We start from the raw sequence: 288,358 nt of genomic DNA on the forward strand, positions 1-288,358 counted from the left end.
GCTCTTGATCCAAATCAGTAATTGCGATGATGAACTGAGTTCCACGCTCAGGTTTAATATTTAGGCCTATCATCCTGGATAATTTAGTTGACCACCTCATCAATTGGATAAAGTTAAGCATGTTGTTTATACTTTAAGCAATGGGATAATTGCTAATGTGAGTGTTATGGGAAGATCAGAGATGACTCAGCTCTGAGGTCTAAGGTTATCCAGAGCCAACTCGAGGCGTAAGACTAAGCTTGGAGTCGCGAGTATAGGCGAGGTATGAACCTCCAATTCGACGACTATTATGCTTTCACTCTGAGGCCCTAGACGGAATGATCTAAGGATGAGTCGGTCCGCCCGGGATTCAGAGCGGAACCCTAGAATGATCCGAGGCCGAAGCTGTCAGCTTGGAATGATCTGGCGGTGAGGTGATTGGTTTGGGACTCGAATTGGAATCCACTGATGAGGGGGGCCACAGGGTGTCCCATCACCGCACGATTGGTGACGGTTACTCAACCGCCCACTTCCGCACGATCATACAACGATTAGGAAGCCGAATCTCCCGCGGGATGTGGCAAATGCCCCAAAATGCGCTGAGTTATGCGGACATGTCCATCTCAAGCGAGGGGGTATAAATAGCGTCTTGCGGGAGGGAACAGGTACACAAGATCTGGTACTCTCCATCTACAACTCAACTTAAACCCAGATTTTCCTAACCTGACTTAGGCATCGGAGGGTCCCCTGTTTAAGCCAAGGTCTCCTTTGCTCACTATCGTTGTGTAGGTTTAGGTCCCTGACGTGGTTCGGAGTTCAAGCATCTGAGCAGAGGGCAGCCCAGATTTTGTCTGCAACATTTTTGGCGTCGTCTGTGGGAAACTAATATAAAAGGTCAGCTTCCTATCTTCTGTTACAATGGGAAGAGGAAAGAAGAAATCTACAGCTATGGAGCCAGAGCCAAATGATCAGACTCAGTCTTCCTCGTTACTTCACGTCGAGTCGGCTCCAGGACCATCCCAGCGTTTTAGTAATCGGGCGAATAAGTATCGAGCCATGCAAGGCAAAATACAAGCCCTACGTGACAAAATTAATCAGATGAAGCAACAACAGGAGCAGCAGTCACGTCTCGTTCAGGAAACCGTCGGGCCTGTGGTGGAAGTTGAGTCTACACCACGAAGTGTGAGACCAGAAGGATCACAACATCAATCAGTCCGACTACAAGATTTAGTCCAGAACCCCCCTCTGACCCAAAACCCAGTTCCGGCTAGGAATCCCACGACTCAAGCTCCGACACATGCTTCGGTCAGTTTGGCCCTAGCACCAACGGATCTTCGTCACGAGCTAGAGAGGAAGAGGGGGAGAGAGCCCCTGAAGTAGAAGCTCTGTGCGAGATAGTAGCTAAAAATATACATCCGTGGGAGGCGCAGTTCACAGAACTTAACAATCGGATCCTAACATTACAAAAGAATTAGCAACCTTCATCTGTCCCTGCCGCAGTTCGGGCGATGATGGAAGAGACCAAACCTCCCTTCACCTCTACAATCATGAGCGAGATGATGCCGTAGAGATTTTGGATACCTCCCATCATCCAGTACTCCGGGTCCGGAGACCCGTCTGAGAACGTTGAAGCCTATCGCTCGTGGATGCAAATCCAGACAGTTACGGACACGATGATGTGTAGGGAATCTTCGATCACCCTTACTGGATCCGCTCAGATTTGGTACAGACAGCTCAAGCCTAATTCGGTCGGCTCCTTTACAGAGCTAAGTAGATTATTCCTTACCCAGTTCATAAGTGATAAGTAGAGTCAGAAGCTGACTACTTACCTGTTTACCATCAAGCAGGGGCCTAAAGAGTCATTGAAGAACTTCATCGCCCGCTTTAATGAGGAGGCACTACGGGCGAAGGACTATGATGACAAAATGGCGCTCTCCACCATGTTTGGCAGTCTAAGAGAGGGGAAATTTACCTTCTCCATTGGTAAAAATCCGCCAAAGACGTTGGCTGAGCTCGTCACCAGAGATCAAAAATACACTAATGCCGAGGAGTTCTCCAACTCCCGTAAAAATGTTCAAGCATCAGAGCCACCAACAAAAGGGAACAGACAGAGGAACGAAGAACCCCAGTCGTCCACCAAGAAGTCAGACGACTGCGCTCATCGTGATCGTCGTCCGAGTAGGAAGCCTGAGGGCAGATTTCGTTCCTATACTCCCCTTAACACATCTACAGAGCAAAAATTACTAGATATCAGGGGTCAAAAGCTCCTGAATTGGCCTGTTTGTATGAAGGCCGACGCAGAACACTGAGACAGGCGCAAGTATTGTCGGTTCCACAGCGACCACGGCCACAATACGAGTGATTGCGTGGATCTCAAAGACGAAATCGAAACTCTCATCCATAAGGGTCGTCTGCGCTGATACTACAAGGAAGAGAGAACAGCTCAGAGAGAAGAGCAGCCTAGCAAATCTGCAGAAGAACTGGTCGAAATTCGCACCATCTTCGGCGGTTCATCCAGTAGAGGAGACTCAAACATCGCCCATAAAGCCCACTCCCGGAAGTCCGATCCGAAGCATTACGTCCACATGACTGAGCGGCCAAGGAAAGAGCTCCGAGTCAATCTTGCAGGCTTGACCTTCACGGAAGATGATACACCCGGAATTCAACATCCGCACGATGATGCCCTGGTGGTAACTATGACCATAGCCAACCACAAGGTGTACCGCATCCTGGTCGACACCAGGAGCTCAGCTAATGTCATCTACTTGGAGGCTTTTGAAAGAATGGGGATTCCAAAGTCAAACTTCAGACCTGTGAAGAGCCCTTTGCATAGCTTGGCCGGAGAAATGGTGATCTCCAAAGGAGCCATCTCCCTCCCTATGACTGTGGGAGAAGGACGGCATCAAGTCACCCTCTTGGTGGACTTCCTTGTCGTTAATGTGCCATCAGTGTATAACGTCATCCTGGGGAGACCTTCCCTCAATGCAATGAGAGCGGTCGTGTCCACATACCATCTAATGATGAAATTTTCCACCGAAGGCAGAGTAGGCTACCTCCGAGGCGATCAACGCGAGGCTCGGAAGTGTTATGCGATAGCAGTGAGGAAAGGGTCGGTGACATAGGCCCTCACTATCAATGTCCTTGACCCCAGGGGAACCTACAGAGGATCTATCCATGGAAGACTTGGAGGCTGTGCCGCTTAATGAAGCAAATCCAAGCAAAACTGTTCAGCTCAGTATATCATTGAATTCCAAGCAACAGTCTCAGATGTTGGCCTTACTGCAGCAGCACAGAGACGTCTTCTCATGGTCACATGAGGACATGTAGGGAATCCCCCCAATGTCATGGTCCATAGACTGAATATGGATCCAGATTACAAACCAGTGAAACAGAAGAGGAGACCGTTCGACGCCGAGCGCTATACGACTATAGCCGACGAGGTCTCCAACCTCCTCAGCATTGGCTTCATTGAGGAGGTGCACTATCTGGATTGGATCGCGAATGTGGTCCTCGTCAAGAAAGTGAACGGGAAGTGGCGGGTTTGTGTGGACTACTCGGATCTGAACAAGGCCTGTCCCAAGGATAGTTTTTCCTTGCCTCGGATTGACCAGCTGGTAGACAGTACAGCAGGACACGAACTGCTCTTCTTCCTGAATGCCTATTCCGGGTATAACCAGATCGCGATGCATCCCCCAGACAGGTAGAAGACCACCTTCGTCACCGATAAGGGACTCTACTATTACCGGGTTATGCCGTTCGGCCTAAAAAATGGTGGGGCCACATATCAGAGATTGGTTAATTAGATATTCGACAGGTAGATCGGACACACCATGGCAGTTTATGTTGACGACATGCTCGTCAAAAGCATCAGGGCGTCTGATCATCTGACAGATCTCGGAGAGACCTTCTCTATCCTCTAAGAGTACTAAATGAAGCTGAATCCCGCGAAGTGTGCCTTAGGAGTCGACTCCGGTAAATTCCTCAGGTTTCAGGTCAGTCAGCGGGGCATTGAAGCAAACCTTGACAAGATCAAGGAGCTCCTTGACATAAGCTCGCATCAGACGATAAAAGAGATACAATGCCTCACCGGACGAGTAGCAGCGCTCGAACGGTTCATATCTAGATCCACTAACAAATGCCTCCCCTTCTTTCAGTAGTTGAAGGGTCATAAGAAGGCTACGTGGACATCGGAATGTGAGCAAGCCTTCTAGCAGTTAAAGCAGTACTTGGCTCACCGCCCCTACTGTCCAAGCCTGAAGAAGGCAAGCGCCTGGTCCTGTACCTCGCAGTCTCGGCCTCAGCCGTCAGCTCCACGCTGATCAGGGAAGTGGGGGGCAAGCAGCACCCTGTATATTATGTGAGCAAAGCAATGGTACCTATCGAGACAAGGTATCCGGCTCTGGAGAAGTAAAACTCTGTCTGATCATCTCAGCTTAAAGGTTACTCCCATACTTCCAGGCCCATTCCATCATTGTCTTGGCCGACTCTCCCCTCAGGCAGGTTCTCCTGAGGCTCAAGGTGTTTGGTCGGCTAACTAAGTAGGCAATCGAACTCGAGGAGTTTGATATTCAGTTCCGTCCAAGGGCCGCGATTAAGGGCCAAGTTGTGGCTGACTTCATTGCAGAGTTCACTGCTCCGAGAGAAGAGAAGATCAGTACCGAAGTAAAGTCAGCTCCTTCACCCGACCCTTCAACTAATCAAAACACGGTGTCAAAACCGAGATGGATCCTCTTCGTAGATGGATCGTTAAACGTGCCAGGGCGGGGATTGTCTTAGTCACACCTGACTCTACACCTATCTAGTATGCAATCAAGCTCGGTTTCAAAGCATCTAACAATGAAGCGGAGTATGAGGCCCTATTGGCTGGACTCAGGCTGGCGGCCAGTTTGGGGGTCCAGTCCCTTGAAGTACGATGCGACTCTCTGCTGGTGGTGAATCACATCTCCACCGAATATGAGGCCAAGGAGACAAGGATGGTGGCTTACTTGTCCGAGGCCAGGAAGTTGATAGAAAAGTTCTGGAGCTACACTATTAATCAAACTCCAAGGACAGAGAATTCTTGGGCCGATGCCTTCACAAAGCTAACTTCGGCCACGGAGGGAAAGATTCCTCGGGTCATCCCTGTAGAGTTCATAGAGCATTCAAGCATTGACCAAACGGTGCAAGAAGTGGTCAACCCAGTGAATGTCATACCGAGTTGGATGGACCCGATATACAATTACCTCATATTTGGTGAGGTCCCCTCGGATAGGTTAGAGGCAAGATGTCTGAGAGTCAGGGTTGCACGATACATAGTCTTGGACGGGATCTTATACAAGAAAGGGCATTCACAACCCTACCTTAGGTGCCTCCGACCCGATAAATCAGACTAGTGATTCAAGAGATTCACAAAGGCATCTGAGGAAATCACTCTGGTGGTCGGGCCCTAGCTCTAAAAATACTTCATCAATGATATTTCTGGCCGACCATCAGGGAGTACTCAAAGAACTACATTCAGAGGTGCGATAAGTGCCAATGATACGCAACCGTGCCAAGGCGACCTGCGAAAGAAATGACTCCCATGAATGGGTCGTGGCCGTTTGCCCAATGGGGGATCGACATCATCAGACCTCTGCCCACTGGGAAGGGGCAGGTCAAGTTTGCCATTGTTGCAGTTAACTACTTCACCAAGTGGGCCGAGGCCGAGCCTGTCGCAAAAATCACGGAGCATAAGGTGGTTAATTTTGTTTGGAAAAATATCGTCTGTCAGCTTAGAATCCCGCGCACTTTCGTATCTGATAATGGCAGGTAGTTCGATAACGACAAGTTTCAAGGCATGTGTCGGGAGCTCAGCATTTCGAACGCGTATTCCTCGCCTCGGCACCCGCAAACCAATGAACAAGTGGAGGCAATCAACAAAGTCATTAAGCACCATCTCAAAATAATATTAGAGTAAGCGAAAAGCAACTGGGCAGAGGAGCTCCCATTCATCCTCTAGGCTTACAGGACTATGGCTCAGTCATCTACTAGGGAAATCCCATTTTCACTTTCTTATGGTTCGAAGGCGGTGGTGTCAGTCGAGATTGGCCTCCCTACAGCTCGGGTTAGGAACTATCAGGAAGATCAAAACACCAAGCAGAATGTAGCTAACATGGACCTACTCAAGGAAGCTAGAGATGTCTCCAGACTCCGGGTTGCTACTCGGCACAGCAGGTGGCATGATTCTACAACTCTCAGGTCAAGACTTGGCAATTTCGCCCGGGAGACTTGGTCCTTCTCCGAGTTTTTCAGAACACTGCAGAGCCGGGATCTGGGGTACTCGAACTTACCGTGTGGTCCAATCGACCAAGCCTGGCTCCTACCACTTAGAGGATCTCAAAGGGCGTCAGCTCCCTCACCCCTGGAACGCCAAGCACCTGAAAATCTACTATCCCTGATATACTGGCCACTGAAGGCACTCAATAAGTTTACGCCATGGAGCGACTAGCCTTTAAGGCTTCCAATAAAATCTATGTTTCTACGTATCTACTTGAACGACTTGTCGACAAACGGAAAAAGTTACCTCTCATAAGTAGGGGCCAACTCAACGAACTAATCCCTTAGAGAAGGGGTTAGTACGTTATCCCATAAAAACTCGTTAAGTGATCCCCTCATATTTAGGGAAAAAGCTCATGGACGACCCGATTCCTTGACGAAAGAGTCGGCTCGTCGTACGACCAAAGAATCTACAAAAAGCCCCTCGCCATTTGGAGGGGGGGTGTTGACCCCATGAAATAATCTAGGGGTCTCTCTCAAATACAGGAAGACAGCCTAGGAATGAGCCGACTTGTTAAGGAGCCGGTTTGTCAATCAACAACTTAACATCTAGCAATCACCAGTGCAATCATCATCCAAAACATCAATTGTGTTATATCATGCCCTCTCTAGAGGGTCAAAAAGATCATCCATCAAATTATCCATCAAAACTATTGTTTAAAAGAGTTATAAAAAAGAGGGAATGTCAGAAACTATCCGATCGGAGGAGGTTGAGAAGCGGGAGCCGGGTCCGGAGAGACATCTTCACCCAGTTTCTCCCCTGCATCCTCGGGGACAAGGGGTTCGAGGTTGAGATCCGGATAAAGCTCCTAGACTGCATCTAGGCAAGCGCCGTAGCCACATTTATAGAACTTAGTAGCTTCAACGGTCCTTTCCTCCAAAGATTTAAATGCGTCTACTGCAACGATCACTGTCAATGCCAAGGAGGCCTCATCTTCAACCCATTAAGCTTTCTTTGCCTGCATTACCGCTCGACTCTACTCTTCCACCGCCTCAAGCTTGGTTCACTCCAGCACGTCCCTCAATCGGGCATTTTCCTTTAGGAGCTAGTCGGCGTGGGACCTAGCTCTGGTTAGCTCGGTCGTAGCGGCAACGCATCGTGCCTGAAGGTCGTTGATGACCCCCTAGAGTTGTAGTTCTCGCGCTTTTCCATCATCGAGCTGCCAGCACAGTTCCACGTGCTCTATTCGGAAGAACGCAACCTTGTCTCGAAGAGTCTAGATCTCACTCCTAAGAGCCGTTATCTTCATGTCTTTTTACGCGATCTCCCTCAACCTCTCCTGAATCAAAAGGAGCCTCGGAACGGACTAAATCAAAATAAGAAAATGAGCATATAAACGCAACAAAAAAAATGATCAAAGGCAAGAAAGGTTAGCAAAAATACCTGGTAGAAGACGGAAGTCATGTCTTTTATGAAGGATTCATCCGACTTGTTGAGAAGGGCTGCAATCTCCTCCTCCGGAGCATGCTTCACAGCCCAAAGAACCAAGCCCGACATATGATAGCCTGGCTGAAGTCTGTCCCCACTGGTTCTGACCCGAGCTGAGCTCGTTGCCCCCCCTACCCCGGTCCCGCTACCTGCTGAAGCTTGGGCCTCAGCTCTGGGATCATCTTCGACTTCGAGAGGAGAGAACATCGCGTCAGCCATCCGAATGGTCTCCTCCCGTTCGAAAGAAGATGGGATGGCTATGCAAGGCTTAGGGGCTGGTAGAGGCACTTCTAGGACATGAGGGGCGACAATTAGAGTGGGTATCAGAGCTGGAGCGTTATCAACCACGGCCCCAACCGCTGTGTATGCTGGAGCTGTAGCAACAGAAATTGAAGTTGGAACCGAAACTGCAGCGACAGAAATTGAAGCTAGAGCCGGAGCTGCAACAACAGAAATTGGGGCTGATGGGCCTTCATCGTGAGGAGTCGCCTGCCTTTTCTTACTCATTGTCTTCATCCGTGGTTTGGACCTCAACATCTCCTCAACGGACAGGGGGGCCTTCCTCTTCCGAGATCCGGAGGCTTCGGCCATACCTACGCATTGGATAATAAATCAAATCAATGTCCAAGCTATGAAATTTTCGGTTTCATCAAAGTAAAAGGCGGAGGGGCACTCACTGAATGAAGTGGGGAGCGGCTTAAACTTGTAGAACCCTGACCGATGAAGGTTGCCTGTGATAATCAGGAGCGTAGATCTTCTGAACGCGCCCTGGCCTTGGCGATCCGATTCTTCTGATCCGAGGTGACAAGAGGCGAGCCCCTTGGGAAGTTTGCAAAAATGGAATGAAGATGCTGATCAGACCACAGTAAACAAAGGAACATTACAAAAAGATTGTTCGAAATCCGACCTGGAAGGGTAAATCGAGTAGGAACCCGAGTCCTCAAGTTTCTGAGCTCTGTACCGGCACTTCCCACTCGCCCGAAGCTCAAAATCACTTGTTCTTCCAATCCTTATTAGAGGATGGAAGTTGCAGGACCAGCCCCGAGCCCTTGCTGCCGCAAGTCATGAAATATTCTCATGGCTCTTGGCTATCGTACTTGATCAAGTATAAACTTATCAGCTCTTCTGGTGTTAGTTCCGGGTTCCTAATGTGGCGACAGATGATGTATGAAGATATTAAAACTCTCTAAGTATTAGAGGTAAACTGACCTTGGGCTAGTCCCAAATAGGCTATCAGGACTCAGACGAAGGGATGCATTAAAAGGCGGAGCCCACATTGTAGCGCACAGAGGAAGATCGTGACTTTCCCTTGGACAGGAGCTCCGGTGATATCGAGGGGCTCTGACACTCGGATCCGTACGGAGTCCGGGATCTCAAACTCTGATCGGATCCATTCCATCTGAGACTCGACCAGCACAGAGCCTCCCGGGATGGTCTCTGCAGTTAAACCACTCGCTAGCATCTTCATATCGTCGTCCGTCGAATCTCGAGGGGCTCGAGAGGCCTTCTTCCCGCCTTTGCGGCACGTCCAAGCCCCAGCCTCTGGCCTTCAGAGACCTCTCGTCTATCATCCGAGCTCCCTGGCCCGGAATCATCCTCGAAGGCATAATTGCCTCGGACCATCTCAAAGTCGTTCGACATTCTGCAGAAACGAAGTAAATAAAGGCAATCCGGAAGTGAGGGGGGACTCACCGGAAGCTGTCCGTGATGGTCGTCGAAAATTGCTTGTGCCGAAAGCTGCTGATCGGTCGGAATCGCCTCCCCGCAGGTTACGCTTTTCGGGAATGGCCTTGGCAAAAATCGCCTCCTCAGGTAGCTCACCACAATGAAAACTCAAAGAATAGAAATGGAGGCGTTTCCGAGTGCTAGGGGTTTTTATAACCTACAAGTAACTCTTGCATTAATGGCGAGACTTGATGGCCGCAGTGAAACCATGGCGAGCCGACTTCGAAAGACACACGGCTAAGTGCCACTGGCCCAAGCACTGCTAAGGCACTTGCCTCTAGCATCGGGCGACAAGCTTCGAGCAGTGGAAGCGTCACCTAGCCATCTCTTGTGGCTGACGTGGTGATCCCTCATAATTTCTCTGACGATTTGAGATCTTAACCGTCGCCACGCGCCGGTTTGAGGTTAACCTTGCAACAGAAATCCCCGAGTACGTATCTTTTCGAATATGGAAACCATGATTGTGACTGCATGTGTTGGGAGTGCAACGGAGGAAGCTACCGATCTTTTGTATGTGTTTACTCTCTGAGTCCGTGTCCAAACTTGGAGAGTAGGGGGCTTCTATTATGGGAAGATCAGAGACGACTCAGCTCCGAGGTCTGAGGTTATCTAGACCCGACTCGAGGCGTAAGACTAAGGCCCTGTTTATTAATGGCCCCCAAAAAGTTTTTAATGGTCGACGTTCATTCAAGACTGTTTTCCTATAATGTGGTCCACTTGAGATTGGGATATACCTCATTTTTGGTCTCATACCATAAAATGATCTATAAACATAGATGGGCGGCATGGATGAAACGCACATCATGGTGGGACCCACATAGCACCTACCATCAGCCATTGGTTGGTAGCAGGGGATGAGCCAATCTGTTTCCGCGAACGCAGATTGGACACTGTCAGGTTGAGTAGCGAAACTTGCCACCGAAGTTACGTGTTATGTGGGCCCTATCATGACGTATGTTTTGTATCCACGATGTCCAACCATTTGGAAATATAATTTTAGGTAAAGATCCAAAGAATGAGTAAAATCCAAAGCTCCAGTGGACCTCACCACAGAAAACAGTAGGGTGAGTGACACCCACCATTAAAATCTTCAATAGGCCACAAAAGTTTTTGATCAAGCTGATATTTGTTTTTCCCTTCTTTCATGTCCATGTTAACTTGTGAACAAGTTGGATTTGGATTTCAAATAAAAATAATGGTGAGCCTTAGGAAGGTTCCAACGGTAGGCATCAATCTCGCCATTGGGTCAACTACATATTTGGATCTGCCTAAAATTAAATCTCCAAATAGATGGACGGTGTAGACAAAGCACATACATCATAGTGGGCCCATGGAACTTGATGACGTCACTTCGGTAGCCAAATTCAACTTGTAAGTAGCTAATCCACGTCCAAGTAGCATGCGGATTGGTTGGTGTACCTCACACCAGCTATATAGCTGCTGTATTGACGTCAGCAAGTTCTATGCGTCCCATCATGAGGTATGTGTTATATCCAAACCATCCATCCATTTGGCAAGCTCATATTAAAGCTTGAGACGAAAAATAAGTTGCAAAAAGTGACAGGAGATTGAACATCTACCATTGAAACCCTTTTTGGGGCCACAGAAGTTTTAGATCAATATGATTTATTTTTTTTCAGTTTGGATGGCATATAAATATAAGATGGGCTTATTTGAAGGTTTTATTGCTACTGGTGTTCAATCCTATAAAATCTTCCCGCTAAGAGGAATTGAGGGCCTGATGATGATTTTTAGTTTTTTATTAAGTATTTTAGTTTATTTAAACCAAATATAATGATTTTATTTTCATTTCATAAAAAATAATTTCTTTATAATGTAAAACATTTCCAAATGAGAGATAGGGACAAATGTGTCAAATTAACATATTTCAGACATTTAAAATGTTTGTTAACAAACAGTTTGTTTAAGATTCAGTACTTAATTTTTAGACTTCAGCCATAATTATCAAACAAGTTTTTTTACTTCAGATTTCAGATTCAGGCTTTAGATTTAAGATTCAGGCTTCAGATTTCAGATTCGGTCTTTAGACTTCAGATTTAACAAATGGGGCCTAAGCTTGGAGTCACGAGTATAGGCGAGGGATGAACTTCCAATTCAACGGCTGTTATGCTTTCACTCCGATGCCCTAGATGGAATGATCTGAGGATGAGTCGGTCCACCCGGGATTCAGAGCGGAACCCTGGAATGATCCGAGGCCAAAGCTGTCAGCTTGGAATGATCTGGCGGTGAGGTGATTGGTTTGGGACTCAAATCAGAATCCACTGATGAGGGGGACCACGGGGTGTCTCATCACCGCACGATTGGCGACATTACTCAACCGCCCACGTCCGCACGAACATACAACGATTAGGAAGCCGACTCTCCCACGGGATGTGGCGAATGCCCCAAGATGCGCCGAGTTATGCGGACATGTCCATCTTAGGCGAGGGGGTATAAATAGCGTCTTGCGGGAGGGAATAGGTACACAAGATCTGGTACTCTCCATTTATAACTCAACTTAGACCCAGATTCCCCTGACCTGACTTAGGCATCGGAGGGTCCCCTGTTTAAGCCAGGGTCTCCTTTGCTCACTATCGTTGTGCAAGTTTAGGTCCTTGACATGGTTCGGAGTTCAAGCATCTAAGCGGAGGGCAACCCAGATTTTGTCTGCAACAATGAGCATAAAATCCTTCTTGTAATAATTATTCTTACATCTCTCGAAACTAGTTAAATCCTAATCATTTATTTCATTAAGATATCATGACAGTTCAAGAGATATTTTGGGATTGTCCCAAGAAACCTATATTAAAAAGATACTTACCAGATATAACATGTATAATTGTGTACTAGGTGAGGGATATGTCATCAAGGGTGACAAGTTTAGCCTCCTACAATATCTAAGAATGATTTTAAAAAGAAAAGAATGTAAGATATCTCATATGCATCTACAATGGGATGCGTTATGTATACATTGATCTTGTTCACTCCCCAAGTATAGGGTTGTGATGTAGTAATAAACTCGGTAAGACCGAGGTCGAATCCACAGGGACTGATACCTGTACGTTATCTGAAACCAAGTAGGACTAGAACTAGACTAAGATGTGATCTAAACAAAATAGAATTTTAAGGAATAATTGGGGAATAATTATCTAAAACTTTAAGGAATTCAGAGGAAGGAAACTAGGGATTCAGAGGATCCACTTGTAGAGATTAGGGAGATCTTATGCCTGCATCAAGAATCATGGAAATCAAACTAGACTTCCTTTGATATAGTTTTCAAGAGATGAAAGGTATATGAATTAGAATGGATTCCATCAGCAAACCATGCCCAGGAGACAAAGTAAACAACAGAATTAAACTAATTACCAACCAACCAACAATGTATGAAGATCAGGAAGGGTACTATCATCCAACCATGCCCAGGAGACGATGGTGAACAACAGGGCCTCCTGACGTCATAAACATCAAAAGAGAAAAGAAATATTCAAAGCCATTGCAAACCCATTGTAATTTCAGTCACAACAGACCATTAAAGACTAAGAAAAATATTCCTTTAATAATCAACTAAATCAAATTCAGTTTATGAATTTTAAAGGCTCAAAGTAGAATCTCCCATCTCGCTACAGGCTTCACCTCTTAGCCCTAGCTAAGAGGTTTAGCCAGACATGAATGGCTTGAACTCAAATCAAATAAAAAGAAAAAGAAAACGAAAAATAAAAGAAAAATAAGAAAAACTTCTTATCTTCTCTCTCTCATCTTCTCTCTCTGTCTTCTTTTCTTCCGTCCTCCACACGCTGATCTCCTTGACGTGCAGCAGCAACCCAGCCGCTGCACTCTTTCAACCGAGCTCCCTCTTGCCTCTCCCGTTTCAGCCTCCGTTCACGGCGTTCACGGCTGCACTCCCCACTAAGCTCCCTCTCTTTTCTTCCTTATATTAGAGAGGCGTCGCTGGATGGGTCGGTTGCAAGGAACCGACCGAGTTGGAGTCGGACGCGGAGTGCGTCATCTCCTTCCGCAGCACGCAGTCAGCCAGCTTCGAAACTGCCTTGCGTCGGCTCATCTTTTCGGCCAACAAAACCAATCTTAAGATGTTCAGTCTTCTTGCCACGGTTCAGCACTTCCTTGGAGAGGTTTTGAACGGCTCAGATCGTTGGACCGATCCTCGTCAAATTCGCAAAACAGTTCGGAATTTCCTGTTTTTCCGGACGCAAAACAGGGAGCGTAGCTATTACGCTGTGACGATGGTGGGGTCCACTGTCTATTTCAAATGAGAGATCCAAGCCGTCCATTGAATTCCTCTCGGAATTTCAGTTGGGAAGGAATGGTTTTGGATCAGATTCGGCGTGACCCACGAAAGAAATCAGCTGCAATAGTTGTAGGGCAGTCCATTTGTGACCATTGAAACCAACACGTGTGCGTGCATGAGTGCATAAAGTCAACATGGGTTTGGCTAAATCGAGCCCCTCTGCATGATGGACGGCTCGGATTGAGCATTTGGACCATGATGATGGCCCACTGAGATCATCCGCAGTCTCTGTTTCAGGTATGAAACAGAGTTCTGTTTTTTAAGAGATACGTCCCTGTGTTGCCATGCACTCTTACTGCAAAAAGTGTACTATGTACACTGTATAATGATTATGAGAAATCCGCACCATCCATCTTGTTCCCCATTTCATTTGAGCCGTGGGGGCCGAAGTTAAAGCATATCTGACAGCGGGTGGGCCCCAAATCAGGATTTTATGGACTGATCTGTTAGTTCAGCCACTTTCACGAGGATCCAATGGCTGAAATTTGACGTGTACGGTTAGTTTTTGGTCATCGAGCCATGTATAAAGTTTCGAGCCAAACAGATGATGGAAACCCAGTGATCTTGCATTCTGGCTGACTTTCAGGCCGCTTGAGCTTCAGTTTCTCAATTTTCGCGGATCCCTGGCATGTAATTCCGTCGATCTTGGTCCCTTGGAGTCCGTCCCTTGCCTTGGTGCATTCTGAACGTTAAATCCATGCTTTTAGCATCCTTTTTCAGTCCATGCTCGTAAATACACCTTGCATCACAAACACGATTAAACTGGTGCATTAAATAGTATCATGTCCATAAATTCAGGTAATAATTGGGTCTGATATGCAATATTTGACCCTCAACAGATCTCCACTCGACCTGATCTAGCATTCGCAGTTGGAATGGTTGGGAAATACATGTCGAATTTAGGAATAAATGATTGGAAAGCAACAAAGAAGGTAATGTGGTATTTGCGAAGGATGAAGGACTTCATACTTGCATACAGATGGATGGATCAGTTAGAGCTTACTAGATATACAAAACTAAACTACCTTCGGTGACTTGATAGCAGAAAATCCACTTCAGGATTATTTTCATGATAGCCAGTGAAGCTATTTCGTGGAAGCATGCAAAGCTAACGCCTACAACTTCATCCACCATGAATGTGAAATTTATTGTCTGTTACAAAGCCGAGTGCTAGGCTAATATGGCTACAAAACTTTATCTTAGAGCTTCAAATTATGGACTCGGCTCCAAAGCCACTGAGAATCTACTGTGTAATACTAAGTGGTGTTCGTTAACAAGAACAAAATTTTGTCTCAAGTCAAGCACATAGACATAAACTTTCTACTTGTAAAGAGGAGGATTCAGGATCATCTAGTATTTATGGAACTCATGCTGATGGTTGTAGACCTACGAGCTAAAAGCTTGCCTCACAAGTCATTCAAGGAATTGGTGAATAGTGTGGGATTGATTAGTATTAAAGATATATTTAATTAGTGGAAGAATACAATTACTCTTGTTATATACACATTTCAATCTATCCAATACAATTGACAATTCAATTTATAATGATATGGTTTTCATTCCTCTAATAGAGGTATAGGGCATTTCTTTTTTCTTTTCTTTTTTTATTTTGGTTGCACTCCATGTTAGCCACCTCCACTAGGGATCGATACCGAGACCTCTAGTGTTGAAACAAGGTATCTCCACTCAGTCTGCCAGTTGAGCTATGGATCTGGGTGTGGTATAGGCATCTCTTAAAAGAGAAAGTAGAACTATTTGAAAATCTGTATACATGGCCACATTTGGAATGACAATTTTCATACCACTCACCCAATTATCAAGATACTGTCATTAGCAGTACTGATATTTGTGATCATGCCGAGTCTCACTTCGATAGATGTGCTGAGAACTACCATGGTCCCCTATCCGTAGTATCAGGTGAGGCTTGAAGATGTGTGGCGTACATTGTATATTTCTATACCCAAAAGTACCGTACTTACATTACAAAATAAAGGCTAGGATTTTATTCATCTTGCACGAGAGATAAAGAGAAATTTATGACTGTGGACCCCACCTTTTATCCATGGTTTTTTTAAGCAATACTAACTTAGAATACGCACGTGGACCTCCTCGTACGGAGTCAGAATTTCAGGATGAAAATACCCCCGCCTTCCTTTCGAAGACGAGCGCTGACGCTCCTCCAACCGAGAGTTGTACGAACGGCTCAAAAGAGATCAAAGTTACATGGCCCCACAGCTATGTATTTATTATATCCACAACGTTCATCCATATTTCGAGATCATTTCGGAGCATTATCCCAAAACAAAAAAAAATCATATCCAAAGATCAACTGGACCACACCACAAAACAGCAGCAGGAAAATTGATTTTCACCGTTAAAAATTTTGTAGGGCCCACCATGACATTTATTTTCCATCCAACCTATTCATAAGGTGACAAAGGCCTGGATGAAGAGGAAAAACAAATTTCATAATGATCCAAAATTCTGTAACCCCTAAAAGGGTTTCAATGGTAGACGTTCAATTCCCCACTGCCTTTTACAGTGTGGTCCACTTGATAGTTAGATCTATCTTATTTTTCGTCTCAAGCTTTAATATAAGCTCGCCAAATAGATGGACGGTTTGGATATAACACAGACCTCATGATGGGACCTACAAAAGTAACATGGCAAAAAAAAAAAAAAAAAAGCCACAGAGGGCTGCGGCGATAGTGCCGCGGCAGTCCGACTTTTTTTTTTTTTTTTTTTTACATGGAGAACTTTTTCTCCCTTACATTTTTCTCTACTACATAATTAAGTAAATATGTATATATAAGTATATAAAAATATTTTTTTATCTTTCAATTCATTTCTTTGTCTATTTATTTAACAAGCATATCTCCTAAACTAGAATGATTTACTTAACGTACCACATATGATTTTGGAGTAGGAGAAGCTAATTAAGCCAACCAACCTATTTATTTTCCAAGATTCCATCGGGTCGATAGTTGAAAATCCATTTCATTCAGTTCGTGGTCAATTTCAATCACTTCACGGTCAAAATGGAAATTCAGCGGGGCAAATATGAAATTGAATGAAGAAAACATGAAATTGAGTGGGGAAAACTAGAAAGTTAGCAGGTAAAACATGAAATTAGGGCTGAAAGTCGGGTCAGTTGGTTCGGGTTGGTACTCAACCCTAACCCAACCCAAGGTTCCTATACCTAAACATTGACCTAACCCAACCCAATCTTGGGTTGAGAATTCTCAACCTAAGCCCAACCCAAGAGGGCTCAACGGGTTGATTAGGTTGGTCGAGTGTATACATGTCTATTTGAGAGAGAAGACTATGGTCTATGGTCAGAAGTTGGGAGGGCTAGATGGGAAGGTGTGGCAGCTGGTTGGTTTGTATAAGTGGAATATTGTATGTAGGGAGAGTGGTCGCTTCCGCCCGTGGGATTTTAAGAAGGTCAAAGAGTGGAGGAGTCGGATTTACCTCCGTATTGTTGGTGAGTGAGGTGGTGTCTTCCTGGTAGTGTTTATGCCCATTGAGGGGCAGCTTGGCATGTTTTAAGATCCATGGGATTGCTGATACATATCCTTTTAAACATAGACCTATGTTTGCCTCGCTCAACTTCATGTTTGCCTTACTCAATTTCATGTTTGCCCTGCTGAATTTTCAATTTGACCGTGAACTGATTGAAATTGACCATGAACTGAATGAAATGGATTTTCGACCATCAACTCGATGGAATCTTGAAAAATAAAGAGGTTGGAAAATATTTTTTCTCTAATACATAATTATATAAATATGTATATATAAGTATATAAAAATATTTTTTTATCTTTTAATTCATTTCTTTGTCCATGTATTCAACAAGCATATCTCCTAAATTAGAATGATTTGTTTTTTTTTACACACGCACACACACCCCCACACACTCACACTAGTGGAATTTCACCACCTATGGATACTCGAACGCTTGATCGGGTGTTGAAACTCCTAAGAGTCTACCACCCGAGCAAGAGAAAGGATCCAAACTAGAATAATTTGCTTAACCTATCATATATGATTTTCATGCAAACATGAAAATGAGCGGAGCAAACATGAAATTCAACGGGGCAAACATGAAAATTAGTGGGGCAAACATGAAAATCAGCGGGCCAAACATGAAAATGAGCAGGGCAAGCATGAAAAAGAGCGGGGCAAACATGAAAAAGAGCGGGGTAAACTAGAAAATCAGCGGGGAAAATATGAAAAGCAGCGGGGCAAACTAGAAAAATAGCGGGGCAAACTGAAATATGAGCGGGGCAAACTAAAAAATCAGCAGGGGAAACATAAAAATCAGCGGGGGAAACATGAAAAGCAGCGGGACAAACTGAAATATGAGCAGGGCAAACTAGAAAATCAGCGGGGGAAACATGAAAAGCAGCAGGGCAAACTGAAATATGAGCGAGGCAAACTAGAAAAACAGCGGGGCAAACTAGAAAATTAACGGGGTAAACATGAAAAGCAGCGGGGCAAACTAGAAAATCAGCGGAGAAAACATAAAAAACAGCGGGACAAACTAGAAAAACAGCGGGGCAAACTGAAATATGAGCGGGGCAAACTAGAAAATCAGCGGGGGAAACATGAAAATCAGCGGAGGAAACATGAAAAGCAGTGGGGCAAACTAAAAAATCAGCGGGAGAAACATGAAAAGCAGCGGGGCAAACTAGAAAAACAGCGAGGCAAACTGAAATATGAGCGGGGCAAACTAGAAAATCAACCTAGCTATTTTTCAAGATTCCATCGGGTCGATGGTCGAAAATCCATTTCATTCAGTTCGTGGTCAATTTCAATCACTTCGCGGTCAAACTGGAAATTCAGCGGGGCAAACATGAAATTGAGCGAGACAAACATGAAATTGAGTGGGGAAAACTAGAAATTTAACGGATAAAACATGAAATTGAGCAGGGCAAACATGAAATTAGGGCTGAAAGTCGGGTCGGTTAGTTCGGGTTGGTGCTCAACCCTAACCCAACCCAAGGTTCTTATACCTAAACCTTGACCCAACCCAACCCAATCTTGGGTTGGGAATTCTCAACCCAAGCCCAACCCAAGAGGGCTCGACGGGTTGATTGGGTTGGTCGGGTGTATACGGGCTAATATTTTCGTTATTACATTAGTTTATTATATTTCAATATAGGACTTATTTTTTGTATCTATGATTTTATTAATTATATACGTGATTATTCATCATAAAGAACTTCATTTTTTTTCTTTAAAAAACCAAGCTAAAATATAGGACTACTCCTTTAAAAAGTCATGTAGCATAGCACGCAATCTATTTGGAAGAGAGAAATCCGACATATCTTGTTAGCTTGAGTCCTTGGAAATGACGTGGACAAATGAGACCCGACATCACTACTGTACCTTCTACACAAACAATCCACACTCAATTATAATTTATAAGTAACTAATATATTGAGCTGGTTTTAAGCTATTTCAAATTTGGAACTTTTATAAACCATTCTAATTATAGAAAAACAGACGATGTGAATTTCTCATCTCTTGTGTAGCCCACTTTGAGTTTTGGATCCACCTCATGTTTGGTCTCATGTCCTAAAATGATCTCTCAAAATAGATGGAACTATTATAAGCCATTCTAAATATAGAAAAAGGGACGCTGATTTTCTAGTTTGCCCCGCTGCTTTTCATGTTTTTCCCGCTGATTTTCTAGTTTGCCCCGCTCATATTTCAGTTTGCCCCGCTATTTTTCTAGTTTACCCCGCTGCTTTTCATGTTTCCCCTGTTGATTTCTAGTTTGCCCCGCTGCTTTTCATGTTTTCCCCGCTGATTTTCTAGTTTACCCGCTGTTTTTCTAGTTTGCCCCGCTGCTTTTCATGTTTCCCCCACTGATTTCTAGTTTGCCCCGCTGCTTTTCATGTTTGGCCCGCTGCTTTTTTAGTTTGCCCCGCTGCTTTTTATGTTTCCCCCGTTGATTTCTAGTTTGTCCCGCTGCTTTTCATGTTTCCCCTGCTAATTTCTAGTTTGCCCCGCTGTTTTTCTAGTTTGCCCCGCTCATATTTCAGTTTGCCCTGCTACTTTTCATGTTTCCCCCGTTGATTTTCTAGTTTGCCCCGCTAATTTTCATGTTCTCTCGCTGTTTTTCTAGTTTGCCCCGATCATATTTCAGTTTATCCCGCTGTTTTTTTAATTTGCCCCGCTCATATTTCAGTTTGCCCCGCTGATTTTCTAGTTTCCCCCGCACATTTTCATGCTTGCCCCGCTGATTATCATGCTTGCCCCACTCATTTACATGCTTGCCCCACTAATTTTCATGCTTCCCCCGCTAGTTTAGGATTCTTACTCTTACTCGGGTGGTAGACTCTTAGGAGTTTCAACACCCAGTCAAGTGTTAGAGTATCCATACGTGGTGAAATTCCACTAGTGTGAGTGCATGGGGGTGTGTGTGTGCATGTTTAAAAGAGAGAGAGAGAGAGAGAGAGAGAGAGAGAGAGAGAGAGACATTTTAATTTAAGAGATATGCTTGTTTAATAAATAGACAAAGAAATGAATTAAAAGATAGAAAAATATTTTTATATACTTATATATACATATTTACATAATTATGTTTTAGAGAAAAATGTAGGACAAAAAGTTCTCTCTGTTAAAAAAAAAAAACTACCAGACAGCCGCGGCACTACCGCCGAACCGGCGGCAGTGCTGCGGCCGTCTGTGCCATTTATTTTTTTTTAGGTTGTTTTCGTGGGTCCCATCATGATGCCTATGTTATATCCAAACCGTCCATATATTTGGTGAGCTCATATTAAGGCTTGAGGGAAAAAAAAAAAAAAAAAGATAGATCTAACTATCAAGTGGACCATACTGTAAAAGGCAGTAGGGAATTGAACGTGTACCATTGAAACCCTTTCAGGGGTTAATGAAGTTTTGGATCATTATGAAATTTGTTTTTCATCTTCATCAATGTCTTTGTGACCCTATGAATGAACTTAGATGGGGAGGATTTCTCACAAACATTACAGTGGGCCCCAACTTAGACGGGGAGGATTTCTAATGGTTGACGCTCATTCAACATTGTTTCCTGTAATGTGGTACAGAGAAGATTTGGATATACCTCATTTTTTGTCTCATACCGTAAAATGATCTGGAAAAATATATGGACGGTATGGATGAAAAGCATAAATCATGGTGGGGCCCACAGACCACAACAATCCGCCGTTGCCAGTTGGCAGGCGGAGTAGCCAATCTGTTTATGTGAAAAGGAGGGGTATTTTCGTCCTGGAATTTGTCGTCCGTACGAGGAGGTCTAAGTGAGTATGTTAAGTTTGTATTGTTTCAAGAATATCCAATGGATAAAAGGTGGGGTCCACAGTCGTAGATTTCTTAGAGATAAACATGGAGTAAAAGGGGTCGAGGTTGGACTCGCCTGCCCACTAATGCTCTAGAAAACGACACCTAAGTCCTAAAATCTTCACACATGAAAGAGTATTTCCCATTATAGACCTCCGTGGAAGAAAATGAAGCTTTGAATTGTCGCAGCTGGTCAACCATAAGGTGGGTGTACTTTCCCCTCCACTTTCATTTCATTTCTTTCTTCTTCTTCTTTTTATTGAATTTAGAGCCCATTATTGGGGCTCAGATTCCATGTGTGGGGCCCACCTTGCTGATCAAAGGAGGGTCCACCATCGTGTTTAGTCATGCCCCCAACATTGGTCTCCAACAATGTTCCTTATAGCCCAATCTTTATATGGTTTTAGGTTCCACTTTAAGATATTTTTGGGGATACCTTGTTGTCCCATTTTCAGGACTAAATATAGTCTGGAATGTGATATAAGGAGAGGCCCTCACTTGAACCCTCGATGGCAGCCCAAAAATTAACTAAATTTCAGTTCAGAAATTTTATTTTGGGGACCAAACCCCCAAAAATTGACTAAATTTCAGTTCGGAAGAGTGAGAATGGAAATGAGTAAAATGACCATTTACGCAACTCAACGTAGGTACGGTGTGGTCGGCAAACAGCGCCAGGCCAACAATAATTGTGCAGTAAATTCGCCTTGCATTTTTTCTAGAAAGTTGTGTCAAGGAAACGAACCCTTAATAGGGGAAGCGGATTGGCTAGTGTACCACACACCAGCTATATAGCTGATGTATTGACGTCAGCAAGTTCTGTGGTCCCATCCTCAGGTATTTGTTATATCCAAACTATCCATCCATTTGGCGAGCTCGTCCTAATGCTTGGATCAACATGAAATTTGTTTTTCCTATTCATGCAGGTATTTGTGACCTTATGAACAGGTTAAATGGAAAATAAACGTTATGATGGGCCCTCCGAAATTTTTAACAGTGAAAATCATTATCCCATCTGCTATTTTTGGTGTGGTCCTTTTGAGCTTTGGATATGATTCATTTTTTGGCTAATGCTCTAAAATGATCTGGAAAAATTGATGAACAGTGTGGATATAATAAATACACCATTGTGGGGCTCATGTAACTTTGATATCCTTTGAACCGTTGGTACAAACTCGGAGCTCGTCTTCGCACGAAACGTATCTACACCAGCTATATAGCTGGTGTGTGGTACACCAGCCAATCCGCTTCCCTTAAGAGGACAGTTCAGCTTCTTGTTGCGCTGATTTTTATACATTAGCAGGATAAGAGTGGTCTGGACCTAATTGACGGTTCAAATGGACGATGCAATGCAACTATGTTAGTGGAGGTTCCTTACACTTACCTAGAGCTGTCAATAGGCCTGTTTGGCCGTCAGGCTTTTGCACATGGCTGGCCTAGGACTGGACTTGGGCTGGGGTACGGCCCGATGATCACGCCCGGTCTTAATATTCAAGCCCATTTTTGAGTCAGGCCAGATATGGACCGTGCCCGTCAGTCCGGCTTATTAAATTTCAAGGGAAATTTTGTAATATAGAAACTTATAATGTCCCCTACCAGTAAAGGTGTCAATGGGCTAGCATCGGGCCTGAAAATTTACAATTTTGAATAAGCCCTGCCCAACGGTCCAGCCCGAACTAGTTCAAAATCCAGGCCAAGACCTACACCAGGCGCGGCCCGTTGACAGCCCTGCCTGCCAGCAACCCCCAACTGGAAAAGGTTCCTTTTCTACCTTTCTGCTCTGTTCATCCTCCATCCGTTTTTCCATGCCATGAAATAGGAGCTCCTCCATCTCTCTACTTCGGGCTCTGGCTGGGGCCCAGCACAAACATATAAAGGCGAAGCACGGGCTAGACTCTTTTGGCCCATCACGGGCCCGGGCTGGATTAACAATGTGGACTGGGCTTTCTTGGCCCGGCCCTAACCTGGCCCGCTAATGGTCCTATATCATTTTATGACACGCTCACCACATCATTTTATCACTAAACAGAGGGAAGTACTTTTTTTTTTCAAGATTATGGTTAATTACACGTGAAGAGATCTAGAACATCTAAGAAAAATCCAAACCACTCATTATATATGGCCCATTGTGTTAATTCCCTAGCCCAATACTCAGGTGATCTGCTCATCATGCATCTTCTAGAAAAGAAATGATAGGTTAAAAGGAATTTACAACAGTCACATTCAACAAACACAGTGCATGATTGTGCGGACGGTGGGCCATCCTATTCCCTAGTGCAGGGTATTTATACTATCGGATCCTCCTGATGGGACTCGGATTGACCCCTCAGCTGTGGGCCCCATCATAATATATGTGCTTCATCCACACCGTTCATCCATTTTTCCAGCTCAGTTTAGAGCATGAGCCCAGAAATGGGGCAGATGCAAATCTCGGGTGAACCACATGACAGGAAATAGCAGTGATTGAATGCGCACCATTAAAAAAGGCAGTGGAATGAGAATTCTGAGTAAGTAGGTATTATTTTATAAAAATCCCCCCCCAAAAAAAATAGAAGAAGACTACTGACATAAAATCTCACAACTGAGCTCTGTCAAAGTGTCTTTCTAGTCGGGTCGGAATTCAGATCTGAACCGTCTTAACTAATGCCATCAAATGAATTCACCATTTAGACCTGCCGCAAATCGATCCCCTCGAACCACAGTCAACACCTATAAAACATCTTGTGAGCTTTTTCCACAATATTCAAGATAGCAGTATTTTTAGTAAGAGATGATTTGGTCTGGACCCCACACATCAAGTTGAGGTCTGAGACATTTTCTTGCCGTTTAATAAAGAAGGCCTTCAGGGCAAGGGCCACCAAGTACAGTTAAGGTGGTTGTAAACAGATCTAATAGGTTGGATATTAAATTACAGATATACATATGAACATTACCAAAAACAGCTGAATGTCTCTGCTATATATAAGGAGCAAGGAGATTTTATGGAATATTAAATGAGATTTTCAATATAGACAATAGATATCATGAAATTTGAAAATTCTTATAAATTGATGGCTTGGATTTTAGCCATGTCAAGGAATAGCTTGGATTTCACCTATGTTAGGATCTATGAAGCCTAATCATCATAGGTGTATTGTTCATCCAGCCAGCACTTCTATGGGCTCAAAGGACAATTTCTTAATTTCACATAAAGTTTTATATAAACCCTAGTACATTTGAGGTAATATACATTTTGTCGTGAGAGAGAGAGAGAGTTGTCATTGTATTGAGAGTTGCTTCTTCGATTTTTTTTTTATTTTTTTATTTTGCCCCCCTTTACGGAAGGTGGATTGGTGTGAATCTATGAATGTACAGAAAGGGAACCAAGTAAATTTATCTTTTGGTTTACATCTTCTTCCCACTTTCTTTTTATTCTGATATTGTTGTGTGTGGTCGAGTAGGAATCTTTTTCTCGACAACCCACTCCTCCCACCCTCCTTTTTCTGCATGAGTAGCCCGTCCGCTCTCCAGTTGCATGTAGTGCATGCAACAATCCTTTTAGGAAGGCCCTCCAACAAAGGCTGCATGAGGCCAACCGTAATGATTATGTAATATCCAGCCGTTTGTTGCACCGCCTCATATAAGCCCAAACAAGAGATGGATCTAAAGCTTGAGGGGGCTGACTGTAAAAGTTGGGATGGGTCACCCACAATTGACGACCCTCTTTCTCTCTCTGCACTAGTGAATGTAGTGGCATCCTTTCCTTTGTTTTCTCTCCTTTTTTACTCGGAAAATATCTCTATATAATTTCTCTATTTCCTCTCTCCATAATTTTTGCATGTGCCATTCCCTTGTAAGCTACACGGTATCTGACTTAGCTGAATAGTTGGATATCATATTAATATTTTAATTAAAAACTAAAAAAAAGTTAAGCACTTAATTTTATTTAAAATAAAAATAATATTTTTCTATTAAGAGTTTTAAAAATAATGGATTTCTACGGAAAAAGTCCTAAAGGAATTGGATTTTACCAAATAGTGACTCCTGGAGCAATATTCCCAAGCAATGATTTTTTAAGAGGGGAAATCACATTACTACCCTCCTTTGCTTTTTCTTTTTTACAATAAAGTGAAAATGGAAAGTTGAAGGGCCCACATGGCATGGGTAAAACATCCAACCCCAACAAAGCACACCAACATTATTATTAGTCGGACGGATTGAAAATGAGGCACATGCCATGTGGGCCCATTAAGTCTTGAGTTTCACTATTTTTAAAGAAAAAAAAAATTAACAAGGGCGTTCTTATAATTTCATCCCATAAAAAGCACCCACGTAATTATTAACCATTGATGCATTATTTGGTAAAATATAGATTCCTCAGGAATTTTGCAGTAAAACTCTCTAAAAATCAAAATAAAAATATTATGACTATAGATGAATATCTAAAAAAGTACTAAAAATAATAAATCTTGTGCAATTCTCATAACATAATTACCTCACTTATAGAAGGCCGAGGAGAGGAACACTTCCTTAGACATAGCAATGCAGCTGACGCCATGCATAGAACCTCGTCAGCTGAATCAACCAACCTCCGATCCCTCAGCTGGTCATGAGATCCATTCTCCAAGAGGGTCAATGCCTGTTTTAGCAAATCAAATGCCACTCAATTTCAAAAATAAAAATAAAAATAAAAATAAAAAATTTTATGAAACCCTGGAAAGTATACTCGTATGCAGGATTCGGGCCATTCGCTATGTGGACCCCACCATGAAATTGCCCTTCATCCATGTCTATGTGACCTTATGAACAGGTTGGATGGCAATTAACCATCACTATAGACCTAGGAAGGTTTCAACGGTAGGTGTCATTATCACCGCTGCTTCATGTGGTGTGATCCACTTGATCCTTGGATCTACCTCATTTTTTGGCTTGTACCCTAAAATGATATGGAAAAATAGATCGACAGTGTGGATAAAACCCATAATACATCACAGATGAACGGCCATGATCTTGCATACACGCTCACCTACCCAATCTACCAATACCTGACCAACTCCACGAGATTCACGACTGGTGAGTTGCTGTCCAGTTATAAGTTCCAAAAGTAACAATCCGTATGCATGTACATCGATTGAAAGGAGCTCATCTCCCGCCAGATTACCATCTCTTCAACCATCGATAAACACAACAAAATGCAAACAAGATCAATCATGTTTTAAGACTAAGGGTGTGTTTGGATGCACAATTGCATAGGATAGTAAACATCCGGTTCCATCGCTGTAAAACAGGTCGGTCCGAGGTCTGTCCAAGTACAACCCGAGCCAGTCCAGCCCAAGCCTTCTGTGTAAGATCTGGGCTGTGTGTGATAATTGACAAAAATGCCTTTGAAATCCTAAATGCACTGACCCAGGCTGACTGGCTCTTAGACCTAGCTTGAGCTAGGGCTGCAAATGGGTGTCCGAACTGATCTAGATTTAATGGGTCCAGGTCCCATTTACAAGACCAGTGAATAAATTGGGTTAGGTTTGGGTCTCACCTTTTGGTTTAGCCAGATTTGGTCACACCTGGATCAGGTCTTGCAAGTTTTTAATGGTAAAATTGTATGTGTGTGTGTGTGTGTGTTTTGATTATTCTACCAAAGAAATTAGGTTTCCTAAGTCAAACACATGCGAGCGAGCCATTTTACGCATCATGCATGTGTCAAAGTGACATGCGTGTACAATCTAATACATCCATCGAGTGGGCCCAACCATGTAAATGCTCTTATTTTTCTAGAAAACAACTCGAAATCTAGATCTAAAGACCCAATGGGTATCTAACAGGTATCCAGATCGGATCGGGTTCGGGTCCATAACTTCAAGAAGCTCAAACCCCACACGGCTCGAACCCAGGTTAGCCCGAGTACAAGTACAATAGGACCTGACCCAAGCCCAAACCCAGCACAGCTCGAACCCAGGTTAGTCCGAGTACAAGTACTATAGGACCTGACCCAAAACGGACCAGTTGATAGCCCTACTAGCTTAAGACCATCCCAATTACTACACCGCTAAATGTCAGGCGAGGCCCTGGCCCACCCAAAGTGCGTCATGCCCAAAATGTCAACAAGCCAGCCTGGCCCATTAATGGCCCCACTTAAAATGGAATATACTAAATTTTGACAACACTCCCTATTAACACAGCCATTGAAATAAGGGCTTCCTCCTGAATCAAGGGTTGCCCACCGGGCCCCACATGGGAATTCACACCATAACTTGTCAAGCAAAAATCATGCTGCATCACAGGTGTGTGTTCCTGTAGTCGGAACCTGTGTGGGGCCCACAGATGCCGTCACAAATCCACTCCATCCATCAGCTTTTTCAGGATCACAATAGGATTAGAATCTAAAAATCATGCAGATCCAAAACTCATGTGGGCCACACCATGTGAAACAGTGGGAACAGCAACATCCACCATTGAAACCTTCCTAGAGCTGATCATGATGTTTATATGCTGTCCAAACCATTCATTGGGTTACTACCACTCAGATAATCATCCTGATACAAAACTTTTGTCGCCCCCACAAAGTGTCCAATGGTGACCGTTCTATCCTTGCTGTTTCATGCAGTGCGGCCCAAATAAGTTTTAGATCTGCCTAATTTTCACATTCCTATCCTAATGTTGTCTTGCAAAACTGATGGACGGAGTGGATTTGTGACAGGCATCTCTGTGGGCCCCAAACAACTTCCGACTACAGAAACTTCATGTGCCCCGGGCACAGGCGATCCCCATCCCTCCCTAAATAGGAAATATGAATACTATAGTAGCGTTTGGATGCACAATTTTGTTAAAATAGTATTTGACAACTTCGCAGTTGAAAGTTGATTGGGAATTGCAAAAGAACGGTATTCACAATTTCTATTATATCAACCAGATCGAACTATCTATTGCAATTCAATTCAATAGTGCATCCAAACATAGATTACCTAGCAAATTAAAGACGAAGAGATTTCCTTACTCGAAGTGTCCATCAACAGGCAAACTTCCACCAGATGTGGTACTGTCGCCAATCTGCCTAGCAGAGTTAAATCCAGTAAGCTGAAACATTTGAAGACATGATCATGGTCATAATTCAGTTTCTGGCCTCATGTGTAGCTCCAAAATGGAAGAACAGTCATCGACGTACCAGTGCAGACCGGTTATGCGATAAAACAATGTTAGATGAGCGGACACCAAGATGCACGAAAGGCCCTTCAGCACACTCCTCATGAAGATAGCGTAGGCAACCACCGATCGCTAGCGCAATTTCCCACCTCACTTTCCATGATAGTTTCTTAGCCATTGAATCGATGCCTGCAACAATTTCACCATGAAACAAGTGTTGTGCCCCTATTACTTTGGAACTCTCATCTTTCCTGCCAAAATGCCGCTTGTGTAGGACAAGTAATCCATATAATGACCAACCCCACCGTATAGATCACCTGTCTCAAAAATCAGGCCAATCCATCCGTTCATTAGGCGGGGGAGAACTGTGCTGAGTCAGATCATTAGCCATCCTTTGATTTTGACAGTGTAGCATGTCAAGTAAGTGGATTGACCATGCCCCCAAAAGCCTCCTCCAAAGGAGCCTAGGGGGTTGTTTGGATGCCTGTAAATGAGGCTAACTGTAAATGGTTTACAGTCTGTGTTTGGATGCTGAAAAATGCCCGTAAATCATTTACAGGCTATAAATGATTTTTACAGCTTTCGGCCCCATTTGATTTACAGGAAAAAAGCAGTGATTTCATTTACAGCCTAATGACTGTATTTTTCAAGATTGGTTCTCCATTTATAGGACTTAAACAATTTACAAGCTATCCAAACACAGACAATTGTTTAACTAATCATTTAACTGTAAATCATTTGCAGTTTACAGCCAAACAGGACAAGCTGTAAATGATTTACACTAATAAATCGTGTACTACAAAACCATTTACAGGCATCCAAATGACCAAGATTCTCCAGTGAAGGAGTCTTTTGGAGCATGGCCAACCCGCAACAAGCCTTTGAATGAACAATCCAGACCACTGAAGGTAGGCCCCACATTATAGTGCATTAGCAGTAGATCATTTATAGATTAACAGAACTCTTATTCAGCAAGTTCATACTTACCATGAAGGTGTCCATCCAGAGAACCATTGCATGGATAGTCATGCAGGAGATACATCGTAGAAGCCGTGCAGCAGTACCCCACAAGGTTGAGAATGTTGCGATGACGGACCGCACTTAGTACTTTGAACTCAGACCAGAACCGATCATTGCCTTCAGCAAAGCGCTTGACAAGAACAGGAGTCTCAAGAAGGACACCTTCATAGACTTGCAACTTCTCATCTTTATAAGCAACATTCTCATCAGCAAAGCTGTTTGTTATGGTTTCAAGATCAGCAAGAGTGAAACATCGGGGGAAACCAGGCTGCCATGAGAGCGGGAGCCAACAAGGAGTAGAAAGGGGCGATCCGGGATCATTTTCTTCTTGGAGAGGATTAAGATCTTCGGGGTGTGATTTCTCGGGCTGAGTGAATGAAGTAGTTGCGTCGATGTTCATGGGCCTTCGATTGTTGCACTCAGCAGCTAGCGATGGCATTATGGTTGCTACATTGCAGCCTTTCATCACAGCAATGTTGCAGCTTACCTGGCTGAATATAAAGACTCTGTCTTTCTTCAAGGGACTGAAAATCAAAGCAATGGCTTTTAATCATATGAAAAAAAAACAAAAAAAAAACAAAAAAAAAAAACAAATAATAATAATAATAATAATAAAAATAATAAATCTCAAACAGTATGGTGAATTTCAGTTATGATCAATGAGGACATGGCTGGCAATTCACACCATTGGTCTGTCAAGTCATAGAGACCAGATCATTTTCAGTTGAATGTGGACTGTTGGTTTTTTCTCTCATTAACTGTTTATTTTTAGGCCACATATCGAATCAAGGGGTCTATCAATGTTTCAACACAACAGACCAATGATTTGGACTACTGAAGCATGGCTCCAACCAGTCAGAATAAAAAAATCCACATACCCCATCAGCGAAGTGACGCAGGGGAGGACGTGAGGTCGAGCACCGTCTTCCTCAAGAGGATAACTATTCCGAATCCACGGAACTTCTCTGGACTCCTCACAGAGACTTCTCGAATCCACGAGGAAAGAGAGCAGAAAATAGAAATAAATTCTAATAAAATCGAAATTGATTGATGAATGAATAAAAACGAGTTCACAACCCTTTAAATAAGGGTACCAAGCAATGGGAAAGAAATTAGAATCAAACTACAACTCAAACTCCTAGAATCCGCGACTTACTATAAATAGTAAACTTACTATTTATAGACGGTCGTGATGTCTACTAGTACGCAAGGTTTTCGGCCAAAAATAGTAAGTGTCCTATTTGGCTTCACCAAACCGTTCTCCTAATTATTCTAAGCTCTTTCCATGTTGGGCGCAACTCCTAAAGCCCGACGGATGAAGAGTTATAATCAAACTAAAACTTACTATTTATAGTAAAAACGAAAATAAAACAGGGAAACGACCGACAATCAAGGGGTTTTTCGCAATTCCGGGCTGCGCAACCCGGCGTAGCTGGGTTGGTTGGCTAAAGTAGCTCGTTCTACCCCAAAATCATATATTTTACGTCAGCTAACTCATTCCGGATTGCGAGATACGCCTGATTTAAGGTCCGATGGTCCGGATTACTTCTGTCGTCGACCGGGCCTTTTCTGATCCATCTTGGCCATGAAACTGTCCGCGACCCGCTCTACATCACGAAGCGGGCTGCGTTTGGATGCATGAACAAATTCAATCGCAATCAGTTAACTTAAACAACAGGACATGGATATATTGTAGTGAGTCTAGTGACATTATTTAATACTCAAATTCTACATGAAAAGCGATATAGATTGCAATTTAGAGGAAGAGTGGTCGAACCGCAGTTCACATTCCTCTCAATTTCTACATGAAAAGTGAGACAGATTGCAATTTAGAGGCTCATCCTCAGATACAATTGAGAAGGAAGCAAATTGCAACTTGGTCATTTCAACTGTAGTGAACAAATGAATTGCTATTCAGTTCAATTTCGCATCCAAACACGACCAAAACATTTCATTTTCTTATGTAGATTACAAGTAAACAACCAAAGGCCAAAATGGCATATTAAGCCCAAAAAAGGGTTACTGTAAGTGGCAACTGGGATGGGCCAGCCGAATTGCGGTCCACTTCCAGATAGACAGGGCCATCCCGGCCTTTGTCCATGTGAAAGGTCTAATAAGGTCGTTACTTGAATTTTCAACTCCTCCAACTTGCTACTGGGCATGGCCCAGATCTTTAGCTAGTGGGAGAGCCATATATCAAGCTAGGCTGGACCACTCCAAGATTAGAATATTAAGAGTTAACAAAGATCACCTGTCTAATACAATCCAACGAGTATTCGCATTTCGTGCTTCTTCAACAGTGATCATCCTTGGAGGAAATCCTGCAGCGAGCTTCACTTCCAACTTCACCTGAAAGAAACGTTCGATATAGAATTACAAATGCACAAGTGGCGAGCATTTGCACTATTGAAACGAGAGAAGGATGCCAACTACCTCGCTCCTCTTGCATTGTCGGTAGAACGGCTGAAGAGCATGTTGATATTCTTCTCTCTTCTTTATAATCTCTTCTTCGAGCACCCTCGGCGTCATGTCACCTTGTGTTGAAAACTCTAACCTTTCCACTGTGGAAGACGTAATGAACAAGTTAAAAATATTTTAAGCATGATTATGCAATACATGGCCCACGACTTTGCATGGCGTGAGTTCCCCGATTTTGATATGTAGGGCCCATGGTTTGGTAATCTTGATCAATGAGGCAGCCATATTTTATGTGCAAGATCGAGGAAGGCATATTTTAGTCATTTTTCATGTAATTAAGACATCTTAGTACATAAACATAAATAAGGGCATGAGGGATTCAGTTTTTACCCTTTCTCTCCTTTTTACATTCTCTCACTTCTTCCCTCTTTCCTCCTTTACGCCAACATCCTATGTGGCCTGTTGTTTCAGGAATTACCATGGTAATTTAAAGGAAATGTGCAATGATTATAAATTACTTTCTCCTGACAACATCTGCATTTCACTATATATTCCCATGTTTGATTTATCATCAGTAAAATTGTAATAATGGTATTTTTTTACATTACTTCAAAGTCAAATCATCACCAACATACACTGTTGTTGCTATTTGCATTCAAGATTTCCATGGTAATGGCATGAAAAATGCAATGATTACAAATTTCTCTCTCTCCTTAATATATCTACACTTGACTAACGATTTTCGCACTTGATTTGGCAATGGAAAATCGTAATGATGACACATTTCCTTTACATTACCATGGTAATTGGTGAAACAAACAGACTTGGGTAATGTAGAGGAAATATGCAATTATTACAAGTTTATTTATCTCCGATAACATTTTCATTTGACTATTGACGTTTGGTTTACCAGTGGTAAAATCGTAATGATCGCATTTTCTCATTACTTTAATGCCAAATCATCACCAAAATACATTGGTGTCACTGTTTGGATTCGAGATTTTCACGGTAATGCCACAAAAAAGCTCAATCATTGCAAATTCATTTACATATCTCTTGAATACATTTGCATTTGACCGACAATTCCTATGTGTTGATTTAGTGATGATAAAATTGTAATTATGACACATTTCCTTTACATCACCGAGGTAATTTGCGAAACAAACAAACCCTAAAATCATATTGTATATGGTATTGGACCAAGTTAGGGTCCCAAGACCTATGGGTTATGGGCCCACATTATGTAGTTGCATCAATCATGCCATCCATGTGATACAGTATAGGCCCATCGACACCCAACCATGATTTTGAAAATCATGTATCAGCATTTTTCAAATGGCAAATCAATCAACTCACAAGTATTGTTATTACAAAGAATAGTAGTATTATTATAATGAACAATAGTTATCTCCTCCATAGCTTTCTTCCAACCTACATAAGATAAAGGCTTCCTAAAATGATTTAGGAAATGAGAGGGAGAAAAAAGAGTAAGCAAAAGAAGATAAAACAAACAGAACACCCATACAAGAATATCTACCTTTTCTAAGAGCAATTAGAAAGTCCAAATTTTTTGGACTCTTCTATAGATCAGTCCGGGCTCGGGTCCCCCGCCACTTACTAAGCAAGTCATGAGGAAGTATGCCCACTACTGGTAGTACAAAGTGGGCCCCACGTGGCGTGTCTAACACTTAGCTAATGGGATCAACCTATATGCCTTACTCTGACTCAGATTCCATAGTGCCTTCAATACTAGTCGGTGTTGTGAGCCCCACTATGATGTATGTGTTTCGTCCGTGCGTCCATTTTTCCCAACTCGTTGTAGGGCATAAGCACAAAAATGAGGCAGTTCCATATCTTAGGTGGACTCCACCACATGAAACAGGGGTGATTGAATGACCATTGTTAAAAACTTACTACGGCCTAATGCAATGTTTATTTGCCATCCAACTTGTTGGTTAGGTCACAAAGACCTTGACAAAGGGAAAACACAAATATTAGCTTGATCCAAAACTTTTGTGGCCCCAAGAAGTTTTTAATGGTGGGCATTCAATCAACAATGTTACTTGTGGTGTAGCCCACATGAGACTTGGATCTTCCTCATTTTTAGGCTAATCCCCTAAAATGAGCCAGAAAAATGGATGGACAGCATGGATAAAATACATACATCATTGTGGGGCCCACAACACTGATAGGCACCAACCTTGATACTAGAGGGATCACTACTAAATCCGAGTCCCACTTACTCCTCTGGTAATGAGTCGGGTTCTGGTCGGGTTGACCTAACCTTTTTAGCAACAAACGATAGCCTACAAAAGCCTTTCATAGGGAAACTAGTGGACTGCAAGATAGGAAAAAAGTGGGAAAGGAAATGCCAACAGTTGAAACCTCCTTAGGTCCACCATGATGTTTATACGGCATTCATACCGTTCATAAGCTCATTCTTACTTGGATGAATCGAAAACACAAAAATATTAGCTTGATTCAAAACTTTTGTGGCCTCGCAAATGTTTCATCGGTGGACATTCAATCTCACTGTTTTTTGTTGTGTGGCCCACTTGAATTTTGGATCTGCCTCATTTTTGGGTCCATGTCCTAACATGATCTCACAAAACAGAGGTGATTGAACAACCACTGTTAAAAACTCCCTAGGGCCTATTGCAATATTTATTTGCCACCCAACTTGATGATTATGTCAAACGGACCTTGAGGAAGGGAAAACACAAATATCAGCTCGATTCAAAACTTTTGTGGCCCCAAGAAGTTTTTAATGTTAGGCGTTCAATCAACATTGTTACCTGTGGTGTAGTAACCTGAGATTTGGATCTGCCTCATTTTTGGCATATCTCCTAAAATGAGCCGGCAAAATGGATGGATGGCATGGATAAAATACATACATCATTGTGGGGCCCACAGCACTGATTATCTGCAAATGCCTTTTGCAGAAACTTTTTTGTGACGGTAAGCTGTTGGGCTGTTCGTGCTTAGATGAGTTGGTAGAGACAGTGTAGTGTGTTTGAGTAATTCACTGTTTCCCGTCACGCGGCCCACTTGAATTTTGGATCTGCCTCATTTTTTAGTCCATGTCCTAAAATGATCTGACAAAACGGATGGATGGGGTGGACTTCTCACAAGCACCATGGTGGGTCCCACCTAAATTCCCCTCGCAGGAAGTCCTAACATGATCTGGCAAAACGGATGGACGGGTGGACTTCTCACAAGCATCACGGTGGGCCCCACCTAACTTCCCCTCGCAGTAAGTTCCTGAGAAAGGCTTTCGTAGTGAATCCGCGTTTTTAGCAACGGCCAAGAATTCAAATGGAAGGCTGGCGGCATCCATGAAAATGAGAAGGGCAAAAAAAAAAAAAGAGGACGCCATGAAAAATCAAGCTTACAAATGGTGGAAATGCCGATGCCCATGTAGAAGGGAAAGCACGAGCTCTTCTTTCCACACTCGCAGAGAATCCCGAGCACGACGACCGTGTCCTTGGGACGAACGACGTTGTTCAGAGCCCATTTGAGAGCCGAAACATTCCCACGGCTCCGGTTAGCATCCATGACCACGATCACGCTCTCGCCCGACAACAATGTCTCGCTCCCCATCTCTTCCGCTCACGTTTCTTCCGAATTCTGTGATTCCTCGTGACTGCCCAAACTGAAAGAACGAAGGATTTAAAAAAATCAAAACCAAGAAGTGTTGGCTGTCTGTGAAGTGTTTGAGAGAAGTTGCATTGATGTCTCCGATGAAATCGTTGCTTCCTAGCTCCTCACGTTGGAAATTACCGACGTGGATTGTGTATTGAGTAACTCACCGCGCTATAGCGTGGAGAGTAAACTCCGTGGGGCCACCTTGATATATGTGTCATTATCCACGCCGTTCATCCGTTTTTCCAGCTCATTTTAGAGAGTAATCCTAAAATTGAATCATATCCAAAGCTCAAGTGGACTACATCATAGAAAAAAGTGGGGATAGTGACATCCACCGTTGAAACCTTCAAAGGGCTCACCATAATGTTTATTTGTCATCCAACCTGTTGATAAGGTCACGTAAACATAAATTAAAGGACAACACAAATATCAGCTTGATCCGATACTTCTGTGGCCCTAAGAAGTTTTCAACAATAAGTGTTAATCCCTACCGTTTCCTGTGGTGTGGTCCATTTGAGATACGGATGTGCTTCAATTTTGGACCAATACCATATAATGATCTGGGAAAACGGATGGACCGTGTGGATAAAACATATACATTACGGTGGGCCCCACAGAGATTACTCAACAAGCCATAGCGTGGTGATTGCTCCCTACACAGTCCGTTTCCGGAAATTACAAGGAATGGGTTCTTCGACGGTCTGATCTTGTGTCTGGGATGACCGTTCCGTCCATTTCCTCTAGGGTGGGAAGCAGATTGGTTGTCACCCTTAGCAACTTAGAGGGTGTTTTCCTGACTGTGGGGCCCACCTTGATGCATTTGTTATATATCAACGCCGTTCATCAGTTTTTCTAGCTCACTTTCAGGGCATGGTCCAAAAATCAAGCATATCCAAATCTCAAGTGGACCACACAGTATGGATTGAATGTCAACCATTAAAAACTTATTGAGCCACAAAAGTTTTGGATCAAGCTGATATTTGTGTTTTCCCTTCATCCAGGTATACATGATCTAATCAACGGGTTGGATGGAAAATAAACGTGACGGTGGGCCTTGGAAGTTTTTAATGGTGGGCTTTCAATGAACATTGTTTCCTTTGATATGGTCCACTTGAGATTTTGATCAGCTTCAATTTTAGGACCATGCATTAAAATCAGCTGCAAAAACTGATGAACGGCGTGGATATATAATATATACGTCAGGGTGGGCCCTAAGGTCAGGGAAAAACGACTAACATGCTACCCAGGCAACACCTCGTCCGGAGTTGTTTTAAAAAATCTCTTGGTAGTTGTTTGATGATAATCTGGCGGTCGTGGACGTGAATTGCCTCTGCCCTGTCAACTTGAAGTTCCTGTAGGCGGAAGCTGTGTGGGGCATACCACAATGTCTATGAGTAATCCACTCCATCAATCCTCTTAGCAAGCTCACAAAAGGACAGAATTACAAAATTTATTTGCATCTGAAAATCAGGTGGACCACGACATGGAAAAAAGTGGGGATTGAACGGCCACCATTGGAAACTTTTAAGGCGCCACAGAAGTTTTGCATCAGGATGATACTTCTATATTCAATTCATCTGTGGGAACAAATAACGTATGAACGGTTTGGATAGAATATAAACATCATGGTGGACTCGAGAAAGGATTCGGCCATATGCGTTTCTATTCTCACTGTTTGCTGTCGTGTGGCCCACATTAGTTTTGAATCTGCCTAATTTTTGGAATCTGTAATATCACATGCTTGTCAAACTGATGGACGGAGTAGATTTATCACGTACGTCTTGGTGGGCCTCACGTATGTTGGCGGGGCACAGACTATTCAGGTCCGGAGGTCGAACGAAGCTTGATATATGTATACGGGGGATGCATTAACTTTAGCTCAAACGGCTAAATATAGCGAACGAGTTTACCGAGGAAGCGGATTGCGTACTGAGTAACTCAGTACCCTTAGCGTACTGAGTAATCTATGTGGGACCCACCATGATGTATTTATTTTATTCACCCCTTCCATACATTTTATAATTTAATTTTAAATTTTATGGAATAAAAATCAATCATATACAACGCTCAAATGGGCCACACCACAGGAAACAGTGTTAATTTGACATTTACCGTTGAAAAATTCTCTGAGGTGATAAAAGTTTTGGTCAAGCTGATATTTGTATTTTCCCTTCATCCATATCCTTTTGATATTATGAACAGGTCGGATGACAAATAAACGTCACTGTCGGTCCTCGGAAGGTTTCAATGGTGGAAATCATTATTCCCATTGTTTCCTGTGGCATGGCCCACTCGAGCTTTCGATATGTTTCAATTTTCGGTTCAACTGCTAAAATGAGATAGAAAAGTGGATAGACGGCGTGGATAAACAACATGAATTCATGGTGGGCCCAATGTCGTTTACTCAGTACGCAATTCGATTTCGTTTACCGAGGCTTATGGCCATTGGAGATCTTATTCACCATTTGTTGAGAAATATTCCATCTGATCATGAAAAACTCTGGGAAAAGGAAGCGGATTGCGTGTTGAGTAACTCAGCACGCTAGTGTACTTTGTAAGCTCTGTGGGCACATCGTGGATGTACGTGTCTTATCCACGCCGTCCATCCACTTTGGAAGCTCGTTTTAGGGTATATATTCAAACTTGAAGCATATCCTTAAGCTTGAGTGGACCACACTGCAGGAAACAGTAGGGATAGTGATGTCCACGATTAAGAACTTCTTAGGGCCCACAATAAAGGGTCGTTTGGCACCATGGGTTTGAGGGGGTTTGGGGGGTTGATATGTTTGGCATCAATCCATAAAGTAAATGGGTTGCAAATCCCCTTAAAGAGGGGGTTTAAAATCCAAGGTAAAATGTTGGATTACATCTAAAATCCTTTCAAGAGTTGCATACATTGTATTTGTGTCGTTAGATTACTAATCTACTGGGCACATGATCCATTGATGATATTCCAAAATAATTAGCTTATCAATTGCATCACTACAATTACTTTAATATGATGATCTACACCATCTACACATTGTTTATGTGAATCAACGGTTAAAAATCGTTGGTTAGTCACTCAGATGTCATCTTGTGCTTATAGCTCATCTAAGACTTGGATTTTATCATTTTTGAGCAAAGTATATGTTATAGCTTTTTCCTTCAAGAGGACGGTGGTGCTCAAAGACAAGCGCCGACACTCCTCGAACTCCAAGTTGTATGAACGGTCCAAAAGATATCAAAGTTACATGGGCCCACACTATTACGTATTTATTATATCCACAACGTTCATCCATATTTTGAGATCATTTGGGAGTATTATCAAAAAAAAATCATATCCAAAGAGCAACGGGAAAATTGATTTTCACCGTTAAAAATTTTGTAGGGCCCACCATAACATTTATTTTCCATCCAATCTATTCATGAGGTCACAAAAGCCTGGATGAAGAGGGAAAAAAAATTTCATAATGATCCAAAACTTCTGTGACCCCTAAAAGGGTTTCAATGGTAGACGTTCAATCCTCCACAGCCTTTTACAGTGTGGTCCACTTGATAGCTAGATCTGTCTTATTTTTCGTCTCAAGCCTTAATACGAGTTCGTCGAATATATGGACGGTTTGGATATAACACATACCTCATAATAGGACCCACAAAAAGCGGTGGGGATTACAATAGTAAAAAAATAAAATAATAATAAATAAATAGGCCAGGAACTTATGGCTACGGTGTTTTCTATAGCTACGGATTATAACCGTAGCCATAGCCGTAGCCCCTGCCGTTTCGATATGTCCTTTTATATGTATCGAAGGTCTTTCGATTAATCGAAAAAGGTCCAGAACTGTCCAACAAGTTTGCCTAAAAAATCCTCCAATTTTCGATACATATTGAAGAGTAAGTGATATGACCAATAGCTACGGATTATAACCGTAGCCATAACTGCAGTCTGTGCTAGTTTTCTTTTTTTTTTTATTTTTTTTTTTCTTTTTTTTTTTACATGGATAAATTTATTCTACTTAAAATTTTCTCTAATACATATTTATAAATATGTATATATAAGCATATAAAAAAAATTTCTTTCTTTTTTTCATTTATTTTTTATTCATTTAACAAGAATATCTTCTAAACCAAAATTAGTTACTTGACGTACCTTATATGATTTTGGGGTAGGAGAAGCTACATTGGCCAACCAAGCTGGTTATTTTCCAAGTTTCCATCAGGTTGATGGTCGAAAATCCATTTCATTCACTTCGCAATCAATTTCATTCATTTCATTTACTTCACGATCAATTCCATGCATTTCACGGTCAATTCAATCATTCCGTTTTGATTCACGGTCATTTCCATGCATTTCACGGTCAATTCCCTTCACTTCACGGTCATTTGCATGCATTTCACGGTCAATTCGCTTCAATTCATGATCATTCTCATGCATTTCACGGTCATCCCAAACTATTCCGTGTTGATTCACGGTCATTTCGAGGCATTTCACGATCAATTCCCTTCACTTCACGATCATTTGCATACATTTCACATATTCGCTTCAATTCATGATCATTCCCATGCATTTCACGGTCATCCCAAACTATTCCGTGTTGATTCACGGTCATTTCGAGGCATTTCATGGTCAATTCCCTTCACTTCACGATCATTTGCATGCATTTCACGGTCAATTCGCTTCAATTCATGATCATTCCCATGCATTTCACGGTCATCCCAAACTATTCCGTGTTGATTCACGGTCATTTCGAGGCATTTCACGGTCAATTCACCTCAATTCATGATCATTCCCATGCATTTCACTGTCATCCCAAACTATTCCGTGTTGATTCACGGTCATTTCGAGGCATTTCACGGTCAATTCCCTTCACTTCACGATCATTTGCATGCATTTCACGGTCAATTCGCTTCAATTCATGATCATTCCCATGCATTTTACGGTCATCCCAAACTATTCCGTGTTGATTCACGGTCATTTCGAGGCATTTCACGGTCAATTCCCTTCACTTCACGATCATTTGCATGCATTTCACGGTCAATTCGCTTCAATTCATGATCATTCCCATGCATTTCACGGTCATCCCAAACTATTCCGTGTTGATTCACGGTCATTTTGAGGCATTTCACGATCAATTCCCTTCACTTCACGATCATTTGCATGCATTTCACGGTCAATTCGCTTCAATTCATGATCATTCCCATGCATTTCACGGTCATCCCAAACTACTCCGTGTTGATTCACGGTCATTTTGAGGCATTTCACGGTCAATTCCCTTCACTTCACGGTCATTTGCATGCATTTCACGGTCAATTCGCTTCAATTCATGATCATTCCCATGCATTTCACGGTCATCCCAAACTACTCCGTGTTGATTCACGGTCATTTTGAGGCATTTCACGGTCAATTCCCTTCACTTCACGGTCATTTGCATGCATTTCACGGTCAATTCGCTTCAATTCATGATCATTCCCATGCATTTCACGGTCATCTCAAACTATTCCGTGTTGATTCACGGTCATTTCGAGGCATTTCACGGTCAATTCCCTTCACTTCACGATCACTTCGCGGTCAATTTCATTCATTTCATTTACTTCACGATCAATTCCATGCATTTCACGGTCAATCCCAGCGATTTCGTGTTGATTCATGGTCATTTCAAGGCATTTCACGGTCAATTCCCTTCACTTCACGGTCATTTGCATGCATTTCACGGTCAATTCGCTTCAATTCATGATCATTCCCATGCATTTCACGGTCATCCCAAACTATTCCGTGTTGATTCACGGTCATTTCGAGGCATTTCACGGTCAATTCCCTTCACTTCATGGTCATTTGCATGCATTTCGCGGTCAATTCGCTTCAATTCATGATCATTCTCATGCATTTCACGGTCATCCCAAACTATTCCGTGTTGATTCACGGTCATTTCGAGGCATTTCACGGTCAATTCCCTTCACTTCACGATCATTTGCATGCATTTCACGGTCAATTCGATGCATTTCACAATCAATTCCCTTCACTTCACGGTCATCCCAAACTATTCTGTGTTGATTCACGGTCATTTTGAGGCATTTCACGGTCAATTCCCTTCACTTCACGATCATTTGCATGCATTTCATGGTCAATTCGCTTCAATTCATGATCATTCCCATGCATTTCATGGTCATCCCAAACTATTCTGTGTTGATTCACGAGCATTTTACGGTCAATTCCCTTCACTTCATGGTCATTTGCATGCATTTCACGGTCAATTCGCTTCAATTCATGATCATTCCCATGTATTTCACGGTCATCCCAAACTATTCCGTGTTGATTCACGGTCATTTCGAGGCATTTCACGGTCAATTCCCTTCACTTCCCGGTCATTTGTATGCATTTCCCATGCATTTCACGGTCATTCATGATCATTCCCATGCATTTCATGGTCATCCCAAACTATTCCGTGTTGATTCACGGTCATTTCGAGGCATTTCACGGTCTATTCCCTTCACTTCACGGTCATTTGCATGCATTTCACGGTCAATTCACTTCAATTCATGATCATTCCCATGCATTTCACGGTCATCCCAAACTATTCCGTGTTAATTCACGGTCATTTCGAGGCATTTCACGGTCAATTCCCTTCACTTCACGATCATTTGCATGCATTTCACGGTCAATTCGCTTCAATTCATGATCATTCTCATGCATTTCACGGTCATCCCAAACTATTCCGTGTTGATTCACGGTCATTTTGAGGCATTTCACGGTCAATTCCCTTCACTTCACGGTCATTTGCATGCATTTCACGGTCAATTCGCCTCAATTCATGATCATTCTCATGCATTTCATGGTCATCCCAAACTAGTCCGTGTTGATTCACGGTCATTTCGAGGCATTTCATGGTCATGCCCCTTCACGGTCATTTTCGTGCATTTCATGGTCCAATCGCTTCACTTCACGGTCATTTCCATGCATATCACGGTCATTCCCGCCTATTCCATGTTGATTCACGGTCATTTCGGTGCATTTCACGGTCATGCCCCTTCACTTCACGGTCATTTCCGCTTATTTCACGGTCCAATCGCTTCACTTCACGGTCATTTCCATGCATACCACGGTCATTCCCGCCTTTTCCGTGTTGATTCACGGTACTTTCGGCGCATTTCACGGTCATTTCCACGCATTTCACGGTCCAATCGCCTCACTTCACGGTCATTTTCATGCATACCACGGTCATTCCCGCCTATTCCGTGTTGATTCACGATCATTTCGGCGAATTTTATGGTCATGCCCCTTCGCTTCATGCGGTAAGAAAGGTAATTATCCTCTCACCCTTGTTGTATGGTTGTATGGTTTTAGTTTGTGGTAATAGCTCTCTCATGCACATAATTATCCTCTCACCCTTGTTGCTAATGCAGTGAATCATTGAAAGGCCTTACTTATGGGTGGTTAGGGATTGCTTTTCTTTTAGAAGAAATCTATATGGAAGATGCTTCCATATCCACTATGTGATCCATGCAGTAAGAAAGGACCAGGAGGATTTTCATAAACAAAGTCCTCTCTTGCAATGGTATTAACATAACACTTGCTTCTGATAGTGGTATGGGCTTTATGCAAGGGCTTAATGGAGATGACTGTGGTAACAATCAATAATATTCACAACCTTAACCCGACTAGCAATAGTATTTGGAGTGCACGAGCAATGAGATGCCCTTTTGGCTGTTAATGTAAAGTTTCATTTGAAATTCAGATTACTTGTTGGAATGGACAAGGTTGGGCTCATGTCAATCATGTCAATTGATTGGTTTCAGATGCAGAATATAAGCTTAACACAATTGAGGAATTTGAAATTGTAGTTCTACTGTTTGTCTTTAAATGAAAATGTAATATCAATCACAATCATTTGTTTTAAACCATTAGTTGTGATTTTATTCTCTACACACAGCGAGGTTTTTTGAGTTGCAGTAAGCCCGTGAGTTTATCCCAACTGATTTTGATTGGATTAAAGTAGATGGTAGAGTAGCGGGGTTTTTTTTTTTCTTTTCTACATTCAGGTTCTTGACTTGCTAATTCTGGCCACCATATATATTTTTATCCTAATGGTTTAGTTTTGTGCTGGTTTGCAAAATCTGCATTACCAGGAGCTAATTCTGCAAAACCTGCAACTGAATGTACAACTTCTGCAAACATAACATGGCTTGAAGTCACCCGCCATACACCAAATTTTAGAGAGAAGACCAAACAGGTAACTTGAGCAATCCAAATGTGGGCTATTCAAATGGAGTAGAAATATGGTCACATTGATAGTTTGAAATTATTTGAGGAAACCTTTTGCAGCGATATATCATAAAAGGTGGCCTTAGGAATGGCATTTCTTACACATAGAGTTGTGTGGAACCTTTTTCTTTTATATTTTTTGCATTGAACCTCGAAAGTTTACTTTCACCATCAGTGAAATTACCTTTGATTCACTAACGACCGCACTTTTTTCCATACTTCTCCTAACCCACAATATTGCAAGATATCAGCCACTGCCTTTCACTGTAAACACACTGTATCGAGATCATTGATATCGATACAAAATGTGAAAAACTTTGTGAAATTCAAGAAAATCAAGAAAAATTCAGAAAATTAAATAATAATAACCATACATGAGGGGTTTCCACTTTCCACTTTATATGGACCAAGACCATGCTTTGTTAGACAAAACCAGTACAATTATATCCAAAATGAGTTCGTATCATTCATACAATGAATAATAAAGTACAAAATTAAAACATCCCAAAAGAGTACAAAAAATATGGTACAAAATTAATACAAATCCCAATCAGCTGGGATTTGTGGGTATTGCATAATTATTATCATATAATGCATAACCATGAAATGCATCGAATTGACCGTGAAATGCATGCAAATGACCGTGAAGTGAAGGGAATTGACCGTGAAATGCCTCGAAATGACCGTGAATCAACACGGAATAGTTTGGGATGACCGTGAAATGCATGGGAATGATCATGAATTGAAGCGAATTGACCGTGAAATGCATGCAAATGACCGTGAAGTGAAGGGAATTGACCGTGAAATGCCTCGAAATGACCGTGAATCAATACGGAATAGTTTGGGATGACCGTGAAATGCATGGGAATGATCATGAATTGAAGCGAATTGACCATGAAATGCATGCAAATGACCGTGAAGTGAAGGAAATTGACCGTGAAATGCCTCGAAATGACCGTGAATCAACACGGAATAGTTTGGGATGACCGTGAAATGCATGGGAATGATCATGAATTGAAGCGAATTGACCGTGAAATGCATGCAAATGATCGTGAAGTGAAGGGAATTGACCGTGAAATGCCTCAAAATGACCGTGAATCAACACGGAGTAGTTTGGGATGATCGTGAAATGCATGGGAATGATCATGAATTGACCATGAAATGCATGTAAATGATCGTGAAGTGAAGGGAATTGACCGTGAAATTCCTCGAAATGACCGTGAATCAACACGGAAATAAATGAAAAAAGAGAGAACTTTTTTATATGCTTATATATACATATTTATATAAATATGTATTAGAGAAAATTGCAGGTAGAATAAATTTATCCATGTAAAAAAATAAAAAATAATAATAATAAAAATTTCATAAACTGGCACAGACTATAGTTATGGCTATGGTTATAATCCGTAGCTATTGGTCATATCACCTTCGATACATATCGAATACTCTTCGACATTTTCTGACAATTTCCGATATATCGAAATCTAGTCGATATATCGATAACTAGATATATCGACATCTACTCGATTATATCGATAATACAATTTAAAAAGCATTTTGTCGCTGAACGGTGTGTGACCATTTTCGATCAATCGAATAATAGTCGATATATCGGTCGGTTGCAAGGATGACTTACTACGATTATATCGACTAGATTTCGATATAATCGACAACTGACGCTACGATTAATTGATTAGGTTTCGATTATATCTAAATGTACTGAGTTTCGATATATCGTGTTATATTCGAAATATCGAAGTGTAATTTTTCTGTTTTTTTTCTAATGTGTTTTATTTTTTTATTTTTTTACATTTTTATTTTGTTTTGCTTTTTTAGGTTAGCTTGTTAGTACACGCCCATGTCGGTACACACTCCATGTTATCCAAGTTGTGTTCATAGTGTGCTTCTTCTAGTCTCTTAAGTTGCAATTGCATTCAGTGCTTTTGACTTGGGGCCAAAAATAAATGAAACTGCAATTTGGTTGGCACTTCCTCATTATGAATATGCTTGCTAGGAAACGCCATTCATCATTGTCATCATCATTTCACGGTCATTTGTATGCATTTCGCGATCAATACCCTTCAAACCATGATCATTCCCATGCATTTCACGGTCATCCCAAACAATTCCGTGTTGATTCACGGTCGTTTCGAGGCATTTCGCGGTCAATTCCCTTCACTTCACGGTCAGTTGCATGCATTTCGCGGTCAAATCGCTTCAAACCATGATCATTCTCATGCATTTCACGGTCATCCCAAACAATTCCGTGTTGATTCAACGGTCGTTTTGAGGCATTTCGCGGTCAATTTCCTTCACTTCACGGTCGTTGCATGCATTTTGTGGTCAATTCGCTTCAAACCATGATTATTCTCATGCATTTCACGGTCATCCTAAACATTGTGTTGATTCACGGTCGTTTGAGGCATTTCGCGGTCAATTCCCTTCACTTCACGATCATTTGCATGCATTTCATGGTCAATTCGCGATTCATGATCATTCCCATGCATTTCATGGTCGTCCCAAACAATTCCATGTTGATTCACGGTTGTTTCGAGGCATTTCGCGGTCAATTCCCTCACTTCACGGTTAGTTGCATGCATTTCACGGTCAAATCGCCAAACCATGATCATTCCCATGCATTTCACGGTCATCCCAAACAATTCGTGTTGATTCACGGTCATTTCGAGGCATTTCGCGATCGATTCCCTTGATTCACAATCATTGCATACATTTTACGCAATTCGCTAAACCATGATCATTCCCATGCATTTCATGGTCGTCCCAAGCAATTTCGTGTTGATTCACGGTCGTTTGAGGCATTTCGCGGTCAATTCCCTTCACTTCACGGTCGATTGCATGCATTTCGCGGTCAAATCGCTTAAACCATGATCATTCCCATGCATTTCACGTCGTCCCAAACAATTCTGTTGATTCACGGTCGTTTCGAGTCAATTCAAGGTCAATACCCCTCACTTCACGGTCATTTGCATGCATTTCACGGTCAATTCGCTTCAAATAATGATCATTCCCATGCATTTCACGGTCATCCCAAACAATTCTTTGTTGATTCACGGTCGTGAAGTGAAGGGAATTGACCGCGAAATGCGTGGAAATGACCGTGAAGTGAATGGGCATGACCATGAAATGGCTCGAAATGACCGTGAATCAACACGAATAGTTTGGGATGACCATGAAATGCTTGGGAATGATCATGAATCAAGCAAATTGACCGTGAAATGCATGCAAATGATCGTGAAGTGAATGGAATTGGCCGTGAAATGCCTCAAAATGACCGTGAATCAACACGAATAGTTTGGGATGATCGTGAAATGCATGAGAATGATCATGAATTAGCGAATTGGCCGTGAAATGCATGCAAATGATCGTGAAATGAAGGGAATTGACCGTGAAATGCCTCAAAATGACCGTGAATCAACACGGAATAGTTTGGGATGACCATGAAATGCATGGGAATGATCATGAATTGAAGCGAATTGACCGTGAAATGCATGCAAATGATCGTGAAGTGAAGGGAATTGACCGTGAAATGCCTCGAAATGACCGTGAATCAACACGGAATATTTTGGGATGACCGTGAAATGCATGGGAATGATCATGAATTGAAGCGAATTGACCATGAAATGCATGCAAATGACCGTGAAGTGAAGGGAATTGATCATGAAATGGCTCGAAATGACCGTGAATCAACACGGAATAGTTTGGGATGACCGTGAAATGCATGAGAATGATCATGAATTGAAGCGAATTGACCGTGAAATGCATGCAAATGACCGTGAATCAACACGGAATAGTTTGGGATGACCGTGAAATGCATGAGAATTATCATGAATTGAAGCGAATTGACCGTGAAATGCATGCAAATGATCGTGAAGTGAAGGGAATTGATGTAAATGCCTCGAAATGACCATGAATCAACACAATAGCTTGGGATGACCGTGAAATGCATGGGAATGATCATGAATTGAAGCAAATTGATTGTGAAATGCATGCAAATGACCGTGAAGTGAAGGGAATTGGACCGTGAAATGCCTCGAAATGATCGAATCAAGACGAAATAGTTTGGGATGACCGTGAAATGCATGGGAAGGATCATGAATTGAAGCGAATTGACCGTGAAATGCATGCAAATGACCGTGAAGTGAAGGGAATTGGCCGTGAAATGCCTCAAAATGACCGTGAATCAACACGGAATCGCTGGGATTGACCATGAAATGCACGGATTTTCTCTTCAGTCTATGTGACCTTGTGAACAAGTTGGACGAAAAATAAACTTGATGGTGGGCCCTAACAACATTTCAATGATATAAAATATTTTCCGCGTTGTTTTTTATGATGCAGTCCAGTAGAGCTTTGGAAGCAACTTATTTTTTGGTTCATGCCCTAGAAGGACCTCACTGAATGGATGGATGGGGTGAATATATTAAATACATATGGTTGGTGTCACGCCCCAAACCCGAAAATTGGATTCACAGGAATCTCGATCGCCGAATCTGGTGCTGACAGCTTCCGTAGTACCCCATTCTCGGCTCCTAACGTTCATACGCCAAATTCCGATCCTGAGATCCTACAAGGAGGTTTTATTTTTTTTTTGTACATTTAACTCGTAATAAGCATAATCACAAGTATACCCAATTTGCAAAGACAACATCATCATCACATATCCACTAATATAAACATTTGAATACAATACAAGAAGGGAAATACATAAATCGAAGTCAAGCTCCAGAAGACTGTCGCACGCTCCAAGCTCAACACTGTCGCAACCTATTATCATCTGCACGCATCTATCGTGCATAAGCTTATAAAAAGCTTAGGGGGTGGTGTAAGTGTGTGCACAAGGTAAGTGTCAAGTATTCAATACAATGCCATCGTTATACAATACCAAAAATACTGGTAATCCATAAATTGTACATTATCGGAATAAGCAGAAAGGCTGACAAGATCATGAATTATCAGAGTAAGCAGAAATACTGACGAGATCATAAATCATAAGATAACAGAGTAAGCAATATATAACAGCTATGCAAATAAGGAGTCATAAAAAGTCAAATATCAAATGCCGAGGATGCGATGCAATATACAATTCTTGATAAGTTCACGAATAGCGTCAACCGCATCTAGACCATATAAATGCAGAAACGTAGTAACCTAAAATGCCGTATGCCGTGAATGTCATGTAATATGCGGTGCAAATGGAATGACCATACTGGAGTGTGAAATCGGGATGATAATACGTAATATCGTAGGCTATGGGGTCCATCACAAGGGACTTCTATCCAAACTAGTCCCATACCTAAATTTGGATAGTCAGACTCAATGTGGTAAACTCCTGATCTCAGGTTAGTCGCGCGCCCCAAATGAAATCCTGGCCATTGCGAAGGCATACGTAATAAATAGTTGCGCACCACCAACCCAAGTGGATAGTGAATGAATAAATGTATGAATGAGTATGCAACTCCTGCTCACTAAATCCATATATCAGTACAGTTCATCTCTGGGATCATCACTGGGGTTTAGTACACTCCAAATGGCACTACCGCTCTCCTAACCACACAATCCAAGTGAGCGTAAGAAACCTCACTATTCGCCTGGCCAATAGTCTATCAATACCTATCCGGCACGTCGATAGCGGACCCATTCACGAGCTAGTCAAACTTAGCCTAGTATTGCCCTCTACCCTCAAGCAGGTAAGGCCACACTCCCTCCCAACCGACCATGACACAGTGAAAGACGTGGCCTCCTGGTATTCGGCACTTGGGCGCTCATGTATTCACTTGGTCTCGACGTTGGGGCGTCTCCTGGCCACGGAGGTTTAGAAATTTTCACTAAAGGACATCTATGGCACCCGTATGCTAGAACCAAACATTTTCGGTGTCCCATTTGGCCATCTATGATATGCTTGTGGAGGCTACGGTCCTGATGTCACTATGGCGTACAGTAATCATAATGCGAGATGCATGAGTCATACAATCCAGTCATGCATCAATCCTGCGCATACCGCGTGCTCATTTGAGATAACCTCTGTCTATCAGGGAGTCTCATAACAACATGCTCAATGACATATGCAATGATTAACCACATCTCATAACAAACATGCAGATGATACGTATGGGCATGTATCATGATGCTATGCTGTCATATACTCATAACCGGCATCAACAACTGGCATTGACAATCGACCTTGACAATGTGGACATTTAACCAACATTGCCCCCAAGGAATGACCCACATAAAGCCAAACATATAATGGGCCCACAGCCTCATACGAAGCCTTGATATACAACACAGTGGGCCTTACTCAAGGGACACATATATACAACAGACGGGCCCTGCTCATGGGCCTCAAGTACATGACATGTGGGCCCTACACATGGGTCTCGAATACATCGAATGGGCCATGAATACATCACAATAGGCCTTTCTCATGGGCCTAACATACATCATAATGGGCTCCATAGCGTGGTCCTCAAATGCATCCCAATGGGCCTCATCGCATAGGCCTCATATACATCATATTAGACCTTAAACACGGCCTGAATACACATCACAATGGTCCTCAAGTATGGACCGCATATACATCACATTGGGCCTTAACAATCGGCCTCGATATTCGGCCTCAATACTCGGAATCGACACTCGGGATCGGCCTCGATAATCGGTACCGATAATCAACATTTATAAACAAGGCGGGGTCCACATGAGCTATGGATCTGACTCATTCTTTAGCTCATACCATGAAATGAGCTTTCAAAATGGATGGACAGCTTGGATACAACACGTGCATTATGGTGGGTCCCATGAAGGCCCACCATCATGTATATATTATATAATATAATATAGAAATCTATATATAATATATATAATATATACAATAATATATATACACACACACGTGCGCACACACACATCAGCCCCACACGTGGGGTGGTCCCACCGTCTAAGGGTGGACGGTGTGGATAAAACACATAGGCCAAGATGGGGCCCCACCGTCCAATAGCTGCTGGACGGTGTAAATAAAACACATACATCAATATAGGCTCCACCGTCCACGGCCATGGACGATGTGTATAAACATATAATTCATAGTGGGTTTCACGTGGGGCCCACCGTGATGTCTATTTGCAATCCAACCCGTCAATAAGATCACACGGGCCTAGATGAAAAGGAGAAACAAAATTCATATTAATCCAAAACTTCCGTAATACCCAAATAGGGTTTCAATGGCTGACATTCAATCCCGCTGTTTCCAATGATGTGGGCCGCCTGAGCCACGTATAAGGCTGATTTTCGAGGTGGCCCATTGCCCTAAGGGGCCCACCCAAATGCACGGTGTTGATGATACGACACACATCATGGTGGGGCCCACAGCAGGGACCCACGTCCCCTGCCAGCAGCAAAGGCTGCCCCTTCCATTTTTATTTTATTTTATTTTATTGAAAATGTATTTTTCTAAGGTTTTTCATGTGTGGGGCCCGCATCAGGGGAATCCGACCCAACCATTGGTCACTACGGCTCAAGACAAGCCAAACAAGCCCAGTATTCGATATATTTTGGGGTACAAAAACCTCAGTGTATTTTAACAGCAAAAACCACCGTTTTCCATGTTATGGCCCGCCAGAAAGTGAAATTGGCTCCATTTTTCGGCTCAACGCTTAAAATGAGCTGGGGAACAAAATGGACGGCTTGAATTAGAAACATATATCAAGGTGGGGCCTGCATGAGGGGCCCACCCAAAACCCCCCTTTTTTTTGCTTTTGGATGTTAATACACCCACTGCCAGCTCACACTTCACAGTTGCAGCGTCCAACGTCCCTGGACGTTGGACGGTTGCTCAAAACATACATTTAAGGTGGGCCTCACCCACAAACATGCTGTCCAGGTGGGCCACCCAAATGGTTGGATGATGTGAGTAATACACACATCAAAGTGAGGTCCATTTGATGAACGGTTTGGACATCTCACAACCCATTAGATGGGCCTCACAATCACATCTTCACACACAAAACAAATGAAAAAGAGAGGGAGAGGGAGAGAGAGAGAAGAACCCACCTCAAGATCTCCTCTTCCTTCTTCCGCCTATAGCCTCTAGAGCTCTAAAGGGACGTTTTTAACAGTTGAGATGGGCTTTGGATGGTGGGGATGGAAGATAGGAAAGTGGGCCACACCAAACGGTCGTGGCGTCACTGCGGGATGTTGCGAATCCAGATGCGTCGAGTATAGGACATGTGAGATGTGATGTAAAGAGAGAGAGAGAGGGTATGGGTACAGAATGGGTGATGGGGTGAGTTGACTTTGGGGAGGGTAGTTATATCCAAACCGTCCATATATTCGACGAACTCGTATTAAGGCTTGAGACGAAAAATAAGACATATCTAGCTATCAAGTGGACCACACTGTAAAAGGCTGTGAAGGATTGAACATCTACCATTGAAACCCTTTTAGGGGTCATAGAAGTTTTGGATCATTATGAAATTTTTTTTCCCTCTTCATCCTTGCTTTTGTGACCTCATGAGTAGATTGGATGGAAAATAAATGTTATGGTGGGCCCTACAAAATTTTTAACGGTGAAAATCAAGTTTCCCGTTGCTCTTTGTGGTGTGGTCCAATTGATCTTTGGATATGATTTTTTTTTTTATAATGCTCCCAAATAATCTCGAAATATAGATGAACGTTGTGGATATAATAAATACGTAACTGTGGGGCCACGTAACTTTGATATCTTTTGAACCATTCGTACAACTTGGAGTTCGAGGAGTGTCAGCGCTCGTCTTCGAGCACCACCTATCCGCTTGAAGGAACAAGCAGGGGCATTTTCGACCTTTGGAAAGGCGTCCGTACAGCTGGGGCGTATTCCCACGAGGGAAAATAAGGTGGGCTTGGTCTCGTAAATAGGCCATAAATGGGTCGTACAGTCGCAAATTCCTCAATACTTATTGAAGGTTGATTATCGAATTCAACGGTTAAAAATCGTTGGTTAGTCACTCAGATGTCATCTTGTGCTTATAGCTCATCTAAGACTTGGATTTTATCATTTTTGAGCAAAGTATATGTTATAGGAAGATCAGGGACATCTCAACTTCGAGGCTCGAGGCTATTTAGAATTGACTTGAGGCGTTAGACTAAGCTCGGAGTTATGAGAATAGGCGAGGGATGAACTTCCAATTTAACTTGTTACGTCTTCGCTCCGAGGCCCTATTCGGAATGATCTTTGGCTGAGGTTGTCGACTCGAGATCCAAAGCAGAATCCTGGAATGATCCGAAGCCAAGACGGTCAATTCGGGATTCACAGCGGAGGTTACTAATAAGGGGGACCATGTATCCCATTACCGCACGATTAGCGACGTTTACTCAACTGCCCACGTCCGCACAACCACTGAACGGCCGGGTGGCCGAATCACCCGCAAGATGTTGCAAATGCCCCAGGATGCGCCGACGTATGCGGACATGCACATCCTAGGCGAGGGGGTATAAATAGTATCTTTTGGGGAGGAAACAGGTAATATCTCGCACCCTCTCTCTCTCTCTACATTCGACTTAGACCCAGATTCCCTTGACCTGATTTAGGCATCGGAGGGTCCCCTGTTTAAACCAGGGTCTCCTTTGCTCACCATTTCTGTGTAGGCTCAAGGCTCGGTAGAAGTTTGGAGCACCGAGTGGAGGGTAGTCTAGATTTTGACAGCAACGGTATATATTTCAACAGACTTATTACAACCATTATGTCAAACATTACATACATACACTAATTAGATATATTAAAATTAATTTAATAATTAAAATCAAACCCTTGTAAATATACTATGCATAGCTACTTTTGGTTTATAGAGGATTCTGAATCAAGGTACAAACGCAACGGAAAGATTTCAAATTTAGGGGTTTCAATTCCAAGGGCTCTGAATCCAATGAATTATTAAAACACGCTCCCAGACGGGCCCTAATATTTAGTTATCATTCAACCTTTTTATAGAGTTACACAGACTTATATGAACAAAAAACACAAATAACAGCTTAATCCAAAACTTTTGTGGTCTCAAGAAATATTCAACTATAGGTGTTCAATTCACACTGTTTCCTACCATGTGATCTACTTCAGCTTTGGATATTTTTAATTTTCAAGCTAATGCTCTAAAATAATATGATAAGAAAGGGTGGACAATGGACACCACAAAGTTTACTCGCTTACTCGTAATGCAATCCGCTTCCTTTAGACAATTTGTTCACCTTTTTCTACCAATTGCTCAGTCTAGCTTGTCCCTCCAAATCGTCGGCCTTTAAGGGACCAGGGTAGGCACGCTTTCTCTATCTCTCTTTGCCTCCCTCTCAAGCTTTGCAAGGCTATCATGGTGTACATATCAAATCTACTCCGTCCATTGGGTGGGAACCCTTCTATTCACCACACAAGCAAAAGACCAGCCTAATGAAAACAATAAATGACCCACACAAAGGGGAACATGTAAAGGGACGTTTTTAACAGTTGAGATGGGCTTTGGATGGTGGGGATGGAAGATAGGAAAGTGGGCCACACCAAACTCTCTCTCATGGAGGTTAGGACATGAGTTGCTTGGGAGAAATGAGAGGTAAGAGAGATAAGAGAGATGTGAGATGTGATGTAAAGAGAGAGAGAGAGGGGGGGGGATGGGTGAGAGAGTGATGGGTGATGGGGTGAGTTGACTTTGGGGAGGGTAGTTATACTTGGGGATGGGGGTGAGTGATGGGGGTGATAGGGTGTGTACTTGATATTTGATGAGACATATTTTCTTGGGGTTTGCAACGTGCGGCATTTTTCTCAAACTGAACGCGGGCCCACACTTTTGGCCAGGGTATCACCTCGACGCGCGAGACGTGACATCGGAACCACGGCGACGGTGCAGTCACACTGGTACAAATCTCAGGTCGAGTCGACTCAAATATGCAAGACTCGTCTTAGGGTCGCGCACAAATATTGGTTATAGGTCGCGGATTGCCGGAATTCGACCGAAAAAATCGTATGAGTATACGGAACGGTACGGTCTAGGATAAGGGCCTTACAGCTCTCCCCACCAAATAAAAATTTCATCCTCAAAATTTACAAAACAGACAAGGGGAGAGGAAACATTATCAATTATATATGTCACAGCTCAATCAATCTACAAATGGATGAAGATAGCATTCTCTAATCTCAACTTCGCCCTCCCAAGACGCATCGTCAATATTATGGTGACTCTACTGAACCTCAGATCCTAGATGAGAAACGATTGAAACTAGAATACTATGTAGCCTCACAATCTCAACAAAAGGGAGCTATATCAGAAAATCTCTAAGTTATTCGAAAATGAGGATTTAATTATTCTAAGTTCTCAACAATCATATAGTGAAGGGTAGTTATCAGCAGATATGTGACGTTATCTTCAAGTATTCCCAAGTTATGCTTTGATACCAACTTCTGTCACGCCCCAAATCCGAAAATCGGATTCACAGGAATCCCGATTTCTGAATCTGGTACTGACAGCCTCCGTAGTACCCCATTCTCGGCTCCTAACATTCATACGCCAGATTCCGATCCTGAGATCCTACAAGGAGGTTTTTTTTAATACATTTAACTCGTAATAAGCATAATCACAAGTATACCCAATTTGTAAAAATAACACCATCATCACATATCCACTAATATAAACATTTAAATACAATACAAGAAGGGAAATACATAAATCGAAAGTCAAGCTCCAGAAGATCGTTGTACGCTCCAAGCTCAACACTGCTGCAACCTATCATCATCTGCACGCATCTATCGTGCATAAGCTTATAGAAAGCTTAGGGGGTGGTGTAAGTGTGTGCACAAGGTAAGTGTCAAGTATTCAATACAATGCCATCATCATACAATACCGAAAATACTAGTAATCCATAAATCGTACATTATCGGAATAAGCAGAAAGGCTGACAAAATCATGAATTATCAGAGTAAGCAGAAATACTGACAAGATCATAAATCATAAGATAACAGAGTAAGCAATATAGAACAGCTATGCAAATAAGGAGTCATAAAAAGTCAAATATCAGATGCTGAGGATGCGATGCAATATACAATTCCTGATGAGTTCACGAATAGCGTCAACCGTATCTAGACCATATAAATGCAGAAACGTAGTAACCTAAAATGCCATATGCCGCGAATGTCATAAAATATGCGATGCAAATGGAATGACCATACTGGAGTGTGAAGTCAGGATGATAGTAGGTAATATCGCAGGCTATGGGGTCCATCACAAGGGACTTCTATCCAAACCAGTCTCATACCTAAATTTGGATAGTCAGACTCAATGTGGTAAACTCTTGATCTCAGGTTAGTCGCGCGCCCCAACCGAAATCCTGGCCATTGTGAAGGCATACGTAACAAATAGTTGCGCACCACCAACCCGAGTGGATAGTGAATGAATAAATGCATGAATGAGTATGCAACTCCTGCTCACTAAATCCACATATCAGTACAGTTCATCTCTGGGATCATCACCGGGGTTTAGTACACTTCAAATGACACTGCCGCTCTCCTAGCCGCACAGTCCAAGTGAGCGTAAGAAATCTCACTTTTCGCCTGGCCAATAGTCTCCCAATACCTATCCGGCACGTTGATAGCGGACTCATTCACGAGCTGGTCAAACTTAGCCTAGTATTGCCCCCTACTCTCAGGCGGGTAAGGCCACACCCCCTCCCAACCGACCACGACACAGTGGGAGACGCGGCCTCCTGGTATCCGGCACTTGGGCGCTCCTGTATCCACTCGGTCTCTACATTGGGGCATCTCCTGGCCACGGAGGTTTAGGGATTTTCACCCAGAGACATCTATGGCGCCCGTATACTAAAACCAAACTTTTTCAGTGTCTCATTTGGCCATCCACGATATGCCTGTAGAGGCTACGGCTCTGATGTCGCTAGGGCGTATAGTAATCATAATGCGAGATGCATGAGTCATACAATCCAGTCATGCATCAATCCTTCGCATACCACGTACTCATGTGAGATAACCTCCGTCTATTAGGGAGTCTCATAACAATATACTCAATGACATATGCAATGATCAACCACATCTCATAACAAACATGCAGATGATGTGTATGGGCATGTATCATGATGCTATGCTGTCACATACTCATAACCGGCATTAACATGCGGTGTTTTCCTCGAACTGAACGCGGGCCCACATCTTCTGGCCAGGGTATCGCCTCGGCGCGAGAGACCTGACATCAGAACCGCGGCGATGGTGCGGTCACACTGGTACAAGTCTCAAGTCAAGTCGACTCAGATATGCAGGACTCGTTGGTTACAGGTCACACGTTGCCAGAATTCGACCGAAAAAATCATATAAGTATACGGAACGGTATGATCTAGGATAAGGGCCTTACAGTTGGGCTCATAGAACTTAGTGACATCAACACACTACCGAGGTTAGTGGTTCCAATTGACGCTGGTTGCATAAGTTGTTCTATGTGGGCTCACAATGATATATGTGTTTTATCCAAGCCATCCATCCATTTTGGGTCACTATGATCATGAGCCGAAAAAAGAGGCAGATTCATATCTCAAAGTAGACCACACCATAGGAAAGTAGTAGTGATTAAACACTCACCATTCAAAACTTCCTAGGGTCCACTGTAATGTTTATTTGTCATCAAGTTGTTGATTAGGTGATAAAGACCTTGATGAAAGGAAAAACAAATATCAACTTAATCCAAAACTTTTGTGGCCCCCAAGAAGTTTTTAATGGTAGTCATTCAATCACCATTGTTTCATGTAGTGTGGTCTACTTAAGATTTTGATTTGTATCATTTTTGGGCTCATGTCCTAAAATGACATGAAAAAAATGGATATATAAGGTGGATAAACTATAGAGCGTCGTACAGTAGCAAGTAGCTATGTCAGTATGCAAATTGTGATTGCGCCTGACCTCGCTTAAAGATAATCAGTCTAAGTAGGGCTTCGTGGGACCACTGTGATGTATGGGTTTTATCCACGCCGTTCATCCATTTTGACAAATCTTTTTAAGTTTTAGCCCAACAAATAGAGAAAATTTAAGGCTCGAGTGGACCATGAATTGGTGATTGAACTCCCACCGTTAAAATACTTTTTTGGAGCCACAAAAGTTTTTTATCAAGTTTATACTTGTTCATTTCCTTCATTCCAGTCTACATGACATTATGAACGGGTTAGATGGCAAAAAACATTATAATGGCTCTTAAAGAGGTTTTAATGGTAGGTGTCATTATCACCTCCAGATTTCGTGGTGTGGTCCATTTGGATCTCCATCATTTTTTAGATCATACCATAGAATGATCTAGAAAGACTGATGGATGGCGTGGATAAAACCCATACATCACAATGGGCCTCATAGAGCTCTTGCCTGATGTCTTAAATCTGTAATGTTTATTTACTATCCAACCTATTCATAAGGTCAATCATATGATGAAGTAAAAATCAAAGATCATATTGTTCCAACTTGTCTTGTATATGTCACCTAGTCATCAAGTTTGCCCCACCATAATCGTGATAAGGAGATACACCACGAAATCATTGTTCCACCTTGTGAGAAGGTATCATTGGTCTAATGTGAATTTGGCATTAAAAACATGAATTTGTGTTATAAATGTTTAAATGTTTTTAAGATATACTTTGTTTCACAAGCAAAACTTTTGGAATCATTAGATAAAATCAGTGCCTACATTTTTCATCCACCCAAATAACTGTCACTAAATAGCCTATCCATCCATTTAACCATTATAGACCAAGACATGAAGCCAAAAATAAAAAAGAAGGCAAATACAAATATCTGGTCGACCATTATCACAGCTCAAAATTCATCACCTGAGTATGGAGACTCTGATCTTGAGTTCTCGGGTGTGAAGTTTTTTAAAAAATGCACATGGGCGAATTCTCACGTGCTTGCGTAGTCTAGTTAAGATTCACTCATAAACAATAATCAGGGTAGTTTTAAATCAGCGGCATCAAAAGTTAAGTAGAGATAACCAAGCGCATAAATATATGGCTAATATTCAAAGTGTACAACTACAAAAGTGGTGTTAACCTAAATGGGGACTACGCGTGCCATAATATACATGTCCAAAACGAATGAAAAATGTAAAGTATTTTATTTTCGCCTAACACTCCAAAACATCATGGTGGTGAAACGAGTCGATCAATGCTTATTCATCTGAGATATCGATGGTACCTGCATCAATAATATCATTTAGTTGGTGTTTTAAAACACTGATCCAGGTAACAGTGAGTTGCTAACTCAGCGGTTTCATTTTATAAGTTACACATGTTATCAACATAATCAATGTTATTACTAGCGAAGACATCAACATGCGTACAATGGTTGGCTCACAGCACAACCTAGCAATGTTTTCATAATGATATATATAATTAACCAAATAATTATTATTCATAATTCAAACAGCAGGTTGGTGAAGCTAGGATACCTTCATTTTATCAAAAGCTGCCAAATGGATTCATGTAACTCGTGGTGGCATGTAACGATCCCTCACCAATATTCCTTGATCAAAATTCAAACATCACCAGTTATATCTAATAAACCAATAATTTCAAAGGTACGAAATGATGCCCAATATTATGTAAATCAACATAATAAGGATTGTCACCAAAAGACCGGGTATGAATAATCAATTTCAGATGTATGGCTTATCACTCAAAACTAAATTAATATAAAGAAAATGGCTCGCCACTACGGGGAGGCTCATCACCTAAGGTTTTACCAACATGGCAAGCGCATCACCCAATATTTTACCAATATGTCAGGCATATCACCACAGCATAGGCCGACAACTTAGACACAATGTCTCATACCATTATGCCTAGCTCGTGAGTCTTTATATGACCGTAATACATTAGTAATTATTAATGGACCTAAATCACATGTAACAGTGGTATCCTGAATTCTATTGGATGTTATACAATCACCAATCATAAAAATGATTAGGCCATGAATTAGACCGATCCGATTGACAAAGGGGAACCCCAGACAAAACTGGCATTAGATGTCAAGCATCCCGTGTAGCTCTAACTACTGTTGGTCATTCATATTCAACCTCAGTCAACTGTACAAGTCTAAGATAGCCAACTTATAGTGGGCCATCCACTTAAGAAATTTGCAAGGCTCGATCTACACAACAACAACTCAGATTTGCAATACATAATCATAATCACAACAGAACTTAATATCACAACAAGGTATATCAATTAAACACATGTGCGGATCATCACGCTCTAATATATATTAATAGAATCCAACAGATAATAACAACGTCAATCAATACCCTGCCAGGGTATATCAATGGAGCACATGTACGAATCATTACAATCTAATATATATTAACACAATCCAACATAGATCAATACTTATCAATTGGCATAAAAGAGCTCTAACGGTAAGAATTTCACTTTGTTCAAGCATTTAATCAAACATATTTGCTACCAACTTCAGATAATATTAAGGATATAATAATAAAGTAATCTAAATTTAAATAACATAAAAAAATCATAATAATAACAAAAACCCATTATCTAACACTATTAAGGGCTGATAAAAAAGAAACCTAGAAGAATGATCCACACTTTAGAGGGTTACGCGTGATCTAATTGTGCCTAGGATTGGGGTTTTGGGGAAAAATATCAATTTCTATACAAACACTAAGAACTATGTAAGATTCATGTAATTTATTATATAAAAACCTCGATCGGAAAGTATGGTTTGTTTCTTACCTTCAATCTCGAGTGGGGGTGAATTCGATCGAGAAAAATAGTAGTGGTTAACGCTTTGATTGTAGGGAATTGGTGAAAGGAAGCACCAATCTCCCCCATTACTACTCTCACTCTTCCCTCTTCTTATTCTTACTCTCTCTCTACTTCTCATTCTCATTCTCTTTTTTCTCTCCTAAGCTAAGGCATAAAATTCATATAGAATGGAGGGATGCATGAGAGTTTATTATTTATAATGTTAGGCGCCATGCAAATGGCCCTAATGGATAGGTATTTACTATTATAAACCTATGAAAAGTTGATTCTAACTTTTGGGGTCTACCATGGAGTGTACAGGCCAATATACGTCATAAGATAGTTGGCCTTAGTGATGATTTATGAATGAATATGATCAGCCCATCATTTAGATACATTAATCGACAAGTATCATCAGAAGTCAGTTCAACAATCACCAATCATCGATCGGAGCCATAGGTATAAGAATAGGTGCAGGGTATTAACTTATGTTGTGGCCCTAAATTTGGTCATGATCTAACTATCTGAAAATCACAACTTTGGCAAATACCTTATACGAACAATTGATTTAAGTTCTTATTTAATTTTAAAAATATTCACACATCTCATGCACTGGCCTTATGAGTCCAAGTTGAGCGATTCGATATGCGACCTCGGCTCAATGTCTCACAATGGATGCATGCTAAGACAAGCGTCTCTCTATAGTTTCGAGTTTAGTGGCCCATTAACGAGAGGCTTAAAGCTTGTTCAGATAGTCAGGGCATTTTTATAATGAATTGGTATGGTTTGGATTAGCTAAGTTCACAGTGTGACCTATTTGCAATTAACAGAAATAACGATTCAATCCTAATCACCCGTAACCGTTGTTTCTTAGGCTAAAAGAATAACTCAGCTAGTTTGGTTTGTTAATCAAGATCCAGCCTTAGTTGTCTTGGCTTTAGATAGGTCTCTATTTATTTACAACTATCTTGATTAGTCAGTAATAGGTCAGTTAGATTTGGGTCTTATATGAATAAATCATGAGGCTATACTTGAAGTTTAAGTGATTGAATGGATTCATTATATTCCTATGATTAATTAATCAAATTTGTAAGATTATTTACTAGTAACATCCGCGTATAGATTAACATCGAGTGCTAAAGGTCAACGGGTGACACGATGAGCTCATTATAGAGATTTTTTTATGATTTTTGAAATCTAAAATAGTGAAAATTCAGGATGTTACAACCACAGTGCAAGCTATCTTGTCCATCAAATTTATTAATTGAGCATAACTAATATGGAATAAGCCTAGTTAGACACTTAGACTTAGGATTATTTTTGAAATATTTGTGGCCTTCAATAAGAATGTAACGGTGGAATGAAAAGATCACACCAAGGCACGTCTAAATGCATGAAAGGATTACTCTTAGGCACCTAAAAGCATGAAAAGATTACACATATTACACTTAAGCATTTAAAAACATTCAAAGATTATACTTAGGTGTCTAATACCATGAGAACATACCGTTGAATTTTACAACCATAATTAACTATTATTCAGAATCTAATGAACTCCCGTCACACTCTTTTCACACTTTTGGATCAGATGCATACAACGAATCAATTATTCCTTCATCAACCCACATCCCTGCTATACCTTGTTTCATCCTACTAATCTCTCTTTTCATCTTTGCCAACACCATGTCCAGTTCTCTTTAGCGTATCACGTCTCATATTCAATGAGTCTCGTTTGGGTATTGAAAGATTGTTCCTTCTACAAATAGATGTCCATTCTCCTCCATTGCTTATATGACAATTCCACTCAACCCTCCTTTGCAGACAACAGGAGTTGCCTGAAGGTGGATGTTGGTTGGTTTGCCGACGGCCATGATGATTTAATGACATTTTTTTATTGAGTTCGAATACTGTGTATGAGTAGGCTGTTGGTGTCAAATATACGTTATATGTGTAGAATAAGCGTAAGGAGAGCAATAATTGCCCAACTAATATGGAGTACGAACTAGCAAAATGAGAGGTCATATCAAACAGTCTATGCAACAAATGGTCATTTACCATAAAATTTGATATGAGTAGTCATTTCAAACAAGCAATTTATTTGTATGGGTTATTTTGGACAGCTCAGCCTACCTTCGACTAGTCATCGTTGTAGTATAACTAATCATTATCTGTGTGTTGAAACGGTAATCACCCATGACTTTATCAACAGGTTGGATTTGAAGTAAACATGAAAGTAGGCCCTATCAAGTTATCAATGATGGATGTTCAATCACTACCGTTTCCTATAGTGTGGTCCACTCGCGGCTTGGATTTACTAAAAATTTAGGTCAGTTCCCTAAAATGATCATGCACGATGGATGGATAGTGTGGATGGAATAACGACAATATGGTAAGGCCCACAAAACTTGGTGATGTCAACACGCCCTTGAGGTTGATTGTTTGTTGGCACATCACACAAATAGTTTTCCCATCTTGAACACATGTAAACTACTGACACCATTAATGGCTTTTGGGCGTTGGTAATGCGCCCTACGGTGATAAATGTGTTTTATCCCCACTGTCCATCCATTTTTTCATATCAATATATGGTACGAGATCAAACATGAGACGATCTAATTCTTATATGGACCACACCATTGGAAACCGTGGTGATTGAACACCCACTGTTAAAAACTTTTCAAAAGCTATAAATTTTTTTAGATGAAGCTAAAATTTGCGTTTTCCATTCATCTAGGTTTGCGTGACCTAATGAACAATTTAAATGGGGTTGAGGCTGTTTTAGGGTCGAGCCCAAATGTGAAGCATCTCCTAAATTAAATCAGACCACACCACAAGAATAAATGAGAATAATGTTTTCCATCGTTGAAACCTTCTTAATGCCCACAGTGACATTTATTTGTCTTCCAACTGCGAATGATGGAAATAGCGGCTAAGCATTTTTGTTTTTCTTTTATGCATGTGGGTTAACTTGTACTACTTATATAGTTGACTTGAACTCACCGCTAGCTAATTAGCTCAAAATTCAATAGTTGGCTAAAACTTGCAAAATCTATGAAAGCTAGAGTATTTGAAGACTCATTTTCTTTAAAGTGACTCCTGTCTACGACTTAGGATTCTGACTAAGGACCTCAATTACAAAGAGGAGATGTGTTAAGCACTCTCTCTGCCCGTATAAGTGTATGGTGTCTACTTCGTGTAGTCAGCTAATTTTAGGGGATTTGATGTTGAAATGCAAAATACTAAAAATAAGACTAGACAAACTCAGATTTTTGATATGATAGGATTAAGAATTTTGGCAAGCTACAAAGCATATGTCCAAAGAGTGATTATAAAAGCAAGGAGATTAAGAGGAAAGGTGATAATGGTAGACTAATATGTAAGAGGATTAGGCTATCATGAGTTTCTGATGTGACATGATCCAAGATTCTAGCAAGTCACAGAGCATACGCTCAATGGAAACCTAAAAGAGCAGGGGGATAAGAAAGGAAGTAATGATGCGATTGATGAAGTATGAATGCAAGTGATAATGGCTCGATCATTGACTTATGACGTGAGGCAGCTTGAATCTTATAGCCCCAGGTAGGCCTAGGCTCAAAGGGATAACTCTAGGAGGCTAAGAGGTTAGGAGGGGGTTGGAGGAGGTTGAAGAGGGGGCTAAAAAGAATGAGGACTTGGATTCTCTCTCTCTCTCTCTCTCTCGGTCCCCCCCCCCCCCCCCCCCCCCCTCTTTTAATTTTTTTGTTGAAATGATAAGAGGAATGTAGTATTTATAGCCCCATTGAATGACACTTTAGCAAATGCTGAGACTTTAGGGGGTGAATTGTGATGTTGGAACTTGGGATTGGGGGAGGCAAAGGAGGTGACATATGATGCTTTCATATGGATTAGAAGGGTTGGTAAAATAGTAAATAAGTGAAAACATGGGTTGTTGGTAGTTGTAACACAGTTGTCTAGTCCATAAAAGTAACAACTGGCTGGGATGAACTCATTAGATTCTGGCGTGGTACTTTAAATATCTTTGACGGTAATAAATTTATTGTCACCCTCTCTTTTGGCTTTCAAATTTGGTCAGTTGGCTTGGTTGGTCTTGTAATCTCCAAAAGGACCATGGTTTGGGTTTCGGGTGGTCTTTGGTGAGTGCTATGATTTTATTTTTATTTTTTAGGTTTTTCCACACTTGGCTTGCATTTTGTTTGAATTTATCTTGGATTTAACCAAAATTTGGACTTTTGATTCGGTCTTAGTCTGGCTTGAAATGTGGATATGACTTTATTAGTTAAAGGCTTGGGTAATGACTTAGGTAATGATCAGGCTTGGGTAATGGCTTCGGTAATTGTCGAACTTAAGTAAGGGCCATTTGAAGATCATGCATGCCTTATCAGGTCGGTAGCCTAAGTGGGGTTTCTACAGATGCTCCTCTTCGGTAGAGGTCGTGCAGAACCAAATGCTAAAGTAAATGAACACTCCACCCATCTGGTCAGGAAAGGTTGTGGTCAAGCATGTCACCTAGCTTAGTGTCACCGTTAGTTTATTGCTTAGAAAAGACATAACTTACATATATCACGAGGGTTTAATGAAAATGTTGTGATTGTCCCTGCACTTTTTACAGCATTACGGGCAACCAATCACAACCCTTTCACATTGGATCAATAATGGTATCGCGGAAAAATCTGAAAGGGTAGTGCCTTAGTGCTTCGCAACCTTGTAGGGATCCCCCTAGTGTATGGATATGTGATTACTTTCGCTACGCGATCACGCTAGGAGTACTTTCGCTACGCGATCACGTGTCATCTTTCGGTTTTTATTTTTGCCTTGATTTTTTTATAATTTTTGAAGAAGCATGGTCTATCACCACTAGGGATAAAGAGGATAAATGAAACTAGTTTTTATAAATGATTTTTTTATATATATAGAAAAAAAAAAAGAGTCCATACCTGTAAATCAACGATCTGTAGAATTTTTATTACAAAGATCTAAACCAAAAAAAAAGACCGACTTGTTCGGTTGCCTCCAGCGAGGATTCCCATGTCCCCCGAGCAAGATAGCTTTTATTAAAAGTATGCAATTAATTTGACTTGTCTTTCTGCGGATGGATGGCTACGAGTTATAATAAATGTTTTTTTTTCTTAAAAAGATCAAATCCGTCGTCTCATAATCTAATGATTACAATTGAGATCGGGTCCGTAGGATATGTTTTTGGTTTTTCAAAAGATGATTTAACATGTTGTTTCACGATCCAACAGTCGTGTTTCAGACCGATTTTTATTGAAATATTTTTTGTGCTTTTTTAAAGTGATCCAATCCATCACCTCAGAATTCGACTGTTGCAATTGAGACCAACTTTTATTAAAATATTTGTTTGGCGAAATTTTAAAAGCGATCAAGCCCATCGTTTTGGGATCCAACGGTCGCAATTAGGACTAGCTTTTATTGAATTTTTTGATGAATTTTATTTATTTTATTCATTTTCCTTTTTTTCCTTCTGTTTTCTCTTTTCTCCTTGAATTTCCTCATTGTTTTCTTTTCCTCTTGTCGTTTTCTTCCATTTTCTCCTCTCTCTCTCCCCTAATTTCTCTATGATTCCCTTTTTTCTCATAAGATTTTTCCTTATCTTATTCCATTCATTGCCCACTAAATTTCTCCCCTTCCCAAACCTTCTTATCCTCTTGTTCCTTTCTGTCCACCTACCGAGACGAAGAACTGGGCACAGACACTGGAATGGGAGCTATCAGCTGCAATAGGAGAGTGCTTTTCTGGATCATATTGGGGAGTATAGCTTCTAATGTGAAGAGTTTGAGGTTGGCCCATTTCTACAGGATGAGTACACACCAGGTGAAGGTGCCCGCTTTGCTAGGGGAAATCTTCTTGGTCCCAAAGTGCAGCCAAAGGATCCAAACGAGAACACTTATGACTAGGTGCAATCCTCCTCTCTTCTATCATTATTTCTTTCCTCATGATGTACTGAACTTTCTCCTATTTAATAAAAACATTCTTCCTTGCATTGATCCCATATTTTTTTCCTAGTTTATGCCTTGTTTTTGCTATTGATCATTTAATGGGTCTATGATGATCGTACTGAATGACAAACCTTTTCTCCTTGCAAAAGCAATTCCCCTTACCTTCAACCATTTAAGAGAGGATACCAATCGATGTTAAGATCGTTCTAACTCCATGATGGTACTTCGAGTACCGCTTGCCACGTCATCTAATAGTTGTTCAGCTGCTTAGCAGAATTCCCAACCAAGAGGGAGAGAGGGTGCATTTCTCGAGACGGGGTGGTGACTGAATTACTGTCGTCGATAATTCTATTACCACCCATATATGTTTTTTATTCCAAACATTGGGGTTTTCTTCCCCATGACTTGAAAACTTGTTATTGTCTCATCCATCCATCACTGTCCTTCTAAGGACATTTCCTTTGCCCCCTTTTCTTCCCCTTTGACTTTTCCTTCTCTTATCTCTTTCATGGCAAATGATGGGGAAAGCTTTCATGCAAGTGGGGCCACCAATGATGGGTTTTTGGGGCCCATTCTTGAGGGAAGTGGGGCTCTTTGTAGCTCTACATGTGGAGAGTTTAGAGGGGAGAGGAAGAGCATGTGCAGGCTTCCAAATGAAGTCATTAATGGTGGATTGGTAAGGCTTGTAAATGAGGTGGTTGTACAATAGGTAAATGCCATTGATGTGGAGAATCTACCCACTATTAATGGAGGTGAGATGGGCATTGTAGAGGCTTTGGACAATGGATTTGGAGGGGATGAGGTAATCAATGGATTGGAATAGTCCATATACAGTGGGCCACTCAATTGAGCACTTTAGGATTTTGGGGAGGTCATCCTAGGTAATCTTGGCATTGGTGGGATGATCGAACTGTTGGATGATGTATCCCATAGTCCAGATGTGAAGATAATGATATTTAACGGTCCAGATCATGTTGGGGGAGGTTGTTTGGAGGAGATGGCCATGATGAATGGCATGAATGGGCTTTATCGCTTCTCTATTTTCCCTGTATTTAGATTCCTTTGATCGATCGTTCCCCCACTTGTCATACTTGAATACCAAACTTATCCCACTGTTGGAATTGTGAGCCCTTTTTTAAGGTTTAGGATTCATGATTTGTGGGAAGAATCCAGTACTTGCCATAGAAAAAAAAGAATAGAATTAGATGAGAAATCGGAGAATTAGAGTATTAGAATAGATATTTACCTTTTGAGTGACGATGATCATGAGACAATCGCTTACAAGCAATGGCCTAGAGAGGATTTGGGGACTAGGGATTTTATTCATATAGATCCATACGTACATTTTGTCTTTTGTACATGAATGGCTAAAAAATAATTTTTTTTTGTTTTTACTTTTGCTTTTTGCAAAAGGAATGAAACTATGTACACAAAACGAAATGGATAAAATCTTGTGTGCAATGCTTGTCTATATATGCTTGAGTTTGGATTTTATGGCAGGATGGTGGAATCAAAACATTTGACTCAGCCTATTTCGAATATGATTTTCTGAATTGTTTGTCGTGAATCTCGATTCTTTGAGAGTATCACATGCTAGTGTCATTCCCCTTGGATTTGGGCAGAGTTTGAATCCAGGAACTTCTCTTCGACTTATATATATATATATATATATATATATATATATATATATATATATATATATATATATATATATATATATATATATATATATATATATATATATATATATTGTATTTTCTTTTGTAACTTGAACTTCTCATGTACATGTTTTTCTTTCTTTCTTTTTTCTCTATCCATTGTTGCTCATAGCAGCTTTTTAGGTTTTCGCTACGATTGGTTTTTTCTATCATTTTTTTCTTTGTCACGCCCCAAACTCGGAAACCGGGCTCACAAAATTTTCGATCGTCGAATCCGACGCCGACAGCCTCCATAGTACCCCATTCTCGGCTCCCGACACTCATACATCAGGTTCCGATTCTGGAATTCTACAAGGAGGATTTCAAACATGATTTTAATTTAGTATAAGCATAACCTACAAACAATAACAACAAGAACACCATTATAAAATTCACTATGATAAAAAACTTTGAGTACAATGCGTATGAAAGGAAAATACAAGATAATGAAAATAATAGAAACTCTAGAAGCTCGACTGCACACTCCAACTGTGGCGAGTCTATGGCTGCGTCCTAGCGTCACCTGCACGCATCAATCGTGCATAAGCTTATAGAAAGCTTAGATGGTAGTGTAAGTGTGTGCATAGTATGAACGTGCTTAGAATGCAATGTCAGAGTAACGCGGAATCATGCTGATAGGTACATGAATGCAATCAGTCGTACTAAGGCTATGCAGTGCAAGATATGAATGTTATCGGCCATATCAAGATCATGCGATGCGAGATGCAACTCAAGCATGCCAATCCTCATCCAAATCCCCATATAACTCATCAGATCTCAGTACAATTCTTATTCTGGATAATCACCGGGGTTTAATACACTCCAAATGGCACTGCCCCTTTCCCAGGCGTGCAGTCCAAGTGAGCGTAAGAAATCTCACTATCCGCCTGGCCAATAGTCTGTCAATATCTATCCGGCACATCTATAGTGGACCCATTCACAAGTTGGTCAAACTCAACTTAATAATGCCCCTACCATCGGGCGATTAAGGCCACACCCCTTTCCAACCGACCACGACACAGTGGGAGACGTGGCCTCTTGGTATTCGGCCCTCGTGCGCTCATGTATCCACTCGGTCTCGACGCTGGAGTCATCCTCTGGTACCGTCGGGTTTAGGGATTTTCACCTAAGGACATCTATGGCGCCTCGATGCTAGAAACAATATTTTCGGTATCCAATCCAGCCACCCACGATATGTCTATGGAGGCTATGGCCCTGATGTCGCCAGGGCTTACATTAATCACAATCACATAAATCACCCTACCAGATATGCAACAATCCCGCGCGTACCGCACGCTCATGTAGGGCAACTCTGCTTATCAGGGAACCCATAAACAATTTGCCCGAGGGCATATGCTATGATCAATCACTCCTCATATCAGGCATACATATGATGCGTATGATCATGAATTATTGATCAATACTAAACATGTTATATGGTGATGGACTCTGTTCATAACGAAGATGGGCCTAGACGGCCTGCACACTACAAGTATGGGCCTATCAATGGGCCCTAGGAAGAGTGACAATACAAACGTTTAACCAACATCATCCGTACAATGTGGACATCAAACCATCATTGTTCCCAAGGCATGACTTGTCATGAACATCATTACATAAATCATGGTGGAATCTCACATAGCAATGGGCCTCATACACATCACATTCAGCCCACACATAAGCCTTACACACATCAGTGGGCCTCATATACAGCAAAAGGGCCAATCAAAATGGGCCAATTCAAAAAGGCCAAACCCAACTCAACTATTTAGAAATCAATACACACACACACACACAAATGAATCATATCAAAAGATCAACTGGACCATATCACAAATGGCAGTGGAGATAATGACTTTCAACGTTATAAAATTCCAGGGCCCACCATCAAGTTCATTTTTCATCCAGTCTGTTGTAAGGTCACAAAGACCTAGTTGGGAGGAAAAACAAATATTAATTTAACCCAAAACTGTCGAGGTTCAAAGGATTTCAATGTAGGCGTTCATCCCTCCACTACTCTCTATGGTGTGGTCCACCTGATAAATCTGCCTCATTTTTGTAGTCTCAAGCCTTAAAATTATCTTCTAAAATGGTTGGACGATTTGGATGCAACACATGCATCATGGTGGGGGCCACACTAATGGAAAGTGTGAAACACATACATCAATGGGTCCCACGTGGGGCCCACCATAATGTTAATTTTCCACCCAATCTGTTGATAAGGTCAGCAGACATGGAATGAAGAGTAAAACAAATTTCATACGGATCCAAAACGTCTGTGACCCCAACCAAGGTTTCAATGGCAGACATTCAATCCTCACTGCTTTTGCTGGGTGGTCTACTTGATAGGCAGATCTGCCTCATTTGCCTTAAGCCCTAAGACAACTGGCCAACTAGATGGACGGTTTGATGTAACACAGACATCAAGGGGTGGGATCCACTGGCTGTCCAGCGGCCCAGCTGGCTGGATGGCATAGATGAAACACATGCATGGTGGCTGGGACCCATGGTCCTGTCCCTGCCCTCCCATCTAATGGCGCAACAGCAGGACACTGCTACACGTCAGTGGCAGCGCCTGCTGCGGTTATTTATTTATTTATTTTTAATTAATTTTTTCGAAGTTTTTTCCTAGGTGGGGCCCGCATCAGTAAAATCCACCCCACCCATTGACTTCCACAACTCAAGACAGACCCATCAAGCCCAATATGCGATATGTTTTGGTGTATAGAAGTATCAGGGTGAATTTTAACGGTAAAACCACTATCTCCTACTGTATGGCCCGCCCGATAATCGGATTGGCCTCATATTTCGGCTCAACGCCTAAAATGGGCAGGATAATGGGATGGACAGCATGGATCAGGCTCATACGTCAAGGTGGGGCCTGCATGAGCGGCCCACCTAAACCTTGCTTGTTAGTGCACCCCAACATCAGTTCACACTACACTGTTCGTCGCTCCTCACGGCTAGGCACGTCCAGCGTCCCTAGACGCTGGACAGTTGAATACAATATAGGCATTATGGTGGGTCCCACACGTACGTGGCCCACCTATTTGGATCGGCCTGATATTTGTATTTTTCCTTCCGTCCAAGCCCGCTAATGGGCAGGATGGAGTAAATCCAACACATCTATCAGGAGGGTCCCACATGAAGGTGAATAGCATGGATAAAATATATGCTTCATGGTGGGACACACACACCAGATGGGCCACACACTGCTTCATCATCATCATCATCACACAAAGAGAGAGAGAGATGGACCTCGCCACTATGGGCCCCTCATGGTTACATCACATACATCAAAATGGGTCGCATCAACAAGTGGGCCCTAAAATAAGAATCAACAGTGGATCACCCACCTATTACACTCCTCCTTGATCCCTTAGCCTCCTTAGCTCCTTGCCTTTAATGTTGATGGAGGTAGATGATGAATAAATGGTTGAGATGTGAGATGAGAGGGTGGGCTACACTTAGTTTTTGGGAGAGAGCTTGGTTGCAGGATATTTCTCATGGGATTTGGGAAGTTGCTAGAGAATGAGAGAGAGAGAGATAGAAATAATGGATGAATGGATGGATGGAGTGGTGGTTGTAAGGAAAGGAGATAGAGATGTAAGGTTTTGTTTGAAATTTGTAAAAGAGGGATGGGTAGGGGAGAGAGAGAGAGTTGACTTGTGGAAAAATGAGGGATAAATGCTTGTACTTGAGGTATGAGATGTACTTAACTTGATTGATTGATTGATTGATGGGACATGTTGTAGAGATTCCCTTGAAATTTGTAACGTGTGGAGTTTCTTCGGAATGAAAGCGGGCCCATATCTTCTGGTCGGGGTATTTGTTCGGTGCGCGTGTCACGACATTGGAACCGTGGTGACAGCGCAATCGCAAATATACAAGTTTCGGGTCGAGTTGACTTTGGTGTGAAGGACTCGCTTAGGATCGCGCACAAGCGTCAGATACGAGTCGAGGGTTGCCGAAATTCGATCGAAAGGACCACGGAAGCTTACGGAACGGTACGGACTAAGATACGGGTCTTACACTTGGCGCATTTTGGGTTTTTACCACGTCCTAAGGTTTTGCTTTTACATATCCCTTGGCAGTTGTGCCTTTTTACCTTTGGCATACTTTTAAGTTTTCACCAAGTCTATTGCGTGCATACTATTTTTACTCGAGGTGACGTCCTTTTAGATTTTCACTTTGCCCATTATGCGTAAGTAAGTTTTTCTCTTTTCGTTCTTATTTGGATGACAACGGCTAGAGGACTAGATTCCATCATCGCCGACCAACTGATAATATGCTGACTTTGCTTTCAATCACAATTATAAAGCCATTGACTTTAGTTAGACCATCTTGAAGGATAATGGGATGCTATTTTAGGACTTCTGTCCTCACTTATTGGGTTCGACTCTTTTTGCTTTTCTCCCATTTTTATTTTGATTTTTCGGACTGCGCTTTTATTTGTTTATTTTTCCTTCATTTTCACTTTCTCTTTTCCTTCTTCTCTCTTTTTTGAACCATTTATTTCTGAACACTTGAGGGATGACAGTGGAATGTATTTCAATATGCTAACCTCTTGTCACTTGGCTTCAGCTTTACAATTGTAATTGTTGATATAGCCATGTAAGATTACCCATGATAAATTTTCACATTGTCGGCGTTAATGAACTCCGTAAGATTGTTGCCCATAATTTTGTTGAGACGAAGGGCATGTATGTGAAAAGCTTCACGAATAATCAACGAAACATCCCAAGATGGCTTGCACTAGCCCTTAGGATCCGGTAGGTTTAGCGGTAAGATATACATTACTACTGTGTTATTGACCTTCTTTTCCAGACTTGCTTGTCATTGGTCCCAGCGATCCTCTTTTAATAAAGTTGTAAGTGGCTTCATGTGTACTTGTTCTTTATGTCTGCGAGATGCAATTGGTCATATTGAGCTCACCACCACTAATCTCCTTGACTTATTTTTTTTTAATCCATACCCATAATATAGGATGTCACCACTACCAACTTTGCAGAGTACTTGTTTGCCATGAGAATGTACTTATAACCGTTGGATGCCTTCGGGTTCCCTCTTCCAATGATGTTGACACCTCACGTAGAAAATGGTTAGGGTGCTGTCAGGTTGTAAAGTCTCAAAGCATGCACATGGATTCATTATGCAGGCTTTAGATACTTGAAGTATTTCCTTATATGATGAAAACAGTCTACCTTCATCGTTCACCAATAATTGCTAATTCGCAAGTTCTTATTGAGCCTCACATATTCATTTATACACGGGTTGCATACTCTATTATGGACTTTAAACATGATATTGACAGCTTATGCTTAACAAGCTTGACTTTAGGCTTCATAGCATATATGTGGTATATGATTAGCTCTTCATCAAGTTTGGGCATGTCTTTGTAGGAGAAAGCAAAGTTGGATAGACTTGATCTCAAGAATTCAATCATCTTCTGCTTGTATTTCAAGGGTAAGGATCTCCCAATGTGCACATTTATATGGAGCTTGGGCGATCCCAAGTTCACAATTTTAAAATTGATAGTGTATGATTAAACTGACCTAATAGAGCACTATCATAGGTTTCATCACGGTTGGATTCTTAGTAGTAAATTTTCTAAGATTTGATGTTGGGTATGAACATAAACACCATATAAAGCTATAGATGATCACCAGTATATTTCTACCTATTATAATTGGATTTCAACGGTGTAAAACTCTTTTAAGTGTATCAGAATTCTAATGTTAGGCTTAGATTCATAGATGATCATATTTAAAAGGCTTGGATTGAGTCTAGGTTTGATTTCACAATCATATGATGGTCAATCTTAAGAATTAATGAATATATGGCTTGATTTATGAATAAAGAGTATTCCCAACGGTCATATTCATGGTAGAGTATAGATGGGTAGTTAAAAATAAGCTAGATTGATGGACTTACACATGTATACTTGTAAGTGTACACACTCATTTGCGTGTGCACTTGTAATAAAATATCAAGTCTAAATTCAATTCTCATGGTAACACCCGAGGACTTTCAATACTCAAGTACTGAAAAGTTCAAGGTGCTACAAGTTATAAATTGATAAACTTTGGATTTTCTAGAAAAATAATACTCTTAATTGAGAGGTTTATGTTCTTTTTTAATAGCTATCTCAAGAGAGCATAGGATCTCAAATTGCTTTAATTCCATCACACTCCTTTACATAGGGGATGAAAAGCATATGCAATGTAAGTATTATAAAATAGAGGCTTGTATCTCTATAAACCACGTACAATGCACTTTATTGCCTACAAGTAGGCATGGACAACTAAAAAGGAGATGGCATGACATCACATCTACAAAGAAATAGTTAAAAGACTGGCGGCCCGTATTGACTTGTTGGCCCTGAGTTGAGTCGATTTGACACCCAAATCATCACAACTCAAGTGAGTTAAGCCACCTGACTCACTTGAGTTGGGAGTGACCCGACTCACTTAAGTTAGAGTGACCCGAGTTATCAAACCAGAACAGGTTTAACCGAGTCCGAGTTGATTCGGAAGAGTAGTATTACTTGTTCGAGTCTTAAAACTATGTAATGAAATAGGGGGTATTGATGTTGCTACCACATGCTCCATTGTTGCCCTCATGCTTGGGCACAAGTTATCGATATTTATCGATCAGTCTCAATTTTTAATAATGGGCCATCCATGACATGTTCTATAATTAAGGCAATCCCGAGTCATACACACTTTTACCATGTGTACGGTTAAAGCTATGTTCATAACCTCCCATGTAACTTGCCTTTAAATACACATGCAGTAGGTAAGGGTGAATCCATACCATTAGTATAAAACGTTGATGCATCACAATAATAAATCATAAAAATTGGACAATCACATATGTGTACAACTAACTTGACGTTGTCCACATTGCCTAATGAGAAGTCACCATGTGTTAGCAGTTATGTACAAATGGTGGGATGAAAAGGAACTCGCGCTAAGAAGAATTGCCAACATTTATCTCCTAGTGACACATAGCCAACCAAAAGTAAGCTCACTCAAAATAGTATGCACGTCTACTAGAAAAAAGGCAGACATCATTCATATGACACGTGATCAAAGCATGGGTGATACATGTGACCATTTGCGTACACATGAAGTTTCCAAAATCTTGCTAATGGTGGATTCTCTCTACAATGTGATACCACTTGTCCTTAATTTAGCTTTCTAGCTTTAGACATTTTACTTCTATCCAATCATGCTACAACAAGTTTGGAGCTCTTAGATTAGTTTATTCGTTGTAATCTAGCACCATCATTGTTGTACACCCTATAAGTATGGTAACTATCAATGACCATATTCATCCCCAATCATCGAGTTCCTACTTAATCAATCGTCAATCACATCCTGCCGACCTTGCACCACAACAGTCTTACAATGTCTAGTCTTTTCCACTTCCATTTTGCCAACATAAGTAGCCAAATGTATTTATCTTCTTCTCCATTTATTTTAATTTTCTTTTATGTTGATTGTACTGTTCTTACATTCAATATAATAAAATCAACAATCAAGGGGTGGTCCACTTGATAGGCAGATCTGCCTCATTTGCCTTAAGCCCTAAGACAACTCGCCAACTAGATGGACGGTTTGATGTAACACAGACATCAAGGGGTGGGATCCACTGGCCGTCCAGTAGCCCAGCTGGCTGGACGGCATAGATGAAACACATGCATGATGGCTGGGACCCATGGTCCCGTCCCTGCCCTCCCATCCAATGGCGTAGTAGCAAGACATTGTTGCACGTCAGTGACAGTGCCTGCTGCAGTTATTTATTTATTTTATTTTATTTTGAAAATTGATTTTTTTAAGGTTTTTTCCTAGGTGGGGCCCGCATCAGTAAAATCCACCCCACTCATTGGCTTCCACGGCTCAAGATAGACCCATCAAGCCCAATATGCAATATATTTTGGTGTATAGAAGCATCAGGGTGGATTTTAACAGTAAAACCACTATCTCCTAGGGTATGGCCCGCCCGATAATCGGATTGGCCTCATATTTCGGCTCAACACCTAAAATGGGCAGGAGAATGGGATGGACGGCATGGATCAGGCTCATACATCAAGGTGGGGCTTGCATGAGTGGCCCACCTAAACCTTGCTGGTTAGTGCACCCCAACGTCAGTTCACACTACACTGTTCGCCGCTCCTCACGGCTATGCACGTCCAGCGTCCCTGGACGCTGGATAGTTGGATACAATATATGCATCATGGTGGGTCCCACACATACGTGGCCCACCTATTTGGATCGGCCTGATATTTGTATTTTTCCTTCCGTCCAGGCCCGCTAATGGGCTAAATGGTGTAAATCCAACACATCCATCAGGAGGGTCCCACATGAAGGTGAATGGCATGGATAAAATATATGCTTCATGGTGGGACACACACACACACACACCAAATGGGCCACACACCCCTTCATCACCATCATCATCATAGAAAGAGAGAGAGAGAGAGAGAGAGAGAGAGAGAGAGAGAGATGGTGAGAGAGGGACCTCGCCACTATGGGCCCCTCATGGTTACATCACATACATCAAAATGGGTCGCATCAACAAGTGGGCCCTAAAATAAGAATCAGCAGTGGATCACCCACCTATTACACTCCTCCTTGATCCCTTAGCCTCCTTAGCTCTTTGCCTTCAATGTTGATGGAGGTAGATGATGAATGAATGATTGAGATGTGAGATGAGAGGGTGAGTCACACTTAGTTTTTGGGAGAGAGCTTGGTTGTAGGATATTTCTCATGGGATTTGGAAAGTTGCTAGAGAATGTGAGAGAGAGATAGAAATAATGGATGAAGGGATGGATGGAGTGGTGGTTGTAAGGAAAGGAGATAGAGAGGTAAGGTTTTGTTTGAAATTTGTAAAAGAGGGATGGGTAGGGGAGAGAGAGAGAGAGTTGACTTGTGGAAAAAGGAGGGATGAATGCTTGTACTTGAGGTATGAGGTGTACTTGACTTGATTGATTGATTGATTGATGAGATATGTTGTAGAGATTCCCTCGAAATTTGCAACGCGTGGTATTTCTTTGGAATGAACGCTGGCCCATATCTTTTGGCCGGGGTATCTGTTCGGTGTGAGAGTTACAGTGTTGGAACTACGGTGACGGCGCAGTCGCAAAGATACAAGTTTCGGGTCGAGTCGACTTTGGTGTACAGGACTCGGCTTAGGATCGCACGCAAACGTCGGATACAAGTTGAGGGTTGTCGAAATTCGATCGGAAGGACCATGGAAGCTTACGGAACGGTACAGACTAGGATACGGGTCTTAAACTTGGCGCATTTTGGGTTTTTACCACGTCCCAAGGTTTTACTTTTGCATATCCCTTGGCAGTTGTGCCCTTTTACCCTTGGCATACTTTTAAGTTTTCACCAAGTCTATTGCGTGCATACTGTTTTTACTCGAGGTGTCCTTTTAGATTTTCACTTTGCCCATTATGCTTAAGTAAGTTTTTCTCTTTTTGTTTTTCTTTGGATGACAACGGCTAGAGGATTAGATTTCATCATCACCGACCAACTGACAATATGCCCGACTTTGCTTTCAATCACAATTGTAAAGCCATTGAATTTAGTTAGACCATCTTGAAGGATAATGGGATGCTATTTTAGGACTTTTGTTCTCACTTATTGGGTTCGACACTTTTTGCTTTTCTCCCATTTTTATTTTTATTTTTCGGACTGCGCTTTTATCTGTCTATTTTTCCTTCCTTTTCATTTTCTCTTTTCCTTCTTCTCTCTTTTTTGAACCATTTATTTCTGAACACTTGAGGGATGACCGTGGAATGTATTTCAATATTCTAACCTCTTGTCACTTGGCTTTAGCTTTACAATTGTAGTTGTTGATATAGCCATGTAAGATTACCCGTGATAAATTTTCACATTGTCGGCGTTAATGAGCTCCGTAAGATCATTGCCCATAATTTTGTTGAGACGAAGGGCATGTATGTGTAAAACTTCGTGAACGATCAACGAACCATCCCAAGATGGCTTGCACTGGCCCTTAGGATCCGATAGGTTCAGCTGTAAGATACACATTACTACTGTGTTATTGACCTTCTTTTCCAGAGTTGCTTGTCATTGGTCCTAGCGATCCTCTTTTAATAAAGTTGTAAGTGGCTTCATGTGTGCTTGCACTTTATGTCTGCGAGATGCAATTGGTCATATTGAGCTCACCACCACTAACACTCCTTAACTTCTTCTTCTTCTTCTTCTTTTCATTCATACCCATAATATAGGATGTTACCACTACCAACTTTGCAGAGTACTTGTTTGCCATGAGAATGTATTTATAACCGTTGGATGCCTTTAGGTTCCCTCTTCCAATGATGTCAACACCTCACGTAGAAAATGGTTAGGGTGTTGTCAAGTTGTAAAGTCTCAAAGCATGCACGTGGATTCATTATGCAAGCTTTAGATACTTGAAGTATTTCCTTATATGATGAAAACAATCTGCCTTCATCGTTCACCAATAATTGATAACTCACAAGTTCTTATTGAGCCTCACATATTCATTTATACATGGGTTGCATACTCTGTTATGGACTTTAAACATGATATTGACAGCTTATGCTTAATAGGCTTGACTTCAGGCTTCATAGCATATATATGGTATATGACTAGCTCTTCATCAAGTTTGGGCATATCTTTGTAGGAGAAAACAAAGTTGGATAGACTTGATCTCAAGAATTCAGTCATCTTCTGCTTGTATTTCAAGGGTAAGGATCTCCCAACGTGCACATTTATAGGGAGCATGGGGGATCCCAAGTTCACAATTTTGAAATTAATAGTGTACGATTAAACTAACCTAATAGAGCACTATCATAGGTTTCATCGCGATTGGATTCTTATAAGTACATTTTCTAAGATTTGATGTTGGGTATGAACATAAACACCATATAAAGCTATAGATGATCACCAGTATATTTCTACCTGTTATAATTGGATTTCAACGGTGTAAAACTCTTTTAAGTGTATCAGAATTCTAATGTTAGGCTTAGACTCATAGATGATCATATTTAAAGGGCTTGGATCACGTCTAGGTTTGATTTCACAATCATATGATGGTCAATCTTAAGAATTAATGAATATACGGCTTGATTTATGAATAAAGAGTATTCCCAACGGTCATATTCATGGTACAGTATAGATGGGTAGCTAAAAATAAGCTAGATTGATGGACTTACACATGTATACTTGTAAGTGTATGCACTCATTTGTGTGTGCACTTGTAATAAAATATCAAGTCTAAATTCAATTCTCATGGTACACCCGATGACTTTCAGTACTCAGGTACTGAAAAGTTCAAGGTGCTACAAGTTATAAATTGATAAACTTTGGATTTTCTAGAAAAATAATACTCTTAATTGAGAGGTTTATGTTTTTTTTTTTTAATAGCTATCTCAAGAGAGCATAGGATCTCAAATTGCTTTAATTCCATCACACTCCTTTACATAGGGGATGAAAAGCATATGCAATGTAAGTATTATAAAATAGAGGCTTGTATCTCTATAAACCATGTACATTGCACTTTATTGCCTACAAGTAGGCATGGACAACTAAAAAAGAGACGGCATGACATCACATCTATAGAGTAGTAGTTAAAAGACTGGCGGCCCGTATTGACTTGTTGGCCCTGAGTTGAGTCGATTTGACACCCAAGTCATCACAACTCAAGTGAGTTAAGCCACCTGACTCACTTGAGTTGGGAGTGACCTGACTCACTTAAGTTGGAGTGACCCGAGTTATCAAACCAGAACAGGTTTAACCAAGTCCGAGTTGATTCGAAAGAGTAGAATTACTTGTTCGGGTCTTAAAACTATGTAATGAAATAGGGGGTATTGATGTTGCTACCACATGCTCCATTGTTGCCCTCATGCTTGAGCACAAGTTATCAATATTTATCGATCAGTCTCAATTTTTAGTGATGGGTCATCCATGACATGTTCTATAATTAAGACAATCCCGAGTCATACACACTTTTACCATGTGTACGGTTAAAGCTATGTTCATAACCTCTCATGCAACTTGCCTTTAAATACACATGCAATAGGTAAGGGTGAATCCATACCATTAGTATAATACGTTGATGCATCATAATAAAAAATCATAAAAATTGGACAATCACATCTGTTTACAACTAACTTGACGCTATCCACATTGCCTAATGAGAAGTCACCATGTGTTAGCAGTTATGTACAAATGGTGGGATGAAAATGAACTCACGTTAAGAAGAATTGCCAACACTTATCTCCTAGCGACACATAACCAACCAAAAGTAAGCTCACTTAAAATAGTATGCACATCTACTAGAAAAAATGCAGACATCATTCATATGACACGTGATCAAAGCACGGGTGATACATGTGACCATTTGCGTACACATGAAGTTTCCAAAATCTTGCTAATGGTGGATTCTCTCTACAACATGACACCACTTGTCCTTAATTTAGCTTTCTAGCTTTAGACATTTCACTTCTGTCCAATCATGCTACAGCAAGTTTAGAGCTCTTAGATTAGTTTAAATTCGTTGTAGTATAGCACCATCATTGTTGTACACCCTATAAGTATATTAACTATCAATGACCATATTCATCCCCAATCATCGAGTTCCTACTTAATCAATCATCAATCACATCCTGCCGACTTTGCACCACAATAGTCTTACAATGTCCAATCTTTTTCACTTCCATTTTGCCAACATAAGTAGTCAAATGTATTTATCTTCTTCTCCATTTATTTTAATTTTCTTTTATGTTGATTGTACTATTCTTACTTTCAATATAATAAATCAACAATCAACTTTAATTTTAATATTGTCCATCTGTTATTTATTCATTGAGGAATCTAATATGTTCTCACCGTTGAAAGAAACATCCTTAGCGCAAGGTTAAAATATCACATTCTAAATGACTAACCTCCCTTTTATAAAATCATCTAAACACTGTAACAATTAGTGGTTGATCAGTCAAATCAACATTCATTGATCTTATCCTATTCCGGCTAGTTTGGTAACTATGGTCACAAGTGTTCCAGCTAGTTTGGTAGCTATGGTCTCAAGTGTTCAATCAATTCGAATCGAGTACAACTTTAACATGCTCGACACTATTTCTAGTCACGACTTTGACCAAATTTAGGCCGTTCGATACACTTGTGGCCATGTTTCTTGAATTGAACAACAACAACATATATCCAGTCATTATCCTTTAAATTGATAGTATAAATGAGTATGATAAATGGTAGTATTTAGTGAGGAAAAAATTGGTCAAGACACAATCCGATTCATTTTCGAATTACAGGCCATCCACAACATGGGCCACTTAAGGATAGCACCGTTATTCACCTGGGTAAGTTTCGTGGAAGCTTAGTGGGCGGTAGGATAATCCGATTGACTCTTGTCAGCTTACGTGATGTCCCACTATATCATTGGGCCAATCTAGATGACCCTATATGCACATAGGAGATATGTTGTAGGGATGCACTATAGTCTATACATGCAGGCAATCTACCTAATCACTTTGGAGTCCATTTCATAAAAATCTGTGGAGCCCATTGTGATGTGTGTGTCACATGACTTAGATTTGGTGGTGAGTCTAGTAACCCCTCTAATATTGCGGTTGGTGTTGGAAAAGCTATGTGGGCTCCACCATGATGTATGTATTTTATCCATGCTGCCATCCAATTTGCTATCGTATTTTAGAGCATGAACCCAAAAATTATGCAGATCTAGACCTTAGGTGGACCACATCGTAGAAACAATGGCGATTGAACTCCTACAATTAAAAACTTCCGAAGGTCTGCTTTAATGTTTATTTGCCATCCAACTTGTTTATTAGGTCACACAAGCCTGGATGCATGAACGGATAAAACAAATATCAACTCTTGATCCAAAACTTTTGTGGCCCCAAGAATCTATGGTGAGTTTCAATCACCACTGTTTCCTGAAATGTGGTCCACGTGAGATTTTAATATGCTTCATTTATTGGATCATGCTCTAAAATGAGCTGGAAAAAATGGATGGATGGAATAGATAAATTAAGCACATACATCATGATGGGCCCACAGAGCTTTTTGTGCTAGGTCATTATCCAATGAGAGTTCGTCGGTGAGACCTTGACAGTAGGGCCCCACCTTGATGCATGTATTGTATATCCATGTTGTTCACATGTTTAGTGGTCCTAAAAATGAAGAAGATACAAATTTCAGGTGGAACACAGTAAAGGAAACAGTGGTTGTTGAACAACTACCATAAAAAACTTCCAAGGGTCTACTGTAATGTTTATTGACCAACCTTTTGGTAAGGTTAAACAGACATGTAATAAAACAAATAGCAGCTTGATCTAACACTTTTAATGTGTACAAAAGGTTTTTAATGACCAATGACGATCGTTTCATGTGGTGTGGTCCACCTGAAATTTTTGTCTGCTTCATTTTTAACCATGAACTAAAATAAACTGTAAAAATTGATGTACAACGTGTATATACAATCCATGCATTGAGGTGGGTGCCACAGTTCCTTATATTAGTTTCTTCAACTCATGTTAGCATTTGGTTCAAAAAAAGCCACACTACAGGAAACGGTTGTTATTGGGCACTTGAGGTTCCAAAAATCTTAGATTAAGTTGATATATGTGTTATATTCATCAGGATAGGAATCATTTTATGAATGAGTCAGATGGCATAAAAACATCACAGTGGGCCCAAATGACATTTCAATGGTAGCCTTTCAGTCTTGTATTCTCATGGTGCACCCCGCTTAAGTCCTAGATCTACCTCATTTTTGAAACCACACCTTAACATCATATAAACATTATGGTAGGCCCATAAAGTTTTTATGTTGGACTGCTCCAGTTGTGGCCCCATAATATTGAAAACGGGCGAATGGGTTGGAAAACTTTAGCCTTCCTAGCTCTATGATTGTTTTGTAAAATGCAGAGTGTACCTTTACAGGAATGGGACCCATAATAAAAGGGTAAAATCATTATTTCATGTTGAAAAATTAATTTTTATTATGATTCGTTGCTTGTGCATATGAGACTTTTTCATTGGCAGTAGATGGAGTTAGTCAAATGTACATTCATCAATATAGCGTCATGGTTTTGCTGGATTATATCTTAAACCTACTTGCCACGCTGGCATGTATGACATGTACACGTGCTTTACTGCCCATTCATTTCTAATTTCGGCAAGTGGGGCCATGGTTAGGTAATGAACACCATTGGATTGCTGATTCCCACTATGGAGAAATCATGTCTCAATACTCAATATTCCCCACTGGAAGATTTTATAATAACAGTGATAATAATAATAAAAAATAAATAAATAAGAGGTCTCCCGTCCAAACTATTGGACTACAATTTACAGTCCATCCAGTGGATTACTTCCATCCAATCTTCCTAATAGATTGGGCCCACCATGAGAATCATCCAGGGGCAACAAAAGCAGCCCTATCCACTCATGAAGTGGGCCATGCTATTGAAAATAGTATACAGCCATTGGGAAATAGAAAATCCAAGTGTACTCCATTTGATTTTTTTCATATAGATCATAACTGGTGGTGCAATCAGTTGGACTCGAGACCTCATTAAAAAAACTGAGAGGAGCTTTTCATTGAATGTGTGGTGCTGTGGTATTTCTCTCACAACCATCCATATGTGAGCATTGAAGGGCTATGCTTGATCCATCCATTATATTTCTTTGAAACAGTACATACATGGCACGATGTACATGACCAATCGTCTGATCACGGGAACAATGAAATAGAATGCACCAGACCAACGGTAAGGATTACTGAAAAAATGGGACCCGCTTGTTAGAACTCAAAACCCCCGTCCACTGCAAATGCGCCAATTGCATCTACAAAATTTCTCGCCGCCGACGCAATGTACGCGGATTCCCTGGGAAAGCCTTTTGCTGGAAGTTTGCACTGGTACGCTAGATGGGGCCGGCTGTGGTGTTAGTGAGAAATTCACCCCTTACATCCATTTTGTGAGATCATTTTAGAATATGTGACAAAAAATGAGGGTGATCCAAAACTCAAATAGGTCACATGAGAGGAAAAGGTGGGGATTCAATGACCACTGCGGAAGCATTCATATAGCCATGAAAGTTTTATGTTAGGCTAAGTTTTTGTGTTTTAACTTCATCCAAATGAGAAAGACCTTACAAACTGTTTGGATGTGAATGGCATATAAACATAAGGCCAGAGCCCCGAGGTTTCAACTATGGGTATTTATTTCCCTAAATTTCTCTCTCACGTGGCCCACTTGCATTTTTGTATCCACCTCATCTTTAGTCCCATGTTCTAATATGAGCTTGCAAAGCAGATGGACAAGCAAACATTATTATAGGCCCCACCTAACATCCCAACACATAAACTTACCGTAGAAGTTGGAATCAGATTGTGTGCTAATTAACTCAATACGTTAAGACGTACTGAGTTGACGTGTCACGAGTCTATTAGCTCTAAGATGTGGGGCCGCATCCCTCCTCCAAACGTCAAAACAAACGTGGTTAGCTTCTTTCTCTCTCTTTCATGCAAGGAAGAAACGTAGAAGGATGTACTGCTCCTCTATCTCCAGTAGAAAATATATGAAATTCAGTATACTCAATTCTTTTTCTTTATCTAAACTAAAGGTTTTGATACAACAAAGTCAACTAAGTTGTAGTAAGGATACAGTTGAAGCTCCCCTCTCGTATAAACATGACTTGTAGGTCAAATCCCAACCACCGCAATGCGGGACCCACTGTAGATGGATTATCATCCAAAATCTACACTTAAACTATGTTCTTAACTAGTCGATTGGCAGACACCTAATGCATTACAAAAGTATAAAAGAAAGTAGTCAATGGAAAAGATTCCACAAACCCATGTCCACTAATCAAAGGTTTGGATTATCCAATCAACCTAATTTTGAGTACACAACAACTCAAAAGTGTTTCCCGCTATTTGAGTAGTTTGGATTTGATATTCATGCCACGTGTACAGTAGGGAGCCTCACTTATCTGCTATGACAACACAGTTGTTCACACTTTATCAAAAACCCCAAAATACTTCAATCTGTTAACGGATCAAACTAAAAACTAATTTTTTCATATTTATCGCTGAATTCTTAACAAAACATTGATTTTTTATTTTTCCCAACATTAAATGATTCCATAAACCCATGTCCACTAATCAGAGATCTGGATTGTCCAATCAACCAAATTTTGAGTACACCACAAACCAATAGCATTTCCCACTATTTGCATAGTTTGGATTCTCTATTCATGCCACATGTACAGTAAGGAGCCTTACTTATCTACTATCAACAACATAGTTGATCACGCTTTATAAAAAACCCCAAAATACACAATTTGTTCACGAATCAAACAAAAAAAATGATTCCATAGCTATGAAATTCATGAAACTCAATTCTTCATTTTTATCACCGAATTCTTGAATTCTTGACGCAATATTGATTTTTTCCAACATAATCTAAATCCAAATTTCACAAAGTGAAATCCGAAATTCACAAAACACGGACCAATTCTTATTTTCGAATAAAAATTAGCATTAGCATTCAAAAGACAATGGTGAAGCCCGTTGAACTCAAGTCTTTTTCCTTATCCATACATTACTTACAACCACCGACCACTCCAAACTTGGCATTGTAAAATAAGGGTTTTGATGGACCAAAGTCAACTGACTTATAGCTAAAAATCAGATGAAGCTCCCCCACCACAAACATGGCCTCTACCTCAAATCTTAACCATACAAAAAGCGGGACACATGATAGACATATTATCACTCAATATCTACACTGAAACCATGTTTCTAACCTGTCAATAGTGGACATTAAAGTATTGCAAATGCATAAAAAATAGTCAACGGGTGAGATTCAACAAACCCATGTCCATTAATCAGAGGATTGTCCAATCAACTTGATTTTGAGCACATGACAAATCAACAACGTGATTAAATTCTGTGATGTCTACCATGATTTATGTATCTCATCCACTGCCTTCATCTATTTTACCATATAATTTCAACGCTTGAACCCAAAAATGAATCATATATAAAGTTCAAACGGGTCACACCATAGTAACTATGTGAATTGAATGTCTACCGTTGAAAATTTCTTAGGGCCACAGAAGTTTTGGATCAAGCTTATATCTGTGTTTTCCCTTCATCCATGTCTTCATGATATCATGAATAGGTTGGATGACAAATAAAAATCACTGTAGGAACTACCAAGGTTTCAACGGTAGAAATCATCACTCCTACTGTTTCCTGTAGCATGATCCACTTGATATTTGGATTTGCTTAAATTTTGAGCTGAACGCCTTAAATTAGCTGTAAAAACTAATGGACGGTGTGGATAGACCACATACATTTAAGGTGGGCTTGACTAAGTTTACCCTGTACGATAAAACCGTACCGAGAAACTTGGTACGAAATCCGATTTCCGCTCGGCAGATCCTTCTACATTTCCTCCTTGCACGGAAGATAGAGAGAAAAAGAAACTAACGGCGTTTGTTTTAACGTTTGGAGGAAGGAAGCGACCCTACATCTTAGAGCCAATAAGCTCGTAACACATCAACTCAGTACTTCTTAAAGTACTGAGTTACTCACTACACAATCTGATTCTGTATAAACTTTCACGGGAGAGATGCATCCCTTGGCAATGGGTCCGGTCAACCAACCAATCCACCCACTTCAAAGTCAACGTTGAGCCCCACCCTAATTGGTCGGGTTTCAGATCAGGGCCAGAGTCACAATAAGGATGGGTTGCTGCGCTTGGATTAGCCCCGACACAAACCAACCAACAAACGGTCCATTGTGTCCAATTTTTAATTTTTAATTTTACCTTTAATCAACAAGTGGTCTCATTTAGGTCAACGGGTCAAACCCCGGGCTTTGGTTGAGTTAAATGGAGTGGACCCAAACCTGACCCATTGCTAGCCAGGTTTGGCCATCCCTACTCACTCCTAGCTTAGCCCGACATTTAAGACCCAAGGCTTTAGTGATGCATGGACAAGCACGCAAGGCCCAGTATCAAAAGTTGTTGGAGCAGGCCTAACCTGAAAGAAACTAAAATCACTATTTCATGTTTGAAAAAAGAGACTAGCATTAAAATAAATCGAAATGCATAATCAAATATTAGAACAACATATTTATAGGATATAACAGAAGAACATATAAAATTGGTCGGACTAGGCTAAAATGATTAGAGTCCAAGTCCAACAACCAAACTGATCATGACCATGCATGCTTCCCCGAACTGAGCCTATGCGCCAAGAAAGCAAGTCCAAGACATGCTTAAAGTGGGGTCGGGTTTGACGGCTGGGCATCCTGGCACATTGCCACCCTCTAACCAGATGGGACCGGAATGGATTGGGCATTTCATCACAGACTGGCAGGTGACGTCTATCCATTTTCCCTGTGGTGTGGTCCTCACCATGATGTATATGTTTCATGACGCTGTCTGTCTATTTTTTCATATTATTTTATGGCATGACCCAAAAATGAGATAATTCAAATCTCAAGTGGACAATATCATAGAAAATCATGTTGATTGAATGCCCACCTTTAAAAACTTACTGAGGGCTATAAAATTTTTGGATGAGGCTGATGTTTTTGACCTCTATTTAGGCCTATGTGACCTAATCAACGGGTTTGACGTGAAATAAACATTACAGTGGGCATTAGAAGGTTTTTAACGGTACACATTAAATCTCTATGTTTCGTGGGGTGTGGTCCCCATGAGATTTATATCTACGATCTGGAAAATAAACGGATGTAGTGGACAAAAGACGTAATCATGGTGGGACCAACAGAGCATCGATCAGTAGCCACGTCTACCGGCAGCGTCACTGGCCAAACCGCGGCGGACTCTCGTCACGTGCGTGGAAACCGCTCACGTGACCTCAAAAGAGCGGGAGAAACTCCCCTACTTATTAAAGTCCTGCTTCCGCTCTGCATTTTTCTACCCTCTCGGTGGAGAGGAAAAAAAAAAAAAAAAACAAAAAAGAAAAAAAACAGAGCGCAAAAGCCCAGCATCAGACCAACTTCAAAACCCTAACGCCATCTCAATAGAAAAACAGAAAACCCTAGCAAATTCCCACTTCAATGGCGTCTCTGTTACAGAATTAGGGTTTATCGCCATGGCTGAATCTGCTCAGAAATCCCTCGTTGACATTGGAAAGCGACTCTCGCAATCCCGTCTGAACAAGGATTCTCTGGTGAAATTGCTAAGGGTAAGATCCATTTTCTACTCGTCTCTTCCTAAAATCTCTCTCCTTCTATCACGCGCACACACAGATATTGGAAGGTTTGATTATCTGATGAGATCGTTGAATAGGAGCTGTTGTTTTATGAATCTATAGATCAAAGGAAAGTGGTGCATGCATCAAATGTAGGGGGCGCGAAATATCAATTTCCGCGCATGTGCATGCAGTTTCGCTTGTTCTGCGGGTGCATTTCTTTAGGAGAATGACACAGCGCACTTGTCACACGTGCCTTCCTTGACCAATCCATACCGCTGGTTTGCTGGGCTCCAAGGAAGTATATGCATTACGTACACTTATCATCGAGTGCTTGTTTCCTGCAATTGACTGTTGGGCCCCACCTTGACCGATCTGGCCCGTTAGATTGTGTGGTGCAATCAGAGTTCGTTCCAATCAGATGATATTAACTGTCCATTCGTTCGTTTTTCTGCTTCTGAATATGGGTGTTTGCTCATGGGTGGTCGAAGTGGGGCCCCACCTATCTAATGGATGGTTTGGTGTAGTCGGGTTTGCCTATCAAATGAATATGGCAAGGATGACCTGCACTGACTCATTTCGTTTTGGACCATGACTGATTTTGCTAATTTATGCTTGTTTGGGTGTCTCATTTTGACATGTAATTATCCAGATTGTTTGCCATTTTAATTATGTTGGTTCTCATTCAATTGGCTATGAGCCCTTTGTATGATTTTAGGGAGGCAGCCGTAATTACTGTGAGGAAATATAGTGTTCGGTTGAGCAATTTTCTTGGCCTAACAAACTGTGCATGTGAAGTATCCACCTTGTGTTATCCAAAACCATTTATCTGATGGGGCCAATTGTGCATCGAAGATACTGTCAAAACATCCTTCACAAGAAGATCCTACTGATCAGATAAATGGGCCACTAAATGTTGGCTGTTGGCCGTCATTGTCCGTCTGCGAGCTGCTAACAAATGGCAAGGATCATCTGATGGGCCAGGCAGTGGGCACTTTTCATCCCATAATGTGGCGACCAGATGAATGGATGTGCCGCAGCTGTATATTGTTTGTCGTGTCTAGCAGCAAACACAGTCTCTTAGGATTGAGCATTACAATAACTCGGTAGTTATCTGATGGAGAGGGGGATTGAAATTGAGTAATAATGGTGTGCTGTAAAGGCCATTACATAAAAGTAATTGTTACACGTTATGGGGTCGTAGCGGCCGTAACAGCCGCTATGGAAAAAACGACCCGTAATTGCCATTAACGGCACGTTACGTCCCCTAAAAAGGCCATAAAAGCCCCGTAATTGTCTGTTATGGGGCAGATATAGGTTTTCCATACTTTTTAAACAAGATCACGGGGCAAATACTGGTTTTTCAGGATTTTTTTTTAAATAAAAAAGAGACTGTAACAGCCGTTACAACCCGTATCATAAAGGTAACAGTGGTGGCCATTACGGCCACCGTTACCATTACAAAACACCTATTCTCTCACTTTTATATAAAAAGTGGAGGAAGTTTTAAACAGTGATGGTTTCAAATAATGCTTGTAAGTTTCTTTTTCTTTTTTTGAAATTGTTAAATGAAAATTGTTATTCTTTAAGGGTTTGAGGCCTTTGAAGACTTTTAGGAGCATGGCCCGTAACAGAGAGCATGCTTTCAATGATGTGGCAGCTCTACCAACAAACGTATTCATTTTCATATGTTAACATGGTTCCTGGAAAGTTACACATTTTATGTGATTTTCATGGACAAGCCTAATCTAGACTGCTGACTGCCCAAACTGTAAAGAAGAGCCTGTCCGGCATAACCCCTGCATCATACTGAGTGAATGATCCCAAACATCCAATTTGGTTGGCTATCAAATGCATGGTTCAGAAATGAAATGTTCAATGGTCCATATCCAGTGCAGAAATCAGGTGGCTGAGATCTTTTTATTGTGAAGCTTGGAGAAAGGTTCATCCACAATGGGCTCATGATTTGGATGGATTTTGTAGATTGCCTTCACATAAGCCACATGCACCATGAATGAGGCACCGTCAGCTTAAAAATGGTGGTGAACTATCACATATCAACTTCATATCAAAGCGGTTGGGGGCCTTGTCATTGTGGTAATCTTTTGGGCTGTTTGGAAAGAGAGAAACAGCAGGTGCTTTCAGAATGGGGGCACTTCGGTGGAGAAAATGATAGAAGCAGTTATAGGGCTCGTGAAGAATTGGGCTCCTTATGACCCAGCAGCTTAGTCTGCTTCACATTTTTTCTCTTTTCCCTTCTTTTCCTTTTTGCGTTGTATTCTTTTCCTGCCTTTGGCGGTTTATCAATAAAATCTGTTGCCTTTAAAAAAAAATAAAAATAAAATTCCGACTATGCGATGGCTTTTTGTTGGCAAGACGGCCAAAAATTGTGCAATTCACAGTCCAATGACTGCAAGAAGAGGAATGCTAGAATACATCTCAACTGCAATAGGAGGAACATCGGTACTCGGTACCATGGCCTTTGGACAGAGGGAACTAGCACAAGGAATAACCATTGATTTTAATGACCAACTACTGTTTCAGTTAAAAGTGTGGAAGCTGTAATTCTGGATTTATCCTTACCTACCATAATTTATGGTGGAACTGATTTTCCTGGTAATCTGTAAAAACACCAAAGGCAGAATTTTGTTCTCGACTCGTCTTTTAATTTTGGGCGCATAACTTCTCAAAATTGTCATGCAAAGAGTCAGCTTCTTGGAATTTCCTGCCGAAAAGTTCACATGGACATGCACATGATGGTTACCATTATTTCTGGGCATGAAGTTATTTCTCAAATCTCTCATGTTCATTTGTTTGGGCGTTCACTCCGTACGATTGTACTAAACTATTATTGATTTGGAACTTCCATCTCTTTCCTTCATGGCTGGCAATGTCTTAACCTTACGCTTAACATGGCTTGGAATAAGGCTTGAATGATGCTCACCTACTTTGGAGGTTACAGAGAATTATAAGAAGTATACACAAATTAGCAATGCATGTTTCCATGTGGATTGTTTTTGACATTTTAAAATGCAAAATATTTATAAGGTTTCATGTCAACTGTTTGGTACATTAGTGGCGCTTTGTGCACCAAATAATTAATCATTTTTGGTCATTAAGCTGTGTAAGCGATATAATTGTAAAATAGTTGGGTAACTAATATGGCTAGGAATGCAGACAAAGCTACAATTGGGAGGTTTATCTCTCATTTGCTTTCACAAGATTCTATTTACTCGACCATTCAAGCAATGAATTGTTTCTTGCAATGTTTAATACCAAAATTTACCCTTTCACATATTCAAAAGAGAATAGTTTTTTACTTCTGTAAGTGACTTTGGATCAGTAGATGTTCTTCACTGTCCGAATCGGTTTGGAAATTTAAAGGTAATATGTAAAATAGCAAGCAATGAATTGTTTCTTGCAATGTTTAATACCAAAATTTACCCTTTCACATATTCAAAAGAGAATAGTTGTTTACTTCTGTAAGTGACTTTGGATTAGTAGATGTTCTTCTCTGTCCGAATCGGTTTGGAAATTTAAAGGCAATACGTCAAATAGCACTGTTTTTGTAAGAATAGTTTTATATACCAAGGTCATCAACGAATGAAGTTTTTTCCTTTGGGCGATATTTGTGTCTGTTAGCATCCTTACTACTCGTGTTTTAAGATCATTGTTGTCAGTGAGAAAATTCTGTATTAAATTTTTTTTTTTGGTATATATGTCATTTTCACAGCAAGCTGCAGGTGCTTTATCAGAATTAAGTCAGTCTCGTTCACTACAGCGAGCAATAGAGCCTTTAAATGAGTCTCTTTTTCGGCATAAGTTGCTTCAGCATAAAGATAAAGATGTCAGACTTCTCGTGGCGGTCTGTTTCAGTGAAATTATTCGGGTCCTGGCACCTGATCCACCTTACGATGATGAGACCTTAAAGGTAGATAGATCATCTACTAACGAGTATGTTGCTTGCAAGTCCTTTTTATTTTGGGCTTGAGCCTACAAACTTTTCCTTTCTGCCATGTTCTTAGATTGCTGTCACATTAAATTTTTATATATTCACCATTAAAAAAAAAAATTCCTTGTATACATTTGTCTGCAAACTTGTGAAAATTGAAATCTACTTTTGAAAATGAAACCCAGGTAAAAAAAGGTCTGGTTAAAAAAATGAGATGCCTGAAGAGGTTTTCTAGCATTGCTGGCAAGAAATAGAGATGATTGCTTGCTCATCATCAGCATATGCTCTGTACAAGTAGCTATCTTCTAGGCTGGTCACAACTGTTGATATGGTGGGTGACTATCTGCATGGGCTGTGGTGAAAAATACACACCATAAGACATTAACTGTCCGATTTTGTCATTGAATGTAGACTGTGTTACTCCTTTTTCTTTCTTTCTTTTACTTTCAGATGATTGCCACGTGCACAATAAAGCAGCTAGAGATGGGCAAGCAAGCAGCAAGCTTCCAACAGAAATACCATTTCAATTTTAAATCAAGATTGGCATCAATTTGCATGGATGAAAACTTCTAACTGTTATAGCTTTCACATTTGCATAATTCTATATGCTTGTACTTCCTTGTCAGTTGCTCCATCTAATTTGCAGGACATTTTTAAACTCATCATCAGTATGTTTGCTGAACTGTCTGATACGACAAGTCCGTATTTCACAAGGAGGGTCAAAATGTTGGAGACTGCTGCTGCATTGAAATGGTGTCTGCCAATGTTGGACATCTGTGAAGATCTAGTTTTGGAAATGTTCAATGTTTTCTTCTCTTGTGTGAGGTAAGGTTTGAGTTTCAAAAACTATAAATCATTTCGAAATATTCAATGCTTCTCGCATGTTAGTCTAGCCCTTGCATGTTAGTCTAGCTCAACATATAATCAACATCATTTATCTTGTTGAGAAATAGATGCCCTTTTTTCTTAAAGAGTTGAGAAATAGATGCCCTTTTTTCTTAAAGAGTTAACAAATTTAAAGAATAGAAGAATTCATCTAGGTAGAGTTCATACAAATAAAGCATTTCAGTCAAGGAATCAACCAAATCATTTGCCTTTATACCCACATGGGCAAGTTAAATGCTTAGCTGGAGGCAATGCCATGAAGATGAAGGGTACCTTTCCACATGTATGTATCCCAATAAACAATGTTCGTTGAATCACTTTTCACAATCAATGATGTGGAGAAAGCATTGCTACATTTAATCAAGATTGGCAATTTGACCTACTAAAGTTGTAAAGTGAACCAAATCTAGAAACAAGCTAAGTTTACCAGGTGAATTGTTCACAAAGAACCAGGGGAACTTGAGTTAGCAAATTATTTGAATTGAGGGAAACAAAGTTAGAGTAGCAAGCCAACCATCACCACCTTGTTCTAGCCATTTTTGGCGGGCTTTATGAATCTTATTTCACCATCCATTCTTATCTAAGTTCCTATCCCCCATGTAATTGAGCTTACATATCCCTTCTCACTCGCCTTGTCCCAAGTCCTTTTAGGTTTTACTCTCACCCTCTTTTCAAGCCCTTTAACCTTTAGGGCCTGTTTGTTTTTCTATTTCACGGGCATTTACAGTTTCCCTGGGCATTTATTACATGCTCAGGGAAATGCATGGGGTTTGTAGCTGGTATTTATCACCGAATCCCTTGTTTGAAAACAACCGGCGGAAATGCAAATGCAGATAAGCGCGTTTGTTTTTTTGGCGATCACCATGGTACGGAGATATCGTCTATGGATGTGCGGCAGTCCCCTAATAATTGAAGTGACGTCACAGGCATGATAGGTAGGCCCACCATGATGTACGGTATGTATCCATGCCGTCCAACCGTCTGGATAGATCATTTTTAGGGTAATATCCAAACAATGAATCACATCCAAAGCTTCAGTGGATCCCACCATAGATCGAGGGGGGATGAGTGACACCACTGTTAAAAAAATTTGAAGGCTAAAAAGGTTTGCTAGAACATTTCAACGGTGGTCAACAGTGGCATCCGCTGATTTAAGTGGTGAGGTCCACCATAGCATTGGGTCTGCTTAATTCTCCACTGATATGAGGTGAAACAAAATGTCCAATTGGATGGATGTTGCAGATACAACACATGCATTATAGTGGGATCCACAATGATGTGACGTCTCTTTAGTAGCGACTGTTGCTACTCAAGTCGACAGTATCTACTCCCCGTGCCCCATACAAGTCGTCCAGTCCACTTGGGAAGATCATCAATATGGCGCGTTCATTCCATTCAAGTATTGCATGTTCAAAATCATAAAAACACTATCGATCAGTATGGCGCGGTCATTCCATTCAAGTATTGACGTCACAATAGTAGTGGGGTCCAGTTGTGTGGGGCCAACAGAGATGCCTATTGTAAAATCCATTCTGTCCATCAGTTTTTCACGACCGCAATGTGATAGGAAATTAAAAAACATGATTAAATTAAAAGTGGAGAAGACACCTACCTGATAAAACATCTACTATCATAAACCTACTGAGTCTGACAATTGCAGCTAAGTGCAAAAAGTCACGCTAGCCACAAATTCAATGTCCAAAATTGGAGAAGACACTATCCTCCCTACCAACATGCACATTTTTAAACATCTACTTCATGTCCAAAAACAGTACTACTTATAAACGATAAGAAGAACCCAACCGAAATAGGATAATCTAAAACTACAAAGTCCATATCAATCCGTCCACTGCGGTCTAGCGCCAATACATGACCTGAACGGTGATAATGAAAGCCAGACAACCAACGATTATTCGAAACAGTGCTGCAATTGCATCTGGTGTATCTTCCACAACTTCTTGATGTTTCAGTGTGTAATCGGTGTACGGACTGAAACAGGATGGTCTCGGCGCAGTAGCTGGAGGGATCATGTAATTGGTGGTGGGATACAGTCCACTGTTCAACGTAGGATTATCCTCTTCCTTCTCGTTTGACCGTACAGGTACACTTGTACGCTCCAAAGACTCACAATAAGCTGACCAGTGAAAGAACGCCTCCGACGCAGATTTGTAACCCTGGAAATGAGCATTTGAGTAGCCATCAACATGCTCCCGGCACTCTTCCCATGAATAATACACCCCAGGTCGCCGTCCATTGAAAACAACATAAATCTTTTTACCCATCTGCACATGTAACGAAATAAAGCATACTGTAATCAATCAAATGGTATTACTGACATAACATATTCATATGAATAATCGAAATTTCTTTCCAACTATGGAAGAAATCAACATTGTGTAATTAACCCATCATACCTGGAGAACAGAATCACATATTGAAGCACCTATCAAGTTATCATATACATCGTGCACATCAAACATGCACGTTGTTCAACTTAGTTACAATAATCCAAAAGTATGCACGTGCTTACTAGCAACGTGTGATATGTTACCCAAAAGTGCGACAAGAAACATGTAGAAATCTCCAAAATTAACTTATACAATTCCAAAAAGTATTATAGTTAAAAATTGTCTTAAAGGCAAAGCTTACGTTTAACTGCTTCCAGCCAGTCAAACTAGGCAAAATATTCATTCATACTTGGGGTCCACCCCCATCCAGCAGCATCCTTATGAATGATATTCTCTTCTCTTTGGCAAAGTTAAGGAAGGAGGCCCCATACGCTTCTTCTTTCGATAGCAACTTTGTCGCCCATAAGACCTCATCATTCGTAAGTCCCTCTAACTCCTCCAAAGCCGGTATAATTTGTGCCATCCGACCAAAGTTCTTACCCTTATCGGTTGAAATAGCAATTGACTTCATGGCACCCCCAATATCAACCATACCGGTGCCAATCATGTCAACAGGTCGCTCCCCCCGCGGTCTCTTTTTAGAATTAACTGTGGAATTCGTGTTGCCGGATGCATTCGCATGCCGTGTCGGACTCAGATGAGGAATTTTGTTGCCTCCAGGGCTATTGTCAGACTAATGGATATGCGGTGCATCATCGCCAAGATCTTCAGAAGATATTATGTTAATATCATCATTCAGATCAACAGTGTGGTTGGACGACGCATCTGTATCTCTCCATCGAGGAGTGGTTGCACAGGGAGGGAAGTTGCCAGTGGCACATGATTTACCGGTAGCCTTGTTGTTTCTGAAAATGAAGTCGAGATCATCATATCTGGGCATGGGTTTGCCACGGAACTGAGCAGCATCTGGATGAGACTACACACAATACAGAAAAAGTTCAAGTCACTTTGTATGATGACATATGATATAACTGGTAAACGAGTATTACCTTAATATAGTCTATCCACACTTCATCTGATGCCACGACGATTAGTAAGTCTGGGTCCCACCCAAAACCAGACGCACTCCGTAGATCTTTGACAGTGAAGAAATTTTTTTTTACTGTGCGGATGCGATTCTTTACGTTCGCGTTAGTGACCTTGAGGCCTAACTTCAACAACATATTTTCTGCGATTCCTGTAAATGATTCAATTTTAAAGCCAGCACCACTTCTTCTTCTAGAAACGACTAGCTCCATTAGTCCGTCGATGAGGATGCATTTCCAACATATTGTTGACCATGCTAACTGTAGTCCATCTGCCCATCTTAATATATTAGTTTATGGACAGATATTTGATACTCCATTGTTTGATACTATAAGGTTTAATGGGGGAATAACAACATGTGATAACCATCCCACATCAATTTGATTTTCTAGCAGTAGGCCCATGTACATGGGATCCACTGTTTGAAGGGAGGGGATTAAGTTTATCCTGAGTAACACCATAATGAGTATTACCCTTATCGTGTGGGGCCCACCTTGATGTATGTGTTCTATATCCACAACGTCTATCCGTTTGTCCAGCTCATTTTAACAAGGGATCCCAAAAATTAAGCAGATGCACACCACTGGGAACAGTGGTGTTGATCTCCATTAAATACTTTTTGTGGACCACAAATAGTTTTGGATAAAGCCAATATTTGTATTTTCCCTCCATCAAATCAATAATGTTTTCCTGTTGTGTGGTCTACCTGAGATCTATATTTCTCTCGTTTTTGGCATACTCCACCAAATAAAGCATTCTCAGATGACTGAGACATGTATAGATGTCAGATGACTGCGCCACTTGTATAGATGCCAGATCACATGGTGTGGCCATCTGTGCCATGTATTGGATTTAAGAAAAGGGTCATGACTCACGGAACACTTGTCAGAGATCCACGTTTCCAGTAAGGTTTTAATGGTGGACGTTTCCATTCCCTATTTTTCATCTGGTGTGACCCAAGTTAGATTTTCAAAAGTCTTTTTTTTTTTTTTTAATATGCAAACATTAATGTGATCTTTCAAATCTGATAGATGGAGTGGATTTGTTACAAGGATCTCTGATTTTCTAGCACTTGCAATTACAGGAACAGTGGAAAGGAAAAATGATTCTTGTTTGATGCCACAATATATATTAATCAGAGAAATATTGGTAAATTTCATAGCAAATAAAGATACTTTCTCAACAAATTTATAACCAAAAAAAAAAAAAAACAAGGTATAACTCAAAATTAAAATTTTAAATAGCAATGTAAAAGTAAGCAGAATACATTTAATTTTCAGATCTTTATAAGATACGAAATAAAAAATGAATTAAATCTAAATCTAAATCTAAATCTAAGGGTGTATTATTATCCATACTACTTGTGTTGTGGCTCACTTGAGCCTTGGATCTGCCTCTATTTTGGGCTAATGCCTTTAAATGATCTGCAAAAATGGATGAATGGTATGGATAAAACACATACATCACATTGGGCCCCACAGAGCCCCTGCCAGGCCCGAGTCCATCCCTGTAGGGCTTAGCAAACCTCTCTGGCAGGTGTGTGGATGGTTTGAAAATATTGGACGGTGTTGTTTGTAGCCAGACTTTTGCATTCTATACATAGTCACTTCAAGAGTGCCAACATGGCATTCAAGTGAGAGATTCATGCCGTTCATCAGGCAGATCCAACAATAAGTAATAATATCTCAAAAAAGGAGGGCTGGAAACCGATCAGATGAGAACACAAATACATGAGAAGAAGAATAGTTGGAAAAGAAAACCAATGGTCAATATTCAAGATGGACTTTGTCAGCTCCATGGTGAGTTGCACCTGCCCATTTTATACGTAGTCACTTCTGAGTCCTCCTAGCTGACTTTTGTGTGGCCCATATGTATATGTCTCATCCATTTGGTTCACCCATATTTATAGATCATTTTAGGGTTTCATCCCAAAAATGAGAGTGATGTAAATATTACGTGGACCACGCCAAAAGGAAAACAATAGTGATTGGTATCCACCATTAAAATTCTCCTAAGGCCCACTGTACTGTGTATTTGACATCCAAACAGAGTGATTAGGTCATGCAGGCCCAGATGAAGGGGAAGATTCAAAAGATCAGCTTGATTCAAAACTTTTATGGCCCCAAAAGGTTTTTAATGGTCAATGCTCATTCAACACTGTTTCCTATAACGTGGTCCATTTTAGATTGGGATATACCTCAATTTTCGTATTATACCATAAAATGATCTGGAAAAATAGATGGACGGCATGGATGAAACACATACATCAGAGTGGGGCCCACAGAGCACCGACCCCCTGCCATTGGCTGGTGGCGGATGGAGTAGGCAATCCATTCTCCCTGCAATGGCCCGTCTTCTTCTGGGAACATTTCAACAGCTTTGAGTGGCCCGTCTTCTACACCGTGCATCCATTTTTTATTATCATTTTAGGGTATTAAGCCCAAAAAATACAGATCCAGAGCTCACGTGTACTACACAATGGGGATTAAACTCTTACCGTTGAAAACCTCTTGCCGGCCACAGAGGTGGAAGATGCAGCTGATATTTTTGTTTTCTATTCATCCAGGTAAATGTAACTTTATTAATAGGTTGGATGGAGGCAAAACATCACTATGGGATGTAAAAAGGTTTCAACGGTGATGGGTTTCTCAACGCTGCTTCATGCGGTGTGGTCCACTTGAGACCAAGATCTTCCACTGATCTTGGGTTAAAATGAACCATCGGTGGAGAGGTTCGGACTGAGGTGGATAGTAGGTGATAGATTCTCACACCACGTACCTGAGTCTGCGGTAGAGAGGTTTGGACTGAGGTGGTTGGTGCCGGACGTCTCTACCTCGCGACCGGCCTGGTTCCGAGGAAGCACGACAGGCAAAATGCACCGAAAGTAAACCTATTAATAGGAAGAAGATAAGTCCGGCGGGATTGCAAATGCGGGGTCTGCGAGTTCGAAGATAAGAGAAATTCATCATATCGGAGGAAGAAGATTTGCTGGAATACGTACCTGTGAGGGAGGTTTGCGGGAGACACACCTCCATTTGAGATTTCCCACCGATATATAGACGAGGCGGTGCGTTTGTATCGATGCTCTCGCAGACCACAGAGACGGTGTGTCCTGTCTCCGAGACATGCGCTAGATATCTGAGATTTCCCAGCGAATCCCCTCTGTTTGAAATGGGATTTCCCTTCTTCCCAATGCACGCCGTCTTTCTGTCACTCAAACAAGGGAAGTGGTCATTATGACCCATTTCATAGGTGTTTCACCCAACACCATGAAAACAAACAGGCCCTTAAGTTCCCTCTTATCGGGGCTATTCCACTTCTTATGCATGATTCGACCCATCTCAATTTGCTATTCATCATTTTTTTATTCTCTTATTCTGATTACTCTTTTCTTTTCTTTTATTTAAAAAAAGGTAATGACATTATATTACGAGGACCAGCCAAAGCAAAAGCTATGTAGGGAAATAATACAACCCCAAAGTACAACCCAAAGAAAGACAAAAGATTACAAGCACCCACAACCTTTATGTTGGACGCCCAACCCACCAATTCCATCTTAATCTTCTTTAACACCTCTTACATAGAGCCACTCCTGTTTTGAAAACAATGCTTGTTCCACTCCCCATAAATTATCCATAGCACAACAATTATAACAAGCTGCACACCGCCTTCCCTTCCTTATTCATCCGCCATGCCAAGCTTGCAGTTCTTCAACATACTTTGGCGTCACCCATGGGATGTTGAATGCTCCAAGGAAGCATTCCCACACCTTTTGGAAGGGCAATGCATGAAAAGGCGATCTATCGACTTTGCATCGTCCATGCACATAACACAAATGTTGGGGTCCTTGGGTCCTATCCACCCTTCACACAAAAGCCACAACTGTAGGTGGGTCAACGTTGAACCATGAGTGGAAAGGGTGACTCAATGTGACTTCCCAAGGCGACTTTCGAATCAAGCTATAAAAGGTTGAACAGAGAAGTGACTCGAGCTATGTGCATGCCACTCCAATGAGTCCTCTCCTAGGGAGGCGCAATAACCTTGCAGGCGGTTTAGAAGCCTAACGAAATTACCCATTTTCTCATTTGACAAATCCCTCTGGCAAGGAGGAGACCAAACCATAGAATCTCCGTTGATGGAATAAAAGTGGGCTTTTGTAATGTTCCTCTTTGCGGAGAGTTGGGCCAATCATAGAAAGTCTTGCAGTGGTCCGCCTCCACACCCCATGTGTGTTCCCAAAAGTGAAAACACCTCCCATCTCTGAGCGAAAAGGAAACCCCCTATTGAACTTAGGGGATATCAGAACAACCGCCTTCCATGGACCTAAAGCTCGATATAGCGAAGATTTCTTAACACCCACCCTACCTCCTAGATGACATATTTGCTTGCTAACCTCTCTCCACAAATTTTCCTCTTTCGTGCCAAATCTCCACAACCGCTTACCTATTAGTGCTAGGTTCCTGGCTACCAGCACTCCGATACCTACACCACCCTCGACTACCTGTTTGTAAACCTTTTCGCACTTGAGGAGATGAAATTTATGCCTTTTCTTTCTCCCTTAGCACAAAAATCTTGCCCCATCTTATCCGCACCTGAAAAGGGACGTAAAGTACAACGACATATTGGAGAAGGCAGCTTTGATTATGGTTAAGCGCCCTCCCGATGAAAGATAACAGCACTTCTAGCTTGAGAACTTTCTCTCGATCCCCTTGCTTACCTTATCCCATAGATTCTTTGCCAGCTTCTCAATACAGAAAGGAAGGCCTAGATAAATAGAAGGAAAGGACCCAACATTGTACCCAAAAACATCAGCTAGCCTTGACACCTCATTCCTGTCCATGTGAATACATAACATCTCACTTTTAGAAAGGTTCACATTCAACCCTAACACCACATCAAAATGCCTTACCATCTTCCGCAAGTTATCCACCGTAACTGTGTTAGCATCACAAAATAGAATAGTATTATCATCTTATTGGAGATGAATTATCTGACCATATGTGTTCACCACCCTAAAATCACTAATGAAACCAACTTCTCGACCTTTGTGTAATATTTTGCCGGGAGCTACCACCACAACCATAAACAGAAAAGGAGATAGGGGTCACCTTGCCTAATGCCCCTTGATGCCTTAAAGAGTCCTTTTGGCAACCCATTGACCAAGATAAACAAAGTAGCCGATTGAACACATTCTTGAATCCAACCCCTCCATTTCTGCTTGTGCCCCATTCATCTCAACGTGTAGTCAAGAAAATCTCAATCGACATGGTCATTTTGTTTGAAGGTTAACTGGTCTTTTATTTATAAGCTATTGAGGTGAATGCAAAGGAAGAAAGAATACAATCCTAAATTTACATCCCATAAGCTTACAAATATCCACCGTTTACAAATCAGAAGCCTACTTTGCCACTTCCCTCTTGATTTTCCACAATAGATCCCCGATTGCTGCTTTTCTATTTTGAAAACAACACCTATTCCTTTCCCCACATATATTCCATAGCACCACCTTCGAAATGAGATGCCATATTTCTCTCCTCCTTTCCTTTCCTTTCCTTTCTCGGTGCCATGCACATAACAGTTCTTTAACGGTCTTTGACATCACCTAACCGATATTAAAAATCATTCATGAACTCTAGCATTCTCATACCCGCTCCCAATTTCTTAACTAGTTTGCATACCTTTTCCCACTTCAGTAAGTGAAACTTGTGCTTATTCCTAGCTCCTTTCCATAAGAAATCTTGCCTTAACTTCTCCAATTTATCCAAAAAAAATTTCATATATTTGAATAAAGACATGTAGTAGAGTGGCAAATTTGATAAGGCTGATGTGATGTATTATCTGGCCCCCCAATGATAGATAACGACTCTTCTGTCTACAAAGCTTCCGTTCGAACCTCTCAATCACCTTGTTCCAAAAATGCTTTGCCGATTTCCCCAACACAAGGGCAAACCAATATAAGCTGATGGAAGGGTACCTACCTCGCACTTCAATGTATGTGCCATGTTAGCCATTTCTTCTTTGGACAGTCCTATTCCTAACATCTCACTTTTCTTAACGTTCACTGTTAACCTTGATATCGCCTCGTAGCACCTTAAGATCTTCTTAAGATTGTCCACCATTTCAACTTCCACATCACAAGATAGTAAGGAGCTATCATATGCAACTTGGAGGGGACCAGGTTTGTGCCGTTCTTTTAGCATTCTGCTTTATGCCTCAACAATCACCATGAACTGGAATGGTGATAGTAGATCCCTTTACTTGATGCCCCTTGATGCCTTGAAAAAACCTTTTGGCGATTTGTTAATCAATACCGTGAAGGTTGTTGACCTCACACACTCTTGCACCCACCTTCTCTGCCTTCGTCAACATCTTATTCTCGCCAACATATAGTCTAGGAAGACTTAGTTCAGAAAAGAAGATTGTACGAGTTGTCGAAAGGAGGTGGAGTCCGTCCATATACATCATGCCATGCTGTTTATTGACGGCAATGACTACTGATAAAAACCTGAAAATTCATGATAAGCAGTGTGGAGTCATCCCCACCATCATCCCCCTGGTTAGGGAAAAGAAATAAAAAATGACGACGGAGGAAACTTGTTTCAACAGCAATGCGAGATCAGAGAATGAGTTGGAGGAGACAGAGCAAACACAACAGAGGGCGGTTGCAGAAGAATGGCAATCGATATCACGAAAAAAGGGAAAAGGTAAGGAAGAAGACAGAAAGGGAAGAGACGCAGCAAGTTATCCAACATTATACGTCAAGGGGTTTCCAGAAGGGTGGCTTCCTATCAATCTCTCCAGAGTGTTTGGACGCGCCAGAGCTGTTATGGGATGTGGTGATGCCTAGGGACAGGTTATACGTAACTTATAGGGGTTTTGCGCTGGTTAGGATGAGCTTAGAGGAAGAACTATCCAGGGCGATCCAGATGCTTCATGGCGAAAGCTTTGGGGGAGTAAAGCTTCTAGTTCAAAGGGCAAGGTTTGGTCCAGAACTCAAAGGTAAAAATGGATATATTCCAAAATCGAAGAAGCAAACAGTGATACAAAATCATTACTTTCAAGGTCGGAATCCTCAGAAAAATGGAGACTCGTTCAAGGAAGTGCTACTCAAACCTAAGGGGCTATTGAAGTCTCAGACTCTCAGACGTACAATGATGGTAACAGACAGTAAATGGGATAGGAAAGACAAAAGGGAAGCAGAGAGAGGAAAGGAACGGACGGATTGAGTGTTGCAAATTAAACAAGAAGTTTTGGAGCAATCAAGAAGGGATTTGCAGGACTCCGTAGTGGCGACCACAAGTGAAGGTGTTTCGATATCCCAAGTGAGGAGTTGGCTAGATGAATGCTGCAGAATTCAGCCGGAGAAATACATCATCAAACCCATTGGCTACAACGAACTCTGGATTAAGGTGGGCCCAGGAGTCAACCTGGACATCCTAATCATGGCAGGAGTGCTACATTCAGACGACCCGGTTACTAGAATACAGAGGTGGGATGAGTTCTCAATATTTGGCATGGAAGATGTCTGGATCCTTATCTGGTCGGTCCCCTCTAGAACTATGGTATGAAGATTTCTTCATATCGGCTGCATCCCTATTTGGGTCATTCATAGAACTGAATCCCAAGACGAAGTTGGGAGAGGGGATGGGTGTGATCAGAGTACGAGTGAGGAGGAAGGGGGAATTTCTGCCACCCATATTCAGGTTCTAGTTGATAACAGGAAGCTAGCTTTGCCAGTTCAAATGGAGGCGAAGGACAACCCCATTCCTTGGTGGGGCGACCTTTAGAGGATTAAGGAGCTAAGATCTCTTCCATCGATGGTTCTAGCAGTCGCGGTGTTGCTTGACAATGCACGAGCTCCGTGTCCCGTAGGAGTACTGAATCCAAACTCTACCTTTCCAACTGTTCACAACTAAAGGGTTGTCAGAGGAAATTCAAATCGAGAGACGCGTGGCGTCGACCCATGTGATCACAACGTGTTAAGATTTAGATGATTCTTGAAGCGCAGAGGTCTCAACGTGTTTGGAGGAGATCCCGCCACATCATCTAAGCAATACAGCGGGATCGAGGGAACCTAATAGTCATAATTTCATTCAATATACGGGAAAGCATGGCAGGTTCGGAGTTAGTGATGATTAGAGGTGTACATGAACTGAGCTAGCTTGGTTAGCTCGCTCGACTCTACTCGAAAAAGCTCGATTCAAAGCTGATTTTTTGAGCTCGAAAATGAGTTCGAGCTGGCCTCAGCTCGACTCGACTCGGATCGAACCCAGCTCAAATCGAACTTGGATCGAACCAGTTCGGTGACTCGGTTACTTTGATGTTGATGTTGCTCACCAAGTGTTTGATGAAATGGCTCAAAGAAGTGTGGCTGGTGGCAAGGAAGGTATGTATATGAAACCAACACCCTTTTTTTCTTGATTTTTATGTTGCGTAGAAGGTGTTTGATCAAATACCTGTAAAACCATTGCTGCTGTCTCAAATACAGTAAGATTTTGAAGGTGCAGTCTAGGTGTTTGTGAAAATGCTGCCATGGCGAACTCGGCTCAATCTTGGCTTGAACTCGGCTTGAACTGGCCTGAGCTGCTGACCGAACCGAATCGAATCGAGCTGGCCAGTCAGGCTCGAGGACTGAGCCAAGCTCGAGCTGAGGTCAGCTAGTGTTCAAGTCGAGTGGAGCTGAGGCCAGCTCGACTCGGTTCAACTCGATGTACACCCTTAGTGATGATGGCTCGAGAGAGTCTCGAAAGGCATTAGTAGGTTTGGACATCGATTCGGAGTTAGCCCTAGGTGCCTCGGGCCTCACAAACCTTCCTCGATTGAATATCAACCTTTCTCTATATCCCGACCTAATACCCGAGTGTAGCCTGATGTTTATTCCTCGAGCCTCGGTAGAGCCTATTTTAGAGATAGCCTTTCATACAAGAGTCTCCTTTTTCGAATCATACTCGGGTGATTTGGAAGATATCTTTGCCTTTGCGAGGTAAGCATTTGGGGGTGATAGTTCCGCTTGGGACAAATTGTCTGGATAATCAAGTTCGTTCGTTTGGAAAGAGCGTAATGAGAGATGTTTCAAAGGAACCTCCTATTCAGTGGGATCTATAGTGGCTAAAGTCCACTTCTACATCACTGAATGGGCTGTTTTTTCTTTTTTCTCCCTGTTGCTGGTAGTCTGTTTTGTGGAGAGAGTTTGCTTTGCCGCTTTCTCAACGGCTCTTCTCTCTCCGTTTTGTTTCATTTTCTTCCTTTTAATGATATTGCAAGTTTCCTCTCAAAAAAAAAGAAGAGAAGTTCGTTCGTTTGATCCTCAATCTCAATCGTGCGAGTGCGACAAAGCAATCGACTTCGAAAACCAGTCCTGCAATTCGGAGAACCTAGCTTCTCCTAGTTGCTCCTCATCTTCTCCCCCATTATCCAGATGCACAATGTCAGATCTAGCTCTTATCACCCTTTTTTAGGAAGGAATCAGAGAGTATTATAGAAGCAGAGCCTCTATAGGTTCGGGTGGGAAGATTATTAGAACAGGTGGAGGGTATATATGAGAAGAAGATGGAAGCTGAAGATCAGAGGGCCAAGTTGATCGAAATAATCCAGAAGAAATGGATTAGAGATGCCATAAGACACATTGGAAGGTCCATAGGGTTATCGTTTGGGGATCGCCCGATGGATTACATAGCTCTTTTTCAATGTGTCGAGACCCGTGGAAGACCTCTAACAGGAACAAGAACTCCCAGAAAACGCCTCTCCAGATCGTGTAGTAACAGAGATTTTCAAAGTCTTGCTTTGAGCCCAAGTCTGTCCACTGGGTTTTATGCGGGAACAAGGATAGAAGGAAATCCGGGCAGTTCAGTTCCCCAATGAAGATCGTATCTTGGAATTTTAGAAGGGTGGGGTCCAAGCAGAAAGGAAGGCTTCTTAAAGACACTGGCGGGAGAAGCAATTCAGACGTAATTTGCTTTCAGGATACTAAGGCCCCGTTTGTTAAATCTGAAGTCTAAAGCCTGAATCTTAAATTGGAAACCTGAATTTGAAATCTAAAGGCTGAATTTGAAATGTAAAGTCAAAAAACTTGTTTGGTTATTATGGTTGAAGTCTGAAAATTAAGTACTGAATTTGAAACCTGTTTGTTAACAAACATCTGAAATGTCTGAAATACGTTAATTTGACGCATGTGGCCCTATCTCCTGTTTGGAAATGTTTTACATTATAAAGAAATTATTTTTTATTAAATGAAAATAAAATTATTCTATTTAATTCAAATAAACTAAAGTACTTAAGAGAAAATTAAAATATCATTATTCATAAAAAACAGATAAAATATCACTATTCATTAAAAACAGATAAATTCCTTATGTTGCCCCACGAATGTTTCAAATTAGGACGTTCAATCCTCACGTTTTGGGCCCACTTGATTATTGGATCCACCTCAGTTTCGATCCCATGTCCTAAAATAAACTCACAAAACCAGTGGGCAGGGTGAATTTCTCACAAACATGATGGTGGGCCCCACCTACGTTTCCAGTGCGGGGAATTCTGCAAGAGGCTTTAGTGGTAAATCCGACATAATGGACGGACGCGAATTTACTAACGAAAGCCTTTCGCATGAAGTTCCAGCGCAAGAATTTTGGGTGGGGCCCACTGTGATGTTTGTGAGAAATCCAACACGTCCATCCGTTTTTTGAGCTCATTTTAGGACGTTCAACCAAGATGAGGAGTATCCAAAACTCAAGTAGGCCATACAAGATGAAACAGTGGGGAAAGGAATGCTTACGGTTGAAACCTTCCTAGACTCCACGATGTTTATATTCCATCTAGACAGTGGGGAAAGGAATGCCTACGGTTGACACCTTCCTAGACTCCACCTTGATGTTTATATTCCATCCAAATTGTTTATAAGGTCATTTTTGCTGAGATGAAGTGAAAACACCGTGAACTTAAACATATACAGAACTTTTGTGGCCATATAAATGATTCAATGGTGGTCACAAAATCCCCACTATTTCCTATAATGTGGCATATTTAAGTTTTGGATACATCTTATTTTTGGTCGCATGTCCTAAAATGAGCTCGAAAAATGAATGGACGAACTGCCTTTCTCAAAAACATCGCAGTGGGCCCCACACAATCTTTCGTAGGAAGTTCCTATGGAAGGTTTTCACAGGAGGAGGCGGATTAGATACTGACAGGTTGAGTAGTGAGACTCGCTACTGGAGTGACGTCACCAAGTTCTGTGGGACTCACCATGATGTATGTGTTGTATCCACACCATCCATCCATTTGGAGATATCATTTTAGGGCACGAGACAAAGAATGAGTCAAATCCAAATCTGGAGTGGACCCCACCACAGAAAACAATGGGAAGAGTGACGCCCACCGTTGAAACCTTTCTAAGGCCTACCATGATGTTTATTTGAGATCCAACGTGTTCATAAGTTAAGACAAACACGAAAGAAGGTAAAACACAAATTTCAGCTTGATCGAAAACTTTTGTGGCCCTTAGAAATTTTTAATGGTGGACGACACTCTCTCCACTATTTTCTGTTGTGGGGTCCACTTGAGCTTCGGATCTAACTCGTTATTTGGCTCATACCCTAAATTATATCACCAAAAGGATGGGCGGTGTGGATACAACACATACATCATGGTAGGTCCCACATAACTTGGTGACGTCACTTCAGTAGCGATTCTCGCTAATCAACCTGTCAGTAGCTAATCTGTGTCCAGTCTAATAGGTCACATTACCCCATAGTTAGGTAGCCGGAGGAGTCTAGATTCCCAAGACCTTGGGAAAGTTATTTTAGTAAGTCACGTTACTCGACTTACCTTAATGCTTGAGCCGAAAACTAGGGCAGATCTAAAGATCAAGCGTACCACACTACAAAAAGCAGTGGGGGATTGAACGTCTACCATTGAAATCCTTTTGGGAGTCACAGAAGTTTCAGATCAATATGAAATTTGTTTTTCCTCTTCATCCAGGTATTTGTGACCTTACGAACAGATTGGATGGAAAATAAACATTATGGTGGGCCCTACGAATTTTTTAACGGTGAAAATCATTATCCCCGCTGTTATTTTTGGTGCGGTCCATTTGAGCTTTGGATATGATTCATTTTTTGGCTAATGCTCTAAAATAATCTCGAAAAATGGATGAACAGTGTGAATATAATAAATACATCATTGTGGGCCCATGTAACTTTGATCTCCTTTGAACCGTTCGCACAGCTTGGAGCTCGAGGAGCATAGGCGCTCGTCTTCCCATGACTAGGGGTGTACACGAACGGAGCTAGCTCGGTTAGCTCGCTCGACTCGACTCGACTCGAAAAAGCTCGATTCGACTCGATTCGAAGTTGAGTTCGAGTTGAGTCGAGCTGATTTTTTGAGCTCGAAAATGAGTTCGAGCAGACCCCAGCCTGACTCGACTCGGATCAAATCCAGCTCGAATCCAGCTTGAATCGAACTCGGATCGAACCAGTTCGGTGACTCGGTTACTTTGCCATTGATGTTGCTCACCAACTGTTGGATAAAATGACTCAACGAAATGTGGCTAGTGGCAAGGAAGATGTGTACATGAAACAAATACCCTTTTTCTCTTTGTTTTTCTTGGTTTTTATGTTGCTTAGAAGGTGTTTGATAAAATACCTGTAAAACCATTGCCCCTGTTTGTTAAACAGTGGGATTTTGAAGTTGTAGTTCAGGTGTTTGTGGAAATGCCTCAATGGCGAACTTGGCTTGATCTTGGCTTGAGCTCGGCCCGAGTTGGCCCGAGTTGCTGACCGAATCGAGCCGAGCTGGCCAATTAGGCTTGAGGACTGAGCCGAGCCTAGTTCGAGCTGAGGTTAGCTAGTGGCCGAGCCAAGTCGAGCTGAGGCACTCGGTTCGACTCGATGTACCCCCCTACCCATGACATGTATCTACTCCCCCTGCCACCAACCCTGTGGTCGGTGGTCGGTGCTCTGTGGGCCCCATCATGATGTATGTGTTTCATCCATTCCGTTCATCCATTTTTACTGATCATTTTCGGGCTTCACACAAAAAATGAGAGGGATATAAATCTCATGTGGACCACACCACAAGAAAACAATAGTGATTGGATATGCACCATTAAAATTCTCCTAAGGCCCACTGTACTGTTTATTTTACATCCAATCTGTTGATTAGGTCATACAGGCCAGATGAAGGGTAAAAACAAAGATCATCTTGATCCAAAATTTTTATGGCCCCCAAAAGGTTTTTAATGGTCAACTTGAGTTTTATTCAATTTCCATTGGTTTTTATGGTGTGGCCCACTTGAGTTTTACATGTTCCTCATTTTTGGGCTCATGCTCTAGAATGATCTAAAAAAGTTGATGGATGGTGTGGATCAAACACTTAAATCATGGTGGGGCATAAATAAGTTTCGGATGTTAAAAGTTTGTTTTCTATTTCGCAAACAATTTAAAAGAGAAAAAAATTCGTAGTAACTTGAAAAGGGGTAGTTTTGGAAGCAAAATTTTTTTTAATAGAAAATTTTATGGAGCACATTTTGCATTCACCATTAAGCCAGACTCCTATCACGGAAAGAATTCAATGAAATATCACGGAAAATCACTTAGCGCTTTCCGATTTCGGTGTTAACAAACAACTCTTGATATGGAGCATTTTCTTATTTCTGCGTTAAGTATTATTTTTTAGAGGTAACAAGCAAGCCCTAATATTCAAAAGTTTAATGATAAGCTTATGGGTACTCTTTGGAAGGCAAAAGATGCAAAATGGGTGGCGTTGGATGCTATTGGTAGTGCCAGAGGAATTTTGGTGGCATGGAAATCGTCTCAATGGTTGCTCGAGAATAGTTGGTTTGGCATATTCTCTGTATTGGTTATACTACAAGACAAATCTTCTGAATTATGTTGTCTCATCACCTCAGTACATGGCCCCACCTAAGCCGCCAGCAGAAAAGACTTCTGGGAGGAACTGAACTCTACGAGGCTTAGATTCAAAGGCCCCTGGTGTGTAGGTGTTGATTTTAATATAACGAGATACGTGGAAGAAAAGTCCCATGGCAGAAAGGTTACAACAACAATGCAATCTTTCTCGTGCTGGATTGATGATTAGGAAATAGTGGATCTTCCATTGCTTGGATCCAAATTTACATGGACTAATGGGAGAGCGAAACCAATATTCTCTAGATTGGATAGATTCCTGGTGTCCTCCGATTGGATAGAGTCGTTCCTTCTCGTATCCCAGTCCGTCCTCCCAAGAACCACATCCGAACATTGCCCGGTGATTCTAAGTCCTAACAGTAGAAGAGCAAAATTGGGGATCGAAACCATTCAGATTTGAAATCTCTTGGTTGAAGATAGAAGTCTTCCTGTAGCTGATAACTGATTAGTGGTGTGGTTTTCAGGTGGAATGATATGCTGGTTTTAGGTTGTGCAGCAAATTCAGACTCCTGAAGGATAAAATCAAGCAGTGGAAAGAGAATGAGTAGCACAAAAGGGAGAAGGAAACGGATTCAATCTTGACAGAGTTGCAAATGATTTGACTTGAGAGTGGAAGAAGGATCGATGTCCACAAAAACACTGACCAGAAGAATTCAGCTCATTCAAAACCTCTCAGCCAGGGTGTTAGAAAACGAAATCTCATGGAGACAAAGATCGCAGACCAAGTGGATTAGGGAGGGTGATAAAAACACAATTTTTCCACAGTATAGCCAGTATGCGTGCCAGAAATAACAAGATTAGCAGCATAGTCATGAACGAAAGCCGTATTGAAGATAAAGACAAAATAGCGGAAGAGGCTATTACGTTTTTCAGTAATTTGCTTCAGGGAGAAGGTTCAGATAGGCCAAAATTGGACCATCTCCATGTGGATAGATTGTCTGAAGATGATGCTAAAGCCCTCGAGTCCCCATTTATGTTGGAAGAAGTGAAGGCAGCTGTGGAATCTTTGGGAGGAGACGAGGCCCCCGGGCCAAATGGCTTTTCAATTCTTTTCTTCCAAACCTTTTGGGAAGTTCTTTAAGGTGACATTATGGATTTCTACAACGGATTTTATGATAGAGGGAGACTATCAAAGAGGTCTTGGGGCCTCTTTTATACCGTTAATCTCGAAGACCCCGGGTGCGGCTAGCTTCAAAGATTTTAGACCGATTAGTTTACTAGGAGGGTCATACAAAATTCTGGAGAAAGTAATGGCATCCCGGTTGAAAAAGGTGATAGGGAAGATAATTTCTAGAAATCAAAGTGCGTTTATCTCGGGAAGACAAATAGTTGATAGTGCTCTCATAGCTTATGAATGCTTGGACTCCAGTCATAAATGCAGATCAAAGGGTATCCTATGCAAATTTGATCTTGAGAAGGCCTACGATCATGTGAATTGGGGCTTCCTTCAGTATATGTTAAAGCGGATGGGCTTTGGTGAGAAATGGAGAGGGTGGATGGGGGAGTGTGTGGGTTCGGCCTATTTTTCTATATTACTCAACGGATGCCCAAGAGGTTTCTTCAAAAGCTCCAGGGGTTTGCGTCAAGGTGATCCATTGTCTCCGTTTCTTTTTCCTATAGTCGAGGAGGCCTAATCCAAAATGCTACATAAAGGTCAAGAAGCAGGCATCTTAAGTGGATTTAGAGTGGAAGGAATGGCCACTCCGATCTCCCATATTCAGTTTGCAGATAATACATTGTTATTTAGCGAAGCGGACCAAGAGAAGTTGAGCAACTTGCATACTATGATTCGGTGTTTTGAGGCCGTCTCGGGGCTGAGAGTTAATATGGCAAGTCCAAGATGTTTGGGGTCAACATGGAGGAAGAAGAGATAAGCAAATATGCGGAATTCTTCGACTGTTCAACAACTAGCTTCCTGACCACTTTTGTTGGTCTCCCTCTATGTATAGGAAGGTCTCCCAAGCCCTTATGGGACAAGGTCATAGATAGGTTCAAGAAGTATCTTGCAAGATGGAAATGTAGATATTTATCTTTGGGCAGTCGTCTCACCCTCATAAAGGTTGCTCTTTCGAATCTTCCGTTGTACTTCATGTCTTTATTTAGATGTCCGGCTTCAGTTTTAGCTACTCTGGAAAAATTAAGACGGGATTTCCTGTGTCTTGGGGAGGAGGAGGAGAAGAAATTTCATCTAGTCAAATGGAAAGAGGTGTGTAAGCATTTTCAGGAAGGTGGAGCAGGGGTAAAAGATCTCAAGAAAAAGAATCGGGCCCTCTTAGGGAAGTGGATATGGAAACTAGGGACTGAAAGTGGGAGTCTTTGGAATAAGTTAATCAAAAGAAAATATGGTAGTTCAGAGGGTGGTTGGCGGACCAAGGATTCATCATCCTATAGGGCTTCAGCCCTTTGGAGGGGTGTGTTATCCATGAAAGAGGAGGTTCTCAAAGGTATTGGTTTCGATGTTGGGAAGGGAGATAATATTCGGTTTTGGGAAGATATTTGGGTGGGAGAAGCGGCCTTGAAAGAAGATTTTCTGAATATATTCCTCCTTGCCCTTAATCAAGCTATTCTAGTAGCTAGCTGCTATACCGTTCTCGGCGGGAAAACAGAGTGGAACATAGTGTGTAGAAGAAATTTACATTACTGGGAGATCGATGAGTACGTGGCCCTCTTTGACTGTATTTACAGAATCAAGCCAGATCAGCAAAGTGTAGAAAAATTAATTTGGAGGTTCGACAAGTCCAGTACATTTTCGGTAAAGTTGCTTTACAAACTGTTGGACAGCAACCCTCCCCTCAAAGAAGAATCTCTGACAAATCAGATTTGGAAATATTTGGTCCCTCCTAAGATTGCATCTTTTGGATGGCTGGTCGGAAAGAAGAAGATACTCACGGTCGACAACTTGAGAAAAAGGGGGATGTGTATAGTTAATGTCTGTCTATGTTGCATGACGGATGAAGAATCGGTTGATCATTTTCTTCTTTACTGCTCTTTTATTACCCAAATTTGGTAAGAATTTTTAAACTGGTTTGGAATCAACTGGTCCTTCCCTATTTCGGCGGGTCAACTCCTAAAAGCTTGGCATGGTGTCAGATTAGGCAAGCAGAGGACGCTGTTATGGAGAATGACTCTTTTGGCTGTTTGGTGGTCTGTTTGGAAAGAAAGAAACGGGAGATGTTTCAGGGATGTCTCCAACTCTGTGGAGTCCATAGTTTGTAGTGTAAAACGTCTTAGGGTAGAATGGGCTTTAAATGTAGACTCTCTTAAGGATGGGGATTTTCTTTTTTTGGGAGTCTAGTTGGTTCGCTTTCTCAGCGACCATGTTCTCCTTGTTTGTTTGTTCTTTTTTCTTCTCAATACAAATCTCATGATCTTTCTAAAAAAAAAACAAAACATATAGTTTAGGAATTCCCTATCGATATGGTCATATGCATTCTCTGTCCAATTTGCATGCTACACCTTTATTGCCTTCCTCGTGCCTTGAATCGATACATTTGTGTGCAATGAGTGCGCTGTCTAAAATTTGTGTGCTTGCCATGGACGTTCCTTGATTTTTTGATATAACACTAGCCAATGCCACCCTAAGCTCGGAGGTTAGGATTTTCATCAGGATCTTGTAAGGGCTACCAATTAAGTTGATAAGTCTAAAATCTTTTAGGAATTCTTCTCCTTTCTTTGGGATGGGGACAGTGAATGAAGCCCCCATTCTGGCAAATAATTTACCTTTTTCAAAAAATTGCCTTATGACGTCCACTGCATCCTCTTGTGCTATATGCCAGAATTCCTAATAAAATGCAATGGGGAATCCATTTGAGCCCGGTGCTTTGCCCCTGCCTTGGGAATTGATTGCTTCCTTGGTTTCATCCTCAGTTACTTGTCTTTCGAGGGATTTTGTTTCTATTGTCGAGAGCTGCTTAAATGGCAGATTGTCCAGCTTTGATCTCTTCCAGTTTTCGCCTGTTAGCAATCTGGTGTAATACTCATATTGCACTATGGATGTATAAATATGATCCTTCTCTTCCACCCTATTTTCCTCCACCATCTAACTGCTAAACCTGTTATTCCTTACCCTCACACTATCTATGTTGTGAAAAAAGCATTGTATTTTTGTCACCTTCTTTCAACCATACCGCCTTTGAACATCGCCTCCATTTAATCTCCTCCTCTTTAAGGTATCTTGAGTAATCCACTACCACCTTTACCCGTCTGTCTCTCCTCTTCATTCATATCCCGCTCCTTCCTTCAAATCAATTATCTATCTTTGTCAATATACTTTCCGCCTCCTCTGTTTGCTTGCCAAGAACCTCCCTCTTCCATAGGTTTAGCTTCGCTTCAGTAACTTGAACTTTTGGCTTAATTTGAAACTTGCGTACATGTTACTTCGAAGCATTTCTACCACTCCTTTATGAGTTCAACAAATCCTTCCATCTCCAACCACAACTCGAATATGAATGGTTTTGGACCCCAACTTAACTCATCGATTGCCAACAATATGGAACGATGGTCCGAAATGGGCTGGGAAGTCCCCATAGGTGAACTAGTGGCCCCTTCCATTCCAGATTAACCAGAAATCTATCTAGACATGATAACACTGGCACCCCTTGTCCATTAGTATAGGTGAATTCTTACCTTCCTGCAATAGGTATATCCACCATCTCCTTTTGCTCCACCTATTTAATAAAATCCTTCATGCTTCTAGTGATGCGGTTTTTGTTTGATTTCTCATGCGTGAATATGATAACATTAAAATCACCTTCCAGTCTTCCACACACTATGGTGACCGCCACCTTTCCTTGATAGATTCCAATAGCTCCCAAAACAAATGCGTCAACCATGATTGACATGACCTAGTGAATAGCTAGTGGAATACAGAATTCACCTCTTTTAATACCATGGAGAACGAGAAAGAGCCACTTGTCCAATCTTCTGTGCTCCATAGCTCCTTGTTCCATGCTCCACTATAACTCCTGCATATTCAGTTGCATTTAGAGTCACCCAATCTTATTCTTTATGTTGAACCTCCCAAGCAAAATCAATCAATCAATGATCGACCGACTCGAGATTGGTTTCCTGCAACAAAATTATCCGAGCCTTGTATCAGTTTCGGATATCTCTGACCTGATTACTTTTGTCCTTGCATCTTAGGCCCCTTTCGTTCTAGCTTAGCACTTTCATTAAGTAGCCGTTCGATCCCTTGTTTCCTTCTTCCCACCACTGATCTTGCATCTCACGTCATAATTAATTGAGCACTCCAGAATTAGTAGCTCCCTTGATGTAGGACAATTAACCACTTGCTCTAAAAGCTCGAACTGTTAGAGCATGGCGAAGTTATCCCTTTATCTCATAGCCCAGGCCCCACATCTCATGGGTTAGGACCTTGGCTGAACCCTCCTCGTGGGCCCCAAATCACATGGGTACCGCCTCACACGAGTCACCCGCCTCACACGGGTGGGGCCTGCCTCACACCGGCCACCCACCCCAAGTGTGTCCCTGCATCCCACAGGCTACCCCACTCGAGCCCGGTGTGAAAATGCGCTTGCATTATCCCTCCATCCCTTGGGTGTTCTTCTAGCCTTTTGGTTATGGGCTTCCCTCTATCTTTGGCTACCCCTATCCTTGACAAAATGGAATAATGTGTAAACATCCTTGTCCCCTGCTCCGAACGATAGCCCCATTGATCTGCCTATGTGATCAATCATATCCTTGTACCATCGCAGCCCTTCTTCCTTCGGAGCATGATTCTTCCATGGTAGACAACAATCACATTGTTGAGGCACAAAAAATATTCATTGCATGGCCATTGCATCAGTCAGAGAATTCCATGGTGCGGATCCTTTCCAGGGTTGTTCACTCCTTATTTTGGTAAAAATGAGTGAAGAAGGGTATTTTGGTAAAAATGAGTGAAGAAGGGTATTTTGGTAAAAATCAGTGAGTTGGGGTATTTTGGTAAAAATGAGTGGATGGGTATTGCCTTGTATGGAGGAAGAAGTAGTTGTACACCACCATTAAAGGGAGAGCTTGGTGGACACCATTGTTTAAGAGAGGAGGTTGGATATTGTGTGAAGGATGAAGTGGTGGTGATCACTACTATGTAAGAGAGGGATGCCTATAAATACCCCTCCCCATGCTTCATTTATGAGAGGGTTGGTTGGAAGACAAGAGGATGAAAGATAAGGAAGATAAGAGACAAGTGAGGGGAGTTGTTTGCGCGACCCCGCGCAAAGGGAAGCCCTCGCACGTCTTCGCGCAACACGTTGAAAGGGAAATCCCTCTTAAAGAGGTCTTTTGCGCCACTTTTAAAGGGGGTGCGCCACTTTTTGTGGATTCTGTCCTAAGGAGAGGCTTTTGCGTGACTCCGCGCAATGGGAAGCCTTGCACGACCTCGCGCAATGGAAAATGGAGAAAACTCCATACGCCACGTTTTCCTCTCCCCATGTCCTAACATAGGGCTTTTGTTATCTTAAGGAAATCCCCATGCGCCACTCCATGTGGACTTTGTCTTGATGGAAGCCTTTTGTTGTCTTAAGGAAATCCCCATGCGCCACTCCATGTGGACTTTGTCTTGATGGAAGCCTTTTGTTGTCTTAACGGATACTCCATACACCACTTCTCTCTTCCTTTGTCCTAACACAAGCCTTTTCATGTCTTGAGACAATGCCACCTCCTGTAACAGAAGGGATGATCGTTGCTCCACATTTCAAGGGATGATCGTCGCTCCACATTTCAAAGGATGATGATCGCTCCACATTTCAAGGGATCATCGCTCCACATTCCAAGGGTCGCGCGCTCCCCATTTCAAGGAAGTGTGCTCCACATTTTAAGGGTCCCGCGCTCCACATGTCAAGGAAGTGCGCTCCACATTTCAAGGGTCAGATGCTCCACATTTCAAGGAAGTGCGCTTCACGTTTCAAGGTCGCGCGCTCCACATTTCAAGGATGTACACTGCACATTTCAAGGAAAATAAAGGAAATGTGAAGTACAGAAGAGAATTCCAGAAGAAAGAAGAATTTGTCTGTGTGACTGGAAAGATGAACGAAAGGATGATCAGAACCTATCGCACGGCCAGATCAAGGGCTTTGAGTCCCTACAACCTATTTGCATTTGCGATGAACACCAAAAGCGTCGAAATGCTGCCAAAATCGTCATCGGACTATCTTCTATTTCATTCATCGCGTTGCATTGATTGTACTCTGTTTTCAGAATCAAGGGAATCTGAGGATGTAAATAAACTCAGAATAAATGTGATCATTGTTCTCTCATTGAATTCTTTGTTATCATTGAATAAATCCCCCAAATCAAACGCATTTGTTTTCTTGTCGAAACACACATAAAGCTCCAGAGGCACATCTCCATTTCTTCCTCCATGCTTGACTTCCGTGCTTAACATCCTTTTCAATCTCTCCACTCTCATGAACGACCAAAGATATCGGAAATGCTTATTTGAGGAAAATTCATGGTCAGCAATATTAACCAACTCTTCGTTCTCACTCCTATTGTTACTAAAATTGCACTCCACATCCTGTTTTAGTCCAACTAATTTTAAATACTTTAGGTTCTAAACCACCCTTCCATAAATCTAGCTTTGTGTTTATTCCCTCCGTTGTCAATCAAAATTGTCATCTGCAAACAACAAACACTTTGCAATCTCTTCCTGCAAATGCCTCGTTAACTCATCCATAACCAAAGCTATGCCTGGTGCAAGCCTATAATAATTGGGAACTCAACTTCTCTTCAGGTTCGCACACTTGTTACTTGTCCCACGTAAATATCCTTAATCATGTCAATATATCCACTTGAAACTCCTTTATTTCCCAACACCCAGCAGATTCTCTCTCTAGGGACCCTGTTATAAGCTTTCTCCAAATCAATAAGCACCATGTGAAGATCTTCCTCCTCTCCCAATACTTCTCTATCAGTTGTCCGAGGGGCCGTTTTATAAACTGAAAAATAAGCTCTGAAAATTAATTTAAGTGCTGAAAACTTAAAGTGCTGAATTGTAATTTTGAAATCAATTTTAGGATATTTTAGTCAAAAGTGAAAAGAAATTTTAATGCACCACCAGTTTCAGCATTCAACCTTCACATTAAGGGAGGGGAGCTGAAAAAGACCCATATTTTCAGTGAATTAATTTAAGCCCTTAATAAGTTGGATTTTCCAAACGATCTGAATCAGTGAAAATCACTAAAAATATCAAAATTCAGTGATAGGTGCTGACAATAAGTTTCATCAAGCGCCTCCAAGTAGGAAAATAGCTTCAGTGGTAGACCTCCCCGGCATTAAACCAAACTGATTTTCTGATACTTTCTTCTCATGCCTTTGTCTTTACTCAATCACTCCTTCCCAAGTTTCATAGTATGGCTCATAAGTTCAATCCCATGATTGTTAGTGCAGCTTCGGACCATCGTTCCATACTGCATGCTGCAAAATAAAATAGAAAAGAGTATCACCCTCGAGCTGTTTTTGGACCTGTAAATATATTACTATAAGCAGATGTATGAATGTCTTATTATGTATGCTTCAATTTCTGTTCCCTTTGCCGTTTTTAAAGAATAATTTATGTTTATTGCTGGTTTTGATTTACATCATCATTATCTTAGCCTTTCTGCCATCTACTTGGGGCTGGCTTGTAAATGGTAGATTGGCAAAAGTTTAATGTCCATCCACCGGACATCAACATTCCTTGTTTGCTCAGGCTCTTGATTCATGACTCATACTAACAACACTTGCATGCCAACATGGTCCCACCCACTACTAACTCTCTGCCAACTAATACACATGCTACATAGGTCATGCAAGCAAATAAGGTTCATGGGAGAAGTAGTTGCCGGACAGACTGTTTCGATATAGACATATGTTATAATTTCTAGATTTATTATATTGATCTAAACACACTGGAAAGCTGCCTTGTATGACAATTTCTTCTGATTAGTTCTCTGTTAGATTTTGTTCACCATCATTCAAATAGGGCTGGGGTCAATGCTCTAGTTTTATCCAGCACTCAATTTGTTTACTATTTTCATTTGTCATTTCAGAACAATGTATTATTTTTCTATGAAACGCTAATCTTAAACGGTGGTACTAATTGTACTAATTGACATGAAACTGTTGCTTTTTAGGGAAGACCATCCACAGAGTTTGATTCAGGCTATGTTATCGATAATGACACAAGTTCTAGAGGAGAAAGTTTCTCATCCTGTCTTGGATGTGATTTTACGGAATCTTCTGAAGGAGGAAAAGGTACCGGTTTCTGGCTGTGTGCCTTGCACTCTCTCTTTCTTTGCCTTTTTCTTGATCTGTAAGATGAATAATAATGTTCCTTTAGTGGTAAGAAGTTCTATCATCTATGAACATATTTTAGCGTGTCTTCAAATTTTAAAACCTATTAGCTAGTGTTTTCTTCAGAATTTTAAAACCAAGATCATGTCTAAGGTGGTTAAAATCTCATCAGAGTTTACCTTTTCAATTGCTTCTCTATTGATTTTTGCACCTTCAGCTGTGCCAGACAGCTAAAGTTTTCTTCATTCCAAGTCACATTGTTCAAAGAAATAAATCTTTAAATCTATACTGTCTTTAAATCTGCTAAATGTTTACAACATGAAGTGCCATTTTGCATTTTCCTGGCTTGCTGGAAATTGATATGAGACATCCAGTTGCAGATCCTTTACGTTTAGAACTTTCAACTATTGTATCGTTAGATGATGCACATGAAGTTCTTTAAACATATTCCTGTTAGGCACCAGCCGAGTGAGGAAATGACTCGAAAATGACAGTTTCAAGCAATGGCTATGAGTGGGAGTGTAGGACCATACCTTCAAAGTTCACATGACTTATTGCAAGATTGATTCAACCATCTGCAAATAACAATTTGCATCTTCTTCCATGCTAACTATTCAATTCTTGGGCCCCATGTCTTTGGTTTTCTAGCAATCACATTATTTGGATCTCATTCAAGAGAGATTCAAGTTACAATGGTCTGGGTCTTGTTGCTATCTCACATTTATACTAGGCTTTATTTTTATTTCACATTCTTATAGTTTGGTATAAGTGTCTTCTCATACAATGTTCTTTTCCTTTTTTGGTTTTTGTTATTGATTTTTCATTGATCAGGGGGCGTTTTTCTTTCTTTTTGATTAAATTAGCTCATGCAAGATGTTACTCAGCAACCCTTTCGTCTTTTGTATTTCAATAGCTGACATTTTATAGGAAAAAGGTTCTGCCTGGTATTCCATATATATGTACATACACACATGTTTCTATGATTATCCCTAACTGCAATTTTTTCTTTTTTCTTTTTATTTTTATTTAATTTTTTTTTAATGTATATATTTTTTTGCAGGGAGTGCCTCCAGCATCCTTTAGGCTTGCTGTTTCCGTCATTCAAAATTGCACAGAAAAGATTGAGCCCTTTGTTAGAGTTTTTTTAACATCTTCCATTTTGGAAAAGGATGCTATAGGGAGTGAACTTAGAGAGTATTATCATGAAATTATTTTTGAAATATTTCAGTGTGCCCCTCAAATGTTACTTGCCGTCATCCCAAACTTGACTCAAGAACTACTGGTATGTGGCTCTTTCTTTACTGAATGGTTCTGCTCATTCATATATTTGTTTTGCTAAGCCTGCATGCACTTCCCTACACATGTTGATACATGTGGCAGTGTGCTATTCTGGTGCTTGTATGTGACATCCTAGCTGCACGCCAAGCTAGCACTGCCATTTAGATAACCTGACCCAATAGGCAGATCAATCTGGTCATCAGGTGGGGATCGTGTGGATGTTGAACGTGCACCATTGGCTACTTTTGTTTTAAACTGTCCATTTTCTTCATATACGTGCAGACTATACCACGAGTGGATTGGCCTGATTTCATGGCCAGTTCATCTGCAAGAAGGGCCCCATTAATGCATGGTTTGATACCTCAAGCACATGCTTAGGTAGCATGTATCCTTGTGTAGGAGTACCTGTGGCTCTCTCTCTCTCTCTCTCTCTCTCTCTCTCTCTCCTTTTTTTTCCTGGTTCAATATTAGGTTCTGATGAATCTTCATGAAGCTCACAAAACTGGATCTTGTTTTCCTATGTTTCATTTATCTTCTGTTTCCCTTAAAAGGTTTGCGGCGAATTACTTATTTCTGGTTTTTCTAGTAATCATCTGATTGTATTGGCAGACTGATCAGGTTGATGTTCGGATAAAGGCAGTTCATTTAGTTGGAAAGCTTTTTGCACTGCCTGGTCACCATTTTGCACATGAATATCGCCAACTCTTTGTAGAGTTTTTGAAAAGATTCTCTGACAAGTCAGCAGAAGTTAGAGTTAGTGCAGTAGAATGTTCTAAAGCTTGCTACATGGCCAACCCCTCTGGAACTGAAGCTATTGAACTTCTCAGTAAGCTACTCTGCAGTTAAAGTTTCTCCATGAACATTTGGATAGCCTCCTATCATGATTTGCTGTCCAAGCAGCAGTTATTCACATGTTGGTTACTTGTGACAGCTGCTCTTGAAGGACGGCTGTTAGATTTTGATGATAAAGTTAGAACACAAGCAGTGAATGCAGTCTGTGATCTTGCTAAATCTAACCTGAGATACATTCAGCCTGAATTAATCTTGCAAGCTATGGAACGACTTCGGGACAAGAAGGTAATGACTTTTAGCAGGCAATTTTCTTTTTTCCTAGCTTATGAAGGAACTGTTTCATGGTGGGCTGGATTTTAAATATGTACATTGTTTTCTGCAGGTATCTGTAAGAAGGAATGCCATGCAAAAGCTGCTAGAGCTGTATCGATCTTATTGCTCCAAGTGCTCTGAGGGTCTTCTCACACATAGCGATCACTTGGAACAGATTCCGTGTAGAATTTTGGCACTTTGCTATGACAAAGATTGTAAGGATTTCAGGTCTGGTTATCCACTCAATATGTTAATTCAAATATTTCAAGTTATTTGAGAGTACAAACTCAACCTTTTATTGTGTTATGTTTTATGTTTATTGTCTTGTGTGTTTAGCCCAAGTACAAGGGTGGGTTGTAACTTGTAACTCCTATCCATATAAAGGGGCTCAAGTCATCTACTCTTGTGAGTTGGGTATGTAAGTAGTGGAGTACCTTCTGCACCTGGGAGATCTAACCTAGTAATATTATATCTTCAATTTGTTGTTCTTCATCCTCATCCAACCCATTCATTTGTGTGGCCGCCAAAAATTTCTTCATGATCTACTGCCTTTTCAGGGTCCATATTTTTGCCTATGTGTTGAAGTTGGTGGAGTGGTGGATTAGGCCGTGGATTGTTGTCCTATTCACAGTCTAAATCACCTCAAAATACATGAGTTTCAACCAAGGTTGTCAAACTTGTGACTCGGAAGCTATTTAACTGGAAATCTTGATACTTCTCATTGAGTGGTCGTATCACCCTTATTAAAGCAGCATTGTCAAATCTCCCTTTATATTTCATGTCCTTGTTTAGGTTGCCGAAATCAGTTTTGGAGAACTTGGAAAAGCTGAGGCGTAACTTTCTATGGTGGGTAGTAGACGATAAAAAAGGTTCCACCTTGTGGGGTTGAAAGTGGTGTGTAAGCTGTATGAGGAGGGAGGGGTTGGTATAAGGGATTTGGAAAAAAGAAGATGAATCTAGCTCTCTTGGGAAAATGGTTGTGGTGATTCGGGACAGAGGAAGATGCTCTTGGCGTAGAACTGTAGCCGAAAAATATGGGTTCCAAGAGGGGGGGTAGGGGTGAAAGATTCTTCTCTTTATAGAGCCTCATGGATTTGGAAAGGGATATCTAGGGTTAAGCACATATTTAGTACGGGAATTGGCTTTACTATTGGAAATAGGGAGAGTTTGCTTTTGGGTAGACCATAGACGTTTGGATTGGTGAATCCCTGCTCTAATATTTGTTCCCTAGATTTGCCCATCTTTCCTTGAGGAGGAGAAATGTTATGGTATCTAGTTGTTTCTCCCTGGCAATGCAATGGTTTGGTCCCTTCCATGCTGTAGGAACATAATGGATAAAGAAGTGGAGGAGTTTGTGTGCTGGTGAGGGATGAAGGGGACATGCTTTGGCTTAAGGATACATCCAGTCACTTTTCAGGTCATTCCTTGTGCTGTCTATTGTGGCATTTGGAAGAAACAGTTCGAGAATGGTCATGGCCAAGGTGTGGCATTATGGAGCTTCTCTGAAGATTGCGGCATTTGGATGGCTAGTTGGAAGAGTTCTCAACGTAGAAAACCTCCAAAGACGATCAATGGTGTTGCCTAACGTGTGCTTGATGTGTATGGCGGATGCCGAGACGGTAGATCACCTCTTCTTTCATTGCTCTTTTGCTAGGCAAGTGTGAGTGAGTAATTTTTGCAGAATTTTCAACATGTCTTGGGAAATGCCTGAACTGGTGGGAGATTTATTCTTGATTTGGCATGGGGTGTATAATTATGTGGAGATTGGTTCTTCTAGCCTCCTTATGGACTATAATGGGGGGAAGAAATGGGAGATGTTTCCGCAATGAAGCCCTCAAGGTAGAGGAGGTTGTTTTGAAGGCCCATCTTTTAGTGCTTGAGTGGGCCTCTGGTATTAAATCTGTGGAAGATTGTATTATTATTATTTTTTCTCCTTAACTTGTAACCTTTGTGCCATCTTGGTGCTTCCTTAATAAAATTTATGTTACTTTTTGAAAAAAAGAAGACTCGCATTCGGCTTGGTCAACCTATAACATTTAACTCAAGCGAGTCAACGTACGACTCGGGTGAATCATGTTTGTTAGAATTGGAAACTGATCTATACCGTTGACATAATGGCCAATTTCATCATATCATATGATGGGTCCTGATGATGGCCTTGTACAAAATGGTAGTGACTCTTCCACTCTTCACATGGCATAGTTTTATGATAGTACAAAATGGTGGGACTGATCCATACCATTGATACCAATTTAAAATGGTGTCTCTCCTTGGCTTTACCCGATACACGTGGTTGTGGGTGATTGTGTGTATCCGCAGGGATTAGTCTCACTTCAAAAAGAGGTGGGGACACCCTGTGTCTTCAAAAAAGAAAAAAAAGGTGGGGACTCTTTTGCCATCATCATCATCATCCAAACTTTATTCCAATTAGTCAGGGGTGGCTACATGAGTCTTGTTTCGCCATTCCACAATCAAGGGCCATTCCTTTAGTTAGACCGAAGGTCATCAAGTCTTTTCTTACTACCTCCATCCACGTATTTTTTGGCGTTCCCCTTTCCCTTTAAGAGCCTTTAATTTGTGCCAACTCACTCCTAACCGATGCGGGTTTTTTTTTTTTTGCACATTACCAATCCATCTTAGTTTACTTTTCCAGCTAACACATGTAATGGTTTTACGACAAATCAAACTGTGCAAATCTTAGTTGATCCATCTAGCCAAGTGCCACTACCACTTTGAATTCCCGCTTTAGAATCTCGCTCTCGCTCCCGCTTTGAATCCCTGATTCATCGCTCTCGCTCTTGCTTCGTACCTATTTATACTTGTTTACATTTTGAAAGAGATGCTTCCCTGCTCCTGCACCCAAATTTGTTGCCAGCCTCTTCACGCTTTGCACAACTATAGTCCAATCACCGATCCATTGGATGCAGCATAGAATAGATGGATCTTAGCCAGAGATCGTTCTCTTACAATAGACAATCTGAAATGAAGAGGCATGATTCTGCCAAACGTCTGCTGCCTCTCTGTCTTGACAACGAGGAGACAATTCCACATTTGTTTCTTCACTGTTCATTTGTTTTCCATATATGGACTGCCTTTTGTGCTATAGCTCAAGGTCCCTTGGGTCATGCCAAGCTCAGTTTCAGACTTCCTCTTCAGATGCCATGGAGTTGGTGGTAATAACTCTTTTAAAGTTATCTGGAGACTTGTGGTTCTTGCCATTTTTTGGCAGATCTGGAGAGATAGGAACAACAGGACTTTCTCCAACCTTTCGGCTTCTCCATTGAGAATTCAAGGCCTAATTTAGTGCGACATCAAAGACTGGGCCTTGGTTCTCAATCTCCCCCATGTGGACATTCCATGCCTCTTCTCGACCCTCTGAGATTTTTCAGGCTTTCCTCTCTCCTGCTGCTGCAGCTTCTCTTGAGTTTTACAGTGCTAGCTTTCCCTGTTTCTTTCTTTTTCTGTTTTCCTTTTTCATTGCTGCTCTTGCAGCTGGTAGGTCTCGAGTTCTATAGGCTTTCCTTTTTGGTCCTTTTCTTTTGTTCTTGTCCACTCCCCCTCTTTTTTTTTTCCTTTTTCCTTTTCTCTGTTTCGTGGGTTGCCTTGGCTCCCTTTGATAATATATTTCTATCTTCACAAAAAAAAAGGATGCAGCATAACCAAAATTACACATTGCTCATGATAGCAGCCATCTTATTTTGCCCTTGGAATTTGGATCACACTGTTTTGTGTTTAACCATCAACTTAATAACCCTCAATTGGATGGTTAAGATTGCTTGATTAGTGTGATTTCAGAGACTTGCTCCATCCACAATGCACCCTCATATTTGGATGGTCTGGATAGTGTAAGTGAGTGCCAACATGTGAGGATAAGTAACTGCCCCATTCTAAAAATGATGCATAACTATCATAGGAGTTTAACCTTTGGATTATTTGTTACTTTGGGGAGAGTGGATAGTTGATAATTGATATGCAATTACTTGGAAATTGTATACATGGCAAACACAAACTCAAATTAAACCATCCGAAATGTAGGACCGACTCTAAATAGCTTATCATCTCAAAATCAGATTTGATTGAATGATCATAATATTTGATTATTGGGCATATGCTTGTTGAATTTGGATTATCAAAATTTTCACCAATAAGCATGATAGGCATTCGTTGTAAAACTTTGTATCTAGTCCATGTAAATTGGAGGCCCCAAATTGGATGGTTTAATTTGAGCTTCTTATATACAAATTGATATTGCTTGTACATCAACTGTAAAAAATGGGAATAGTTTCGCCTCAAAATGGGCGGGGGGACACCCTGTGTTGTCAAAAAGAAGAAGAAGAAGAAGAACTGTCATACTCTGCCATCATATTAGGGTTAGAATGTGAACTGTCATAGCTGCAATGGAGAAGACTGCTGTTAAAAAAAAGAAAAAAAGGAATAGAAAAACACAGTAGCTTGCAATAGTATGTTGCAGTAGCGATGTTGAAGGAAAAGGAATGAGAAGTGGAAAGGAGAAGGAAGAAGAGGAAGAAGAAAAGGCAAGGAGGAAGGAGAAGAGAGTAGGAGGAGAAAGAAGAAGGAAGGTTAATTGCCTGGTCAAGGGAGTCATCCGAGGCAGTGTCATACAAAAACTTGGGAAAACTCGCCTGATTCCTGCAATTTTTTCACCCCACTGAGTCTGCATCAATTTTGAATTGCTGTTGCATAACAGTTGGGTTGACTTTGGCGAATCTCAAGTCAACTCGTTGAGTTGGACAACCTTTTCAACCATCCATTAAATTTAATCAATAAGAAATTTTGGTAATTGAATCAGTATGGTTATTATTTTTGAGTCCCACTAAGCTGTGTACCACAATTTTGATGGTTTGATTTGAGTCACTTGTGAGCCACATGCACAATTTCTTTGTGCATGCATATCAACCATCAATCTCTGCCAAAGCATTGGTGTTTCTCTCTTTTATGAAGTTATTTGATACTCCAGTTGCATATGGCGCTTGATTCACATGTACCTAGAAGTTGTACACGAGGCATACATCATCTCACATTAACTGACTAAATTGGGGACACAATGTCACTGTCCCAAAATTAGATTGGTCAATCAATCCTAATCTCTGATTCTTGGACACTTCATTTTGCTGAAATGGGACAATTTGATCTTTTCATTTTAGTTGTTGAATAAATGCCCACCACTCAGATGTCAGCTAATCAAATAAGCACAATTTTTTATTCATAATACGTCTAAACCTGGACCCACAATTTGGACAATTTAATTTGAATTATCTATATTGCAAGCATGTAATTTCTAAGTAATTTATGGGTTCTTGCGTATCATCCATCAAACTCTGCTAGACTATCAATGATTTCTCCTTTTTTTGGGGATTGAATATGAAGCATGACAGGGAAGATGAGAGGTAGGAGAAGGAAATAGGAAGGAGTAGGAAGAATAAGGAAGAAGGAAAAATGAAGAAGGAAGAATTAAGGAAGAAGGAAGAAGGGGAGGAGGATTAGGTGTTTATGACTCCCCTGGGTTTAGTTACTCATCTGAGTGACCGAGTTTTAGTTACTCATCTGAGTGACCGAGTCATGGGAAAACTCGGGAAAACTTGCCTCATACATGCCTTATTTTTATTCCCACTGAGTTGCACCATTTGACTTTGGGGGGAATAAAAGCGGGTTGACTTGGGTGAATTTTGAGTCAACTTGCTGAGTTGGCCAACCTGGGTTTCAACCTTGTTTTTGCTCAACACACAAAACTGTTTGACATGATGCTCGCGTCAACATGACATTCAAATTTGCAGCTGGGACAGAAGCATTCCTTATTTGTGGATGGTTTCTTCCTTTTTTTTTGCCTTTGTCGTCGTTGTAGTTTACTCACCCGTAGTGTAGTTGCACTTATGTCTTCCTATGTTATTGTGGGTGTAGTCCCCCCTCTAAACTGTTGTAAGTGTAGTTCACTCAACTGTTGTGCAGTATTGCACTTGTGTCGAGAGGATTTTGCATGTGAATGTTGAAAACTCAAACTGAATACAAGTTGCAATTAAAGATCTTTAACCCCACCACGCTGAGGGAGGGAGGGTCTCTTTGTTTACTTCGTTTAACAAAGGTGATGTGTGATTTTTTTTTTTTTTTTTTTCCCGTACAATTTTCAGACCCCAAAACATGGAGCTTGTGCTTGCAGAGGATTTATTCCCTTCTACCCTTTCTGTTGAGGAGAAGACCAAGCACTGGATTTCTTTGTTCTCATTTTTCACAACACCTCACATAAAGGCATTGAATTCCATCTTATCTCAGAAACAGAGGTACTGGTACTAAGCTTTACTACACTTTGGCATGCAATTTCATTTCCTTAGAAAATTTGCCTGTTTTCAGGTTACAGATGGAGATGCAGGTGTATTTAGATCTTCGAAGAAAACAAAAGGTACTTTCTCTAATGGCTCCAATTGGTGAGGATGGCTATATGAAATGTATCATCATGCATGACAACCCTTCTATGTGTAATTTGCTTAATTTGAAACATCAGAAACAAACTATACATGCTATACAGATTATTCTCTTTGGGCGTAAATGTACTTTCCTATGTCAATATAAGTTATCTAACTGTAACTATTTGGTTATATTTTAATGGCATATCAGGCATATGCCTCTTTGATCTTTTGTATTAATTTCTTCTTGTCATTGAGCTCTCTGTTCAGTTGATTTTAACATTTTATTAAATCTCAGCCTTGGAGCATGTGTGGTATGGCTCTAAACTGAGATATCTCAACACATTCAATGTGAGAGACATATCTCTGGATACTTCATGATGTTTTTGATTAAAAAAAAGATTGTGAAATGGAAATAGGAATGATTCATGATGTTTACAATCTATATTTAACATTTTTTTTTCCAAGTGTATTACCTGATTACTTTGATTGGTCTATGTGATTTTCTTAAAATGAGCTCAAGCTGCCAAATCTGCTCATTTTTATGTGGGCTGAGCGGCATGCAGTTTTTTACATGTTTCTTTTTCTTTCTTTCTTTCTTTTTTGGTTTAGAAAGAGGAAAAAATCACCAAGGTTTGTCATCTAAAAGCTTTACTGAAGCCTTTCCTTGAGCTGACATGTACCAACTGTGTCATTTCCGCCTTGATTTTTTTGGATGATTTACAGTTGCGTCCCATGAAATAGATACTGTCAATTTACGCCAACAATCTGAAGACCTAAAGGAGGGCATGGAAGGAGTGTGGTATGATCAGATGAACATTGGCGATGACCAACTTCATTGAGAATAGCATTCTTTAGCTTCTCAAACCAATTTCTGGGGGCTTGTTTGCGACCTTATTATGCCCTCTTGAGTTTTTAAACAAGAATTCAGAAAGACATCCCACCCTTTGAACTGCAACTATTAATGTGATATGGATAGTGGTCATCTTTGTGAGTAGCCCAATGATTTTGTGATGTTCACTCACTAGAGTGAATACCATCCTGTTGCTTGTAACCTGTCCTAATATTCAACCTTTGTGTGCTGCATCACTTTGGTCTGTTTCTGCACATTGCATGCTAAGTTTCAACTGTCCTCAACAAAATGTGGCCCACCTCAATCACGGATGGGCTTGATTTTTGAGACAGAGGCCTAAATTTTTTTTGTAGCATCTAATGGCTGGAGTGGATTCCATATAACTTTCACGGTGGGCCTTGTAAAAATCTAGGGTGGACGTTTCTCTCCCAATTGTTTCTTTTGGTGTAACCCACGTGAATCATAGGTCAGCTTGAATTTTTGGCCTGGGGTGTAAGGTTGGATGACCATCTAATGGTGAGAGTGGATTTCTTGTACACATCACCGTGGCCCCTAGATGGATTATCTTTGACCTAGAACCTATTGAACCTATTGAAAAGTAGACGATTGCAGGTTTGCAGGCCCACTTTTGTGGCCCACCTAAGGCTTGAAATTACCTTAAGTTTTACCAAAGTGTATGTTTTGCAGGATGCCAAACACAATTGAGGATTCCAAATGCATTGGATTCCAAATTCGAATTTATTTGGGATTTGGAATCCAATACATTCCATAGACAAGCAACCATTCGATCCCTAATGTAATTGGATTTTCCCTCTTGTTTCCCTCCATTAGATGAGCCCAATGCACTGGACCGATGCATAAAAGAATTGAGCTGATACTCGGAAAACATCCTTTTCCACATCCCTAATTCACTCAACCATCTCATTTGACATAACGTTTATTTCTTCCTCAATATTCCATTTTCTTTCTTCCATGAATTTATTTTTTATTTTTTTCTTTTTGAAATGACTTATTTCCTTTTCTTTTAAATTGCACCACCTAGTTTTTCGGCACCTATTAATTTCGTTCTCTTGCTTCCATCTCTTATTGTCAACATCCATAACCAATAACTTATGTTGCATCACCATACTCTTTTGGTGTAATCTTGCAGTCCTTACATATTGATCGTTCTGTCTTCCTCAGTAGAAAGACATCTTATCTTGCTTGAATGTGATCCACTTTTAAAAGTTATTTAGTTTTGATTACATGTGAACTGTAGAATACGATTTGATTGTAATCTATTTCTATTATTAAAGTACTCATCTCTGGTTTATTTGTGATTTCAAAATGTAAGAATGTTGAATCTACTCCTATTCTATCATGAACAATAATGTTAGCATCCCATCCCCCTCCCCCAGCCCCAAATAATGTACAATATACATCTACCCTTTTCTATCATGTACATTAAAATCTAGTTCCTCATCACATACAATATTCAATACCCAGCATTTATGGTAGTGTTTGTATGCTTACCTGAGTTTGTACAAACAGTTGCATCTTGTCTGAGTAGCTTTTGAAATTTCTAATCAATTTATACTGAATTGCATTGGCATTGACAAGTTATTCTTTTATTTATGATGGTTGATGTCATTTGTACAATACCTACATACCTTTAACATCGTCATTGGTGGCATTTCAAGATTATATGATGTCATTCAAGTTCCAATGTAAAAGTCTATTTAAGTATGTTATCCATGTTTAATTGCCCATCTTTTTTGTGATGTGTTCATATATACATTGCATATAGTTCAAAAGAGTGCATTATCATATAATGTGTCTGCAAATGCAATGTGTTGTGCATGTTTTAGATAAACACATACCTAGTGGGTGTTTGAAACAATTTTTATGTACTTCTTAGGAGCAAGGTATGATCATTTATTTACCAATGAGATATGATGGTTAGATTTATTAATGGATAATGTAGGAGAATAGCTCAGAAGAACTGCAAAAGAGAAGTTTAGCTTCATTTGTGAAAATGTCAGCTTCGTTTGTTGATCCTTCCAAAGCGGAGGAGAGCTTTCAAAAGTTGCACCAGATGAAAGATAACAGCATTTTCAAGGCATTGCTGCAATTGATTGATGAACGGACAACTTTACAAACTGCTCAAACCGTTCGAGTGAGTTATTTGTGATTTATGATGTTACTTTTTAAGCTTATTAGTAAGGTATTGAAAAACAGGTACATAATGGCTGTTAACAGTGGGAGCTGTTGCACGTTATGGGGCTGTAACCCCCGTTACGGAAAAATGGCCCATAACAGCCATTACGGGGCTCCCATGCTGTTTGAGGCGAGGCTATGCTTTTCACTTTGTTGAATGAATGATGAAGTGGGAAGAAATTGCAACCACCTCTTGGCCAAATTCTCTTATTTATAGATTAGGGAAGTACACATTGACAGTTACACTATAGCACTTGTAGTTTAGTAGTATAGTATATGTAATATGTCAATATAACAATTCTCACCACTGCTGCTTGATCAATATTCCACAGTATGATAGTCATCACGATTCACATGTAAGCAATAACGCTAATCCCCAAGGCTCCCCTCAAGCTTGCGCCTAGATTTTGGTCATGCCTCAGCTTAGAAAGTATGTTGGTTGTTTGGTAGTGCCTTTAGAAACGCATCAAGAACTTGATTGTTGGTGGGAAGATAAGAGTCGCAGGCTTTTATCATGCAGTTTTCTCACATATGGATTGGATATCTTGACGTGTTTAGTTCTTTCATATTAAACAAGATTCGAAGTGATATGAACTGTGAAGGGTCACTTGGTCATCATATAAAAGGGTTATGGGCAGTGTTTTCAATAACACTGTCTGTAGCATAGCATAGCAAAAACGCTACGTAGCGTGTACGTAGTTTGCGAAGGTGTATTTTCCCTGTAGTGTATGCTACAAGCCACGTAGCGTGTAGCATATGTAGCATATGCTACCCCATTCTTTGCTTAAAAAGGAACAGATTTTAAATGCTGTAAGTCAACTGTTGATGTAAATTGGTGGTGATCGTCCTTTTCACATGTGGCAATGATGTGGAGATATCCAGGCCATCAAAATAGTGGGTCCTATCATAGATGGAGAAAATACACACACACACACACACTTGTACCCACCATGGACAATCTTAATAATATATAAATGGGCCTCCACGTGTATGGCTAAGACTTTTGACATATTGTAAACAGTGTAAAACTCACATTTAAAGAAATGTCCTAAAACCAAGGGTTTTCGAAAGGGCTTTTGAAAACCCTCTTTCTAAACCCTAATACTCGATGCAAACACCACTCCAGCCCCCGAAGTTGCTTTTTATGCTCTTAATCCATAACGCTGTTGACGAGGAAATTTTGGCCGACCAATCGACCCTGCAAGAAGGTCCATGTGGTGTATTTTCAAGAGCATTGGAGTTGAAACGAAGGGGGAAAAAAAATCAGATTTTGCACTTTCTTCATGGCTACAGAGCTCAAATATTCAGTTTCTTGCTTGATTTATTCTCCCCTTGAGCTTGATAGTGGTATGTTCTTTCCCCTTATTATCTATTAACGAGTTCGTTTTATTTCGGATAAATATTTATGGTTTCTTTTGGTTTTTTTTTTTTTTTTTTTTAAAGGAGGCCAAGTGCCGTGGAATGTTGCGGGATAGGGGTTGCTGTGCAATTTTTTTACATAAAATTTTTTTTAAGGGTTTTGTTGTTAGTTGCAACCCATTCAACCATCATGTCGGCCACCATGCTTCAGTGGAGGTGTTTGGGTGGCTGGGCATTATTTTTCTATTGATCATGCTCTTGAAAAAATGAATAAATTTTTTAGGCCTTTTCTTTTTAAAACATCTATTCTTATTCCCCCCCCCCCCCCTCTTTGAAGTATCATGTAGTTTACACTACAGGGGTATGCACTATTTAAAACACCAGCTATGGGTGATGGGGGAGAAAAGTCATCCTTCGTGAAGGTCCTGAACCATGTCACATGCAATTTGCGCCATATATCTATACTTGGCTTCAATATTGGAGCGAGGTCCCACAATTTATCTCTTCCTCATTTTGGGCAGCAGGATTTCCTCCTAGAAAGGTACAATAACTAGTAGAGCACTTGTCCATAAGATTTTTGACCCAAATACATTGGAGCGAGATTGCACGATTTATCTCTCTTTTGAGCAGCAAGATTTCCATCTGGAAAGGTACAATAACCGGTAGAACACTTTGTCCATAAGATTTTTGACCCGAATACATTGTTATGAGTTGAGATTTGAAGATGACCATGTACGTGGAAGTTATAGTTGCACGAAGTTCCACAAAGCATGAAGTGCATGGCAACAAATTTGGGTGTAGGAGTGAGGAAGTGTTTCTTTCAAGATGTAAACAAGTAGGTAGGATGTGGGTCAAGGAGCGAGATTCCAAAGTAGGAGCAACACCTAGTTAGAAGGTCCTGCAATTAAGGTAAGAACATAATTTCACTTCTTGGAGATGACTTTATGTATTGAAGAATTTGATGAATGGCATCTAAATGTAGTACCCAGTTGCTTGCATAAACTGGCCAATAATACTCATTGCATATACTATCAAGTCTCATGATAGTGAGATAAATCATTTTACACATTTAATGTTTATTGGTCTCGGGTCATTGAGGCGATCACCTTTTTGAGCGTGTAAATGATGGTTCCATTTGATAGTATTATAGAGGGGATGCGCATCGATTTTACCATTCTCTTTAAGAAAGTCAACGGCATACTCATGCTGAGAGACGAGGATACAAGGATGAGATTGAGATTTAGTTGCATGATCCTTCCAGTCAGATGCTGCTTCCTCTTTGAATTAGGCTTTAGAACAAGGTGTTTTGTAACGGTAATGGTGGCCGTAACGACCACCACCTGATGGGGACATCATGCACACACCCCCTCTAGGCAAGTATTCGAGGCGGCGGGCCCCACTTTCGATTTGGATCGACGACGACATCTTTGGAGGGCCTCATAATTAGGGGGCTGCATTATGGAGCTTTGGAGTGGACCCGATCATCATATAGATTCTACCATCGGATCTCATGATCGTGACCCACTACTTTAGATGATCCAGGATTTTGAGTTTTGATCACTTTTGTTATTAGAAACTTCATGAATGACTTCGATTGCTTAGATTAGTATTTATTTGCTTTAAGCTTTGGTATTAGTGTGCACACATGGCACAAGGGTACTTTTGTCATTATTCTTTGGGCATACGGTTTTCTTATAAATATAGCTATCCTATGTAGGTATTGCAATGATGTTTATGAATAAAAATTCCTGCGTTTCTTCTCTCTTTCTTTGGGTTGAATAATCGAATTGGGTGCGAAGCCCTCCCTTTCATCGAAGGGCTAACTACCGTGATGTGAAGCCACCTCCGTTCCAAACCATCTCCATCTTTTTACACACCAATTCCATCACCCTCAACACCCCTCCCATCATTAGATTCGCCACTTTTCGCATCCAAGTTTTCTCCTACAGCAGTGCACAAGCAGATTTCAGATTTTGGCCCATCTGAGGGACTGAAACTTCGGTGGAGTACTACGCTCAAACCGTGCATCGGATCGATGTGAAACTTGGTATGGAACCTGTCCATCTCTGGCCGATCCCAGCCTAGGAGGCGCTTCTCGATTTTGTGGGCCCCACGCATGTGCGGATGATCCGTCACACGTGCATTCAGGCCCCCTGGCTGTCCAGCGTGCGCAACCTTCCCAGGTGGTCTCTTTCCTTCTATCTCCTTTTCTTTTGACTTTAAAAACTCCTTAATCCAAATCCCTAACCCTAAAAAGTCCCAAATCCCCATTATCCCCAATTTTCAAATCCTAGATTTTCCCCCAAATTGAAACTTAGTGAATTTCTTGAGTTGAGAATAATCCTTTGCAAGAATGGATGGTTCTTACACTCCTTTGGGTTGGTTTGGCGTATGATTTTATTTGATCTAGCCCTAAAGTTGTGTAGGCTTGGAACCTATAGATTCCCCCTTTTGAATGTTTGATAGTATGTAGGATGTAGAATTTTGTGATTATTTAAAATTGGTATAATCTCAAGCTTGATCTCTTGCATTCCATATTTAATTTCACATCCTGCATCACAACCGTTACCTTTACGATACATGTCGTAACGACTATTATGGCCCCCGTTACGGTCTCTTTTTTTATTGAAAAAAAATCTTGAATAGCTTGTATTTGCCCCGTATTGTTGATTAAAAAGTATGGAAAACTTATATTTGCCCCATAATAGACAATTACGGGGCTGTTATGGCCTTTATAGGAAACGTAACGTGCTGTTAACAGCAATTACATGTCATTTTTTTCCATAACAGCTGTTACGGCCGTTATGACCTCGTAACATGTAACGGTTGCCACCGTTACCTTTATGTAACGGCCTTTACGACACACCATGCTTTGGAATAACATTCCTAGTTCCTAGCTATTTATACTTGCAAGCATTTTGACACAGATGATGCCTTGCTCTTGCACCCAAATGTGTTGTCGCTTCGCTTTACTCTTCGTGCAAAAAATAGATTGAGCTACCTCTATTCAAATAAATATTGCAAGCAACCAAGATCTTTAACATTAAACTTCTTACTCTGGTTTTGTTTAACGGTGGAAATGCAATCAACATTGTTACTAGTGATGACATTGTCATCTCATATGGTAAAAGAGCAGTGATGGGGTAACATGTTGGAACTGATTTAGGGTAGTATGGTAAGAAAAATGTGTGTTCAAATTGGTCGCTAGCCTGCTGTTGTAGGGATTATTGAGGATCAGATCTCAGATCAAGGAGTAATAGGCTGGAATTGGTGTAGATGGGGGATTTTGGGAACTGTTTAGGGATTATAACATTTTGCATATAAGGTTAGGTTTCAGTGGTAGCAACAAGTTTTGGATGCATGATATAAGGAAGATAACAAAATAAAAAAGATTCAGGATCAAAACTTGCTCTGTTGCAGAAAACTATGCAACAAAAATTTTCAATCCTTGATTTACGCGCTGCAAATATGAATCTAAATTAATTATGGCCCTTGGTAGAGTGGAATGGCGGAAAATGATTCGTGTAGCTGACTCCAATTTGACGATACCAAACTCATCGATGTATCGATCATCGACCATTTGGAAAGCCATTCATTCCATTTTTGCTTTAGTCATCTCCTCATTATCCTTGTCTCTTGGGAATGGTGCCCACAGTAGATTCTGGGAGGAGTCATGGTGAGACTCTAGACCTTTGATCGAGGATTTTCCGTTGCTAGCATGCCTCTGTCTTGAGAAGAATATCACAGTAGATCATTGCTTCTCAAGAAGGATCGGGAGTTTGGTGTTCCCCATGTAGAAGGGGTCTATCAAACTCTGAATGCGAAGATTCCATCAGATTATTGCTTCGTCTTCAACATTTCCAACCCATTTCAGAGTCATCAAATTCATTGGTTTGGTCGACCTCACCCTCAGGTTCCTTCTCGGTTAGATCCTTTTATAATTTGGTTAAACCTCATGGAGGAATTGTTTGCTCCTTCAACATTTTGGTCCTATGGGGCTCCCTCCAAGGTCGCTTCGTTTGTGGGTTGTGGGTTGGAAGAGGATTCTAACCATAGACAATCTTAAAAAATGAGGCATGATGCTCCCTAACATCTGTCTTCTTTGCATGTGGTGTGCATTCAGTCGACCACCTTCTGTTGCGTTGCCCCATTGCCGTTCAGCTGTGTAACCACATTGTCAACCTCTTTGGGGTGAATTAGATTATGCCACAATCTGTCTAATGCAGGGGCATTTTCACACCGAGCTCGAGTGGGGTAGCCCTTGGGATGCGGGGACACTCGGTGTGGGTGACCCATGTGATTTGGGGCCCATGGGAGAAAACTCCTTATCGGGGGTGATTAATACGCATTTCACATCAGGCTCGAGTGGGGTAGCTTGTGGGATGCGGGGACACGCTCAGGGTGGGTGGCCCATGTGATTTAGGGCCCATGAGGGGGATTCGGCCAAGGTCTTAACCCATGAGATATGGGGCCTGGGCTATGAGATAAAGGGATTAATTCGCCATACTCTAACAGTTCGAGCTTTTAGAGCAAGTGGTTAATTGTCCCGCATCAAATTGGTATAAGAGCGGGAGGTCTCGTGTTCGAGACTCCTCACCAGGGATGATTAATGCAGGGGCATTTTCACACCGGGCTTAAGTGGGTAGCCCGTGGGATGCGGGGACACACTCGGGGTGGGTGACCTATGTGATTTGGGGCCCACGGGGGAGGTTTCGTGTTTGAGACTATTCACTGGGGGTGATTAATGCGCATTTCACACCGGACTCGAGTGGGGTAGCCTGTGGGATGCAGGGACACTCATGGTGGGCGGTCCATATGATTTCGGGCTCACGAGGGGGGCTCGGCCGAGGTCCTAACTCATGAGATGTGGGGCTTGGGCTATGAGATAAAAATGATTAATTCGCCATACTTTAACAGTTCGAGCTTTTAGAGCAAGTGGTTAATTGTCCTGCATCACTGTCGCACAGATGTTGTGGGCCTGGTACAATGTTTGTCTCGCGAAAGATAGATTATCTGTTTGACGGTTGCTGCTTATGGCCAGTCTTTGACACCCGTGGAAGGAGCGTTATATGCGGTGCTTTGATAACAAGCGCACTTCCTTGGAGCAAATTGTGAAAAGGGTGAAAAGGGATGTAGTTGATTGGGCTACTGGGCTTATGTTAGATTTAAATGTAGTATGCTCTATGTTGGAATTGCAATGTTTTCCAGTAGCTGTATTTTTTGTTTTGGCTCCGGCCAAGCTGTTTTCAATAAAGTTTATTCATAATCCTTTTAAAAAAATGATGGTGATGTTGATGAACTATGACTATGAATTCCTTCAATTGGATCTGAATCTGATTTGAAGCCAAAAACACCAGGAAACAAGAGGTAAGAATTGCTCTACCATGAACATCGTATTGCACGAATGGTCTTCTAGGTGTTAGCACCAAGAAGAGGACAGCCCCATTGTAGGATTCTAGAGGTACCTTTTTGTAGACCTAAATAAGAAGAGATTTCAGAAATCCGGCCTTTGCTATTTTTACGCCTAAAGAATATTGGAAGTTTCTAGAGATTGATATCATCATCTACGCCTTATCCCAACTAATTAGGGTTGGTTACATGAATTATTTTTACCATTCCACTCTATTTAGGGCCACAATGTCAGTTAGACCACATGTCATCAAGTCTTTTCTTACTACCTCCACTCACATTCTTTTGGGCCTCCCCTTGTCTTTTAGAGCCTTCAACTTGTACCAACTCACTGCTAACTAGCATAGTTTTTGGTCTCCGTTGCACATGACCAAACCATCTAAGTCTACTTTCCCTCATCTTGTTACCTATTGGTGCTACTCCTAAATTCCCTTGAGTACATTCATCTCTAATTTTCTATCATTGTCTTGCTGCTCATCCATCTTAACATTCACATTTCAACTGCACTTATCCTGTGAACATGTTGTTCCTTAACTGCCTCCAATTTTCTATTCCATAAAGCATGTTTGGTCTTATAGGAGGCAAGGGCTGGAGGGGAGGGAGGAGAGACCGAGGTCTTGGCTTACCCCCGGCCACAACCTCTTTGAAAGAATGGCCTTGCAACCTCATCCCCTCAGTCGTGGAGGGGGGTGGACCTACTTGCTTTTGGAGGATTCAGATAGAGGAGGAAGAGCTCGCATTCTAACTCTTGGGAGGAGAGCGGGAGGATGGATCAAATCAAGCCATTTGAACTGAAAGTTTTTTTCCTGTTGAAGCCCGCTTGGTGGAGAGAATAAATGGCCTTCTTAGTAGCCTTAGAAGAGGAATTTGAACAAAGGAAAATTGTCGGCCTGATCGAGAGCCTCTTTGTTTGGGGATAACTATCTCTTTCACTAAAATTGGCTTACTGAAAACCTTGGAGAACCAAGTATTGATCCCACTTCGAGAAGTTGGAGATGAAGAGCGCGGGAAAATAGGTAGATGGAATACAGGTAGATGATATACGAGCAAGCTTCTGGCAAGAAACAATGGTCCACCCATCCTCAGCCAGAGGGGTGACTGGGGCCCTTCCCATGATGCCTGCGTGTTTTCCCTGGCATCGGACTTTGAAGCATAGAGCCTTCTCCTTACCTTTAGAAATATTCTCAGTTGGCAGAGAACCCCTTGGGATTCTAGGCACTGAACATAGATTGGGTGGGCCACATGTACCTTTGTTAGAGACCTCTGGGCTTCTCTTCTTAAAGCTCTTTTCCTTTCGCGAAGGGATTCTCCCTGAATGCCACTCTTGTTCGACTGCAGATAAGCCTTACTAGGGTGGGGATCCCGTGACGATTCAAAGGGGTTGGAGAAACATCTTCGCTTCAAATAGTTACTGATTTTATTAACTATCATTTTTATTTGATAGAAGTGATGTAAGAAATAGATAAACTATGAATTAAATAATGTAACTTGTTGAAGTAGCATGATGCAATACAGATTGTTATAGGGCTCACAACAAAGGACTTTCTTTGTTACATCGCATGATATAAGGAGAAGAAACGTTTGATCCTTGATTATCCAAAAGTACAAGCCCACGCCAAAGTCCTAAAACAGAGGAGTTGGGAGGTTTATGGTTGGGCACCATATGTAAGGTGGAGTTACCATTAAATCTAGCATTGGATTCAGAATCCAAAGTGTAGGACTCCAAGTCACACCCAACAAATTTCCTTGAGTTGCCTTCTATTAGAGGATAGAGAGTGGTTTACCTTTTTTATTCCAATTTTCTTTTGTTGATGATGTGTTAGTCCAAGTAGATTTCCCCTTTACGAAGGGGGTGCCCTACAACTTGGCTAATGAGCAGTTGACTAGAGTCTTTTGACCTTGATTCATAATAACATTCTCTTAGTCACCTCTAATCAGTGGATTTCGTCCCAACCATTTGTGCTGAAGAAAATGATGTTGCTTGTAGCATCTTCTTTTTCTTTTGGTGTTCCTTTTCCATAAACAACTTTTTTTGTGCTGGTATCATTTTCTCTTAATGTGTATTCGTTTTTATCAACATATTGGGTCGGCGGGTAGTAACATTTCATAATGACATAGGCAAGTTGAAAGGCTTGTTTGGCATCTCAACTCTAATTCAATGAGAGCTTTTTCAATAAGAGCTACTCCAATAAGCTCTTTTTGTTCTATCTCCTGTTTTAAATAAGCTCGTTTGGAAAAATCAAATCTTCGAGTTCAAAAAAAGCTCTTATTTGAAATAAGCACATTTGGTAAAACCTTCAAATAAGAATTTTTTTAGGGGTAGTTAACGTTATTTTTAAAGATTACCTTCATACCATTTGGATTGCTCTTATAATAAACCATGCCCCGAATGACAAAAGAATGGATAACTACAATCTTCATATTTTAAGACATTTGGGCCATCCATTATGTCATAATTAGATGCGGATCAACCATCATATGGAGCCCACCTTTGATGTGGACCATCCATTGTGTGAGCCAAACTTTCAAAGTAGGCCATCCATCATACAAGGCTTGTCTTGGATGTGGACCATTCATCATTAGGGGCCCACCTTGATGTAAGACATCCACCATGTGGGGCCCGCCATCAATGCTAATTGTCCTTTATGCGCGGCCCCTCAATGTCCGCTACCCATCACCCATCATGTGGAGTCCACATTTGATGTGTCCATAGTGTGGGCCCTACCTTGGAAGTGGATTGTCCATTATGGAGGGCTCACTTTTGATATCTACTATTTTGTGTGGGGCACACCTTCTATGTGGATCATCCATCATGTGGCCCACTTTGGATATGGGTCATCCATCATGCGAGACCTTGGATGTGGACCATCCATTAGGTGGGGCCCACTTGATGTGACCGTCCATTGTGAGGGGCCACACTTTGATGTGGGCCATTCATCATGTGAAGCCCACTCCGTCCATTATGTGGGCCCACCTTGATGTGGACCATTCATTGTGTGGGGCCTTACCTTCAATATGGGTTGTTCATCATGTGGGCTCACCTTTGATGTTAACTGACCATCATGTGGGCCCACCTTTGATGTGAACTAGCCATCAAATGGGACCCACTTGATGTGCATGTTCCATCATGCTGGGCCACACTTTGATACAGGTCATCTATCATGTGGGGGGCCCACCTTCGATACGATCCGTTCATTACGTGGGTTCATCATGAGGGGCCTACCTTTGATGTCCACCATCCATCATGTGGGTCCCACCTTTTTTGTGGACCATCTATCATGTGGGGCTCACTTGATGAGGATAGTCCATCATGTGGGACCCACCTTTGATGTCCACCATCCATCATGTAGGTTCCACCTTTGCTGTGGACTATCCTTCATGTGGGGCCCAACCTTCAATATGGGTCATTCATCATGTGGGCCCACCTTTAATGTCAACCTTCCATCATGTGGTCCCACATTCAATGTCCACCATCCATCATGTGGGTCCCCCCACCTTTGATGTGGACCATCCATTAGGTATGGCCTGTTTGATGTGGATCGTCCATCATGTTGGGCTCACCTTTGATGTGACCATGTATTATGTGGGCCCACCTTTGATGTAGACTATTCACCATGTGGGGCCCACCTTCAATATGGGTCGTTCATCATGTGGGCTCACCTTGAAGAAATTGTAAAGAGGAGAGAAGATGGTAAGATGAGAATCGCTTGGAAAGTGTAAGGACAAACTTGTCCAAAAATTAGTCCAAAATGACTAACTACTTAAGCCAAAATAAGCTCTGTTTTGAAAAGTAGCCCCTCTTCAACTTTTAAAATTGGAGCTTATTTGCTACTTTCTAAACAAATAAGCCAATAAGCTCTTATATTTTTTAGAAATAAGCCAATAAGCTCTTATTTGTAGAGATGCCAAACGACCCCCAAGTAAAATCTATCCATAGAAGATAAATAGGAATTGTTAGTAAAGAAATTATTGTTGCAAACCACAATTATCATGTTGATTGGTTAAGATGAACTTCAATAGAGTTAATCTTGGAAGGATATGGAAATGAAGCTAAAGACCATACCACCCAATTCCTAGATTGGTTCAAGTGAAATCTTTGACAAACTGTTCAATCAGGCCTTTCCTTGTTTTCCATATTCATCTTTGGATTGTGAAGCATGAAAGAAATTGAAGGCATGCAACTATGAGGCAAGCAATCTAGTGAAAAACTTTTGGACTACTTTTCCTAGGTTCCTTGGAGGTAAAGAAGCTTTCTTATGTTATAATTGCAAAGCTTTGGCTGCTTTCAATGTCATTGTTGGTTAATTTTCCATTTGCAGTATAGATAATATTCTAATGAAGCATTTGTTTTGTAGTTTATAATTGCAAAGCTTTTGCTGCTTTCAGTGTCATTGCTGGTTAATTTTCCATTTGCAGGATATATAAGATACTAATGAAGCATTTGTTTTGTTGTATTTTGCGAGCTTAATTCCTATGCATTGGGTAATTTTCTTACGGTTTTTTTTTTTTATTCTTCAAATTTTTTTAATCTGTTGCACTATGCATCCATTCTTGATCATGTTAATAGTCTTATGCGACTGTGTGCTCATTTCTTCAACATTGTGGGGCTATTGTATCCTTTAAATAGGTAATAATTGTATTGATTATATTTCTCAACGTAAAGTTCCCCAGAGGATTTTTCAATGATGCATGCATGTGTATAATGGCTCGTGACTGCCAAATTAGTGATGTCATGCGGAATTCTTTTTTGTTTGTTTGTTTGAGGTTTAGCTACATAAAGTACTTGTCACACTCAAGATTTTTTTTTTTTCCTCTTCTGGTTTTTGCTACTATTTTATTAATTTCTTATAATGATTCCATATATTTGATCAGGATACGTTTCTCAAAAGAATAGGGAATAAGCATCCGCATTATGAATTTTTGAGAATACTCTCAGCGAAGTGCACATATACCATATTTAGTGCAGAGCATGTGCAATGTATTCTGTTAGGTTTTTTATCTGAGAAAGGTGCTGAAAAGAGAAATTTGCAGACCATTGGCATCAATCTTCTTCTGGTAAGGATCTTCCTTTTCTAAGTTGGTCTTTAAACTGCGTAGACTGTATCTTAAGCTATTGATCGCTTCAATTTAGGATGTTGCTTGAATATGTCGTTCTTTGTCAATATACTTGGCTTTATAAACTGATGTCCTTGTTCTTGACATGTGTGATATTTTGTGTAACTTTGAATTTAATTAGCTGTATCTGAGCCACTTTGAACACTTTGCTGGTCACATCCTAAAATAACACAAGTTAGGATATTTACCACTCAATCAATTATATTCAAATTGGATGGTGGAATCATTGCAAAACCCGTAGCTACTGTCCTAAAATACAAGTGTTGTGTGATCCCTCCTAGACAATAAAATATGTTGACATGAAGCGGGGTTTGCCAGCCACTCTAGTAAGAGAACCTACAACCTATGAACTTCAACGAACTGATGGTTTTGACGCCCCTATTGGCGTAAGCTTGCGATACGTAACGACTGAGCGATTTAATTCATCATGGGGCTTCACTCTCTGTTTAGTCGGAAACCAGTTCAAGAACCTTCTCTCATAGATTCCCTTCATGCGTGGGCATCTTCAAGCAATCAGGGGAGGTGCTGACAAGAATGGCCTCTACTACATTCTTGTTTGGTCTCTATTAGGCCTAATTTGGATCGTTTAACCATTGCAAGAGAACAAAAATATTGAGCCTTTTTATATAAAAAAATAAAAAAAATAAAATCACAACCCTTCTTCGTAGCAAAAATATTTACTATAGGAAAATATGTTGGTCATGTGTACCAAAATCCAATGTAATGAAAAGGTGGTTTTATATAACATGCCTGTAGCGGAACATAGATCAAAAGCCAATGAGACTAGATACAGGTGTTGTTATGTGCATGCATATACGAGTGGATTTTTTTCTTTTTTTTTTTTTGAATGGGAGCAAAAATTGATTAGAACCACTCAAGAGAGGGAAGAGCAAAATACTGTAGGGACTACTTGGAAGGGATGATGAGGGGTCATCCTAGGCATTGCGAAGTCATCAATATAAAGATTCCAATGCCTATGGAGGTTTTCCCTTTCATTGCCTATTCCAATTCAAGCACTTGATCTTTATACCCGAAAAATGCTTCCCCCCACCCCTCGAAGAATGTTACAAATAAAAAGGGCTTTTTCCATAAGTAGACCTGAGGTTTGCTGGGAGACCCAAAATAGCATCCCTTTTTAAAAACTTACTTTTTTAGTTCTAAACATGCACTTTATTTTTCCTAGGGCGAAAGTGCCCCTTGATCTTCTTCTCGATACCTTCTTTGTTTATCACTACTCTTCGACTACCTCTTCTTTTACTATTGCACTTCGGTGATCTTTCGTGCTTTACGACTACTCTCCAATGATCTTTCATGCTTTTCGACTACTTTCTTTAGCAGAAACTCCCACCTCAAGAATATGGGTTATGAGCTTGTTTGAGAAGACGAGAGGAAATGAGATGATTTTTTTTTTTGGTAAAAAGTTCACTTTTAGAAGATGGGTTCTTCTTTCTTCTAGAGATTTTGCTCAGATGAGTCTTTTGCTAAGAAATGAATAGAAGGAAAGAAAAGAGGCATAAAAAACTCCACTTTTAGAAATGGAAGCGAACACAAGATGGACTTTGGGCCTACTTTTGAAAGGTCAAACAGTGTCTAAATGAGATAATTCCAATCTTATTAGAAAGGTTGTCGAATTATCTTTCCAATGAGCCTTGGATCGCCTCGATCCAACCTGTAATGAGGGAGTTATAAGCATTTTTGTGAGATCGTGCACTACTAGAACAACAACGATCGCTCCTTTGTTGTAACAACAATCGCCCCAGTGTAACAACAATGATCGCTCCTGTGCGCTTCGGTGTTACAACAACTATCACTTCTTTGTTACAACAGTGGTTTCTCCTGCGTAACAACGAAAATCACTCTTTTGTTAAACAACAATCGCTCGTGTGCGCTCGTGTGCAAGGTGTTCCAAAACGGTAAAGGTGGCCACAACGGCCACCACCGTTACTGTTATGATATAGGTCATTATAGCTCACGTATCGGCCATTACCACCCTTTTCTATTTTTTGAAAAAACTGGTACAGGACCGTTACAGGGCCGTCGTTACATAACCAATTTTGAATACCTTGCTCGTGTGTAACAAGTGATCGCTGCTTTGTTACAACAATAATCGATGATATAAAAATACAGGGAACGCTGTTGTTTAAAAAATAGTCATAACTCCATCGTTACTAGTCAGATCAGGGTGATCTTGGGCTCATTACCTTTCAAATAAGACTAGAATCATCTTTTTTAGACATCATTTGACCTTTCAATAGTGTGCCTAAAGTCCAACTCTTGGCAAAAGACCATCTAAGCTTTAATCTTTTGAAGAAAGAAGAAGAACCCATTTTCTAAAAGTGGAATTTTTTCTCTCCCCTCTCTCTCGATTAGTTTCTTCTCAAGAAAACCTATCTAAACTGATTTTTTGTAGAAGAAGAAAGCATATCCTCATAGTGAAGTTTTTTCTCTTCTTCTTTCATTGCATCTATTTATTGGCAAAAGATCCATTCATGCAAATTCTTTTGAAGATAGAAGAAGAACCCATCTTCTCAAGGTGAAATTTTTGTACTATTTTTTCATCTCATTTTCATCCCAAACAAGCCCATTCAGCATAACTAGTAAAAAGAAGAAGGGAGTTTCTACCGGAGATAGTAGTCGGAAAGCATAAAAGATTGCTGGAGAGTAGTCGGAAAGCACGAAAGATCGTCGGAGTGTAGTGGTAAAAGAAGAGTTTACGGTAAAGTAGTTATGAAAAAAAGAATGTGATGAGGACATACGAGTACCATACCAGATGAGGGCTGAGCCAGTCTCCTTATGGCTTGGCGACCATTACATGGGGCTCAATGTTCGAAATATCGGTATCACATTACGTATCACATCCTTGGGATATAGATATGTATTAGTTATCGCACGGGAGATATCCTTTGTATCGGGTAATTTATCGCACTTTTTGGAAAACATGAGGAAAATTGGGAAAATGGTTGAATTTTTCTATGAAACTTCATAAATTGTTAAAAAAGACCTTAATACACACTTTTAAATCATAACATTTAAAAAAAGAAGTGCACATGATAGGTTTCCTTTATATAGGGTCCTAAGTTATGTGTTGTCTAACTGAATTAATGCAACTATATTCAAATTCAATGCATAAAATTTAGAATGTATGTAATTATCATTTCATCAAATACTCCTAAATACTTTGAAATTAGTCTCAATTGATAGCAGGTTGAAGGGAAATTTTATATATATATATATATATATATATATATATATATATATATATAAAATTTTTAATTAAAAATTATTTTTATCTTTCGAAAATTGACAAGGACTTAACAAATAAGTAGATCAGCCCTCATACATGGTTGATTTCATATTTAGAGTGTAACATTGCAAGCAATTTGGGAGAATTGAGGAAATTTCGAAATTTCCCCAAAATTTCCCAAATCGGACCACCCATACTCAAATTTCGAAATTAGAGTGCATGCGATGATCATTTCATCAAATGCTCGTAAATTCTTCGAAATTAGTCTCAATTGATAGCTAATTGAAGGAAAATTTCGAAAAACAAACATGGAGAACATAAAGAACCATTGGATATCGAAATCAAAGCTCTAACTCTATGCTTTTTCATGCAAAACATGAAGAACCAATGGATTTGTAACCATTTGACACTGATTTAACGTAATTTCAACGAAAAAAATGGACCGGAAATTGAAAATGCTCATTGGATGAAACATGTGGGATACATCGACACTACTTGTGCGTTTCGTATCGCACGGGTGGGATACAAGATATATCGTGGGATATATCGGCCGATATCGTCAATGTTTAAAACATTGATGGGGCCTGCTTGGCCCAATTTACATTCCTAGCCACGTTTAAGACTCCACGTGCATGTTCATGCATGTTTGACGAACCCACATTGGGAAGATGCGCATGGGCTGTATATAGGAGCTTGATGGACACATCAAACTGTTGGATTGGGTAGACACGATGATTGGGACGTTGGATCATCATCGGACATCTTGATTGTGGACCCCTGTGGGCCACGAAATAGTTGTTTAAATTGTTTACATACTTCGTTATTTTTTACATACCACATATTTATTTTGAGATTAGGGAGTTAGGAATAACTTTTAATTTATTAAGTGTCTTTATGTTGAGAATCTTATCTGAGAGTGTCTTTTTGCAAAAGGTCTTTTCTTAGACTATAAAAGAGAAAGATGGGTGTGTGAAGCCCTACTGTCATTATTTTGAAAAAAAGGAAAGCTTTGTGTTTTCTTTTCTTCATGTGATTTGAAGAATACTCCATGTGATTTGAAGCTTGGGTGTGGTTTGATTCCGTTCCCCATTCAATGGAGTTGCGAGGCTTCCATCTATCATCTTCCTTTTCTTTTCCTTTCTATCTAAAATAGGTATTTTTCCAAAAACTTTACATCTTTTATTCCCTTTCTATTGAATACCATCCAAATCATTTTTTTTTTCATCATCTAACTTCAACTTTAACCGAAATCAACTTTTGAGGACTCAAAAACCCTAGCTAACGACCCACACGTGCGAGCCCCGAGGCTGACCGTATGGACACCTACTTAATCCTTTGATTTCCCCTTGCTTCCCCCATCAAAACCCCTTGATTTTCCATTCATAACCCTACTCTAAACCCTATATCCCCAATTTCCTATTTTCCCTAATTTTTAAAACCCTAATTCCAAAATCTCCCATTTCAATTTCCATGAACTCTAATTTTCCAAATTTCACATTTTTCCCTTCCTTACCCTAATCATAAAATCTACAAATCTGTCCCTTGAGTATGGAATGCGCTTATGCTAAATTAGAAGTTCTATCCTTCCATCGGGTCTAGTTTTAATTGATTTATGTGATTTCTTAGCATGCGGGCATGTGATTTAGGTTAAATAAGATTTTATTTCCTATTGTTTACTCTTAATTACTTGGTTAGTATCTTTTGTTAATTGAATTACTTTATGGAATCTTTTATAATCTCCATGTTGAATGGTAGCATTAAATCATGTGTCCTGCGCATCAGTATGGAAACAAGGTCAAGGGGCATTTTTATCTAGCGGAATTCAAAAAGGTGTCGGAAGTCTAGAAAAATAAGTATTTAAAAAGGGTGTCTATTTTGAGGCCCCAACGAACATTGGTTCTACTTAGAGAAAAAGCCCATATAATTAAGAAGGGGAGCAACAACGCCCCAAAACAGAAATAACACAAACAACCCAAAAATCTGAAAAATAAACTATGCACAAACAAGCCAAAAAACCTTAAATAAACTATACAACTCAAAACTAAATGAGAGTCCAGGGGGCCGAGACCCAAAGAAAACAAAAAAAGAGAGAATATAAGTGATACAAGAGCAGCCCGAGATGAAGAGGCTATAACCATACTGGAAGTAGGAACCAAAACCACTTGATATGAACCAGTAGCGCCTAAAGGTCAAGCCGAGGTGAGTCCAGACCGCGAGATTAATCCAGGAGAGCAGAAGAACCACAACTATTAGTTAGGTTGAGATTAGAGGACCAGTCCTTATGTCCCCAAAAATTTGAGTGGAAACCTTGGTCATAGAAGAGAAGTGTTTCTGAAGCATCAAAGGTTTCTTTCTAGCCAGATATTCCAAAGGGTGGCCATGAGAGCTTGACGTTAAACAACCTTGAAGTCTTTGTTGATGGCACCACCATGCCAGAGGGGTTTGGAATTTTAGGTTGATCTCAGACCAAACCTTGACAACAAATAGGCAATGCATGAAAAGGTGAGGAATGGATTCTGTGTCTTCCTAACAAAGTTAGCTAACATTAGGCAAGAGCATTCCCCGACGTTGTAAATTGTCCACCGTGAGGCTCTTCCCTCATTCAAGAATCCAAACAGCAGCAGGGCTCCATAGGACCAAAGGTATGAAGGGAAGTGACGAGGAGTTGCGGTTCTTGATAAGCAATCAGAATGACTTGGAGTAAAATAGACCAGAAGAGTTGAGTGTTTAGGTGGGGGGGTCGACCATCCTAGGGATAAGGCAAATTTCTTGGAGTAGTGTCATCAACTCTAATAGCTCGTTCGCTTCATTATTTGAGAGAGCTCTTCTACGGGGAAGCAATAAGCACTTAAACCATCTGCAGAGAAACAATTAGCGAGAGAACTATTGGAAATCCAATGGTCCTAGATTCTTATCCTAGTTCCATTTCCAAAATTGAAGGTAGGCCTTCCTGGAAGAGATATTTGGTGGAGGATATTGCCTTCCACCTTGATGAGGCTCTATATAGAGAGGAGGGAGAGTTTTTACTCCATTCTTTCATTAACGACATCCCAAAAGTGGATTGCTAGTTTGCCTGCGCATAGGGGAAGCCCCAAATAAGTTGAAGGAAATGAGCCCGCTTTGTTACCAATGCTCTCAGCTAAACTAGAAGGGGAGGAGACAAGAATATTAATGCCCCACAATTCACTTTTAAAAAGATTAATCTTAAGCCCCGAAATAGCTTCAAAACATCTGACAACTTTCCTTACAAGTTATACATTGCAGAGTTCGAAACTTCACAAAATAGAAGTGTCATCGACAAATTAAATGTGCGTAATGGATGGGCAATTAGAGGAGACTTGAAATCCTTTGAAAAACCCTACGGATTCCTCCCTTTTAAGCCTTCAACTGAAGGCATCTGATGCAATAACGAAAAGAAAAGGGGAGAGGGATCACCTTGTCTTAGCCCTCTTGAAGAGCCAAAGAACCTTTTGGGAGAGCAATTGATAGGAACTAAAAAAGACGTGGAGGGGCACGAATGCATCTAGACTCGCCATTTTTTACTGAAACTGTATCTGCCAAACATATGATCTAAATAACCCAACTGACATGATCAAATGCCTTTTCATTATCAAGTTTACAAACCAAACCTCTTGTTCCTTCTCTGTGACGAGAGTATATGCATTCATGAGCTAGCTAATAGAGCGCAATCTAAGATCTGCCTATTAGCTAGGAAGGCTCCTTGCGCTTCTGTTATTGTAGATAACACAAGGGCGAATTCTAGATGAAATAATTTTTGCAAGAATGTTATAAGGACCTCCCAACAGACTAATAGTGTGAAAATCTTTAAAATCTTCAACTCCTTCAACCTTAGGAAGTAAAGCGATAAAAGAACACCCATCACTCTTGATAAAGAACTAGATTGGTGAAAATCCGTTAGGAAGTTGATTTAATCATATTTTAAAATGTCCCAAAAAATTTCGAAAGAGGCCAATGGGTAACCATCAGGGCCAAGGCCCTTATCTTTGCCATGAGAAGAGACAGTCAATATGATTTCAACTCGAGAGAGTGACTTTGAGTGACAGAGTGTCTTTGGCAGAGATAGGGGGAAATTCCAGATTATCCAAAGAGGGTCTAATCCAAGATTCAACAAAAAGTTGAGAAGAATAGGAGACTATGATTTGGTACTTGCTGAGGGTTTTCTATCGTAGAGCCATTAACTGAAACAGAGCTTATCTTGTTAGATTTGAATTTGGTGCTATCAATCACATGGTAGTTGGTGTTCTTGTCCACAACTTTCAGCCAAAAGGACCTTGATCTCTACCTTCGTTTTATCTCCTGCTATCTCACTGCTGTGGCGCCAACTTCTTCAAGGGAAGCTCTTTGAGCTAGCTCCTCTGAAAGGGTGGTGGATTCTTCCTAGATATCCAAAAGATGAACGAGGCAAGGGGGTTACAATTGCACCCTCGAGGTTCTCTTGAGATTCTTGCCCTGAAGCTGCTTAAGAAGTTAGAGTTTACTACTCGGAACGAAACTTGGGCTATTAGAGATGGAGAAAGAGGACCACCAGTTGGAAACTAGAGCAGGGAAACCTTCAACTTCGAGCTAAGAGAGCTCGAGTCTAGAAGAATGTGATAGTGGTCTAAATTAGGCCCGGGGTCGCCGTGTTGATAAACAACAGGAAACGCGTCGAACCATGAAGGGGAGACAAGAATTATGTCAAGGTGGGATAGGTTCCCACCCCCCCACCCCCCGCGCCAACAAAAAAAAAAACAAAAAAACAAAAAAAAAATAAAAAATCCAAAAACATCTTCGTGCTTGTGACTACCATTGGATTTTTCAAAAGAAAAAGGGATTACATTGAAGCCTCCTCCAATACACCACGAAGAGATTATTTGTCCCTGATGACATTAAGGTCCTGCCAAAGCAATTGTCTCAATGTGGCAGAGCAAGGACCATATACTGAAGAAAAAATTCCATTTGAAACTAGAGGGCCAATTTTTGAAGACCATTGAAACATCAAAAGTACCTAATAGGGAGTCTTCTTTGATCCAAGAATTGGAGTCCAAGCCGCATGAATACCCTTGAAGTTCCCACTGTATCCAAAGAAAACCACTCTTCCAGAAAACCCTCCAATTCTATCCACACGAGTTCAAATTTGAAAGGATGCGACCCTCGGTCCGCCTCCATCTCCAATATGATCAGACAATGATTGAATATTGGTTTTGGCAAAACATGTTTGAAATACTAGAGGATATTTTTCCACCCACTCTGTGGACAACAAAAACCTATCCAACTTCGATTTAATTCCCCTTGCTTGACTGTTGGACCATGTAAATTTTACTTCACCCATTGGAAAATCTACCATGTCATTCATAACTATCCATTTTGAGAAATTCGTCATGCTTCTTATAATGCGACATCCACTAGATTTTTCAAAGGAAAAACTTACAACATTAAAATCACCTCCCACTACTCATGGTAATTGCCATTTGTTCCTACATGAGTCCAAATCAACCCACGATAAATTTCATAAGCTTGGTTTGTTTGGTCCATACACTGTTATAAATGCCCGTCTAAAATCTAATGCAATCTCTTTTAAAAGTAGAGACAGAGAGAATTGTCCCTCCCAACTATCTTCCTTTGTCCATAACTTCGAATTCCAGATGATTAGAAGACCACCTGTTCAACCTTTTTGCATTTAAGGCTACTCAATCTTTCAATTTACCTTTCCACAGAGAATTCACCGTTCTCTGATCAAATGATTGTAATTTTGATTCTTGTAGTGCAACTATTTGTGCCTTATATCGTTTACATATATCCCTAATTTGTGTCGCCTTTTACGGACACCATAGTCCACGAACATTTCAACTAATTATCTTCATTTGATAACTTTGTTGGCCCTTTTCCTTTTCTTGAACTCTTATCATTCTGTAGGTTACCGTGGCGCATTGCTAATCGGAAACATCCATCTCTTTGCTCGAGCTAACACACTGCCGTTTACCTTTATTTTCTACAAATTCAAAAAGCTCAACATAATCTTGTGGTCTGTCGCCTAAAGAAACTTCCACCATTTTTGGTATCTGACCCGCTACCCTCTTCTCGCGCTTCATGCCTTGTGCCATAGATACTCTACATAGCTCATGCTACCCAGAGTCTGACTTGGCCATGACCGCACTTCTATAAGCCTTCTCGACCATTTCCCTTACACCTGTGATCTTTGTTTGCTGAAAATCCACTGTCGTACCACCATTTTGCACTTCCGGAACCTCTACCGCACAAATTGTCTCTGCCTCCCCATCTTTCTCTTGACTCTGTATTCTTTGCTCTATCGGCTCTGTGCCTTTCCAGATCATCAATGCTCTTTTGCCATTATCTATTACATGTTTTTTTGTGACCCCATTTCTCTCCGGACTTTGCCCAGCTTCCTGCTATCTCCACAATATGATCCTTTAGATGATCCTATTTGAAATTGCCTTCCTCCAACTGTCCGATGTCGAAAAGGAAAAGAAACAAGCATACTAGTGACTCATTATATATATATATATAGTAGAAGCATGTGCCATGGCTTAAGTAGTCCCCCACCTGTATGAAGCAAAGTATGTGTGTAATTCCTGCCTCTGTAAAATGCACCACAAGTGGTTCACATAACACACGTACCGAGACACCCTCATTCGATTTTTTAAAAATGAACATTATTTGTAATGGTCATCTTAGCTATTACATCACCTAACCACATATCCCTCCCTTCTTCATTTTCATCAAGAGAGACGTCAGAGACCTCACTATGTGTACACGTATTATAGGTGCATTTGCCTCCTACTTCCGTCTCAAGACTTGCATCTATAAAAGAAGTCGTCCTGTCACAGTAGTCCTCATCATCACTACCCCGCATTGCCAACTCCTCTAAGCTTCTCTCACTATCTCTCAGCCTGCCAATGGACAAGGGACAACACACTCCTTTTTCTTCCTGTGTTCCTCTGGAGTTTGAAGAACATACACCTTCACCTTTGACATCTAGGGCCGACATTAACAAGGATTTCGAACTTCCTTCATCCAACTTCGACGTTAGTGATGGATTTGCTACTTCTCTCTCTGCGACCCTTCCCATCTCCTGCTCCTTGCTCATCTTCACCAAAATAAATGCATTTCCATTTATGATTTGATGGGTTTCTGACGACATGAAGATCCTCATGATTTGCGGTCATGGTGTCAATCTCGACTACATTTTCGATGCAAGCTCCTATTGCCATAAAGATTTCATCAATCTAGAGCTCCAACGAATAATCACTAATTTTCCCACACGGGGTTTGGGTGAACGACAAGCGTCGTGGGTGTGCTCCCCACATACGCGAGTTCAATTCCCCTCCTCGGGATTACCCGATGCATGTGGTTTGCAAGTGATTGTGTGCATCCGTAGGGAATAGTCTCGCCTTAAAATGAGGCGGGGACACCCCGACTTCATTAAAAAAAAAAACCCGAATAATCACTAATTTGAATCCAAATGTCTTCCCCTCCAAACATGGACTAGTTCTCCCAACATTTAATTTCTTTCACCACTTCATCCCGAAATAGGCTGCAACACATGAAAAAATTATTAACAGCTTCTTTAGATTCGACTGCTTCCCATATTGTATCATCCCTAAGCATTTTGATTGTACAATCCTCTTCTTCTAAATTGCAATTTTCCTTTAGCCGCCGTCCCATGACTTCCACTGAAATTCTTGGCTCAATTGTTATAACAAAATTGAATTCAAGTTCCTTCTAGGAGTTGTCCAAGATTTCTCAAAGCCTCCATACTGCTTTTCCCTCCCATGTCTGGGTCATATTCCTTATCTCACTCCTCTGAGTATTTTCCGTATTCCCATTCCCAAAGGTTATCTATCAGCATCTCTCTAAAAGTCCGATTTCTCACCCTCATTTTCGGTCCATTGAAGAGTTGATTTTCTTTACTCATAACAATTTGATCAATCCTCTATACATTCCCTTCGTTGATTTCACCCCTTATGTCTAAAGCCCTCCCTATTCTTTACCTCAGGACCAAAACGTGCCTTTTGAACTCCGAACTTCTTGCCGCTGAAGCTTTCTTCATCTTAATAGATTCATTGCCTTCTCGATTTCCTCCTCCCAACTAATTCGAATAAAAGCAAAACCATGATATGTCGGGGAGTTTCAATGCCGAGGGATAATGACTGCCATCACTTTTCTAGCTCGGTTGAAAACCCTCTCAAAATTCATCAGGAGCCATCCATCCAAGAATCCAACTGACATACAAGGTTAGAAGCTTTGTAAGTTCCGTCATTGGGAATGAACCTTTCTTCCAAACCTCAATCTTCTTCCTTCGAACTACCATCCACCCTTTCGGATTTTCTTCCACAATCATCCCTTTCCCTATATACTTGTGTACGGATTCTGATCACAGCTGCAACTCTATATCCATCCAAATTGGATTCCCCTTTTGAGAACCCCTGTGTTCCACATTCGATCTCCCTTTCTGGTTTCTTTCGCCATGCTAACCTGTTAAAACAGATGCTTCCCTGCTCTCCCACCCCAATCTATTGCCACTTCACTTCATTCTTTGTGCAACTATACCCCAAAATAACCATTTTTCTTATCTTGGGTCGATAGTTCATGAGAGGTGAGATTAAGAAGCATGTTGCTCATATAATTAGAGCTAGGTAGATGAAGTGGAGATGTGCCTCTAGAGTTTGACGTGATCACAACATACCAATCAAAGTGAAGGGAGATTTTGCTAAGTGACATGCATGTAACGTAGCTCGTTTACACACCACTCTTGTGTCAAAGAGATATATGTGTGCATTCTAATCCATAGATGGCCTTATTTGATCCGGATTCCGGACTCAGCCCGAACTCACTTGGATCCGAGGTCCAGTGACCTGACATTGGGGCAGGGGACTAAAAAAATAAGACTAAGACTTGAACCTGATCAAATGAGTCCACGTTTCTAGGACAAGACTCAAATCTGACTCTTTGACAGCTCTCATTCTAACAAAATTGTTAATTCTTAGAATTCTCAAACTACAAATATGCATTATGAAAAGAATTTTAAAAAAAATTGTTTGGGTTTTAGAAATACTTGACATGGAGAGAGGTTCTGACTATGTGAATTGCAAGTTGATAAAGAGAGCTTTTGACTATGTCAATTGCAAACTTGATAAGGAGAGATCCTATCTCCTTATTGATTGGAAATGTATGAAGCAATGATGTCAAATGGCATCAGCGATCCTGTGCGACTCAAGGGGTGTTGTGCGCATATGTAGTTGCACAACCCCCTGAACTCTCTTTTATATATATATATATATATATATATATATATATATATATATATATATATATATATATATATTATAATAAGAAAACAAAGGAAAAAGATGGAAAATGTTATGAAAAAATATGTAAAAATACTACGAGTGGTGGGAATTGTTTTATTACCAATTTCTTTAAAATTTTATTATATTTATTACATCAATTGGACTATCTGTATCAAGTCAACTAACAAGCACTCAAATGAATACATATACTAAAATGTGAAAAGGAGAGTAAATCTATTGGACTATCTATGTCAAGTCAACTAACAAGCACTCAAATGAATACATATACTGAAATGTGAAAAAGAGAGTAAATCTATTGGACTATCTATGTCAAGTCAACTAACAAGTACGAGGGAGGGAGGGAGATGGTAGAAAGAATTTATGTCCTTTCCAATGGTTAGAAATCTATGGGTGTACTTGACATGTAGGACATGAATTCTTTCTTTCTATGAAGGGTACAACTGAAAATAATCTCCTTGTGATGTCATCTTTTTTACGTTTTCATTTTAACATTTTAAAGCCACATGGCAATGGCCAATTGGTCTTTGGCTGGGAAGGGTACTCAACATTTTGATTCACTCAACGTCAGTTTCGTGTGACACGAGAAAACTCTGGACATGATTTAGCAATTCTCCCTAACGGCCTGTTTGGATAGTCAGAAAAGAAAAGAATTAGGTAATAATTATCCATTGATTATTTTCCATGAGCACTATTGAATCATGGATTTCCTGGATTCCATTTTTAGGAGTTTTGTTTGGATAACGAGTGTAAATCTCATATTTGTGAGGCAATAGTCACTTCTTATCTTGTGCTTGAGAATTTTACTATGGGAAAGGGTAATGAATGCTATGTAGAATCCACTATTGAGTTTGCTCTCCAAACATAATAAAATGTTCCATCATGAGAAAAATGCTTCATCATCTTTCTTGTCTTTTCTTTTCTTTTCCCGCAATCCAAACAGGCAATAAGATTAATAAATGGCGAGCCAATGAAAATGAAACAAGAATTCTGATGTCTTGCCCCTAGTTGTGTGATCCTCCTAACCAGTTGCTGCTCTCGCTTCAAATCGCGCTTCGAACTCACCCTCCTGCATTTGTTATTTGCTAACATTTCGGGACATGTTTCCTACTTTGACACCTGAATTTATTGCTCTTTCACTTCATGCTTCATGCAACTATAGTCTTGCCAGTGATGCTCATTCTAGGATGTCATACAAGTAATTCTTGGAAGGAAAAAGGAAAAGAAGAATAATAACATATCCAGAGCAGGAGTGAACAAAATTATGAAAATCCAAAATTGGGGACATGAGTGCCCCAAGATTGATTGGCATTTTTATTATGCTCTGCAACCTGCATTCCTTTACACCCCAACCTTTTCTGTTTTTCTTCTTGAAGAAAGCAGACGGAGCTTGCATTGAAGAGGATGGATTAACATTTCTTAAAATGTGACAGTTTCCAGATGTCATGACCTCTTTGTGGTTGTGGCGTTGGTCTGGACTTTTAGAATCAATTTCATTCGTGTAGCTCGTTATTAGATCATAGCTTCCTCTTACCATATTTGTATTGTATTATTACATATTAGATTAGTATTTGTTTTCATTGTTAACTTAACTTTTGTTTGCTATTTTCCTGAATTAGACAATCGTAAACATTTTTCCGTCATTGCTGAGAGGATCAGAAGAACATTTACTGAGGTTGTTCTCAGAGGGTTACTCACTAAATGGAAAACTACTCCAGATGTTAGCGAAGGCAGGCCCTCATATTTCTATGAAACTCAGGTAATTTTTGTCTTGCTTTGCTTGTATATGAATATTCAAACGAACGTGAGAGTTTCAGTTGATTCATTGTATTTATAAACAACAGAAAGCTTCATTTGAAACGAGGTATTTAGCAGAGAGCTCAATTCTTTTGTTTTCCAATAATTTATTCCATATATTAAATCAATTGAATATTCCATTGGATATGCTAGTTGGCCATTGATGCATCGTTCTCCTGCCCTCAGCTGAAAAGATTGGCTTCAATGGTATTCCCGTGAGCTTTTTGCATGCCCAAATCTGCACGCAATCTCCTTCCTGTTGGAATTTGCTGCACAAAGATCTCTGCATCTCCATGTAGATCTATTCCTGACCTTTTCCTTTGAAAATGATGGGAAACTGTTGGTAACAACTCTAGTTGCAGCTCTTATGCAAAATTGGGATGGAACATAATCAGGAGGGCTTCAACTGGACATAATTGTAAACATCTGGATTTGGAATATGGAGATAGATGCCTGGATCCAGCAAAGGAAAGGAATTAAGAAACTTCCAGCACTCCTTTTTTCTGGTCCTGTTGATAGATTTGGACGTGCTGTAACTATCTTGAATTAAGAGATTTGTTCCTAAGCCTCTGAAAATCTTTCAAAGCACGAAAATTTTAACTCAACTAATCTGAAGATTTGTCCTATGACAACCCTGAAACCAATTTGTATTTGTAACTAAGATAATGTGAAGATTTTCTTCCATTGCCTACTGAGTAATTTGAATGTCATTGGAAGAAAGGGATCCATGACAAGCTGAATGTTGGAGTAGAAATATTGGATCCACGGCTAGCTGGCTGGTTTTATTAATTTGATCAAGAGATATGATGGGAGGTTCCATGACCGGTTTTTGCTGCAATATCAACAATGATACTGTGTTTTTCCTTTTGTCAAAGCAATTCTGATGCTGATATAGATGCAAATTGGAATATATCTAGCAGCCATAGGATGAGAAAATGATGCTTGAATGTTTGTTGAATTATCAAGCCCTGTATATTAATTTTATTTCTTATAAATAGATATGTATATAAAATCTTGAACAACATAAGAATGCCAAAAAGATTGCTAAGAAAGTTGCAATTGAGGCTAAACTTAAGGCTAATGGTGATCTTTACAATAGATTGGGGACGAGAAAGTGAGAATGATGTCTTCAAACTAGCAAAAATGAGTGGAAGAGCAAGTACCTAAATTATGTTAGATGCATTAAGAGCGATGATCAGAAAGTACTAGTTAAGGACACTGAGGTCAATTAAAGGAGGAGAATTTATTTTCAAAACTTATTAAATGACAATCACAAATCTCCAAGCCAATTTGACAAGCAAGGTGTCGGTGAAGGTAGTGGAGTGGTGCATCCCAACCCAAGAAGAGTTAACCGGAAAACAGCTTCTGAGATGATAGGGATAGAAGGAACCATATACTCAAGTGATGTCATAGTTCATAGATACTTCCACAAGATTAGGTTATCTAAAGAAAAGAAGCTTTGAGAAAGATGAAAATAGGAAAGGCCCTTGGACCAGATGTTATAGCAATAGAGGTTTGGAAGCGTACGATTTGTGTTCCTTTGTAAATCATTGACAAAAGGAGGTGAGAATTCTTTTTTTTTTTTCCAACAATGTTTCCCTTTTGGAGTCTTTTGTCTTTAAAAGTTTTGCAAAGCCGACCCACAATAAAAAAAGAAGCCCTCATTTGTTTCTTTTGAGAGAGAGAGAGGGCTTTTTGAGTATTTTAGGCTTAATAAAAAAACCTGGAGGACATAATTGAACATACCTTTTTTGTCAGCTAACAGAATTGAACACCGCTTTCTCCATTGGGATTCCACATCAAAATAGGTACAAAAAATGAAATATTTATATAATTTTTTTGTTTCCTTTCTCCCCTTTTTAGGGTAATAAGTTGAAAATTTTCAACATTTGTCTTTTTCTTTTGTTTTTTGTGCACTTTAAGATTCTTTTCAATCTTAATGATTTAGATGCTTACTTTAAGGCTTAATCATTGTTTTTTTCTTAATAGGTAGGGTTGTATTGATTGTTGTTAAAGGTCTTGTAGAAGTCCAAGGATAATGATCCTACATGAGAGTATTGCTCAAAGGTGGATGAAAATAATAATTTTCACCTAAAATGGAATTTTTGTGGGAAGAGTTATTGAGGAGGTCTATTATGAATGAAGCATCACCCCACTTGAACAAAGAAAAATATAGCATCATATGTTCACAAGTAGGTGATGTAGTGGGAAAATTAAGAAGTTGGGTAATAATTTTAGTGGAAAAACAACTAGAAGAAGCCATGGATGATGTTGGAAGAGATCCAATTATACATGTCATGGGCGAATTGAGTGAGAATGATAGAGGAAAAAGTAAGAGGACGTCTATGGATGACTTTGTTGGAAAAAAGAGTGGGGAAAAGAAAAGCAACAAGCCAATTAAAAGAAGAAGAAGAGAGGAGTGCATTTCTTGCTATTGCTCACTTTCTATACGCGAATGCTCTTCCATTTAATCTTGAGAAGAGCCCCTTCTTTGTATTGATGATGGAAGTAATTGCTGTATTCGGATTGGACTTGAATCTTTCGACTTATTATGAAGTAAGAAACAAGTTTCTAAAGTTGGAGGTTTAGAACATAGAGAATTCAATTGAAGTTTAAAAGAACGAATCGGAAAAAACAGTATGCACGATCGCATCGGACGAGTGGACGGATGGAGTGAATCGGTCTATTACCAACTTTTTGGTTAATAGTCTGAGTGGTACTTTTTATTTTTTGAAATCCATTCATATATCCGACATTACCAAGAATGCGGATAATTTATTAGCATTACTTGAGTCCATTATTGATGCGGTTGGTGAGGAGAACGCTGTACAAGTTATTATGGATAGTGTATTCACACATAAAAGCGGGTAAATGTTGATAGAGGAGGAAGAAAGTTATTTTTGTCTCCATGTGCAGCCCCTTGTATAATCTTATGCTTTTGGACATTGAAAAATTATAGATTGATGCGGAGACTATGGCGAAGGCAAGGGCTATAACGATCTACATTTATAAGCATTGTTGAGTCTTTGATGAGAAAGCATATAGAAGGTAAGTTGACTAAATCGACCATAACCAATCCTGTCATAATCATTATCGCATTGTAAGTCATAGTCAGGTCTAAATCATATTGTCTCATGAATCATATCGTAAATCGTAACATTTTTTTTTTTTTTTTTTTTTATATATATATTTTCATAAAAATATCAAAATACTAAAAAAAAATCTAAATAAATCAGAAAAATAAAGAAAAACACAACAATCATCCATTTTCTCCCTAATATGTACAAATAACAATCTAACTGTGCCATTAATCATGTGATCAACTGTATACTATATATAAATGTATCATTGTGTTGTATCATGTCATAATCAAGTTAAAAACAACCTTTACCGACGAAAAAGATATGTGATGTTCTTTCTCCAAGTTTTTTAATCCCCAAGAGTCTTTTCTCTTGCTCAGAAGAACACAAAACTGATTTTATAATGTGGGTGGGTTGTACAAATGCTTGATTCTGTACAAATGTTTTCACCAATTTTTTCTTCTTCATTGAATCACGCACATACGATTCAAATATGGATTGTATGATTTAGCCCCAGTTGTGATTTTAGTGTGTGATTTGAATTGTACATGTATATGATACAATTTGAATCGTAAATTGTATTATTATGACAACCTTAGCCATAACACAATTTGCTAAGTGTTGTTTAACATTGAAGAGCATACATGAGAATTTGATTGGTTTGAAGTCGATATTTACCTCAAAAGAATGTGAAGAGCAACTTTTCCAAGATCACAAAGGGAAAGCATGTGCATGATATAGTCTTAACCCAATATAGATTTTTGGCCATCCATCAAGTATTGTTTGAAGCAGTGTTTTATATAGCTATGCTATGTAGTGTGTAGCTTACGCTACATAGTGTAGCATAGCCTTAACGCTACGTAGTTCATGAAAATAGCTTAGGTCGCATGTAGCCTACGCTTCATAATTTGCTTATGCTACATGCTATGTTCTACATAGCGTGTAGCTCACATGATGTTTTCAATGATTTGTTACATTTTTCCATTTCCAATAAAAATTAGTTAACCGTTTTAATGCTTTTAGTAAAATAATATAAATAACAATATTAAATCAATTTTATTGCTCTTTCTTTACCTTTATACTTAATCGCTGCCCTTTCCTATTACTTCAGGTTGCATTTCGTTGCACCAAATATCATTAAATTTTCTTGAATTTCATCATTAATTAGTCTAATCTAGTATAGAATATCATAGCATTGGTGTAACCAAGTACCTTGATTAAAAAATCTAGAAGTTGCATGTAGCTTATGCTACATGCTATGTAGCTTACGCCTCACGCTTCAAAGGGGCGAATGCTATGCTACACGCTATTTGCTACTTAAAACACTGGTTTGAAGACTACCCTCTCATTGGTTAAGTCTATAATGGTTGGTTGATTTAGATGAGAGGTCAACCATGGGATGCATTTATGAAGCAATGAATTGGGTGAAAGATACTATAGTAAAGAATTTCAGAGAAGGTAAGAAAACAATATTGGACAATTTGAGACATAATTGGTAAGCAATGGAATCTTTGGCTCCATAGACCTCTAGATGTGGTGGCCTACCATATAGATCGAAGATTTCAGTAGATGAGAACTTGGATGTGGATTAAGAAATCAAAATTGGCCTATATGATTGTATTGATAGAATGATCCCATTCCCAGATTCAAGGCAAAGGGTCATGGTTGATGAATAGAGGGGCACACTTAAAAGGGCCTATGACTTGTTTGAAAGAGAAACCACAAAGTTAACAAAAATAATAAAGCAACTAAGTAACTTTTGAATTATTTTTCTTGTAAATTGTTTATGTACTTTACCTAGTTAAATATCTATTTTGATTTTCAGGTTATTTAGTTCAATATTTAGTTCTTTAATCTTTATATTATATGCTTCATATGGTTATGGTGGGAGAGTTGCGGAAATGAGTGTCTAGAATTAAAAAAGTTGGCTATTCATACTTTTCGTTTAACATGTAGTGCTACTAGTTGTAAGCGCAATTGGAGCACTTTCGAACAGTTGAAAAATTATTGAGCTCATTTCATGAATCTAATTGTTAATTGTTTGTAACTGTTGTTAATAATTATATAGTAATATATCATGGTTAATTATGAAACTATATGTTCATGCAAATACATTCTAAAAGAGAAATAGACTTGGGCAATAGAGATTGAATACTCCAATTTTTGTGAAATACTCCAATTCTTGTAGACATAATAGTTTCGTTTATTTATGTTAAACTAATAAGCATAAACTATTTTGTATGTCCTAGAAAGCTTTCAATTAGAAGTAAAACAAATGGAAAAGCAAAAGTAGGAGGAAGATGAATTTATTTTGACATAAATTCTAAAAAACGAAGATGACCCTATTGCTAATGCTAACATCGATGTTGATATTAGTGATGATGAGGATAATGGCACCGACTTAGATGGACAGAGTGAGGGCGAAGAATAGATTTATTGGACTTGTTTTTTTATTATTATAGAAATTACTGGTGAATACATTGTACATTAATGGCCAAATGTCTTTAAAAAAAAATAATTTATATAGGCAAAGGGTTTATGTTTTGAACTTGTTTTTGACACAATGACACTCTATACACTTACTATACACTGTATATAGTTCATTACTTGATAATGTCATAATTATCATTGTTTTTGTTTATATTCGTAAGAAAATAGATGATTGATGTGATTTTTTTTTTTCTTATTTATTTATAACCTTTTTAAAAATATTTTTAGGATATTTAAAAGAAAATCGGAAATATCATACGATTTATGATATGATACCATTTATCCCCAATTACGATTCACCACAAAATAATGATTATGACGACATTGCCAGCTAAGTCTACCAATGAAGCTATTTTCCTACTTAGACAATTGATGGAGAAAATAGAGAGACGAGGATCCATGGTTTTTATTAAACTTCGAGAAAGCTTATGATAGGGTCTCTAGGGAGTTAATCTAGTAAATGTTGGGCAAGAAAGGATTTTGAACAATATATATTAGGGAGATGAGGAAGGATCACCACATGGTCTTTATTAAACTTGGAAAAAGCTTAGGATAGGGTCTCTTGGGAGTAAATTTGGTGGGTGTTGAGAAAGAAAGGAGTTTCAACATGATATATTGACATGATTAAGGGTGTGTATGAGGGAGCAGTAACATATGTGAGGACCACCAATGGAGGGACAATTGAGTTCCCAATTATTTTTTCTTTTGTTAAAAGATGACAAATTTATTAAAATAGGACCAAAAGGCCAGCAATAAACAAAATATACAACTCATCCCATAACAGGAGAGAAAGAGAGCACTCTCTTAAGGTAGGCAAGCCGATGCCCACGCAATTACAAAGTTTTTGGCCTTAGAAAAGACTGTCGATAAGCATACGACGAGTTGTTGAAGCACTAGTTATTCCTTTCCGGCCAAATCGCCCACAACCCCGTAAGCAAAGCCAACCTCCAAACATGCCTCCCAACCTTTCCGACCCCTCCACCATGCCGCCCTCGTAAGAGATCCAAGATGGACTTTGGCATCACCCATGAAATTCCAAACAATTGCAAGAATTTATCCCAAGCCCCCCCGCGCAAATGGGCAAGGAATGAAAAGGTGGTCAACCGACTCGTTATCCTTCCAACAAAGAGAGCACATATTAACATGGACTAAACCTCTCTTAGGGAGAGTGTCAATGGTCATGACCTTGTTCCAACCCACCAACCAAGTGAAGACCGCAACCTTCTTAAGGGCACCATAGGACCAAATAAAAGAAGTGTGAGTCGAAGCTTCTTCTAATGGGGATCCGATTAACAGTGAGTAGAAAGATTTGACTGAAAATGACCTTGGCTTTTCTAGTAGCCATGTCATCAAATCCCATTTCGAACTGAGTCCAATTCCTAAAAGCTGCTTCGAAGAAGCAAGGAATTCAACCTCTTCTTCTTTCAAATGTCTTCTATAAAGCGGAGTCTAAACACCAGACAAACCTAGCTGAGAAAAGCAAAGGGCAACCGAAATACCTGGATATGAAGAAACCGAGGCTAACCTTGGTAACTCCTTTAAAGGATGGTTCCCCAACCATACATCACCCCAAAACTTTACAACAAGATGCTCACCTCCGATAGAAAATCCCACCCCTACCTTAAACCTTGCCTCCAACTCCACAATTGCCTTCCAATTCCCTGCGGCCTTATATGATGATGATTTTTTTTAGCCACTAACCCCAACTCGTCAACCCCATAAATTTTCATAATGACCTGTTTCCAAAAGCTCTCCCCTTTCACTTTGAATTTCCAAAGGAATTTGCTTACAAGTGCCTTATTCATGGTTGCCAACTTCCTAATCACCACATGTCCACTTGACTTTGGCCGTCGTCATCAAATGAAATTTCCTCTTTTTGCTCAGCATCTTTTCAAAGAAAATCCCTCCTAAGCCTCTCCAACTTATTTATCACTCCCATAGGGCACTTGAAGAGAGAAATTAAAGTGGAAGATTTGAAAGGGCAGCGTTGATCAATACATGCCTACCACGCAAAGATAAATGATGCCACTTCCAAGATGAAAATTTCTTTTCAAACCTTTCAATCACCTGATCCCATGAGTGCTTGGGAGGCTTCCTAGTACACAAAAAGTAGCCCTAAATAGGTGGAAGGAAAAGAGTTCGCCCTACAACCAAACTTGTTTGCCAATTTTTCCAACACTTCAGAATACTGATTCCCAACATTTCACATATTAGAGGGTTCTCACCTTTAACCCCAACACTGGTTCAAATCTTCCTCAAGTTATCTACGTGAACTTCATTTACATCGCATATCAGATGAGTGTCATTCGCAAACTGGAGATGCAAGACTTGAAGATCACTGTTGTCCTCTCTTAATCTGCTTGTCACAACCAAAGAGATGCCTTTCTCCAACATTCCACTAAGGGCTTTTGCCACGACAACAAACAGGAGCGACAATAGAGGGTCACTCTGCCTTGGGCCTCTTGAAGACTTGATGAAACCCCTAGGTGATCCATTGACTAGGATCGAGAACTTGGTGAACTTACGCATGTGAATATCCAGCTTCTCCACTTAGACCCAAAACAAAGCCGCCCTTCCATATAATCCAAGAACTCCCTGTCTACGTGTTCATACACCTTCTCCAAATCTAAATTGTAGGCTATGCCACCGCACCCTTTCTTGAATCTTGAGTCCAAACACTCGTGAGCAATCAAAGCACTATCTATGAAAGCACCTTGAAACTCATAGATGATCTTCCTGAGAACTAGTTTGAGCCTAGACATCAAGATTTTTGCTAAAATTTTCTAAGGGACCCCAATCAAGCTTATTGGCCTAAAATCCTTCAAAACTTTCAGCTCCTTTCTTCCTTAGAATCAATGCTATAAAAGAAGCACTCAATTTTGCTGCAAGCCTACTTCTCTAAAAAAATTCCCTCATGAATGTCACAACATCGGACTTAACTATACACCAAAATACTTGAAAGAAGGCTAGTGGGAAGCCGTCTGGGCTTGGCGCTCTATCTCTACCCAACTCAGCCACGACACCCATGATTTCTTCCTTTAAAGTCGTACACTCAAGAGTCAATGCATCCTCGACCTGAAAACACCCTCCCCGAATAGAAACCATTGATAGAACCCAACAATATCCTCACCCACCTTAGCTTTCTCGTCCACCTTAACACCGTCAACCATTGCACTATGAATTTTGTTGGCCCTTGCTCTTACACTAGCTAAATTGTGAAAAAACTTCATCTGGGTCTTTATGACCTAATAAACAGATTTGATGTCAAATAAACAGTACAGTGGGCCTTAGGAACATTTAAATGATGGATATCCAATCACTATTGTTTTCCTTTGGTGTGGTCCACCTGAGATTTATATCCCTCTAGTTTTTGGGCTAAAGCCATAAAATGATCTTTAAAAATGTATGAACGGAATGGATGAAATACATACATTATTGTGGGGCCCATAGAGCACCAACCATCATCCGCGGGCTGGTGTCAGGGGAGTATCCAATCTGTTTCCGTCATTGACGGCCCCAATGCCACGTGACCAACTTACGTGGGTCCCACCATGATGTATTTTTTGTATCCACACCGTCTATACATTTGAAGAGATCATTTTCTGGCATTAGCCAAAAAATGGGTCAGATCCAGAGCTCGAGTGGACCCCACCATAGAAAACAGTGGAAAGAGTGACTCCTTTAAGGTGGGCCCTTAAAATTCTTAAATTTACGTATCAACCCCTTAAATTAGAAAGGAAACTGGATGGACGGTGTGGATAGACTACATACATTAAAGGTTGGCCCAACTGAGTTTACTGAGTACGATAAGAGCGTACTCCGTAACCCACCGCACGATCGAAACCCCCTTTCACCCCATGTCCGCGCCCTTCTTCTTCGTTTTCCCTCTCCTTCACACACGCAGAGATTCCGAAGATCGCGGCGGCGACGATTCTCATTCCGGAGGAAGGGGTTCCTCAATCTGGCCCGATTTCTCGCCGGAATCTCCGAGAAATCTCCACAGATATATCGTAATGGCCCACCTCCGATCACCAATCTTCGCTGGTACTCTCCGATTTTTCCTTTTTTTTTTTTTTTTTTTCTAATTCAAATTTTTTTTATTCTCCTCCTATGCGCATGGCGATATCGTGCGATATCGCACGATATCTTAATTTTTGCATTTTTGGTATCTTCCCGGTGTTATCGCCCGGGTATCGTCTTGTTGGGGGCCGATAACGATAATATCGGCCGATATATCGGCCGATAGTATCGATATTTCGAACACTAGTTTTGATTGACAAGACGAGAGGGCATGAACACAAAGCTACATTTTTGAAGGGGTGCTTTAGAATCCAAAGAATTTAAATTATTCTGAGTAAAACAAAGTATATGGAATGCAATTTTTGCAACAATAGGAACGTGAACGAGGAATTAGTTAAGATTGTTGGCCAATAAGTTTCCCAAAATAACCACTTCTGATATCTTGGGTCGGTATTTTGTGAGTGGAGAGATTGAGAAGGATGTTGCCCATAAATCCAAGTGGGGTGGAAGAAATGGTATGCGCCTCTGTAGTTTTATGTGATCGTCGCTTACCACTCAACTGAAAGGAAAATTTTATAGGATGGCTTTAAGACCAGCCATGCTTTATGGGACAACATGTTGGGCAGTTAAGGAACACGTGCATAGGATGAGTGGAGGTAAAATGAGTAGGTTGAGATGGATCGGTTGTAGGACAAGGATAGAATTAGAAATGAATGCATACGAGGTACTTTATGAGCAACACCAATAGGTATAGAGGGAAGTAGACTTGGATGGTTTGGTCATGTGCAATGGAGACCAAGAATTGTTCCAGTTACGAGTGAGTTGGTACAATTTAAAGGCTCCAATAGGGCAAGGGGAAGGCCCAAAAGGACATGGGTGAAGGTAGTAAGAAAAGAGTTGAAGACCTATGGTCTAATGGAAGTTATGACCCTTGTTGGAGTGGAATGATGTAAAAGGATTCATGTAGCTGACCTGAATTTGTTGGTATAAGGTTTTGATGATAGATAGACAAGTATGTATATGATGTGGACATCACACCACCACTCCGTACACATCAGAGACGTAGGCGTCGACAGGCTACATCGGCACTTTCACTTTGGCTAGGCGACTAATGGTGATCACTAGTGGTCATCGGTGAGCATTAGAACAACATGGATGGCATGGATCATATTTGGAGATCATCTCACTGTTAATCGTGGTCTACATGATTGTCCATCCATTGGATCGTCTTGTGTCCCATCATGGGGCCATCCGATGGTTGGATTATGTTAGACCATTTTGTCAGTTAGTTGTCTTATGTTACTTTCTTTTATGTTTCTTGATAATATGGACATTTTAATTTGTGAATTTGGAGAAATTTCTAAGGAGGCCTCGTAGAGATCCTTTCTTCCTTTTATCTTCCTTCATCGTTGTGAGGGCTAGATCTTTGGATAGAAGCCTAGAGGGTGTGAAGCCACTCTATCCTTCGTCCCTAAGATCTTTCCTCTTTTACTCCATGCTTGATGTTTGTAGGTGGTAGATTCCTTTGAATCTTCAAATCCAAAAAGATAAGATTTTATCTTTCATTGTCCTCTCTTGAATTTTTTTTTTTACCTGATCCTAAGTGCCACCTTAGTCCTTTCCCATTATTATCGGACTCAACTCATGCGTGGATTTCAAAATTTTACCTATTGAGCCCGGATTATTCCTATGCTAGTTGGAAGATCTTTATCTTCCTTGGGCCCTATTTTCCAAGCGTTTTGTTTGGTCAAAGGGCTGATGACTATGATTTGGCCTCAGATCATACCCGTCTCATACCCGTCATCTCTTGGGCTTCACATTGTTTGCATGTGCATTACATATAGCTTGGTGATTTTCTTTTATATAACTTTGATTTTATATTAGATCTTAGTCACATAGTTGGATTTGCATCATTCTACATCAGTATATAGGGCTTGCAATTGTGTGGTAGGTAAACTTAAAATAAAAGTAGGAAGCAAGTGTGCAGTAGATAAAGTTAAAAGAAAGGAATAGGAGATAGATATTTTGGATGGACCTTTGATTGTGTTAGCTAGCTTCTATCTGAGGATGCTTCTCACCATATTCTATTTATTTGATGACCGAAAGCTACGTAGTTGGTGTTATCATAATGCGATGGGTTTGATTTCTGTAGTCAACTAGTGAAATAAGAAGAAGAAAAGAAACTAGCTACTTATTTTCTGTGAGTTCCTCGCCACAGTTAATGTCCTCATCTATTTATGTTTTGTAATGTTTAATCTTACTGGGCAAAGAAATGATGCAAATGGTATTATGATGTTCAATACATATTGTCTGTGTCAATATATTAATTTTGCTTTTTTCCACACCTGTTATTGTCAAGGATCTAATAGAGTAGACTTTGCTTCTAGCTTCTATGCAGTCACTACTTTTAATCAGTTCTTGGTTGTTTTCCTGTTTAAATAATTTTTTACACCACAAAGTTATTGTTTTGAACTTTTATGTTGCAGAGATGTCTACCCATCATTGGAGAGGATATGTTTGGAGGGAACACGTTTGCAATCAAAATATTCTGTTTCTGCAATTTCTGCATTATCTGATGCTTCAAATCAATTGGCTTTCTCAGATTTATATGAGGTATGCTTATGTTTTTTTTTTTTTCCAACTACGATTATCTGCAAGTATTTGCACCAATCAAGGTTTTTGAGTAACAATCTTGCCATATCATCCAAGCACAAATTACATACGACATCGGGTGTATTGGATTTGTTTTGGGCATTTGGGCCCGCAATGGACAGAATTACCTTTTGGCCCAACAACAATCTTCACAAATTATTGGGAAAATATGTAAAACACTGAAATTTATCTTCTTTTTTTTTTAAAAACATATATTCAATGGTGTATCGAGCCATTCTTTGATAAGAATATTTCTGTTAGATCCTGCTGAAAGCCAACCAATTATCCCTGATCAAATCCAGATTGTTAAGAAGGAGGAGAATTTTAGAGAAAGAGAGCATATGGGGTTGGTATGTCCAGTCCTCTCTTATTTATAATAATAGAAGAAAATGTAAAATTACATATATACCCTTACATGATGGAAAAACTAAAGGAAGGTTAAGGGGCAAATAAGGAAAACATGAGATAAAGATAAAAGGCTGAAAAATTAAGACCAAAGGCCCATAACATATAAGACCCATCTGCCTATACCTGTAGACCCACTCGTCATATTAGTGTCTTAGTGTCAACCGTCAAGAATGAAGACCTTTACATCTGGTATTGTAGGTTTGGTCATCCCTCGACTCTAATCGTATAGTCTTTATTACCTATGTCAGTCGAGTCTAATGATGTCAAAAACCTAAAAAGTGTGAGGCTTGTGTCTTAGTTAAACACCATAAACTTGTTTATCCTCTTGTGGAGAAATGGTCAAGTAGGATTTTCTCTTTAGTTCATTCAAATGTATGGGATCTAATTCCTATTATTTTTAATAGATTTAAATACTTTGTCTCACGTATTGATGATGCATCTTGTATGAAATGGATTTATTTAATGAAAACTAGAGATGAGGTTAGCTTTATTTTCAAAGTGTTTCATAATTGGGTCAAAAATCAATTTAGTGTGAATATTGGAACTCTTGGTACAAATAACGCAAAAGAGCATCTTTCCAGTACTATGTTATCTTATCTTCAGGAGCATGGTATTAATTCTTAGACCACGTGTGCATATTTCCCACAATAAAATGGAATTGCTGAAAGGAAAAATAGGCATCTTTTAATAGTTACTCGTGCTCTCCTTGTCTCTTCCTAAATATTTATTGTCAAAGGTTCTCATAGCATGTTATCTGATTAATTGTCTTCTTATCAAGGTTCTTGTTGGGGAGTCACATGTCCAATATTTTTTTGGCCTTTTATCGAATTCTTGAAATTCCATAAAGTTATCAAATGCATTTTCTTAGGATATTCGTCTTCACAAAAGGGTATAAATGTTTTTTTATCTTGATACTAAAAGGCGTTAGGTTTCAATGAATGTTAAATTTGTTGAAGGCACTCCGTATTTTTTTGGTGGAGAGGGGAGCACCATTCTTTGGTTCTTCCAATCCCTGTTCTTGAGTCTGATGAAATAATGTTTGTTCCCTCCAAACTTGATAATGTTAGAGATAAGGTAGCTACTGATTCCACTGAGCTTAACTTGAAGGTATACGAAAGAAGGAATATTTATCATCATACTCTTTCTCAGGATACCTCAAAGCATGATCCTTTGGTTACAAGCACTGATAGTGATTCTACTTGTTTGCTTATTTATGTTAATCCATATCCTAACGACCCTTCCATGGAACTACCTTTTGCTGTTAGAAAAGCAAGATGGCATTGCACCTCTCGTGCCATTTAACGCTTTGTTTTCTATCATTCTTTCTCCTCAGCATTGGTCCTTTGTTTCTGCTCTTAAGTGTTCTTCTTCCATCATTTCTTAAAATCTCGAGGAGACTTTTGTTTCTCCTTTATGGCAACAAGCTATGGAGGAGGAGACGTTGGCTCTTAAAAAGAACCATACATGGGAGATGCATATGTTACTAGCTGGGAAGAATCTTCTAAGTTGTTGTTAGGTTTATGTACTCAAGTACAATCCTGATGAAAGTATAACTCCGCCTTGTAGCTAAACGCTTTACGTAGACTTTTGGTGAGAATTATTTTGAGACTTTTACTCCTTTTGCTATGATGAATTCTGTTCTGGTGATTATTTTTCTTGTTGCTAATCCGCATTGGCCCCTGCATCAACTGGATGTTAAAAATGCATTTTTGAATTGCGATTTGACCAAGGAGATCTATATCGTCAGAAGAAGGCGATATGTGGTTTAAAGCAGGTCATTGAACCTAGCTTGATAAGTTTAGTGAGGCCTTTATTCATATTTGATATTTCCATATCCATTTTGTCATTTTGTTTTTGTTAAGAAGAATGTAAAGGGGACTATTATTGTGAGTGTTTATGTGAATGATAGTCTTATTACAAGTGATGATACTAATGACATTTTTAGTTGAAATTATATCTAAGTAAGGTGTTTGGTATCAAATACTTGAGACTCTTAAAATATTTCCTTATAAAAAGTCTCTCATTAGAAAAAGGGCTTAGTTTTGTCTTAATGAAATATGCCTTTGGTTTATTGATTTCAATTGGTAATCTTCATGTCAAACCTATTGATTATCCATTGGAAGTCAATATGAAACTCAAGGTAGATTGATATATTTGAAGATTACTCATCCAGATTTGTCTCACGCTATAAATTTGGTAAGTTAGTTCATGCATGCTCTTCATTCTAACCACCTTGAAGTAGTCTGTCGCATCTTATGCTTCATGAAATCATCTCCTGGACATGGCCTCTTATTTAGTTGTTATGATAAACTTGATATTGAAGATAGGTTAGGTTCTCCAAATGATCATTGTCACGTCCCTAAATCTAGTGTCAGTAATCACGGATTACCATACACTAAATTTTGATTGACAGCCTCCGTAGAATTCCGATTTTGGGGCTTCCAACTATCGCATACTAAGTCCCATAAGCAGGGCTCTACAAGGAGGATCTCTAAAAGAAAAGACGACACATGCGTATCATTGCTCAAAATTTCATCATATTCAACATGTGTTACTGTGTACAACTGAGCACATTAAGGCAAAACCAAAACATAAACCATGTCATATTTACTATACCTGTTGTACATATATAGGGTACTATAAAAAAATATATACACTAATATGTACAAGACAAAAAGGACAACTGGAGTCTGTAATCTATACTCCTTCAGCTCCCTACTCTTACTTGAAAAAACAAAAAAAAAAGAAAGAAAGAAAGAAAGGAAACCTTGAGCTACTATGCCCAATGAGTGCGTGTGCAGTGAAAATGCATGTTTCATGTCATGCTCATATCATGCACAGGCCTACTGGGCCGATAACAATAAAAGAAAGATACAATGCATGATGCTACTTTCCATGTTCCAAAATTTCCACATTTCCCAATTGGATCACCAAGGTCTGAAACATTGCTACCCGCTTGCACAGGCTTTTCCACCGTGGTCCACTATAGAGGTGGGACTACATAATTCTTGTGCCGAACTAGTCTAACCCACTTGTGTTGAACATCACTATTTGCCTAATAGCGAGAAGTCGTAAGTTGCCTGGCAAAACGATAGCGGACAATTTACGAGCTCGTTACACACAACCTATCTTAGCCTGCCCATAAACAGGTCAGGTCAAACCTCTTAACCAATCGGCACGCGTTTGTGGGATTCGCCGCTTACTTTGGTATTTCGGCATTCCAGTGCTCTGTTCTTCCACCTGGTCTAAGCATTGGTTGCTCTCAATGGTACCAATCGGGGTTTAGGGACTTTCACCCAGGGACCCTCTAATCATGTCCTGTTGAATTACACATTTTCGGTGTGGTGTCCAACTCAAGTCATAACAAAGTATGTTTCATCGCATTTACAATCATCGTATGCATATGTCCACACACAAGCACAATATAGCGTGTTTTTCAAGGTAAGCATAGGACGACCTTCCTCATATGGTCTCCTCATGAATTTAAGTTCCTCATAGGGGTCTCATGTAATGCATCCTGTATCTAGACGGTTCACATACTAATCATAGACATATCGTGTGTCGCAACACAACCCACTATGATTACCATACCATGATATGAATTATTCACTCTCAATCATACAATGATACAACAACTACGAACCATGCATATGATATGCATCTGACTTAGCCAATCTAAATCCAATCCGGGATTCATTCCGTTATAAGACTTCATGCCACAAGCATGCTTTTTCTCAAGAGTTAACTACACCAAAAGGAGGAAGGATAACTCTTTCAAACGTTTTGTCAAACAGGTAGTAGGCGGACTTTGTAAGGGACAGAGAGAAACCGATGGAAATACAAATGAATTTAAACAAAACTAAATCATCTCTATCATCCAATTCAAGGAAAATCTAGCAATAACCTAACCAACTAAATGAAAATCTAGTCTTCTATAGGGCTTTCAAGGAAAATCCAGCAATACCCTAGCCAACTACATCAGAAAATCCAGCAATAACCTAACCCTAAATCAAAAAAATCTATTCTTCTATGGGGCTTTCAAGTAATCTAACGCACATATATGCGTGCTCCTAATCTATGCACGCACCTGTAACAATCAGAGGATTGGATTTCAAACTCGGCTTTTGCTTCCTTTTCTTCTTCTTCTTCTTCTTCTCAACTTCAAAGTTAAGCTAGAAGAGAGTGCTGGAAATGGGTTGTTGAAAGAGGGTTTTTATGTTTATGGACTTGAAAATGGTTTTAAAATTGGCTTTTGTCTAAAAGAAGGGTTGGGAGGTGTTTTGTGATATTTTTGAGAAGTTTAAGCTAATGGTAACAATAAAAAAAATGTTATTTAAGTGATTTGACATAAAATATTCCAAGGATTTTAAAAAATCGAGGTCATTTGAGTTATTTTATCAAAATATATATGTGCATATCTATTCATAACTTACAATCCGGGTGTCATATTGACATGCCGTTTTCGCCAGTAATTTCGTAACTCGACTACGGTCACAACGGTTAGGCTCTCAGACCAAACGGATTTTGAAAACTCGATGATGGCCCACCGCCAGATAAAATAAGGATATAGTTGTCATTTCTCAGATTGTTTAATTTTAAGTCCGCATATTAAAATTCGGACATCGGGTTGAAATGCGGCTTGCAGCTCGATAACAGAACAACATTTTGATCGAGTCAAAATATTCTCGGGGCCAATGGACCTACAGTCAACGGCTATCCAGTGTACGAACCAGATGTCGGGGCCTTGGGTCTTTCAATCATCGCTTTATGTCAAACTACTATACTTTTTTGAATAGCAATTTAGTCACTTGGAAGACTAAGAGGTAGACAATTATGGTACGGTCTCGTGCTGAGGGTAAGTTTTGTGCTATGGCGAATTCGATATGTAAAATTATGTAGTTAAAAAGCTTTGTTTCTGAATTGGGATTTCCTGTGAGGACTCCTATGCCTATGTATTGTGACAATCAAGTTTGACTACACAAAACATTTTGAAGTTGATTGTCACTTTATTCATGAGAAGGCTGGTACAGGTGTTGAGCTTTGTTATGGACACTTGTCTTTGGTTTTTATGTTTTGAGCTTTGTTTTTAATTTTTTTATGAGCACACAAAACATTTTGAAGTTGATTGTCACTTTATTCACGAGAAGGTTGCTACAGGTGTTGAGCTTTGTTATGGACACTTGTCCTTGGTTTTTATGTTTTGAGCTTTGTTTTTAATTTTTTTAAGCGTTTATCTTTGTTTCATGCTTTCCTTATTTGCCCATTAGCCTCCCTTTAGTTTTGCCATCATATAAGAGCATATATGTAATTTTACCTTTTCTTCTATCTTTATAAGTAAGAGATGGCTAGACATCCCAACCCCATATGTTATCTCTCTCAAATTCTCTCCTTCTTAACATGGATAATGCATGATTTCGGTGATCATGGCCGATTTGATTTAAATACAACAAAAAGGATCATAAAAAATGGAAAAAAGTGATGATTTACCCCTTTTCCATTTTTTTTTCCCCAAAATATGGTTAAAATATGGCCTATACAACCATATCATAACCGTTTCTTAAAACCATAGCACCGGTAACCTATTATGCCTAGATAGTTTCTATGAGTCAAGGTGTTCTGTTGCGTTAACGGTGCCCACCGTTACTGTTACCGTTATGGGCCATATCGGCCGTTACGGGGTCGTAACGGTCGATACACCCCTTATAACAGTCAAATTATTCATTTGTCAAAAAACATTTGAAAAAATATCCATTAAATCCAGAAAATTATAAATATTCCAAATACGCATTCATTTATAATTTTGAACATGTTTGTGGTGGTGAAATAGTCCACTCTTTGGTGAAAAAGTTGTATTGGGCTGTCTTATGAATTTTTGAACTTGACAACCTGGAATTGATTGCAAAACTCATAGATTTAATTTTCTCACTATCTAGTACCATTGATAGATATATTAGAATGAATGTAATATCAAAATATCTCATTTGTGTAGGTGTTTGCTATTATTTTTCATATTTTACTCTATACTAATACAAACCTGAGGACTTGCATAAATTACATTGTTCATTCTTTTGTTTTTTTTTTAAAGTCTTCAACAAGCCAGGGACTTCTCCTATCCTATAATTCCTGTTGTATTATTCTCAAGAAATATATATATATATATATATATATATATATATATATATATAAAAACCTGAAAACCTGGAATTGACTACAAAACTCATGAATTTAATTTTCTAACTATCTAATACAAATGATAGATATATTAGAATGAATGTAATATCAAAATATCTCATATGTGTAGGTGTTTGCTATTATTTTTCATAATTTACACTATTAATATAGACACTAGGACTTGCATAAATTACAATGTTCGTTATATTTTTAATGCAATCTGTGGACGACTGTATGGTGTGCCGACTAACGCTAGAAGTGGGACCAACATTAGGTGCATCATCATCACCACTACTATCACGATCATCCGTCTTGGTCTCGTTGCTACTATTGCTCGTACTCTTTCGATGATCCAGACTTTTCATGAAATCCGCCCCTTTCTGGATCCAACACAGTTGCACGACTCTCTTGCTGAGCCATGCGTATTATTGGGTCATCCACTTCCAATTCTTCACTATCCTCTTTTATCTGTTTTTCTCTTCCAACCAAGGAAGAAGCGGGTCGTTCTCATCATAAATATTGTTTAAGTTTATTAGACAGTAGTTCGTGTCATCGGCGGCTGTAATGCTCTGATGATGTCGCCACATTCTTAACCTCATATTGTAGTGCATGAAGACAAGTCTATCTAATGTCCTAGTCTGCAATTTATTCTTATTCTTTGAATGATAAGTGCAAAACAACTCCAGTTCCTTCCGCAGCGAAGATGTTGTCTGGCTCAAAACATTTACTACAATTTTTTTGGAGAGCCTTCGCACTCTCTCTGAAATTCATCTACCATTCGGCTGGTTGCAACTTAGATGTTGCATGTTGTGCAAGAACATCTCCAAAGCTACCCTGTAGATTTTCAGATGTATTTAATTCATTCAATACCTTTATTTGCATATCTAAGTCAAGCTCTAATCTCTTTGTCACAATCTTTAGCCCAATACAAACCTTATCATCCGCAACAGATGATTGGGCATATTTATACCTTAGATTAGATAATAACCTACTACATGAAGATTGTGATGGATTTGTTTTGTCCATCTCTTGTCGATCATATTCCAGTAAGACTCCCAGCTTGTGCTATCACGTTTAATTGTCATCTTCATCTTATCAATGACATCGTAGAGGAAGCCCATGGTTGGTGCTTGGTCGGTTTCAACAAAACAGAGTACCCTTATTAGTGGCTTTATCACCTTTAGGATCTTCTGGTCCTTCCAATATTTGTTGTCCTTTATGGTTTTCACAACCTCAACTGGTGTCTCTGATATCTTCTTCCCATGTTTTGTGTTGAGCCAATCTCGAGAAGCGAACATCTCACTCAACTCTCCCCTATGCTGGTACAAACTCTCTAAAGCTATAAAGTTAGTTACAGATCTAGTCGTTGCAGGCCTAAGCAATTCTTGTCCCTTTGTGAACCTCATCATTATTACGACTATTTGATTATTGCTGTAAATAAATTTCGTCACTTCTCTTGCACTTTTGACCATTTCCTTAACACTCTTCTTCTTACCAATATCTTCTAATATATAAGATCAATACAGTGGGCGGCACATGATGACCAAAATATGTGTGATCTCTTTATCATTAACTTTTGTCATGCGGCCTTATATGTTTCTTCGTTATCTGTTACAAATTACAATCTGCACCACATTCTCTTCTCCAATCTCATCCTCCACTTTATTCATCAGGGAAAAAATATAAGTAGCATTTTTTATTTAATCTGATGTATCAATTGACTTGTGGCACATCGTTCCCAAGTGGCAGTATATCATGAAGTTGATCATGTTGCGTCTAGTTGAGCTAGTCCAACCATCGCTCGTGATCGTGCATCCTCTGGCCTGCCATATGGGTTTAAAGGTAGCCATGTATGCTTTCGCATCTGCATACTCTACATCTATCCATTTTCCCCTGATCTCCCTAGCCGTGGGAGCTTTAATTCCTTCGTATGCTTTTATTGTTGCATCAATTACCACCTGCCAATACGGAGAATTGGCCGCATTAGGGGGTATGTTAGCTTGTATAAATAATTTTGTTGCTACCCTACCAAGCTCCTCGGTAGAAATTTTACTCCATATTTGTTATATCTTTTTTTGTTTAGTTGATTCTTTCCTTAACAGGATCATATCAACAGAGGTTCTCCTAGGCTCATTTACTTCTTCCACATCTACGTCCACAAGGGCATAACGTGAAGATGTCTCCCATCGGCTGCCAAACATACGTCGTAATCCACCCAATCTACCCCCACTTGCATATGCTGTTGCACTCCCAGCTACACTCCCACTCCCACTGTTCCCCTCCCATGTGTCACAAATAGACCTCTTGCGCCAAACATGCGTCGACATTCTTCCTCTTCATGAGCAATGTGCATGCTCTCTCTTAGCTATAGTTACTTCCCGATCCGAATTTGTGTCATAATCATTGATCTCTTCATCACAAACTCCTATATAATCAAGACCAAACACCTCCTGTCGGGCCACTTCTAGAATCTCATATTTGTTCTTTTGCACAGCAACTCGTTTCCCCTTCGACTCATCCAAACTGGGTTGCATTGGGATCATTCTATCTTTTGGCACTCTAGTACATCCCTCTACTTAACCCTTTCGATGTGCCAAATGTTGTTTCAGTCGTGTAATTTCACAAGTTATTCGTTTATCACAATAGTTGCACTACATTAGATGCCTACCATCACCTACCCTATGACAATATTGCCTTCCAATATCCTCACTTCCTTGTTGGCCAGATATTTTTTTAGCTAGATATGACCCATGTGAGGGTCTATTTGATTCTTTAAGTTTAAATACAATTTTTATAGGAGAATGAATTAATTAAATTTCGACTTGAACCTCATAACCAGATGTAAATAGATTAATGAAATAAAGTTATAAGGTCTAAATCTAATTAATAAAGAAGAAATTAAGTAGTAAATCCTACGAAGTTCCAAAATCTACCCAATAAGAAAATATAAATATAATGTCACTAATCCGAAAATAAAAAATTGAAACAATCGATCAAATATATATATATATAAAGAAACTTGCATCCATAATCTATAAAAAGTACATTGATATGTTTTACCATGAACACCCCATTATATTCAACCATTAAACCAGAAAAAGTTGAAAACAAAAATTTGATTCTTCCTAATTTTTAAAACTTGCCTGAAAATAATCTGTAAAAAGTACAAAAATGTAGAAAATCGCATCCATAATCTATAAAAAGCACATTGATATGTTCTACTATGAATAGCACATCATATTCAACAATTATATCAGAAAATTATTGATTTTTTTGTTTTTCCTAATTTTTGAAAATTGGCCGAAAATAGTCCAAAAATTAAAAAATACAAAAAAAGAAGATAAGAAAATCACAACCATTTTCTCTCTCTCTCTCTCTCTCTCTCTCTCTCTATATATATATATATATATATATATATATATATATATATATAACACATTGATATGTTCTAATATGAATAACACATCATATTCAACTGTTAAACCAGAAAAAGATTGAAAAAAAAAAGATTTTTCCTAATTTTTGAAAATCGGCCAAAGATAGTCTGAATATAAGAAAAAAAAAATCGCATCCATAATCTGTAAAAAGAAAATTGATATGTTCTACCATGAATAACACATCATGTTCAACCATTCACCTAGAAAAAGATTGAAAAAAATGATTTTTCCTAATTTTTAATAATTAGCCAAAAGTAGTCCATTTTTTTTTTTTTAAAAAATAATAAAAAAATAGAAACTTGTATCCATAATTTGTAAAAGGTACATTGATATGTTCTACTATGAATAGCACATAATATTCAACCATTAAGCTAGAAAAAGATTGAAAAAATAATATTTTTTCCTAATTTTTGGAAAATCGGTCAAAAATAGTCAGAAAAAAAAAACAAAAATAGAAAAAGAAAATTGCATGCATAATCTGTAAAAAGCACATCGATATGTTCTACTTTGAATAACACACATATTCAACCATAAAAACAAGGATTCAAAAAAAGAAAGAAAGGTATTAAATATATATTTTCAATATTTTTCCGGTAAGTGGCCCGCAGTGCTTTGATTCACTTAAATCTGTGCAATCACTTGTTTTCATCCTAAAATTCAAGCTAAGAGTGGTTAGAATTTGCAGTAGAGTAGTTTAGGAATGATTTTGGAACTCAAACGTGGCAAAAAATGGAAAAGAAATTGCAACATATACAAACTAAAAAACAAGCCATTCTCAGACCGTTACGCCCCGACCTGTTACAAGTCAATAACAGCCATTATGGGCTGTAATGGCCTATTCGAGCCATTTTGTCAGGGAGCCACCGTTTCAACCCCGTATTGACCGTTACCGTTACGTATAGGCCATTACGGCCGATTTGTATTGTAACCGATTCCGCACACCTTGGAGTAGAGAATTAGTGTGTTGGCCATTTTCCTTCTGAAAATTCTGATAAAATGCCCAAATGTTGAGTTTCTCTGCATGTTAGCAGTTTCTATGTGCCTCTTTATGTTTTATGTGTGTATCGATTTATCTAGGGATGTCTTTGCTAAGAATCTAAGAATCTCCCCCTCTGATAGATTATGTATGCATGTTAATTGGCTCAAGCTGAAACTGATCAACATTATTAAGTTTTCCAACTTTCCCTCATTTCTTTTGTTTGCCCGTAGTTGCCTCCCTCTTTGCTTGGGTAACTAGTGTTCAAGTGTTTATTGTGCTTTTTGCAGAATTTCACTTCTATAAAATTGATAGATTTTCCTGTTTTAATGAATGATAGGAAACAGAATTTGTAAGTTTCTTTTCTAATATGCTTGAATCTTTATATAAACATAAAAAAAAGGGAAGATGGTGCAACATGAAACCCACAACATGGGCCGATTCCATGTGAAAAAGAACAATGGGCATGGCGAAGATTAATGGCACTTACGGTTAATTTATGATCTTTTGGAGTGTTTTTCCCCTTTTGTTCTAATTTTTTTGTCCCTTACCCAACTGCTACCCCTACCCAGTCACACAAACACACATGCACACCATGATATGATAATGGGGCAATGTGTTCCTAAACAATTCATATCGGTACTGATGTTACCAACATAACCATTGATGGCTTTTTAAATTGAAAAGAAAAAAGGTGCAGAATATCATTCTTACATGGTTTTATGAAAATCTATCAATTAATTGGTGCGCACTCTTGTATTTTAACTATTGTTTTGGAATTCTTTTAGAAAAAAAAAAATGTCACATTCTCAATTTGTTTGTACTTTTCAATAATTAATGTTTTTTTTATAATTCATCTTCCTTTCAACTTAAAATAGCTAGACTGGAGTTAAAAAGTTTAGATACCACATATATAATCACTAGGCTTTTTAAAACATGGATATGCAATGTTATCTTGAATCTCAGATCTCTTATACTAATGGGTTGTTGTTATTGTTCTTGTTTTTTTTTTGGTTTGCTTTTATAATTTTCAGCTTAGCGTTTCCCTGGTTTTTACAAAAATGTTTGGTTCGTACTTTTTGGTCGGTTCTTCTTCTTCTTCTTCTTCGCTTTTACAAATAAAAATAAAAATAAAAATTGTTTGCACTTCGCATTTTTGGTCACTTGGTCTGCACTTTGCACTTAAGGGCATGTTCACATTAAGCCCTAGCTAGGCGTGGATCTTGCACACGTGCGATGTGGAAAAATTTGCTTTGATCGACCTCTGCAATCTCCTTTTACAAGAATATCTTTAGCTATTCTCATGTTTGGAACACTCATTTAACCGTAAATTATCACTCACAAGCCAATCACCAACGATCTGGGTAAGAAAGTAACTTTTGAGCAAGGTATTGAATAACGGTAACGGTGATCGTGAGGCCATCCTTCTGGCCATTATGCTATTGACCATAATAGTCGTTATGGTCTCGTAACTGACAATTTTTCAATGGCCACAACGGTCATTGTGATACAGGCCATAACTACCATTACGGTCCTATAACTTTATTTTTTTTTTTTCTTTTCAAAGAAGAAAATGTATCGGCCTCGTATTCACTAGTGATTTAGATTAGAAGAAAGTGACTTTAGAGGAAGGTATTCAATGACAACAACAGTGGTTGTTATGCCTATCCTTATGGTTGTGATAATAGTCATAATGTATGTTATGGCCCTGGCCGTAATGGACTATTACGGCCCGATATTGGGCCGTTACAAGTCCCTTTTCTTCAGAATGGATGTTACAACCCCATATCACGTATCGTCTCCCACCCTTACTGTTACATATCGTCTCCCACCCTTACTGTTACATGACAGTTGTTACAATCATCACATAACCTTTATTAATATCATGCTTTTGAGGGCACTCTAAATCATGGCACCTCTGGTGACCATAGTGATAGAAATTTCATTGATCATTCTGACCATCTCATTTGTTAGCTGTTGATCCTGTTGTGGCCTCATTGACTTAAAATGTTTGTTTCATTCCCACTTGTTGAATGGTTGGGATAATCCAATAGATGTCATTTTCACATTTTCACTAAAGATTGATTAGACCTAGTCAAGATCAAGGTGTTCCATAACAGTAACAGTGGTCGTAATGGACATAGTCGTTACCGTTATGATACAAGTCGTTACAGTCTTCTTTGTTTCTTTTTTGTTTTTTGCTTTTTTAAGTATATTTCGAGACCATTACAGTGATTTTTCTGTAATGACCTTGACAACTTTTGGGGCCCTATACCATGTAATGGTTACCACCATTACCGTTATGCAACCGTTTTAGGAGACCATGATACTTGTTTTTTAGCAATGCTCAATAGTTATCTTATTTTATTTTTTAAATGATTTTTTATATTTGAAAGTGATAACTATGATGGTCTTCAAAATTGGGTGGTTACCATCTGTAATGAAAATATATGATTCTCTAAGAAGTAACCTACTGAAATTATATTCAAAGTCCTTCACTTTCATGTTGTTGATTGTTGATGGTGGCCTATTGGAGTTATTTCCTCTAGACATGTTTTTTGTGGTTATACTTTTTTGTGAATGTTGTGTGGTGGGGCTGGGTCAGTTTGGTCGGTGATGAGTTGGGTTGATGATGATGGAGTGAGGGTTTGAGAAAGAAGAGAAAAATATTCAATGGAAAAAGTGGGTTTGAGAGAGAAGAAAGAAATACCTTGATTGGAATAAGAAAGATAACTTGGAATCACTCCAATGGCTTCACACCAAATTCCATTCACAAGAAGTTTTCTTACTCAAAAGAAGCAATGCAGCGAAATTTCATTCAATATGTCCCCCATCTCAAGTCTCAAGTCTCAAATAAGTATATATAAGAAAACCTAAGCAAACCCTTAGTCTAGAACTATTCTTGACCTTCTAAATCTATTAACGGTCAAGATTAAAACATAAATCTCTAATAACCTAAAATAAAATTGAAAAATAAAGCAAAAATAAATATGTGCCAATGGCACAAGGATGATCTCTAACGTGCAACGGGTACGTCATGTCCACAAGTGATCAACGACCTGAATGAATGTGGTCTAACATGTCCGTGGCTTAGATGTACAAACTACAGTGTTTGTACGCCTAAATGTGAGTCTCCTAACATATCCAACGATTTGGATCACCAAACTGATGTGTGCTAGATATCCAATGACACGGTCTAACGGTTGTAACGTCCAGATGTGTTCCAAGTCAGGCTGGGTGAAGTCCAAAGATGTATCAATTAGTTCCAAATAAGCAGCCCACAAGCATCTTCCCAGTGTGTGGTCTTAAAAAATGCACAACCATGCATGTGGGGTCTTTAACGCAACTAAGAACTCGAATTGGGTCCACTGGGCCCCATGTAATGATCATCCAACCATAATGAAACTTGGGCTAGGGCCTCACCTCTCTTCCCCCTCCGATAAACTCGTGTAGGTGCTCAGACGCCCTCTTTAGTATCATATCTAGGTTTTGATTTACCATGACCATTCTTTGACCCCACCACCCAAATTTGGCCACGGAAGATCTTCTCTAGTGCCCCCATCAACAACATCTATCTCTAACATTAGCCACACTTCTTCCGTGATACTAGATCTCGAACTCATTATGGATCCCAAAATTTGTCGCCCTCCGGCCACTTGTTGCCATCTCCATCACTCTAGACTTGTATCCCCTATATTTGGATCTACCCTAAACCCATTATGATATCCAACAATTTGATCTTAACGTCAAGCCCAATTTTACCGGCAACCAAACCTAGTAACTTCCATCGTTGCTAGACTAGCTCATCAATGACCCCAAATCTGCCATCTCTAATTTTGGCCATTGTGCTCTCAGTTGTCATCAAATCAGAATCATTCCACTAGATCTAGTTTTAGCCGGTTGACCAAACCATTTTCCATCTCCGATGAAAACACCAACCACCTTTATCGGTTCTGCAATCACAATCACAACAACCTACATCTCCAATTCGTGCCTTAAATTCGACAAGCATACCTCCTACCAAATTCTTACCTAAACCCACTATTACAATGTCAACTCCATTTGTTATGACCAGAATCAAAACTACCATTTTCATCGTCATCTTGGATCTGCAAGAGCACCATGTACTCTAACCCTTCATCTTATCGATCTCCAATGATTTCTCCATGCTCTAGTTACCGATCACCTATGTTTCACATCGTCTCCACCATCTACACCTGCATCTTCCTGATTTGTTGATGATCTTGTCTTCTTTGGCAGTCCATCTCCAGCAGGACCCACTCTTTAACACATATGTTCCCATTGAAATTAGATCACAACCCAGAATGTTACCAATCGCCAATCCATCCGTTCCTCGATCTTTGCTAAGTCAACTTCTCCGGCAAGATTGCATCAAATAACACCACCTCGGACTCCATTCCGTCATCACCCCAATCCTGCAGCCCTTGTCTTCTCCAGCGACGCTACCATTGTCAAAATCATTAAATCTGATTCCCAAGTTAGATCCTTCAAACCATCTCAGCAAGTATACATTTGGTGCTCCATGGGTGCATATAATTAGTGGACATTGAGAGCCTCTTTTGTGTATTTGGTTCTCCATAGGTGTGCCGAATTCAATGCACCCTTTAACACCTTTGTTACGGTAGCGCGTCATTTTTTCATTCATTAAGGACTGTTACCCGTTGTTTATCTCCATCTTTGCCTCATCCCCTTAACCTCATGGCCCTCAATCAATCTTCTCCATACATCAATGTATCTTCCCTGTACAAGGCCTTTTTAATAAGATTTGTTTTTCGTTTGTGCCAACCATTTGGAGGCCTTTCTTTCTTTGTTATCAAAGCATTTAGAGCCACTAGAAGTGTGTATCCACAAGAAGAGCAATGATTGACATCTCAGCCATCGGAAGTGCCACTAGATCATTCACATATGTTAGAAGTGTCAATGGTTCATATTCCACGAGACATCAAAAGTGCCTCTTGCCTTATGCTACATAACATTTCATTGCCTCGTGCTACTCGGCGTTTCATCACCACATTATTGTTGAAGAAAAAATGTTTATTGTGCCTTTCAAACTCTAGTTTCTTCTTTCAAAGCACCTTGAGTTGGAGGGGAGATGTTAATATACAAAATACTTACTATAGATAGACTCATGTATATCTATTAAGATATCTATAGATCTCTCATAGATCTATCTCCTTTTCTATACATTCCTGTTATTCTCAATCAAATAAACAAGTTATAGTTTCCACAATGTAGTTTCTTGTGGTTAACAGTAGTGATAATCAAAATGAGTCTTACAGAGACGAAGATGTTGAGATGGATATTTGGGAAGACTAAGAAGGATGGGATCAATCATGAATTCATTTGTTGCCCTAATTGAAGATTAAAGGATGGAGTGCAAATTGACATGGTGTTTTAATATCCGACTAAAATTGAAGATGACCCCAATAAGGAGGGGAACTTTGATTAGGGTTGAAGGGCCTAAAAGGAGGATGGAGGGAAGACCTTAACGGACTTAAATAGAGGTTTTGAGGAGGTAAATGAAGGCTTCTTCACATACCAAGGATAGGACCTTCAATGGGAATGATTGTCAGAATAGGATTCATAGCCGGGAACATGCTGTGATGATGATATTGATCTGAATTATTTCTTTGAAGAACATTTTCTTCATGTTTCTGTCGATATGGAATTTTTGTTTGGTTTTTATTTTGCAAATTCCATGGAAGCAATTACAAAACATTTCCTTGATTTGATGCACTAGTGATATCTTCCCTCTTTTGCTATGCAATGCCTGTATGTTATAGACTGCAAGCCATTCATGTATATCATGCTCATTTTATTGTTTTTCTTGTCCAGAAACTAGTGGATTCTCTTCTTGCTGCACGGAATGTCTCAACCGTTTTGCAGTCTCTGGGCTATATTGCACAATATTCTGGACCTTTGTACGAGTCTCGAGAGGAAGAGATTACACAATTTATCATTCAAAAGCTTTTTCAAACCACAGATGTGAGTTTTAGTTATGATTAAGATCTCCCATCTTGTGGTTGATATGATTCAGTTGGAAAATCTATAGCAACCAATGTTTTAAATAGCTCAAGCTATGTAGCATGTAACTTACACTATGTTGTGTAGCCCACGCTACATGATAATTTACATGCACTACACTATACAGCTCACATTAAAAGTTATTTTTCACAACAACATTAAAATCAATTCAGGTTTTCAATAATTTGTTACATTCTTCCATTTTAAATAAAAATTAATTGATCTTTTCAATACTTCTCGTAAAATAATACAACTAACAGTCTAAAATTAGTTCCATCGCTCTTTCTTTGGCTTTATACTTAATCATTGCCTTTTCCTATTATATTAGGTTGCATTTGGCTGCACCAAATATCATGAAATTTCATTTTTAACAAGTCTAATTTGTGCAAAATATCATGAAATTGGGACAACCAAGCGCAATCAAGATTAAAAATCTAGAAGCATGCTAGGTAGCTACATGTCACACTTCAGAGGGATGAACTTTACACTACACGCTATTTGCTATTTAAAACATTGGTATCAACACCGTTTCTCGTATCTTCATTTAGCGCTAGCAACAGGCTGGGTGGTCCATTCATTTTGAGTCTCAGCTCGATATGGAATTGTGCTCCGACCTGATTTTGAGGCTTGACTGGTAAATAGATTCGCCAGGGCCTAGGTTCTGCAAAAGTTTCTGATTTCTACTATTGCATTCCCCAAGCCCGAGAATAGACCTGTTTATGACTTTAAATGAAGGCTTGTGCCTGGAATTGAACATCTGATTACCAAACTGTAAACAGGCTGATGTCTGGCCTGATCTTAGGCCTGATTGAAAATCAGGCCACTGGAACACCTCGTCGTCCAACTCATTACAACCCTAGCTTTATTGGATTTAGCGAACTGAGTGCTAACATTGTATTTATATAGGTTCAATCATCTAGTGAGCTGACTTACGTCGATGATGGCTTTGAATGCAGCACCTCTTGCAAACTAAAGGTGAGTGGAGGAAGGAATTATTCAACTAAATTCACTAGGTTCAAAGTTAGTCACAGTTGTGCTTTTGTATGTGGAGCTTGCCATTTTAGCTTTGGACCTTTCACTTTCAGTTAACTCATTTCTTATCTATACCATGCCATTGAAAGTTACAGGCACACAGCTGCAATTTTCTTGGAGTAGCAGTTAATAGTGATGCCTTATCTTTAGATTGTGGTGCCATTTTTGAGCACTCACTTTTGCAATCGTAAAGTAGCAGATTCCTTCAGCATAGAATAGACCTATTGAGGCAACCTTAAGTTCTTATCAGTGTATATTTCTAACATTTTCTTTCTTTTCATGTTTTATCAATCAAGCAGCTACTTGGTATCAACAAATTCCGTCTGTTTTATGCTTGTTATAATGGGAGTATTCATTAATTGTTGCTTCTCTAAACATTGTGAAAGGAAAAAAAAAAAAGTTGAAAACATTAATGTGGATCATTGGTGTTATGACCACCTCTTATTTACCAATGAGTGGCAACTTAAAAGAAAAGTTGTCATCCACACACCAGGATCCTTAAATCCCTTGGGTGCATGTGTCAGCCATTAAATGACATGGTTATGGGTATGCGATCCATGGCAGATGTGGCTCACCCTTACCTAGCTATCTTATGTAAAAAATAATTGAAACGAAGAAACACATTAAAATTTAATAGACATTATGTTTTGAAATAATTTAATTACTAGTTATTAAATATATTGCCTTTCCTTGGACCCTGAGATTTTGTGGTCTAGAGATTCTGGCATGTTGACCCATACTTGTAGTCAACACCCATACATGTAACATAGGTTGCATTTCGAAAGTGTTGTTGTGTTGAATGGGATAAATTTGCTTTGGTGAGCATCACTAACGCAGGACTAATGGCCTAGACTATTATGAAGTAGCAAAATCATAAAATAGTTCAACTCAAGCAACCGGAATACAAAATTCATGCTTTTCTATCACAAATTAAAATTTTCAGATTTACACTGAGGCATAAATTCAGACCATAAACATCCCACAATGCACATAACTATAAAATAATGTTAAGAAATGCCCTATGGGATGTAAGACTCCCATTCAGCATAGGATTCACCCACATTCATGTAAAAGATGTACCCCAAGTTAAGAGATTTAAAGGTATACAATTGCCCTATTATTGGAGGGTGGGTTTGAATGGATTGGGCTTGGATTGGAGGGAATTAAGGTTTGGATGACTAGGTTTGGGGAGGTTGGAAAATCTAGGGTTTTGGGGTTGGACGAAATTGGAAGAAAATTAGATTTGGTGATTTTGGAAAATAAAAAATAAAAAATGGGGAATTTAGATTTAGGTTATATATATATATATATATATATATATATATATGGGAAAAGGTACTATGCGCTCGACCTCACGATTAGCTCCCTTGAGGTCGAGCTGTGTGGGCCCCACCGTGATGCGTGTCGACCATCAACACTGTGCATTTGATGGGTACCCTCTAAATTATGGGATATCCCAAAAATCAGCCGTATACGAAACTCAGATGGGCCATACCATCTAAAATCATGTGAAACACCGTTAAAACATATAAAAACACTTGGTGGGGCCCACTTGAGTTTTGAATGTTGCTGAAACTTGGTCTGAACCCTCATGCAAGTGGGACACATATAATGGATGGGCTGGATTTGCAAACCACATCTTGGTGGGCTCAAAAAACTGATTATGAATGTTTTAATGGTGCACGGCCCCTCCCCACTTCTGTATGTGGTGTGGCCCACACAAGTCACGGATTGACTTGATTTTTGAGACCTAGGCCCATGATGGAATGGTGCATCTGACTGATGGGTTAGTTGTTCGAAACGCATCACAGTGGGGCCCACACAGCTCGACCTCATGGGACGGACTCGTGAGGTCGAGCGCATAATACCTTTTCCCTATATATATATATATAAAATAGAAGAGGGGTTTAGGGGTTAGGGTTTGGAGAAGTAACCAGGGATAAAAGATCCCACGCATGGGTTGTCCGTTCGGACGTACGGACGCACATGTGTGCGTTCGTGCGTGCATGGATGGAGAGAGAGAGGTATGGGTTGGGTTTGGCCATTGATGAGAGAAGAAAGAAGAAAAAGAAAAGAAAGAAGGTGATGAGGAAAGAAGAAATGAGAGAGAGAGAGAGAGAGAGAGAGAGAGAGAGAGAGAGAGAGATGTCTACCTTGAATCGAAGAGAATGAAAGAAGGATACTTGCGGAGTCACTCCATGTCGGTCTCACACCCTCTCCAATCTTTGGAGATACAAGGAGGCTTTCTCACAAAGCCATGGAAGAGTTTTCTCTCTCTTCTTCTTCTCTCAAACTAGGGTAAAAGAGCTTGGAACCCCCCTCCCCCTTCTCTAGCTTTTATACTTTAATATTCAAAATTTACAAAAATGCCACTCCAGTTCCAGATAAAGTTGTCCACTCAAAATTAAGCAAGGTAAAACACTAATAACCAATTTAAAGTGTTCATCATGTGCTCCAAGAGGCCCAATGGCCCGATCACCATTATTTGAGAGTCCGATGGGCCAACGGACAAAATCCAACGGTCACAATCTCCAATAAAAGCAACCCACATGCATTTTCCTAGTCGGGGTCTTCCAGATGCACGAACCATGCATGTGGGGTCTTCAATGCAGCCCATTGGGCCCCACATAGTAATCGTTCAGCCATAATGAGACTAGGGCCTCAATTGGGGTCTTCCTCCGCTAGTAGACACGATAGGATGATGCTCTAATGTCATCATCAATCACACTTGCTGAAAACAATATATGGTTGGGGTTATATATGCTCACAGCAGATCTTGTAGCTTCTAAAGGCTTTTGGGAGATCAGTCGAGTGGCCCTCAATGTCCATGAATCTTTTATATTAGTCACTGGTCTCATTTTAGAATCTTGCAATTTCTAGATTCTCAGGGTTCAAGAATATTTTTCTTTTTCTTTTTATCTTTTGTTGCTGCTTCCGCTCTCACCACTTGATCACTATAAGGTATCCTGACATTTGTAGCTGCTTTGTGTGCATGAAATGCTACAATTCAATGCTGATAGAGTACTTGAACATGTTTTAGCTGATCCCATTGCATGATGTTCATTGTTTTAACATTCCTAACATACATGTTTATTTTGGTTATGTAAAAGTAAAAAAGAGGACTGTTTTGAAAGTGATGCAGATCAAGGATTGACCCCATGTTCATAAAATGGATGAGAAGGTCCCATCTTCAGTTTGTTTAATGGATCAGATTATTCCAATACCTGTTGATTAAATGGGGGACAGCAATATCACATTTCTTGATGGTTTGTGGGCCCACAATCTAACCAATCATTTAGTGGCTCATACAACCCACAGGTTTTGCATTTCTTGATTTAGTTTTAAGTTTGTCATTTAGCAATCTTAGTTTAGTTCTACGCAAGGGCTTAACTTAGTTATTTTCATTAGTGTTTTAAATAGTGTGTCGTGTTAGCTGCACGATGCTTCTATTTTTAATTAAAATTATATGAAAATCTGGTAAATAGTAAAAAGAAATATAAATATAGAAAAAATATGCTTCATTTTTTAATTAAAAGCATGTTCAAAGCAAATTATCAAAAGCCAACCCACTTTTCGTACACGGAATCATCCATCACTGTTTCTCTAACCCAAGCATTTACATACCCTAGTTTCCCTCTCCCGCCAATATACATCCTGATGGATTGAGACTATTCAAGGAAATTTGTACCATTCAGTGGTCGAATTAGCTCCGATATTATCGAAATATCTTTGATATTATCTTTATCTCCAGCTCAGCGATACTGATAACACTGGTAGCGATGACGCTAGTAGTATTAGAAATTCCAGGTATTAGCAATGTATCACTATGTATCACCAATGTATTAATATCCCTAATGTAATTGCCAATATTTTCAACTATGTAAATTCTAGGTGTCGCTTGTATTGCCAATGCATCAATATCGCCAATGTATCACCAATAATTTCGACTATGTAAATTCTAGGTAATGCTTGTATCGTAAGTGTATCAACAATATTTCAATATTAAATTTTTATTTCAATTTTTTTTTCATGGGCACATGGTTGTATGTAGTGTTCAATGTGTCATTGATAATATTTCGATATTATAGATATCGCAACATGCGCGATATTGAGACCATAATCTTTCGTTTCATTTCCAATTGTTGATGATTTCTTGGTGAAATATCATGTGTTGTTGATATTTGGCAATATCGATGAATGTTTGGATGGAAGGTTGGATGGTTAAATAGGCCGGATGGGATGGTTGGACTGATTTCTCACAACAACACATGCTTTTAAGGCCTCATTAAATGGAAATTTGTTATGTATGCATTCTTTTTGCAAAATTTTAATTTCTAAATTTGTAAATATGTACATTTTAACGTCTCCTGAAGTTTTGTTGAAAAATCCACCGTTTTTCCATGTTTCTCCACATTTCCGGTTTTCAGCAATATTATCAACGATATTGATATTGTTTCTGTATCCCTGGCCAGCAAAACTTGTAGCAATACCGATACTTCGAACATTGGTACCATCCAACTCCACGGTTGTAATTGGCCCACCGTGATTGTCACCATAGATCCTATTGTAGGAGTGGAACTTGAGTTCCCGGAAACAAATGAACGCATGGCTCTGAAACTGGAAATTGACATTTTCCTACAAAATAATCCTTATATATTCACAATGAGTAGCAAAAAAATATACACAAGAATATCAAGAGAGCTTAACTAGTTTTTTTTTTTTTTTTAAAATGATTTTGACCAAAAGTAGGGTTGTTCGGCACCCTATTTTCATCAATTTCATCACAATTCTTCCAAATCTAATCGAAAACAGATGATTCTTGTTTTTAGAGGTAGCAAGGGGTCAAATGCACCAAACCCATGTGGAAAAAATCTCCAAAAAAAAAAAAAAAAAAAAAACTCTCAAAGAGATGCACAAGCCAGAGATAAAACAATGGTCCATGGTTTTGGGCATTCTCTATTTTGAAGAAGAAAAAAAAAAGGAGAAACCATTAAATATGTATCAAAAAATGTCGAAAATTTACCAAAAATCTTCTAAAACCATCTTCTTATAAATGCCATACTTTTCCTCATCAAGAGACCTAGCTAAAGGTACATTGCGGACGTCACTCATATGGCATGATGGCATCAACAGTGGGTTCCACCCAAAAACTCCCAAACTTGTTTCTGCTACCAACTAGAAGATGAGTGTAGGTGCTAGGACTAGAAGATTGGAAGTGGAAAAGGAAGAAGAGAGGGGCAGAGAAAGAAGAGAAAAGAAGACTGAAAAGGGAAAGGAGAAGTTTGGGCCTGCTGCCTTGTTCTCACTATTCTATAAAAAGCTTATAACGAAATTACAAAAAACTCCCTCACATTCCTTTTATTACAAGAGGCCCTTATAAACTTATTTCTCAAAATATGCATGTCAAATTTTCATCTTAGAGGTAGTTTGGACATAGTTGTAGCCTTTGGGTTTATAAATGTAAGAAGTTTTGCTTTGTGAGCCACTTCCCATTTACATTTCACTTCTAGGTCGGCCATGATTGCTAGTTTTATTTCCTACGAGGCTACTACCCATAAATAGCCTGTACTATGATACCTGGGTATGTTACAAGTATGCCGGAAGCATGTCAATTGACCATTTACCTTTAGGGTCCTTGCTCTTACTCCGGTGGTAGACTCTCAGGAGTTTCAACACCTGGTTGAGGGTTCGAGAACCCATAGGTTGTGAAATCCCACTACGGTGTGCGTGTGTTAAAAAAAAAAAAAAAAAAAAAAAAACCATTTATCTTTAAATTGAAGTGCCTGAGATCAATCTGCCATCCATTTCAAGGTGTACCAGTAGTGAAAGGGTATTTGCCATTCATTTGCATGAGCTCCTATCATTGTGAATGTTGTTTCAACATTTTCTTCTTTCTCACTGCCTCTTCTTGTATTATTTCTCGTGCGAAAGATGTTTCTTTTAAGTACTAGCGTCAATGTTTTAAATATCGACGATATCCCACAATATATCTTATATCCCACCTGTGCGATACGAAATGCACAGGTAGTGCCGATATCCCACATCTTTGATCTGGTCAGCATTTTCAATTTTCGATCCATTTTTTTTTTTTGTTGAAATTATGTTAAATCAATGTCAAATGGTTATAAATCCATTGGTTCTTCATGTTTTGCATACAAAATCATCGAGTTGGAGCTTTGATTTCAATATCCATTGGTTCTTCATGTTCTCCAATTTTTTTTTCAAAATGTTCCTTCAACCAGCTATCAATTGAGACTAATTTCAAAATATTTAGGAGTATTCGATGAAATGATCATCACATACACTCTAATTTCGAAATTTGAGTATAGGTGGTCCGGTTTGGGGGAAATTCAAAATCTTCCCAATTTCTTCCAAATTGCATGCAGTGTTGCACTCCAAACATGAATTCAAGCATGTATGAGGACTGATCTAATGATTTGTTTAGTTCTTGTCAATTTTGGGAAAATAAAAATAATTTTTAATTAAACATTAATAAAGGAAAACTATTAAAATATTAATTTTTTGTCAAATTTCCCTTCAACCAGCTGTCAATTAAGTCTAATTTCAAAGTATTGAGGAGTGTTTGATGAAACAAGCATTACATACACTGTAGATGTTATGCATTCAATTTGAACATAGTTGCATTAGTTTAGTCAGACAACGCATAGCTTAGGACCTTATACAAAGGAAACCTATTATGTGCACTTCTTTTTTGAGATGTTATGATTTAAAAGTGTGTATTAAGGTATTTTTTTTAACAATTTCCGAAGTTTCATTGTAAAATACAACCATTTTCCCAATGTTTCCCCATGTTTCCCAAGAAGTGCGATAAATTACCCGATAAAAACGATATATCCCGTGCGATAACTGATATGTATCTGTATCCCAAGGATGCGATACCGATATTTTGAACACTGACTAGTGTTGTACTGGTGAATAGAAATATTCCATTATCATGCTTCTATTTTCTCTTCAAAGGGTAGCATTTGCAGCATTTCTTTCTTCTTTTTTCTGTGTGTGTGTGTCAGCAAAGTTTCCGTCTTTGTGCAACAGGGACTTGCACAGTCCTTATAGCATTTGATAGATGTTTTATTTCCTAGGAAGTGTTACATTCTCTTGTATGCTTTACCTTTACTATGTGATTAGTTATGCAGTATCAGTTAACCGTGTTACTGTTGGTTTCTTGTAATGCACAAATTGCAGTAGACTTTGAAGTGATGCTCCACTTGGTATGACTTTATGGTTCTTCTTTTGCAGGTTTATGGGCTAAAAACACTCGTCAGAAGTTTTTTGCCACATCAAGGAACTCGTGTTAGACATCAGATTGCGGAGCTGCTGAAAATTTTGTTAAGGCTTCTTCCAGAAGGTGGCATTTCAGATGGTTTTGTCTCCAGGTCTGTTCTTGGCTGCTGGGTGCCATACTTCTGGTAGCTATTTGTTCAGTCGTTTTGATCCAACAATTTTCTCTCTTCATTTACATCACTAGAGCAAATCTTTTCAAAGATTCTTTCATAATTCACTATTTAAAAACGCATTGTTTCAGTTCTAGAGAAGCAAAAGGAGTCCATGTCAAGATTTTAATGGCATGAGGCATGGTCGTGGTGGTCTGACCCTATGAGGCAAGGTGTAAGCCTCCAATATAAATAAAAATACTTTAAAATGAGAAGAAAAAAAGGGGGTAAAAGGTAGAAATATCAAGAAGAATAAAATTTTTTTTAAAAAATAAATCTAAGTAATGCAGTATATTGTGTACAAGGGGCATGGGGTGCATCAGTCTATCATTTACAAGGTAAAAATGATCCATTTATGTTATAATGGAATAGTGAACTATTGGTACTAAGAGGGACAGGCAATAGATGATTAAGCTAAATGAGTGGACAAAAAACCATTAAGCATCAGGTTACTGAATAGGAAACACTACCAGCAACTTTGGTGTTAGTCTGCCAAAGGGCAAATCACAGTCTCAAACTGAACAGAACCTAAAAGAAGTTGGAGCATGTCTCAAAAGTTAATTTGGCCAACGCCAAAGGCCCAAATCATAGCATTAGACATCAAATTTGATGATCTAATTGTAGTTGTGGAACGCTTGTACAGTTGTACTCCTTAGATAAGCCAATGCGAATTAGGCTTTAGTTGAACTTTCATTACGACTTGGTTTCTAAATACAAGCCTAATAAAAACACTTGTTCAATTACACAAAAAGTGGCTAGCTTTTTGCACTGTAGTTGAGTGCTTTTTGCAAAACATGGGTTCAATTGAGGAATGAGATTTTTGAGTTCTGTATGGGTTTCTCAAAATCTTAGGTTTGGAATGGGTTGGACTCAAGTGTTACCCTATTCCCATCCCCTCCTATCTGTTTTCAGCCTTGATTGCAAAATTATCTACATGACTTTTGATTGACTATAAAGAAAACATCGCCCCTGGCAAGCTACTATTCCCAAGAAATCTGTGCTTTTCAGTAGTTATTGAATGTCCAACCACTGTTTATTGAGAAAGACAAGAAGAATGATGCAATACCTATGTTGAGAGATGTAGGGATTGTACATGAAACTTATAAAGAGTTGTGTTTTCTTTTTCGTGGTGAAGAACGCATGGCATCAAGGTTCTGAATATCCATCACGGAGGGTGTATTGGGCAGGCCCTGAAAATGATATGAGATGGTGTGAATCAAAGATCAGGCCATATCAAACCCCATCTATGAAATGTTTTTAGCACAAAACATGGAAAAAAAAATATCACAAAAAAAAAGAAGAAGGAACAATTGCGAAACTGAAGAATCTATCGTGTTTTTAACATTTATTCAATGGTTTACAGGAGCATTCTTTTGTTAGATTGCTGTCTACCAGCCTTACCTGCTGAAGGTTGAATTTACGAGTCTTTGACCTCTAAAATTGGTGCTAAAGCTTGTGGAAATTAGAGACACTTTTTTCTATCCTCAATTTTTTCTTTAATTGGTTTTGTTGCATAACGGAGTATCATAGGAGTTGCCATGGATTTTCCATAATTAAAAAATCTGTTGTTACAATATGTATCCTTTGGGCTTGTTCTCGAAATTTGATCAGTATGCTCATGTAGACTTGTGGATTGTGGAGTAAATTAGGAATAAATTCCTTGTTGGGGCAGGTTATGTACCCCATGGGTGCACTCTTCTACCCTTTGGGATCCTTTTTCTAAAGTTGCATTACTGATCATGCTCATCATCATCATCACTATTTAAACCTTATCCCAACTAATTGGGTCTGGCTTCATGAATCCTGATATAATAAAATTAAAATAAAATAAAAAAGGAATTACAAAAGTCGTGAATGCAATATAAATATATAATAGCTTTATACTATTGTAAGTAAGTATGTGCACATTTTCTCAACTTATTCGAAGACCACGATAGGAGGCCTCATTGTCCATGTCATCCATAGTAATTTTGTCCATCTATGAAGAAAAAATATTACCCCTGGCCAGCAATCATAGCCAGCAACTTTGTTCTTTTCGGTAGATATTTGGAGGCCCAGCCAGAGGGAGGGAGGGATTTGTTGTTGTTGTGGGATTGGGAGGTGTATGTGGTCATATCCTTCATCAATAGGAATTCCTACCTGCATTCTTTTGCTACTGTTAACTTGAACTTTCAAGTTGTTACTTGCTGGCCAATGGTTGGCTGGATTTGGTGTCATTGTGGCCTTATGAGTTACATGTGGTCATATCCTTTGCCAACATGTTTTTATTAATTTGGAGGAATTCCTGCCTGTTTTCTTTTGCTATTGTTATGTTAACTTAAACTTCCAAGTTGCGGACCAATGCTTTGCTTTTGTTTTTTAAAATGTTTATGGTATCATGGAGCATATTACTCATAGAACAGGGTCTAGCGTTCCCAAGTAGTAGTTAAAGTTCATTTATGCTACTGCCCTTTTCCTCCTCCTTTAGGGATACTTACCTTCATTCAGTGTATCTTTTCAATGCAGTGAAAGTGACACGGCTCATGTCAGATTAGCTGCTGCAAAGTCTGTCCTCCGGCTTGCTAGAAGATGGGATTTGCATATTTCACCCAATATTTTTCATATAACAGTTCTGAAGGCCAGGGTATGCAAGTTGCTGTTTTGCATAAAGTAGATATCTCGTGATAGAAAGATAATGGTAACTTTTCACTTGTCTACCATGGGTAGTTCAGACACCCCCAATGTACTACTTTGAGCATCAAGCACAACAATGATTTGGTATGGTGCCTTTTCTTAGTTCTAGATTTGCACTACACAAGTATGGGAAGGATTGGTTTCAACAAACAAGTTTAATCATGTTAATGTAGAAAAATAAAATAAAGAAATCTGGAAGAGAGAGAGAGAGAGAGAGAGAGAGAGAGAGAGAGAGAGAGAGAGGGAGGGAGGGAGGGAGGGAGGGAGGGAGGGAGACCTCAAGCTATATTCAAAGAAGATGGAGATGTGATCATGTTCAGCTTGGAATATATTCAAAGAAGATGGAGATGATGAGCATGGATCATTGTTGCCCCTCAAACACAACATGGCAGCATTAAATTGTAGCTTGCACTCCCTTCATCCATTGAATCTTCTCTTCAAGTACACGGCTATAACTAAACTCGGCAAACATCAAGTCACAAGCTTGACATCCCCATGCAAATTCTCTCACAAACATGAGTGTGCATCACGTGCAACACTCGAGAAAACAAACACAATAGCATGTGGAGGCTTGTGTGCATCACTTGCAACTACACTCACAACAAACAACTGGGTGGAGAGACACTCACACCATAAACATGCCTAATAAAGGAAGAGAAGACAAACTAAGAAGAAAGGATCCACCATTAGTAAAGAAACTCCCATGAAGGTTGAGTGAAGCATTTCATTGAACACCTCATGTGCGCAGGATACTTCTAGGCACGATTCAAAACTTCAACTTCACAATCATCATCAGCGTATCAAATCATGAAGGAAGAAAATCCAGCAAAGAACCCAAAGAACAAAGGTTGGCGGCACCAATATCTTGCAAAAGATGTTGTCGTACACCCAAATCTTAATGAAACTTCATGATACTTGTTGCTGGAGATTGCTGTTGATCAATTGCACCTAACCCATGTGGAACAACTGCTCAGAAGCCTTTTAGAAAAACACTATAGTACAAATCCCGAAATATGGATTTTTTCTATGTTTCTTCATTTTCTACAGAAACACACCACAAAAACTACTCCAAACTATGCAAAAAAAAAAAAAAAACCTTCATTATTCCTTTAAAAACCAAATCTACCAGATCCCATGTTGTTTGCACCAAAAAGAACTATTGGCCATACATTGTTGACGTCATCCATGCGTATAAACAACGTCAGCAGTGGGCCCCACTATCACAGGTTGTGGTCATGTCCTAGATCAGATGCTCTGATACCAAGTAGAAAAATAAAATAAAGAAATCTGGAAGAGAGAGAGAGAGAGAGAGAGAGAGAGAGAGGAACGGCTCGGGCAACTGTGTTATGTGTTGCTTTATATAAAGATCAGCGCGCACACACACACACATATTAATTCTGAAGGAAATGTTAGTGCTTCGCTGGGGTACATGACAAACACAGACACACACAATTACATACACTTCCACAGTTAAAATGTTGTCCAACAATATCACAAGTTTGGCTTGAAGCTCATTTGGCACCACTCACTTTACATTCTAGATTAGTAAGTTTTGAAGTTCTAGTCTTAGTGGAGGGAAATCGTTATCCTTATCCAAGGTGAAGGGCAACCATTACCTTATCCAAGTATCTGAGGATGTAAGTTGGCTACTTCAAGAGTTTTGACGCATCAGACTCCAATAGGTTTGGGTTCTATTCCCAAATATTTTCCATGTCCAGATGCATCTTTGAAAGATACTCTAATATTTCTTGGAATTATCTGATGTTTCCGCTCCTTAGTTTTCTCGGTAGTATTAGGGAAGTATCTCTCTCTTGCTGTCCAGTATGCTCAATCAGTGACTTTAGTTTCAAAAGTCCAGTTGCTCATTGAGAATTGTGAGCTTATTCTTCCTGTATAAGCTTTTTCATCTGTAGGTTGCTCTTACATTGCTTCGAATAACCTAATTCCCGATTCTATCCTTTCTAGTATTTCCACATATTTGTCTCAACACATTCTTCTCTGCAAGGCACATACTTTAATCATCTTCCCTTTTGCGCCATATAGTGTAACCAGTCGAATAGATGTCTGATAAACATTTTCTTCAGTTTTATTACCATGTGGCAATCACACTGAAGCTCCATATGCATATCTCCACTTCATCCATCCAGCTCTAATTCGACTGAAACCATCCTCATCGATTTTTACATCTTTTTGAAAAGTATTGCCAACACGTTGAAACAAATCATGTACCAAGCTATGGCAACGCAATAAAAATCTTCAAACCTAGTGTCAGTCAGTGGTTGAACTATTTCCTTGAGAGCAATTAAAAAGTAAGAACTAAAAAGTTAGAGAGAGAGAGAGAGAGAGAGAGAGAGAGAGAGAGAGAGAGAGAGAGAGAGATGCAATAGAATTATGTCTGTTTTATTTTCAGCTTATTTAATCCCAGTTTCATGGATCTATACATAACTAGGCCCCTTTCCATTCCTTTGCAGCCTATAATTGTTTCTGTAACATTTATTTTGTGGTATTTCAGGATCCTTCATCTCATGTGCGCCGATCTTTTCTTGATAAAATACATAAGCTTTTGAAGGAACATGCTATTCCTACAAAATATGCTTGTTCTTTTGCATTGGCGATTTTTACATCTTTTTGAAAAGTATTGCCAACACGTTGAAACAAATCATGTACCAAGCTATGGCAACGCAATAAAAATCTTCAAACCTAGTGTCAGTCAGTGGTTGAACTATTTCCTTGAGAGCAATTAAAAAGTAAGAACTAAAAAGTTAGAGAGAGAGAGAGAGAGAGAGAGAGAGAGAGAGAGAGAGAGATGCAATAGAATTATGTCTGTTTTATTTTCAGCTTATTTAATCCCAGTTTCATGGATCTATACATAACTAGGCCCCTTTCCATTCCTTTGCAGCCTATAATTGTTTCTGTAACATTTATTTTGTGGTATTTCAGGATCCTTCATCTCATGTGCGCCGATCTTTTCTTGATAAAATACATAAGCTTTTGAAGGAACATGCTATTCCTACAAAATATGCTTGTTCTTTTGCATTGGCTGCTTCAGATTGCCTGAAAGAAATACGAGATGATGTAGGATTATATTTGCTTGCCACCTTTGCTTTGTTGCTCTTGTTGTTTCCCTCACATTTAAATGGTTGTCATTGACTGTCATTTTGTTGCTTTTAATGTTTGTCTCAGTCCATGAAGTATCTAGCTGAGTTTATTAAGGAGTACGGTCGCGAAGCTCGAATCCGACAAAACTGTGCAGCACATGATTCAGGAGAAACGATGACAAATTACCCTGAATATGTCGTTGTATTCCTAGTCCATGTTCTTGCTCACGATCTAGGCTTCCCTTCTGAGAACTGTCCAGACGAAGATGCTTATGCTAGGTTTTGCAGGTAGTGTATATTTTCACTACCAACAGTTCCTGCACTGCTTTGCAGAATACCTAGTGTTCAATGTCTCAAAAAGTATGGACTGATATTTTCAGTGTCATTGCCAGTCCCAAGCTTAGTTGCAGGATCCTTCTAACTAGTTGCCTCTCCCACTTGAATCATGCCTCAGACTGGTGCTTCTGCTCCCACTTCCTAGCCTTTTTATACTTGGCAACATTTTGACACTTATGCCTCCCTACTCCTGCACCTGTTTCTGTTGCTGCTTCACTTTACGCGTCATTCAACTATAGTCCCAGGCCCGGCAGATAAGGAGGGTTGTGTCGGGCTAACAGCCGGCATCAAAACTCTTGCCAAAATTTCCATCATGAATCTGGACAGCCTTTGATAATTTGAGTGGCAGAATAGGTTTTATGTAGCCGACCCCAATTAGTTAGGAAAAGGCTTAGATGATGATGATTTTCAGTATCACAGGTCAGCGATACAGAGCCATCCGAGAACTGATTTTCGATACATTGCTCAATAGTTCTCATGCTGTTTCTGTATCCTAATTGTGTTGATACAGTGTGATACAGATACTTCAAACTGAGAATACCTACTCATAAATTTTGAATGTGGTGTCATTTTGTTTGCATTTGCCGCATTCTCACTGTTAGCATTTTTCTCCATTCTTTTTTCAGCCCACTTGTTGTGATCTTAAAAGCACTAGTCAATCCTGCGTCTGTTGAGGGCAATAAAAGTGATCTCAGTGAAACTGTATCATATTTAGTAAGCATTTTCCGGGCTATTAAAAAGGCTGAGGATGCTGTTGATGTTTGTATGACACCTGTAAGTTCCGGCAATCTCATCTAATGTGGTTTATCTTGTGTCTTTGTATTCTGTAGTGCTTACAGTCTAGTTCTTTGTGTGCCACAGAAGCTGCATATTCTTTCAGACATTGGTATGCACATTGTGAAGGCACTTAGTCATACTGGCATACCTTTATCCCGTACTCCTGGTCGGATTTTGCTACCATCGTCATTCTATAAAGTTAGCGATGATTCCAAAAGTGAGGAGGCAAGTTATCTAGCACTAGTAGATGTTATATGTTGGATATATCTGTTTTTTTCTAAAACCATACCCTTTCAGAGATTGGTGCCCTCATTGTTAAAGCTCTTAGTCATACTGAGTATCAACTGTATATTCTCTGCGTGCAGGAAAATATGAAGTTCCTTACCAGATGTTCCATTGATGGAAGCTTCGTTGAGAGGATCCTTCGGACGTTTGAACCTCATAGTGTTCGGGTAGCTTGTTAGTAGCCTTCTTCACTTATATTTTCTTTTTTTACTTCTGAAACTTTTGTAGGGCTTGTATTGCTCTGCAGGGGCTAGTAATCTATTTTGTATCTCTCTCTTTTTATCAGCCTACTAGCCCTAATTCTAAGCGAGGTAGAAAAGTTCAAGAGGATTCCATGCGCTTGAATCTAAAGACCAAAGCAAATAACTTGCCATTACAAGAGCAAACCATTCCATTAACGAGCAAAACAACGGAAGAAGGGGAGAATTCTTATGCTCTTGGAAAAGAACTTGGGAAAGCAGCAAGGTGGCAACTCAGCAGTAAAGGGAGAAACAAGTCAGCATTATCTCCTTCTGATCCTCATCAGGGTTCTACTGTAGATGATGATGCAAATGGAGCACCTAGTGATGATATTGAAACTAACCCAGAGAACAATAAACTTTCGTCTTCTTGCGGTTCTGTAGCTATAAAACCATCACTGTCAGGTTCACAGGTTTCATCTGAGGTCGAAGTTGTAAACTGCATCCCATCAGAGAAGAATGACTGGAAAAGGACAAATAGAAGAATCCCTACTGAACCTACAACACAAGCAAAAAGCAATCCTGGAATCCATCAAAAGGCAAAGGTATTCAAATGTTTTATCAGTATCATTTTTTTTCTGAAAGACCTTGTTTGCTCAGTCAATTTTCACTCTTGACTGGTTGTGTTATTGAACTGGAAGGAGCTCGGAGATACCACTGAGGTGTTACCTGGACATCGGATCAAACTCTGGTCCGCAATTGACATGTGGTTAGTTTCTATAACTGAAGGAGCCAAAACTCTGAACATTATATAGTCGACTTACACAATTGCTATCCTTGCATTTTGCAGTTTTTATTCAGGCACCATTGATGAGTTTGATTCTCAAAACAGCACTCATAAGGTAAATTTATGAATATACAACTTTTGGATTTTGTTTGTGGCAGTTTTCCAGATTGTTTTCACTACACTTCGGATGAATTGTCTATGTTAATTTGGTTGGTGGTAAGTTTGATTTTATCCGGGCACTACAAAATTCTGGCACTTGTCTGTTTTGAGTAATGTGTATATTGTTTGCCGTTGAGAGATTGAGAAATTACTTCTTATTTTCTGGTGGGAAATGAAGTTGCAGTACAAGAGGGAGTCTAGTGCTCTAGAGTCATTACCAACACAAATAAAATAAAATAAAATAAAGTGAGGTAAATGGCATTCAAATATTCCCTTGGCGTGCCAGCAAGTAAGGGGTTAGAAAACATAAAATAAGAGCTGGAGAGTAAATAGCATTCAACTATTAGAATTATTGTCAGCAATTAGAATCATGCAATTTTGGTGGATTTGACTACAAACCAAGGTGTCCCATATCGGTTACGTATCGGCCATAACGGCCGATACGTAACGGTAACGGTGGAGTCCATTACGCGATACGGGGTCAAAATGGGCACCCCCTGATTTTGTGACTGTAACAGCTATTACGGGGCTATTACGCCCGTTACGGGCCATAACGCCCGTTACGGACCCATAACGGCTGTTACGGGCCAAAAAAAATAAGAAAAAAAGAAAAAAATAGGAAAAAAAAAAAAAACATACCTTTTTTTTGTAATTTCTTTTCTTCTTCTCCTCCTCCTCCTCCTTCTTCCTCTTCTTCTTCTTCTCGCCCTACTACGGCTGCGGCTGCGGCTGCGGACCTCTTCTTCTTCTTTCAATTTCCCTCTCTCTGCCGTCTTTTTCGTCTGAAATCGAAAGCCCTCTCTCTCTCTCGTCTTTTTCGTCTGAAATCGGAAGCCGATTGACTGGTGTACCACACACCAGCTATAGCTATATAGCTACTGTAGGTACGTGTCATGCTAAAACGAGGACTGACACTCCTCGAGCTCTGAGTTGTACGAACGGTTCAAAGGATATCAAAGTTACGTGGGCTCCACAGTGATGTATTTGTTATATCTACACCGTTCATCTATTTTTAGATATTATTTTAGAGCATTACCCAAAAAATGAATCATATCCAAAGATCTTCTGGACCACACCAAAAATAGCAGCAGAGATAATGATTTTCACCGTTAACAATTTGTAGGCCCACCATAACGTTTATTTTGCATCCAATCTATTCATAAGGTCAAAAAGACCTGAATGAAGAGGAAAAACAAATTTCATATTGATCCAAAACTTCTGTGATCCCAAAATGGGTTTCAATGGTAGACGTTCAATCCCCCACTGCTTTTTGCAGTGTGGTCCACTTGATAATTAGATCTATATTATTTTTAGTGTCAAGCCTTAAGACGAGCTTGTCAAATGAATGGACGGTTTAGATATAATACATACATCATTAGGGGTGCACATTTAACCGGTAGAACCGTGGAACCGGACTGGAACTGACCAAACGGTCCAGCTTGGTCCTGTTCTAGAGTGCACCGGTTCCGGTTCCGGTTTCAAAAATCAAAGAACCGGTGACATCGGTTCGGTTCTCAGTTTGGGGGTATGTAAAACCGAACCGAACTGTGAACCGATCCGTAGAACCGAACCGTGGAACCGAACCGGTGTATTTTTGTACACCTTATAATTATTTTCTCTAGAACAATTATTTTCGTAAATGTATTTTTACACACCTTATACAATATCTAAACCATTCATCAAATGGACCACAACATGGATGGACATGGGCTTGCAATTGGGCTTGATTATAAAAAGCCCAGAACCGTGGAGCCGATCCGGAACCGAACCGGTTTTAACGGTTCGGTTCCTGTTTGGTTCTAGGGTGCCAACGGTCCAGTTCTGGTTCCGAATTTCCTAGAACCGTTAGGAACGGTTCGGTTCCGGTTTAACCCCAGAACCGGACCAAACCGAACCGTGTGCACCCCTATACATCATGATCAGACCCACAGGACTTACTGACGTTAATACAGGTATGTGGGGTACATAGCGTAATCCGCTTTCAAAGAAATGTGTATGGTAGGCTTTTGTACACGTGTTGCATGGCCCCACCATGATATATATATATTTTATCCATGCCATCCATCCATTTTGCCACATGATTTTAGGTCATGATCCAAAAAATTAGTAAGATCCAAATCTCAGGTGGACCACACCATAGGAAACAGTGGTTATAGAATGCTCACCATTAAACTCTTCTTAGGGTCTACTGTAATGTTTACTTTTCATCTAACCTGTTAATTGGGTCACATTGATGTGGATGAAGGGAAAACACACATGTCAGCTTGATTTAAAACTTTTGTAGCCCTCAATAAATTTTTAATGGCGGACGTTTAATTATTGTTGTTTCTTATGATGCAGTCCACTTGAGCTTTGGATCTTCCTCATTTTTGGGCTCATACCCTAAAATTATTTGGCAAAATGGATGGACGGTGTGGTTATAACACATTCAGCACGGGTGGGGTCCAAAAAACTTTGATACTCATGTGCTACACTTCACCATTCGGGTCTCGCCTAATTCGGGCCCTTAAAAAATTGTACACGAGACATATATTAACTTAAAATTTACCAATTAAATTATGGACTGTAATTGCTAATTCACCGTGCCAAAATCAAATTGTTTGAATAGTTTTAATTGTTAATTTGTAGACGCTTATTTTTTTAAATAGGGCCTTTTGATTTTTTTTCATGATTCACTATCCAATAAATGTCCACCAATTCATAAGTGGGATAATGCCAATAAATTGCATGAATTTGAGACTGATTTGGGGTATGGATTGGTCCTCCAAGTCAGCCACAAATTGACAACGCCATCTACCTGATTTTAATTTCATTTTTTAAAAGAACTATTGGGAGAAATGATATCAAATTGTTAAGTATATAAATTAGATATTTATAAAATTAAATATATGAATTTTATAGTCAAATTCAAGTTATCTGGTTCATAAATTCATCAGACAATCCGATACAACTTCTCACCAAAGAGTGGACCGTTACACCACCATAAACATGTTCCAATTTATAAATGAATGCATATTTCGAATGCTCAGAATATTCCAGATTTAATACATATTTTTTCATATTTTTTTGGCAAAAAATAAAAATAAAAATTTGCACCGTTACAGGCCGTTATGCCCCCGTATCGCCGTTACACCCCTGTATCTGTATCGGTATCGAAGGGCACCGTTATGCCAACCGATACCAATACGGGATACCTTGCTGCAAACTAATGCACATATCTTGAAGATATCAAATGTGATGGAATGGGTATCCAATGAATATATCTTTTTCTTTTGTTCTTTGTGCGTTTTCTAGACAAATTATCCTCCCATGATGCCCTTGTGACTAGGGCTATCAACAGGACGGGCTTGGGCCAGATCGAGGATGGCCCAAGTCTAACCCGCAAGATGAAAACGGGCCAAGGCCTTGCTCAGGCCTAAAGCCCAAATGCTCGAGCCAAGCCTTAATGATAAAAGGCCCGAGACCCAGCCTTGGAAACATTTCTGCTTGAAGAACAATGTGGGGCCATCGATTATTGATCCAGATTGTCAATCTAATGGGTACCACTATTAATTGAAATCTCCTAGAACTTCTAGATTGGAAAATTGTAGCAGTTTGAATTATGGCCTACTGCACAAATAGACTCAAGGGGAAGGACTACATTCAACTAAAATTAGTCCAACAAGTGAAATTGACTAGAATCATCCGATGACCAGATCTTTTGAAGCATCCCTCATCTACGGTCGGTCACATCAGATCAATAATTTAGATCTGTGAACTTTGGTTCTACAATCATCAAGACTCACTAGATGGAACCATGTTTGCATCGTGGTCAAGAGAAGCGTTGGTGAAACCCATGCAAAGGGACAAGGGCCTGACCCTATGTGCCTTGCGATCCTGTTAACAGCCCTACTTGTGACCAATGTCAATTGACGTGTCGAGTAATGGTTGATGCAGCTTAATAGCGCTATCTCATTGTGCAACACATTTTTAAATTTGTACTTGTTGCTTGTGTATAATAAACAGAGTATTTTTTTTTTTTCAAGCATTGGTTGCATATGAGGTTTCACCTCTTCATAAGAATTAGTTTTGTTTTCTTTTGATTTCACATAGAACTATAGTAGTCTCTCACATCCTCTTCTTTCTAGAGTATAGAGTTTTTTCTAGGGCTCATTTGGCGTCTCTACTCTAATCTAATGAGAGCTAATCTACTGAGCTCTTTTTGTTCTAGCTCTTGTTTTAACTTTTAAATATAAGCTCGTTTTCGAAACCCAAAAACACTCTAATTTGAAATAAGCATGTTTGGTAAAATGTTCAAATAAGAGCTTTTTTGGGGAGTAGTTGATGTCATTTTTAAAGATTACAAAAACTCCATTATAAGAGCAACAAAGACGGTTGTTTTAGTGGATCTCATCATAAGATTGATCGTGCCCCAAATGGCAAAAGAATGGATGGCTACAATCTTCATGCTCTAAGACATTTAGGCCGTCTATTATGTCGGACATTGGATGTGGATCGTCCATCATAGAAGCCTGCCTTTGATGTGGATCATCCATTGTGTGAGCCAAACCTTCAAAGTAGGCCATCCATCCATTGATGTGGACCATTTATCATTACAGGTTGACCTTTGACGTGGGTTTTCCATAATGTGGGGCCCGCCTTGATGTAGGTTATCCATCATGTCAGGCCAACCATCAATGCTAATTGTCCTTTATTTGAGGCCCCTCAATGTCCATACCCACCACGTGGAACCTACATTTGATGTGACCATTTTATGGGCCCCACCTTCGAAGTGGGTTTTCCATCATGTGGGGCCCACTTTTGATGTCCACCATCCATTGTGTGGGCACACCTTATATGTAGATCATCCATCATGTATTCATGTTAGACCTTGGATGTGGACCATCCATTAGGTGGGGCCCACTTGATGTGGACTGTCCATCATGAGGGGCCACACTTTGATGTGGACCATCTATAATGTGAGGCCCACTCTGTTCATTATGGAGTCCACCTTGATGTGAACCATTCATTATGTGGGGCCCCACCTTCAATACAGGTCGTTCATCATGTGGGTTCACCTTTGATGTCAACCATCTATCACGTGGGCCCACCTTTGATGTCCATCATCCATCATGTGGGTCCCACCTTTGATGCGGACTGTCCACCAAGTGGGGCCCATTTAACACGGATGGTCCATCATGTTGGACCACACTTTGATGTGCGTCATCTATCATGTGGGCCCCACCTTTGATGTGAGCAGTGCATTATGTGGGCCCACCTTCATGTGGACCATTCATCATGCGGGCCCACCTTTGATGTCCACCATCCATCATGCGGGGGCACATTTTGATTTGGGCCATCCATCATGTGGGATCCACCTTTGATGTTCACCATCCATCATGTGGGTCCCACCTTTGTTGTGGACCGTGCATCATGTGGGGCCCAACCTTCAATATGGGCCATTCATCATGTGGGCCCACCTTTGACGTCAACATTCCATCATCTGGTCCTGCCTTCGATGTGGACCATCCATTGGGTGGGGCCTGCTTGATTTGGATCATCCATCATGTGGGGCCCACCTTTGTGTGACCATGCATTATGTGGGCCCACCTTGATGTGGACCATTCATGACATGGAGCCCCACCTTCAATATGGGCCGTTCATCATGTGGTCCCACCTTAAAAGAGATTGTGAAGAGAAGGGAAGTTGGCAAGATTAGGGTTGCACATCAAACCAGTAGAACCATGGAAGCAGACCAGAACCGACCAAACGGTCCGGTTTGGTCTAGTTCTAGGGTGCACCGGTTCCGGTTCCAATAATCAAAGAACCATTTAGTTCGGTTCGGTTCTCGGTTTGGGGGTATGTAGAACCAAACCGAACCGTGGATCCGAACCTATATTTAAAATAAATAAATAAATAAACTAAACCCGAAGTCCCTAACACCTATTCACGTTGACCCGAACCTGTTGCGGCTGCCCTCTCTCTCTCTCTCTCTCATCATCGCCGATCCTCTCTCTCTCTCTCTCTCTCTCTCAGGTTCTCTCTCTCTCTCACCATTCACCACTGCCAAACATGCAATTGGGCTAATCCTCTCTCTCTCTCTCTCTCTCTCTCTCTCTCTCTCTCTCTCTCTCTCACCATTCACCATTGCCAAACATGCAATTGGGCTAGATTATAAAAACTCCATAACTGTGGAACCGATCCAAAACCGAACTGGTTTTAACGGTCTGGTTCCGGGTCGGTTCTAGTGTGCTAACGGTCCGGTTCCGGTTCCAAAAATCCTAGACTGTTAGGAACGGTTCGGTTCCGGTTTCACCCCAGAACAGGACTGAACCAACCCATGTGCACCCCTAGGCAAGATGGGAATTACTTAAAAAGTTCTTGGACAAACTTGTCCAAAAATTAGTCAAAAATGGCTACCCGCTTAAGCCAAATAAGCTCTTAAAGAAAAAGTAACCTCCCCATCACTTATTTTTTTCGAGTTTTTTTACTAGTTTCTTAAAAAGTTCTAAAATTACAGCTTTACCAAACAGTCTATTTCAAAATAAAAGCTTATTCTTTTAGAATAAGCAATAAGATGCCAAACGCCCCCCTAGTCTGAAGATGGAAATAGTTGATTGATATTTGTTTCCCTCCCTCCACAAAAGGAGCATTCAAGGGTTTTTTTTTTTTTTCACTCTCAAAACTGACATCCTCTTTCTTTTTTGGAATATAAAGTTGTTTTACAGTGTGAAGGTGAAAATAGCTGATTGATATTTGTTTCCCTCCCTCCACAAATGTTATTTTACAGTCTGAACATGAAATAGCTGATTGATATTTGTTTCCCTCCCTCCATAAATGGAGCATTTAAAATTTCTTTTTCACTTTCACTATTGACATCCTCTTCTTTTTTGGAATATAAAATTGTTGTCTAGTCTGAAGATGAAAGTAGCTGATTGATATTTGTGCTATTGAGTATACATTAATTTGCTGATTGAGTTATTTGGTCATGCATCTCCTGAATTCTGAAACCCAATACCATTTTTAATTGGAAGGTCAAATATGATAATGGTGAGGTTGAACGATTATGCTTGGAAAATGAGCATTGGGAGTTTATAGGTGATACACCCTTGGCTGAAAAGGTATAAAATAAGTGTCGTATTTTGTAATGCTTTTTTGATTTTCAACCGTTTGCTCACAATGAAGCATTGTATTGGTGCAGGGTGAAAGCAAATTCCATTCCAAGGATTGGTGAGTGGCTACTGTTTCTGGCATTGTTATTTAGATGGACCATAGCATCATGGCCATGCTTGTGACTTTGTTTCCTGGGATTTGCTCTATGACAAGTTATTTTCGTCTTTGTTAGAGCTTTTTATGGTTATTAGTTATGCAGACAGGCTATTGGATTGCTTTATTTAGAATGAAGGGTTCTTTGTGTTCAAATGTTTGAAAGTGTGTTTGAACTTGCATATATTTTTCTTCTCTGTTCTTGCTGATTTTTCATCTTCCAAAATTATCTATTATCTCTGAGTCTATGAAAATCTCTTCTTTTCTATATTTTTTATCGTGTCAATCCTAGGGAATAGGTTTTCAACTCTCCATTGTTGCACAACTTTGAAACATGTTTAATAGTTTTTGGTTTGGTCAAAGTAGAATTAGATTTTATTTTATTTTTCCTTTATCTTTTTGTCAAGTTTGGATGCGAATTCTTGTCTTATATCACATTTTTTTATTATCATCATCACCTAAGCCTTACCCAATTAATGGGGTCAGCTCAGCTAGAATCCTTCCGCCATTCCACTCTATTTAGAATGCCATATTGTTTGGATTCATGCTGGAAGATAGGGCATTAGTTTGATGCCAGCTGCCAACCTGATGCAACCCTCCATTATTTGGGCTGAAGATCGGCACTGAGAGTACAAAACTCCTACAGGCACAATGTAATAGACTATGATTACATAGGTTGATTATGATCAAGCACTTCCTGATAGTCTACTACATAGGTTGATTACAATCAACGGGTTTCACATTTCTACTGGTTGGCTCTAGTAGAAATCATTTCCTTGTCTGTTGCATGATTACCAGGCTTTAGCTTGGTAAAACTTCCTGCCCTGGGCTTCTAAGGTTCAATCATCCTTGTTGTAGAGATTTTTATAATGGGCATTGGAAAGAATGATCACTTGTTTTTTGCCTTGAAATATTTGTAGTTTAAGTTATAATTCAATTTTGCAAGGAATGTCAAGAACAAAATCTATCGAGTGTTGCCATGCAGTTAAAACGGGGACAATCAAAGTACTCTCCATATCAATGAGAAATGATTGGGTTCTTTCTTTTTTTTTTTTTTTTTCAACATGTATTATTCACTATGTAAGTGGTGTAGATTGAAGTCTATGATGGGCTTTTTTTGTAGTGATCCTGCGACTGGCTCTTCTATAAGTAGTCTTAAGAAAGCTGTAGATACTTTCGGACATAAAGGAGCACAGGGGCGAAAAGCTTTATCAGATAAGGGAAAGGGGAATCCTGATAAGGAAACAGTTTGTTCTGTTGCAGGTAAAATTCTATATCATCTCTCTGTTTTTTTTTTTTTTTTTTCAATTGGACATCATTGAAGATGATTTGTCACTGTGAGGATAGTTTTGTTTGGAGGTGAGAAGATTTTCTTGGAAGTTGTTTACTGTAGTCATCCTTCAGTGTCAATAATAACACTTGGTAGTCCTGGTGTCATGTCGTATGCATTCTTTTCTCTTTGACAACTAGTTTAAAAAAATGATGGTTGTGCAAACATTAGTGAAAGTGAGAAGATAGCTCTGTACTCCGACTTCAGTGAGTCCAAGTACTTGAACCTATATGGACGATGGAATCTCAGAAGCCTTAATTTGTTTTAAAAGTTATCAGCTGATTGAATGTTTGGTGAGCTTGGGCATGGTGTGAGAATTAACTTCAGTCTCACATTGACCTTCTCAAAACGCATTCGTTTCCTACTTCTAGTTGAGGCCATTTGAGATTAAATTTCTTCCATGGGTCTAGGCCGATTGGTAACTGCACTGTCAATTAATCGCAAAGTGGTTAGCTTGTTGTATTGCCGTGACCTCATTTTCAAGAATATTTGCTTTATGCCCTTGGTTGGATCTATTCTGGTAAACAGCCATAAGCTGTTTCTAGTCTTTTGGTTTGTTAAAGTTGTTATTAGTGTGTGTAATTCCTGTTGGGATAATTTTCCGCGTATATAGTTGGTGAATTTATCATTTTCCGAGTTCTTGTTTTATTTTTCAACAATAGTTTTAAAATGCATCAGATCCTTTGAATTGCCTATATCATCCATTGTAGGAAACATTGTACACCTACTATCTTCGAAATTCATGTAAGGAAGAATGGAGCGTTCAATTCACCAAAGTAATGATATGGGCAAAACCATAGTTCAAAAATTCATCTTGTTGAGTCAGAACTTGACTTAGTCAATTTGAGTCGATTGGACAGCTCAACTCATTTTCATCAAGGTTTTCCAAGTATCATCAAGTTGAGTAAAAAGCTCAGCCAGGTAGAGTTGAGTTTTTTTCTGGGTTTTCTAGTAGTTGTACTAGCTCATCTTATTTTGTTTATTAATTTACACTCTGTAACCGAAATTTTATTTTTTAAATTACTATTATTAATTATTGAGTTTACGTGTTGAGGCAAGTTGGGTTTTCAGCCATGTCTGTTTCAGCTTCTGACTCGATGGACCTTCAAGTTTGAGTTTTTGGGTTTTTGAAGCATGGTTTCAACCGTGATACTTTCTTTCCTATTCTTGCGTTTGGGCCTCTGCCTTCGAGTATTCCAATTCAGTATGCAATGTGGCATGGAAAAGAAAATATAGATTACCTTCCCTGATGCTGTAAGAATTAGAGAATATAATACATTGTTCAATATGGGATAATTTATTGGTCGGTCTACCATGATGTATCATTACTGGGTTAGAAAAAAAAAAACCTTCTTTATTGACTATTGCTAGATCTTTTAGGGGCAGTAACAGAAAAGAGGAAGCATCCTGAACATTCGGTTCCTGTACGCACGACGAGATCCGCATCTGAAATCATTGCTGAAGATGCAGCCACTGTATGCTTGTTCTTTCTTTACCCAATGCTCTTTCTTTTAGCTTTCCTTGCCCACTGAATGATTCTCTGTTTTTTCTTTATCTTTTTTTCTTTTTTGGCTTGCAGATGGTTCGTAGATCTCGAAGACGGAAATTTTGAGACATTTAGGTCTTTCCGCCACTATGTAACTTTAACAGGCACAAAAGAAAGAAAGAAAGAAAGAAAGAAAAAAAAAAGGAAAAGGAAAAAAAGAAAAAGAGTTAGCAGCTTGTAGCTTCAATTGTAAAGCACTTCTTATGTTGCCATTATGGTGTAACAACCTCTCTCTAAGTGGATGAAATTGCAGATAAATAAGAAAGTAGAATAGCTGCTGCGATTGCATGCACTTTTTTTGTTTTCGTTTTTCCTTTTTTTTTTTTTTTTTGGTTGTGGTTAAGGAATGCTTTTGTGAAGGTTGCTGAGCATTTTTCCATGTAGTCCTTCATTATGTGCACTTACCAAACATGCATGGCGATTAGGACTATTTTTATGGGGCTATCAACCAAAAATCTCCCTAATTGGGCAACTGTAACCAACCAGTTGTGAGTTTTGCAGGTCGAAACTGCTGCCCAAACTGGTTCTTTTGCAGGCCACTGATCCAATGGTCCTTACTTTTTTTTTTCTGGGTTATGGCTTATCCACGTGGTGGCCTAGTAGAACAACATTCCTAATGACCAGACATGTGGGCCACATATACCCTGGAGGAAACTGCATACAATTTCTATGCAGTAGTATGGAAGTCTTAAAAACGCGGCCATACAACACAATCCCAATCATGGCCCACCACTTTGCTTTCTCATGTTTTTGCGGTGGAAATTTGTTGTCATTAGAAGACTTGGCCATTTAATGGAAGAGAGGCTTGCAGAATCTGGCTGTGATTCTTCCCCACCAGGCGATGATCTGACGATTCATCTAGGTCCCACCATCGAGAGATGCATGGCAACATTCCCAATTTGTGGGATTCTTCCCTTTTCTTTGAACTAGGGAACATGCTCAGGAATCCTATATTTTGATTACTGGTACTACCTTAATACCAATTATGCGCTAGTTGGTCCATCCATTCCAGTTGCGCACTGATGGAAGTATTACCTCTACCGTCTGCCATACATGTGTCAATCCAAAATGTTGATGGAGCCCAGTCCATGAGTAAATCAATCTAACAATCCAAACGGTTGGACATTGACCAGGTGCTTGCAACAGAAGGTCATTGGCCCAAATTCAACTTACAAATATCAATTGATAAGCAAGGATCCTGCCATCATTGGGATCTTTGGGCTGTGAGTCATCCAAAATACAGGGACCGATGATTTGGATGGTATGGATTGAAATTTATACATGCTGTTCTCGTGTGTTCTTCAGACTATGGTATAATTCATTGAATGAGTGATCCGTTGTGTATAAGTCTGTCAGCAGGCTGGGCTTGAGGTTGGTTTCGGCTCGGATCTTGAACTGTTTAGGCCGGGCCTGATTGGCTGGCACTATTCAAATTTTTTTTATTTTGCCTGGCCCGAGCACAGCCCCAGTTTGTGGGAAGCCCATTGTGTACATATTAAAATCTGTCCTGTTTTAACACATCATTTTAGGGCATGAGCCCAAAAATTGAAGCATCTCCAAATCTCTTAGTGGATAACACTATAGGAATTAGTGAATTGAATGTCTTCCGTTGAAAATTCTTGGGAGCCGCAGAAGTTTTGATTCAAGCTGATATTTTGTGTTTTCCCTTCATCCATGTATGTGTGACCTAATGAACAGGTTGGATGACAAATAAGGATCACTGTTGGAGCTAGGAAGGTTTCAATGGTGGACATTATCATCATTCCTACTGTGGTCCACTTGAGCTTTGGATGGTCTAATGCCTGCCCTAAAATGATCTGGAAAAACGGATGGATGGCATGGATAAGACATTCATGGTGGCCCCCACAGATTTTACTCAGTACACAATCCACTTCCCTGGTTGTGGATCTCATCACCATCTGAAGTGGAAGAATGCGAGGCCCGTGTTTGAACAGTGGTATTTGACATTGGTAGATGAATCAGTGAAGTGTAGCTGGATGTGTGCGTTATTGATTACTAGTGAGATTGACATGTGCATTGCATGTTCCTAGTGTATCAAATCAACGGTTTGGATCACTGAACCTGATCATAGGTCCAATGGTTCGACATGTTGCATGAAAAAAAATTAATTAAATTAAAATTTTCATTAGAAAATGTAGCAGCGAACCTTTTACAACCTGTACTTAGAGGTGTACACGAGTCAAGCCGAGCCGAGCTTTGCCTAGCTCGTGCTCGACTCGAACTGCTCGAGTCCCAGCTCGTGCTTGGCTCGGCTTGGCCTTCGAGCTCGGAACAGCAGCTCGTGCTCGGCTCGGCCGAGTTCGAGCAGAGTTCGAGCCCGGACTGACAAAGAGGGAGGAAGAGAGGGAGGAAGATGGGTCGTGCATCAGTGCGGCCGTGTCGGTAAGGGAGGATTGAGGGAGAGAGCAGAGAGAAAGGGAGGGAGGAGCTTCGCCGGCCGGATTGACAGAGAGGGAGGAAAAGAGGGAGGAAGACGGTCGTGCGTTGGTGCGGCTGTGTGGGTAAGGGAGGATGAGGGAGAGTCAGAGAGAGAGAGAGAGGGAGGAGCTTCGTCGGCCGGACTGACAGAGAGGGAGGAAGAGTTGGGGTAGGGTTAGGGTTGTGCGGGCGGGATGTATTTTGAAAAGGGGGTAGGGTTTTTTTTTTTTTTTTTTTTTTAAGGGTATATACACCTTGTACTGAGTTGAGCCGAGTTCGAGCAGTATTCGAGTCGAGTCGAGTCGAGCTGGGGCAAGATCGAACTCGGCTCGAACTCGTTTCGAGCTTCAAAAATCAGCTCGACTTGGTTCGAACTCAGCTTCGATCCAAGACGAGTTGAGCTTTTTGGAGTCGAGTTGAGCGAGCTACCGAGCTAACTCTACTCGTGTACAGCTCTACCTGTACTGGATCATTCATCTGTGTACCTAGTGTTTCGACCAGCCCTAAAGTGGGCTAAGCCCGAAATTCTGTTGGGCTAGCCCAGTTTATTGATTGCCCGACCAAACAGGCCCAAAACTGTAGAAATACAAGTATTTGTTGCTAGGATGCTGTAATATGGGGGGTTTTAAGGGATCATGATGTATCCATGGTTGATTTCAACAGACCATCCGGCCGGATTACCAAACCATGGGACAGCAAACCCAAGTACGCTGTCCAAAGCCCTAAGGTGTAGTAATATCGAGTCGTTCCACAAGAGATTCTAGCGACTGGATCTGGTTCCCAATGTGCTACGTCCTAAATCTACCCATTGGAAAGGGTACCTTTTCGATGACCCAAACCATTTGTGTAAAAACGGCCTAACCGTGGGCGTGGGATAGTGAGGAAAGCGCTTGGATTGAAAAAAAAAATGCAATCCTTTGATTATTTAAAGATTAAGGAAACCGTTCGTATTCAAGTGAAAAGAGTCGGATGATTAATCGCTTAAATATCTCGATCTAATAGAATTTATTATTTTGATATACACCATCCAACCAGAGGCCCATCATTAGAAACGGTTTGGATCATTGCCTGATGTATTCTTGCAAACCATAAAACGCGATCTTTGCACATCGTAAAGATGTCCGTGACAAATCAACTCCGTCCATCTATCTTGAAAGACAACAATTGGACGGGATTCTAAAAAATAAGGCAGATTCAAAACTCATGTGAGCCATACGACACGAAACAGTGGGGGTTGAACACCTAGAGATGACAAGTTTTGTATCAGGATGATATTTGTTCCTACAGTTCATCTGAGGGGTAATAATCTACGAACGGTTTAGATGGCATATAAACATCATGGTCAGCTGCAAGAAGGTTTCAACGGTGGACGTTGTTGTTTCTACTATTTAGTTGGTGTGGCCCACCTAAGTTTTGGATCCTCTGGATTTTTAGCATCCTGTCTTATTGTGGTCGTTGAAAACACATGGATGGAATAGATTTATCACCAACATGGGTTTTTAGTCCAAATAACTCCATCATATGATACGGTTGTACCAAGGGACCCCACAAAAAACAGTTTGATCCCAAACTTTTTGTAGCCCACGAGAAGTTTTTAATGGTCAATCACCACTGTTTCGTGGTATGGTCCACCTGAGATTTGGATGTACGACATTGTTGGGCTCCTGCCCTTAAATGAGCTGGCGGAATAGATGGACGGCGGAGACCGATCTCGGACCTTTTTCAGTTGAACGTGGATATATTTATGCAGAAAAAAATATAAATATGAAGAGGAGAATATTACTTTCCACTCATCTACGGTGGGTCACAACAGCCTAATGGTCCGGATCACCGAACCCTGGACCCTACTTTTCAGGAATCGAAAACCCGAGTATATTGTGGAAATACACGCGTCGCGGATCACATTACTCAACTTCCCAACTATAAAAGGCCCGTAACCTCTTCCGATTTCTCATTTGAAACTCCTTTTTAGCGCCATTTGAGCTCGCTAACTCCAGACTGCGAAAGGAGTGAGAAATCAGAGGAATTAGGATTCCAAAATCCCTAAATTAGGGTTTCAAAACCCTATAGTCATCAGAATCTCCAACATTCATCTTCATATGCTTCTTAGATTCGAAGATTGGACGTCTCGGATATTGATCTGATGTCGGCAGCAAAAGGCAGCAGCAAGAGACGAGGAAAGGAATCGCAACCCCTGCGATCGGATAAGAAAATCCGAGAAGATGAAGATTTCGATCCTGATCTTTCGAAGTCTGATTTTGAATCTTTTTTCAGTGTTTTTATTCTTGTTGGTGACGGTAGAGATTGATTTGCTTTGATTTTTTTTTTAATTTGCAGCGATATCAAAGGGATTATTTCGGCATTGCAGCAAATCAGAGAGAAAGCGCAGCAAGAGGGGCAGAAGAAGAGTGAGGAGACAATCGGAAGGTATAAATTTGTTTGCGATGATGTGATCTTAAGAAAATTGACAGTGATCTTGATGTATTTTGAACTGGAATTCAAGATTTCTTTAATAAGAGTTGATTGGTTTGAGTGAAGAGTTCCATTGGGTCAGAAATCATCTTTTCTTACACTTTGGATCGAATAGAAAATACGAAATATATTATAGTTTCTTAAACTAACCATGCAATTTGAATGGATCATTCGTTTGGATCTGAGATTTATTTTCATTGATTTGAATAGAAAAAAGAGTATTAATATGATGTTTTATTTTCCTAAACAAATTTGTTCACTACATTTGTGTGTGTCTAGGATTTCCCTGAAATCAAATAAATTGTAGCAAAAGCCACAGATTACTATTTTCTTCGTTAATGTGTCCAGATTGATTGAAATGTCATCATTATTAGCCTTATCCCAACTAAAGATTGATTGAAATATATGAAAGAAAAGTTTATAAACTATATGACCATGTGAGTTGGATGAATAAATTTAAAGCTGGGTGGATGAAAGTGGAGATGTGCCTCTAGAGTTTTATGTCATTGGCACATTCCTATGAAAGAAAGGAAAACGCAATAACATAGTTGTTCAACCAGCTATGCTATATATGGCAGTGTTGGGTAGTGAGAAAGCAACATAAGTGAAGATTGATTATTAAAGACATGAGGATGTTAAGATGGATGTGTGGGGAAAACTAGAACAGACAGTTAATAATGAGGTCATCCAAAGCAACATACGAGTAGCTTCATTTGAGATAAATTAATGGAGAGCAGATTGAGATGGTTGGTCATGTGCAAAGAAGACCAAAGACAGCTCCAGTAAGGAGGGAACATTGATTGGGGTTGAAGTGTCTGAAAAGAAGATGAGTGTTGGATTTTTTTTGAAACACCACAGAATTTTAAAGGTTTTTCAAAAAGAAAATCCATATTTTAAGTATGCCCTAGGATCCCCGTCTTTGATAAGCTTAGGTTTCAAACCTCAAAATCTACACGACAGATGGTTAGCTTTAGCTGAATCAAGCACACGATGTAGAAACACGAACGATTGCTGATGCCAATCTCCCAAAGTAGGAAGTCTCCCCTCGATCTATACCAAATGGAAACAGAGTGGAGAGCTTCTTGCATCAACCTCAATGTAGGGCAGAGGGAGCACACGTCCATGACAAGTGGACCCCACACATCCACACATGTGAAGAGAGATGACAGATGGAACTCTCTCTCTCTCTCTCTCTCTTCACTTTTTATATCCTCTCTCTAGGTTACGCTCAATCCAACCTCTTTATGCTAGGTTACTCTCCTATCTGGGATAGGATCTTATTTACAAGGAGGGATTACAATTACAGGGGTGTACCACTTATGGTAATCCGCCACCCTCCAGTTTTCCATATGCCCCACATCATTGGAATCCTATAAACCTGGCCTTATCCATGCATGTACTTATGATCTAATTCTTTCATGGCCATGACCATCCAACAAAGACACATAGCCCATATCGATCAAGTTTTGGATAAACATATTATCATCATGTATGATTAAAACAGTTTTAATGGTTAAAACAAAATTTCAATGGTAGGAAAAATTTGTAAAGAATCTTAAACCATTTTTTTAGAAGTAAATCATTTAAGTGTTGGGTCTAGCAAAAAAAATCACTTCTTTTTTATTTTTTTATTTATTTTTTATTTTTTAAACAATGGACCTCTAATCTCTTAAATCTCTGCCATAAATCAATTCCTAGGAAACCAATGGTTACATTGTTGGCACATGCAAGAATCAATGGGCCTTGATAGATGCACCAAGCCTTGTAAAGAAAGGCAAAGCATATACAATCAAAACCCTGACCCTCACATGTCCTTAGGTCTAAAGATTAATGAATTTCAATGCATTATTAAATCTAACATAGTCCAAGAAAATGGGCCCCCAAACTAGTGACTTGATCACGATCCACCCATACAAGTGCCCAATAGGTCCAACAAGATCCTATATCCATGGCACACTCACACTCCTATGTGGGGGGAGAGCTAACACAAGCCAACACCAAGTCATGCCCAATGATGGAGACTGTCCATCCTGACCCAAGTCAATCCCCTCACACAGGATGACCACACCCATCATTATACGCTAACCACAGGTCTGTCCTAGAACCCATAATAGTCTTGGGATACAATCCATGGACCACAACTCTCCCTTAGTCAACATTTGATATGTCCAGTCTCGAGTTCCCAAGGACAACCAAAGGAGTTAGTCCTCTACTTAACCTATAACACCATATTAACTAAGGCATATGAAACTGTCCACCTAGGACCCTTGGTCATTGTGATCTACGGCTGAGATCATCATCGTCATGTCCTTATGCTAGTGAATTGGGCTCACATTGATTTTCCAGGTCACAACTCCAACAGTGCGGAAGACTTAAAAGGACATTGATTGAGGCGCTGAGAAGTAATATGGAGGATTGGTAACTTACTGAAGATAGCTAGGATTGATTGTCAGAACAGGATTTGACCCAAATAGCTTGGACAAGGCTGCAATGCTGGTTGTAGCAGTGGTGATTGTTATGATGATGATGCTGATGAATATATGGCCGAATATAAAGAGACAAGTCATGCATGTAACGTGTGCATTGTTAGAGTATATTGTATTCTTTGTATTTCATTTTGGCACTCCCTCAAGATACCATATTATTGGTATTACTAATATGGCTATATAGTTGTGCTGTATAAATTGGGGCAATGAGAGGCTTATCTTTTCTACTGTCTTTAACATCATTCTTAGCCTTCCGTTATCATTATTCACTTTTTTGTACTCCAGTGAAACTATGTTGCATAGCGATCGATCGAGCAAAATAGCATAATCTCTTGTTGTTTAGCTTATTTGTTTTCTTTAGCATTGTGGTTGTTAGCCTTCTGTTACCATTATTTGCTTTTTCTAGTGAAGTGCCACTGTGCTGCGTAACATTTGATCTGAGCAAAATGGCATAAAATACCATGGTTTCAATCATTTTCTTCACCTCCTTTTACTGTAATGATAACATTTTTTAGTGAAACAAAGAGAGGAGCGGGAAGAAGTTCCTCTGAAACATATAATTTCCTGATTTCATACCATTTTGTTATGATTATGATTGCTTGAGTTCTTGAGTTCCAAATGCGATGACTCGTTTTGTAAACATGTTCACTCTCTGCCAGTCGATTAAATTGCAGTTTGGCACTTTTTCATTCAAAGAATATTGTAATTTAATCATGGATGTTTCTCTTCTTGATACATCATGTACTGATTATACGGTACATGGTATATGGCTGCTGATTGTGATTTACCAACAGCATTGCAGCAGAGGTCAAATCTATGCTGGATGATGCCAAGTCAAAACTTGAGAAGGAAAGGTGAGAAACAAGCAGGACTGCAGGAGGTTCTTCTGTTAGCAAATAAAAGAAAACTGAAATTGTATGCGGTTGCAGTTGCATCTTGATTGCACATGAAATCTATGATTTCGTGAACAGATGCTTTCAATGAAACACGAAGAGAGGAGTGATTCAGTGTGAGTCGCACCAAATTTTCGATAAGCAAACTTAAAAGCTTTCCAATATCTAAAAACGACAGTTGTGAATCATTTCTCCAAAAAAGTTTAGCAGTTACGTAGTGTTATGCATATCCAGGTTGGCTTGCAACTTCAGAAAGTTGAATCTTAGCTGTAAGCTACTACAGAATGGTCATCACATCATCTAAGCCCCCCCTTTTTTTAACACATGCACTCACACCCCACACACTCGCACACTCACACCACAATGGGATTTCACTACAGTGGGTACTCAAACCTATGACCTCCTGTTGAAACTCTTGTGAGTCTACCACTGAGGCATGAGTAAAGACCCCACATCATCTACGCCTTATCCAAACTAATTGGGGTCGGCTAAACAAATCCTGTTCCGCAATTGCACTCTACCCCCACTAAAGAATGGTCAATACAACAAATGCACAGAAACTGATGTACTACAGTATTTGCCAGTGTGCCCCTGTATAGAATAGAAACACACACGCATATACACCAAAACCTGCAGAACAGGAATGCCTATTTTTACATTTACCAAAATTGAGTAATTGATTACCACAGTTCTTACAATATCTTCACTGTTTCTTTTAATCGATATTGTTTTAACATTGGTATTCTTTAACTGGCAGGCAGAGTTTTGTAAAGGCACTTTCAAAGAGTTCCAAAGAGGTGTAGTCTATAAAGTCATTATATCTTTGACTAGACTGCTGACAGCATTTTCTAAATATAGTTCTTGAGATTTTGGTTATGGAAGATTAATAGTTTCGTAAGTTTCAGTGTGAATTTTCTCTGAAGAATGAGTCTGCGAAGTTCCAAGCAGCTTATGAGAAGTTTGGCAAGGAAAAAGCAGCACACTTGCAGGCTTTTAAAGGTAACTGCAAGATACTCTAGGTTATCATGTGTAGAACATTGTTGAAGAAAATGGAAATGTAATCAAAGGTCCTTAAAGGCCTGTTTGGATACCACCAAATAAGTTACTTTTTTACTTATAGCAGTAGATAAGTAACTTATTTGAGATAAGTAAGCTTGGTTTAAGACCAATTATAAGTAACTTTTTTACTTAAAGTTACTTAATCACTTCAGCTTGATAAGTAGAAACCAAGATTTGTCAATGGTATGGATGTCTGTTGTTTCTATAAGCCACAGATTTTTTGGGTGTAGTATTACATCTTGACAAGAATCAAATAAATAAATTGAGGAGATCAGTACCCAAAAGTGCTGCAAGCACCACGGAAATGCTGAAGTTACAAAGAAAAGAAAAGAAGACGCAACTGACACTGCTTATCTAGTTCTAGTTGTGTGAGGATCCCTTCATTTTTCCTTTTTCTGACAAATAGTAATGCCAGGATTATTACTGGGAAGCAACTTCGACTTGTAGAAAATAGCTGACACTGAACCAGACTGGGAAACCATCAATCACAGCAATGGGAGCTTAAATTTTTATATGCTGATCTAAGAGTTCCATCTTGATCATTATGTTTAACTTCTTTCTTCAACAATTTTAGTTGGATTTTTTTTCCATCATCTGCACATGGTATTCTTCCATCTGTGTTAACCAACTTTAGATAAATTTATTTGTTTTTTCTTAAAAAGAGAATGCTGATGGAGATATTTAACCGTTACATGTTCAGCACTACCGCCACTGCTGGAACGAGATTGCAGTGCTGAATAATCAAAGAAATAAACTCAAGAAGCTAGTACTTACAAAGTATTAATAGATCAAATGCTGTAGTTTGGCTTCAGAAAACAAGCTCAAAACAAGAGAAATCTGCCTTATTTATGAAAGTGGGGATCATTGCTCTTCTATTCCAAATTCTTAACACATATTCCTTCTTTCTCATTTTCTTTATTTTCATTGTTTCTTGCTTATATCAAGCCTTTGAGCACCTCCTTGGAAATGGAATTATGTATCCTTGACAAGGAGCAGTCTGGCCATGGAGGTCTTAATCTTTCAATATGATGCAACCCTTATGCAAATCCACTTATGGAAATGCCATACCTGTAATTTTGAAACAAAAAATATCTCATGAGTTCCTTTCCAGTAACACCTGCAATTATCATTATCATCATCTAAGCCTTACCCTAAGTAATTGGGATCAGCTACATGAATCTTGTTCCACCATTCCATTCAAGGGCTAGACCTTCAGTTAGACTGTAGATCATCAAGTCTTTTCTTGCTACCTTCATCCACCTCCTTTTGAGCCTTCAACTTGTACCAACTCACACATCCTAATCTGTGTGGTTCTTAGTCTCTGTTGCAATGAAATCCTGCGATTATCATCTAGTTTTTCTTGTCTTGGGTAATCTGGAGATGTCTGATGATATATGAGGGTGAGTTTGGATGCAGCACTGAATTGAATTGCATTTGTGAACTTTGCTAAGCCCACTCGCGTGTGTAATAAAGCTCATGTACATGCCAGACATGTGCCGGCATGGCATGATAGATCCGAGATCCAAACAAATGTACAGCTCTGAAAATCTTGGCTGAAGTTCTCTAACACGTCCACCTATTTCCAATCTTGGCATAGGCCCCGATATATCTTGCGGCCTATGTATTGAGTGGACCAGATTTATTTTTTGGGAAAACATGTACAGGGTCGGACCCACCGGATGGATGGATTGGATTTTACATCCATGTGCCATGTTGGCACATGTGTGGCATGTACATGAGCTTTATTGCACATGCATGTTTGCTTAGCAAAGCTCTGCAATTGTTAGTCTAATAATTTGGAAATAACCAAATCTTAATTCCCTCATCATTCATGACCTGAGCTCCAAATGACAGCAATATTCCTTTCAAGTTCAACTGGAAAGCAACGTTGCTGCAATGTGACTGATGGCTACTTCCCAACTGTGAATGCTAGGAAACATCACAATTTTTGCAATTCAAATCACTGGTGCATCCAAACACATGCTAAGTTTGTTTATCAAATCTCGAACCACTGTTCTGCTTTGGTTGTCTACATAGTAAGCATTCTGTGGATGTCATTTGCAGACATTTTTTCCAAATTTGAGGATGAAAAGGAAAAGCTGTTCGTCCGCTATCAACAACAGCGTGAGCAACCCAATTTACCTCCTCCCTTTAGAAATTTACTTTATACATAAAAAGTACTGTTACTTGATATGCGAGACTGCATTGGTTTTCAGGGAAGAGAGAAAAGAGTATGCTATCTGATCTTGAGAAAGCGTGTGCAGATAAGATAGCTGCTGCAGAGGAGTCGCTGAAAAAGAAGAAGCAGGTCATTAGCTACCCTTATTTAATAGTTATTTTGATTTCATGAGATGAAATACCAAGTCCGTAGCCCATCAAATGGCTGTGGGATTTTGAAGCGAAAAGGCTGATATATCCCTATCCTTTGACAAATAGTAAAAATACATGCTTTGAATATCTGTGAAATTAAATACTTTAGCAACATATCTTTTAATTATCGAAAGATAATTTGCTTAAATATCTCTACTTTCTGGAGAAGGGTCAGCATCTAGCCCTTATCATGTTGACTAGTTTTATATGAATTAACCACTACTGTCACGGATGAGGTCCCTTGGTATATCTTATTTGCTGATGATGTGGTATTAATAGACAAAGCTCAAAAGAGGGAAAGTGCTAAGTTGGAGGTTTGGAAGAAGGTTCCAAGTTCTAGCGGCTGAGAAATAGCAGAACCTAGACAGTGTACTTGGAATGCAACTTTCATAAGAATGGTTATAGAGGTGAGGGTTTAGTTAAAATCAATGGTTTGGAGATTCCTCAAAGTGGTGTGTTTTGTTCCCTAGGATTTGTTCTTTAAAAGGATGTGGAGATTCACAAGGATGTATCCAATAGAATTAGTTCTAGGTGGATGAAGTGGAAGTGTGCCTTTGGAGTGTTGCATTATCACTGCATACTTGTGAAACTATAGGAAATTTTTCTGCAATTGGGAATTAGAAAGCAACATGAACAAAGATTGATAATTGCAAAGATGAGGATATTGAGATGGATGTGTGGAAAGACGAGGAAGGGTGAAATTAAGAATGAGGTCATCTGAAGAAAACTAGTAGTCCCAATAAGAGATAAAATGATGGAGAGCAGATTGAGATGGTTTGGTCATGTGCAACACAGACCAAAGATGGCTCTAGTAAGGGGGGAACATTTATTGAGATCAATGTTGTCAAATGACATAAGCGATCCCATGTGAACCAAGGTGGTTGTGCGCATATGCAATCGCACAGCCCCCAAAACTTTTTTAAATAAAAAAAATCAGAAAAATAAAGGAAAATGGAAAAACATAATAAAAAAATGAAAATTTTATGTAAAAATATTAAAAGTGTAGAGAATTGTTTTTTTATAGAGAGAATGTGGGTGTGTGTGTGTGTGAGAGAGAGAGAGAGAGAGAGAGAGAGAGAGAGAGAGAGAGATAATATCCTTAGGCCCCCAGTTCCTCCACAGATTTGGTGATCCAGATTGTTGATCTTAGAGTTCTAATTGTGGATGGGACATGCCCCAGAAATCTCCAGGTTGGAAGATCCTAACCATCCAATATTTGACTTTTTTCTGGCCACCGTATGTGTTTCTTGACAAAAAATTTCTGGCCACCGATCCAAAGTTTTAGGATTATTCCATACCCACTTTTAGGAACCTAGTGCTGAGGATACCAACGTCTTTAGGCAAAGGATCCTATGTCTTCAAATTCATAAAATGCATGAAATACATAACTGTTGCTTCTGTTAAAACAATAGAAAGCCTGCTCACGGGGGTGTTCAGATTAAGTGGGAAACAATGGAAAAAAGGTGGAAATGAAACCGATTTTCACGTATGTAACATTTTTCTCTGTTTGTGAATACACAACTAGGTGTGGAAATTGATTCCCTCTTTAAAACCTGTTAAATCTAGATTTCCACAGTTATGGTTGGACTGTCATCTAGACTCATGTGTGGGACATCCATCCTGTGCATTAGGTGGACCTCATCATGTAGATGGCCTGGCCAAAAATATCAGGCTGGACAAGTCTTCTGGTAGGTCACACACATATCAGAACAGTTCATAGACAAAAAGTTAAAAATACGCCACCGTTTGGCCCACATTCAACGAACACGTGCTTGTCTGATGAGTCTGTTGACCAGTCATCTTCATAGTGAGGCCCACCTGATGCAGGGAAGCCGATTGTTAATTGAAGTTTCTGCTGCAATCAGTTGATGATGTCTTTACTAATACATACTTTTCATCTTTATTTATTTTGTGAAACACAGGATGGCAAGTCTTTCAGCATTCTGCGAAAATCTCTCGGCTCATTTCTGGAAAGTGCATCCGATGAGGACTTTCCACCCGACGAGGATTGAACATTCCTCTTGGGTCTGTGCTACTGAAATCTTTCAATGGTTTTCTACTGTATAGATGATGAACTGAACAACCTTTATCATCATCATAGCAAAGCAGCTCTCTCTCGGCTTACAATTTCTCTAACTCAGAGAAATCCTTTAGCATTTTGTTCTGTAAACAAGCAGAAAAATACTTGTCTTAATTGAATTTGAAATGCTGCTCCAGATCCAATCCTACTTGTATATAGACTCCACATTCAACTGCCCAGGATCTTCTCAGATGAAGTTTTTTTTTTACAAGATCTATCCGTGGTGGTCCCCTCAAATCAGTGGTTTGGATTAAAGTTCATGGATGCTCATAGGGGTTTGCTAGCTGCCACAAGCACTCCTGGCAAGTCGTGCATAAGTAGGCGCCTCTGTAATAGATGATCATGTATGGAAATCTCCTCTCATTGGTTAGGCCACATATAAATTGAATATGGACCATTGGCAAATTTATTCAAACCATCCATTCTTTTTATATTGGAGCGGTGTACTGGAACAGTCAACCAGCCTAATTTGTGTGGTCATGTTCATGGTGGGGCCACCTTGTAAACCACTCAAATCTTCCATGCTCACCGCCTCACTTTGCAGACCTTTGAGCTCATCGTCATGTAATTTCTCTTCAAGTACAGGTAGCAATGGGCTGGGTTCGGACTGGAACCAACACTACAAGGCCTAAGGACCAGCACGGACCTAGCACATCATGCCAGAGTCCAAGCCAAAAAAATTTGGTTGATCAAATCCATATTTCCTATGGTGAATGTTCGTAAGCCATCCATTGATCAGGTGGGCCACACATGTATAAAGAAATAGATATTTAGATAAATGCAAACCAAGGACAACATGCAAGATGCATTTTTTGCCTAACCATTGATAGGAATGGATATTTGTAAGATATAAGTCATGTACATATTAGGTTGAGCTGAGCCGGATGATACTTTAAACCTTGGACCAGAGCCCAGCCCAACCTGGATTTTGATTGGATCATGCATGCCAAGCCCACAGACCAAGCTAATGGGTCCAAGCCCAGTCCAAGGCGGGATGGTCTCGCCCGGTCTGGCCATTGTCAACCTTATCCCCTTGAGAGATTAGGGTCAAAACTGACCTATAAGTATCACTTGAGACCCACTCCAGTTTAGCCATCATTCTTAATTCAAGAATCATTTCATCTTCAGGTGACCAGCTCCATGAAATCACATGCACATTGATAAGGACGGTTCATTTTCAATGGGCTCCATTGTAATCAGCCACTGCCTTGGATGTCGAATCCATTTTGATCAGTTGGTTGTTGCTTGTTGAATATGGAATGGTGGAACCGTTCAAGACGGAAACATGCTCAAACTTCAAGCTTTTTAAAGCCGAGAATGCTATGATTCCACTGGGGCATGAAAAACCGGATTATATTTCCTTGGGCCACCATGCGGTAGAGTGGGCCCTACGGTTACCACCAATAGTAGGCCTGAACCAACTTAATAAGGATCAGGTATGCCACCATCCTTCTGCGTAGACAACCATCAATTTGTCACCGGCACTTTAGTGGAAGGGATTTGGCATTGGAGATTGGGACATTCATCATCTATTTTCTTTTGTTGTTATTCATTTAATAAGTGTAAGACATGTTATTATATTACACAGATCAAGGTACCTTTTAAGCGCAACAAAAACATATATAATAAGCTCTTCAGTTAATTCATTTATATGTTTGGGGTTCTACTCCAATAGATTCATTATTTTGTTTTAAATATATTGTGAGATTCATTGATAATTTCTCAAAATCATTATTTTTTTACCTATTAAAATCAAAAGGAGAGGCATTTAATGCCTTTAAGGATTTTCATAAGGTGGTTGCCACTCACCATGACATCCATATTGAGATTTTAAGATCCGACAATGGAGAAAAACACGAGTAAAATATTTGATAAATATCTTGAAAACAATGAAATGATTCATCAAATTACTTATCCAGAGTGACATTATGTAAAAAGTAGTTAAGCGCAAGAATTGTCACTTACTAGAAATTGCTAGATCATTTATGTTTCAAATGACAAATGAATGTTTCAAAATTCTTATGGCCAGATGCTCTTTTAGTTGCTTGTTATGTTATTAATAATCTATCATATGTGATTTTAGATTCAGAAAAGTCCATTCGAAGTTTTGAAAGGAAACCCTCTAAACATTTCATACTTGCGTGTTCTTTTATGTGTATGTTATATTCGCAAACCTGAATCTAGAATAAATAAATTAGATAAAAGGTTCGTAAAACGTATTTTTGTTGGTCATTCACCCAACTATATGGGATAAAATGTTTTGATCCAGTAAAAAGAAAAGTGCATGTTATCATAAATGTGTAGTTCGTTGAAAATGTTCCATGCTACTCAAGATCCACATATCCCAGTCTATATATATATAAATCTTAATTGAGGGGAAGAGAAGTAGCAGGTGGTCGTCAAGTCATTTCATAGATATGCAACCTATACCTTATGTTAAAATCAACAATGACCAAACAAAAGATGAGATTAAACTTATCCAATCAAAACTTCCAACAGACTGGGAATTGGGTATTTGATGAAGTTGAATCTACAAGATGAGCCTTGTGTCCTCAAGCTCCTCATCGAATAAACCTCTCCATGACAAGTTCTCCCATGTCAGATATACATTCTTCTCATATTCTAAATATTTATATTCTCACTGCCTCATGACAAGTAAAAAGAGTTATACGTCCACATTTATATTCTTAATATTTATATTCTCACTACCTTATGACAAGTTAAAAGAGTTATAAGTCCACATTTATATTTTTAATATTTATAATCTCACTGCGCCTGATGACAAGTAAAAAGAGTTATACGTCCACATTTATATTCTTTATATTTATATTCTCACTACCTTACATAAAATAAAAAAGAGTTATACATCCTCTTATTTCATTATCTAATTTTTCATGTCTTGTTGTTTATCCTATCCAATAATGTGTTTCCCTTGAAAAGTTCTCCATGTAATATATAGCCTTCTTAAGCTCTATCTCCACCTATGTTGAACCTGTTAGTTCTGCGGAGGCTCAATCGTAAGTTGTATGGAGGAAGGCGATGAATGAGGAATTATCTACTTTTGCCAAAAACAACACTTGAGAAATTGCGCACTTGCCTAAATGAAAAATGAAATACAAAAGTGATGGCATCATTAAAAGGTATAAGGCCAAATTGGTAGCAAAAGGTTTTGCTCATACTTATGACAAGAAACCTTTGCACCTGTCGCTAAGATGGACTTTATTATCTGTTGTTGCTAACCATGAATGACTATTATTTCAATTATATGTGAAAAATGCCTTCTTAGATGGGAATATACATGAGAATGTGTCACGACCCTAAATCTAGTGTTGGTAATCCATGATTATTATACACCAAATTTTGGTTAACAGTCTCCGTAGAACTCCGATTTTAGAACTTCCAATTATCACATACTAAGTCCCATAAGCAGGGCTCCATAAGGAGGATTTCTGAAAGTAAAGACAAAAAGTACGTATCATTTCTCAAAATTTCATCATATTCAACATATATTATTGTGTACAACTGAGCACATCATGGTAAAACCAAAACATAAACCATGTTATATTTCCTATACCTGATGTACATATTCAGGGTATTACAAAAATATATATACATTGATATGTACAATACAAAAAGGACAACTGGAGTCCGTAGCCTCTACTCCTGCAACTCCCTATTCTCACCTGTACAAAAAAAAAGGAAGGAAAGCTTGAGCTACTAAGCCCAGTGATTGCATGTGTGCAGTGAAAATGCATGTTTCATGTCATGCTCATATAATGCACAGGCTTTCTGGATCGATAACAATAAAATAAAGATACAATGCATTATGCCACTTTTTATGTTCCAAATCATTTTTATATACAGAGGTAGGACTTCTACCCACTTATAACATACATACTCTTTCAACGTTTTCACAACTTTCCACATTTTCCAAGTGGATCACCAAGGTCTAAAATAGAGGTGGGACTCGCATATGATTGCTACCACTTGTATAGACTTTTCCACCGTGGTCAACTACAGAGGTGGGACTACATAGTTCACGAGCCGAACTAGTTTAACCCACTTATGTTGAACCTCACTATCTGCCTAACAGCGAGAAATCATAAGTCGCCTGGCAAAACGACAGCGGACAATTTACGAGCTCGTCACACACAACCTATCTTTGCTTGCCCATAAGCAAGTTAGGTCAAACCTCTCAACCAATCGACACGCATCGGTGGGAGTCACTGTCTACTTTGGTATTTCGGCATTCTAGCGCTCTGTTCTTCCACCCAGTCTAGGCATTGGTTGCTCCCAATGGTACCAATTAGGGTTTATGGACTTTCACCCACGGGCCCTCTAATCATGTCCTGTTGAATTACACATTTTCGGTATAGTGTCCAACTCATGTCATAATAAAGTATGTTTCATCATATTTACAATCACCGTATGCATGTATGCATGAGTCCACACACAAGCATAATAGATCATGTTTTTCAAAACAAGCAAAGGATGACCTTCCTCATGTGGTCTCATGTAATGCATCATTTATCTAGACGGTTCACATACTAATCATAGACACATCGTCTGTCGCAACACAACTTACTATGATCATCATACCATCATATAAATTATTCACTCTCAATCATACAATGATACATCAACTATGAACCATGCATATGATATGCACATGACTTAGTCAATTTAAATTCAATCCGGGATTCATTTCACTATAAAACTTCATGCCACAAGCATGGTTTTTCTCAAGAATTAACTACATTAAAAGGAGGAAGGATAATTCTTTTAAACGTTTTGTCAAACAGGTAGCGGGCGGACTTTGTAAGGGACAAGGAGAAACCGATGGCAATACGTATGAATTTAATTAAAACTAAAGCATCTCTATCATCTAACCTTCCATTAATAATCTCACTAACTAAATTTGAAAATATAGCAAGAACCTTCAGAAAATCTAGCAATAACCTAACCCTAGATTAAAAAATTCAGTAATCTCCTAACCCTAATTAGAAAATCTAGCAATAACCTAACTCTAAAGCAGAAAATCCAGCAACACCCTAACCCTGGATTAGAAAATTCAGCAATCTCCTAACCCTAATAAAAAAATCCAGCAATAACCTAACTCTAAAACAGAAAATCCAGCAATATCCTAACCCTAGATTAGAAAATTCAGTAATCACCTAACCCTAAATGAAAATCCAGTAATATCCTAACCCTATATTAGAAAATTCAGCAATCACCTAACCCTAAATGAAAATCCAGCAATAGGATTTTCAAAGAAACCCCAACGCACATATATGCGTGCTCCTAATTTATGCACTCACCTGTAACTATCAGAGGATTGGCTCTCAACCTCAGCTTCTATTTCCTCTTCTTTTTCTTCTTTTTCTTCTTCTCAACTTCACACTCAACAAGAAAGAGAGTGCTGAAAATGGAATATTGAAAGAGGTTTGTTTATATTTATGGACTTGAAACTTGTTTTAAACTTAGTTTTTGTTTAAAAAGAAGGTTTGGGAGGTGTTTTGTGATGTTTTGTGATGTTTTTAAAAAGTGTAAGCTTATGGTAACCATATAACAATGTTATTTAAGTAATTTGAACTAATGTATTTTAAGGATTTTAAAAACATTGAGGTCATTTGAGTTACTTTATCAAAATATACATGTGCATATCTATTCATAACTTGCAATCTGGGTGTCTTATTGACATGCCGTTTTCGCCATTAACTCCGTAACTCGACTATGGTCACAACGGTTAGGCTCTCGAACCTAACGAATTTTGAAAACTCAATGGTGGGGCTCCGCCAGATAAAATAAGGACATGAGTGTCATTTTTCAGATTGTTTAATTTTAAGTCCATATCTTAAAATTCGAACATCGGGTTGAAATACAGATTGCGGCTCGACCGTATCTTAAAATTCGGACATCGGCTTGAAATACAGCTTGTGGCTTAATAATAGAACAACATTATGATCAAGTCAAAATATTCTCGGGGCTAATGGACCTACAGCCAATGGCTATCCAGTGTACGAACTAGATTTCGGGGCCTCTGGTCTTACAACTCTTCCCTTCTAAAAAAAATCGCCCTTGAAATTTCAAAACATATCCATAACAGTACAATACAACAATAACGATATCATACTTATACGTACCTAGGAATCAAATAGATGATGTAAGACCCGTATCCTAGCCTATACTGTTCCGACGACTCCCGCGATCCTTCCCGTCGAATTTCAGCAACCTGCGACTTATAATTGCGCACGACCCTAAGTCGTATCCCGTAGATTTGAGTCGGCTTAATCCGAGACTTGTATCATTGCGACCGCACCGTTGTCGCGGTTCCAACGCCGCGTCTTACGCACCGATGCGATACCCTGGTCGGAAGATGTAGGCCGACGTTTATTTCGAAGAAACGTCACGCTTTTGCTATCCCAAGAGAATCTCTACAACATATCCCATCAATCAATCACTCCATCAATCAATCACATTACATCATGTCAAGTACAAAAGCAACTCATGCTTCCTTTTTCCACAAGTTAAGCAAACCCCAAAGTCAACCAATCACTCACCTCACATCCATCACTCTCTCTCCTTACATCCCATCTCTCCCTCTCTTTCCCTTCACATTTTCCAAGCAAAAATCTAAGCAAGAGGTGGACGTCCATGGTTTTCCAAGAGAGGAAGTGCATGTGTGTGGCCCACCTTCCCATTCCAAAACCCATCATCGTAGCCATTCAAACCTCTTCTTCCACCATCAAAGTGAGGTACAAGGAGGTCGGCTTTCCAATGGACCGAGAAGATCAAACGGTGGGTGCTCCCATAGGCTAGATTTCATTGTTTTGATGATGGGCCAAGTGAGGCCTACCGATTGATGGTATAGATCTTACTTGGACCCTTGATGTGGCTGATGGACCACTTTGATTCTCATGATCATTCCATGATGGGGTCATTCTCCATGGACCCCATCATGATGTTTATTTTTCCTTGCATTATAAGAGGTCATCTAAATCGTCCATTTTGGGTGGAGAAGGATCTCCACCGTTAATCTTCGATTTGATGGGCTCACGAGTAATGGGACCTACTTGATGTATGATTGCTTGCAAGGGAGGGCTCATAGTGGCGGAGCCCTCCATCACACGTGTCCTGTCTCTCTCTCTCTTTTTCTTTTTATATGATGATATGTCCATGTGACCCACCCGGATGGACCCCAACATAAAGCATGTATTTGATCCAAGTGATTTGTAGGTGGGGCCCACTTGTATATATGTTGTTCCACACCACCCAGCTATGTGGTGGCCCACCTGAGTAAGGCCCACCTTTTTGCATGTGTTATGCTCAAACTGTCCAGCGTCCCTAGACACTGGACGTGAAAGGAAAAAAAATTATATGTATATTAGTTTAATTCTCAAGCTTTGGAGAGGGACGTCCATGTAGGCCCCACCTCAATGTAAAAATTCAATCCGTGCCGTCCATCCTTTTCCCCATACCATTTTAGGCGTTAAGTCAAAAAATGAGGTTAATTTGACTCTTAGGTGGGCCATAGCATAGCAAACAGTGTGTCTACCATTGAAATCCACCCTGTTGTTTTGATGTGCCGAAAATATACTCAATATTGGACTCGTTTGGTTTGTCTCGAGCCGTGAAAACCAATGGTTGGGGTGGATTTTGCAGATGCGGGCCCTACACAGAAAAAACCCCAGAAAAAACACATTTTCTTCAAAAAAAATTTATATATAAGCAGCAGGTGCTGCTGAGAGGACGTGCAGCAGCCTCCTGCTACGTTTGACGCTGGAGGCAGGGGTCCCAGCTGTGGGCCCACCGTGATGTTTGTGAACATCAACACCGTGCATTTTAATGAGGCCCCTTAGGGCAGTGGGTCCCCCAAAAATCAGCCCTATGAGGAACTCAGATGGCCCACACAGCGTGCAATAGTGTGATTGAATGTCTTCCATTGAAACCTTTTTTGGATGTCCCAGAAGTTTTGGATTGATATGAAATTTGTTTTTCCACTTCATATGAGTCTGTGTGACCTTACCAACGGATTGGATGACAAATAAACGTTATGGTGGGCCCCACGTGGGACCCACAATGATATATGTGTTTTATGCCCATCGTCCAGGCGGACGGTGGAGCCCACAGTAATGTATGTGTCTTGCTCACACCGTCCACTGCTGTGGACGGTGGAACCCACTGTGATGTACGTGTCCTATTCATGCCGTCCAACCATTTATCTGGTGGGCCCACATCAAGGAAACAGTGTTGATTAAACGCCTACCATCGTGACCCTTTTGTGGTCTAGAAAATTTGGGCCAACATGAAATTTGTTTTTCCTTTCATCCCGGCCTGTATTACCGTATGAACAGATTGGATGACATATAAACATTATGGTGGGCCCAACATGGTACCACATGGTGTATGTGTTCTAGCCACACCGTCCATACCAGGACGGTGGGACCCACCATGATGCATGTGTTGCATCCAATCTGTCCATCCATTTTAAAAGCTCATCTTATGACATGAGCTAAAGAATGAGTCAGGTCCATAGTTCATGTGGACCCCCACCATGATGCATGGGTTGCATCCAAACCATCCACCATTTGGCAAGCTTGTATTACAGGCTTGAGACTAAAAATTAGACAGATCTATGGTTCCAGTGGACCCCACCTTAGTATATGTATGGGGCCCATGTTGATTTATTTGTGGCCGCCCATTGAGGCCCACCTTGGTATATGTATGAGGCCCTTTTTGATTTATTTGTGGTCGTCCGTTGAGGCCCACCTTGGTGTATATATAAGGCCCAAGTGATTAGGCTCATCTTGTCATATTTATAGCCATTGTTGAGGCCCACCTTGATGTACTTTGTGGCCCATCCGTTAGGCCCACTTTGATGTATTTCGTGGCCTAATCAAGAGACCCACTTTGATATACATGTGACTCATTAGGATGTATCTTTGACCCATGAGCAGGGCCCACCTGTTGTGTGTTTTGAGGCCCAGGTGCAGGTCCCACCTGTTATGTATTTGAGGCCCGTGTATTGAGGCCCATTGTGATGTATTTGGGGCCCATGGGTCGAGGCCCATTGTGGTGTATTAGGGCCCATGGGTTGAGGCCCATTGTGATGTATAAGGGCCCGTGGGTTGAGGCCCATTGTGCTGTATTTTGAGCCCATTGGGTTAAGGCCCATTGTGATGTATTAGGGCCCATATGATGCGGCCCATTTGATGTATTTGAGGCCCATGGGTTGAGGCCCAATGGGATGTATTCAAGGTCTATTGCATTGTGTGATTCCACCATGGTTTGTGTAATGATATTTATGGCGGGCCATGCCTTGGGAGCAAATGTTGGTTTGACGTCCACATTGTAAGAATAATGCTGGTTAAATGTCCGCATTATAACTCCCCCTAAGGCCCATTGATAGTCCCAAACTTGTTATGTGTTGGCCGTCTAGGCCCATTTACATTGTAAGGGCAGTTCATTACTTTATAACATGCTTAGTATAATTCCATGACTCATGCCATACGCATCATCCGTGTGCTGGATATGAGTAGTGACTGATCATTGCATATGCCATTGGGCAAACTATTTACAGGACTCCTTATGAGACGGAGTGCCCATATTATCGCGTCGTACGCACAGGATTGCTGTATGACTGGATAGTGTGACTCATGCATCTCACATATATGTAACTTGATTATTGTACGCCCTAGCGACATCAGGGTCGTGACCTCCACAGACACATCGTGGATGACCAAATGAGACACCGAAAATATTTGGTTCTAGCACTATGGGCACTTAGGATGTTCTTGGGTGAAAATCTCAGAACCTCCGAGGCCAGGAGTAGCCCCAACGTCTAGACCGAGTGAAACATGAGCCCCCGAGTGCCAAATACCAGTAGGCCGCGTCTCCCACTGTGTCGTGGTCGGTTGGGAGGGGTTGTGGCCTTATCCGCCCGAGTGAGGGGGCTATAAGCTAGGCTGAGTATGACCAGCTCGTAAATGGGTCCACTATCGACGAGTTGGGTAGGTATTGGCAGACTACTGGTTAGGTGGTAGTGAGGTCTATTCCGCTCGCTGGGCTGTGCAGCTAGGGAGGAGGCAGTTGGTGTCGAGTGTAATAGACCCCGGTGATTTTCCTAGAGAGAAACCATACTGATATGAGGACTTATTGAGCAAGAATTGCATATCCATTCATTCATTCACTATCCACTCGGGCTGCTAGTGCATAACTATTTGTTACGTGTACCATCGCATGACCAGGATTTCGGTTGGGCGCGCGACTAACCTGAGATCAGGAGTTTACCACATTGTGTCTGACTATCCAAATTTAGGTATGGGACTGGTTTGGATAGAAGTCATTTGTGATGGACCCCATAGCCTGTGATACTTCGTTATACTAACAACCGAATTACAAGCCAAACAAGTTGGAAAGCCAATTTTCTTAATCATCCTCATCATCACCATCTAAACATTATAACAAGTAAATTTCTTAATATTTATAATAATAAATTAAAGAAGAAGCTGCCAACTCAATGCGGCTAACCTAGAGAAGGCGGCCTCTCTCATTCATTCTTTTCATTCTTATTTAGTTTTCCATCATTTGAGATTGTGATGTGACTTATATGTCACTGGATTCTAGGACACTCACTATTTACTTATGAATTAAGGTACTACTATGGACACATCAATATAGAATATAATTGAGAACGACTACATCGAAGCACGCCAAGTTGTTCTAGCACCACCAGTATTGTAGGTGCACGAGAGTAATGAAACATAGCTGCCCCACGAGAGGTTCTCAGTAGTCTGAACTAGATCACCCGACTAGAATAGACTTAAAATCCATTACAAAACAATAGAAGATTAAGTACTCGTACCCATACATGAGTTGAGTCATGCTTGGTGGAGTCAATCAAGCCTGCCTGATTTCTTGTGAGATTTCTTTCCAAATCAAGTATGGGTACTAGATTAAGAGTGGCTCAACCACAATTGGGTACTTGTTCTTGGGCATGCGAACGAGTGTTGGGTGGACAGAATCATCTCTCGCCAGTGGTTTCCACCTGCAAGTAGTTGAGGAGCCACTGTTAGAACATTGAATTCCTTCAAATTATGTTTTTGTGCTTTTATATTTCTTACTCGTATCTGCAGACCAGATGATGGATGAAAACAGAAATTTCCAGTCTGGCCAAGTTGATTCCAGGGCACATACGGGGGCCACTTCCAAATCCTAAGAAGCTGAATGGTTTCATGGGCGTCTGCAATTAGATTACACTAATGAGTTCTTATCAACTGCACATTGCACTCTATAAATGAAGCGAAAGAAAAAAAAAGAAAAAAAAGAAATAAGAAATAAAGAAAAATGATTCAAATTCAATGATTCGGCATTTTTAACTTACGTCGAATCTAGATGGATCAAACATGTTAGGTTGGGGGAAAAGCTGGGGATCATGATGGATTGAAACTACGTCCAAGTTGATGGACCAGCCTTTCTTAATTTGATATCCTATGATATTAAAAGCAAGTATTTATCTTGAGTGTTAGTTCCAGGAACAATAATTTTACAAGTGTCAAACATCACATTATCTTCGTACTTACCATTGATTTCGAAATCCTGGGCAGCTTTCCTTGAAAACCAAGGGAGAACTGTTGCTTTTCGAAGAGTTTCATTGATTACCTGGCCTTCACAACAGATCAATATTATAAAAGTAACCATTGTAATGATCATTTGATAGGCTGTGTATGTGATTGCTTGTGTATGTATGTACGTACGCATGTTTGATGGGAGTCGGGTAGGGGCATAATCCTATGGTGGATAAGTTACCATGTTGGTGCCTCATGTGGGACCACCATGTCCAAATAGTGCATCAGCTGCATCCACCATGTCCCAGTGCGAAGGAAAAAAGAAAAAGAAAAAGAAAAAAAAAAAAAAGGCCATCCCATCATCATTGGGCCACACCATGTAAAATAATGGAAAGTGGCCCACCTCAACATTCTCATGGTAACCCACTGCGGTGTTTCAACGGCATCTAACCTGTCTAGAAAGTTTGTCCCAATCCACCGTCATCAAGTGGATTATCACATGAATTTAGTGGTTTTTTGTGTTTGTTTTAGCACACTTCATGAATGGTTTGGATGTCATACTCCCACCATGCATGGTTGGCCCAACATGAGGTAACAACATGGTAAGTAGTGTTGGTGCTAAAATATTATTATTTTTTATTTTTATTTTTTTAAGAGAAGGCAATGCCCCTGAATCTTTGTTGTTAGGAACAGATGATTTACAACCTACATTTTCGGACGGGCACCACAAAATATAACGGGCCTCACCTATCACATCAGCTGAACACGAACAGAACCAAAAGAAAAGGAGGAGAAGAAAAAAACAGGACATGATGCGCACACATACAGAGATTGAGGCCCATTGTGATATGTTTTATTGGATACCTAAGTGGGGTTAGCAAAGCTCTATATATTTAAGTATATGCACGTGCACCTGTGTACGCACATGTGTAAACACACACACACATGCTCACTCACTTTAGTGGTATAAGGCATGTTGTTGACTTGAGACCAGGTGAGATTGGGCCCGCTGTTTGTGCTTTGCTTGAATTCCATGTGCTCCTCCTGTGAACCGATCAACACTATAGGTAAAACTCTCATTTGTAGGTTTCAATGAATTGAGAGAACAAATAATTATGTTACCCTGAGCTTTTGCAAAACCAAGGGATTCTCTTCCAGGAATTTGATGATCCATGTAAGAGCTGCAGTCGTGGTATCATGACCTGCAATCAGCAAGGTCAAAATGTTGTCCTTGAGCTGTGAGTCAGTGAGTCTATCGTCCTCGTCCTCCTCTCCAACTTGTTTGTTTTGTTTCTTCAATAACAACTGCAAGAAATCTAATTTGGAGTCCACGCCACTTCTTCTTTGGAATATGATGGAGTCTAACATGGCATACATCTTATTCCTTGCCTGTACATATGAAATGACACTGTTAATTATTGCTTATGCTAAAAACAGTAATCATACGTTTTCTTACTTGTGATGTACGTCAATCATTTAAAGATGCCAAATCCTTGAAGAGAAAATACACACCCAGATATAGCCCAGTGGTCTCCTGCACACGACCATAAATAGTCTATTTACGGTCTGGAGGTCGTGCCAGTTCAGGTGTGCCCCAACGTGATATGTATGTGAATTCCACTCCATACGTCCGATGACTTAGCTCATGTTAGGCATAGGGGCCAAAAATCAGATGACTGTGATTCTGGTGGGTCAGACCAAAGGAAACAGTTGGGAGCAAGACATGTTTATGATTGTTTACAGGGCCCACCGTGATGAACAAGTCAAATCCGTTTGAACCATTAGATGACACACAAATATTTAGGCATGGCCCCCAAAAATGAGGTCCATTCATGATTTAGGTGGGTCACACCATGGGCAACAGTTTGGAGGGTGAGTGTTGCACCTTATTGTTTACAATCGTGGGGTTGACTTGAATCACAGATGGGCCTGGTTTTTCTGTCCTAGACTAAAAATTGAGTCACTCGCATGATATGGTTGGAATGGATCTTTATAATACATGGAGGTATTCTTCATGAACTCTCTCAGCTATGCTACGGTGATCACCATCATCTCTTCCTTTTCCTTCTCTCTCTATCTTCCCTCTCTCTCATGGGTACATCTGTACATCCATGCATATGTCAAACCCAATTTCTCTGGGCTCGTGACGTGCTCTCCCTTGTGATGTTATCTATATAAGAAGAGCATGTGTAGAGAGGGATATTCTATTAATTCATTTTTTGGGGTGCGATTCCTTATAAGAGTGGGAGTAAGGTAAGCCTTATATTTTTATTTCTCTTATTTCTAGTAAAAAAAGAAAGATATCTATTGCTACTTCGAGGAGCAGACATATTTCCGAAACATGTAAACCCTCGTGCTCCTTATCTCTTATTTTGGTTTAACCCTTTTGGCCTTTTTGTTTGACTTTTTTCTTTTGTGTTTTGGCATCGTCTACATTTATCATATGCCGATTTTATTTATTTATTTACTTATTTTCAATTATTGGTATCAGAGCCAAAGGTTGAAAAACCTTTTGGCATAAGATTAGTTCTAGCGTTGTGTTGCAATTGTGCTTCAGATGCCTGGATCGAGTTATCTAGATTCAAAGTGCTGAAGTTTGACAAATCAAATTAAGCATTATGGAAATTCAAGATGAGAGCGATGTTAGTGAAGGATGTACAATTGTAATTCGAGGAAAAGAAAAGAAACATGTAGAGATGAAAGATAAGATATTTGAGAAAAAAATCAGTTAGCTATGGAAGAACTTCTTATACTGGGTGAGTCATTGCAAAAGGTTTGTAGATAAATTATGAACCATATATGAAGGAATATCGATGTCAAACAAAATCTTTCTTCGATGGTAGATCTAAATAAGTTTGAAACTCCTATTAACAAATTGGTGGCAGTTAATGTGAAGATTGACAATAAAAAAAATGTTACACTTATGCTATATTTGATGCCAGATTGGTAGGATGGTTTGATCATGAATCTTAGCAATGGACCAATCTTAATACGAAGTCATCCGTATCTATATTGATTATCAAAGAGTTCTATAGAAAAAATACATGGGAAATCTGTCGATGATGCTATGATAGTCAGAGGAAGATTTACTGAGAAATGCACTAGTGGGAGAGGTCAGATAAGATTCAAGTTAAAAGAGCATAAAATAGGTAAGTATTATATCTCAAAAAAGAATGACCACTTGCTTAAAATTTATAAACTTAAAAAATCAAATCAGGAAAATTACAAACCTAATTTGCATAATCAAGCATTAAATTTAAAGGGTTTTCGAGAAGAATTAGTTTAGAAAGGTGATTCATCCGAAGATGAAGAAGTGTTGTTGGCTCTGATTCCAGGAGAGAACAAAAACATCAATAGATCTTAGATTCGTGCACTTCGTTCCATATGACTTTTTACATATATTATTTGTTTTATACATATTAGTAATGTGATGACAGCACAGTTTACATAGTGATGGTAGCATGTGTAAAATTATCGGGATTGGAGATATTAGAATTACTATGTTTGATAGTATCATATGTGCAATTTTTAGTGTATGGTACATACCAAACCTGTGAAAGAGTCTTCTGTCATTAGGAAAGTTCGATGAAGATGATTATAAATTTTCCAATGAAAAGATTGGATTGAAGATTGCAAAAGAGGTAATAGTAGTGGTAAAGAAACAGTTAATGGATAATTTATATTATTTGGTTAGAGATACCATAATAGGTAATGCTATTATTGCCAATGTTGTAACGGACTTTGCTACAATCTAACATAGGGGATTGGGCCAGATAAGGAACTTAGGACTAAATGTATTTCTTAATTAAAATTTTCTTCATATTTTAAATTATATTAATTTAGATTTTTGTGAGGATTACCTATTGGGAAAGCTTCATAGAGTTCATTTTTCCTCATTACCTATTTGGAAAGCTCCATAGAGCCTGATACTTTGGAGGCTCCAGTCGAATCATTAAAAGGTTTAAAGTATTTTGTTACTTTTATTCACAATTTCTATAAGAATATATGGGTTTATATATTGAAAAGAAATAATGATGTTTTTGTTTGTTTTATCAAGATTAAGGCATTAATTGAAAATAAGAATGAAAAGAAAATTAAGTGTCTGAGAAGTGATAATAGAGAAGAGTACACCTCAAAATATTTCAAGGATTTTTTTATTTTTTTAAAATTTTTAAAAGTGAGCATGGCATTTCGAGGAATTACATGGCCTTGCAGAATGTATGAATTGTACGCTTAATGATCATGTTAGGAGCATGTTGAGTCCAGATAGGCTCAAGTAGTGTTCTGGGGCAAAAGTTCTTAACATGACTAGTTAGTTAGTAAATTATTCACTTATAATTGCATTGAATTGTAAAATTCCTAAAAAGGAATGGTTTGAAAAACTTGTTAATTATTTGTTCCTTTGCAATTTTGGTTGTGATGTTTATGTATAGATTTTTAATAAGCACAGGACTAAGCTGGAAAAAAGGTCCAAAAAGTCTATTTTTTTTTTGGTTATGCAGATGGAACAAAAGGGTATAGATTATTAGACCCTACTTCCCATAAGTTATTGATTAGCCAAAATGTGATTTTTAATGAAGATTAGTTAATGAAAGATATAGAATTGTCGAGCTTAAAGTCATGAGGAATAATTGAATTAGAATCCAATGTTCAAAATAAGCTTGTTGTTTAGATGATCAAGAAACTGATTATATCATTAAAGATAAAGCTGATGAAGAGCGCATAGAAGAGATATTAAAGATACAATGGTGAGTGCTATATTAGGACTTTCATGTGGAATTTTTTAATGAGATCTCAACTATTCTGTGGTGTGGCCCACCTAAAATTCTGAATCAGATAGGGTGGCTCACCTGATGGACTGGGTGGATTCATGCACATGAAGGCGTATGTTGGAACAATGTGTTTCCAAAGCATTGCTTGAGATTTAAGTTTGTACAAGTGGGACCCAAAGGATCGGTAGTCTAGACCGTTGATGCATCAAAATCCCTAATTCTAGTTGAAAATGCTATGTTAAGGGTGGGCAATGGATGAATGGCTTTGCTTCGCTTCCTGGGAACATTCCATTTTTTATTTTATTTTTTTAATTTTTCATTAGAGGCTTGCTCCAATGCATTCAACCTCTTGACTCTTTTTTAGTTTTTATTATTATTATTATTATTATTATTATTTTTAATTTTAAAATCTGGGATTGAACATTTCAACCCTTTGATCATACAGTTTCAAGATGAATCAGATTCCAAGGCATATGACAATATGTCGGAAAGGGAAGTATACAAAAGAGAATCTTAGGTATGGTTTTTTGGTGTACCCCACTTTGAAAAGCCCAGAATGTATAATTGAACACCATGATCACTTATCATGAGCATTCAATCCTCGTCTTCTTCAAATATCTGGCCCTGATAAGTTGAAGGTGATCCAGATGAGCAAGTGATCCTTGTCACTGATTTGTCATTGCATCATATGGTTGGTGTAATTCCATCTCATAGCCTTTTGGCCTTTTTATTTAGTATCCTCTTTCTTTTATTATTATTATTATTATTATTTGTGCGTGTTTTGGCCTCGCCTAAACATTCATCACCCGTGAATGTTTTCCACAACACATCTAAACTCATTTTTAGGCTACTACCAAACAAGGCATAAATGTAGTTATTAGATGATTGAGGACGGTCTATTATTCTCACCCTAAAATAAACAAAGGTATTGTTATGTTATCAAGGGACACATACCTGGATTCCTCGGTAGAAAGCAAATCCAGGGACATTGAAAGGCAAGGATGCAAAAGAAGAAGAAATAATTTTGAAGTTGGCCCTGAACTTTTCTTGCTCCTCTCCCCATGGTTCTAAGCTTATCATCATATTCCCTATAACCTTCAAAGTGAACTGCAAAATCAACGAGCATGAGTATAGAGTTCCGATAGTAAGTGCTTGCTCAATAGAATAAATAAAGATCATCCCATCAACTCTTTTCTTTACTTACTGTAGAAGCCTCATCAAGGACATGTACAGTTCGTCCTTGCCATCCATCCAAAGTCTCTATGGCGAGATCATTGATAAATTGAAAATATCTCTTCACACCATCAACTGACAGAGGCTCAGCAATCAGCCGCCTGAGTCGCTTGTGTGCTTCTCCTGTACTTTGAAGTAAGCTATTGGGACCCAAGACCTGCTTCCCTGTATAGAAGAGGTTAAGGCTGACCAACCCATCTTTCCCTGACAGCAGTATCTTACTCGCCTCCCTTCCGGTCATAAACACACTCAACCTCCCTAACACGCTAGTTTTGAACACTCCTCCGTACCTGAAGGAAAGGGCATATAAATGGAATGAAATGATGGAAAGAAAGAAAGAAACAAACAAACCAAAAAAATAAAAAAAAATAAATAAATAAAAAAATCAGCTTATTAGGAAATACTAGTAGTATTTTATTTTATTATATTTTTAATTTTTTAATTTTTCTTTTCTTTTTTAATCTCTACAAGTTTTCATTTGTTTCTCGTTACCTTTGCTGTCTCTTGCTCATGAAGCTGTAAATACCGGTGGGACTTGAAAATTCAGAAATGAAAGAGAAGCTTTCTCCTATGAGAGGCCAACCCGTGCTACCTGGGATTTTTCTGTGTGTTCTGGACGATGCCCATGAGTGCGCTAAGCATACCGAAGCTAAAATGAAGAGAATTGCTAGGAGTACCCATGATGGCATCTGTTCAATGCTCAACGCCATACCCATACCCAGTCTTCTATCAGAATATACCAAAACAGGCTTCTTCTAACATTTATACTCTGTTGGGAATCTAAACTCTTGTCACATCCGTCTGTGTCCGTAGAACATGCTTGGTATCTACTATGCCGATCGTCTATGTTGGTGGAATGCACAAGGAAATTCAATGCCGTCGAATCTCATTAATCCATGTCATCATCGATGACTCCAGCTCACAACAAAACGCACCAATTCTCCCCCTGCTCCCTATGGACGGCATACTAGAAATCGGATTGCGTACTGAGTTACCAGTATGCTCATATCGTGCTGAGTAAACTCAGTTGGGCCCACCTTAAATGTATGTGGTCTATCCACTCCGTCCATCAGTTTTTCCATCAAATTTAATGGGTTGAGACCAAAATTGAAGCATATCCAAAGATCAAGTGGATCATACCACTGGAAATAGTGGGGATAATGATTTCCACAATTGAAACCTTTCTAGGCACCACAGTGATGTTTATTTGTCATCTGATCTGTTCATAAGATTATAAAGACATGGATGAAGGGAAAACACAAATATAAGTTTGATCCAAAACTTTTGTGGCCCCTATGAAATTTTCTACGGTAGACATTTAATTCAATTTTTTTCCAATGGTGTGGTCCACTTGAACATAATATGCCAGTATGCCAAACGTAGCAAGTTACCATCCAATGGCCTACTACACAACACAAATTTTAAGGTATGGAACTTATCTGGGCCGCACCATTATTTCTGTGTTACATCCACACTCTCCATCAATTTTTTCATATCATTGTAGGGCATGAGCCCAAAATGTGGCACAACCAAAGCTCAAATGGACTACACCATATAAAAACGCAGGAATTGGACGACTACTGTTGAAACTTTCTGAATGAGGGAAAAACACAAATATCAGCCTGATCAGATCCTTCTTCGCTCCAAAAAATTTTCAACGGTAGGCATTCAATTCCGGAAGTTTCCTGTAGTGTGGCCCACTTGAAGACTGGGATCTGCCTCAGTTTTGGTCCCATGCCCTAAATTTACAAAATAAAAAAATATAAATAAATAAATAAACAATGGATAGATGGTGTTGATCTGACACATACAACATGATAGGGCTGACGAAAGTTTCACATGTCAACACTTTTCGCCTCTCTTCCTCATGGAATGTGATGCCCCACATCCGCAGCAACGAAATTTGTTGATGTGCGAAACTTACATGGCCCTACCATGATGTATTATATAAGTCCTCACTGTCCATCCATAGATCAAATTAGGATATTGGACCACACCACATGAAATAGTATGAGTTGGGTGCACGTTGGATGCCTATCTTGAAAACTTTTTGCAGATATAGAACCTTCTAATCAAGCTGATATTTGTATTTTCCCTTCATTCAACTCGATGTGGCCTTACAAATAAATTAGATGGCAAATAAACATGATGGTTGGCTTTAAGAAGGTTCCAACGCTAGTTACATCAATCCCCGCTCCTTTCAGAAGTGTAGTCCAATTGAGCTTTGTACATGCTTTTTTTTTTTGGCTCATGCTCTAAAATGATACAGAAAAATTGACATAAATTATTGTGGGGCCTATAAGATCGTGGGGCCTATAAGGGCTCCACACCTTAAATGTTGTGTTATGTAGCACACAATCTATTTGGTAGAGACAAAATCGACGTGTTTGGTAAACTCGTGTCATCCACAAAGGCTTGTACCAATGAGAATCGGCCGTCCAGATATTCCCTATGCTTAATATTTTATTATTCTTATTTAAAAAAATTATTAGCATTATTGTTCTTGCCGTTATAGTTGTTCAAGATTATTAAACTATGAAATGACATATATAAGAAAATTAGATTGGTCCGTCCTTAAGCAAAAGAAAATGGCATTTCATTATGGGACAAATAAGGACCATATATGTCAATTAGATAGGGAATCTCATCTAGCGATCCAAACTGTTGATCTGAAGTGATATATACGAGGTTGACGGTGTTTGCCTCCGAAATATTTAAGATTAGAATATCAGTGTGTCCACAAAATATAAATCCACCGAGGAGTTGAAATACTTTTACCCTTGGCTGTGCTAAGCGCACAGGCACGTAAAGTAATGCTCATGTACATGCCACACATGTGGCAACATGGCACGTATGTTCAGGATCCAATCCATCTATCAGGTTTGTATGACCTTCATGTTTTCCCGGAAATAAATCTGGTCCACTCGGAATGTGGGACTAACATGGCGATGTAGAGAGGGTCGCGGACACTTTCATGTCCAAGATGGACCAAAGAAGGCCTGATCAGAGGCAGAGGTGATCCAGACCGTCAGAACCTTATAATAGGTGTATCTGGCAAACCGGAATGAGTTACTCGACTTACCATATATGATTTTAGGGTAGGAAAAGCTACCCATGCCGAATTTGCGAGAATCCATCAAATTGACGGTCTAAAATCTATTTTATTTCCATTTTTACTAATTATAGTAAGTTTTAGTTGATTATAACTCTTCATCCTTTGAGCTTAAGGAGTTGTGTCCAACATGAAAAGTGTTTATAAAATTTAGGAGAATAACGTGGTTAACCCACATTGGACACTTACTATAATTAGTAAATTTACTATTTATAGTAAGTTATGCATTTTAGGGAGTTTTAGTTGTAGTTTAATTCCAAAACCTCTTCCCAGGCTTGGTATCTCTTTTTAAAGGGTTGTAGACTCGTTTATTTCATTCATCAATCAATTTATGAATATTATTTCTATTTTCTTGTTTTTTCCTTATGGATTCGAGAAGTCTGTATGAGGAGTCAGAGAAGCTTTGTCGATTCGAAGTAGTTATCCTTGAGGAAGACGGTAATTAACCTCATCACGCCCATCCTTGTGTCAATTGGTATCAAAGTGAGGACTCCCCTTGAGCTAATGGCAAACATTAATGAAGGTATGGACTAAAATCCCGTGGACAGTGATCGAGGGATTCATTTTCTTTTAGAAAGAATGAAAGCTTTCCACTAGGAGACTCAGTTGACCATGTAAGGGCTACAGGCAACCTTCAACCATCTTGCGAATACGTTGATTCTGCCCCAAGCCCAAGGCAATGCTCAACCGCCCATAATTATTGTACATCATAACCTTGATTTCCGTAGAGCACTACCGGTGGTGAATTGTAGGGCTACACCGGATAATTCGAGCTCTAGTGACGAGGACCTTGATAAAGGCTTTGTCTGACGACCAATCCATGAATGCAATCATCTAGATCGTGCTGAAAGAGACTATCGAAGTAAGGCTGAACTTCTTAGTTTTAACGATTTATTATGCATAGAAGATTTCCTCGATTCACTAGCCGAAGTAGAAAGGTATTTTAATTATATGGACATGCTAGAGCATAAAAAGGTTAAATTAGTATCATTTAAATTAAAATCTAGTGCTTCTACATGGTAGGAGCAATTACAACTCTCACGTGCCCGATAGAACAAGGTGCCCATCTCATTATGGTCATGAATGAGAGGCCTTCTTCGATCACTATTCCTTCCTAGTGATTACGAGCAAGTATTGTTTCATCAATATCAAAATTGTCGACAGGGGAATCGAATCATCATAGATTACATCAAAGAATTCCAGCGGTTAACAACATGAAATGATCTGTCAGAAACGAAATCGCATAATGTAGCACAATTTATAGGTGGGCTACGATCGGTAATTTAGGACCGAGTTCAGATGCTCCTAGTCTGGACCGTGGATGAAGCGGTTCAGTTGGTAGGTAGGGCAGAAACATAACTTGCAAGAGTCTCTAATCGGCCTTATCCTTCAACTCGGCCCCCCACAATGGGTCTCACACAAGATCCAGTGGTGGCATGATGAAAAGAACCAATAAGAGGACGTCATCAACTTCCTTCAACCGCAAACCATGACATGGGGAGCGATCCATCTAGGCTTCAATGTGTAGCACCCACAACAGTGGGTCCGAGTAGGATTTCAAATCCTGACATTCAAGCGAGGCTGAACAATTATTATCATTGTGGCCAACCACGTCACTTATTAAATACGTGTCCCCATCGACAAGTGGCAAACCTCGCCATTAATGATGGTGGTGTTGAAAACGCCAATGAAAACCCAGATGTTGAAGAACTAGAGCATGTAACAGAGGATGAGGCATATGAGACATGTTGGGTTCCACAGGATCATGAAGAGTTGTTTATCGTGAGCTGACCATTGTATGCTCCAAGGAAAGAGGCACGCCCATGTTCACAACCCCAAGTGCAGGGTCGCGATGTAGTAATAACTCGGTAAGACTGAGGTCGAATCCATAGGGACTAAACTTGTACGTAATATGAAAATAACTAGAACTAAAACTAGAAAAAGACCTAAATTGAATTTTGGAATAGTTGAGAGGAATTGTGAATAAAGTATCAATAATCAAAAGGAAACTAGAATGCCAAGGATCGACTTGTAGCTATCAGGATGTTACCTAACTTGATTTAATAAACACAACTGGAATCAAAGTCATATCCTATCCAATTAGAAGATGAAGCAATTAAATCAAATCTCTTAACTTTTCATTAATCTAATCCTCAATGAAGGAGTATTATGATGTTGGAAGGGAATTCATGCATCCACCATGTCACAGAGACGATGGTGAATCACGAGTTTTACCGATCTCAAAATCTCAAAATATGAAAAGAAGATATTCAAAGCTATTACACATTTATTGTTATTTGAGTTACAATAAATCATAGAAAACTGAAAACATTCTTTAAATTTAAACTAGAAATCAATGAAGTTCAACATAAACAAGAATCAAAGCAAAATAAACATCCCAACACGCTACAAGCTTAACCTCTTAGCCCTAGCTAAGAGGTTTAGTTCACCATAGACATGATTGAAACCAAATCTCTTAAACAAAACATGAAAAATAAACTAGGGAAGAAGAAAAAATCTTTGGCGGTTGCTCTACCCTTTTGCTATGCTTCTTTAACCTTTCCAAACTCTAGAAGATGCTTTGAAGCATCCTAGGGACTCCTATTTATAGTTATAGAACTCTGCGTAAAATCTGCAAATCATCTTAAATTTAAGCACTTCGCGTAAAATCTGCGTAACGCCTTCGATTGCACCTTCAATGCCATTGAAGTGTCTTTGATGCCATTGAAAATTGTCCAAAACTATCTGGCGAGTTTGGCCTGAAAAATCCTGAAATTCTCGATTGATCGAACTAGCTTCGATTGCACCTTTGATGGCAGTTCGATGGAATCGAAGTCTGTTTTGGAATTATTTTAGAACTATGTTTTTCTGGCCTTGAAATTTGAGAATATCTTTTTTCAGGACAATTTTCAGGATTCCTTTTCTTCACTTCAAATCTTCGATTCTCTTTATTCCTCATTTGGTTTCCTTGGATCTTTGGCATTTGAATTCTTCATTAATGACTTTAAAATTTTCAATTCTTCATTATCTTCTTTGGAGCTTTAAATCTATCCTTTTAAGCGCATATTTATCATAAGCTTCCGAATCACCTCGTATGACAAAAACATATATAATTAAATCAAATTATCGATTAAATGCCCAGAAAACTAATGTAATTGAAGGTTTAAATATGAAATATTTAAGTCTCAACACACGCACTAACCGGCATTTTGCTAGTCCCAAACAAAACATTTGTGACATAATCTTCAAATCTCAATGTTCAAATCACTTCTAGAAAAATAATCTTTTGTGTAAACAAGTATGAATGAGTATAATCCAAAGAAGCGAGGGTGAAAATTTGAAAACCTAGAGCCGAATCAAGCGAGCAATCAATCAAATAGGTTCTTCATTAATCACTTAAGAGCATAAATTCATATATCAAGTTTTTCCAACGTGCTTAGTGAATTTCAACTTACTTTCCAATAAAATACTATCATTTCATAATGTTAGCCATGCTCATCACCTCGAGATTAATTGAATAATCAAGTCTGATTTCGAACTTATCCCATTTTTTCTTCTTTTTTCAGTTTTTGATTTTATATCGACGGTCCTTTTTGTTTATTCATTCTTTTCAGACTTTGATTCTTTTCATTATTTTTATCGTACATGACCTTTTTGACAATCTCACTATTTTTTAACTAGTTTTTTCAACTTTTTAAGGTGGATAAAACTCTCCAGACTCAATTCTCAATATCTATCAATGATACACATACTAACAATGAGAAATTATAGTACAATTCACAGAAAGCAATTTGAATGTGGCTTATGACTTAGATTAACATGATATTTAAACATCCTCTTAATCAATTAAATGCAAGGCTTTAAACGATAGTCTTACTCAATTGATCAAACTCCAACATTTAAAGTTCAATCTCCATCTCATCATCATACTCAAGGCATTTTTAATTACACAAACTACCATTTCCTGAGTAGATTTTTAATTTGAAAATTTGAGAATTTTCAGAATTTTTGCTTAAAGACTAAGGAATTGCTCAGAATTTTTGCTCAAACTAAGGAATTACTCAAATACTAAGGAAAAACTGATTAGTTTACCTAATCCACACCCCCACCTAAAATCTACATTGTTCTTAATGTAAAAGATATAAGCATACATTGCATATGAGACAACAAAAAAAAGGTGAAGTGATGGAAAGGTTGTACCTAAAGAAGAAGAATTGAAGCTTTTCTAAAGTTCTCAACATTAAATGGGTTATCATGAAGACTAAACAAATTAGAAGCAAACTATCCTAATCATAAATTCTATGAAAGCAATAAACCTAAATATACCTTCATTTGACTAGGAGGTCAATCTTAATACACAAGATCAATCAGAGGTTGGACATGTCCTCCGAATCAAATTTTTTAACAAATGGCTTTAAACGATGTCCATTCGCTTTAAAAATATTGTCATTCGTTAGATCATCCCGACTTCACATTCCAGCATGGTCATTTCATTCGCACAGCATATCACATTGCATCCGCAGTACTTAGCATTTTGGGTTACTATATTTTTGCACTTATAGCCTAGATGAGGTTGATGGTATTCATGGCTCGTCAGGATTTACATATTGCATTGTATCCTCAGCATTTGTTATTTTCTTTTTATGTTTCGTATCGCATGGCCTTGGTATGGCCGATAGCATTCATGCATTGCATCACACAGCTTTGGTACAGCTGATAGCATTCATAGACTTACTCCATATTTCCGCATTACTCTGATATTGTATGATTCATGATCTTGTCAGTATTTTCACTTATTTCGATGATGTATGATTTATGGACTTTATGGTATACTTGGCACTTACCTTGGGCACACACTTTTACCACCCTCTAAGCTTTTGTAAGCTTATGCACGATAGATGTGTGTAGGTGGCGTTGGGTTGCAGCAGCGTTGAGCTTAGGGCGTGCAGCGGTCTTCTGGAGTTTTAATTTTTGACATATGTATTTCCCTTTCAGCATTGTATTCAAATATTTATATTAGTGGATATGTGATGATGATGTTGCCTTTGTGATTTGGGTAAACTTGTGGCTATGCTTCATACAAAAAAAAATCATCATACTGAAAATCCTCCTTGTAGGATCCCAGGATCGGAATCTGGCGCATGCGCGCTGAGAGCCGAGAATGGAGTACTACGGAGGCTGTCAGCACCGGATCCGGCGATCGAAAATTTTGTGAGCCCGGTTTCCGAGTTTGGGGCGTGACAGATGAGGGTAACGATTGTGTATCTTTGCTTCCCATTCCCAGGTTGCTTCTTTACAGAATGATAACCCCATTGGACTTTAACTAAGGGAATGACTTTAGTATGAAGAACTTATTCTTTTCTATCCACGATACAAATTGGCTGCTTGATATAGGATGCATCTTCCCGAACTGCTAAAGATTGTCAGTCAATAACAAGTGCTATTATCTTCAGATCACACTTACGGAGCATCGAGATGTGAAAAATATTATGAACTCTAAATAATTGGGGTGGCAAAGCGAGACAATAAGCTACGGTGTCAACTTGTTCAACAATATCAAAGGGCCCTATAAACCTCGGGGCTAACTTTCCCTAAACACCAAATCGTACTACACCTTTCACTGGTGAAACTCGAAGATATACACGGTCTCCCTCGACAAAATCTAAGGGTCTACGTCGGCGATCTACAAAACTCTTCTGCTGACTTTGAGCTGTAAGCATACGTTGTCAAATAAGATCAATCTTTTTAGATGTTTTCCGAACATCATCAGGACCTAAAAGACATCGCTCACCAATCTCGGTCCAACAACTTGGGGACCTACAAGGTCTACCATATAACGCCTCATAGGGTGTCATACCAATAGTAGCCTGAAAACTATTATTATACGCAAATTCTGCTAACGAAAAGTGGTCATCCCAACTACCAGAGAAATCTAAGGCACATGATCTGAGCATGTCCTAGAGAATCTGGTTAACTCTTTCGGACTGCCCATCTATTTGTGGATGATATACTGTGCTAAATCTTAAAGTCGTCCCCATTGCTTTTTGAAAACTCTTCCAAAACTTTGATGTAAACTTCGGATCTCAGTCAGATACAATCGAAACAGGTACACCATGTAATCTAACAATTTCGTTTATAAACAAAGTTGCGAGTCGATCTTTAGACCAAGAAATACAAATAGGAAGAAAGTGGGCTATCTTTGTCAAATGGTCTACAATATCCCATATAGCATCATATCGACATAAGGTTCTTGGTAAACCCACAATGAAATCCATAGTTACATGTTCTCACTTCCATAAAGGTTGCAATTCTCCTACAGGCTTTTGGTGCTCTGCCTTTACTCATTTATAAACGTCACACTCTGACACATGCCTAGCAACTTCATGTTTCATTCCAGTCCACTAAAATTGCATTTTCATGTCCTTATACATCTTCGTAGATCCTGGGTGGATAGTAAACTGAGTGCGATGTGCCTCATCCATAAGGGCCTTATTCAATTCTGAGATATCTGGAACATATAACTTGCCCTGAAACCGAAGTCCACCATCCAAACCTATCTGCCACTCCGGTTGACTTTTTCCTATGATCATATCTTTACAAAACAACATGTATTAATCAAACTGTTGAGCTTCTATTACTTGGGATATCAAAGAGGGTTGAATCGTCAAGTTTGCTAATTGTACAACTGAGGACTGTAGAGTCATCTCAAAATCAAATTCAGCTATATCTTCTACCATTTTCCACTCTCGCATCATCAATTATGCCACTTAGGCTTGTGGCTGACGACTTAAAGCATCCGCTACCACATTAGCTTTGCCTGAGTGGTACTGAAGATCAAAATCATAGTCTTTCATCAATTCCATCTAACGTCTCTGCCTCATATTCAACTCGACTTGGGAAAAAGAGGTATTTCAGGCTATTATGATCCGAAAAGAATTCGAATCTAACCCCATACAAGTAATGCCTCCATACTTTGAGGGCAAAAACTACCGCTGCTAACTCTAGGTCGTGTGCAGGATAATTCTGCTCATGAGGCCTAAGTTGACGAGATGCATATACCACCTTGCCCTGTTGCATTAGGACACACCCCAAACCCATAAGCGAGGCATCTATATAAACAATGAATCCCTCACTCCTAGATGGAAGAGTGAGAATCGGTGCCGTCGTATGACGAGTTTTTAGTTCCGCGAATGCCAGCTCACAGGCTCCACTCCAAACAAACATTGCATCCTTTCGAGTCAATCGAGTTAGTGGGGCAGTTATACGAGAAAATCCTTTAACAAAACGTCTGTAATACCCTGCTAGACCTAAGAAACTCCAAATCTCAGATGCATTCTTCGGCCGTTTCCATTGCAAAACTGCTTCAACCTTAGCTGGATCAACTGAAACTCCATTCTTCGAAACTATGTGCCCCAAAAATTTCACTTCTTCCTATCAAAACTCACATTTTTCCAGTTTAGCATATAGCTGGTGGGCACGAAGGGTTTACAACGTCATCTCTAAGTGACACTCATGATCTTCCCTTGTCTTTGAATATATTAAAATATCATCAATAAAAACAATAATAAATTGGTCCAAATAAGGATGGAATACCCTATTCATCAACTGCATAAATACTGCAAGTGCAGTAGTCTGACTAAATGACATGACCTAAAATTCAAATTGTCCATAACGAGTCACAAAAGCTGTCTTCGGGATATCCTCCTCCCGAACCCGAATCTGATGATACCCAGACCATAAATCTATCTTCGAGAAATACTGCGCACCGCTCAACTGATCGAATAGATCATCTATTCTTGGGAGCAGATACTTGTTTCTAATCGTAACCTTATTAAGTCCTTTATAATCGATACATAACTGTAAAGAACCATCCTTTTTCTTTACAAAAAGCATAAGCGCTCCTCAAGGTGAAGTGCTCGGGAGAATAAACTCCAAACGACGTAATTCATCTATCTGTCTTTGCAACTCATGCAACTCTAACGGTGCCATACGATAAGGGGCTCTGGATATAGGGGTAGTGCCAAGGATAATATTTATTCGAAACTCTGTACGTCTAACGGGAGGCAAACCTGAAATTTCCTGAAAAACATCTGAAAAATCACGTACTACCAACAACTGTTCATACCATTTATGAATACAGGACACCAAAGTCTCTATAAACTTATCTTTAGGATCAGCCACAAATTGAAATCGAGGTTGGTCAGGTATAGAAAAGGTGACTGTCTTAGTTGTACAGTCCAACACTGCATAGTACTTGGATAGCCAGTCCATTCCCAAAATCACATCATACTCTAACAACACCAAAACATAACAATCAATTGGAAGGGCATACTCTGCTATGTAAACAGGACAGTCCTAGCATATAGAACTCAACACCATTCTTTTCCCTAAAGGAGTCAATAGCTCTAATCCCTTAGTCATCGATGTTCTTCGCAATTCCAACGACTGACAAAAACATCTGTTATAAATGAATGTGATGCACCAGAATAAAAAAGGACATGTGCAAAAGGGGATGATACTACAAGTATACCTTCTATGACTCCTCCCTTAGTCTGAGAATCTCTCTTCTAGATTGCATAAACATGAGGTTGCGTCTGAAGGGGTAAGGGTTGTCTACCTTACTGCCGTTGTGACTGCTATTGAGACTGTTGTTATTGGGGCATATACTGTGTCCTATATGGTAACCTTTGCTACTAGAGCTGCTGATGTCTAGGTGGTTGATATGGCTATTTTTTTGCGGATTGGGACAATCCTTTTTACAGTGCCCTAAACCACCACAATTATAATAAGCTCTAAAAAACTGTCGCTGAGGAACAGACGATGATACTGGGGATCTGACATCGGGTCTGGCTAAAAACTATCGTTGAGGAACAGATGGTGATACTGGGGGTCTTACATCAAGTCTGGTTACATTATCATATTTAACTGTAGGCCTCTTTGGGGATGAAAAGGGCTGAAAACTACCACCACTGTCTGAAATAAATCTCTTCTTCCTTTGCTGATTAGAAGTAAATGGATGCATACTTTGTTGTTGGTTCCAATCAGACTTAAAAATTTATGCCTTCACTACTACTCCTTCAAGAGTTGACAACTCAAACCCTCTAACTCGAGATTGCAAACTAGGATGCAAACCATCTTCAAATTTTCTCGCCTTCAAATCACCATTGGCTACTAAATTTGGAGCAAAACAAGATAATTTTATAAAATGAGCCTCATAGTCAACAATAGACATCTCACCTTGAACCAAAGAATCAAATTCATGTGCTTTCTGACGACGAACAGCTACGGGGAAAAACTTACGATCGAACTGGTTTTTAAATGCTTCCCATGTCCACGCAAATTTTGGATCTACTGAACAAACAATTGACTTCCACCATTGTTCTGCCTCTCCTTGCAATTGATAGGTCGCTAAGGTAACATATTGCGTGGAAGTACAACCCATAACTTGAAAAAGTTTCTCTATTTCTGACTTCTATAACTCGGCTGCCATAGGATCTGGCTTGTCAGAAAAATAAGGTGGATCTAGATGTCTAAAATCCATAAAAAGAGCATTGGCCTACTCCTGCGCTGATGTCTTAGGAGTATAACTAGATCGCTGCTTTTGATTAGCCGTTATAGTTGACATAGTTTGCAACAGTTGTTAAGTTATGTTGCAGGAACAGGTATAATTGGATTTGGAACAGATTTTGACTTAGACTTGGGTTACACTGGAGGAGTCTGAATAAGATTCTTTCTAAGCAGCATCCTATAGATAAAACACCAAATTATCCTAAAAAGAATAAGTAAACCTATACAGTATACACAATAGTAAATAACCATATAACTCTTCTACTTCGCAAAGCATGAACCTAACAACTCTAACACAACAACGTATAGTAAATACATTATATGATTTATACAGATATTTCCCAGATCATGCTCTGATACCATTTTCTGTCACGACCCTAAATCTAGTGTTGGTAATCCATGATTACTATACACTAAATTTTGGTTGACAGCCTTTGTAGAACTCCAATTTTAGAACTTCCAACTATCACATACTAAGTCCACAAGCAGGGCTCCATAAGTAGGATTTTTGAAAGTAAAGACAACAAACACGTATCATTTCTCAAAATTTCAACATATTCAACATATATTACTGTGTACAACTAAGCACATCAAGGCAAAACCAAAACATAAACCATGTTATATTTACTATACCTGATGTACGTATTAAGGGTATTACGAAAAAATATATACACTGATATGTACAAAACAAAAAGGACAACTGGAGTCTATAGCCTCTACTCCTGCAGCTCCCTACTCTCACCTGTAAAAAAAAATTGAAATGAAAGCTTGAGCTACTAAGCCCAGTGAGTGCGTGTGTGCAATGAAAATGCATGTTTCATGTCATGCTCATATAATGCATAGGCTTTCTGGATCGATAACAATAAAATAAAGATATAATGCATTATGCCATTTTTTATGTTCCAAATCATTTTTATATACAGAGGTGGGACTTCTACCTACTTGTAACATGCATACTCTTTCAATGTTTCCACAACTTTTCACGTTTTCCAATTGGATCACTAAGGTCTGAAACAGAGGTGGGACTCACATATGATTGCTACCCACTTGTATAGATTTTTTTCACTATGGTCAACTACAGAGGTGGGACTACATAGTTCATGGGCCAAACTAGTCTAACCCACTTGTGTTGAACCTCACTATCTCCCTAATAGCGAGAAGTCATAAGTCGCCTGGCAAAACGATAGCGGACAATTTACAAGCTAGTCACACACAACCTATCATTATTTGCCCATAACCAGGTCAGGTCAAACCTCTCAACCAATCGACACGCGTCGATGGGAGTCGCTGCCTACTTTGGTATTTCGGCATTCCAACGCTCTGTTCTTCCACCCGATCTAGACATTGGTTACTCCTAATGGTACCAATCGGGGTTTAGGGACTTTCACCCACAGACCATCTAATCATGTCCTGTTGAATTACACATTTTCGGTATGGTGTCCAACCCATGTCATAATAAAGTATGTTTCATCGCATTTACAATCACTGTATGCATGTATGCATGAGTCCACACACAAGCACAATAGATCACGTTTTTCAATACAAGCCAAGGATGACCTTCCTCATGTGGTCTCCTCATGAATTTTAAGTTTCTCATAGGAGTCTCATGTAATGCATCCTGTATCTAGACGGTTCACATACTAATCATAGACACATCGTCTATCACAACACAACCCACTTTGATCACCATACCATGAAATGATTCATTCACGCTCAATTATACAATGATTCATCAACTATTAACCATGCATATGATATGTACATGACTTAGCCAATCTAAATTCAATCGGGATTCATTCCACTATAAGACTTCATGCCATAAGCATGCTTTTTCTCAAGAATTAACTACATTAAAAAGAGGAAGGATAATTCTTTTAAACATTTTGTCAAATAGGTAGCAAGCGGACAATGTAAGGGACAGAGAGAAACCGATGGCAATACGTATGAATTTAAACAAAACTAAAACATCTCTATCATCCAACCTTCCTTTAATAATCTCACTAACTAAATCAGAAAATACAGCAAGAACCTTCAGAAAATCCAGCAATAACATAACCCTAGATTAAAAAATTCAGCAATCTCCTTGCCCTAATCAGAAAATCCAGCAATAACCTAACTCTAAAGTAGAAAATCTAGTAATAACCTAACCCTAGATTGGAAAATTCAACAATCTCCTAACCCTAATCAGAAAATCCAGCAATAACCTAACTCTAAAGCAGAACATCCAGCAATATCCTAACCCTAGATTAGAAATCAAGCAATCACCTAACCTTAAATGAAAATCTAGCAATATCCTAACCCTAGATTAGAAAATTCAGCAATCACCTAACTCTAAATGAAAATCCAGCAATAGGGTTTTCAAGGAAACCCCAATGCACATATATGCGTGCTCCTAATCTATGCACTCACCTGTAATTATCAGAGGATTGGCTCTCAACCTCAGCTTCTATTTCCTCTTCTTTTTCTTCTCAACTTCACACTCAACAAGAAAGAGAGTATTGAAAATGGAATGTTGAAAGAGGTTTGTTTATGATTATGGACTTGAAAGTTATTTTAAACTTAATTTTTGTCTAAAAAGAAGGTTTGGGAGGTGTTTTGTGATGTTTTAAAGAAGTGTAAGCTTATGGTAACCATATAACAATATCATTTAAGTAATTTGAACTAACTATTCCACTCGGTAAGACCGAGGTCGAATCCACAGGGACTGAAACTTGTACGTTTCCTGAAACTAGGTAAAAATAGAACTAGTCTAAGATGCGATCTGAAACAAATAGAATTTAGGGAATAATTGTGGAATAATTATCTAAGACTTAAGTAATTCAGAGGAATGAAACTAGGGATTCAGAGGATCCACTTGTAGAGATCAGGGAGAAATTTTGCCTGCTTTAAAAATCATGAAATTTAACTGGGGATCTGACATCGGGTCTGGCTAAAAACTATCGTTGAGGAACAGATGGTGATACTGGGGGTCTTACATCAAGTCTGGTTACATTATCATATTTAACTGTAGGCCTCTTTGGGGATGAAAAGGGCTGAAAACTACCACCACTGTCTGAAATAAATCTCTTCTTCCTTTGCTGATTAGAAGTAAATGGATGCATACTTTGTTGTTGGTTCCAATCAGACTTAAAAATTTATGCCTTCACTACTACTCCTTCAAGAGTTGACAACTCAAACCCTCTAACTCGAGATTGCAAACTAGGATGCAAACCATCTTCAAATTTTCTCGCCTTCAAATCACCATTGGCTACTAAATTTGGAGCAAAACAAGATAATTTTATAAAATGAGCCTCATAGTCAACAATAGACATCTCACCTTGAACCAAAGAATCAAATTCATGTGCTTTCTGACGACGAACAGCTACGGGGAAAAACTTACGATCGAACTGGTTTTTAAATGCTTCCCATGTCCACGCAAATTTTGGATCTACTGAACAAACAATTGACTTCCACCATTGTTCTGCCTCTCCTTGCAATTGATAGGTCGCTAAGGTAACATATTGCGTGGAAGTACAACCCATAACTTGAAAAAGTTTCTCTATTTCTGACTTCTATAACTCGGCTGCCATAGGATCTGGCTTGTCAGAAAAATAAGGTGGATCTAGATGTCTAAAATCCATAAAAAGAGCATTGGCCTACTCCTGCGCTGATGTCTTAGGAGTATAACTAGATCGCTGCTTTTGATTAGCCGTTATAGTTGACATAGTTTGCAACAGTTGTTAAGTTATGTTGCAGGAACAGGTATAATTGGATTTGGAACAGATTTTGACTTAGACTTGGGTTACACTGGAGGAGTCTGAATAAGATTCTTTCTAAGCAGCATCCTATAGATAAAACACCAAATTATCCTAAAAAGAATAAGTAAACCTATACAGTATACACAATAGTAAATAACCATATAACTCTTCTACTTCGCAAAGCATGAACCTAACAACTCTAACACAACAACGTATAGTAAATACATTATATGATTTATACAGATATTTCCCAGATCATGCTCTGATACCATTTTCTGTCACGACCCTAAATCTAGTGTTGGTAATCCATGATTACTATACACTAAATTTTGGTTGACAGCCTTTGTAGAACTCCAATTTTAGAACTTCCAACTATCACATACTAAGTCCACAAGCAGGGCTCCATAAGTAGGATTTTTGAAAGTAAAGACAACAAACACGTATCATTTCTCAAAATTTCAACATATTCAACATATATTACTGTGTACAACTAAGCACATCAAGGCAAAACCAAAACATAAACCATGTTATATTTACTATACCTGATGTACGTATTAAGGGTATTACGAAAAAATATATACACTGATATGTACAAAACAAAAAGGACAACTGGAGTCTATAGCCTCTACTCCTGCAGCTCCCTACTCTCACCTGTAAAAAAAAATTGAAATGAAAGCTTGAGCTACTAAGCCCAGTGAGTGCGTGTGTGCAATGAAAATGCATGTTTCATGTCATGCTCATATAATGCATAGGCTTTCTGGATCGATAACAATAAAATAAAGATATAATGCATTATGCCATTTTTTATGTTCCAAATCATTTTTATATACAGAGGTGGGACTTCTACCTACTTGTAACATGCATACTCTTTCAATGTTTCCACAACTTTTCACGTTTTCCAATTGGATCACTAAGGTCTGAAACAGAGGTGGGACTCACATATGATTGCTACCCACTTGTATAGATTTTTTTCACTATGGTCAACTACAGAGGTGGGACTACATAGTTCATGGGCCAAACTAGTCTAACCCACTTGTGTTGAACCTCACTATCTCCCTAATAGCGAGAAGTCATAAGTCGCCTGGCAAAACGATAGCGGACAATTTACAAGCTAGTCACACACAACCTATCATTATTTGCCCATAACCAGGTCAGGTCAAACCTCTCAACCAATCGACACGCGTCGATGGGAGTCGCTGCCTACTTTGGTATTTCGGCATTCCAACGCTCTGTTCTTCCACCCGATCTAGACATTGGTTACTCCTAATGGTACCAATCGGGGTTTAGGGACTTTCACCCACAGACCATCTAATCATGTCCTGTTGAATTACACATTTTCGGTATGGTGTCCAACCCATGTCATAATAAAGTATGTTTCATCGCATTTACAATCACTGTATGCATGTATGCATGAGTCCACACACAAGCACAATAGATCACGTTTTTCAATACAAGCCAAGGATGACCTTCCTCATGTGGTCTCCTCATGAATTTTAAGTTTCTCATAGGAGTCTCATGTAATGCATCCTGTATCTAGACGGTTCACATACTAATCATAGACACATCGTCTATCACAACACAACCCACTTTGATCACCATACCATGAAATGATTCATTCACGCTCAATTATACAATGATTCATCAACTATTAACCATGCATATGATATGTACATGACTTAGCCAATCTAAATTCAATCTGGGATTCATTCCACTATAAGACTTCATGCCACAAGCATGCTTTTTCTTAAGAATTAACTACATTAAAAAGAGGAAGGATAATTCTTTTAAACATTTTGTCAAATAGGTAGCAAGCGGACAATGTAAGGGACAGAGAGAAACCGATGGCAATACGTATGAATTTAAACAAAACTAAAACATCTCTATCATCCAACCTTCCTTTAATAATCTCACTAACTAAATCAGAAAATACAGCAAGAACCTTCAGAAAATCCAGCAATAACATAACCCTAGATTAAAAAATTCAGCAATCTCCTTGCCCTAATCAGAAAATCCAGCAATAACCTAACTCTAAAGTAGAAAATCTAGTAATAACCTAACCCTAGATTGGAAAATTCAACAATCTCCTAACCCTAATCAGAAAATCCAGCAATAACCTAACTCTAAAGCAGAACATCCAGCAATATCCTAACCCTAGATTAGAAATCAAGCAATCACCTAACCTTAAATGAAAATCTAGCAATATCCTAACCCTAGATTAGAAAATTCAGCAATCACCTAACTCTAAATGAAAATCCAGCAATAGGGTTTTCAAGGAAACCCCAATGCACATATATGCGTGCTCCTAATCTATGCACTCACCTGTAATTATCAGAGGATTGGCTCTCAACCTCAGCTTCTATTTCCTCTTCTTTTTCTTCTCAACTTCACACTCAACAAGAAAGAGAGTATTGAAAATGGAATGTTGAAAGAGGTTTGTTTATGATTATGGACTTGAAAGTTATTTTAAACTTAATTTTTGTCTAAAAAGAAGGTTTGGGAGGTGTTTTGTGATGTTTTAAAGAAGTGTAAGCTTATGGTAACCATATAACAATATCATTTAAGTAATTTGAACTAACTATTCCATGGATTTTAAAAACATTGTGGTCATTTGAGTTATTTTATCAAAATATACATGTGCATATCTATTCATAACTTACAATCCGGGTGTCCTATTGACATGTCATTTTCACCATTAACTCCGTAACTCGACTACGGTCACAACGGTTAGGCTCTCGGACCTAATAGATTTTGAAAACTCAATGGTGGGGCTCCGCCAGATAAAATAAGGACATAAGTGTCATTTCTCAGATTGTTTAATTTTAAGTCCGTATCTTAAAATTCGGACATCGGGTTGAAATACAGCTTGCGTCTCGACCATATCTTAAAATTTGGACATCGAGTTGAAATATAGCTTGCGGCTTTATAATAGAACAACATTATGATCAAGTCAAAACATTCTCGGGGCCAATGGACCTACATCCAATGGCTATCCAATGTACGAACCAGATTTCGGGGCCTCGGGTCTTACAGGAGGTGTACATAACATTGCCACCTAGGCATCCTCGAGAGGGGACTGGAATATATAAATTAAGGAGGCAATTCACTGGCTTAAATAATCACCAAGAGCCTTGTCTAAAAAGTTATGTTTATCTCTAATTGGAGTTGGATTTAGACAGTGCGAAGTTGGATATAAACCTATTGAAACCAACTATACAATGATCAAGTAATCAAATAGTTGAAGAATGATCTTGAGGCGTAATTCCACCAAAAGATCTTGATAAGTTGAAATAATTTCTAAATATAGAAGTAACCACTTCAATGAAGGGTATTTTCCTCTAACAAATTTAAGATATCTTAGATTTTCTTATGAAAACAAGAAAGTTAGTTGTAAAGCTTGTTGATACATCACTGGACCGCAACATTCATCTTACGAAAAATATGGGAAAACTTATTGATAACATTGGACAATGTCAACAATTGATTGGACAGCTCATATATCTTACTATTATTCATCCAGACATCACTCAAGTTGTCGTTCTGATTAACCAGTTCATGCATAACCCATGCGTTATTCACCCAGAAGCTATAAATAAAATCCTCATGTACCTCAAAGGTTTCTAAAATAATTCCTAGGTAAAGAAGTATCCTATTCAAAAAAGGGTATTTTTCTCTCACACGAGAAAGATATCATAGATATGCTTAAAGAAACAAAGAAGTTAGTTGTAAAGCCCATTGCTATGCTAATTGATTATAACATTCGTCTTGTGAAAAACATGAGAAAGCCTATTAATGATATTAAATGATATCAATGGTTGGTTGACATTCGATATATCTCACTATTAGTTGTCCAAACATCACTCCATCTATTGCTCTGGTTTGCCAATTCATGCATAACCCATGCACCATTCACATGGAAGCTGTGAATAAAATCCTCCTGCCACCTAAGGTTTTCCTTAAAAAAATAGTATTAAAGCTTGTTTGTTTTATTATAATTTATTTGAATTGGAGGTTATGCTTTTTTACATGTGTATGGAAGGGAGGTAGAATTTCACCTCGAAATTCTGTGAAACTCAATCTTTCTAAGCCATAACTCCATGGGCCCCACCATGATTTATGTGTTATATCCATGTTGTCCATTCATTTTTTAAGATCATTTTAGAGCATGAGCCCAAAAATGAGGTAGATCAAAATCTCAAGTGGACCACACCACATAACACGGTGGAGATTGAATGTCGACCATTGAAAACCTCTTTGGGGCTACAGAAGTTTTGGATCAAGTTGATATTTGTGTGTTCCCTTAGTCAATACCTGTGTTCCCTTAGTCAATACATGTGTAACCTTATGAGTAGATTGGATTCAAATAAACATCAAAGTGGGCCCTACATACATTTCAACGGTGGCCATCATTATTATCACTTCTTCTTGTGGTGTGGTCCACATGAGATTTTGATCTACCTCAATTTTGGGCTCATACCCTAAAATGATATGGCAAAATGAATGGACGACGTGGATAAAACATATACATCTTGGTGGGGCCCACAGAGTTTTGTCACTTAAAACTAGGCAAGCCTAATAAAGATGTCAACATCTTACATTTACAACTACTGATTTTACCAATGTAAGTAATGAGTGCAAGATTTGGTCAAATTATAGGTAAATTTGGCAAATCATGCATGCCCTTAGTGAAATGCTGTGGAAATTTGAAGATTATGGGATACTTCAATGCTAATTGGGTACGTTGTTCACTCAATATAAGGTCCACAACTGACATGTGAACTTTTGTCAGTGATTACCTAGTCACATGAATTAGTAAAAACAAAGCATCATTGCATTATCCAATGCCGAGGTAAAATGCAGAGCAATGGCTTCAACCACTTGTGAGCTAATATAGATTAAATCACTGCTTAAAAACTTGGGGTTTCCTATGGAAAGTCCAATTGAATTATTTTGTGACTATTAGACAGCCATTCATATTGCATTTAATTTATGTTTCATGAAAAAACAAAGCACATTGAAATAGACTACTACTTCCTTAAGGAGAAAGTTCAAGCTAGGGTGATTTCTGCTAAATTTGAAGAATTGAATATTAAACAGTTAATCGCTTCACGAGAGCAATTGGAAGGCTCGAGTTTCATAATTCGTTATACTAATTGGGCATCATTGACATTTCGAAACCAACTTGAGGGGGAGTAGTGAAGCATTGATTGATCTAATTCGACTAAGATTGTTTATCCAATGAATGGCCAATAGGTATCATTGACTTCCTAGATATCCTAGGATGTACATAATTAGATGTCTTGTTGTAATTTACCTAACATAGTTCTATCATAGTGTATAAATGTAACTCAAGGCATCAAGAAAAATACATACAAAATAGGAGAAAATATTTCTCTCACATGTATTTTTCTTCTCTTATGTTGCTTTTCTCCCTTTTGGTGAATTTATAAGTCATACGCATCAATTTCCATGACATATAAATCAAGCACGTCCATTGAAATCATATATATAGTAAGATTGAATCATTGGTCAAAATTTTGGCCAAGTTGTAAAGGTCACGTTATGCACCTAAGGCCTTGTTTGATAGATACCTAAAAAATGAGTTGATCTTGTTTTATTTAAATAGAAATTATATTTTAGAGATCTCGATCTCTAGTACATAATGAATTCATGTAACAAAGCTCTAGTACATAATGAATTCATGTAACAAAGCTAACTGACCAAAAAGCTACTACTACATGCTAGAAGTGTCAATGGGTAGGCCTAGGGTTGGCTTCAACCCAAATTTTGAATTGTTCAAGCTGAGTTTATTCAAAATTTTGATTTTGCCTAAATTGAGCCTAGCCCATTGACAGCCTTACCGCCCACCCACTTCAAAATCATCTTGGATATCAAGATCTCTAATACACTTTACGGGTAGCTAAAATGAGAGCAACTAATTTTTAAGTGTCTACCAGATAGGGTTTAAGACACCCACTTGAAATAAGATTAAATCATTTTAACCAATCATCTAGATGAAACCTTAATATCTTTATTGTATGTATTGTAAGTAATCAAGGGCAATTTTTTTGACTTTTACTTTTTAAAGAGACTAAAACTTGGGATTCTCACGGCGCATGGGAAGGGATTTGAACAAAGGTAAAGATATTTAGATATTTTTAAGTTGTTAGTGATAGGGTTTTTTTGACCCGTCGTCGATCGGTCGTGAGCCCTGCTCGACCAGTCATGGGCTGGTGTTCGACCAGTCGTGGGTTTGTGCCCTGACACGACTCAAAGTCCAGCGAGTGCGGACTAATTTTCTCCGGGGTGCTCGACCGGTCGTGGGTGGTTCACGACCGGTCGTAGGTGGCGCTCGACTGGTCATGGGTGACGCATGACCAATCGTGGTTACGCAGATTTGTTCCGCGATTTTGCACAGATTTCATGTTGCAAGTCCTTTTGCAACTGGGATGCGAAAAGGAGTTTCCTAAAACTTTAAATAGGAGTTCCTAGGGCTTTCTAGGTAAGGACAAGAGGGTTTCTTAAAGCTTTACAAGGGATTTGCTAAAGGGTTTAGGGGCTATCAAAGGTGAGAGAGAGAGGAAAAAAGAGAGAGGAAGCTTATAGAAGGGAGATTATGCTCGTGGAGGTTATCTACTGTGCAATCTATATCTCAGTGCTTCTATGTCCTCGTAATCGATGAAATCTCTCCATTTTTCTTTGTTTCTCTTATTGTTTATCTACTCCTGCGTTAGTGAAGAAGGTTGTAACGTTCTACTTCATAGTAGATTGTTGATCTGGACGAGGTCCTGTGGTTTTTACCTCTTTAAGAGTTTTTCACATAAAAATCTCTTGTGTGGTGTATGGTTTATGCTTTGATTTATTTCATTGCTTTATTATCCATAATTCTGGTTTGTTTTGGGAGGCTAGATCCTAAGGTTTTGTGCAAGGCCCCCAACAAAGTGGTATCAAAGCTAAGTTCATTGAACGGGTAGGATCGGTTTTGAATTATGGAAGGTGGCTCATCAAGGATGATCAGCCTCAATGGTTCTAACTGGACCATATGGAAGGCTAAGATTGAGGACTTGCTTTATTGAAAGGACCTATATTCTCTAACTTTAGGCATATCAGCAAAATCCAAGGATATGTCTGATGATGATTGGAAGAAGATGGATCGAAAGGTGGTGGGGTTTATTAGACAATAGTTGGATGATTCATTGTTCCACCATGTGTCTACGGAAACCTCAGCCGCTAGCCTATGGCTGAATTTAGAAGGGTTGTATGAGAGGAAGACAGCCGGTAATAAAAATTTTCTGATAAGGCGACTTGTGAATCTCAAGTTCAAGGATGGTGGTTCTGTGGCTGAGCACATGAATGAGGTCAGCAATATAGTGAACCAGCTCTCCTCTATAAAGATGGTCCTGGATGATGAATTGCAGGCTCTACTTTTGCTTAGTTCATTACCTAACAGTTGGGAGACATTGGTGGTGTCTCTAAGTAACTCCGCGCCACACGGAAAGATATCCATAGAACAGGTAACTAGCTGTCTCTTCAATGAAGAGACAAGGAGGAAGTCTCGGGGGTCTACTCAGTAAGAGGCCCTTGTGACACAGGAATGGGGAAGAGGAAAGAACAGGAAGGGCGGGAAGGCCCGAGATAAATCAAGAGGCAAGTCGAGTAACAGAAAAGATGTTGATTGCTGGAATTGTGGCAAGAAGGGCCACTACAAGCATGAATGTCGTAGTAAGAAGAACGACAAGAAAGGAAAAGGAAAGGAGAAGGAAGATGAATCAGATTTCACTACGGTCGCTTTAGATGGCGACATTATAGTTATTCTTTCAGTAGATTACGATGTATGTCTTACGGCTATGAGTCAAGACACCGACTGGGTGATTGACTCGGGAGCTTCTTTTCATGCGACTCCATGTAGGGACTTCTTCACAAGCTACAAGTTAGGTGACTATGGGACTGTGAAGATGGAGAATTCTGGCGTATCGAAGATCGTAGGAGTCGTTGATTTTGTGTGAAGACCGATGTGGGCTGCACATTAGTTCTCAGAGATGTGAAGCATATCCTAGACTTTCGCCTCAACTTGATGTCGACGGGAAGGTTGGATGATGATGGCTATGAAAGCCATTTTACTAGTGGGCGCTGGAAGCTCATCAAGGGTTTGTTGATCATGGCCAGAGGAAAGAAGTGTTACACCCTTTACAAGGCAAGTCTCAGTATGTACAAGGGTGGGTTAAACGCAGTGGAAGATTCAGCTATTGACATGTGGCATAGGCGTCTAGGCCACATGAGTGAAAAAGGGCTTCATGTATAACAAAGAAGTGGCTGCTTTCAGACGTGACAAGTACACCTCTCAAAACCTGTCTTGATTGTTTATCAGGAAAACAACATAGAGTTTCATTTATTAAAATTGTTTCTCATGTTAATAAAGTGCATGCATTAGATTTGGTTTATTCTGATATTTGTGGTCATATGAGGACATGTTTGTGGTCCGATGAGGACAAAAACCTTGGATGGGATATTGTATTTTGTAACTTTGATAGATGATGCATCTAGGAGGGTTTGGGTTTATGCTTTGAAATCCAAGGATGGGGTCTTTGGTGTGTTTAAATTGTTTCATGCTATGGTCGAGAGAGAGACAAGTAGATCATTAAAGTGCATCCGCACTGACAATGGTGGTGAATACATTGGTGACTTTCATGAGCATTGTAAGTCCCTAGGTATACAGCATGAACAGACGGTTCCCAAGACCCCCTAGCATAATGGTGTAGCTGAGCGAATGAATCGCATCATTGTTGAGAGAATCAGATGCATGTTATCCCATGCAAAATTGCCCAAGACGTTCTTAGGAGAAGCAATGCACACAGCGATATATTTGATAAACAGGTCTCCATCAACCCCGTTGAATTGAGAAGTGCTTGAGAAGGTGTGGATTGGACATGATCCATCATACAGTCATCTCAGGGTGTTTAGATGCAGGGCATCTATTCACGTACCAAAGGACGAGAGGTCCAAGCTCAAGATGAAGATCAGGCAGTGTGTGTTCTTAGGGTACAGTGATGAAAATTTTGGTTATAGATTGTGGGATTCGACCGAGAGGAAGCTCGTCAGAAGCAGAGATGTGGTTTTCTTTGAAGATCAGTATATAGAAGACATTGGTAAGCCAGAGAAAAACCAGCCTAGTTCAGGTGAGCTAGAGGACATGGATTCGATTATTCCTCCCGTGGTGCCTGATGACGGGGGAGTACAGCAAGGTGCAGAGGACGAGGGAGTTCCTTAAGAAGATGGACCAGGGGAGCAGCCCCCACTTGATCCACCTGTTGAGCCACAGGTGAGGAGGTCATCTAGGGACAGACAGCCGTCCAAGAGGTACTTGCCGCATGAGTATATTATGCTGACTGATGGGGGAGAGCCAGAAGATTATTCTGAGGCCCTAGCCGACAAGCATAAAGGGGAGTGGTTGAAGCTATGCAAGAGGAGATGAAATCCTTGCATAAGAACCACACCTATGATATGCTGAAATTACCTAAAGGCAAGAAAGCTTTGAGCAACAAATGGGTGTTCAGAAAGAAGGTTGAGCAGAAGAATTCACAGACGAGGTTCAAGGCCAGACTTATGGTGAAAGAGTTTAGTCAGAGGAAAGGCATAGACTTCGAGGAGATATTCTCACCAGTGGTGAAGATGACATCCATATGGGTGTTGCTTGGGTTGGTAGCTAGCATAGATTTGGAGATAGAGCAGTTAGATGTTAAAACTGCCTTCCTCCATGGTGACCTGGAAGAAGAGATCTACATGCACCAACCAAAGGGGTTCAAAGGCAAGGGCAAAGAGCATATGGTGTGTAGGCTGAGGAAGATCTTGTATGGGCTGAAACAAGCCCCACGACAATGGTACAAGAAGTTCGACTCGTTCATGTTACAGAATGGGTATGGCAGAACGGAGTCGGACCACTGTGTGTTCACGCACAAGTTCTTAAATGGTGATTTCTTAGTTCTGCTGTTATATGTTGATGATATGCTCATCATGGGAAAAGACATCAAGAAGATCAACAGGCTAAAACAGGAGTTGGGCAAGTCTTTTGCGATGAAAGACTTAAGCCCGGCTAGACAGATCCTAGGAATGGAGATAACCCGTAACAGAAGCAGCAGGAAGCTTTGGCTATCACAAGAGCAGTATATTGAAAAAGTCCTAGAGCGGTTTAATATGAATGCAGCAAAGCCAGTCAGTACTCCACTGGATGGTCACTTCAGATTGAGCGACAGGCAGTGTCCCAAGACGAAGGCAGAGGTGGAAGAGATGCAGAAGATACCCCACGCATCATCTGTAGGAAGTTTGATGTATGATATGATATGTACACGCCCAAACATAGCATATGCGGCTGGTGTTGTCAGCCGGTATCTTGCCAATCTTGGCAAAGAGCATTGGACAGCGATGAAATGGATACTACGGTATCTACGAGGCTCATCCAGGTTAAGCCTATGCTATGGTGAGGCAAACCTGTGTTAGAGAGCTACACAGATGCAGATATGGTAGGTGACATAGACTCCAGGAAGTCTACATCAGGGTTCATGTTCACGTTTGTAAGGGGAGCCCTGGTAGAGCAAGCTACAGAAGATTGTAGCATTGTCGACTACAGAGGCCGAGTACATTGCAGTCACATAGGCATGTAAAGAGATGCTTTGGATGAAGAGGTTCTTACAGGAACTTAGCCTGAAGCAGGAGGAGCATGTGGTCTATTGCGATAGTCAAAGTGCTATACACTTGAGTAAGAATCCAAGTCAGCATTCCAAGTCAAAGCACATAGAGATTCGGTATCACTAGATCAGGGATACTTTAGAATAGAAGGTGTTACAGCTTGAGAAGGTCCACACGGACGATAATGGGTCAGACATGATGATCAAGGCTTTGCTCACGGGCAAGTTTGAGGTTTGTAGAAACCAGGCTAGCTTGAAGAAGATGAATCCCTCCTAGGTCAAAAAGGGAGAGATTTGATGGGGTTTTTTTGACCCGTCGTCGACCGGTCGTGAGCCCTGCTCGACCGGTTGTGGGCTGGTGTTCGACCAGTCGTGGGTTTGTGCCGTGACACAACTTAAAGTCCAGCGAGTGCGGACTAATTTTCTCCGGGGTGCTCGACCGGTCGTGGGTGGTTCGCGACCAGTCGTAGGTGGCGCTCGACTGGTCGTGGGCGACGCACGACCAATCATGGTTACGTAGATTCGTTCCGCGATTTTACGCGGATTTCGTGTCGCAAGTCCTTTTACAACTAGGATGTAGAAAGGAGTTTCCTAAAACTTTAAATAGGAATTCCTAGGGCTTTCTAGGTAAGGACAAGAGGGTTTCCTAAAGCTTTACAAGGGATTTGCTAAAAGGTTTAAGGGCTATCAAAGGTGAGAGAGAGAGGAAAAGAGAGAGAGGAAGCTTATAGAAGGGAGATTATGCTCATGGAGGTTATCTACTGTGCAATCTATATCTCAGTGCTTCTATGTCCTCGTAATCGGTGAGATCTCTCCATTTTTCTCTGTTTCTCTTATTGTTTATCTACTCCTGCGTGAGTGAAGAAGGTTGTAATGTTCTACTTCATAGTGGATTGTTGATCTGAACGAGGTCCCATGGTTTTTACCTCTTTGAAGGTTTTCCACGTAAAAATCTCTTGTATGGTGTGTGGTTTATACTTTGATTTCTGTTTATTATCCATAATTCTAGTTTGTTTTGGGAGGCTAGATCCTAAGGTTTTGTGCAAGGCCCCCAACAGTTAGATTGCTTAGTAATCAGTTAATAAGATTTTAACCAATCATACCATCAATGGTGTACATTTTATCCATCTCTAGAGGGCATTTTTGTGTGTTTTAAAATGTTAATGCAAGTAGTCCACAACCTTTATTTGAATGTAGCTAGCATCTACACAAAAAATAAGCTTGTTGAAGACATCTAGCATATTGTTATAGGATAAGTATGGACTTCAACATTTGGATATAGGATTGTCTTATAATGGTTCAAACTGCTTATATGAATGATTTTAACATAGATGGTTTATATTAAAAGAGAGATGCTCACACACTAGTTGTGTGTCCAACTAGTTTTCGTGTGGGGAACTGTAGTGCTTGTATGGCATCTCACCCATCCAACATTATCATTCCACTATGGAATGGGACGCTAAAAATCTGGTTGTTCCAACCATTAGATGTGTTGATGCAGAAAACTAGTTAGCCTTCTCTGGACCTTCGTGTGCCTGCACAAGAAGGAGACAAAGGAGACCCTGGCTAAAGCAGGGGACCCTCCGATGTTAAAGTCAGGTTAAGGAATCTGGGTCAGGTCAAGTAAGTGGTTTAAGGCTAGAGATTGTGCGTACCTTTCACCATTAGAGGTGTCTCTATTTATAGATTAGGAGAGGCAGTGGCGGAGGATGAGTTTCCTCATTTAGTAGGATATCTCGTAGTAGGATTAGAATCCTATTAGGAACCGCGGTGATCACCCTAGGTTCTCGGCTGAGATCTCGGGAGAATCCGTATCACAATAGGCTTCCTGGATCTTCGGTTAGGATCCTGGGTGAAAGAGGTTGGATTTCGATAGGAGGAGGTCTGCGCTGACCTGAAGTGTATCACCTGGGACGTGCTAACCTGGGGCCTGCTGACTTGGATCGTGCCGAGCTAGGGTACACCGACTTAGGTCATGCCGAGCTGTCTCCTTAGTCAAGTCTGCGGATTCCCTTCATTCAGTTTGTGATCCTTCTTACTGGTGAGACATCGAGTTTGAGTTTGGAGTTTCTATTATTATGCAGCTCGACTGAGTGCATAAGGTTCCGACCTGACCTGTTCCCATTGGTTGGTCCGTTTTCCCCTATAACAAGATGTATCTCACATGAATGTGGAATTTTTTATGGTTCTTTTTTTTTGTGAAAAAATTGGTTGAGATTTATTTCCTCTTTTATTTTGTAGTTGTGACCATGACACTTATGACACACATGGGGAGCCATTTGATAAATGCAAATAGAAGAGTGGAGTTGTGATTATAAAAGAAGAGCTGTTTAATATTCTAATAAACCATGTGATGCAGAACAATGAACCACTTGCTCTAAAAACTCGAACTGTTAGAGTATGGCAAATTAATCCATTTATCTTATAGCCTAGGCCCCACATCTCATGGGTTAGGACCTCGGCCGAACACCCCTCGTGGGCCCCAAATCACATAGGCCACCCACCTCAACTGTGTCCCCGCATCCCACGGGCTACCCCACTCGAGCCCGGTGTGAAATGCGCATTAATCACCCTCGATGAGAAGTCTCGAACGTGAGACCTCCCCCATGGGGTGGGTGACCCAAATCACTCGGGGTGGGTGACCCAAATCACTTGGGTCACCCACCCCGAGTGTGTCCTCGCATCCCACAGGCTACCCCACTCAAGCCCGGTGTGAAAATGCCCCTACATTATCATGACACTCCTATCAGTACATAGGGACATCAATCATAAGATCTAAGCCATTTTCAATGACCAAAACAATCTATACAATGAGTTTAATAATTGGCGAGAGATACCCAAAATGCCTTTAAATTGAAGTATTCCAAATAGTGATTTGATTTTTGGGGTCTCTCACTTTCACCATGGAAAGACCTTACTTGATGAGTTGAATGTTAAGGGATACCCAAAATGTCTTTTAACTCAAGTACGCCAAATGATTACTTAATCTTTAACGTATCTCACTCTCACTGTATCTCACTTTCACTGTAGAAAGACTTTATTAGATGGGTTGAATGTTACGAAAACACCACAATGGGCCCTACCATCCAACTAGTAGGACACCAACTAGTTGTATGTGTAGTAAACCATTTTTTAAATTTGTATTTAGTAATAATTTCTATAAATTGTTCAACTACTTTATTTGGAGTTTTATATTAGTCTTCAAGAAGAGTTACTTGATGTTTGAAGAATTCAACTTCATGCTTTAATTCATTAATTTCTCTTTGAAGGTTAGGAATAGTAACAAGTGTTGGGAGCGTTGCACAAAAAACCTTAGGATCTCGCCTCCCAAAACACTAGAATTATGGGATATAATAAAGCAATGAAATAAATTAAAGCACGAACCACACGACACGAGATTTTACGTGGAAAACCCTCGAAGTGGTAAAAACCACGGGACCTAGTCCAGAGTAATAATTCACTATGAAGCAGAACATTACAACTAATCATAAGCACATCCTAATTGGATCAAACTTTCTTCACTCACGTAGGAGTGGATGAACAATAAGAGAATAATGAAAACGGAGAGCTCTCACTAATTATGAGGATGTAAAAGTACTGAGACGTCGACTGCACAATAGATCACAACTACGAGCAGAATCCTCCCTTCCACAAGCTTCCTCTCTCTCTTCTCTCTATCTTCGTTGGACATGAAAACACCTTAATGGAATCACTTTAGGATGCCTTAGCATGCCCTAGAATAGCCCTAGGGACCCCTATTTATAGTTTAAGAAATTCCCCTTCCGCACCTCTACGAAACTGCCTCAAATTTACTCAGTCCGCACAAAATCCGCGCAGAATCTGCATAACCCTCGACTAGTCAAGCCAGGTCCTCAACTGATCGAAGGAACCCTTTGACCGGTCGAGACTAACCCTTGACTGGTTGACACAAAAAAAAACTAACACGTTGGACTTCCAGTCGAGCAAGCCTCGAACGATCGAGCAACACCCTTTGACCGGTCGAGCAGTGCGGTGAAACAAGATTTAAGACATCTATTTTACAACAAGCTGCACTACCTCTCCTCTAAACTGAGGAGGAAAATCCCATCAAATCTTCTCCCTTTTTTACTCAGGAGGAATTCACCTTCTTCAAGCTAACCAAGTTTCTACAAACCTCGAACTTACCCTTGAGCAATGCCTTGGTCATCATGTCTGACCCATTATCGTCCATGTGGATCTTCTCAAGCTGTAACACCTTCTGTTCCAAAGTATCCCTGATCCAGCGATACCAAATCTCTATGTGCTTCTACTTAGAGTGTTAACTTGGATTCTTGCTCAAGTGTATAGCATTTTAACTATCGCAATAGACCACGTGCTGCTCCTTCTTCAGGCTAAGTTCCTATAGGAACCTCTTCATCCAAAGCATTTTAACTATAGCATTTTTTTTAGTTAGCCATTGCTGCTCTCCCTTTTTATTGAGTTAGTGTATCTCTACTCTTCTCTTTTATTGAGTTAGCTTATTCCTACTCTTCTCCTTTATTATATTAGCCTTGTGCTACCTCCCTTTAAGGCTTGGGCTTGTGTCTTGGAATTCTAAAACTTACATGATTCAATTTATTTTTACTTTGTTACAAGTGATGTGTTAAAGGTATCACAACTAGTGATATAAATATTTTATCATGGACATAATGCGCTCTGGGATAGAGACCCTCTTGGTCGACTCGTAATTCCCTGGGTTTGGATAGTGGTGCATAAATCGATGTAAGTAATTTGTAATGCATGTTACATCACTTTCGGAATTGAATGTCGCAAATAGTCGCTCTATGAACAAATCGTGTCACGTAATTTATTTGACTCATGTGTTGTGCCACCTTGAGGTGTTCACGTAAATCCATGGTAGTGTTAGACATGTCGGTGAATCTCCGTAGTGTGAGAATGCGGGGCTAGCTGGGTTTTCTATGAATTATATTCCACATTGTGATGATCACTGTGTATGATGAGCCGCACACACTTTGCTAGGCATGCATTCATGTAGATTTGTTCACATGTTGATACTTCTCATAGTGGTGAAGTACTCGGCCTCTGTCGTCAATAATGTTATGACCTTTTGTAGCTTGCTCTGCCAAGAGACCGCTCCCTCTGCAAACGTGAACATGAACTTCGATGTAGACTTCCTGGAGTCTATGTCACCTGCTATATCTGCATCTGAATAGCCTTCTAATACAGGTTTTCCGTCACCATAGCATAGGCTTAACCTGGATGAGCCTCTTATATACCACAATATCTATTTCACCACTGCCTAATGTTTTTTGCTAGGATTGGTAAGACACAGGCTAACAATACTAACCATATATGCTATGTCTGGGCACGTACACACCATAGCATACATCAAACTTCTTACCACTGATGCGTAGGGTATCTTTCTCATCTCATCCTCCTCTGCCTTAGTCTTTAGACACTACTTGTCATTCAATTTGAAGTGATCATCTAGTGGAGTACTGACTGGCTTCGTTGCATTCATATTGAACTGCTCTAGGACTTTCTCAATATATCGCTCTTATGACAACCAAAGCTTTCTGCTGCTTCTATCATGGGATATCTTCATTCCTAGGATCTGTTTAGCCCGGCCCAAATCTTTCAATCCAAATGACTTACCGAACTCCTGTTTTAGCCTGTCAATCTTCTTGATGTCTTTACCCATGATAAGCATGTCATCAACGTATAACAACAGAACTAAGAAATCACCATCTGAGTACTTACGCGTGAACACACAGTAGTCCGACTCCGTTCTGTCATATCCATGCTTTAACATGAATGAGTCGAACTTCTTATATCATTGCCTTGGAGTTTGTTTCAGCCCATACAAGCTCTTCCTAAGCCTACACACCATATGCTCTTTGCCCTTGACTTCGAACCCCTCTGGTTGGTGCATGTAGATCTCTTCTTCCAGGTCACTATGGAGAAAGGCAGTTTTAATATCTAACTGTTCTATCTCCAGACCCATGCTAGCTGACAACCCAAGCAATACTCGTATGGATGTCATCTTCACTACTGGTAAGAATATCTCCTCGAAGTCTATACCTTTCCTCTAACCAAATCCTTTCACCACAAGTCTGGCCTTGAACCTCATTTGTGAATTCTTCTGCTCAATCTTCTTTCTGAACACCCACTTGTTGCTCAGAGCTTTCTTGCCCTTAGGTAATTTCCTCATATCATAGGTGTGGTTCTTATGTAAGGATTTCATCTCCTCATGCATAGCTTTCAACCACTCCTCCTTATGCTCGTCGGCTAGGGCCTCGGAATAATCTTCTGGCTCTCCCCCATCAGTGAGCATAATGTACTCATGCGGTGAGTACTTCTTGGATGGACGTATGTCCCTAGTGTCCTCCTCACTTATGACTCAACAGGTGGATCAAGTGGGGGCTACTCCCCCGGTCCATCTTCTGTAAGGCTGTTCATGAGTCAAGCTAGCTCGAAAAGCTCGCTCGACTCGGCTCGATTCAGCTCGGATTGACTCGGCTTGAATGGCCGATTCAAGTTGAGCCGAGCTAATTATTTGAAGCTTGAGTTGAGTTCAAGCTAAGTTCGACCAGGGGGCATTTCGACTCGACTCGACTCGAAGCTCGAACTCGAGCTCGACTCGGCTCGATTAATAAATATATTAAATATTATATATATATATATATATATATATTTATTTATTTATTTATTAATATAAGTTTTAAGTTTAAACTTAGAAATAAAAAAATAAAAAATAAACCCTAGAGTCTCTACCTGAGTACACGCACCCCATTCCCTTTCTCTTTCTTCCCTTTCTTTGCCCACTGCTAGCCACACGCCCGCCCCGACCACCACCACTAGTTTTCATTTCAGCTCCACAATAATATGATTTCAATCTCTTGAGATCTACTTCTTAGGTGAGAAATCCAAGAAATTCGAGATGAGTTCTTCTCAGATTTGTTAGAGCTTCAAGGAAATCCAATGATCTGATTGGCTAGAGCTCTTTACTGAATTTCTGATCCGTGTTCTGCTTTGTTTCTTCTCTAGTACTTGGATTTCTGCTAGTGGAAGAAGATCAAGAATAGATCAGTTCTTACAGGTTTCCTCATCCGATTTGAAGCTTTGTTTGGTTTTTTTATCGGGTTTTGCTTTGATTCTCTTCAGATTTTTGAATTTTTCATCAATGGAGGAGGATCAAGAACAGAATCCATTACTCCCTTACCCAACAAGCTCGAGCTCGACTCGAGGTAAACTCGACTCGACTCGAACCACTAGCTCGACTCGAACTTGACTTGACAGATTTAGCAAACAAGTCAAGCTTCAATGTTAAGCTCGAGGCCAAGCTCGTGCTCGAACTCGAGTACATCATGGACAAGCCAAGCCAAGCTTCGCCCACCTCGACTCGACTCGGCTCGATACCCACCTCTAATCTTCTGTAGGAACTCCCTTGTCCTCTACACCTTTCTGTACTCCACCGTCATCAGGCACCATAGGAGGAATAACCGGATACATGTCCTCTAGCTCACCTGAACTAGGTTAGGACTTCTCTGGCTTACAAATGTCTTCTATACATTGATCTTCAAAGAAGACCACATCTCTGCTCCTAATGAGCTTCTTCTCAGTCGGATCCTACAATCTGTAGCCGAACATTTCATCACGTACCCCAAGAACACACATTACCTGATCTTCGCATCGAGCTTGGACCTCTCGTCCTTTGGTACGTGAATGGATGCCTCGAATTCAAACACTCTGAGATGATTGTACGATGGATCTTGTCCAGTCCACACCTTCTCAAGTACTTTTCCATTCAACGGGGCTGATGGAGACCTGTTTATTAAATACACTGCCATGTGCATTGCTTCTCCCCAGAACATCTTGGGCAACTTTGCATGGGATAACATGCATCTGATTCTCTCTACAATGGTGCAATTCATTCACTCAGCCACACCATTATGCTGGGGGGTCTTGGGAACTGTCTGTTCATGTTATATACCCAAGGACTTACAATACTCATGGAAGTCATTAATGTATTCACCACCATTGTCAGTGTGGATGCACTTTAATGATCTACCTGTCTCTCTCTCGGCCATAGCATGAAACATTTTAAATACACCAAAGACTTCATCCTTAGATTTCAAAGCATAAACTCAAACCCTCATAGATGCATCATCTATAAAAGTAACAAAATACAATGCCCCACCCAAGTTTTTTGTCCTCATAGGACCACAAACATTAGAATAAACTAAATCTAATGCATGCATTTTATTAACATGGGAATCAGATTTAACAAATGAAACTCTATATTGTTTCCCTGATAAACACTCAATACAGGTTTTGAGAGGTATACCTGTCACTTCTAGAAGGAGCTGCTTCTTTACTAGTAGTAGAAGCCCTTTTTTACTCATGTGGCCTAGATGCCTGTGCCACATGTCAGTAGCTGAATCTTCTGCTGCGTTCAACCCACCATTGCACACACTGATACTTGCCTTATAAAGGGTGCAACACTTCTTCCCTCTGGCTGCGATCAACGAACCCTTGATGAGCTTCCAGCGCCTACCAACAAATCGACTTTCATAGTCATCATCATCCAACCTTCCCGTCGACATCAAGTTGAGGCGAAAGTCTGGAATGTGCCTCACATCCCTAAGAACTACTGTGCAGCCCACATCGGACTTCACACAAATATCACTGACCCCTACGATCTTCGATATGCCAGAATTTCCTATCTTCATGGTCCTAAAGTCACCTGACTTGTAGCTTGTGAAGAAATCCTTACATGGAGTCGCATGAAACGAGGCTCCCAAGTCTATCAATCAGTCGGCGTCCTGACTCGTAGCCGTGAGACAAACATCATGATCTACCGAAAGAATAACTACAACGTCACTATTTGAAGCAACTGCAATGGAGTTTGATTCATCTTCCTTCTCCTTTCCCTTTCCTTTATTGTCATTCTTCTTCTTATGACATTCATGCTTGAGTGGCCCTTCTTGCCACAATTCCAGCATTCAATATTCTTCCTGACACTCGACTTGCCTCTTGATTTACTCAGCCTTCCCACCTTTTCTGTTCTTTCCTCTCCCCCGATCTTGTGTCAAAAGGGCTTCTTATTGAGTAGACCCCTGAGACTTCTTCCATGTCTCCTTATTGAAGAGATAACTAGTTACCTATTCCATGGACACTTTTTCATCTGGCGCGGAGTTACTCAGAGACACCACCAAAGTCACCTAACTGTCCAGCAATGAACTAAGCAATAGCAAAGCCTGTAGTTCATCGTCCAGGACCATCTTCATAGCAGAGAGCTGGTTCAATATGTTGCCGACCTCATTCATGTGCTCAGGCACAAAACCACCATCTTTAAACTTAAGATTCACAAGTCGTCTTATCAGAAAAATCTTATTGTCGGCTATCTTCCTCTCATACAACCCTTGCAATTTCAATTATAGGCTAGCGACTGAGGTCTCCCTAAACACATGGCGGAATACGGAATCGTCCATCTATTGTCTAATAAACCCCACCGCCTTCCGATCCAACCTCTTCTAATCATCATCTGACATATCCTCTGTCTTTGCTGATATGCCTAGAATTGAAGCATACAAGTCCTTGCAATAAAGTAAGTCCTTCATCTTAGCCTGCCATATAGTCCAGTTAGAACCATCGAGACTGATCATCCTTGATGAGCTACCTTCCATAATTCAGAACCAATCCCACTCCGTTTAACCAACCTGAACGCTCTGATACCACTTTGTTCGGAGCATTGCACAAAAAACCTTAGGATCTCGCCTCCCAAAACACTAGAATTATGAGATATAATAAAGCAATGAAATAAATTAAAGCACAAACCACACGACACGAGATTTTACGTGAAAAACCTTCGAAGAGGTAAAAACCACGGGACCTAGTCCAGAGTAACAATTCACTATGAAGTAGAACGTTACAACCGATCACAAGCACACCCCGCTTGGATCAAACCTTCTTCACTCACATAGGAGTGGATGAACAATAAGAAAATAATGAAAATGAAGATATCGCACCGATCACAAGGACGTAGAAGCGCTGAGACGTCGAATACGCAGTAGATCACCTGTAGGAGCAAAATCCTCCCTTCCAAAAGTTTCCCCTCACTCTTTTCTCTCTCTCTTCCTTGGACATGAAAATGACTTAATGGAATCACTTTAAGATGCCTTAGCATGCCCTAGAATAGCCCTAGGCACCCCTATTTATAATTTAGGAAATTTTCCTTTCGCACCTCCTGCGAAACTGCCTCAAATTTACACAGTCTACACAAAATCCACACAGAATCTGCGTAACCCTCAATAGTCAATCCAAGTCCTCGACTGGTCGAAGGACCCTTTCGACTAGTCGAGACTGACCCTCGACTAGTCGATGCCAAAAAATTTAGCACATTGGACTTCGAGTCGAGCGAGCCTCGACCGGTCGAGCAACTCCCTTCGATTGGTCGAGCAGCGTGGTGAAACAAGATTTAAGACATCCATTTTATAATAGGATGCACTACCTCTCCTCTGAACTGAGGAGGAAAACCCCCTTAACAAGATTATATGAAGGACTTTATTCATATTATTCATATAATTGGTTTAAACATCTTTCATTGAATAGACCGTTATGATAGGCCTAAGAGTTCGTTGGGGTTCAGAGGGTTGGGCTTGAAGTAAAAATTATTTTATTTTTCAGGGTTTTTGTAATGTCTTAGAAAAATCTGTACAAAGACCCGAGTACCACCTCAGGCAGAAATCCTTAAGAACTAAATCCTTTAGAAATTAGATGCGAATTAACTAAGTGCTAAACTAGATTATCTGTGAAATTAGCTCTAATCACTTTAAATACGATCTGCAAGACCCAAAATGAGTAGAATCGTTACCGCTACATTACCTAAAAACACAGAATCAATCTCAAAACCCAGTTACTCTCGGGAGCATCTTGAAACGTCGTATTGGACCTGGACCACGTGTTGAAAGTCTGATTACTGCGGAACTATACGGTTGTGACCGTCTTACTGGACTTGACAACCATCTCGGAAATCAAGTTCAGATAGTATCTAGAAACGCACAACTTAAGCCCGGAGAGAGGTGTGTGAGAAACGCGAATATCCTTAGGAAACGAACCAAAACTTAAGTGAATTGAGTCGTTCGCTTGCAAGCCAAATCAAGGGTTTCAAACCGTCAGATTCTGACCCAACTACACCCTCAAATCAGAAAAATTTCCCAACACATGTCGATGTACTTGTGGCCCTGATCGAGTGTCGATGACCGTTGAACTGAAACTGGTCCTCTGTGATCGATCTGAAAATCTGATCAGACCGAAAGCTTAGCTGGACCTAGATCCAATGTCAGGGGACTTACTCCGGACCGTACATAGAAAAGGGGTCTCCAAATGTGCTCTGTTGGACCAAAACAACCAATTTTTTGCTATAACCTAAGTATATCATGGCCCTAGGGCCATTTACCTCAATCCTGGGCCTATATAAGCACCTAAACCCACCCCTCTTTCACTCCATACGAATTTGTAAACCCTAGGAGAGAGAAGAGAGCAAAGAGTGAAGGAAAGAGAGAGAAAGTGAGAGAGAAAGTGGGAGACTGTTTCTGGGATCCTTCCCTACCACTCCACGTGCTTAACCCTCGCTTGTGTGTCACTATACCGGCATTTTCGATTCCGTTTTCAGGTAAGAAATCCTAAATCTAATCTATTTTAGGGATTCAAATAGAGTAAATGGTGAAATAGCTAACCTATTTCATGCTATAGGTTGTCGTTGTGCCGTAGGCGAGGACTTGGTGTTTAAACAGAGTTCGTTACGAGTTTACCAGGGAAAGGTGCGGACCATAAATGTTTAGGTTATGGTTTTTGAGGCTTTCAATGTCAATAATGATTTATGATTGGCTTAATTGCTATCACATGTGCTTAGATACAAGGTTTTCTGTATAGTATGCCTATATATAAACTATGTTGATTTATAATGCATTCCATGTCTTTGTTGAAATGTTTAAATGAATATGGAATTTGGATTTGTACTCGCCAGAATTATTGATTGTAAATACATGATTGTTGTGTGTGAAAGGATATGCCGTAATATGTGTTTTACTAATTTATTACATATGTGTGATATGTGTAGCTTAAGTGTTTGATAAAATGTTTAAATGAGGAAATGCTTGTTGAAAATGCATGTAATGAGGGCATTGAGATGGGATTCTCAATGACCTTATCTATAGTTACAATTTCCTTTATGGGACCTATCTTACTACCACGTGCTTTATGGACGAATGCCTATGTATGTTAACATGTTCTCTATGTGATCTTAAAATGCTTATATGAGATTTACATTTGAATTGGTTGCCACATGCTATCTTGACTATCAAATATGAATGCTTATTGTGTTGAGAATGATTGGGGCTACGATGTAGTCCGGGCAATCGGTAACGGTTTACGATCGATGACCGAACTGTTTAGCCACAACGGATACGCCCGATGAATCCAAGTCATACGCTGCTTATCGATAGTGGTTAGGCCATGCGAAGTGCTTATACTCTCCAAGTCGATCAGCTCGACGTACGCTCGTACTATTCGAGCTTGTCAAGCAACCCAATTGGCCTAATGTATATTCACCATGTATAAACGCTACTGCTTGAATCTAAGGTATCAACTTACTAGTGAAAATCCCGTTTAACCTTGGTACCTTGATCCACTAAGACTCATGAGCCGAGCATGGTAGTATGGGATACCGTGGTCGAGCTATCGGCCTATGTTGGGGTGACGAGGCTCCCCGTAGTGACCAGTGAACAACCTAAACTCGTGAGCTGAATACGGTGGTATGGGACACTGTATTCGAACTGTCAGCCTACGATCAGGTGACGAGCCCATAGTGACCTCGAGTATACACTAGGATTACGTTAAGGCGATGAACCTTTCCGTAGTAACCTCAAGTATAAACCAGGCCTGCATTGAGGTGATGAGCCGCTTCGCAGCTACCTGGAACTGTTCTTCGTATGTGACTAACTAGGACTGACGACCCTAGATGGATCAATGTTTGGGCAATGTTATAAAAGGGAGGTACCTTAGTTTTCCAATCCTGCTGTATGAATATGTTTATCTAAGAATTTGACTAATCACGCACATGCACCGCATTGCATGTGCCTTAGGCATTGGAGTTGAGCACAGCGGGAGTGTTGCATATCGCGATCGTGAGATGATGTCGCAGAGGGAGTGTAGGCGAGGGCGTACATCATTATCACATATCATCCTTGCATTAACAATATGTTAACCTTTGCTTTATAGCTCCACTGAGTTGATCACTCACTCCCACGTTCTGGGACGGTGCTTTAAACACCAACCAGTCCCTATTATAGTTGCAGATGATGGCGATGCTTACGTAGCGGAGCCGGAATTTTATAATGATGAGGAGGAGTTCTCCTATATGTAGTTATTAGGCGGGTCTATGTAGGTCATGTTCTGATCGACGAGGATTACTGGGATGCTGACTAGACGATATCACACATTTTGTATATTTTGAAATTTTACATGTAATTAATTGACCTGGTAACATGATCATACTCAGGAGACTTACAATCACTTATGTGCTTTATATACTTATCACAGTCTTCCGCTTGGGTAAGTCAATTGTTTCTGGAGTATGATATGTTGTTTTGGTATAATCTCACTCATGTTTAATACACTAATACGAATAATATTTAATCATTATTATCTATGCTGCATAAGTGATGTATTGGAACTTGGGAGTTGGGCTCCTGCTCGACCCCCAATTTTCAGGGCGTTACAAGTTGGTATCAGGGCATGATTTGGATTAAACTGGACCTGGGTTATGGTAACATGACGCACACTGACGTACTTTGATCTAGGGGGAGCGGCGAAACATAGAAACAGTCGTAGGATTCCCAGCTTTGCCGATCAGCGAAATTGACCGTTGAAATCGGACTCGTAGGCATCTGTGTTCACGCAAAATAATCTAAATTCGTTCCAGACCGTTAGATTTAGATGAAAATTCGGTGTATTCCACTAACAAATAAACAGAAAGGCGCGAATACACGTGAACTGGGACTCGAAATGGTTTAAACGAACCAGGGGACCCAAATGGTACAAATTGGGGGATCCAAAGTAGACCCCGCACACATACGGCACCCCGGGAGGGGGGTGGCCACCGCCCAACTGCGGCGGCACCGTGCCGGGTCCAGCGGACCGCGGCGGCACCCCGCCCATGGCGGCGACCCCGTCCGAGTCCAGCGGACCTTGGCGGCACCGCGCCAACCGCGGTGCACCGCTCCTGGGCTCATCCGGGCCTGTCGAGCCAACGCGTGTGGAAGGCTGTGGGGCCCACCGAATCATGTAAGACTCCTTTTATTCTCTCTATTTGCTTCTTTTCTTCTATTCTTCTCCCTCCAAGCTTTCCAAATCTCCTAAAATTCCATCTTTCTCTCCTAAATCTCTCCCCTACTCTCACATCTTCTTCATTTTCTTCACCATCTACACTCTTTCCCTCATCCTCCTCAAAACCTTATTTCCTACTATTCCCATCTTCCATATTTCTTGCTCATTTGGGCACAAAGTCCATAGCTTTGTGTCTCACTTTTCAAAGGCCTCCAAATCCACCTTCATTGTCATGCCCCAAACCTAAAAATCGGATTCACAAGAATCCTGATCGCCGAATCCGGTGCCGACAGCCTCCGTAGTACCCCATTCTCGGCTCCTAGCATCCATACAGCAGATTCCGATCCTGGGATCCTATAAGGAGGATTTTTTTGTACATTTAACTCGTAATAAGCATAACCACAAGATTACCCAATTCATAAAGGCAACATCATCATTATATATCCACTAATATAATCATTTGAGTACGATGCTGAAAGGGAAATACATAAAATGAAAATCAAGCTCCAGAAGATCGCTGCACGCTCTAAACTCAACACTGCTGCAACCTAACATCACCTGCACGCATCTATCGTGCATAAGCTTATAGAAAGCTTTGAGGGTGGTGTAAGTGTGTGCACAAGGTAAGTGCCAAGTATTCAATACAATGCCGTCATCATACAATACCGAAAATACTGGTAGTCCATAAATCATACAATATCGGAATAAGCAGAAATACTGACAAAATCATGAATTATCAGAGTAAGCAGAAATACTGACAAGATCATAAATCATACGATAATAGAGTAAGTGAAAATATGGACCATTCCAAGAGTCAATCAGTATCAGAATACGCAATATAGAACAACTATGCAAATGAAGAGTCATAAAAAACCAAATATCAGATGCTGTAGATGCAATGCAATATACAATTCCTGATGAGTTCACGAATACCATCAGCTGTACCTAGACCAAATAAATGCAGAAACACAGTAACCCAAAATGCCATATGCCGGGGATGTAATGAAGTATGCGGTGCGAATGGAATGACCATACTAGAGTGTGAAGTCAGGATGATAGTACGTAGTATCGCAGGCTACGGGGTCCACCACAAGGACTTCTATCCAAACCAGTCTCATACCTAAATTTGGATAGTCAGACTCAATGTGGTAAACTTCTGATCTCAGGTTAGTCGCGCGCCCAACCGAAATCCTGACCATGCGAAGGTACACGTAACAATTAGTTGCGCACCACCAGCCCGAGTGGATAGTGAATGAATGAATGAATGAGTATGCAATTCCTGCTTAATAAGTCTACGTATCAGTACGGTTCCTCTCTGCGATCATCACCGGGGTCTAGTACACTCCACACCACCTGCAGCCCTATCAAGCGCACAACTTGGTAAGTGGAAGAGACCTCACTATCCGCCTGGCCAGTAGTCTACTAATACCTACCCAGCTCATCGATAGCGGACCCATTCCACGAGCTGGTCAAACTCAGCCTAGCTATGCCTATTCCCTCGGGCGGGTAAGGCCACACCCCCTCCCAACCGACCATGACACAGTAGAAGACGCGGCCTCCTGGTATC

At 39.9% G+C, this 288,358-nt stretch overlaps 4 protein-coding genes and 1 long non-coding RNA gene across 5 annotated transcripts; 3 read left to right on the top strand and 2 right to left on the bottom strand.

Moving 5' to 3' along the window:
* The first annotated feature begins 897 nt into the window (after positions 1-897).
* LOC131227260 (uncharacterized) lies at positions 898-3,101 on the top strand. Its single transcript, XM_058223009.1, has 3 exons — positions 898-1,284; positions 1,827-2,258; positions 2,409-3,101. The coding sequence occupies exons 1-3, from the start codon at positions 898-900 to the stop codon at positions 3,099-3,101; spliced, it is 1,512 nt and encodes a 503-aa protein (XP_058078992.1).
* Positions 3,102-23,638: 20,537 nt separating this feature from the next.
* Positions 23,639-35,328, bottom strand: LOC131230335 (probable serine/threonine-protein kinase PBL28). The gene is made up of 9 exons (XM_058226208.1): positions 35,012-35,328; positions 31,635-31,762; positions 31,453-31,550; positions 29,169-29,725; positions 28,204-28,370; positions 28,036-28,115; positions 26,087-26,207; positions 25,537-25,680; positions 23,639-23,771 (listed from the first exon to the last, which is right to left on the bottom strand). The coding sequence occupies exons 1-9, from the start codon at positions 35,217-35,219 to the stop codon at positions 23,712-23,714; spliced, it is 1,563 nt and encodes a 520-aa protein (XP_058082191.1). The 5' UTR covers positions 35,220-35,328; the 3' UTR covers positions 23,639-23,711.
* A 52,598-nt stretch (positions 35,329-87,926) lies between these two features.
* LOC131237513 (sister chromatid cohesion protein PDS5 homolog B) lies at positions 87,927-214,247 on the top strand. The gene is made up of 31 exons (XM_058235333.1): positions 87,927-88,206; positions 91,946-92,143; positions 92,811-92,989; positions 119,516-119,636; positions 120,736-120,957; positions 121,563-121,779; positions 121,885-122,030; positions 122,128-122,285; positions 128,204-128,353; positions 128,424-128,472; positions 131,293-131,484; positions 143,166-143,348; positions 157,601-157,740; positions 169,855-169,981; positions 186,869-187,018; positions 187,964-188,032; positions 195,347-195,483; positions 198,046-198,163; positions 201,154-201,288; positions 201,397-201,599; positions 202,274-202,421; positions 202,509-202,649; positions 202,790-202,876; positions 202,996-203,493; positions 203,590-203,657; positions 203,739-203,790; positions 210,848-210,934; positions 211,015-211,043; positions 212,203-212,342; positions 213,781-213,884; positions 213,989-214,247. The coding sequence occupies exons 1-31, from the start codon at positions 88,114-88,116 to the stop codon at positions 214,019-214,021; spliced, it is 4,374 nt and encodes a 1,457-aa protein (XP_058091316.1). The 5' UTR covers positions 87,927-88,113; the 3' UTR covers positions 214,022-214,247.
* Positions 208,833-209,549, bottom strand: LOC131237514 (uncharacterized). The gene is made up of 4 exons (XR_009167293.1): positions 209,424-209,549; positions 209,157-209,392; positions 208,959-209,123; positions 208,833-208,924 (listed from the first exon to the last, which is right to left on the bottom strand). It is a non-coding gene; the product is annotated as an uncharacterized LOC131237514 (long non-coding RNA).
* Positions 214,248-218,332: 4,085 nt separating the features above from the next.
* On the top strand, positions 218,333-227,902 carry LOC131237515 (uncharacterized). Its single transcript, XM_058235334.1, has 8 exons — positions 218,333-218,644; positions 218,732-218,821; positions 222,147-222,206; positions 223,003-223,042; positions 223,151-223,244; positions 225,369-225,428; positions 225,521-225,612; positions 227,597-227,902. The coding sequence occupies exons 1-8, from the start codon at positions 218,538-218,540 to the stop codon at positions 227,684-227,686; spliced, it is 633 nt and encodes a 210-aa protein (XP_058091317.1). The 5' UTR covers positions 218,333-218,537; the 3' UTR covers positions 227,687-227,902.
* Positions 227,903-288,358: the final 60,456 nt, after the last annotated feature.

Source organism: Magnolia sinica, chromosome 2, assembly GCF_029962835.1.
Source record: "Magnolia sinica isolate HGM2019 chromosome 2, MsV1, whole genome shotgun sequence".
Classification (NCBI taxonomy): domain Eukaryota; kingdom Viridiplantae; phylum Streptophyta; class Magnoliopsida; order Magnoliales; family Magnoliaceae; genus Magnolia; species Magnolia sinica.

Bases quoted from the DNA above. Each gene is read 5' to 3' on its own strand.
- LOC131237515 (XM_058235334.1), top strand. From the start codon at position 218,538: ATGTCGGCAGCAAAAGGCAGCAGCAAGAGACGAGGAAAGGAATCGCAA. The intron at 223,043-223,150 runs GTGTAGTCTATA...CGTAAGTTTCAG, and splicing joins TTTCAAAGAGTTCCAAAGAG to TGTGAATTTTCTCTGAAGAA. The intron at 225,429-225,520 runs GTGAGCAACCCA...ATTGGTTTTCAG, and splicing joins CGTCCGCTATCAACAACAGC to GGAAGAGAGAAAAGAGTATG.
- LOC131227260 (XM_058223009.1), top strand. From the start codon at position 898: ATGGGAAGAGGAAAGAAGAAATCTACAGCTATGGAGCCAGAGCCAAAT. The intron at 1,285-1,826 runs GTCAGTTTGGCC...ACCATCAAGCAG, and splicing joins AAGCTCCGACACATGCTTCG to GGGCCTAAAGAGTCATTGAA. The intron at 2,259-2,408 runs GTTTGTATGAAG...TGATACTACAAG, and splicing joins AAAAGCTCCTGAATTGGCCT to GAAGAGAGAACAGCTCAGAG.
- LOC131230335 (XM_058226208.1), bottom strand. From the start codon at position 35,219: ATGGGGAGCGAGACATTGTTGTCGGGCGAGAGCGTGATCGTGGTCATG. The intron at 28,371-29,168 runs GTAAGTATGAAC...AAATTGTTGCAG, and splicing joins TCTGGATGGACACCTTCATG to GCATCGATTCAATGGCTAAG. The intron at 26,208-28,035 runs GTAAGGAAATCT...CGATGGTTGAAG, and splicing joins CCTGTTGATGGACACTTCGA to AGATGGTAATCTGGCGGGAG.
- LOC131237513 (XM_058235333.1), top strand. From the start codon at position 88,114: ATGGCTGAATCTGCTCAGAAATCCCTCGTTGACATTGGAAAGCGACTC. The intron at 157,741-169,854 runs GTAATTTTTGTC...TTTATGTTGCAG, and splicing joins CATATTTCTATGAAACTCAG to AGATGTCTACCCATCATTGG. The intron at 169,982-186,868 runs GTATGCTTATGT...TTTCTTGTCCAG, and splicing joins CTTTCTCAGATTTATATGAG to AAACTAGTGGATTCTCTTCT.